The sequence below is a fragment of the Aulonocara sp. 'chitande type north' Nkhata Bay genome, linkage group LG16, assembly GCF_057382095.1.
Source record: "Aulonocara sp. 'chitande type north' Nkhata Bay isolate Kocher_YH1m ecotype deep benthic linkage group LG16, A_spYH_male_GT1.1, whole genome shotgun sequence".
Classification (NCBI taxonomy): Eukaryota; Metazoa; Chordata; class Actinopteri; order Cichliformes; family Cichlidae; genus Aulonocara; species Aulonocara sp. 'chitande type north' Nkhata Bay.
Genome location: NC_141359.1, coordinates 12,672,706 through 12,891,366, shown reverse-complemented (window position 1 = coordinate 12,891,366; position 218,661 = coordinate 12,672,706). Strand labels below are relative to the sequence as shown.

Here is a 218,661-nt window from a genome sequence, read left to right as displayed (position 1 = left end):
TGTATCTTAAAACTGGATTCTTTTTAACTGCCTGCAGACTTCTAGTTGTAACAGCTCAATCACTAGTTTCAGATTAAAAAGGAACATAAATAGGAACAGTGACAATACGTGTGTGTGAGATATCGACCCCTTGTTTGTCATAACAGGTCTTCATCATACAGCAGGTGATACAATGATGGCCACATCCTTCATACCGTTTAATACAGCCAAAAATCCTTATCTACTTGACAATGTGACTGTAGTGAACAGCCCACTCCTTGGCTGCTGGAAGAACATCTCTGAATGAAAACGATTTCAATGAGTTAAAAAAAAAAAACAACATTTTTATTGAGACAAAGATTAAAAAACATTGAAACACTGATTATAAAAGAAGACAGCAAGAAAAGATCCTACATTTTAGCACACACACACACACACACACACACACACACACACACACACACACACACACACACACACACACACACACACACACACAGTAGTGAATCAGTTCATCTCTCTTCCCACCACTTGCCCTCTCTCTCCTGAAACTGCAGGCATCCTTTTATGCAGCGTCACCAGCCAAACATGTACTCCATCGCCTTGGAAACAAAGCTGTCATCCTTCCTGGGTGTCTGTTTGTCTGCTACCACCTAAACACAGACACACATGCATTTATAGTCGAAGAAAAACAAGATGTCAACTCTTAAAGTTGACCAGACTAAACTCTTGGGTAACAGTTCACCTGGTAGTCACTGCCTGAGTTCCTGTAGGTGGCGCTGAGTGGTCTGATTGCAGAGCGAGGGGTGGTAGGGAGCGCGGAGAAGGAGGAGGAGACAGGAGTAGAGACAGCCTCAGTGCTGTCCATCACGCTCTGAGAGACAGATAAACGAACTTCATTGCTCCTTCAAACTCAGTTTAACTTAGTGTGGACAATCGATCACAGCTCAGAGAGAAGATCAGACAGGAGCAGCAGGAACCCAACCTTGTCTATGCAGGGTTTGACTCCCACCATGATGGAGTCACCGAACACCTTTCCATCTTTGGACAGTGCTTTCCTGGCCTGAAGTCTGGACTGATACTGAAGGTGCATCCAGTTACCAGGAGACGCCATCTGTCAACACGTCATCAATAGGTTAACTTAGTTCACAGCAATACACCTCAAACTCCAGTTGCTTCTCTGGTTGGGCTGCGACTAGAGCTGGGCTCTAAATCACAAACACCATCCAACACTGACTCAGGGCTCCAACAGCCTGTCTGTGCTCTGATTTCAAGGTGTTCAAATACACTGACTGTCCGCTCTGGACCACAGACAGCATAAGAGACAGATGCAGCTTCCAGGTCTGAAAAGTGAAGCCAACAATGAAGCAGTTTTAAACAGTATGTGGTTTCACAGTCAGACTCACTCATTGCACCTGATTTCCAAATACCAATACTGTGATTGTAAACAGGTGCAATCATTTCACAGATGATTTGTAAGATTTATGTGGATCAACTCTCACCGGTAACAAACAACTTTTACACTTTGGTCACTGACTCAACTTTGAAAGATCTCAACAACCGAAAGATCTGAACCATCAGAAACTTTCTGCTACAATGTCAGACTTCATTTAGTCTGTTGGTGCTTGTTCAGAGCCAATACTAGGAAAGTCATTAGGAAGCGATGCAAAACCAGCAGTCATAAAATGTTTTTGATAGACGTTTCATCCGTCTGTAGGAAATGGCAGCCATCAGGGCCTGTGGTGGCCAAGAGGTCAAGAAAAACCGCAGTGACTTAAAAAGATTCAGGCATGACCTTCAACGATGCTCAGTAGGAAACCTTTCCTGCATCCTCAGCATGAATTTGAATGCCTAACGTTTAGAAATAAACATCCAGAGGCGTGCTGCATTTTGGAAACATGTCCTGTGGACTGACGTCATTGAAACAGATGTTTTTAGCTCAACAAGTGTTGGTTGGTAGTTGGGGCCTGTGCTGCAGTCACTGGCACTGAAAATACAGTTAGGTCCACAAGATGTGACCATGCATTTTGGTCCCATCTCGACTGTTTGATTTAAAGTCCTCTGTGACTGTATTCAGATGCAAAACGATAAAAAAGTGTCACCGTCCATATACTTATGGACTTAACTGTATTTCACTGCTAGCAGGTATAATGGATTCAGTTAAACACCAGAAATGTCAGGAAGCAAACATGTTATTCTGCTCTCTCTCTTATGTACTGTGCCCTGCAGTCATGTAGCCTGCTGCTCTGCAGCTAGTGATGGTGACCTTGTTCTGCTCTGGAGGTCTGCTGCGATCCGGAGGGACAGGCAGGTCATTCTCGAGCCACTACAGCAATTTCATCCATGGGACGATGGACTGACCGGAGAAGTAGCTGATTATATTACGTAACAGAGTTTTTGTTCCTATGTATTGGGTGGATTTCTTAGGTGTATTTTATCACAATTCTTTTCCAGGAGGACTGGGATAAAATCCCATGAAGAGTTCCCATTCTTGATTTTCACTACACCTTTAACTCTGTTTTAGTATTTGTTTTTACTACTGGAACACAGCTCATCTTTACTTGTTTGCATATTAACGGTATATAGTTAATATGCAAACACTATATGATATAGTGCCCGTTTGATCAGACACAAATATCCTGCAGTCTGATAATGATGTGCGAGTGTCTCACCGTGTGTTTGAGGATGTTTCCGTATTGAGCGAACTGGAGCAGGATGTAGGAAGCCGAGGCTGGAGGGAAGCTAAAACACACAGACATACCCTTAATGTACACAGAGTGCATTTAAACTGAAGTGTGATGAAGTGTGAGCATAAATACCCGAACACTGTGACCCAGGTCTGGTCCAGCTGGTCGTCAGATGACAAAGACTCTCCCTGAGTGTAGAAGGGGTCCACCTGAGCTGGTGACAGACACATCTGCTGCATGCCTGTCGGGACAGATATGTTACCCAGTTAATCCCCATAAACCCCACTGTGAGCAAAAGGATAAACCTTTTCAGTGCCAACACAAACAAAGCTTTGTGCACTGATGTGTCAGTATCTGCAGCTGCAAGTGTTATCAGGTTTTACAGCAACAAACAATGAAAGAATGCAGGTAAGCTACTAGCTACCAATTCTCCTAATGGTTCAGTAACAGTAGAATGAAAGTAGGATGGAAACCTTGTAAACTAGAAGATAGAGAGGAAAAATACTAAACGTGGCTGTCTAGCGAGTTAAAATCACGTTCTAGTTATATTCCCACATAAAAGAAAAGTTGCAAAGTGTCTGTTTTGCAGTCTTATCAACATCCAGCAGCCACGTCACTATTTGTCTTGTCTATTAACACAGAAAAAATGATCACAGACAGACTTCATCCGTTTTGCCATCTCGATGCAACAAAGTTGCTTTGAAGCCAGCAACTGACTGCGAAACATCCCAGCCCTGCCACCCGTCTTTGAAGCAACCAGCCTAAAGAAAACATGGCCTCATATTTGTTGCACACTGTCGCAATAATTATGGTTGTGCCACAGTCTCATACCACCATTTCCCCTTAGTGTCACTGTGATCAAAATGCAATCTAAATCTAGGCTAGTCAAAAAGTAAGAAAAGAGTAACATTTTCTAATTAGTGCTACAACCAACACTCTGCTTCCCTTTATAAAACCGAATATGCTTTTGCAATGCCACTGACCATCAACTGTCTAGATAAAAGTACCACCAGGAATTCCACTAAGGGCAAAAGCATGATGAGTGAGAGGATTTTGGGCTGCTCTGGATATAGATCTGTCACTCCATAACTGAGCAGTGAACCAGTGCTACAAGTGACAGTAATAATTAGTCTAACCAACTTCATATTTCTGCTCCCGTCAAAGTTTGATTGTTGACTTAGCCGGCTAATCCCTCACTTCACTAGCTACAATGACTTCTGTCACCAGCTGCTCTTTTTATTTATTTACATTTTTTTTAAAGTACTCTCAGGAAGCCACTGTTTTTAAATGTTTCTACAAAAAAAAATTATCCTTGATGACTTCTAGCCATTGCGACGCATAACACGAGCATTACTGTTAGAAGTTGTTGTCAAGTCACTACGAACAGAGTAGTCAGCAGTGTCAGTGTGTACCTGTTCCTGGAGTGGAGGCCTGACGTGCTGACAGAGGAGACTGCATGACTGGGAACGACTGTAGAGAGTTAATCAGACAGAGGAACATGTTTTTAAAAAGCCTTTTTCACATGTCACCGTGAACTTTCATCAAACACAAGCACTAGCCAGTCATCTGGCCTGTAATGAGCCTTGTCACGCTGGGGTTTTTTTTGGTTTGCCTACTTTATGTTTACTTTCATCATGCACCTGCTCAGGAATCAATTGTGTGCCATTCAACCACCTGTATCTATTCCTGAACATCTGTGAACATATGAAAATTATATTGACCATGCATGATGATGTACAGAAATTAAGTCACCATGAAATGCTATAAGGCCTCCATGTTTCACCACCTTACTGAAGGTAGAGGCGTTGCTGTTTGTGAAAGATCCCAGGAGTTCTGTCCCAAACTAGTCCGGGGTTAGGTGCTTAACTAAATGTGATTCAAAAGACACCTCTGTGAAGAAGAATGGCACTTGTGTCACTGGACACAAGGTGACTGTGTCTGACCTGGGGTCGGGGTTCATTGGGGAGCGTCTGATGGCAGAGCCTTCACCCATTTGCATTTCTTAATTCAGTCTCCCTCTCCAACCCCCCCTGCTATCCCTGCTATTGTCTTGGTTACAAAACCAGGAGGTGGCAGCTTTCATGTGAAAATAGGCAGTTTAACTCACTTTACCGTGCATGCTTACCCACCTGTCTGTGTGCAGCAAGAGGTGTCGCTACAGTAACCAGGTCGTCATGGATACTGCGAACAGGTGGGGCTCCACTCTTGTCTTTGGGTGTGGGGACAACAGGCTGCATGGCAGAACCTCCACCACCACCTCCTCCATTTAAAATAAGTTAAGTATGAATATGAGTCACTAATTAATCTAAATAATCTAAAATATAAGCTTTAGACAACAATCAGGTATGTCTCTTCTTCCACTCACCTCGAAGTGTGCTTGTGCTATCCGCAAGTGGTGAGGCCAGGCTAAAAGAGCGAGGCTGTGGGCTTGCTGGAGCTGGCAGGTCACCCATCAGGAAACCGGGCAGAAACTGAGCCCCAGAGGTTGGCTTAGGAGAGGTAGGAGAGCCCAAGGTCATCGGCTCTGAACCCACTGAGAGACAGGGATAATTTAATGACAGACGGTCCAAAACAGCCATTAATAGAAATACAGCTTTAGAGCTTAGATGCTAGTATATTATTATGAAGCTTCTGACAGCATGTCTTCACTCTGACAAGTGGGAACAAATGCCCCAAATCTAGGTGTTTATTATCAATGTTAAATCTGGAGATGAACGCAAATTGGTGTATATTTATTTGAATGATGCTCTGTGTAGAGGAATCTTAGTTACTGAAAAAACGAATGTTCTCATGGTGTGAACTTTATTGTGAGCCATGAGCATATTTTTTTTTAAACTTATTCTCTTGTCTTAGGACATCCGCAATTTATAAAAATCTTAACTAATGATTAAAGTATTCATCTATCGATCTATATAAAGAAATACTAAAATACAGCCACTTGTGGTCGACACATGGGCTTTTTTGTAGTGCTTTACCTTCTACCTTCTTCTAAAGCAAGAAAATTAGCACCGCTGCCCCAACACAGAGTTGACAGATGACATATGACATGCTTGCCTAATAAAGCCATAAATGCCGAATAGCTAATACCATCAATCAGAACGCAACGGATTAACATTTCTAAAAGTTTTCCTTACCTTGTAACTCCATCTCTGTTTCTTTCCTTTCTGGCCGCGATTTTCAAAAGTAGGAAGTGACGCTCGGAAAAAAGGATGGCAGCCGGCTAACAAAGCTAAATGATGTGTCACAATATCTCACTGTTACTGCACCGTAAACGCGACTAGGAGTCAGTGTTGTTTTTAAGGACCTAAACTGTTACAGCTGACCGATTTAAAATCTACTCTTTCAGTCCGCCACGGGGTGTTTCTGGAGTTCAGAGGCACTGGGAAAAGGCTGACGCTAAACTGGAAGTACTACAGCTTACTTCCGGCGAATTTAGAAAGCGTCAATGTGATGACGCGTTCAATGGCCCTGCGTAACGTCGTTCCTTTGTATTTTTCTAATGAATGAAATGAACGTACAAAGAAAAGAAAATATCTGAGGGCTTTTATTTTCTTACACTTAAATTTTTTTTATCAACAGGCATACTAGGGATCTGTTTTTAATGATTCTTCAATCTGTTTATTTTTGGCTTAACCGAAAACATTTAAGGGACTCAATAAAATCTATATACTATAGACTGTACTACACTTTTTTCTTTTGCTTCATGCTGTAAGTGCTCCAGTTGTAATTCCTATTTTAGATGTTTCACATTCTGGGTAAAATCTGACCCAGTCACATTAAACGAGGGAAAACCTGGCAACCAAGCTCTGTGGAAAAAGGGTGTTTCTGTACATAGTCACAGGAGAAAACTCTTGACCACTACAGACTTTATTCCTGTGATACAATCTGCTATTTGACGGGGAATCAGTGTTGAATGATAAACAAACAAAGATGATCCAGTGTGGCCAGTTCTTAAGGGAACTGCTTTAAAAATAAGATTTTTGTAGCATTATTAACCCCTTGGTATGGCCAAACGAGGATTTTTAATGAAATCACTACAACCTAAGTACCTGAAAAGTCTAACGTAAATGAACTTTTTAATAGCTTCATTTAAACATCAGCATTTTAGCATCACATTAATAACCTCTTTGGGACCTGTACTGACTGATGGAGTAATTGCATCCACGAAAAATCCATGAAAAGAAAAGCACTAGTAGAAAGAACAAACAAAACAATCCTTACAGGTCGTTTACATATAGTGTAATAAACACAAGGAATGCTAGAAAACAAATATGTTGTGAAATATTAGAAGGTTGGATTGCTGATCAATTAACCAAAAGTTCAAGAATAACTAAAATGCATTGATCTAGTAATTAAATCAACGTTTTTTAATTGAATATTATATATTTCCCCCATTTGGTTACTTTATTTTAATTATGCATAAGAAATTTTTATCTCATAATTCTTTTCCGGACACTGAAATTCCAATTGGAAGCATTGGGATCGCACATCCACCGACGAACGAACACACCATTTGCGTGAACGTCATCAATATGTGGCAAATACTGTTAAATATTTGTCACTTATTCTACAGAAAACCAAGAAGTATCCGGTAGCTAGAGTTCTGTTATCAAAATAAAATTATAACGCTAGCTGGTGGGTGGAACAGGCAGTGTTGGGGAGTAACGGAATACATGTACCGCCGTTACGTATTTAAAATACAAAATATGAGTAACTGTATTCCGTTACAGTTACCGTTTAAAAAGGTGGTATTCAGAATACAGTTACTTTGTTGAGATAAATGGATTACACGGCAGTACTTTCCTGTTTCATATTGTCACGGGTCAGGACTGTTTGGGTTTTGTTTGACAGCTACGTTCTGTTGTTCCAGGTGGCAGCGTTACGGTTGCCATGGTTACAGGGTGACGCTCTTTCTCTGAGTGTTTCCTGGGTGAGAGAGCGGCTTTTTGTTGTTGTTGTTGTTGTGCTAAGCTAATAGGCAGAATGCTACTCTAAAGAATGTAGCCTCATGGGCAGTGTAGTCCGTGCTGCAGGGAGAATGGACTGCCATACACGTTATGGGTCTGTGACCGTGAGGAGGGAGAAAAAGGCGAGTGGAAAAGTCCGAGTTGTCATCGAGCAAAAACAGGAGCTGGAAGCATGTAAATATAATAATAACCACTGCAGCCAAGAAGAGTGCCTGACGTGTTTTCCTCCGAAACAATAAGTTCCGTTGGAGCAGCCTTTCAACGCCTCTCTCTGTCTCTCGCTAGCAAAGTTGACCCACACAACAAAGTAAAGCTAGTTTTTGGCTACGAGCCCGACACAGACCCGAGGTATTAGTCAGAGGTCCCTTTACTACGGGTTCGGAGCCCTTCATAAATCACAGCAATAGTGCATTCACGTAGTTGTAAAAAGCATGATAATATATTAAGTAATCCAAAGTATTCAGAATACGTTACTCTCATTGAGTAACGTAACGGAATACGTTACAGAATACATTTTGGGGCATGTATTCTGTAATCTGTAATGGAATACATTTTAAAAGTAACCTTCCCAACACTGGGAACAGGCCATCATAAACAGAATAACACAATGAAATTAGATTAACGAGTGGCTTTCTGAACATACATAAAGTTTTAGTTTTGTCTGTGTGAGACTCAGAGTGTACCGTTTAGCTGCACGACCTTTATTGTGAAGCACAGTAAGCGGAAGCAGCTTGGGCTGTTGTGTGCAACTTGATGCCGGGTCCGAGCCGGACGCTGATGCGGATCTTCATCTCCAGACTTTTGGAAGTTGGGACTCTTTAAAGGTAACAAAGCCGACGCATTAAAAATTAATATTGAAATGTCTGCTAAATATTACATGAATATTGGCTTTTGCTTCACCAATAAGACAGCAAACAGCTCCGTGTCGCAGTGAAGCTAACGAGCTAGTTAGCTGAGCAAGTTGTAACAGGAATAACCACAGGCGTGTTAACAATGCATGTACTTTGATGTATCGCCTTTTTGGCTTCGTCTACTGTATCAAGAAAAATATTTTTCACTAGGCTTGTTTTTCAGAATCTTCTGGAATTTTGATTAAATATCTGAGTGCTATTATTGCTATTTATTTCTCCCTTAATCTCGTAAACAGTTCCCAAATCTACATGGATGCTCTGTTTCTGATCAAGAATAGAGAAATAGAGGCTTTTACTTTGAAAGCTACCGTTTATCAAATGTAATTACCATTTAATTAAAAGGCAGCTTCGTGGAAGCAGATGCAGCTTTCATTTAAATTTTTGTTTGTGTAAGATGTAAAATTAAATATGTTGTAGTATGTTCATTTTTCTCGAGGAAAACTGTTGTACCATAAAAATAGGCGATCCTCCTGGAGTGACCCTGAAAACAGGGAAGAAATCTGCGGATATCAAAGCAACTGTTTGAATAGTTCAAGGTGCAGGAAACTGCAATGCAAAAGACAACGGTGTAAAAAAATGCTCCTCTTTCTTTTATCTGCAGACCACTTGTCCTTCCAAAGCCTGAGGCCATATAAAAGTAGAGATAATGCTTCCATCCTTTAAGCCAATCCAAACAGGCCACATATGTAAACGACACTCCTAAGGTGACATGCTGGCTCTCCTGTAGTGACTGTATTTGTTTTTTTTTCTTGCTGTGGAAAGAAGCTGTTTGCCTCACTTACTGTGATATTAGTGAGGCAAGGGGATGGTAATGGCTACAGGGTTGGGTGGACAGGGTATTTAGAACTGATCTTTGTGTCTTTCTGCCCCAGTTCCTTTAGTTGCGGCTGCTTGTTGACTCATTGAAGGAACATTCCCGATGGCGCACAGGGTTGCCTTAAGGGCCCAACACCCTCGGTCCATCTGGCTTATGGTGCTGCCGATGCTCCTCACCGTCCTTTTGGTGGCAGTTTGGGCAGAGGGCCAGGACTACTATGAATTGCTGGGAGTCAGCAGGGAAGCGACGACCAAAGAGATACGACGGGCCTTTAAGCAGCTGGCGCTCACCATGCACCCTGACAAAAACCCTGTGAGTTACACGGACAAACCACAATCCAGAAACACAAAAAAATGACACAGTAATTCTCTGAAATCTGTCGCGTCTCTATGAAACCCTGACAAAACTGATGCTTATCGACTATTTCAGGGTGACCCCTCAGCCCACGAGAAGTTCCTGCAGGTCAATCGTGCCTATGAAGTTCTGAAGGATGAAGACCTGAGAAAGAAATATGATAAATATGGAGAAAAAGGACTGGACGAGCAGCAGGGCGGACGCTATGAGAGCTGGAACTACTACAGATATGACTTTGGTAAGTAACCAATGGGATGTTACAACACTTGAATGTTTTTACAATTGTTTGTATAGAAATCGTTTTATGAGGATATTGTAAAAAGAAAAGAATAGCTAGCTCTGCTGTGAACAAAGAGTTGTTCAGTATTTAAGTTCGTCTTTCTGTCCAGGTATATATGACGATGATTTGGAGATCATCACGCTGGACAGTGGAGACTTTGGTAAGATATAAAACATATTCTGTTTTTGCTTTAGTGTACAAATGAGAAAAACCTTCATCCTTTTTCGATTGTTTGATGTTTTCCTTTCAGAAAAAGCCAACACGTAAGAACTATGTAAATTTAAAGATTTCTCAAATTTATTTTGATTGGCTTTTGAAATCTTGTTGTTCTTGTTTAATGACAGACATCATACATTGCATAATTAACTTCAGAGGTGTCAAACACATTTTAGTTCATTGTCATACAGAGCCTGAGCTAATCTTAATTGTGCTGGAACAGAAAAACAGTGCAATGGCCCCAAACAACCAATCAACCCACCAAACAAACAAACTGTTTGTTTGTTCTTGTATAAAAACATTTTAGCACATTCTCAAATGTTCACATTTAGTTATCCACAATGAGCAGTCTGAGAGGACTGAAGAAAAATTATTTTGTCTGAAAGACAAAACACAGTACAAAGTCCAAAATCTAATCTGTAGTTCTCGCCCCTCAGTCTTATGTTTGACATCCCAGACGCACATTTATACACTTGTAATTACTATGTGCGGTTCCACACATTGTAATTGTAATAGTCCTACCCACTGTCACATAGACATCAGGTTCCATTCTTTCATGACGGATGTCTTTGTCTTCTTCTGATTTCAAATTCTCTGCTCATGAGTGAAGAGGCTCTCAGTTGTTTGTCTTGCATGCTGGATTGGTTCTAAAATGTTTTTTATCCCGAACTTATTTCATATCTTGTCATCAGACACAAAGAGCCTAATCTGGAAGTAAACCTGTCAGCAGCAAATCAAATTGAAAACACAAAGGGAATGTTTAATGGTTTTCTTGTTTGATTTTAGTTTTGGGTGAGCTGCAGGGTACAATTCAAACTTTGAAGTTTGGGAATGGCTGGTCCAACTCCAGAGTAACTGCTATTTGCTGTCTGTTTTTTTTGTGTGTGTATATATGTGCCGTAAACCTTTTTTCCTGTAAGTCTTCAGACCTTAGCATAAAGCAGAACAGCTGTGCAGCTTTCTCCAAACTGTAGTTTTACCCCACTCTTATCAGTGGGAGCAACAGTAAAAGGATTTCAAAGGCACCACGACACAAACACCGTGTGAGAAACAAGAGCGTAAACAGGTAGTGACTGACGTGTCTGTGTGTCTGCTTCAGAAGCAGCAGTGAACTCTGGAGAAATCTGGTTCATCAACTTCTATTTCCCACGATGCTCCCACTGTCACCAGCTGGCTCCGACGGTAACACTACACAAGAAACACACTAAACACACATCCTCAGTCTTGCACCCTTTTATGATTTTGTTTTCTTCTGTGTTATATATGCATCTGTTAGAAAAACATTCCTGGTTTTGTTAGTTTCTTGCTCAAGTTGTAACTTGATAATAATCACATAGACAGAGTTAGACTCTGTGTCAGACAGAGTGAGTTACTAAAATATGTACGTGTCTGTTTGCTTTGACCTTTGCATGTCACAGTGGAGGGATTTTGCCAAGGAGATGGATGGTGTGATCAGGATTGGAGCGGTGAACTGTGGAGACAACAATCATCTCTGCAGGAGGAAGGGCATCAACAGCTACCCCAGTCTGTACATATACAGATCAGGACAGGTGTGTTTGCTGCTTTTTGTAGCAAAAATGGAAATAGCTCAACTTTGAAAAATGAATGTAGTACATGCACATACTGAGTTAGCTCAAGCACCTGAACACTACAAACCTGAGCAGGCACCAAGTAAAAGTTTCAATCGAACGTCGATAAATGAGTTTAACAGACTCATCAAAGTAATGACAAAAGCTTGAAACCAGTTGTATACAGTTACCAGTGTTAGTCCATAATTGAACTTTTCCTATGATAGGCAAACAGCTTATTTATCCTTTGCCTCCTTTGTTTGTTTACACTAAGCAAAAAGTGCATGTTAAGGAAAATCAGTGAGTACGTTCTCATTCAAGGGTACATTTACTTCAACTACTGATGCTGTTGGAGAACCGTGTATAGCTTTGATTGCACTCTGTTGTGGATGCGGAGACAGACAGATGGAGACCCGACAGCCGAGTGGTTATTTCTGTTAAACCTCTTTGATGTTTGCTGCTTGAGGCACATGTTTAGTTGGTGCATTGTAATGTCACTTTTCCGCTGATGAGTTTGTGCATTCACACATTCACAAAGTAAAACCCAGACATAAAAGTTTGCGCTCACTGTTTGAAAGCTTTATTTAACATGTTCCATGTTTTGTTTCTTATAATTTCTTATCAATTCTTTGCATTTCTGTAGAGACCAGAGAAATTCAATGGGGAGCGCAATAGAGACAACCTGGTTCGCTTCTCCATGCAGTTCATCACTACAACCATCATTCAGCTCTGGCAAGGTGAACTACAACCCGCGACCACACTGAGATGAGCTAACTTTGTGTTAGCGAGCAGTCTGGCTAAACTTTCAGTGAAATACAGTCTGTGGAGAGTTTTTCTGTTGTTCGAGTTTATTCCTCATCCTATACGTACTAATGTTTTTTTTTCCAGGTAACGTGTTCAGCGAGATAGAGAGCGCGTTCTCGTCAGGGCTTGGCTGGCTGATCACCTTCTGCTCTGACAGTGGAGGTAACACATGTGCACAGTCAGCTTTTTTTTTGCATGCTAACACACACATACACACACATACAAGACTCTTTATGAAAAGACAGGCAGATGTGTCACAAATCAGTCTACATAACCATGTGCTCTGATACGTGGACACACAGAGTGTACTGGTGTTATCAAGCTTGTTGTTTAAAATAAATGGTGTTTGTCTCTTTTTCAGATTGCCTGGAGCCAAGAACGAGACAGAAGCTGGCAGGAATGTTGGTGAGACAACAGCAGTAATGTTTTTACAGCTGTTTATCACAGAGACATGCTGTGTCTGCTGAATAAATGAATTCACTTTAAAGATTTGAGCCAGTAGAGCATTTTATAAAGCCATGCAGGGAGGGGCACGCAGCTTTGGTTTTCAGTCTCCCAGACCCATGACTCTTACACCTGAAATACCCACTCAGAGAAATGCTTAAATCCCACCAGACACACTGCAGTGTGATTCAGAAGAATCCCTGAATCTGCTTTGTGCGCCACATCACTTACATAAAATATTTTTTATGGAAGTTGCTTCAAGCTGCACGGAGCAGATAAGGAGGACAGTAAATCAGGCATAGAGAGAATCTAGTCAAATTATAAGGCCTGGTGCAGACCACATGCTCTGCTTCTAACGATCATTCAGATTTTATGTCATTTGAAGCTGTGTGAAGAACAGAACAAAACTGCTTTAGAGATGTGATATCACAGACACACAGCAGGTGTGTTTTATGGGATTGGTTAAATTGGCCCTGGATGGATTTAGAAATTTTCAAACACTTGAAGAGGTCATTTTTTTCCTCTAAAGTACTTGAGAAGAGAGAAAAGTCAGAGAGAGAGATTTTGAAATGACAAGGAGCAGGGGCATCTTACTACACGTAAAACGGCTGCAAAAAAAAAGATGTACAGGCAGAGCACAACGGTCAGCACAGCACAAAATTTGGGTCCTTCGCTCTAGTTAGCGGTCAGCGCAGCGCATGTCGCGTCCTATGTGAAAGGGCCTTGAGGATATATGTCACTAATAATGTTAACACTGTCCTACATGAAAGACAAAGACAAAAAAAAAGGCTTAAATGCTAAATTCTACTTATGTGAATGTGTCACCAAAGAGACCGTGTGTCTAACCACAGTGTTGCTGTGTGGCTCTTTATATTTTTCAAATGATAAGCTTTATTTGGGGCTGATGAATGACAGGCAAATGTTTTCTCTGAGGGGTTGTGTGTCATCTTCATGCATTTGTCCTCTAACCTTTTGAAGTGAGGACGTACTTTGGATTTCCAGCTTGTCATTCCAATCTAATAGCTGCGAGGAACAGCCTTGTAAACGATGTCTGTGTGTGACCGACAGACCTATGACAGTTAGTGTCGTCTAGGCAATTTGATTGAATCCTATAAAGGTAGCTCACTATCCTCAAGTTATGTTTCATTTGTAACGTACATTGTGTAATGTTAAAAATCTTTAAAAAAAATCTAACTTTTATTTGTAGTTCTATCATGACAAGTTTATTAGTAGCTGTGATGCTGATGTATGTGTTGTAATAAATACTACAGCGCCTGTTTGATCTCTTTATAACTGCTAAGTGTTTGTGTCTGAATGTAGGATGGTCTGGTTAAGGTGGGATGGATGGACTGCACAGCAGATGAACAGATCTGTGCAAGTTTCCAGGTAAGGGTCAGAAGTACTATAGTAATGGTACTTGCATGAGATATCTGTGTAGTTGGGTTTATATACAATGTAAGTGGGAGTATCATCTGCAAAGATGGGGGTAAATGGTTTCTACATAGTGCTTTTCTACTTTACCTCAGCACCCAAAGCACTTTATACAGCATGCCTCGTTCACCCTTTTTTCCACACATTCACACTCCAATGAGACAACAACGTGGTGTTCAGTATTTTACCCAAGAATAGTTTGACATGCAGACTGGAGCAACTAGGGAACAAACCAAACCTTCCAATTAGTAAATTAGTAGATGACCTGCAATACCCCCTGAGCTACAGCCAGGAGGGAGGATGATATTTTGTCAACACATAGTGCTCTGCTTAGAACTGACTTTAGACTGATTTAGTTATTTCCAGCAGTATCGCCTGCTTGGCTAATCTTTCTGTTGTGTTTCAGGTGACCAGTGGAGCAACTGCTTTATTCCCACCTGGAAGTGCTTTGAATAAACCAGACAGTGTACTTGTAAGACGAAGAACACACTACTGTCTGTGCTAATACTGTGTATAGTACTGGAATACTGACTCTATGTGTATGTGTTTCAGTGGCTGAATACTCTGGACAGTAAAGAAATTTATAATCAGGTCATCAACCATCTACCTGATTTGGAACTTCTCACCAGCGACAGTTTCCAGGTATTCTGACTCCAGATGCACAGTCCACCTGTGCATAATACAATTACTTGTATTGTATTACAGCGCAATTCAATATAATACAGAAGTACAATGTAAAATTGTTCTGATGCAGTGTAACTTGTTTCGTCCAGAGTAAATTGGCCCATCATCGCTGGTTAATCAGTTTTACATTTGGTAACAAAAACTCTGCCTCCAACGAGTACAAGAAGCTACAAGCTTTCCTCCGAAATGACCACATACAGGTATCTGTCTATCTGACTGTCTGTGCGTGTCTCTGCATGTATCTGTCTGCCTGCCTGTCTGACTGACTGTTTGTCCTTCCAGGTTGGCAGAGTGGACTGTATAGCGGACTCAGAGCTGTGTCAGTCTCTTTACATTCATAAACCCTGTATGGCTGTCTTTAAAGGACTGGGAATCCACGACTTTGAGATCCACCATGGTCAGTACTACATTTGCATTGTACTGGGCTCAAAATGTGGTCATAAATATTTTGTACTTGTTAAAAAGATTTGTATGTGTAAAAAAAAATTTGTGCATGCGTAAAAAAGATTTGTGCGTGCGTAAAAAAGATTTGTGCGTGTGTAAAAAAGATTTGTGCGTGCGTAAAAAAGATTTGTGCGTGTGTAAAAAAGATTTGTGCGTGCGTAAAAAAGATTTGTGCGTGCGTAAAAAAGATTTGTGCGTGTGTAAAAAAGATTTGTGCGTGTGTAAAAAAGATTTGTGCGTGCGTAAAAAAGATTTGTGCGTGCGTAAAAAAGATTTGTGCGTGCGTAAAAAAGATTTGTGCGTGCGTAAAAAAGATTTGTGCGTGCGTAAAAAAGATTTGTGCGTGCGTAAAAAAGATTTGTGTGTGTGTAAAAAAGATTTGTGCGTGCGTAAAAAAGATTTGTGCGTGCGTAAAAAAGATTTGTGCGTGCGTAAAAAAGATTTGTGTGTGCGTAAAAAAGATTTGTGCGTGTGTAAAAAAGATTTGTGTGTGCGTAAAAAAGATTTGTGTGTGTGTAAAAAAGATTTGTGCGTGCGTAAAAAAGATTTGTGCGTGTGTAAAAAAGATTTGTGCGTGTGTAAAAAAGATTTGTGTGTGTGTAAAAAAGATTTGTGCGTGCGTAAAAAAGATTTGTGCGTGCGTAAAAAAGATTTGTGTGTGTGTAAAAAAGATTTGTGCGTGCGTAAAAAAGATTTGTGCGTGCGTAAAAAAGATTTGTGCGTGCGTAAAAAAAATTTGTGTGTGCGTAAAAAAGATTTGTGCGTGCGTAAAAAAGATTTGTGCGTGCGTAAAAAAGATTTGTGCGTGCGTAAAAAAGATTTGTGCGTGTGTAAAAAAGATTTGTGTGTGGACTTAGCCAAAAAAACCCCTGAAAGTTACAACTACGAATTTTGACCCTATTTTTCTTCCTTTCATCTGATTGGTGAATGTCATGTCAATCACAAATGTAACAATCCAATCAGAGAACAGATGGGTTTGGCTGTCGGAGGGGCGCTTTTTTTGAACTGCAGGTCTTTGAAGGGAATAAATGCCCTTTTACATGCCAACCCAGCGTTTTCCTTCATCACCACGAAGGAAAACAGTCTGTGGTCGTCCGAGTTTGGTGATTTTTGTGTCACAGGACTACGTGTTTAATACAGGGACTTCCACAGCCTTTTCAACAGCGCTGCGGACGCAGGGGGGGCAGTGTTTTGGAAATGACAGTCTTCATTACAAAGCTTTCTTCGTTATGAATTAGCATACATGTTTTTATTGAACATTTGAAGAACTAGCAAAAAAACCAGAAACTCTTGTAGAGGACATAAAGTCAGAGATAGAAAAGACAAGGAGCAGGTGCATCTAGTACAGGTAGAGCTGCTGCAAAAACCCACAGAGCCCAGCAGCCAGCAACAAATTCTGGATCCTTTGCTTTTAGTTAGCAATTAGCATTAGCAGCACATCCTGCGTCCGATGTGAAAGGACTTTTATGCTGCGCACTGTGACTCACAGCAATGGTCCTGGGTCAGCCCTGACTTTGTGCTAAACTAATCCTAAAGTAATAATGGTATTTCTAACCACTGACATACCACAACTTTATCCTTTCAACAGCTGCTGAAAGTTAGGGGACCTAACTGCTATCGGATATTTATATAGAGATTACCCTTCAAGGACCTGCAGTTCAAAAAAGTGCCCCTCCGACAGCCAAACCCATCTGTTCTCTGATTGGATTGTTTAATTTGTGATTGACATGACATTGACCAATCAGCTTAAAGGAAGAAAAATAGGGTCAAAATTCGTACTTGTAACTTTCAGGGTTTTTTTGGGCTAACTCCACACACAAATCTTTTTTACACATACAAATCTTTTTTACAAGTACAAAACCGATTTACAAGTACAAAATATTTATGACCACATTTTGAGCCCATACATGTTGCTCTCCACTTGCATTTTATTTGTTTAAATTAGTTTGAATATCTCTGCATGTTTGAGGAGGACATGTACGTCTTGTCCAACTAGCAGTTTGTTACAAGGTTACAAGGATAGAGGAGTTCCAAAAAAGGGCTCATGTTATTATTTGAGGAGCCAGTTTGCTAAGGTTGGTTGAACAATGGCTTATTAAGTTAATCCGTTCAGAGAAGGTTTGCTCATCTGCATTAACTCGTGTGTTTTGTGTAGGCAAAGATGTGTTGTACAATATTGTGGGTTTTGCGAGGGACAGCGTTCGAGCTTTTGTCACCACTCTGGGGCCGGACAACTTTCCTTCAGACAGAAAGGAGCCGTGGCTCGTCGACTTCTTCGCTCCGGTTTGTATTTGACTACTTTAATCACAATTATGATGTTGTGCTTTTGGTGGCAGATTTTCAAGTAGGTGGTTATTTTAGTGGTTAAAATGATTTATTAAGCTGTGACCTCAAAAGTGAACAACAAACTCTTCCTTTATTTATTTATTTACATTTGATTCACTACAAAAGAGTTTGTAGTTGTTGCATCTAAATCTTTTAGTTTTAGTTGATTAAATATTACGAGATTATAGTAGACTAAACCTAAAGTTGCTTCAGTGACTAAAATACAAAGTGTAAACCACTTTGGAACAACCAGTAAATAAATTGTAAAATATATCCATACTGTTCTCTTTCTTCTAAGCGTTGATATTTATGTTATATTTGGCTGAATGCGATTGAGAAGTTACACACAGCTGTGATAATGTGACAATTGACTGTAAAACATTGATAAAAGCCAATCGATGAGGCAAGTTACTCTTATCAGTCCAGATTGACTCACATTGATTGCATTGTCTTTTAGACAGAGTTATTTGCAAAGCTTTGGAAATCTGTCACAACACAAAATCAGGATCAAGAGTCTGAAAGTGAAAAAAAATAAATTTGAAACCCAAAAAAAGAAGTTAATGAAAACAAATAAATTATTTAAAATAAAATAATTATTAAAGAAAAAAATTGTATTTTTTTATTTTTTAAATATAAAAAATATCAGAATTTCACTTTGAAATAGCTTTTGACCCTGATGTAGCTTCACGTGACTGCATCCAGTCTGAGCTGGACTGGGATCGTTTGGAGACGCGTCTCCCACCAGGCGAGCTATTTGTGCATTCTTCAGTTGCAAACAATATTCAATGCAATCACTGTTATTTTTTATTTATTTTATAATTGCAGGGTTTGACAGTTTAATACTATCTTTATTCTAGTGTGACTGAGCTATGAGCTAAGGGACCAAACGTAGCACAAGAGTAATCTGCTGGTTGCGCCAAATGTTTTTGGCACTGATGATGCAGCCAGTCAGAGTCCTTGTTTAACTTCAGGGCTGGTGGTGGTGCTACACCTACAACACAAACAGTCACTAACTCCGAGGCAGATATGGACCACTTTGTTGGGAGCATTGTGAGCTTGTAAGAGGCAAGAAAGACCCTGAAACACTGAGAACGCTGTGTGAACAAGGGCTAATTAATCAAGCTTTGTCAACCGTAGTAAAAACATTAAAAACCAAAAGTGAGAAAATGGGACTTAAAATCAGTTTTAATCTATTACCACTTTGTGAAAATTGAAGTTTGTAAATAGCACTAGTTAAAAACCAAACTACTGACGTGATAACGACCACCGACAGCCTAAATCCTTGGTAGCTCAGATTTGAACATTGGGTAAGAATTGTCGTTACTACTTATTAACCTCACAAACATTTGGCTCTTGCTTGCAGTGGTGCCCCCCGTGTCGAGCTTTACTGCCGGAACTGCGAAAAGCTTCAATCCAGCTAGCTGGGCAGATGAAGTTTGGCACTTTGGACTGTACCATCCATCACAACCTCTGTTCTAGAGTAAGCACACACATCCGTGTATATTGTTGATTTTTAAGCTTAAGGCTAAAATGTGCCGACCAATTAGTAATTTACTTTTCTCTTTTTTCAGTATAATATTCAGGCTTATCCCACCACAGTGATCTTTAATGGTTCTTCTGTGCATGAATATGAAGGCCATCATTCAGCTGATGGCATCCTGGAGTTTATACAGGTACTACATCAAATACAACTGAAATGGCTCCTCTTTGCCTGGATTTTTGTCATCTGTACACCGTTTGGTCAAAATGTACCTTTAAGAAATTTACAGCTCCAGCTGTAATGAGTAATCTTTTTCAAATGAATCAGTAATCTAATCAAGTAATCGGATAAGAAATACTTGAGTTTCATTTATGAGCAATAATAAAAGCTCAAAAGAGATTACAGGTCTTTCAGAATGAACTGCTCATTGGTTTCCATTTTGGAAATTGCAATATTTTAAAGTTTCACTGCATGTAAAAGAAGAAACCCAGCTAAACCCTTTAGCTGTATTTGCATACCATATTAATTTCATTTTTTTTTAAGAAAACGCTTTCTTAAATGAAAATATATATATATTAAACACATTTTTATTGGCTTGTGAAAAAAAGCTTTTATTTTTATATATTTAAATATTAGTGCAATTTAATTGATACAATATTTTATATTATTTCACTTTAATCTGAAATGTTTTATGAAAGCACTTGACGTTTATATGGTTTTTTACACCCCATGTCCCCCTTTAGACTGATCCCTGTTTACTGCAGGTATTGTTTCCATCTAAAATAGGACGGCTGCTGTCAGCCTTCAGAGAGCTGAACACGGGTTCGGACGAAGTTAACGGTTCATCTGAACATTTTAATACAACTTCTGGAGATTTACTGCAGATTTTTCTGTGTAAAACAAACAGCGGTGGACGGAGCAGCTACAAACTTTGCTTTTCTTTACGTCAGAGTTTGATGATCGGGTGTTTTGATGAAGGACTCCCGCTCGCTTTCCCCCACTAAAGATTAATGCCTTTTACCATTGGTGATCACAGGAACAGCCCTGCTGTTTACGTCACTAGAAACATTTTTCTTTCATTCTACCTGAGCTCAATGTCTCAGTAACGGCTCCGTCTCTTTGCTCTTTGTGGTGTGTAAACAGACTCCGGGTCCACGTTAAACTGCCAGCATCATCATCATTGCTGCTGTTGTGTTATCAGTGTTTTTGTTTAAAACTGAGGCCTGAGTGGGCTGAATGTTGTCCGACTTTTTATTCACACGCTGCTCCTAAACACATTTATTCTGAAGGTTTGTTTTAGTCACACCTGTGTTAAGCGCTCACGTTTACATCGTTTAACACATCAGTGCAATACAGAGCCGTGCATTAACCAAAGCATCGAAGCAAAGTTTGTGTTGAGAATTTTTTTATGATCAATTTTTTTTTATTACTCAGTGAATCATTGCAGCTAAAGGGCTCATCACCACTGTCAATATTATTACAAAATAACATTTGATGCATAGTATAATTTTTTTTCATTGCTGTTTTCCTTTGGTTGCCTTTGGTCTCAAAGTGGAGTATTTAAAAGACAGTGAGATCACAAAGGGCTTCTTTCTATCTCTGCAGGACCTGGTTAATCCATCGGTCCTGATTTTGGATCCTTCAAGCTTCACAGAGAAAATTAAAGGTAAAACCTGCTCCTGACAATAATAATGGATTGCATTTATATAGCGCTTTTCGAGACCCTCAAAGTGGTTTACAATTCCACTATTCATTCACTCTCACATTCACACACTGGTGGAGGCAAACCACTGGGGCAGGCTGACAGAAGCAAGACTGCCGCACCATCGGCCCCTCTGGCCATCACCAGTAGGCGGTAGGTGAAGTGTCTTGCCCAAGGACACAACGACCAAGACAGACAGAGCTGGGGATTGAACCGGCAGCCTTCCGGTTACAAGATGAGCTTCCTAACCCCCTGAACCACGGCCGTGACAATAAACTGCTTCTTGCACAAAGGGCTAGTTGCAAAGACTTTGAACAGCACTGTTGTAAAAGAACTTGACAGCTGCAATTGCTGTTTTATGAAAACTACCCATTCCCATCTTTCAGTTTAAAGCACCATAGAGGCCGGATTATTAAAGTTAAAGTCTAACACAGTGGTCTGTTTCTCTGCTGCAGGTCGAGATGAAGGACAGATCTGGGCGGTAGATTTCTACGCTCCCTGGTGTGGTCCCTGTCAGGCTCTGATGCCTGAATGGAGACGCATGGCCCGGGTATAACTCACTTTACATGTGCCATATATAGACCATAGACACAAACTGAAAGAACACAAGAAGGAGAGCTGTATAAACTTTAAAGGTCATCTAGCTGCTTCACTCTACTGTCACCTGATCAGTAAACTTCAGTAACCCTGAGCCACTGGAAGCTCGAGCCATGACACGGCCTCCAGCTTGTTCTGCTGTTGTATGCTTTAGATGAACCTTAGTAGACACTTTTTGTATTTTGTTTTCAGAATGTACAAAGGTCTCAATTTGCCATTCATAATTTTCCTGCTCTCTCTTTGATAGATTTGTTTCTGCAGCATGACCTGTCCTTGACAGTTAATGGCATATTTCTAAAAACTGAGCTGAGATTCTTTCCTTTAAACCCATATTTATTGTATAACATAAGCTTGAATGCGATTTATTAAACAGTTAAAATAGCCAAATTGTGCCCTGGTCCAAAAATATATGAACCTTAAAGGAAAGAAATTCAGTTTAGATGTCAGTTTTAAAATTAATACCTATGACTGAATCTGCACAACTCCACAAAACAGTGAATTTGTGAAGAAAACCAGGAACATTGGGATTTTGTTTATGAACCTAAAGCAAGTGACAGAAATCAGCAGATGAAAACAGAGGGTCAGGACTCAGCTAGCAGAAGGAGAGAGCAGCCTCTAACCTGACGCCGTCTTGGTTTCCATCCAGCTGCTTTCAGGTCAGATCCTGGTCGGTTCGGTCGACTGTCAGCGCTTTCAGTCGTTCTGTCAGAGCCAGAGTGTGAGAGCATACCCAGAAATCCGCCTGTACCCTGGAAACAGCCGGCAGCCAGATCGCTATACGTATGTAACTCACTTTACATGCTCAGATGTCGGGAAATGAATATTCCCAGGAGATGAGAATATGGATATGAGTTTCATCACAACATCTCAGATGATCAGAATTATTTGTTTTACCTTCTTACATCTTCTTTTTACTTAGATTATTGATTACTGATTTCCTTTTCGCCTGCCTGTCTCTGTAGGAGTTATAATGGTTGGCACAGAGATGCCCATTCACTGAGAACATGGGCACTGAGGTGAGATGCAAGTTGCCTTTTCTTGTCTTTCTGTATTTCTTTAGGGTTTTTCTTTCTTTCTGCAGTAAAAGAACCAATGAAATGGGACGTGTCCAGTGTTAATAGTTGAGTTATTCTCTTGTGTGTACAGTTTTTTACCCAGAGCCTCTGTGGACCTTACTCCAGAGACCTTCAGATCTCTGGTTCTGTCAGGTCGGGATCACTGGGTCCTGGACTTTTATGCCCCCTGGTGCGGACCCTGTCAACACTTTGCCCCGGAGTTTGAGGTCCTAGCTCGGGTGTGAAAACTTTGCTTCTCTGCATGAATCTTGTTGCTTTTTTTCTGCAGTGACTGATGAGACAAACCGAAAGTAAACTTCTCCAACAGACTGTGGGACGAAGCACAAATTAAGAGTTTCTTAAAAGTATGGTTTTCTTGTAGTCAAGAGTCCTGCAGTCATGCTTTTTGTGTGTGTGCGATTGACAGATGCTTAAAGGCGAGGTCCGGGCAGGGAAGGTTGACTGTCAGGCTCATTATCAGACCTGTCAGTTAGCTGGAATCACCGCCTACCCAACTGTCAGATTGTACCCATACCTGGGAAAAAAGAGGGTAAGCACACACACACACACACACACACACACACACACACACACACACACACACACACACACACACACACACACACACACACACACACACACCGTGACTAGCACTGTCACTTCAGAGTAAGAATGTTCTAGGATTAGACTTCATGGCTGTAGCCTCTTTTTATTTTGTAAAAGTTGTGTTGCTTGCCATGTTTTTCTCCATGCTTCAGTTTTTTATGTTTGTTTTTATTTTGTTTTGGTGAATCTGTCTTCTCCCAAATATTTTTGTTAATTAGGAATCAACTCCTGATTTTTCCCCATTCTAACATTTTGTCCATCAAATACCATTTAAAAAAAGTAAAAGCAAGGTTTATAATCTAATGTTTTATATTCATCACCAAAAAAAAGAGCTCAGTTTACTTTTATAAAACAAAAGAAAAGCAAAAAGCACAGCCTTCATCATCAGATTTGATGGGAAAGAATCAGTTATGGATTGACTTAATAGTGGAAAAGATTATAATGTGTGTGTATGTGTGTGTTCTGACAGCATGAACAGAGTGGGGAGCATATCAATAGCCGAGACGCTAACGTGATCGCTGACACCGTCAGACAGCGGCTACAACAGCTGTTGCCACGGTTACACAATAAGCCAAAGGTAAGTGCCGGTTAACTTCAAGCACAAATCAACCCAGCCGCTGAACTGGAGTCTGACACGTTTGTATGTTGTAGGATGAGCTGTGATGGAAGCGGGCAGTACTGTGAGGAAGATGAGCCACCTGATTGGTCAGGTAGAGACAGAAGTGAATTTGATTGGCCCAGCAAGATGATCAATCGGTCAACACTCCTTTATAGAAGCTACAGCTGGAACACTGGGACCGACTGTTACCTGCTGTGCTGAATGTACTGAACACTTCTGCCTTGTTTATGTTTGGTTTATAATTGTCTCCATTGTTTCTATTTACTCTATGAAGTAAAACTTTGGGACACTGTGTATTGATCATGTTACTGACACATACACACACACTCACCGATCCAAATGTTGACATAGTGTTGTATTTTATTGCTCATGTAAAAACAGTTTGAGAATAAAACGGTTCGTTTCTGTTAGATGTGTGTGCATCCCTGTGAGTTTTACAACCATCCCTGCAGGTTAAATTCAAAGTATACAAAGATGTTGACAAGATTCAGAAAAAAGAAATAATCACAAAGTATTAACTCTTTCAATTACTTTGTTTTTTACTCAAGCAAAAGTGCCAAGCATTTCAATCTCATGGTTTCTCAACACTGTTGCTTTTCTGTGTGTCAAACTGAGTTTTTGGGGATTGGATAGGGGTGCATCCAGAGGGACATGAGGTGGCAATAGCCCCGCTGAAAACATGATCGTCCACCTCAATGCTCTGTATGGACCCCAGAACGTAAACACACAGCTGTAGATGTTTTCTTAGTTATTCACACTTTGACCAGCAGGTGTCACTGTTCACTCACTGTTCACTCACTGTGTCATCTGGCTGAAAACTGTAGGAGACAGGAGCTTAAGAAAAGTTGGATTGACAAGATAAATACGTGCAGACAGGGTTTATAAAGTCTCTGAAAAGAGCTCAGAATATATCAAGGATTGGGTGCCCGCTGAAATCCTCAGTAAAAAAAAAAGGTTTATACTGTTAATGCGTTAAAGTTAATTAGATCATTAATTACTTGTTATATGTAATATGTATTCCCACAGAAAAAACAAACAAATAAAACTGATGCATTTATCTTATGCTCTTGGAAATTTTACACAAATAAAAAACAAAACAAAAGCAACAAACTGTATTGAAATAATTTGGAGCTTTTTAATGGTTTGTAATGGCTGTGTATCTTAAGAAGGGCAGCAGGTGTCACTGTTGCTTCTCTGTGCAGTGACTTCCCCAGAAAAGAGTTGATCAGGAAACAGAACCTGTGCACTGATTCAACTTTTGGAACACGAGCTTATCCACAACGGACCTGAGTCACATTACATTACCATGAGAACATTACATTGTGTCACGGTTCTGTATTATGTGGTCTGAAGAAAACTAATCTACTATACTCAGTGTTGGGGAGTAACGGAATACATGTACCGCCGTTACGTATTTAAAATACAAAATATGAGTAACTGTATTCCGTTACAGTTACCGTTTAAAAAGGTGGTATTCAGAATACAGTTACTTTGTTGAATTAAATGGATTACACGGCAGTACTTTCCTGTTTCATATTGTCGCGGGTCAGGACTGTTTGGGTTTTGTTTGACAGCTACGTTCTGTTGTTCCAGGTGGCAGCGTTACAGTTGCCATGGTTACAGGGTGACACTCTCTCTCTGCGTGTTTCCTGGGTGAGAGAGCGCCTTTTTGTTGTTGTTGTTGTTGTGCTAAGCTAATAGGCAGAATGCTACAGGTATAGCTCTAAAGAATGTAGCATCATGGGCAGTGTAGTCCGTGCTGCAGGGAGAATAGACTGCCATACACGTTATGTGTCCGTGAACTCGAGGAGGGAGAAAAAGGCGAGTAGAAAGGTACGAGTTGTCATCGAGCAGAAACGGGAGCTGGAAGCATGTAAATATAATAATAACCACTGCAGCCAAGAAGAGTGCCTGACGAGCCCAGTTGTAAGTAAGCTATTAAGACTCGACTGTACGCTGTGTTCGTGTTTTCCTCCGAAACAATAATTTCCGTTGGAGCAGCCTTTCAACGCCTCTCTCTGTCTCTCGCAAGCAAAGTTGACCCAGACAACAAAGTAAAGCTATTTTTCGGCTATGAGCCCAACTCGGAACCCGCCGTATTAGTCAGAGGTCCCTTTACTACGCTTCGGAGCCGCGGACCTTCAGTAACAATAATAAATCACAGCAATAGTACATTCACATAGTTGTAAACAGCATGATAATATATTAAGTAATCCAAAGTATTCAGAATACGTTACAGAATACATTTTGGGGCATGTATTCTGTAATCTGTAATGGAATACATTTTAAAAGTAACCTTCCCGACACTGACTATACTATACTCAATAAATTAAGCTGTAGATAGCAGCTGGTCTGCTAACCTTGTGAACTGAAGCCTAAAGTTCATCCATGCCTTCGGCAAGACAGAAAAAGGTGGTGATATTAATGTTTCTGTGCATATAATTTTCATCGAATCTGTCTCTGATGATCACACTGGGAAACTGGCCAGGTTCACATTAAAGATTTCTTGATGATAATGAGAAACTCTTCTTTGTCTTCTGTAGCAGTAGGTGAGAGTCTACCTCAAAAGTAAAAATCTACTAAGCAGCAGTGATGCTTATATCTGGCTAATTTGCACCATAGTGTAAAAGATGAATGTAGCCTCTGGCTCTGAGAAGCAAAGCCAATTCAGGTAATGCCTTTTAATGGCCACCAGGGGGGGATACCTGTTGCATGAAAAACCCTGTAGAAGTCTTTGGGGAAAGGGCTCTCAGCTCTGACTGCAGTAAGCACTTTCCTGATGGGCTCACTCATTTTGGTTCATACCTAATATAACATTATTTCCATTTTATACATTTTGGTCATTCTAAGAGTCAGAAAGCAGGATTAACTGGATATACGTCTTGGCTAATGACTCATGATTTTTAAGTTGTTAGCTAACAAACGTGCTTGCTGGTTCCAGTTTGAAAACGCCAACACTGTGATGTGATGACAGTGAAAACTTTCTTCTCAAGGAGTTCACAAACCAGTGACGTCACAGTAGCTACACCCATCTAAATCCATGTGATTCGTGAAGATTATTCTTGATTTTGCTGATAACCTATTTGTTTGGCAACAAATCACATCTTGGGCATAACCAACAATTAATCTCATCCCAGTGGGAATGCGAATTTCGCAGTAATCCATCCAGTTGGTGTTGAAAACAGAAAAAAGGTCAAACATAGTCCTGTGAAAAAAATATTTTCCCAGGGCTCTGTGCGGCCCTGTGAAAGTGCATGCCATGATTCAATTGTTTGTAGAACCACCTTTAGCAGTAATTATAAGTAAGTTGAAGTAATTGCTTCTGTAGGACTTTATCAGTCTCTCATTGTTGAGGAGGAATTTTGGCCCGCTCTTCTTTACAAGGTCCCACTACAGTATTTGAGCTCTGGACTTTGACTGGGCCACTGCAACACCTCGATTCATTGATTTTTCAGCAATTGTGTTGTAGATTTGAGATGTGCTTGGGATAACTGACCTGTTGCATTACCTCATATGGGCCAAGTTTAGCTGTCAGACAGATGGCCTCACATTTGACTCTAGAACACTTTGGTTTTGGTTTGGTTCATGGTCAACTCAGTGACTGCATGGTGCCCAAGCCCTGCAGCTGCAAAACAAGCCCAAATCATCACCCCTTTACCATCGCCACTGACAGCTCCTATGAGGTGTTTGTTTTCGCTGAATGCTGAAAATGTGTTAAGACACCTGAGAATGCTGCACACCTACAAACTGCCAAAACCTCTGATTTTATAGAGTTGTTTTGATTAGCAGGACCTGGTTGCTACTTACCCTATGCGGTAGATGAAACGTGAGAGGATCACTGAGGTTAGCGTGGTTCATTTTATGGGGGACATGAAAATTAAATTACTTTATGTGTCCATGTGATCAGTGACACCTATAAAAAATATAATGCTAGGCATTTGTGTTTCAGGTCTACCTTTAGTAATTCACCTGTTACACAAACCTTACACATTATACTGTTGGACAGCATCACGTCCCTCTCTATATAAATCTGTATATAATTACATACAAGTGTAACCATCAGACATAGAAATTCTCACAGTCTGGAAAAGACCAATAGTTAAAATGTTCTCTATTACTGTAATTACCTAAATGACCTTAGATACTTTCCACTTGAACATTATTAGAGGAGGACATTTCTATGTAGTCCCCCCCTTTACCTCTTTCTCTCTCTCCGTTTTGTGGGCAGTTGGAGGTCAGCATTGACGCAGCACTGCTCCATAAACCACTGGAATCACTTACTGCGTGTGCATTCTATTGTTTCATTATGTGAAATGGAGCAACAAGTTGGACAAACACTCGCTGAGTTATTGTGGGAACCGACCTGGTAGTCCTGTGCGTGTGTGTTTTGATGATGATGTCAGATTACTTTCCGTGTTGGACGCTTGGAGATTTGGCTGGCCATATTTGAGTTGGAGAGCACCGCTTCCTGTGACGCTGTGTGCTGCATAGAACAAACTTTTACATGCCTTATCACAATGATTAACACACAAGAGAAAATCCTGCCAGAGTAGCTCTGTGTACGTTTAAGCTGTTTAATTTTAGCATTAAATAACATCATTAAGAGAAAAAAGATTCCACATTTCCATAATCATTTGTTGATGTTGTTAACACTGGAGAAATTTCATTTAACCTTTAACACCACCAAGTGTTAAACAAGACCCTGAAACCCCTATTAGCACAACTCCAAGACCACTAAATTTAAGACAACATCATGATCTGAAACACAGGAAAAAAGGATTGGACAGAAAAAACAGGGCATATATCAGACCAAATGAGGGATATGTATAATACTGGAATGAACTATAACTGAAGCACTGGTACTGGATGAAACCCTGTTAAAACTAGTGCCCCAACACCAACAAGAAATAGTGGCCAAAAAAAATTCAGAGAAGGTGGCTAACAAACAGATATTTAGCCAACTATGCCAAAACATCACAAGATGGAAACACACTAGGGCTAAAAATAATAACTAATCTGAATCAGGACTGCAACATCAAAAGGTTAGAAGACCAAAATATGGCAAATACCAGACTGAACTGGCGACAAAGCATCAGTGGATACTGGCTCAAATCAGGGTTTGAATTATACTAGGAAAAACATTAGATTGGAAAATATTGAAAGAAAAATTAATAAAGGCAGCAAAACAGAAAAAAGGACTAAACATTATGTCATAACTGACCAAACTAGGGCTTAAACCCCCCAAAACACTAATACCAAGCCCTGGCCTAGAAACCTAGGTCAGGATATCAATGGGATATCAATCCCTGCTAGGTGACTATGGTTTCAAACCACGAGTCCAAAAACTAGAGCTAAAATGTAAGGTGATAACATATAAAACTCCTAACACATTACAAAATTATTAAATTGATTTATAGATAGAGATATATAGATTAAACCCTGGCTAAGACATCAGAGTAATTCTGACCAACATGTGAAACAACATAACCAAAATATTGGATTACACCTGCTACAGAGACTCATTAAGCAGGGATGTCAAACTGTATGTGGGCCACATTCAGCCCACTTTGATCTTAATGCGGGCGAGTGAAACTGTTCTTTCTGTCATCATAAAAATCTTTAATTAACATATTGAATCCCTGAGATATCCTAATATAAAACAGAGAAAAGCAATTTCTACAGCACGTCTCAGTCTTTTTACATGATAATTTGTAAAATTACAAAGTTCTGGTTGCTCACTGTCCAGACTGTCCTGTAGTTTCAAAACAAAATTTTTGTTGATTGAACTGAAATATCTAAATTAGAAAGTAAAACACAGGAAATTTTCTGACATTTAATTGTTTGTCTATTATTTTCTGTCTATTACAGTTTCGGTGTAATATGAATGGCTGTGGGGGGGGGTCTTTATTAGCAGAAAAAAGCTGTAAAATGTCTGATAATATAACTTAAAGTCCAAAAATGTATGTCCTCCATCATATTTTCCAAAGCTGTCTAGCGGGCTGGATTGGAGTCTTTGCTGGGTCGATTCGGGCCACCGGGCCTCATATTTGACACCGTGCATCAGAGAGTCTGATAAAACCCTAACCCATTATTGTTGGGTCTTTACCTTACAACCAGACCCCAAACGGTCCCAGTAGATGGCCACCCCTCCCTGAGCTTGATTCTGCTGGAGGTTTCTTCCTGTTAGAGGGTAGTTTTTCCTTCCCACTGTCACCAAATTCTTGCTCATAATATAATTATTGGGGTTTTCTTTGTATTACTGTAGAGTCTTTACCTTACCATACCAATCACCTCGAGGCAACCACTTTTGTGATTTGGCACTATATAAATATTATAAATACTATATTATATTGAATGTTGATAATATTGTATCAGTATCAGTGAAGCTATAGGAAAAGCTAGGGCAAAAACACCCTAGGATATGGCAATATACCAGACTACATCAGATTCATGTTGCATAGAAAAAAAATGAAAAAGGGTTAAAACATTGACGAGAAAATTGACCAAGCTAGCACTGAAACGTTGTCAAGTGCTCTTACAAAACGGGCTGAAATACAACCAAATATTTGACAGCACCAGATGTGATGACACATGAGAAAAGCCAAAGAAACATTTCTACTTGTGCTTTTTAGTTTTATTTCAATGAGTGTTTAAGAACTTGATGAACAGATGTTGGGGGGGGAAAAAAAAAGGATTTAAAGCAGCTTTAACTTCTGTCAACAAGGTCGGCCGGTGTCAAACTCTCTGCTGTGTCAGCACTCAGGAACATGAATAGAACCACTCAGCCTCCAGAAACAGACTACACCTTATCCCAGCACCAGGTGTGTTTTCAGTCAGGCAGTCAGCTGAAGTCAACACGGAGCACAGACCAGAGAGGACAAGAGCGTGGAGGACTAAAGCGGAGGAGGATAAGGAGGTGTAATGGCAGTAAATCCATGAAAACATTTTCTCTTCCCTCTCATGGAAACTGCAGCTGAGAAAACACTGCTGGAAATTAGTACTCAGGAACTACTGGAAGCAGTACAAACACACACACACACACACACACACACACACACACGCACGCACGCACGCACGCACAGTGGCTAGTTCATGCGGCTACTGGTCTGCTTTGTTAAACTTTACTCCCATCAATAAGAAACACTGAAATTCTGAGAGTTCAGCTTTATTGCTTTTAATCTGGTGTAGTTCAAGGTGGTGAAGCCCTATATGAGCCTTTATGGTATGAATCAGCCTCAATTTTAAGGCCGATTTTTAAAACAAAACAAAAAAACCCCAAAAACAGACACACTCCAGCTTATCTTGTCTAAATGTTTAATGGTTCACACTGCTACGAGAAGTCCAGAATTCAACATATCAGGGTGTTCGTACAGAGTAGTGTGGCACTGAGTGTTAGTGTGTTTACATGAACAGAGTTACTGTGCGATAATGAGAATACTGTTTATTTGAGGCTGTGTTCAGACAGCAGCAGCAGCAAATTGCAGTTCAATTAAAAAAAAAAAGAAAAGAAAAAGACTTTGCTCACTGATCACATCTGTCAGAGTAGGGACAGCACAGGTGGGAATGGTAACAGTTTGGATGGCTGCTGTGACAACAACAACAAAAAAAGTTTTTCAAATGACTTTAAAAGTAGAGGTGATGCTCATACATTTTTCAGATGTAAGAGATTAACATCCAAGGAAAAGTCTGCAAAGCCTGCCATTCCTCTGAGAAGAAAACCACAAAACACACACACAAAAGGGAATGCTTAAGGCAAATGACGCCAACTTACCTTGGTCACACGACCAACAGTAGAGTATTTTTATTGTCAATCTGTGCAAAAGCCATTATTTTATATGCTTCATCATCATTATATCCATTCCCCAGATTTTGTGGCCAACCCAACAGCACATTATGTCAAGGTAATGCACTTCATGTGTGCTACATGTCAGTATATAGTATGTGAATATCATAATGGGAATACGTTTTTACTTTGCCTCTTGCACAAAGTCAATGGCTGCGTCCACAGAGAACTCCAATAAAAGCCTAGAGTTTAGTCGCAACAAAAATAACGTGTTACAAAGTCCCTTTTTTAATATCTACCTACAATTTTAAACGAGAAATGTTAAAACTGGTTAACCATTCCGTTTTCTAACATTTCCAACATGATTTTTTTTTTTATTATATTTTTGGATTCTACTCAGTTAGCTTTGGATGATTCTCAGCTCAAGATAATCCTTATTTTTCTTGGCCTTGGTGCAGTCTATTTTAGCTCCCTTCGCATGCCATTCAAGATCACCTTCTTCTGATTGGCTGCCCTTCATAAATAGGTTTGGACATAATGTTGGTGGAGCTTTTGTGCTCCACAAGAGATATGTACCAATACAGGATCCATGTAATACAGATTAATATTACCGAATTTAAGAGAAATGCAACAAGCACACATTTAAGGACTTTTTGTCTGCCATCGTGTGTGTTTTCTGACTCGCGACTGTCATTTTATGAATTTATCACATATTCATAATTTTTTTTAGTCAAATGATGAAAGACCCCTTGCAAATATAAAAAAGGTTTTATGGCCCACAGTTGGCTTTCACATGTACTGAGATGTGTATGTAAATGTATGAATATTTTTGGTGCAGAACGTCCAGTTTTGGATATATCAGACATAGAAACATTGACACTACCAACACTACAGTTCTGACGAGGGTGACGCCATCAGCGTTTACATCCTGTCACGAGCAGACGCAGGCATCCTTATGCACGGTGATATGGTGGATTACATTTTATTTTGGGGTGAACTCTCTCTTTAAGTTACGGTCACATTCCTCTTCTATTTAAAATTTTACTTAGAAAAAAAAAAAGTCTTTATTGGTCACGGTGTGGGTCGCACAAATATAGTACTAATTTTTAACAGGTACCAAAACAGTAAATTCATGTTAGAATATGTTTGCTGGTCAGATTTGAGGGGAGAATAAACATTTGTTAAACAAAAGCATAATGGAACTGATGTCCTACATCTGCCCCCCACCCCCATAATGCCCACGTAAACCATCAGCCAACAAGAAATCATAATACTGAATGCCATATCAAAGCAGTAAGATTTTTGGTTTTATTCTTTACGTACAACTGCTTTAAAAAAACAGTTATAAAAAGCTTTACAAAATGTTTAAAAATGTGTTATTCATGTCTAACAAATTTGCAAAATGTGAATTTTACAGGCAATTTTAAAAAGGGCTTTTCTTTTATTTAAAACAGTGCCACACAGAGTTTTGATAATTTGTATCTCTTTATATGGTTGTTAGTCTTCAACTTGTTATCCATATCTTTGCAGTCATTTACTGTCTTTTTACACATCTATGTGACTGTTTTGAAGCTCTTTGCAGATTTTAAAGTTGGAATTTGCCAAAACAGAAGGCTGTGACCTGTGCTCATGAGGCCCATTCAGTAATCCATTGATAACTGGATCTAATGATATTCAGGAAAACAAGTTTCTGCTGCTTTCTACTCACACTGCTGTCTGAACAAAGCACAGATATCCACGTTTCATTTTCTTAGGAGCTCAGTGGAAGGCAGGTCATGGCTACAGATGTATTCAAAATGTCCAAGTCCAAATGGCTTTCGTATCATTCAAATGTTGTCCATCCCATCACCATGGTAACATGGCCAACATCCAGGATTGATAAAAACTGTAACCATGAAGAGGAGCTGTGTAGCCAACACAGCCACCGCAGGGGGAAGAAGTAAAAAATAAAAGTACATGGCTGCACGCAATTTTAAGCTCCTCCCTCTTAACTGAGTGCTTTAGGTGTACACACACACATACACACGAACACACACACACACACGTATACACACACACGTACACACGAACACACACACACACACACACACACACACACACACACACACACACACACACACACACACACACTAATTGATGTTTGTGCAAAGGAAGTAAATGACAAAACTGACTTCAAACAGTGGCAGATGAAGAGATGAACTACATTCAGCTACAACAGCCTGTAATAGTGCAATATCTACACACACACGGTCACACGCACACAAAGTCGGAAGATCTCAGTGGCGACTCTGAATTCTCCTGTGCAGCATCTGGTTCCATCTCTGGACAGAAGGAAAGACAGAAAAGTGAAAGATGATCAGCCCCATCTTTGGAGACAATAAGCAACTAAAAATACAATCCCTAATAAAGATCCTTGGTTGCTGCTCTTCACCATTGGATTGATCACTATCGCTGTCAATGTTACTTTTCTAGAGAGGGTACTACAATCAATGTATTAGTCACTGATCGCAAAGTGTGACAGCATTGTAATCATTTATGCTCAAGCCTATGGCGACTAACTTGCTGCAATCTTCCCCTAAATGATACACGTTCAAAGAAAACAAAAAAGGTAGTATAAACAGAAAACAAAGCAAAACATGAATCTTTGTTTTTAAAAGGTTTCAGCAGAGCTGTTCAGTTTTTCCAACTGTTGAAATCTCCCTCTAAGTCTCTGGGGAATCCCGATGCTCCTGCTCTGGTACATTTCAAACATTAACAACACTACAGTGCGCTGAGCAGTTTCGGTGCATGCTGCCATGTGCAATGACAATGATGGGCGCGTGTTTCACCACAGTCACAATGCCAAATCTTCAGAGTGTGAGAAAACAAGAGCTGCAAGCCTGTTCCAAAGAAAACTGATGATTTATTTTAAATTGCTGACTCAGTTTTGCCTGAGTAGTAATTTGCTCATAGTTGGCAGAAGATGGGGAAAAAAAAGAAAAGAGTTGAGAGCAAAGGGTCTGAAACCAGTCAGCACTAGAGACTTTCTATTTTAACCCAAAACCAAAATCAGGTATATTTAACTACGCACCTTGACCTTCCTGCCAATTCTATCCTTCCACTTCTGAGCAATGGACCTGTCAATCAGGAGCAACCTGCAAAGACAAAATTTTAACAATGTTTGGCATAGTTTAACAGCTAGCAAAAGAAGAAACTAAAATATGACTTTTTTGAAAAAAAAGGAAAAAAGTAACATTTGGCTGTGATCAGTAATTTATCACAATAGCACCCTGCAGAGCAAAGGGACAATCGGAAGCTGTCTCAGAAAGTCTGACAGCATACTGGTTCTACGAGTGAGATTTTTCTCTAGATAAAGCACGGGCCCAGTCTCAACAAGTTCTGGACTTCTATCTTACCAACTTCTTCTTGTCAATAACTATATTATCAGTTATATCTTCCACTGCCCATACTTTGAGGTTTCACCGTCCTCGTAGCCCATAATGATGTAATCTTCTCCAGGAGTCAGCTTAGGACACAGGCAGGAGGATGAGTAGTAGAGTGTCAGCGTCATCTTGGGAATGTTGACCAGAGAAGACTTGATCACCTCCTTCACGTCCACCACAGCAGTGGGCTCCAGACCGCGATTCCTCACGTCCTTGACCCTTGCTCTGATCACTGCAGAACAAAGGCACCAGCATGGAAACTGAATATGAGATATTCAGAAATTCCTCTTACCAATGCGCACCAACCCATAAAAACACACCCTTTTGTTATGTTTTTTTAAATTCCTGGTTTAAGTGTGAATCATTATTTAATTTTTCTTGGCCTGGTACCAGACCTTATTAAACACATGCATACCACATTTTACTCGTGAAAACTTTACTGGACAGCACAGCGTGGGTAAGGAAGCTAATGGCACTGAGCAATTTGTCCAAGTCAGCAAGCAAGAAACTCAAACACTGACTAATGAAGCCTGTCTGCCTGAAAAAAAAAAATTAAACTCCGGGGAACCTGAGTTATGGAAGGTAGTTTGACTTTGGATATCAATGCTAATGCTGAGCTATCGTTTTTCTGCCTAATGTTGGCTAATGTGGCGCCAGTGTCCGGCAGCCTTGCCTCTGTCAGTGCGCCCCAGGGTGGCTGTGGCTACAATGTACCATCACCAGTGTGTGAATGTGTGTGTGAATGGGTGGATGACTGGATATGTAAAGCGCTTTGGGGTACTTCGGGACTAGTAAAGCTCTATATAAATACAGGCCATTTACAGGCCATTTTACCAATGTTAGCTACTGTAATACTAGCATCAAAGCAACTGCAACCCATCTTACATTGGAATATAGCTACACTGTACAAATCTGGCTAAGTTATAGCTAGCTAGCTAACTGTATCATTTTTGCTAACATTATCACTAGCAAAATGCAAGTGGAGACAGTCATATAATGGTACAAATCAAAAGATATAAAACTGATATTTGCACTTTCTAAACAAATAACCAGCTCAGGGCAGTTAGACAGCTAGCTATGACTTGGGTAAGTTGACCTAAATGTTACAAAACTATTAAAGATACATTTAATATTATATATCAGGGGCTAACATGACCAGGACTCCAACTGGCATGTAGTATGCAACATATGTGGTGTTTGCATGTTGATGATATACAAGTTCCCAACTTTTCTGTTGTGCATTTTATTTTATTTAAAAAAAAAAAAAAAGACTTGACATGCTCACATTAGAAAATCTCAAGCGCTGACACATGAGGCTAATAGAGAGACAGTCAAGAAACGGATCTTCCAAAAAGCCCTGTGGCCTATTTTTCACAATTAAAACGTGTTTATTAGACTTACTGATTACAAACCCGTCACTTCAAAAGTAAAATAAAAAATGTATATATTAATCATCCAGCAGCACCAGCCCAGAGCACGGAATTTGCTAAACTGTCATCCTAACAAAAACAAACCTATGCAGAAGTCTCAGGGTTAACATACCAAAGAATGCAACTAACGCAGAAAAACAGACATCACTGTAAAGCAAAAAAAAAAAAAAAAGAAGAAGAAAAAGAAAAAGGCCACTAAACGAGGAAATGGAAGCTACACAGATGGATGAGAAGTAAGCAGAACCAGCACGGCAGGTTGGATTCCAGTGTAATATCAGAATCAGTGTTAATTAGCAAAGGGAGAATGCAAGCAGTAAGATTTATAAAGACCACCTTGTGCACTCTGGCATGCTACCAGGTTTACTAAACTTCTCTGTTTCAATTATATCGGACGGTTTTGAAAGTGGGCTCTTGTTTAATGATTGCTTGGAAAAAAATAAAAATCTAAAAGCTTTCCCAAATGGATTTTGTGGCCAAAAGCATTAGTGAGGACCACATGGAAATCTCTGCTGGATTTGCCAAATCAAGCCTGCGTGCTGTATTCATCAGGAAAAGCCTTTCTGGCCTCAAGCATTTTTGTCTCCAATTTATTTCTAGTTGGAGCACAGAATTGTTTTACTTTTATATTCAGGGAGAAAATATCTGTGTACGAGGTTGTTAAAAACCTTCTTGCGGTTAAGGTATAAAGCAAGTCAAGTACTGATTTTACAGACTTGTGAAAAGGAACAATGGGATTACTCAGATCACATTACTTTAAAGACACTGGTTCATTATTAGTGTCACCAATAGCATCTGAGCATCAAATATGATACAAGATTAGCCACCTGATGAAAGCTAAACAACAAATGACACTCTCTCTCCATAATATAGGCTTTTCCAGGTACTAAACATGAAAAACAAGATCCCAAAATCATCTCAGAGCATCTGATCTGACTTGTATCTCAGTAAAATTATACACACATATATATGAAAATGTGACCTCAAATAAATTATGCATTTACATTAAGTGTAAAAAAGAAAATAAAAATAATACTTTAAACAAAAACTTCAGATGACTCACCATAGTTGTAGTTGTTCTTCTCATAGGTTCTCATATTCATTCTGACTGACTTACATCTGCATCTATCTATGGACACACAAATTACAACTTTTCAAATAAGCACTGACAAAGGAAAGTTTCTTCCAAGCTCCATCTTAAAAATCCACATTTCCCAGTTAAATTTGCAATGCCACATTTGAGTGAGCCAAGAAAGATCATCGTTGCAAGTTTAAATCCACTCAAGATTGTTGCTTGTCTGAGGGCATCTATGAATTTGGTTGTTCTTAAAACATGGACTGATATGACACATTCAAATTTGTTTACTTTCGTGGCCATTTGGACAGCACCCAGCATAGCTGTTGCCTCATGTTACCAATTTTTATACTTCCAATTGTCCAAATGTGGTCTGACTGTAACTATTAAGCTACACTCAGGGCCAAATATAAATATTATCAATACCACTGGTGCAGAATGATGTAAACTACACCAAAGGTCGGACAATATCTAATCTATCTGTGCTGGCCAAAGTTCTTGAAGCTCTTGTGTGTGAGCAGTTAAAGGAGTTTTTACACACCAATGCCATTTTATCTGAATATCAATCAGGCTTTAGGAAGAATCACAGTACTATCACAGCTGCAATTAGAGTGGTAAATGATATTACTATTGCACTTGATAAAAAACAACACTGTGCATCCCTTTTTATTGATTTGTCAAAAGCATTTGACACTGTTGATCACTGTATTTTAAAACTTAGACTCTTCCAGTCAGGACTCTCTGAGAGAGCAGTGGCATGGTTCTCAAACTACCTCAGTAACAGGACTCAGTGCATTAAATCTGACGGTCTATGTTCTGACTTTGTTACAGTGCACAATGGTGTGCCACAGGGTTCTGTATTAGGTCCCCTTCTATTTATCATTTACGTAAACAATCTTAGTCTACATGTGCCAGATGCAAACTTGCACTTCTATGCTGATGATACAGTTATTTACAGCTGTGGTTCAACTCTTGTCCAAGCCATTGACTCCTTGCAGAAAGCCTTTTCTGCTGTCCAGCACTCATTACTTCAGCTTAAACTTGTTCTCAACGCAGACAAAACAAAGCTCATGTTGTTTTCTAAATCAAGGAGACGAGCCCAAACAATCCCATCAGTAACCACTCTTGAAGGTAATAAAATAGAGTTGGTTCACACCTATAAATATCTGGGAATCTTAATTGATGACTCGCTTACCTTCAAACCACATGTAGAGAATCTTGTAAAAAACCTGAAGTTAAAATTGAGATTTTATTTTCAAAATAAGTTGTGTTTCTCTTTTAATACAAAGAAGCGGCTTGTTGCTGCAACATTCTTGCCTGTGCTGGATTATGGTGATATTCTACACTCAACAAAAATATAAACGCAACACCTTTGTTACTGCTCCCATTCCCCATGGGATGGATGTAGAGACCTAAAATTCATTCCAGATACACAATATAACCATCCCTCCCAAACAGTGGTCACAAATCAGTCCAAATGTGTGGTAGTGGGCACATCTGCCATATTGAGATAATCCATCCCACCTCACAGGTGTGCCACATCAGGATGCTGATCTGACATCATGAGTAGTGCACAGGTGTACCTCAGACTGCCCACAACAAAAGGCCACCCTGGAATGTGCAGTTTTGTCTCACAGCAAAATGCCACAGATGCCACAAGCAATGAGGGAGCGTGCAACTGGCATGCTGACAGCAGGAATGTCAACCAGATCTGTCGCCCGTGCATTTAATGTTCATTTCTCAACCATAAGCCGTCTCCACAGGCGTTTCAGAGAATATGGCAGCACATCCAACCGGCCTCACAACCGCAGACCTCGTGTAACCACACCAGCCCAGGACCTCCACATCCAGCAGGTTCACCTCCAAGATCGTCTGAGACCAGCCACCCAGACAGCTGCTGGAACAATTGGTTTGCACAACCAAACAATTTCTGCAAAAACTGTCAGAAACCGTCTCAGGGACGCTCAACTGCATGCCCGTCGTCCTCATCGGGGTCTTGACCTGACTCCAGCTCGTCGCCGTAACAGACTTGTGTGGGCAAATGCTCACATTCGATGGCGTCTGGCACGTTGGAGAGGTGCGCGCTTCACGGATGAATCATGGTTCACATTGTTCAGGGCAGATGGCAGCTGAGAATGTCCCAGTTCTTGCATGGCCAGCATACTCACCGGACATGTCACCCATTGAGCATGTTCGGGATGTGCTTGACCGGCGTATACGACAGCGTGTACCAGTTCCCACGAATATCCAACAACCTCGCACAGCCATTGAAGTGGAGTGGACCAACATTCCACAGGCCACAATTGACAATCTGATAGACTCCATGCGACGATGTGTTGCACTGCATGAGGCAAATGGTGGTCACACCAGATACTGACCGGTTCTGGGTCCCCAGACCCCCAATAGCGCAAAAAACTGCACATTCCAGGGTGGCCTTTTGTTGTGGGCAGTCTGAGGTACACCTGTGCACTACTCATGATGTCAGATCAGCATCCTGATGTGGCACACCTGTGAGGTGGGATGGATTATCTCAATATGGCAGATGTGCCCACTACCACACATTTGGACTGATTTGTGACCACTGTTTGGGAGTGATGGTTATATTGTGTATCTGGAATGAATTTTAGGTCTCTACGTCCATCCCATGGGGAATGGGAGCAGTAACAAAGGTGTTGCGTTTATATTTTTGTTGAGTGTATATATGAATGCTTCTGCTCAATGTCTTCGAATGGTTGATTCTGTGTATCATGCTTCTCTGAGGTTCATCACTAACTGTACCAGACTCACCACTGTGAGTTATACTCTCAGGTAGGATGGCCTGCTTTGGTAAGTCGGAGGAACTCTCATTTATACAGTTTTATATATAAGGCGATACTTGGGTTGCTGCCTTCTTATCTATGTTCCCTGCTTGTAATGAAACATGCTGGTCGGTATTCTCTTCATCCGCATGGCTACTTGTTGCTTTCTGTTCCATTTGCCCGAACTGAACTTGGTAAAAGAGCTTTTGTCCATTTAGCGCCCTTGGCCTGGAACAAACTGCAGAAGGAATGGAAAATGACTGAATTCATTTCATTAAGTGCTTTTAAGTCTAAACTACGAATCCTTGAGGCCAAGTCCATAACATGTAACTGTTTCAATTAGATTGATTGTCATTTTAACTGACTTTTTTATTTTTATTTGAATTTTATTGAATTTTATTTTTTATTTTATTTGTATTCTTTCACTTATTGTTGCATGTGTGTTGTTGCTGCCTGTGTTTGAGTAATTTCTGTAATTCTGAGACACCTGCTGCTGCCTATCTTGGCCAGGTCTCCCTTGAAAAAGAGGTTTTTAATCTCAATGGGATCTTCCTGGTTAAATAAAGGTTAATAAATAAATAAATAACATTAGACAGAAGTTACCTCCATCTGGTCCTCTGCAGTGAAAGTCCATTGAGAAGTCTGGACTGGATTCTGTCAGGGGAATCAAACCCAGGAAAGACACGCTTTTTAGTAAAGTATTTTAACAGGTTCATAGTTAATTCATACCAGTGGTTTTCAAACTTTTGGGGTGGGACACAGAGATCTAGATCCCATTGTGCTGACCTTTTACCCATGTTGAACTAATTTTAAAATTGGTGTGTCAGATTTTCCAGCTTCTGAGGTGCGGCAGAAAACGTTTGACAACTACTGACATCGGGTAGTCTAGTGGTCAGAAAAAAAATGCAGTCGTTTACACACACACACACACACACACACACACACACACACACACACACACACACCAATTCATCACCGTTTGGTGTAATCTGGTTGTGAGGCCTCAAGGTCAGTTTTATTTTCTACTTTAGCCAACTTGAGGTTTTGAAACTTGATGTGATGAACGAGGGGTGGATCAGACAGAAATCGAGGGTGACAGCTGAACTCTTTAACACAAGCAGTCATTGACTAATGATCATATCCTGGATAATGCTGGATGTAATACTGACATGATGAATGAAATTTTTTTTTTATAACATTTAGTAAAGATTTTATTCAATAATGACCCAGAATGAGACTGTGAGCCCCAAAACCCAAGTGTTTACAGATATAAGGGTCATTTTCACAGATTTCATAAGACTAGATGTTTTGGGTTTTTTTTGCAACCCTCAGGTGTTGCCCACTACTGACCATCCTGTAGGCTTAAGGCTTTGCTTTTTAGGCCCTGGAAGATATTTTACATACAGACCATGTTAAGAAAATGGAAATGTTAAGGTTTAGCCTTACCTGGGTTACACCTGGCTGGGTCCTGGTGGTATGGATCTATGGATCAGAAAGATGGCAGTCAGAAATGAAAGAAACTTGTTCTTTTGGTTCGTGATTAAAAATGGTGGTCTTATCGGAATACAACTCAAACAGGTGGATCATTGAGCAGTGTCAGTAATGCACAAACTGCACAGAACAGTCATTATGACTTTGATATTCACTACTTCACCCCCAAGCAGAGAGGTTTCTTTCTGTTAAAAAGGGAGTTTTTCCTTTTGTGTGTGTGTTTTAGAAGCATCATAATTTTGTTAATGTTGCTTCAGAACCAACAGGGGAAGTTTACTTTCAAAAGCTTTTGAGAAAGCACTGAAAGACAGTTTGGATTTTAATGAACCTTTTCACAAAAGTATATTTTTATGAAACTGAAAAAAAAAAATAGAAATTGTAAAAACAATGACAATAACAACAACTATTATTATGACGATGACAACTTTATACCTAAACCTAAGTCATCATTACCCCATTGGTTGTCACATGACATGAACTGCAGTTTGAATGTCCATCTCAGTCCGCTTCCTACACCGACTTTGTTGCACATTATCGTCTCTCATCGACTTTCTAAAGCTGTTGTGGGAGCAGATTTTGGTCTTTTTTGCCTAGTTGCAAAGCTATGACATCACCACAATGTGATTAGTCAGTTGCAATAAAAGTTCCAAGAGCAACATTATTTATAGTGTATGAATACCAACAGCATTGCATATATCCTCAAGCCTTAACCTTTTAACCAAGGCACCGTCGACTAAAGTGAATAGCCCTCAGTTTGTTTTGCTTACCCTTTGAGTCAGACATCTGTTACATGTGTAAAGCGAAATTTCCTCCCTTTACACAGAAAGAAGCCAGTAGAGGTTGCTTCAAGTAGGGGGTTTTGTAGTGATATTCAACTGGAAGAAGAGGCTGGAAATTTGCGTCCCACCTGACCAGAAAAATATTTTCAACAAGAAGCTTGTGATCACTGTTACCATTGTGATCTGGACCTGGGCAAAATGGATGGTTAGACTGTCCTGGAGGTTGTGGGAAAAGGTCCAGAAGGAGGGAAAATTAACTTTGGAGATATGTGGGACTTTGGATTTCTTTATTATTATCATTTTTTTATTTATAAATGCTGCCTCCTGCAAGGTACATACGGGCAGCACCCTTCTATAAACCAAACTGAACATTTTCATCCATCTATCTCATCAGAAAGAGCAACTGTGGAAAACGTCAATGTTTCAGAAACTTCCAAAGTTGCTCTGTAAAAACAGGCTTTAGCCTTGGCATCTGTATCGATAAGCCAGGTTCTTAATACAGACCTGAGATGCTACAATAACTTTCTATCTGCAGGGTTTCTGCACCCCCCCCCAAACAAACAAACAAACAAAAAAAACCAACAAGGTTATTTGGCCAGTCATTTTTTTTTCTCCTTTTCCCCCTGATATTGTAAAAACTAGATCATTATGGCAGATTAGCACATTAGCCTGTGGTGTGGCATTTAACTGCTCTGGAGGAGGTGAACTTAAAGAGATCAGACTTAAAAACTGCCTGAATGCCTTAGCCAGATTGGCCAGACAACTGCCAATACAGAGATATGTATTGCAGTTACCAATTTTTTACAGTTTACAGTTCTGCACAGAAAGTATGCCACCCTGGCGGCTGCTGTGCTACATCTATATAAGTCTACAGGGAGTGCAGAATTATTAGGCAAGTTGTATTTTTGAGGAATAATTTTATTATTGAACAACAACCATGTTCTCAATGAACCCAAAAAACTCATTAATATCAAAGCTGAATGTTTTTGGAAGTAGTTTTTAGTTTGTTTTTAGTTTTAGCTATTTTAGGGGGATATCTGTGTTTGCAGGTGACTATTACTGTGCATAATTATTAGGCAACTTAACAAAAAACAAATATACCTGTACACCCATTTCAATTATTTATTTTTACCAGTGAAACCAATATAACATCTCCACATTCACAAATATACATTTCTGACATGCAAAAACAAAACAAAAACAAATCAGTGACCAATATAGCCACCTTTCTTTGCAAGGACACTCAAAAGCCTGCCATCCATGGATTCTGTCAGTGTTTTGATCTGTTCACCATCAACATTGCGTGCAGCAGCAACCACAGCCTCCCAGACACTGTTCAGAGAGGTGTACTGTTTTCCCTCCTTGTAAATCTCAACCCGAAAAGGCCCCACAAGCTCATCTTTGATGATACCAGCCCAAACCAGTACTCCACCTCCACCTTGCTGGCGTCTGAGTCGGACTGGAGCTCTCTGCCCTTTACCAATCCAGCCACGGGCCCATCCATCTGGCCCATCAAGACTCACTCTCATTTCATCAGTCCATAAAACCTTAGAAAAACCAGTCTTGAGATATTTCTTGGCCCAGTCTTGACGTTTCAGCTTGTGTGTCTTGTTCAGTGGTGGTCGTCTTTCAGCCTTTCTTACCTTGGCCATGTCTCTGAGTATTGCACACCTTGTGCTTTTGGGCACTCCAGTGATGTTGCAGCTCTGAAATATGGCCAAACTGGTGGCAAGTGGCATCTTGGCAGCTGCACGCTTGACTTTTCTCAGTTCATGGGCAGTTATTTTGCGCCTTGGTTTTTCCACATGCTTCTTGCGACCCTGTTGACTATTTTGAATGAAACGCTTGATTGTTCGATGATCACGCTTCAGAAGCTTTGCAATTTTGAGACTGCTGCATCCCTCTGCAAGATATCTCACTATTTTTGACTTTTCTGAGCCTGTCAAGTCCTTCTTTTGACCCATTTTGCCAAAGGAAAGGACGTTGCCTAATAATTATGCACACCTGATATAGGGTGTTGATGTCATTAGACCACACCCCTTCTCATTACAGCGATGCACATCACCTAATATGCTTAATTGGTAGTAGGCTTTCAAGCCTATACAGCTTGGAGTAAGACAACATGCATGTAGACGACGCCATCAACATGGCTCTACACTTCATCCTGCAGCATCTGGACTCCCCAGGAACCTACGCCAGGATCCTGTTTGTGGACTTCAGCTCTGCCTTCAACACCATCCTTCCAGACCATCTCCGAGACAAGCTTTCCCAGATGAATGTGCCTGATCCCATCTGCCGGTGGATCACTGACTTCCTGACGGACAGGAAGCAGCATGTGAGGCTGGGAAAGAATGTCTCGGACTCCCGGACCATCAGCACCGGCTCCCCTCAGGGCTGTGTTCTTTCTCCTCTGCTCTTCTCCCTGTACACCAACTGCTGCACCTCCACCCACCAGTCTGTCAAGCTAATCAAGTTTGCAGATGACACCACCGTTATTGGACTCATCTCGGACGGGGACGAGTCTGCCTATAGGAGGGAGGTTGAACGTCTGGTGTCCTGGTGCAGCCACAACAACCTGGTGCTGAATGCCCAGAAGACAGTGGAGATTATTGTGGACTTCAGGAAGCACACAGCCCCACTCCCCCCCATCATCCTGACTGACACCCCCATCACCTCTGTGGACTCATTCCGCTTCCTGGGTACCACCATCACCCAGGACCTGAAGTGGGAGCCCACCATCACCTCCGTCATCAAGAAAGCCCAGCAGAGGATGTACTTCCTGAGGCAGCTGAAGAAATTCAACCTGCCAACACGGACGATGATGCAGTTCTACACTGCAATCATCGAGTCCATCCTCACCTCCTCCATCACCGTGTGGTACGCTGGAGCCACTATCAGGGACAAACAGAGACTGCAGCGTGTTGTGCGCTCTGCTGAGAAGGTGATTGGCTGCAGACTCCCATCTTTGCAGGACCTGTACACCTCCAGGACACTGCGGCGTGCAGCTCGGATCTCAGCTGACCCTTCTCACCCTGGACACAGTCTGTTTGACCTGCTCCCCTCAGGCAGGAGGCTCCGGTCCATTCGCACCAGAACCTCTCGCCATAAGAACAGTTTCTTCCCCTCTGCTGTTGGACACATGAACAATAACCATATGACTGTACCCGCCACTAACACATGACCCTACGCTGTGTCACTGCATCATTCTATGTTTGGCACTGATCACCACCTGCACTCATGTATATATCTTTCAAAGTAGCACTCTTAATTCTTATTCTCATGTATATATCTCATGTATATCTCATGCACATATCTTTCCACGTAGCACTTTTAATTCTTATCCCTACTTTTATTTTTTTCCATGTCTATTTAAGTGATATTTATGACAGCATGTTTGCACTGAAGCACCGCAGCAATTTCCTAATGTTGTAAACCTGCTCAACATTTGGCAATAAACCCCATTCTGATTCTGATTCTGATGAAGAGGATGATGTGGACAAAATACTCATTTGCCTAATAATTCTGCACTCCCTGTATATGAACCACCTTTTTAAGCTCACATCACAGAATCTCAATCAGATTCAGGTCAAGACATTGACTAGGCCACTCCATAATCTTAGTTTTGTGTTTCTTAAGCCATTCAGAGGTGGACCTTCTGCTCCTTTAGGATGTTTTGGTAGACGGCATTGTTTTATTTACCACAACAAGTCTACCAAGTCCTGAGGCAGCAAAACAGCCTCAGACCATCACACCATGACCACCAAATTTTACTGTTGGTATGTTGTTCTTTTTCTGAAATGCTCTGTTACTTTTTTACGCCAGATGTAATGGGACAGACACCTTCCAAAAAGTTAAACTTTTGTCTCGTCAGTCCACAGAGGAATTTCTCAAGATGTTTTCTGGCATAGCTGAGACAAGCTCCTTTGCTCAGCAGTGGCTTTCGTCTTGGAACTCTCCCACACAGGCAATTTTTGCCCAGTCTCTATCTTATAGTGGAATCATGAACGCTGACATTTACTGAGACAAGTGAGGCCTGCAGGTCTTTGGATGCTGTTCTGGGGTCTTCTGTGACCTATTGGATGAGTTGCTGATGCTGCACACTTTTTCACATTAATAATAAACACCTTAATTTAGAAATTTGTGCTTTCTTATGTCATCATTGTCTAATATCTAAATGTGTTTGATGATCTGAAACATTTAAGTGTGACAAACATACAAAAAAAATCTGGAAGGGGGCAAATACCTTTCCACACCACTTTATGTGCAGCTCTACCGAAAAATCAATAGAGGATAGGGAAAAGAGCTATGTGGGGTGGCATCCAATCACGGGAAAAGCATAATACACTGATAATGACCTGGGAATTAGCTTTATGGTACAAGTCTCTGTTCTACTGCATCCATGTACCTCTAGGCGTGCAAAGGTAACTGGGGTTGTGAGCTGGTGTTTCAATACACTGAAAAACTGCAGCTGCTTCTAGTTGTAGACATACTTCTGTAAAGCAACATGCAGACCAGAGTCCCACAGAAAATCACTGGAATGACTTAAATGATTCACCCCGACAGAACCTCAGCAAACCAACAAATTACACCAAGGGAAAATCCCAAAGCCCCGCTGAGCCAAGCCAAGCTGGGGCAGAACAGAGATATGTGGGTGTATCGTTATGGAGGTCAAGGGGATTGAGATGAAGGTTTTTTCTGGACCTGCTGGTCCTGGATCTGTTTGAAGGAGCAGAGGACAGTGAGGGTTTTATTGAGTGTAAAATGAGTGGGCCTCCTGTATCAAGGAGCTCTTTGAGAAAGTCTGTGGGAGTGAAGTTGGACAGGGAATGACTCATGTTATCTGAGAGGGAGCAGAAACAAACTGCTGAGAGTAGTATAGCATGATAGAAAACACTGATATATACTAAAAATTGCAGTGAGCGATCCTCGTCGGAGTTAGCCTCCATGTTGAGACTCTCGGGAGGAAAAAAAGAAAGAGTGCAGTTCATACCATTTAAGATGTCACTGGTTTTACTATGCAAGAACTGGAGTACGAGTCATTTTCATGTTGTCATAATTCACTCTTAAAGATATCATACATGGTATTATTTATGTGGATCACCTTTGCTATGGTTATTGCCAATGTATATATATTGTACTATTGTAAACCTACAATAACATGGAGAAACCCCAACAATCAGATGAACCCCTTATGAATAAACACTTTGGTGACAGTAGAAGACAAAACTCCCTTTTATCAGGAAGAAACCTCCAGCAGAACCAGCCACATCTGCTGGTCATGGAACATAGCTGCTCTTTATGGCACTTATGTCACTAATCTGCAGAGTCATTTTGTTACTTAATTACACATTCAAAATCAAAAGTTGTGTTGAAATTGACAGAATTCCTAAAAATATCCTGAAACTATGTTAAATAATGAAAACCCAATGTTTTAAATTAAACTCAAATGCTACAAATCTGTGAGACTGAAAAACGCTTGTGTTTAATAGCAATGAAGGGCCATCACGTGAACAAGCTCCCTCTTTGTCTTCACAAAGAAAAATATTTGCTCTTTTTGATTCAGAAAAATCTCAATAGTGAAGCAATATCTGTATTCTGAGGAGACACTCAGAATATCTTTGGTGAAAAGGCTAACCTTCCAATGCAGATAGTCCTTTCATTACTACAGACACTATGAAAGACGGACATAGCTTTCAGGTCTGAAAAATAGAAACCAATGCAAAGCAATTTAAATCTGTCTTCTTTTCTACAAGGGTCGGTGTTTTAGAAATCTGCAGGAAAATTGGCATCAGCCCTGACCTGTATGAACACTTTTCTGAGTTTATGGTTTGAGTCTCTCATTCTGAGTGATATGGAATAAAACGTCATGTCCACTTTGTAATTTTGGTCATTCTAAGTGTTGGAAAGGCAGGATTATCAAAGTCACCCCTTTCTTATCACATCTGGTCTCAAAATACTAAAAAGGCAATGGCAGAAGCAATCAGGGGCTCATGTTACTGTAGCTACATCCATCTTTCACAGTCTTTGGTCATGCTGACAGACACTGGTATGTGGTATTAGTAAGAGGTTAGAGCCTGCTACATTTTACTTCAGTGGTCAAATACATGAATTAAACAGTGTCTGGCTTCAAATAATCATCTTATGAACTTTTTATTCACAAGCTGATGTTCACTGTCCAAAAAGCTTAATAAAGATTACATTTTAAATTTGAATCAATCATTTGGTCATGCTCACTCACACCTTCATTCAGGACCTCTAAAAAGGAGCTGATTTTAAAGTTTTTTTTATAATGTTGTTTATGATGTTTTTAATGTTTCTGCACGTCAGCCAGAGTCACTGAACAGCTTCCTGTTACCATCCTTTTACTGTCTCTTGCACTTTTAAATGAAGGACATCCTTCAAGTACCAGCATGAACATTAGCATTGGAAATAGGTCTTATTAGTTATAAAAATGGTGATTACTTGCTTAATATTTTTCCCCCCTCTTTGGATTTTGTGCTTTTTTTAAAAGATTTTTTAATAATCTTTGTCAACGTCAACATCATTTTTGTGATGGTGAAACAAAAACAAACAAAAAACAAAAAACAAAAATACAAAACAAAACAGAAACATAAGAACAATTTCCAGAATTAGGCTGTCTCGGGTCAAAATTGGCAGCCACACATATAACAGCAATAATACAAACGAATGAGTGTACCTGGTCCGTCTGCCTTGACGATGGCCTCAGGAGAGATGCAGACTCCACGGTCATAGAGTGGCAGCTCGCTGCAGGCCAGGTTGTCGGGCCAGCTGTGGTTGTAACGCTTCATCACCGGCTCACAGCCGAGCTTCGCCCGCTCGCACACTGCCTTACAGGGCTTGATTGGCTCATGCTGGAAGTCAATAGTACAGATTGGCGCGTACATGGCACATAGGAAAAAGAGCAAATCCGGACTGCAACCAGTACCTTGAAGAAGAAGGGAAACATAGGTTATATGTGCAATTTCATTAGAGAGCATAAATGATGAGCAGCTGAAATGACAAAATAGAAATCAGTGGGGTGGCAGCTATTGAATTTAGTCCACCCGCCCTGGAGTCACTCCCCCGCCCACACCAGGTGTATCATGTATACCTGGTGTGAACTCTTATGCCATTGTACTGTTTTAAGTAGAACTTGAGATTTTTCCAGGTAAAATAAGGTAAAATAAGGTCAGTGTAGTTTCCCACTCTCACTCTGTGTATATGAGTTCCGTGTACATCCAACACCCTCCCTCCATAAACTCAATACTTTTGAGCATCCAAGCAATCAAGCGGTATAAAGACATTTTTCCATGGATTCGTATATAAAGGCAGAATCGGTGGAAAGATGTCTTTTTGCAATAAAAATAGCTGCAAATAGCTCTAAATACAGATGTTTTGCTAGAGGCAGCTGTAGTCACAATATTTATGGATTACAGCCCACATGTAAATATGCAATGTTACTCAAGAAAGTTACACAATATCTTATATGGTTAAAATAAATAAATAATGAGGACAAATTGGAGCACTTAGGAAAATATGTTGTGAACACCTGCAAGCATTTAAAAAACAGACATTTTTAGCAAATGGTGTCCATCCTGGAAATATCTTTTTTATTTTCTTTTTAAATCCATGTGGTAGCAACACAAGTCATTGGTGATGCTGACTGGAAGCTCCTGTGACTCCTACTCTGGAGAAAGACGAGGGCATCCAAAAGTTCGCTGCTCCATTTCAAACAGACCCATTAATAAAGTGACCTTCCACACTTTTCACTAATAGTGAGTCAGTTAGTACAATAACTCGTACTACTAGCTAGCATGACGGAGTTTCTATACAGCTGGGTGGGTGCTATGATGTTACTGATAATGAACTTTATTTTATTCATAAGGTTAGTTAGTAGAGTTGCCAACTGTCCTGTAAAAAACGGAATCGTCCCGTATTCAGAGAAAATATTATGAGTTTCATATTGAGCTGAAAAGGAACACAGTTTGTCCCGGACTTCAGCTAGAATAGAAAAAGACATAGCTGGAGTTATTCAATTCAATTTTATTTATATAGCGCCAAATCACAACAAAAGTCGCCTCAAGGCGCTTCATAGATACAGAGAAAAACCCAACATTCATATGACCCCCTATGAGCAAGCACTTTGGCAACAGTGGGAAGGAAAAACTCCCTTTTAACAGGAAGAAACCTCCGGCAGAACCAGGCTCAGGGAGGGGCGGCCATCTGCTGCGACCGGTTGGGGTGAGAGAAGGAAGACAGGATAAAGACATGCTGTGGAAGAGAGACAGCGGTTAATAACAGATATGATTCAATGCAGAGAGGTCTGTTAATACATAGTGAGTGAGAAAGATGACTGGAAAGGAAAAACTCAATGCATCATGGGAATCCCCCGGCAGCCTATGTGTATTGCACCCTGAATCCTCCCAAACTAAGGGAGGATTCAGGGTCACCTGATCCAGCCCTAACTATATGCTTTAGCAAAAAGGAAAGTTTTAAGCCTAATCTTGAAAGTAGAGATAGTGTCTGTCTCCTGAATCCAAACTGGAAGCTGGTTCCACAGAAGAGGGGCCTGAAAACTGAAGGCTCTCCCTCCCATTCTACTTTTAAATACTCTAGGAACAACAAGTAGGCCTGCAGAGCGAGAGCGAAGTGCTCTAATAGGGTGATATGGTACTACAAGGTCATTAAGATTATTCTGCGTCTTTACGTTGTACAGCTGCCTCTTCTTCTCTCATTCTCTCCCCCTCCCTCTCCTTTTGCTGCTTCAATCATGAAACTGATCAATGATCAGCTGATCGGCTTTTCTCTCGCGTTTGTTTATCGCCCACTTTGCGCCAGAAAGAGGAAACCAGCGGATGTCGCGTTAAACAACAGCAGCACGTTTAAGCTTGATCAGCTGTTGTTAGAATTTATTTAATATTAATTTCTAGCATCAGCTGATGTTTGCTGGAGCCACAGCTGTAAAGCTGCTGGTCATGATGTCGGTTTGGATATGTGGTGAGAGGGAAACATGAAGATGAAACCAGGAGATGTCCTTACTGAATCATCAGAGCTGAACAGGTGATGGAGAAACAGGTTTACCTTTTAGGTGACATGAATGAGTTGAAGGGAAGTTATGAACTGTTTCTGAGAGACAAATAACACCAGGATCCTTTTCTAAGTAGCTGACAGCTGGTAACTGTGCAGGGGCGGGTCTAGCAAAGTTTTGCCAGGGGGGCAGGTAGGGCATTAACAGGGAGAGGGGGGCACAAAGAAATACTTTTATTTCTTATTCTCATTTAAAATTTCTAGCTTTTATTAAATAATTATCTGAATCTTTCAACCAAAGTTTTTATCTGACATAAAATGTATAGAAATCATACATATACCAACAAGATTGTACATCACTGTCACAACAGCGTTTGTTTTCATTCAAAGGCTTTATGACTTTTCCTATAATACCTGGTGGGCCGGTCTCTAGTTAAAATGCCCGGGCCGATTTTTGTCCCAGTCCAGCCCTGGGCACGACCGGTTGGGGTGAGAAAAGGAAGACAGAGAGGTTGTCACCAAGTGCTCATCCACTGGGAATTCTTCACCTTTTAAATGGTATTTCAGAATTACCCCATATGGAAAAGATATATATAAATCTTATAAAGTTTGTATCTGTCTTGTGTGAAACTTGTATGAAAAGCATATAAGAGTGAAAACAGATATAAGATCCCTTGAAAAATTATATAATGAAACTTGTATGTTTTGGATACTTACTAAAACAATATATGAAGGTAATGAGAAAGTGGCCACTTTCATGAGTAATCACTTATAAGTTTTTACTATTTCTTTTCCATATGGGACGTTACATGCTATGACCAAGAAGCTTTCATATCCACACTTGTTGTAGAAATATTTAAGGACGGTTGTTCAGTCTCAGCTCACTTAATTTGAGCCCTCTAGATAGACTCATGTCTTCTTCATGTCAGTGAAGACATGGTGCATTCAGGGACCCCTGGCTGAACAAACACTGGACTTTTACCATCTGCCATCCTGCTGCATGTTTCAAACAGGATGAGACCAGAAAGAGTTTAGCACTGGGTAGAGGATGGATCAGTGCTTTTATTGCAGAGTGGGTCTGAGGTTTGGCTGTACCACTTCACAGTGAAGTCACAGAAATAGCTTGAACTTGTGACCTCAAACTGCTTCCTGGTTGTTGGCCCAGAGCTCTTTCATTAGGACATTTTTCTGGTTAAAGCAGAGTCCTTTTTAACCACTTTTTAAAATCTTCATTCCGCCCACCTCAGCCAAGCTCAAAGTTCAGCCAGCACCTAAATGTATTTATTGAAGACAGACATGGATAAATTATGAACTAATATGGCAGGAAATGAGACTGCAGAAACCTCAAATAGTGAAGATTACTGATGAATGTGACCACATATGCAGTTATCAATGCTTGTCTCACATGGAAATGTGAAACGGTCGCTTATTACAAGTTAAACGACTGGGAGAAATGATCCGATTAGAGAAAAAATAAGAATGAACACCTATACATATTTCAAATTTAAATCTACCTTAGCAAAGAATACAAAATATGGTTGTAGAAATGAATTTAAGTCAAACTGCTGGTTTGAAGTAAGAAAAAGGTTGGCTTTTACAACAAGGACGTTATTATACAGCCCTACTTTAAAGTATCTTATTCACCATTTTAAGTTAGCAAATTTTAGTATGCTAACACACCAATTGTGTGTGTGTGTGTGTGTGTGTGTGTGTGTGTGTGTGTGTGTGTGTGTGTGTGTGTGTACACACACACACACACACACACACACACACACACACACACTTTATCATAAAACAAAAAGTCTTGAGCCAGCGCATATTTCTGTATATTTTGAAAGATTTTCTTTGCACATTGGCTACCTTTTTCTCTTCCACCACTGCTCTATCCTCTTTCCACCTCATGTCTCATTACCTACACAGTGGTTGGGGCTCTAACACATGAAAATGTGCATGAACGGGTTTATTTATTCTGATGTTGTCACAGTTATTTCAATGGATTCTCACGTGATGACAGTGTATTCGCCAAGTGTGCAAGGATCCAACAGGCTAACAGCAACTAACAGCAGCAAGAAAGCAGCGTTTACTAACAGAAAAGGTCAGGAAATCCTCAACCACTCACACGAGTTGTCTGTCCCACAGCCGCTACCTTAGCTTCAATTAAGCACTTGAAACAGAATTCAATTGACTGCAATATACTGACATCTAGTGGTGACATTTTACACACAGTATCTCTTAAATAAATAATAAAAGAAATCCAGCCTGACACAGAACCTGAGAGCTGCATCTGGCCCTTCCACTGATCCATCTAATTCAGGGGTCCCCAATCCCAGTCCACGAGGGCCGGTGTCCCTGCAGGCTTTAGATCTCACCCTGGGTCAACACACCTGATTCACATGATTAGTCCATTACCAGGCCTCTGGAGAACTTCAAGACATGTTGAAAAGGTAATTTATCCATTTAAATCAGCTGTGATGGATCAAGGACACATCTAAAACCTGCAGGGACACCGGCCCTCGTGGACTGGGATTGGGGACCTCTGATCTACTGTTTTGCTCTTTGAGGCATCATCATAACCGGTCTCAGTAGAAGGGTGGCTGTCAAGAACCCATCCTTAAGGAAAGGGAACAGGGCAAAAAAAACCCAAACTGAGGCACGGAAAATTACCCAAGGCCTGGACTGGAAATCAGTGGCAACAGGTATAGTAGAGTAATGAAGACTCTTTGAAGCAAAACATTTTAATTATGGAGTTAATATGTAAGGAGTAGGTCAGGAGAGAGGTACCCTCTGAAAGTTTGGAATTTATGGTTCAAACTGCTGTTAGTATGGATGGAGGAGATCAGCCAAAGTAACCAAACCAAACCAAACTGTGGCAGCCTGCCCAAACTTTAATCAGAACTCATATTTAGTTTAGTTAGTTTATTTTTAACCAGACAGTGATGGCATGTGTAGAGAACGTGCAGGATTGAAAAGCAATGTTACTTGCCAAATCCTACAGAGAGATAGTAATATTTGATATCCGCAGATATGCTCCGAGGCAGTTCCTGTTACAGTTTACTTAATAAATGTAAATTTTATGCATTTTGACTGAGGCGATTCTACTTCCACTGTCCTCTATAATGACCTATTCCACTTGAGTGGAAGGAGAAAAGACTATCTAAATCTAATTTGCCTAATTGTATTGGTCTGATGGATTAGAAACTTTTACTTAACTGAATTACCACATACATCAAATGGTAGTGAAAATAAAATCATAATGAGGGGAAAAAAGTTAAAGCTATTTTTTTAAGGAGCTAACTAGCCTTGATTAGCAGCTACAGTAAAACTGTAACATTTCATGTGGTTGAACTACTTTTAAATCATATAATGCAAAACCGATGTAAAGTCACCTGCAATAAAAATAACGTTTTTTGTTAACCTGACTTGCTAGAATATATATGAGTGAAATAAGTAGTGAGACGTGGCAATTTCAAAAGACAAAGAATCAAGAATAACTTTTTCTTTAATATGCGAAAGGAACCAATCCTATTTATTTCCACTGTGGGGCTAACTTATCAGGCAAACAGTCTCCCTGATGGGAGACTTTTAGATTTGGAGTTGAACGGTTATTATGTGTGGCTAAATTATTCCAGTTATCACTATTATTATCATCATTAGTAGTAGTAGCAGCAGTAGTAGTAGTAGCCTTAAAGGCATGCAAGCTAGTAGGGCGCGTTTTTACGTGAACTTAAGCACTGCACCGACATTCAAGTGTAAAATGAATAAGGATTATTTTGTACTTTGAGCCGCACAAAGCTACTTTCATGGAGTCTGGAAATAATAACAAAGGAGCATATCAGTCCCCTTCAATGGAAGAATACCTCCTATTATATTTAAGTAAAATTAACAGGCCCCTTTATCTTAAAAAAAACAAACAAAAAACAATCCCATAATCCTACAGTTTTTACAGTTTTGCTCAGGATTTATAGCTCAACAAGCCACGCTTAAAATGAAGAGAAGGTGGTCATTTAAAATAAATGAATAATAACTTCTGTGCCATTTTCCAAGGTTCTCATTATTTCTAGTTCTGAAAAAAGATTTCTGCTCAGAAAACGCAGCACTTTCAAAACTATGTGTAAATGAGTGTTATCGGTACAGACGGCCATACTTCTAATATTTAGAAACATGAGGTCAGAGGTCTAAAGACTAAAATTTGCCAATTGGATGCAATAGGTGACCAGCTGATGTCTGCTGGCATTAAGGTCAGCTTACCTGCTAAGTGTGCAGACTCCACGGCCTGCCAAAGCTAAAACTTTTGAAAAGTGAAAGCCTCCCGGCAGGGTTAAGCATGGTCAGAACTTGCTGTCAATTACTCCACTGATTATGTTCCTGATTGATTTTTTATTTTTGCCTACAATTTACTACCAGACAACTAACATGGCCATCAAAAGTTCCCACAGTCTAAAGTGACATGTTCACAAGTCTTGTTTCTTCCTACAAAGCAAATGGACCGACATTTTGTTCACAGTGTTACAAAACAGAAAATGGAAAGAGCCGAATTGTTTTTGCACTATTTGAATGAGTGTGGTTGTGTTGTTTTGTTTGTGCTCCTTGGTCATTCGGTTATATACCCTGAATATGGAAGAAAGACAGAAAAAGGATTAATTTAGCCGACTGATTAGTTAAAACCATGAGTGTTTGACAGCTTTACTAGAAAAATGACTTTTGCCTCAGGTGTATTGTTGGTTGAATAAAAATATTTAGACTACCATCTTATTCAAAACTGCAAATAATACATAATTACAAAGATGTTTCCATCAGAAATGCCAGATACATGTACACAAGTTTGAACACTAACGCACTGGTTTAAAAATCAGTCTTTTGTACTACAAGCTTCTCAACCAGTTAAAAATGATGCCAAACGGGCTCATTTTCAAACTTTATTATACCGCAGGTATTTTCCCCAGAAAATGGAAACAGATTTTTGTCAAGAATTTTTTAGGAAATACCAGGAATTCAATTTCCAGTATTCAAACCAACTGGCTGGCTAATTAGAAAAAAATGGAATGTCATCCCTTGCGGCGAAACAATTGAAATTCCTGTTTTTCCTGGACAACGTCCACAGCTCGGAGATCATTTCAGAATCTTGAACGCTCTTGTAACCAAATTCATGTGAACCCAAGAGGCTGAAAATGCTCAGGTTCCTCCTCCTGTAGCCAGCTATAATTCTGATGTGTGCTGTCTTGGATTAGTGCTACAGTCAGACCAGAAAGTGGGTTGTCACTGACCAACTGTTCAAAATATGGTTGCTCCATTACAGAGTACTGCTACAGCAGCCAAAAAAGAAAGGCAGAAAAAGGTTTCCATAATCTCTAAGTGAAGCGATGGTTTCAGTGATCAGACCAGATCCAGCCCTGCTCCACCACAAAACGTCCTGACATTTTTCCTGCAGATCTGCTGGAAATACTTGGCAGTAGTTAGTATTTTATTAGTTTATATTTGATTAGCATTTATTACTAGTCAACATCTGGGGGTGAGAGATCTAAGTCTGAGGGTCAGGTGGTCAACAGCTGATATAAAAATATTACTGAATCCCAATTACATGCATATTTAAGAAGAAAGAAGGTAAATAAAGCAAAGTAAAGTATTTGACACTGATTATACCTACCCACTGCTGTGCATATAATAATAATAATAATAATAATAATAATCATTATTATTATTATAAAGACATCAATTTAGTTCATGATAACACTCACTAATCAGTATTTTGAGATGTGATCATCTGTTATTGCACAGAAGAAAAACAATATTTATGGTTTCCATAAGTACATTGGAAGGTTGGAAATTTGAATATATCTGATTGGGGGCATATGTCCCCTCAAATATATATGATGATTACGGCCCTGGAAAAAAAACACTTGGTAATTTTAGAGAAGTGACCTATTCAAGTGTCTGTTCTTCACTCCACTTTCTGTATGTACATTAAAGCCTCCTTACTTTAATTTCATCATTTCTGAGTTATGTGCCAAATAACATTACAGAGATGTTATGAGTGGTCAGGTGTTTATGTTAATGTCAAGGCAACGTGCAGATGATAAAAAGGTCATCCCAGGCTGTTTCAGCCTTTGCCCGACTTGTTAACTAATCTGTGTGCCCTAAAATAGCGCTTTAACTGCTTATTAGCGACTTCAAAAATCAAAAATCGTGAACAGTAAGTTAAAAATAAAGTTGTGGGGAAAACGTTTACATGTTTTCATGAGAACCTGAAAAATCACTGTGCGATTGCTTCTACGGTCAGTTAATTACACACCAGGTTCTTCAATGACTTAATTGACTGCCCAATTAAAAAAAAGTTTATTAGGGCACTGAGGGGCAGTAACTCACCCAGCAGCCCCTCAAACTGCTCGATGGCCAGCACCGCGTTGTCCTGCGTGCTGTGGTGGAGATGGTTCGGCATCTTGGTCATGTTCCAGGGCATGGACCGGCACAGCGGGATCCGCACAGTCTCGCAGGACGCCGCCCGGACCGCAGCCGGCCACAGCGCGCAGGACACGGCCAGCAGAGACACGGCGAGCCCCAGAGAGAGCATGTCGGTCGGTTCACAGAGGGTACGGGGGCACAGTGAAGTGAGGGCAGCGCAGGTCCGTGCTCCGGTGAAGACTCGCTCATTCACTTCGAGTTAAATCCCAAATTAGACGCGATTTTCCTGCTGATTGGTGCTTTTCTGCTGCTGCCGTCCGGTCCGCAGACAGCGGGAGGGAGGAGCTGCTTTCTTATGCACACTTCAACGTCCTCCTCTTCCTCTATCCCTCCTTCTCTCTCCAGCTCCCCTCCTGGACTCGTCTCACCTCTCCTCCTCTCCTTTCCCCCTTCTTATCCTCCATACTAAAAGATAGATTCCTTTTAGATGAAAAATAAACACGAGTAAAGCCGTGAAAAGCTCGTAGATGTGTGTGTGTGTCACTACATTTTACGAAATCAGTGGCTAGACCTCATACAGTTAACTTTAAGAGAAGGTAAGAGCGTGAGAAAAGTAAAATCTGTCTTTTTTTTAAATATTAGAAAACACTTGAAGTGTTATCAACGCCATCTACTGCAGAAAGTGATGTCCGTAACAAATGGGAAAATCCTTGTACCTGACCATTTTCAGACGGTAACGCCAACTTTGGATTTTGTGCTTCAGATTGCTGTCAGTATGTAGGGAGGACGCATACAGCGTGCAGCTGTCAGTAAAACACGGTGGAGGCTCTGTCATGGTTTGGACTGCATTACAGCTGATAGTGTTGTCACAACTGATGATATTATGAATGCAGATTTTGATCCAACATGCCATGTAGCATGTGAATGGCAGTGGCTTCACCTTTCAACATGTCAGTGACCCCAAACACACTGCAGTAAAACCTTGTTTAAATACACATTTCTCAAACACTCTGTAAATATAGTAAAGGTACTGTACATTGGAATAGAGAGACACAACAGAACGCTATCAGGACCCAGACCTCAACATCATTGAAGCAGTGGTGGATCATCTTCACAGAACTGAACAAAAGGCAGGAAACGTCCAAAGAAGAGCTTTGAAAGTCTTTCAAGAAACCTGGAGAACCAGTGCTAAAGACTACTTAAAGAAATGAAAGCTGCTGAAGAGAGTTCAGGCTATGTCAGAGAATAAAGGCGGTCATACCAAATGTTGACTTTTAGGATAGTTAAAAATGAACAAACTTTATTTTTGTCATACTGACTGTTCATGTATGTTTGCATATGCTTCAATAAACTGCTGCAATGCCTCAAGACATTTGAATAGTGTCATTTATAACAATATCAAATTCAAACAAGAACAAACAAAGACAATTTCACAAACTAATCTATACTGATATAACTTTCTGAACCCAGGCATTACATTTCCTGCTATGTTTGGAGTTTAGAAGTCTCAAAGTGCTCTCTTTTGAAAAGTAACCTGTGACAAAAGCTATCATGTAGGCGAAGCAAAAATGTTTTCCTCTGAGGTAAAGGGGAATAGAAGCTGAAATGATTAAAAATAAAAAATATGCATTTAAAGTACAAACACAGACACATCTTATCACAAAGTCTACAACTGATCAAGACTAGATTACAAATTGTCCACTGGAAGAAGTCTCTGTAAAACAGATTCTGTATCTGCATATGCAGAACAGATCGTCACCAGTGCATGGGCACAGAAGCATAATCTTTATGAAAATTCAAAATGTTTACAATGAAAAGCTGAATAGAGTTTGATCCATCTCTTTGGTGTGAGCTAAACTGTGACATCCCCTCATTTGTTGTAGATCAGAGGGTGGAGTGCTACGTTATCATCTAAAGGCTACCAGGTTGAGTTAGAAAGCTCTATGACTCTATGGACACTGTTAAGTAGTACCAAAGGCCATATTATTTGTCAGACAGCACCAAAGTCAAGCAAAGTGGCCACATCCCAAAGGAAAAAAAACCCCATACAGTTATTATGAAGGAGAAAGTTAGCTATAGAGACCTGCAAACAGCGTGCTATAAAGTTTGAGATTTTGGGGACTGATTTGCTTTTGGAGCCAGACCCAGGTGGTCGTTTGAGGAACCACCCGGGTCACTGCACCTTTTTTTCAGCCCTGGGGGAGCTACGGTTGGTACTGCGAGTTAATGAAGTGTGTGAGAAAACAATAACAACAATACAGAGAAGCTTCCAATAAAAATAGGGATTCCCTGTGGAATAACTAAAGGAAACAGAGAGCAAAAGTAGGACCCACACCTGAAATTAGCAAAAAAAATGAATAAAACAAAATTTCACATTCTTTCACGTGGTTGTAGTCTTACACTGTGCTCTTACAGTTGTTGCAAAGACAATCAGGCACTTGATACGACCTGCTAATAGCAAGTACTGGGGACCTGTAACTGGTTCAGTGGTTCACTGGCCGTCGACCTTTGACCTCCGCAGGCTTGTTGCATTAACAGCTCTGTTATTGGTCCAATAAAGCTGAAAATGACGCAGCAAACTACAGCAGTGTGTGTGTGTGTGCATGTGTTGACAGCAGTAATGGTTGTCAGATGTTGGGGGAGCTTCCCATGTTAGGGTTGAGTTACAGCCAGCACGCACACACATGCACACACACACACAGACACACACACACGGACATGGTCTCTCTGGGTTTTGTGACTCATGGATCAACAAGCAGATAACTGAGTCAGCCCTTTCCCTTCTATCCTTCCTTCATTCCTTCCTTCCTCCCTTCTTCCTTTCCACCCTCCTCTCACTATTGCTTCCTTCTTCTGCTTTCTCTCCGAAGTGTGTTTTTTCTTCTGACATAAAACCCCTCTCGCATTTGGCAGGAAAATCTTATCAGAGGAATGAACACACACACACACACACACACACACACACACACACACACACACACACACACACACACACACACACACACACACACACACACACACACACATTAACTGTTTCTTGCACAGTGAATGCACATTCCAGTGAAAGTGAAAAAACCCTGCTCATTTTCTCTCCTCTCCACTGTCTGAGAAGCAAAACAAACCCGCAACCTGACTCCGTTGCGTGAATGTGTGTTTGCACCTCTGTCCTTGTGGGATCCAGTGTAAGTTTTGGGACAGACCTCCAAAGGGGTTCAGGTTAGAATGAAGTTTAGGTGCGTGGGAATGCGCTGCTGTCACCGATGGTCCTCACAAAGATAGCCACACTAACATGTGTGCTGAGGGAATGAAAATTTCAGCCAAAAGAAAACTCTTTCTCTCTGTATGTGGACATATTCTTGGAAACTACCAGAATCTTTTCCAACAAAAATAAGACTGCAGCTGTCCACACACACACACACACACACACACACACACACACACACACACACACACACACACACACACACACACACAGTACAAGGACTGAAAGTAATCTGGAATGATTACTGATTTTGCTACAGAGCCTGAAATTGGAGCTAAAAACGTGAGTATTGCCCTGAGGGTGGTGTTTAAGGAGAAGTCACGGGGGCGTTAAAGGAGAACTGATTTCACATCGCACTCCCATGACACTGTCAGTTTCATGATGGATAGTTTTAAAAAGTAACTGCAGCAGAATCAGAAAAAGTGTCCTTTTTGCTTTCATATGATCTTCTTCCTTGTTGACAGCATTGCCTACATTACCCACAATGCAGTTTCATCTATCAGTGAGATTTAGTCAAAGTCAAATTTATTTATATAGCAGATTTACAGTTTTTTACAGACGCTAGGACACATTTCTCAATACTTAGGTCACTTTTGCAAAACTCTTCACACATTTCTCCTAACTGACCCTCAGCCTGGCAAAGCAGTTCATTTCACATTCAAAATGCACTACAACTACCAAAACACTTCATTCAGGTCTCAAATGAACACATTCCTCCAGAACACTAGCAAAGGTTGACAGCCGACAAACACACTTTGTCACCCACAAAACAATGACCTAAAAAACACTAACAACATGTAGCATTACACAGTGTTTTCCTGTGTAAAACAAGGACACATCTCTGTTTATAATTTCAATATATGTTACTGGAATGAATCAGACATCATGTATTTATGTTTATGTATTTTTATTTTTTTGCACTAAGTAATCCCAAAATACAAGAATTTGTATACACACCATCCACTGATACACATACAATAGTAATGCTAATCTACTCATCCACATCACATCTTATGTCATCTAGGGTAATACACCTAGGAAAGAATCTTCTGGCATGCCAGAATTGAAGGAGTTGAAAAATTGAAGGAGTAACATCTGTGTAGATGTTCATCCACAATGAGAATCAGCTGTGGCTGGTTAAACTGCATTGTTAGATTTAAAATATGTTTCAATAAAATATTGCTGTTGGATTTTGCTGTCTTTTCAAGTTTTGCATTGTGTTATTGTTTTGACCATGAGTTTAACAGTTTTGAAAACAGTATGTAAGCACATGCAAAATGTCCTGTACGTACAAAGATTTTTGGCAGTTGTTGTGTCTGAGTGAGAAGATGATTCATGAAATTTGAGAGATGTAGTCATTGAATGCATTTTGAGCCAAGACAATGATAACTGGTCCTCAGTTTAGCCCACATAGACTTCTGTTGTGCTCACTGTGTGAGGAGTTTTGCAAACGTGACCTAAGTATTGGGAAATGTGTCCTAGCGTCTGTAAAAAACTGTAAAACTACAACTGTTGACCGAAGTGCTGTACATTTAAGACAATCAAAAATATAAAAACATCCAAGCCACAAAATAAAAGTGGGTTTTCAGACAGGTTTTGAAAGTGTCCACTGTTGGGGAGGTCCTGATGTGAAGGGGCAGTTTGTTCCACAATTTAGAAGCAGTCACAGCAAAGGCCCGATCTCCTCTCTACTTTAATCTGGACCTCGGGACAGCCAAGAGCATTCGATCCGCAGACCTCAGTGATCTTGCAGAAGTATACGAATTTAAAACATCAGAAAGGTATGAGCGTGCTAACCCATGCAACGCCTTAAAAACAAATAATAAAATCTTAAAATTAATTTGAAAACTAACTGGCAGCCAGTGAAAGGATGACAGTATGGGAGATATGTGGTCTCGCTTGCGTGTGCCAGTTAGTAACCGTGCTGCAGCGTTTTGGACCAGCTGCAGTCGGCTAACAGATGACAGACTAACATCAGAGTAAAGTTGCAGTAAACTGTCTCTTTCGCTGGAAAGTGTAGGCAACACCAAAGAGCCAAAAACCTTCTTTATGGCTGGTAGACAAGCTGAAAAAGCAGTTTAATGTTTAATGTAAGTGTGAAGGAGGGCACACATTTTGGGATTTTATCCGTACTTTTATATACTTTAGAGATGTCCTATAGGTAAAGATGTCTGTGAAGGTTCTCAGTCATCCAGGTCATCGTAGTCAAAGGAGCTTGCAAAGAAAAGCGTCTGGACTTCTTTAAGTTGCTTGAAGACGTTTCACCTCTCATCCGAGAAGCTTCTTCAGTTCTAAGGTCAAATGGTGGAGAGTCCCTTTACATGGAGGAAGTGGAAAGGAAGGCTCTTGGCTCTTTCAAAGGAAGAGTACCCAGCCACTGGTACAGATATGTCAAATGGTGGAGAGTCCCAGATATAAACCTAGTGGGAGTATCCCCCCACAGGGGGACAAAAGGACCCCCTGATGATCCTCTAATCGCCTGAGCCAAGGTGTGAAACTGGGTGTGGGTCCCAATCAGCCAGAGTTTCGGGTGAGTTCATTGTGAAACTTGGCCCCACCTTATCATGCGAATTCCTGAGGTCAGATGGCCCAGGATGTGAGTGGGCGTTAAGGCGTCTGGGAAGGGATCTCAAAACTGGATTATAGATGGCAGAGAGTTGGTGTCGTAAACCACCGCCTCTGTTCAAAGATGGTCGCTCACAGTGGACATAGATGGCTTCTTTCACTCCTCTTTCAAACCATCTGTCCTCTCTGTCCAAAATGTGAACATTGGCATCCTTGAAAGAGTGTCCTTTATCCTTAAGATGCAGATGGACTGCTGAGTCTTGTCCTGTGGAGGTGGCTCTTCTGTGTTGTGCCATGCGTTTGTGAAGTAGCTGTTTGGTCTCTCCAATGTAGAGGTCTGGGCATTCCTCGCTGCACTGTACAGCATACACCACATTGTTAAGTCTGTGTTTTGGCGTTTTGTCTTTCGGGTGAACCAGTTTCTGTCTGAGTGTGTTGCTGGGTCTGAAATACACTGGGATGTCGTGCTTGGAGAAAACTCTCCTGAGTTTTTCTGATACACCGGCTACATAGGGGATGACAATGTTGTTGCGTCTGTCTTTCTTATCCTCCCTCGCTGGTGTCTGGTCTTCTTTTCTGTGTCTCTTTGCTGACTTTAAGAACGCCCATTTAGGATAGCCGCACGTTTTGAGTGCTTCCTTTACATGTGTGTGTTCCTTCTTTTTTCCTTCAGGCTTAGAGGGAACATGTTCTGCCCGGTGGTGTAGGGTCCTAATTACTCCAAGTTTGTGTTCCAGAGGGTGATGGGAGTCAAAGAGGAGGTACTGGTCCGTGTGTGTGGGCTTCCGGTAAATTTTGATGTTGAGTTTGCCGTTCTCTTCAATGTGCACGGCGCAGTCCAGGAAAGGCAAACAGTTGTCCTTTGTGTCTTCCCTGGTGAACTTGACATCACCGATTTAGGTTATTTTAGTATGGAAATAGTTTAAAAGCCACATCTGTGCGTGTGAATGTCAGATTGTTGATTTACTGACACACCTGCCTACAATTTGATAAAATGTACACAGACAGAGTTTTGTATGTTCAGCTGCCACACATCAGAAGCATTCTGATGTCTTTATAATATGCAAGGCCATGCTGTGTGAAGCAAGACAACAATGAGCTGGAGACGGACAGGAGCTATATTATTTCCATCATAGTGTAATATGTGCTCTGTCACATCACTATAATTAACATAAAAATACTAAGCCAGGAGGTCTCCTCTCTTCAGGAACTCACTCTGCAGGAGGGGGAGATATAGGAGAGGTGGAGGAAGATCTCAGCCTGGTCATCTATTGTCTTATGTAGTCTGGAAGATGAGTGCCGGGCTCTGTGGGGCCAGGCGGCGCTGCTGAACTGTGCCCCGGTCCGGATGGGCCTGGACCCCCTTTCCCTGGTGGGTTGCAGAGTATGGGGGTGCCTACTGTGGTCAGCAGGGGAGCTGGCCCCAGGGAGGGGTCACTTGCCCCTCCCTTCCTTCCCTACCCATCTCCAGCTGCCTCCCTCTTCCCGCTCCACCACAATCACCCACACATGCAGGGCCTTGGGGTAGTTGTTGCCCACCTTTCAATTTTAAATACACGTTGACACTGAGGGCTATCAGGAGGGGCTATGCGCTTACCTGCTGCTCTCTGGCAGGTAGCTCCATGTACTCCTGGGTTTTAAATGCACCTTAGAACACACATGCATCAACACTACATATGAGCGGGCGGAGGGAGGTTTGGAGTCTTAACCCCCCCCCCCCCCCCCCTCCCCCGTTCTCTGCCGCCTGCTGGAGCGGGGGGGCTAGGAGGAGGAGTTGGCCGTCTGATTGGGGTCTGGAATGTGGGGCCTTCCTGCTGCTGCGGAGTCGGGGCGGTCTGCTTCTCTCCACCCCAGAGAAAAGGGTAACACTACCTGGGTCTGGGTGCAGTTCCCCCTCCAGGGACAAGGGTACCTAGACCCGGTTTGTAGAGTACGCTTGGGGAGTGTGATCGTGTGTACAGTGTCTCTTTATGTCTGTCTCCACGTTGGTTGAGTGTGGAGTAAGTGCATATGAGAGCATGAGGGTGGGAATGGATGTTTGTGTCTGTGTGTGCCTGTATGTCTGTGTCTATATGTCAGGTTGGGTATCAGATGCCACCTCTCTGGGACATCTCAGGCCCTCCAAGGTATGGAGGCCTATCTCCACCCACCACCACTTCCCCTGCCAGTGGCGGACTCCCTCAGACATCGGTGCGTTGGTGGTTCTTTGTGTCCGGGGATGGGCGTCCAGGTACACACCGGCTCACTCCTTGGCGGCCGCTTATTGGGGCCTGGAGCCTGGGGCTTGCTGGGGCCACTTCGGGGGTGGGGTGCCCCCGGCCTCTCGGCCTGGGGCTCGGTCACTCTGGCACAGCTGGCTGCCGGCGGAGCACGTCACTGCAACTCCCCCTGGCTTCTGCTCCGCGGCTGCTGAGTGAGCCCTCATCTGGGACTCTCCTCAGCTCTTTCCGGGACAGTGGCGCGGCTGCCCCTCTGTTGGTCTTCCTTGGTCTCTTGTGTTCTGGGGGCCTCTGGATGTCTGGAGTTTTGATCTCCTCCATACCTGCTTCATGCCCTGGAGGACGGGGCTGTGGCCCCCCCACACCCTCTAGCAGATCATTACATGAAGGAACCTTTTAAAAACAAGCGCGTCCATGCTCACAGGTGTACACACAGGTGATCACACCCACAAACTACACCCTTTTTGGCTCCTACCTCAAAGCACACTGTGTGCTGTCGATCTTACGTGCTGCACAATAATGTTTAATATTTAGTATTTACTGTTATATTCCCATATATCATCATGATGTTGTTTATCCCTTGTTAAATGCTTGTTTTCTTTTTTCTTTCTCAACAGGTGATCCAGGTGATTGATATATGCATTTTATGTCTGCTTATTTTGTTGGTTTTTGTTTTTTTCCCTTTATCCCCGTCCCTCTTCTCAGCTGTTTTTCTTTCCCTCTTTCTTTCTCCCCTTCTTTCCCCCATTCAAGTCTGTCCCGTATTTAGCAAGTGAAAATAAAATAAAATAAACAATAAAAGGTGAATCAAATAGACCATTACGGCAAGGCTGGGATGGTCAATTTGCTAAAGTAAATCCATTGGACATCTTTCTTCGCCTTTAGACAATAATTCTGATGGCAAAAGAGCCAAACGGGACAGGCAAAAATAAATAAATAAATAAAATAAAATGCTAAGCCTTGAAAGACTTGTGTTTTATGTATTATTCATTTGATAATTCATTCTAACTGTAGCTCTTTATTTTAACAGTTCGTTGGGCGCTGCAACAGATTTGAAGTAGTTTTTCATTAATGCTGCTTAAGAAAAGCAAATATGTGGCTCCCTCTAGTGAAAAAGTAAGAAACAACATCCAACACCAACACAACCAGTCCTTTACTAATTTCCTTGAAAATATTCTGACATTACTTCTGTAATTTTATCATATAATCATATAGAAAAGCATATATTTTGCCATTGTGCTTTAGCTGCATGTGCTCTATATTAAAGTGAGGCAACAAAACAGGAAAGAGGATTTATTCATTTAGTACATAGGAAAAATGAAAAGGATTGCGCTAAAGTCTAAGTTTTTTTGTTTGTTTGTTTTTTTGTTTGTTTGTTATGCACTTGGTAAATGTGTCATTGTTAAAGTGCACAGGTGAAATTCAGACAGGCAGCAGGTTTCATGTTACACAGCAGCAGCTCACCTCCAGCAGAGTTCCTGACCTAACGGCAACCAAGTTTAGTCGGTATTAGGCATCTGAACCACACTGCATGCCTACTGTGAAAAAAAAGATGACGAAGGGACGCATCTGTTTTTCTTCTGCAAACTGAACCGGATCCTTCGCCTTCTCTGGTTTCTGGCATTTAAGCTAGACTTCCCTGAGAGAAACTAATACAAGCTGAACTGAATTACAACAATCACAGGAAACAGGTACTGTATAAAGATAGTGCATGTTATTACAGAGCATGTATGTGCTGGTTGTTGTTCCAAGGTGAGGAAATTAACATTATGATTAGGTCAGGTTATCCAAAACAAATTTAAGCTACCTAATAAAACAAGGTGGACAGAACCTAAATAGTTGATTTTTAAAAATGATTTGAATTAGATAATAATTTGCATATTTAAATTAGATGTGTTATTTTGCTTATGAAGATGTCAGGGTAAGGGCAGGTAGTCCCTGTGAGCCAACAGCACAGATGGATCTGAGCACTCTCATTTATGTGAGTGAGAATAGGTCTGCATGACCTGCCTGGTCTTCTCTGACACATAGCTCAGGCTGTTTTTAAAAATAAAGCTGGAAATTAAGAAATGGATCCTCTTTAAAAGATAACTAACATTTTTTTGTTCAGCCTGATAGGGAAATTTATTTCTTAACCAAAAGTTTTGACCAGCTCCTGTTAGATGATATGTTCTATCCGGGGCATTTTTTTTTTTTTTTTTAGATCAGAAGTCATGCAGAAATGCAAATGGTGATTCTAAAGTCATAGTTGGGTTTACAAAGTTCAGGGAGTTCAAAGCCACAGTCACAACTTTGAGTCTAGGCTGCAGAGCAACTGGCAGATTTTGATATGATAGCCCCGACGTCCTGATGGAGACATAATGTTAGAAGTAGCTCTCTAATAACTGTCCAGCCACACTTAATTCTAAAAGTTATCACAAGAATTTTCCATTTAATGTGTGAAAATTCAATTCTCCAAAAGATGATTCTGTTCGTTTGGACGTAGCGTTTGTGGAAGAAACATTTCTTCCACAAAACGCTACGTCCAGAATCAACTTTTGGAGATCTAATTACCTGGATGATTGATCATGCATCAAGATGCAAATTCAATTCAATTCAATTCAATTCAATTTTATTTATACAGTGCCAAATCACAACAACTGTCGCATTCAATGTGCTTTAAATTGTAAGGCAGACCCTACAATAATAAATCAAAAACCCAACAATCATATGACCCCCTATGAGTAAGCACTTTGGCAATAGTGAGAAGGAAAAACTCCCTTTTAACAGGAAGAAATGTCCAGCAGAACCAGGCTCAGGGAGGGGCGGGCATCTGCTGGGACCGGTTGGCCTAAGAGAAGGAAGACAGGATGAAAGACATGCTGTGGAAGAGAGACAGAGATTAATAACAAGTTTGATTCAGTGCAGAGAGGTCTATTAACACATAGTGAGCAAGAAAGGTGACTGGGGAAGAAATACTAATACTGATAGTGCATCATGGGAATCCCCCAGCAGCCTATACTTTTTGCAGCATAACTAAGGGAGGATTCAGGGTCACCTGGTCCAGCCCTAACTGTATGCTTTAGCAAAAAGGAAAGTTTTAAGCCTAATCTTAAAAGTAGAGATAGTGTCTGTCTCCTGAATCCAAACTGGAAGCTGGTTCCACAGAAGAGGGGCCTGAAAATTGAAGGCTCTCCCTCCCATTCTACTTTTAAATACTCTCTAGGAAGAAAAACTAACCCAGCAGTCAGAAAGCAAAGTGCTCTAATGGAGTGATATGGTACTATAAGGTCATTAAGCAACAGTGCCTTGCTGTGAGGCAAGAAGGTCCTGAGTTCAATTCCACCATCAGGTTTGCTTGGATTCTCCCCTGAGTTTAACTAATTGGTGTGTGTTATCTGGCTTCACGGATAGATAAAGTTGAATATCATCTGCATAGCAGTGAAAATGTATACTATGTCTTCTAATGATGCTGCCTAAGGGAAGCATGTATAATGTGAACAGAACTGGTCCTAGCACTGAACCCTGTGGAACTCCATAATTAACCTCAGTGTGTGAAGAGGACTCTCCATTTACATATACAAACTGGAGTCTATTAGATAGATATGATACAAACCACTGCAGTGCAGTACCTGTAATACCTACAGCATGTTCTAATCGCTCTAATAGGATATTATGATCAACAGTATCGAACGCTGCACTGAGGTCTAGCAGGACAAGCACAGAGATGAGTCCACTGTCAGAGGCCATAAGAAGATCATTTGTAACCTTCACTAAAGCTGTTTCTGTGCTGTGATGAGCTCTGAAACCTGACTGAAACTCTTCAAATAAACCATTCCTCTGCAGATGATCTGTTAGCTGTTTGACAACTACTCTTTCAAGGATTTTTGATATGAAAGGAAGGTTGGAGATTGGCCTATAATTAGCTAAGACTGCTGGGTCTAGAGATGGCTTTGAATCATCTTCAACATGTGAAGATAAATTGAACAGGATGCAATGACAAAACCAGCAAGGTCACACATAAGGACACAAAAAGGAAATTACTAGCTTTCTGATTTTTGACAGCATAGAAAAGATAGTTTAGCCATATTTGGAAAGTGAAACAGACGTGATAACACCTCTCAAACGGTACCTCTGCAAATTATGTGCTGAAGAGGAAGCAAAATAGGACCCATAACAAAGCCTTGAGGCACACCACACAGTCAAAGTGAGTTGGTGAAAGTATTGTTAACCTGAAATCCAAAGATGGAGGATGATCCATCCAATCACAGCCAGAGTCAATGATGTCAATGTGAACCAAAATGGTCCAGAGTTTTAAGTACACAACTGAATTTAAACTGGACCTTTCTGGGGCATAAGGATCAAAATGGACAAAATAATGAACCAAATAAAATAATTTAGAAGACAAAATAAATAAAATGAAAGATGAACTGCAAAACAGCTGCTTCTTTCTATTCAGTAAACATCAGAAACTGGTGGTGATGTAAGAGTATTGGGGAATCATTGCATGATTGTGCAGTGCTCCGTCAGCATGATTATAGACTGAGTTCTTAACCTGATGGGGAGACAGAAAAGAAATCAAGATCAGTGTCACATGAAACCTCATAGAGGACCTAATTAAAAAGCTTTACAGCAGCTATTAAGACCACTTGTAAGTGATCCAGGGGTTTCTTGTTAAGCCACAGTGTTACATTCATTAAAAATTAAAATTCAAAGAGCTTATTTATGATCCTTAGCTCAAAAGACACGAGCAAACTTAAGGGGAGGTGCTTTCTTATTCAGCTAGTCTGTGTCAGTACTTTCTGATCTTGCTATCCTCTCTGCGCTCCCATTCCGTGTCATCAAAGATGTAAACCCTTTAAATGGCTTGGAAAAATGTGCTTTCTATTCTTCTAAAATGATGCAGGAATTTTACATGACAGCTTGCCTCAGATCGCAGGAAACTGTAAGCCCGTTCGTACACATCCGGTTCTCTAAACAGATGACATGGAGTTATTTGAAATATTCATTTACATTTATCTTTCAGGTGCAGTCCAGGTCAGTCTGAGCATGCAGTCCTTGACCGAGGAGATCCACAATTTCTCTCGGACGCGGCTGAGGAAGCAGTGCACCCGTGTGACCTCACTGAGTGGCCGTCGCATTATCGAGACTTGGAAGGGTTCAACAATCACTGTGGTCGAAGACCCCGCCCCCCCTTCAGAGAAGATGCTGGGATATGTCCCTGACACTTCCTGGGACCTGCAGGTTGGCATTGTCAAGCCCTTCCTTCTACTGGGTGAGTAACCCAAACAAATAACGCTTGTCTGAATACCTGGAAATATTGAAGAGTATGACCACTGTCAACCACTAGGCTGTGATTTCATTTGGTTAAAAGGGGTTCAGCATTTTACTGGCATTTTCCTCTGTTGGACAGCCAAGTGAAAAGCTGAGGTGAGTGGAAAACATGGTGATAGAGGAGGATGTGTTTGGAGGATATGGAAACAGACAGAGATTTTGTGTCTCTTTGGAAACATGTGATTATTCAGCTTGTGCCAAAAAAGTGAGGAAATTAAAAAAACAAAACAATTTTAGATGAATCAACCATCAGTGACTCTACACACAGAGAGAGGTTTAGAGGACAGAAACAGCAGCTAATTTAAGCTGTTCCTATACAACTACACCTGAGTCATAAAGAGCTTCAGCCACATGAAAGACAAAAGTCTGGTAATGGATAATGTGGCCTCCGGCGAGCCCTGATTCAACATTGTAGAGCCAATTTTGGATTACAATAACAGACACCAAGAAAGACTAAATCCACATAGGAACTCCTGGAGACTGGAGCAACACAAAGGCCAAATAATTTGGAAAAAAAATACAAAGGTACTAGGGGGAAGTGCTCCCCTTTTAGAGGCTTTGCTTTGACTGAAAATTACAATGTATAAATACAAATATCCTCAATATTTATTATTAGTTTTTAGCACTTGCAGAACAAACACCTAGATATGAATTTAGGAAGTACAAAAAAATAAGCAGATGAGCCCATCTCCTCTCCCTGTGTCTCCCTGTCCTGTCCTGGATGTCCCCTTCAGCCCAGCAGTGCCGATAACCACTGAGCTCGTAACATGAGCCCCTACATGTGAGGGACGGGAGGAGACGTGACCCCGGAGCTCACTGATTTAGTGGGAGACCATTGATGACCCCATGACCTGCAGTAGATGCTGGGGCATACACACAGCAGGTTTTTCATTCGGCACCCTGGAGAGAGTCAAACCACACACTAACTAGTTTTATGTATGTGTGTGTGCAGGTTCTCAGGATGCTGCACATGACTTTGGCACGCTGAGAAAACACAAGGTGAGCTTCTTTTCCTACAAGCAAGGAGTTCGTTTCAGTCACTACTATCAAAGCAAAATTATGTTTCTGTTCCTGTTTCTCTGACTGTGTAGTCATAGGTAAGCTTCATTTTATGAATATCAGTATTGTGATAGTGAAACATTATCCTCCTCAGGTGTCTCACATCCTGAATGTGGCCTTTGGGGTGGAGAATGTCTTCCCGGACCTGTTCATCTATAAGACTGTCAGTATTCTGGATCACCCCGACACCGATCTCCTCCCTCACCTCCAGGAATGCTGTGACTTCATCCAGCAGGCTCAGACTGAGGTGACATAATTTCTTATGCATGTGTTTATTATTAATGTTAATGTTAAGTTACATGTGGATTTATCTAAAGGATAAATCCATAAATAAATGTATCTATATAAAAGGTGAATTAAAACTAGTATTAAGAGGTGATTAGTAATATTGATTACATTTATTTCTACTCTGAAATTTATTTCTCCTATAATTTCTCCCAGCTGGGTCACACATTGGCCTTAACACTCATATGACTGGGTAGCGTTAGCAAGATTTAAGATTGCATGGGCCCCATGGGAGTTTCTGTTTTTTAAGGGGGCTGCAGCTCTCTTGACTTTGGGAATGGCTGCTATAGACATTAGTATGATAAACATAAATGCTAAAGGACATAACTAACATGTGATCTCATTGCTAACTACATGCTGTCTGTCTGTGGCTTTTACACTGCATGTTTTGAAAACTATTACAGATGATTAAATAGAGAGAAATAAATTTTAAAAAGAAATATTGACGAATAGGCATGGTCTACATAATAAATGAATATTTATATTAATTGTCTATTAAGCAATATTAACAGCAGAGCTGGGTACTTTTGCCGAATGAAGTACTTAGCAAACTAACTAGCTTATGGCAACAAGCAGTCAGATGTAAGGGTTTTAAACTGAGGGATGCATTAACATGCTACAAATGTTTCAACACTTCTTCCTCTCCTTGTCACCTCGTTGTGTTTCCTCTCCTTGTCGCCTCATCCTTGGTTTTAAATAATAGATGGTTAGTTTTGGTCATGTTTTATTCAACTGCTCTCAGATCAGATCTCAGTGTCATACAAGCTTTTAGCAGCGAAGCTCACGACTCACCTTAACATGACACCCCACACACACACTCACACATACACACACATAGAGTCATTACAAAGTCATTAGAGGTGTTTGATTACAGGAAGTCTATGTGTGTGTGCGCGTGTCTGTGTGTATGCGTATCCTCATAATGATATGTTTCTGTGTGTGGTAATTCCAGCTCTGATAATCAAACTGATGCTTTTACTTTGAAATGCAGACTCAAATTACTCGGTGGGCCATCTGGCTGGTAATGACGCTCGATTATGGACGCTGTCATGACGACAGCAACAGCCACAAAGGCATCATGTGACGGGGTTCATGACTGCAGGACAAATATATAAATTAATGTAACTTAATTGATACCAACTTTACTTTAGAGTTTGCATTATGACCTTTATTTTCTGAGAAATTCCTTTTCAAAATTATCTCAAATTCATCATCTATGATGATCCCAAACCCCAACCCGGAGAAAGAAAATATTTTTTTTGCATGCCAGAGTGAGTACTTTCTTTCTCCCCTGATTGCTAATAATTTGGAGACAATATAAAATATCACATATTCTGATGATTTATATTAGAATAATAATCCACATAACGCACCACTGGGTCATCAAATCAGACTTTAATGACTGTTTTTGTAATTTTGTACCTGTTTAGAAATCTTTGTTCAAATTTGGTTGATAAAGAGGTCAGCTTTTTACAACATTGTTGAATGTGTAAAAAAACTGAAATAATCTTAATGGAGAACTGCAACTTTTTCTCCATAGCTCTTATTGTTTCTCTGCACGTTGGTCAAATCAGCTGATTTGACCAGTGAGTGCTCAGCCTGGTAACTGAGACACAGCTTATGGTGTACACCTTTCACGCGAAGGAAGATACAGACTGCAAAAGAGAAGCTAATGTGCATCCACAGACACAAACAAACAAACAAGCCTATTAACTAAAGCGCTCGTTGGAGCGTGAAGATCAGCCTGGACATCCTGACGTCAAAGCAAAGGCTCTGATCCGCTGTTTTGAATGTGGTCAATCAGGAAAAGTCAAAATTAAATATTATTAAAAACAACAACAACAACAAAACAGCGAAAGAACAGGCAGAGAGAGATGTTTAATTAGAATTATATTCTGTCAGTGAATATAATTTAATATTAATTTTCTTGTCTCTAATGCAAAGAATAAGGTGCCAAGATTAAGTTCTTTCTTTCAAATGAATAGATTTAAATAAAAAAAACAATGACATAAAATTTAAATTCTGTTCGTTAAAGTTAATGACAGAAAAATTACATCTCACTTTAGTTTACAGCATGTTACATTAAATACTTTAAGAACATGAGATCATGAAACAAGACGGGGGTCTGTGGTAATGAAACTGTTATCGTGGCCCTTTTTGTTGCCACCATGTCCAAGTTTACAATACAAAAGCTTTTAGAAGAAGTTATAAGGAGAAAACTGACCAGGGATCTGTCTGTGAACATGATTCACTGGTGTTTTTAAGTGCAACAGACAAACAAACATACAAACTAAGGATTAAGGGAAAAATCAGACACTGGGTTGCACTACAGGCATTATTAGTATTGGGGCAATGGCCCAAACAAAGCCTATTTCTCCTACTGCTACTAGAAAGTGCTCAACTCAGGTGTGACTTCACTTCCAAAGGTAAAAGCATTACAGCATAAGACAATTTTACACCGGTTTTATTTTTTTAGACCTCAAGCTTGATCTTTTCCTGATTGAGCGATTTGGGACCCCTCCTGGACCACTCCTGTGTGACTTTTTTCAAGCATGTTCCACCAGGAGCAGGGCCTGGGGTAAACCCAGAAGATGTTGGAGAGATTACATCTATCGGCTGGCTTGGTAACACCTCGCTAGCCTTAATAAGCTGAAGAAAATGAAAGGACGAATGTAATATTGATCTTTTATAAATAGTCTATAATGTTCTTTGTGGTAGGGGCAAAGAACCAACAACACCACAAAGTTGAAAGAGGAACACACAATAAAGATTGTTTCACTGTCCCAAGTGAAAGTAGACAGCAACAACATGTGGATGTTGGCCTGTAAAGGTCTGTCTGTTACCTAGGGATTATGAGAACTACTTTTTCACAATTAGATACTAATCAAGTAGTTTTTAGAAGCTAAACTTAACCAAGCTGTGGGCAAAGATGAAAGAGTGTCAAACAGGAGCTGTGCCTTCATCACCCCACATGCCTATGGAGGAGGACTGTTACGAAATAAGAAACGCACAACATGACCTTATTAGGATATTTTGCCCCAAGTGGCAAAGAATGGAATATTGATCTTTTATAAATGATGTGGTTTTAATATTATTATTTTTGTGCGTATCTCCATTAGAAAGGCGTGGTGTTGGTCCACTGCAACGCTGGGGTGTCACGTGCACCCGCTGTGGTCACTGGCTACCTGATGTCATGCGATGGCCAGTCTTTTGATGCTGCCCTCTCATTGGTCAAATCAGCTCGGCCCACCTCCTCACCAAACCCCGGCTTCCTGGAACAACTGCGGAATTACAAAACACCAGCAATGAATGGGTCCTGAAGTACAAAGACAAAATGTTACTTTAATTACAATACTTTAGTATAAAAATATATTTGGGATAATTACAATGTATGGTCTGTTTTTTTTTAAGGAGAAGAGGGGTGGCTTATACAGAGGTACCATCCAATTAAACTTATAAACTCATTATTCATCAAAATTTCCAGCATGTTTTCTCTCTTTCCTCTTCATTGAGGCATGATTTACGTCTTTGTGTTTTATTTTTGAGGGCGATGTCTTTGTGCTTGAATGCTGTCATTTAGATTTGTATCTCTGGGGGAAATTTATTTTGACCCATCCTTATTGTTTCGGAGTGGTGGGCAGACACAAACTCCAGAGTGTTATTTCTAACCAGAATTGAAAATAAATAAATAAGTGAATACAGATGTCAATGACTGAAACAGAAATGCTTGTTGTAACTTTTTTGCAGTTATGGCTTTGAATATGGAAGCAACAGTAACAATTTTTTTGTCATACCTGTAGAAAACAAAACTGAACTAGAGAATACAGGAAACTAAACCAATTAACAGAGCACACAGCTGAGTACGAGGGAGATTGCAGACATAAATACACACAAGGGCAAACGAGGGAACACACCACAGGAGGGAACACAGCTGAACGTGATCTAACTAACGAGATGGGGAAACAAAACTGAACATGGCGCACACTAGACAGATGACACGGAAGCTGGGAGGCAAACAGTAGCCTTTGTCTACTGCAGCATAACTAAAGGAGGATTCAGGGTCACCTGATCCAGCCCTGACTATATGCTTTAGCAAAAAGGAAAGTTTAAAGCCTAATCTTAAAAGTAGTCAGTGTTGGGAAGATTACTTCTTCAACAGATTACAGAATACATGCCCCAAAATGTATTTTGTAACGTATTCAGTTACGTTATGCAATGAGAGTAACGTATTCTGAATACTTTGGATTACTTAATATATTATCGTGCTTTTTACAACTACATGAATGTGCTATTGCTGTGTGATTTATTACTATTGCTGGAGGTCCGCGGCTCCGAACCGTAGTAAAGGGACCTCTGGCTAATACATCGGTTCTGTGTTGGACTCATAGCTGAAAAATAGCTTTACTTTGTTGTCTGGGTCAAGTTTCAGACAGAGAGGCGTTGAAAGGCTGCTCCAACGGAACTTATTGTTTCAGAGGAAAACAGGAACACGGTGTACAGTCGAGTCTTAATAGCTTACTTACAACTGGGCTCATCAGGCACTCTTCTTGGCTGCAGTGGTTATTATTATATTTACATGCTTCCAGCTCCCGTTTCTGCTCGATGACAACTTCTGCTTTTCCACTCTCCTTTTTCTCCCTCCTCGCGCTCACAGACACATAATGAGTATGGCAGTCCATTCTCCAACATGTATGACGTTGCGGAGCCTTTAACTCCGCAATGTCATACATGTTGGCCAAGATATAAAGTAAGAGGCAACTAATTTGTTACAGTGACAAATCAATGACATGCAGCTTTCAGTGGCTTCAAGAGGTTTTAAGAATTTTTATGACAGAACACAGTTTTAGATGAAAGGAGAGGGATTGGTTTCATTTTATGTCTTAAACGATGTTTATTTTTAGATTTCATTAGACAAGTACTGCTTGCCTTGCTTGCCCTGACCTGACGCCAGCTTGTCACTGTGTATACAGATTTATACCCCCAGAGCTTGAGTAATACAAAAACATGCACACATAAGCACACACACACACACCAAGGACCCACTTGCTTGAAAGGGTAAACGATCTCCACTCCCCCGAGAGAGTCAGTGAGCTTAACAACATCTGGGAAGAGCTACAGAGCAACACTGAGCAGCATGTGGATGAAAGCAAAAGGAAGATGTATCTACAACAGGTAAAAATATATACACAGCATCCGTGTGTTTGGAGCCTCCTCCCTCCTCCTGCTGCTTCTGTGGTTACTTCTGACAATGGGCTCCTTCTGCTCGGTCCTGGACAGAAGGACGGCTGTGACAGTGATGCCTCGTGATGGCTCGCTTGTTCAGCAAGCTTCAGGTCAGACAGTCATTTTCTAGTTCTCCATACCTCCTCCATACCATCCTCTTTAAAAAACTAAATTATAGATCTTTTTAATTATCTATGTGATGAGTATGAAAAACTTTTATATGTCAAACAGAAAATCCTTTAAACATAGACTTCTTTGGATAGACTACTGATAAAATGTTTGGGTCACAAACTATGCTGCTGAGTGTAATTAGATAAACTTGATATTTAAGTATTTCTTTAAAACAGAGTGTTAGTAAGACTTGTCATATTTAGTCTTTTGTATGTTTGGTGTGACTTTATAAGATAAGTGCTAAAAAGATAGCTGCCAGAGCTTTCTTCCTGTTAAAAGGCTGTTTTTCCTTCCCATTGTTGCCAACGGCTTGCTGGGTTGTCTGATTGCCGGGTTTTCTCAGCCTCAGTACAAAATACACTGAGGCAACGTTAGTTGTGAGTTGGTGCTAACACTGAATTGAACTGAACTAAATAATGTTCAAAAAGAAAAGAACTAAAAATTACTAACAAACTTAAGTGTGCTACATGAAATCAGTTATCTCTCATAATTTTCTACTAATAGAGCAAAGGAAAGTCAACACAGTGCAGTTGGGTTCATAGGTTTTTGGATAGTGAGACAATTGTTGTTTGGTTTGCCTCTGTAGACCAACACAGTCGATTTTAAATCAAAGAATCAAAGTGTGACTGAAGTGCAGACTTTCAGCTTTGATTCGAGGGTATTAACAAAAGTATTGTGTTAACATTTTATTTTATTAATTGTTGCCATTTTTATATGTATCCCCATAATCCCCTTTTTAGAGGCTCAACATTATCTGGACAAACTAACCAAATACTGTGTTTCCTCTGAGATACTCTGCTAGGCCTTTACTGCAGCCATCTTCAGGTGCTGCTTGTTTGTGGGTCCCTGCATCTAGTTTTGTGTTCAAGAAAAGCTGTTCACCTGGGTTGAGTCTTGGGCGATGTTGCAGTTTTCTTTGGCTCATCATCCATTTTTACTGTGAAGTGCCATCTGATCAGTTTACAGCATTTGGCTGAATCTCAGCAGAGAGTACAGCTATCACATCATCAGCAAACAGCAAGTTATCAAATTCTACTGGCAGCTGCATACATGTCCATATTATAACCTTGCCTGCCTCATGTTTTACAGATGATGTGTTATATTTCAGATTATTTTCTTTCCTTCTCCACACTTCCTATGGCTGTGGCTCAGGAGGTAGAGCAGAGGTTAAAGGCTTGTGGTTTGATCCCTGACTGCTTCATTCTGCATGCCAAAGTATCCTTGGGCAAGGTACTGAACACTGAGTTGATCCCGATGTGTTCATGAGTGAGTGGGAATGCCAGATAGAAAGCTCTTGTATAAATGTGTGAATGAGATGTTCTTGTGTGCTCGAGTAGAAAGCACTATATAGGAACCATTCCATCCACCTATTATATACATAGATATGGTTTAATCTGGGTTTCTTGTTCTTGAGTGTAATCAGTGGTGTATTTGCATTTATTAAACAGTCTTTTCCACTTGCATGGACATCTATTTGAACCTCACAATGAGAGTTACAGTGAATGCATACCACATAAGAGTTCAATATTTTGAATCAACAGCTTTCATCTTCTTAGTTTGACATGGAATAACTGGAAAAAATGCTTCATCTGGCAATTAAACTGCAGATCAGTTAGTTGTCTAAATGGTTTTGAACTTCTGAAAATGGACTCTGTATAAAATGTCTGTAATTCTAACAGTTATAAAAATACTGTTATAAAAGCTGCTGACAGAAAAACTGAAGTCTGCGCTTCAGCCACATCTTGATTGTTTGATTTGAAATCCCTTGTGGTGATGTACAGAGGCAAAGCTATAAAAATTACTTTATTGTCCAAATGCATATTGATGTGATTGTAAAAAGATCTTATGTAACCTTTAGTGACTCCACATCTTTGCTCCAGCTTTATCTTTCTTAAAATATTTTTTTATAAAAAACATAAAGTTTTGATAAACAGAATCTATTTTTAAAATCTGAAAGTGACCTTTAAGGTCCACTTAATAAAATTCAGATGGTTTATTTGTCAAAGTGTCTGTCTGACAGTTAATTAACATGTTGCTCAGCTCTGTTCATGAGCTACTTGTTGCCTAAAAAGCCTTTTGACAAACAAAAAGCTGAATATATTACTGAAACAAACAAACACACACACACACACACACACACACACACACACACACACACACACACACACACACACACACACACACACACACACACTCCTCCAGTCGCCCACATGGTCATCTTTAATTGTCTGTTTAGCGTTGGTGCTTATAGTGAAGAAACCATTAACAGTCAATTAGCCAGCTGGCCAATCAGAGGGAAAACTGTTACCCTGAGGGCTTGTTTACAACCACAAGAGCAGCTCATTTGGAGAACATGGACACAGTTATTATAATCCTACCCTTCACCTCACAAGCATGGACAGACTCTAAAACAACAGGATTCCACTTAGAAACTCTCTGTTTAACACATTTTTAAAGTATAAAAAAATCTGTCAAACTCAGTATTTTCAATATCACCAATGGCTTTTAAAGCAAACTTCTCCTTTCTCCCCCTCATCAGGTCACTCAGCTGTGAATCGGCTGCAGAATCAAATGAGGAGCGGGTGCAGTGTTGAAAACCCTGTCTATGGACCCACCAACCTCTGCATTTTGAAAACCCACAACACCTGGTAAGAATGTTGTTGCTGCTGCGTAAGATGCATGCAGGGATGAAAAATGAACCTGTTGCAGACATTTGGGGGAGAAGAAATCCTACTTAACAAACATAGTGACTTCAGTGACAAATTCTGGCTCTAGAAACAAAGCTATAGCTATTGCAGTTCTTCTATTGGCCACTTGAGACTGTCATCCTAACCCTAACCCTACCCCATTCCCAACAAACTCCCATGTTAAAAGACTCAAATTAATAGATGTAATAAATATCTTTATGATTTTTTAAATTCTATGTCATAAAGACATAGAGTGAATTTAGTGTAGAAGACGTGGTGTGGAAGATTAACCTGCACAGAGTCCTGACGTCAACCTGAAAGAAAATCTCTGGGATAAATTAGAGTGGAGACTTCTCGTCCACGTCCAACATCTGGAAGAATAGTAAAAAATTCCCATAAACGACTGAAGGTCACAGTACTTCAGCATCTAGCTAGCGCTACAGAAGAGGAGCAAACATTAAGGGAATAACATTTTGTAGCAGGTAATTTTAGATTCAGCATTTCTAAATTCAACAAACATCAGCAAAAACACAAACAAATTTGTGTGCAGTTGTCATACAGTGTGTTGCTAGGTAAAAGTCCAGCTGATGCATTTCACAGGGAGAGAAAAGAGAGTGAGCTCATTTCAGTCAGCGATGGAGAAAGATAAGAAAGACAGGACAGGAGAGGAAGGAGAAAGACTTGATAAATTGGAAATTTAAAGCTTACATGTAAGTCCTCATGTTTTTAAATCAGATATTGGGTCTGTATGTGTCACATTAAGTTTTTTCATATTGCGAAACATGCTGTAAATCAAACTGAGGTAGACTGACTGTGTTATATGAAGGTAGTTATACTCTGCAGGTTAGTGCAGGATAAACAGGTTAGTTTGCTGTACTGTGATGGATTTAAAGTGTGCAATTGGTGCACAGTGGCTGTGGTTTCATGGTCAGAGTTAGGTTACATCACGTTGCTTAGATTCGTTCACTGAATTCCATCTTCAGACCAGCTTTATTCAGTATAATGTTAAAAAAAATTCTGTTAGTGGACAACTTATAACTTACATCTCCTTGAATTCAGTTTAGTGTAAATCTACAAAGAGCAGTAAACCTCAGACCAGCAGCAGCAGCAGCAGGTCAGCTGATCTCAGTCTGTGCATTAAGAAAATCTACTGGAGTGCTGAATAGAAATGATCGTGAGCTGTGATTCTTTTCACCATAATGAGCCATTACAACTGATTTTAGGGTTCCTCCACCCCCACCGTCATTTTGCTGTTTAGACACAAAGTCACTCTCTACAGCGTAGGCAACAGAAAATAGAGTTACTTTTATTTTCCGTCTTTTTCTTTGCTCATGTTCTATTTAACAAGTTCAAGCTCAGTACAATTAGAAATAAAAATTAGTTTAAATTAAAATTTGTATTCCTATCTACTAATATTATTTTATTATTACATTAATATAACACAAGTTTCGGTTAGCTTTACACAAAAATAGCTGGTAGAAACGTCCTTCAAGGAGCTACTTTTTACTTTCTTTATTTTTAAGATAGGTATCTGTACTTCTACTTAAGTACAGAATTTCTGTATTTTTGCCACCCCTGCTGCACACTATTACACAATCCACCAAGCAGTTTTGGTGCCTGTGGTGGAGACTAGTGCTCAATTGTTTGCTTTCTAAGTAGCTCTTTAACTTGCTTGGCACGTTAAGACCAAGAAGCAGCCATAAGGGTTGGTGAAATTTCCAACTTGATTTAACATACATTGTACAGCCATGGGGTGGCTGTAGCTCAGGAGGTAGAGCAGGTCACCTACTGATCGGAAGGTTGGTGGTTCGAACCTCTGGCTCCTCCTTGTGCAAGAAACATCAGTGAATTTGTGTGAATGTCGTCAGAAAAGCACTCAGTTTAGAGTCAGTGCTTGTGTGATTGGGTGAATGTGGCATGTTGTATAGTAGAGTAGAAAATCAGTCAATTTACCATTGTGGCTAGACTTCTGCTTGATTATATGGTTAATTATGTCACATTATGAGGGTATTTTGCCGATTATTTGACCATGACCAGAAACTTTGATCTATCGTGATCACATAATTCCCACCAAATTGCCACTGGAACACTTTTTTAGGAAAATTGATTTGGATAACAAATTAAACGTGAATTCATAATATTTGATCTAATTACACTAATGCTATACAGTTATTGCAAAATCCCATGTCACATCTGGCCATTGGATTTTGGCCTCCTCCTCCAGGAAACTGTTTGGGAACCTCTGTTAGAGATATTATATATACTGGACACATAGCTTAAGGGCCACTCAGAAACATGTCCTTACATTTGTGTGGCTAAAGACAGAGGAAAGATTGCTGTTTTTAAAGCTTTAAAATCTTACATCCATGAGGAAATTATGGCTGTAATAATCTTTTCAGCCTCTAGAGGGAGCCATTAGCACTTTACACCGACTGTGAGATTGTACCACTTGACTGGAGAGGATTTGTGACTCTCATTTTCAGGACCATTACATCATCACTGTTTCAAAAAAAACCAACAACACACACACACACACACACACACACACACACACACACACACACACACACACACACACACACACACACACACACACACACACACATCTCACTGTACAGTCTTTCTGGCAGGCACTGCGGGTGAGTGAGGGGAGGACAGATTAATGTGCCTCTTTGCTGTTTGTATCTGAATAGAGCGTAAAGTTATGTGCATTTGAATTTGGGAGGGGGTGAGGTGGAGGAGAAGGAGGAGGAGGAGGAGGAGGAGGGCAGTCTGTCGGCTGCAGAATTCCATCACTCTTGGCAACCGTTGTTGGGTTACCACGGAAACGCACTGCAATGTTCTCTGCTTCTCTTTTGTACTCCTCCATCACTCCTCTCTCTCTCTCTCTCTCTCCCTTACTCTATCCCATCTTTATTGCTGGTCGGCTTCCTCCTTGCGTTGCTACGGCGATGCTCTGGGACATTCAGTGGGATCATTTTGTCACTGCAGTGTCGGCGCACAGAGCTGGCACTGCGCTCCGAGATCTCTGTGAGACGTGTTTTGCTGTTTTTATGCTCCCTGTTTTGTCTCCTTCCAAATTCTCGTGACCTTTAACCCCTCCACTTCCCTTACCAATCAGTCCGAAATCAGCGCTTTGGACTGGCCGGGCTCATCAGGTGACACCACAGAAAGTTGGATGAAGTTTCGCTGAACTGAAGGCTCCGATCAGTGTTGATGTTTTCACGACTCTGTCGGACTGAGAGACGTCCGGACACTTCACAGAGACTGAACTCTGCTCGGTGAGCTCTGCCACAAACCGAGATGAACGAGGACGCGGAGGAGGCGCAGCTGCCTGAGAAGTTGCTGGAGGCTGAGGAGCAGGAGTTGCAGCAACAGGAGGGAGAACATGAGATGGAAGATGAAGTGAAGGACCAGGAGGGAGAGGGAGAGAAGGAGCAGGAGGAGGTCCATCCGCTGGAGGAAGACCTGGAGGAAGAGAAAGTGCAGCAACAGGATGGAGATACTGAAGATGTGTATGGGCAGGAGGAAGAGCTAGAACAAGAGGAGGTTGCAGCGCATGAGTGGGAAATACAAGAGAAGGTGGAGGAGGTTCTGAAGCAGCAGGAGGACGAGCTGTCTGAGCAGATGCTAAAGCCAGAAGGGGAACAGGGCCATCAAGAGGAGCAGGTACAGGAAGAAGAGAAGGAGGAGGAGGAGGTAGAGATCAAAGAGGTGCAGGAAAGTGAGCTACAGCACCTTGAAAAGGAGGAGGAGGAAGAGACTGAGGAGATCCAACAAGAAAAGGAGGTGCAGCAAAGTGAGGTGTTACAACAAAAGGAGGAGGAGGTAAAGCAGACTGAGGAGCTGCAGCAACAGCAGCAACCTCGAGAGCAGGAGGAGGAGGAGGAGGAGCAGGAGGAGGTGCAGCGTGAGGAGATGTCACGGACTGAGGAAGAGCAGAAGGAGCAACAGCAGTCTGAGGAGGTGCAGGACTTTGGGGACGCTCTGGAGCAGAATCACAACAACCAGGTCCTGATCCGGCTCAGAGGAATGTGAGTAAACACAGATCACGCAGTCAGCTGGCTGATGATGTAATGTCAGTGTGTTGATGCAATAGCACTATCGATAATTGGTGATCACGCTGTGAGGATCCGTGAGCTGCTGTAAGACTGACAGCCTCGGGGACGGCATCAGTGCGGTTGACCGGTTGCCTTGGTGATGCTGGCACGGACCGACGATGGAGGGGAAGACAAATGACAGAAAATGAGCGGGCAACGGTGGGCGTGCAACATCACTTAACACGGGAGAGAGAGCGTGTGTGTGTGTGTGTGTTTGATGAAGTCACAGCTTCTCGTCTGTCTGTCTGTCAGATTCTTTCTTAGCAGCTGACTCCTACGCTGCAGCGGAACAGCCTCGCCACATCTGTTTGAATTTGAGGCGATCACACACAAAAAACAAATCAAAAGCAGCAACAACAACAACAAAAAAAGAGCCCAGTGTGTTTTTTTTTATTCTCCATTGTTGCCATGGTAACAACTGAGCGTTGCGATGCAGCAAACTCTCAGCAAAGAAAGACACATCAGCAGGGAGATGGACGAAAACAGAGACAGAGATGAAGGCAGGGCATGCGAACACAAAATGTTTGAATGTCCTGTTGATGCTTCAGTCTGTGAATTACAGCCTCATTCATCACACTACGCTCATCATCACTCGCGGATCCTTTCTTTGACAAATCTGACAACACACTTTGAAATGCTCCTAAAGTGAGCATTTCAAACCAGTGAATGCCCTGTAGGCATGAAGCAATGAATCCTAGTAGTCCAAGTAAGGATTTTAAGTGACTGCTGTTTAAAGTTGCCAAATTGAAATATGTACACTTTTGTTTTAGATGTGTAAATCGTCCATATAACACACAATAAACATTTTTATTATTGTAATATATAAAAAAAAGCTATGTGTTTAAACACATCTTTGCTATGGCAAGAACTGCAACTCGCAACTGCTGGTTTGAGCCTCCTGTTGAGCTGTGATGAGTTTGTATGTTCTCCCTGTGTGGCTTTTCCTCCTAGAGTATATAGACAAGCATGTTAGGCTAACTGGTGACTGTAAATTGCACCCCTTGGTATGAACATAAGAGTTGGCAGTTATCTGTCAGTCTGTTTTTATGTATTACAACATAAGATAAATTTTCTACTTCTTACTAGATGTTAAAATGAGGTAAATTCAAGCTCAAATGAACAGCAGCACAAAACATGTCACACAGTGTCGCTGCTGTTTTAACAAAAGCCAAAATTCAGTAGCTTTTAGAATTACTCTTCTTTACCATACTCTTTCAGTTCACTGAAGTTTGCCGGCACAGTTTTGATTATAACCCTTCTGCAGACGGTGGCTGAGTAGCCATTGCTGTTATACTTTTTTTGAAGTCTGCCTCCACAGGCCCATGTGCAGTTGTCGCACTGTATTGTAAAGTCTATGTGGATGGGTACACATGGTCTCAAAAACAGTGGCAGGCATTCAGACATCGGCACAGACCTTCAAACTGATTATCTGATGATGGAATTTCCGTCACTCTGACCTGAACGGACCCTTGTAGGCTCACGGATGCGGAAAGTATAATCAAAGCTCAACGCTTCAGCTGCATGATTTCAATCAGGCTGAGTTCTGGACTTTGACGGAGTCTTTGCAACACTTTGATGCTTTTCGTTTTCAGTCATTTTATTGTACATTTGCTGCTGTGCATGGGATGATTGTCACGCAGCATGATCCAGTGTAGGACAAGTCTTAGCTGTTGGACCGAGGACTTCACATTTGACTCTAGAATACTTTGGTAAACAGAGGAGTTTATAGAGTAACTGACTCAGTAACTGTAAGGTGCTCAGGTCCTGTAGCTGCACCACCACCACCACCTTGCTTGACCAGTGGTACGAGCTGTTTATGCTGATATGCTGTGTTCTGCCCCGATGCTCCAGACCAGCAAACTACTGTCATGTTTTGTAGCTCATCTGGGGTTTTATTTGCCTAATTTTAAGATCTGCTGGAGACCAGATTATTTTTATTGTTTTCTTGATATGTGTTTACTTTCTTTTTACCTTGAACGTGTCTTGATCAGCATTCACGGTGCCTTCACAGACATCCAAATATCCGTGACTGTTACCACTGATGCATAATCGTACCGTCAGATCAGGCTCTGATGCATGCTCTGGATAATCCTGCTCCTCTTCAGCCTGAAGTATGCTGCTCCTACCTTTTCCAAAAACACAGAAGGACATAATTTTCTGCTTAATTCATCCAAAATGTTTTTTTTAGTTGAATAGATGGCCAAAAAATCACAAGTATTCACATCCATTCAGCATTACTTTCCAATTTTGTAACTCCCACACAGAAACTCCTCAAGCTTCAGAAACTTAATGATTTATTGACGGCAGATTACAAAAGAAGTCGTCAAATTCTTCGCAGTTTAGTTGTGACATGCTCCGTCAAGAATTAGTTTGGGTGTTTTTTTTTTTTTTACATAACTTTCCCAGTCTTTTGTGTTTGTTTGCCTGCCGTCTTTAAAGGAAGAAAGCAGCACATAAATGTGTCTAAGACAAGTGTTCTTCTTGATTTTTTCAGTGACTCGCAGCTCACACGTTCAGTCTTCGACTGCAGTTTCACCAGAAACATTTGTCACATACAAAATATCTGGACAGTGCTGTGTTCAGTTTAGTTATAGCTCTTCGTCTGGTTTGGTCCACTTAAATCTAAGAACTTTTTACACATTTAAAGTAATAGTATAGACTAAAAAGAGTACTAATGCATATGTTTTAAAAGCTGCTGTATCTCCAGAATGGCATGGCATGGCTACAAGTGGAAAAAAAAACCCAGGTGCGTTGTGCTATCCTCTGTGAGGTTTCATTCCAATAACGTAGGTCCCCAAGGAGGAATAAATAAGAAATAAGGAGGAATGAGGAAATGATAGCTCTGTTTTTTTTTTTTTGTTTAAACTGGTCATGTATAAGGTCAGTGTGGTACTCTAAAGCATACACTGATGTTTTAGTCAACAAATCCGTTTCCCAGCAGAGATGCTGACTTGTCACAGTAGGAAAAGAATTGATGGACCCGTTGTATTAAAGCATACCTTTACATCTCCCTGTTGTGACAAGTCTGTATGTCTGATTGAAGTGGTTTGTCCCTTTGTCTTGGTTGCATGACATGCCCATGACAGGCAGTCAGATCTTTTTCAACCAGGTCACTTTTTCCACCTTAAGCTAGTTAAAATTCTAAATCGTTTCAGTTTCAGATCTTCCTTTAGTCTAAATGGTAAATGGAAATTTTCTTATATAGTACCTGAGCACTCAAAGCACTTTATACAGCATGTCTCTCTCACCCAGTCACACACAAAATCACTTTTTTCTATGTCTAAGTGCTGTCTATCTAACATTCACACACATTCAACCCCAGTGAACACAGCGGATGCAACTCAGGGTTCAGTATCTTGCCCAAGTGCACTTTGACTTGCAGACTGGAGCAGTCAGGGATTGAACTGATTAGTAGATGACCAGCTATACTTCCTGAAGCACAGCCATGGTCATTCTTTCTAAGAATTACTAAAACTGAAAATGTCAGTTTGTCTTTTTTCCAGAGGCTTTCTGATATTTGTCAAAGAGGTTTGGAAATTAAAATAGGGATTTGTTAGGAAAAGCTAGCTAACTTATGATCCAAGTATCCACAAAAACATCCAAGCAGTGATGCAATCAAGAACAACCAGACTTCCAATATTTCCTGCATTGGTTGTCTTAACTTCACTGCGTGCAAATACCTATGCATGTCTGGAAAATGTAGTTTATTAAATAATTTCAGCAAATAAATAGCACATCGACCAGGGAGATGGACTGTCTGTTCCATCAGCAGCGTCCTGCCCCCCTGAGCAATGCTGGTGACTCTTCTGTCTTTAGCCTCTGGCAGTAACAGTGTGGATTGTGACTGAGCAGTGGTGCTTTGATCAAAAGTTGAATCATTTACGAACATGCTACAAGTGAGCATTTAAAAGATAAGATAAGATAACGTGGTGCCAAGGAATTTGCTACATCTATTCAACAGAATAAATATATAGAACAGTAACAATAGAGATTATTATCAAGAGATTATATAAAGAAGGAAACAGAATATATACACATTTTACACATATACAGTGGTGAAATATTGCACAGATGACATTTGAATCATTATTAAATCACAAAACCTCACATTAACAGACACTGTTTGACATCTTCAGTTTAATAAATAGTAATCTAACAATTTTGAAATTGTAAGGAACACAAGGTAAAAAACAAGAACATTTTACACTTAGGTCTGTTTCTTTCTGACTTTTCCATTCTGTTCGCAAATTAGATTAGACAAAAAACATTTAACAACAAAAAAGGAAAATATATACAGTGTTGGGGAGTAACGGAATACATGTACCGCCGTTACGTATTTAAAATACAAAATATGAGTAACTGTATTCCGTTACAGTTACCGTTTAAAAAGGTGGTATTCAGAATACAGTTACTTTGTTGAGATAAATGGATTACACGGCAGTACTTTCCTGTTTTATACTGTGGCGGGTCAGGACTGTTTGGGTTTTGTTTGACAGCTACGTTCTGTTGTTCCAGGTGGCAGCGTTACGGTTGCCATGGTTACAGGGTGACGCTCTTTCTCTGCGTGTTTCCTGGGTGAGAGAGCACCTTTTTGTTGTTGTTGTTGTGCTGAGCTAATAGGCAGAATGCTAAATGCTGTAAAGAATGTAGCATCATGGGCAGTATAGTCCGTGCTGCAGGGAGAATGGACTGCCATACCCGTTATGTGTCTGTGAGCGCGAGGAGGGAGAAAAAGGGGAGTGGAAAACTCCGAGTTGTCATCGAGCAGAAACGGGAGCTGGAAGCATGTAAATATAATAATAACCACTGCAGCCAAGAAGAGTGCCTGACGAGCCCAGTTGTAAGTAAGCTATTAAGACTCGACTGTACACTTTGTTCGTGTTTTCCTCCGAAAACAATAAGTTCCGTTGGAGCAGCCTTTCAACGCCTCTCTCTGTCTGTCGCAAGAAAAGTTGACCCAGACAACAAAGTAAAGCTATTTTTCGGCTACGAGCCGACAGGGACCCCGCCATATTAGCCAGAGGTCCCTTTAATATGGTTCGGAGCCGCGGACCTTCAGTAATAGTCATAAATCACAGCAATAGTTGTAAAAAGCATGATAATATATTAAGTAATCCAAAGTATTCAGAATACGTTACTGTCATTGAGTAACGTAACGGAATACGTTACAGAATACATTTTGGGGCATGCATTCTGTAATCTGTAATGGAATACATTTAAAAGTAACCTTCCCAACACTGAATATATATCAAGGAAATACATTGTAATATGTCATCATTCAAACTCAGCAAAGAGGACATTACATAATAACCAGAGGTGGAAAGAGTACTAAAATATTTTACTCAAGTAAAAGTACTATTACTTTGCTGAAATTTTACTCAAGTACAAGTAAAATTACCTGTCTAAAAATGTACTCAGAGTAAAAGTTACATAGTTACTTTTTTGTCAGCAGGAGGACAGCCTCTTCTGAGTAGTGCAAAAAAGACAATGGGATAAATCTCAAAGTAGTTGTTTTTTAATTAAAAGAAAAACTTTACAAATTAAAGCTCAGTGGCAGTTAAACTGCAAGTCTATACATCAAAATGGATAATGGTCACCAAACCAACCAAACTGTCAAAACCATATAATTCTTTTACATGAGAATGTGTTCTAAACTGTCAAATAAGAGAACAAGTACTGAATTGAGCTGTACGGCAGCTGCTATAAAAATGTGTTTTCATTTTTTAAACTTGGCCCTGCTCTGTTAATTTTGAGGAGCAATTCAATTCAATAAAACTTTATTGATCCTGAAGGTTGACCCCGAAGGAAATTGGGTTAAGGCTGCCGACCTTTGCCAGCGCCGACTTACCCTTCTGACCATACATACAGTACAGGGAGTGGAGAATTATTAGGCAAATGAGTATTTTGTCCACATCATCCTCTTCATGCATGTTGTCTTACTCCAAGCTGTATAGGCTCGAAAGCCTACTACCAATTAAGCATATTAGGTGATGTGCATCTCTTTAATGAGAAGGGGTGTGGTCTAATGACATCAACACCCTATATCAGGTGTGCATAATTATTAGGCAACGTCCTTTCCTTTGGCAAAATGGGTCAAAAGAAGGACTTGACAGGCTCAGAAAAGTCAAAAATAGTGAGATATCTTGCAGAGGGATGCAGCAGTCTCAAAATTGCAAAGCTTCTGAAGCGTGATCATCGAACAATCAAGCGTTTCATTCAAAATAGTCAACAGGGTCGCAAGAAGCGTGTGGAAAAACCAAGGCGCAAAATAACTGCCCATGAACTGAGAAAAGTCAAGCGTGCAGCTGCCAAGATGCCACTTGCCACCAGTTTGGCCATATTTCAGAGCTGCAACATCACTGGAGTGCCCAAAAGCACAAGGTGTGCAATACTCAGAGACATGGCCAAGGTAAGAAAGGCTGAAAGACGACCACCACTGAACAAGACACACAAGCTGAAACGTCAAGACTGGGCCAAAAAATATCTCAAGACTGGTTTTTCTAAGGTTTTATGGACTGATGAAATGAGAGTGAGTCTTGATGGGCCAGATGGATGGGCCCGTGGCTGGATTGGTAAAGGGCAGAGAGCTCCAGTCCCACTCAGACGCCAGCAAGGTGGAGGTGGAGTACTGGTTTGGGCTGGTATCATCAAAGATGAGCTTGTGGGGCCTTTTCGGGTTGAGGATGGAGTCAAGCTCAACTCCCAGTCCTACTGCCAGTTTCTGGAAGACACCTTTTTCAAGCAGTGGTACAGGAAGAAGTCTGCATCCTTCAAGAAAAACATGATTTTCATGCAGGACAATGCTCCATCACACGCGTCCAAGTACTCCACAGCGTGGCTGGCAAGAAAGGGTATAAAAGAAGAAAAACTAATGACATGGCCACCTTGTTCACCTGATCTGAACCCCATTGAGAACCTGTGGTCCATCATCAAATGTGAGATTTACAAGGAGGGAAAACAGTACACCTCTCTGAACAGTGTCTGGGAGGCTGTGGTTGCTGCTGCACGCAATGTTGATGGTGAACAGATCAAAACACTGACAGAATCCATGGATGGCAGGCTTTTGAGTGTCCTTGCAAAGAAAGGTGGCTATATTGGTCGCTGATTTGTTTTTGTTTTGTTTTTGAATGTCAGAAATGTATATTTGTGAATGTGGAGATGTTATATTGGTTTCACTGGTAAAAATAAATAATTGAAATGGGTATATATTTGTTTTTTGTTAAGTTGCCTAATAATTATGCACAGTAATAGTCACCTGCACACACAGATATCCCCCTAAAATAGCTAAAACTAAAAACAAACTAAAAACTACTTCCAAAAACATTCAGCTTTGATATTAATGAGTTTTTTGGGTTCACTGAGAACATGGTTGTTGTTTAATAATAAAATTATTCCTCAAAAATACAACTTGCCTAATAATTCTGCACTCCCTGTACATTACACAAACATCACATGGGGAAGACAGGTCAGAGAGGCATAACAATGGAAAATGCACAACATGAGGAAAGATAAGGAGAAAAAAATAACTCCCCACAGACTGAGCTCCAACAGGGAGATCAGTTTGAGATCAGAAAAAAAACACCTCTGCACAAAGCACGTTATTCTTTTGCCTGCAGTGTGAACATATGTGGGTTAAGTAAGAAAGTAGCTGCTTCTGTCTTCTGTCTAATTTAACTATTTCTTTAAAATAAATTATTATTATTAACAAACAGGAAAAATGTATTTTCTTTTGGCAATTTACCGATCCTGTAAAAAAATTAAATTGCGTGGACAACAACGTGCCCAATAACAGCTTATGTCTTAATGTGATTAACTTGAGCACAGCCTTTTTGCTAAAATAAATGTACAGGTTTCATTTAACTTACCTCTACATGCTTGTGCAGGTTTGATGAGGAATTTTTAAAAGCTGCTAACTCGGTCTCTCTGGGCAAACACAGCTTACACTGCATAATAAAGCTGTTGCCTTACTTGCACTTGAAGCCGAAATGGTCCCTTAAATAAGGCCAGGGGTTCACATCGGTTTCCTCGAGTTCAGGGTCAGCATAATTCGACAGGGTTTCTTTTTTCGCTGGATCCGTACCACCGATGTCAGACTCATCTTTATCGTGACCCAACGCCAATTTGTTCTACTACCCATCATTCCCTGCAGTATTTCCGAAGCGCAATGTTGGTTTTTTTTTGTTTGTTCTTTTAATTTACTCAGTAACGGGTGTGATTGAAAATGTAGCGAAGTACAATACTTTTTAAAAAATATACTTAAGTAAAAGTAAAATTACCGACTTGAAAAATGACTTTAAAAAGTACAAATACACAAAAAAACTACTCAATTACAGTAACGCAAGTAAATGTAATTCGTTACTTTCCACCTTTGATAATAACCATGGTAGCTGCTTCATTCAAAATTTAACAGCCCATTATAGCTAATGGGCAAATACAGACTGATGCATTTGACTGGTCTGTTTTTCCAGCTTCTCACATATGGTGATAGTTACAGAACGCTAACTTAGCATTCTGTAATGCTATCGTAGCATTAGTGAAGCCATACTGGCATATTTTGAAACAGCTGACTTTTCATCTGCCATTAGTGTTTGTTTCAAATGGGAAAATTATGTCCAGAAATAAAATTAATAGATTTAATGATGTTAAGAGTACGTTTGCCATAGTATTTTTTTGACAGCTAAAGTTAAACTCTCCTTTATTTTATCAGCTTCTGTTCACAAAAACATTTAATAACAAGATTCCCATTGTATTGTGTATGTCTGTGATACTTCTTCTAATTCACTATCTTATGGAAGACCAGGCCACCACCAGTATTTGGTTTACTGACAGTATCTCTCATCAGCAGTTAAATGAAATGTGCACGGCATCATTACCATTAAACACACACATTTAATTTATGCCCCTTGGCTACTCTTGCTCTGTTTAACAGACCCTGCTTGCTATACAGCATCTTGTGTTGGTAACCGGCTGGCAACAGAGGAAAATATAACAGAAAAAAAAAGAAACAGAAATTTATCAGCAGAAGTTGGTGTGTTGGTTGAAGAAACTGACGCCAAGACAAGTGTTTCGTTTTTGCCAAATCCTCTAATAAACATTGGCAAGTGAATGTGTTCTCTGTCAACAGTGAGAGAATGAGAAACGCTAGAGGTGTAAAAATAAAGATGCAGAATTCAGCTTGTCTACTAACCTGACAAGACTGAACTCCGAGGTTAGGGGAACTCCGTCACGGGGAGTGAACACACTCCGAGGTTTGTTTAGTTTTCCGGAGGATTCTTCTGCTCAGTGAGAAAAGGTCTTAGATAAAACAACAAAGCTGGTTTTATTTTGGGTAGTGAGTAATGGCAACAGGCATCTGTAGTTTGACAGTAATGCTGCTTGTGCGTAAGCAGAAGCTCTGCATGCCTATGTGTCCCCCCTCAGTGCCTGTGCACCTAGTAAATAGATCCCCTGCTGCACCTGAATGCTAATCACACTCAAGAATTGTTGGCACCTCTGACCTAACAACTTGTGAGGCATAGTTGTAAATAAAGTAACACTCTGGGTTGCAAAGTAGCAGTGACTAAGGAGAGACCATTTGAATGAACAGTTCTCAATATGGAGCTTGATTAATAATTGTTTGGCAATTAGACTCCGATCAGTCTTTGTAGTAGAACAGAGTCCAACGCTGGTAGGAAGGATGGCAGCGAGGTGAAGCAGGTGAAGACTTGGAGGATCTCTATTCTGGCGAGGATGAGGTGGAGATTTGGAGGAGGCTGGTTGCACGAATGAGGATCTGAAAGGCAGAAAAGTAGTAAGATTTAAAGCACACAGGACAGAGCTCGCAGAAGACAAGCAAGAAAATGTTTGGGCCAAAGTGATGACAACAAAATTAAGTTTGACGCCACAGGAAAGTGGAAGTAATGTGAAGAATAGACTAGCAGCGCCAAACCCCGAGGGATGCAGGCAGACGAGTGGATATGGAGCTTCCCCATTGAAATTAGCATAATCATTATTATATGTTTCAGTCTGTTGAGTGGTGCACCACAAATGGAAATATCTCAATAAGTATGGGCTGAGAGGTTGTGAAAAACTCTATGGACATTCACGTCACATTCCTCCCTGAATAACAGTATCTCTGAACCTCCTGTCTCCCTCCCCTCAGCCCTAAACAGTCATGGCAGATGGATGCCCCTCACTAAGTCTGATTCTCCTGGAGGTTTTCTTCCTGCTAAAATGGAATTTTTCCTCCCACTGTCACTAAGTGCTTGCTCATAGGGGGTCATGTGATTGTTGGGGTTTTCTCTTTACCTTACAATATAAAGCATGTTGCATATATATATATATATATATATATATATATATATATATATATATATATATATATATATATATATATATAATAGAATAGAATTAAATTAAGTTTGACTTAGTTCAGACAGACCACAAAGCCAAGCTTACCTGCAATCCATATGCTATAGGAAGGGTGGTGAGGTTCTCAGACAAGAGCCATGCAACCGAATATAAACAAACGAAAAGACAATCTGCTTTTGAATATAGTCGTTCTGACTTTGAGTCTCTTCATATGTGCAGTTACCAAAAATGAAAAGAAAAAATAATATAAAGAGAAGCCTTGTTGTTACATTTCTTTTTCATAGACTGCAAATTTTTGTTTGATTTAAAAAAAAAAAGTATTAAGGTTACTTCATCATGTTACTGCCAGGTACATTTGTATCGCTATCATCAGAGCAGAGCAGAGCTGCTGTTCCATTTATAGACATTCTGCCTGCCACTGTTGACCTTTCCAGGCACAATCCTCCCTAAGTTTGGGGACTCTGTATTTAGAAGGGCCTTGTGACATTGACTTCTCTATTATAACCTGTGACACCTGTTAAAGCAAGTTTCTGAAATGTACAAATTATCATAAACTTTGTCCAAATTAAATAGAGCAAGCATGAATGAATACAAGATTAAGACCCATTCAAGTGGTCACAAAACCAGCTGTTTCTTTGTGTGAGCGATTGTGTCTTTGTGTTCATTACAATATTATTTCTTCCTGGCAGACATAAAGTTCATCCATAAATTAATCACAGAGCTTAAAGCTGTTTGACAAGAAAACAAAAAAGTGTGGAGATATTTATTTATTCGTTTATTTTTGAAAATTTCCCCCAGTTTCCGTGGTAACAGCAGAACATTTCGATGCAGTAAACTAGAAAAGGACAAAAAGAGAATAGAACAGCTTTTCATTTACTTTTGTTTTTTTACACATTGAGATGCATAATTTTTATTGTCAGTAGGCTTTGGTGAGAAGCTGAGTGGAATTACAGAGGAAGTGTAAAGTGTAAAAACAAAAGCAAAAAATAACTTTTTTGACACATTAAAGAGCAGAAATCAGCTGAGAAAGCTCAGCTATGAAAAAAACGTTCTGCCATCTGAGGATGTATTAAAAGAAGTACCAGACTGTCCAGGTCAGATTAAGCAGAAACTAATCTTTATAATGGTTTTTGCATGTCTGGCTTGTTGTCATGCTTCAAAAATTAAATTTAGGACCAATCTGAAGCCACCCTGATGAGGTGGTTAAGAAACTAAACAACAAAAGGCTGATACTGTGTAGTGTGTGTGCACTGCTTCAATTTAATGGAGGTTCAGCTTTTTTCTCCAGGACACTTGGTCTAGACGTGGGCGGGTTAGATGGAGTTAACCATCACACACACACACACACACACACACACACACACACACACACACACACACACACACACACACACACACACACACACACACACCCTGCAGTGATGCATTGCAAACAGAACAGTGCACGAAATAAAATACATTCCACAAGCTCAGTGTTAATGATGCAGAGAAGAAAATGTGTAGGTGAAATCACAAAACAATTGGTACAAGGACAAAGAAAAAAAAAGAGGTAAAGACGCAAAATGCAAATTCTTTCGCTGAAGGCGTCACCCTGTAAAAGTCATGATAGGGAGGTGAGTCATTCTCCAGAAACTCTCTGTCCTCACCTGTCACTATTGCTGCTGCCGCGTGCTGGAGAGTTTTCTCTGACTAAGAAAACAATGCAGCGACCTGGCACTGATCAGCGTGCCTTATACAGCTTTGTAATTCAGCTCTGATCTGCCCACGCAGGCCGGCGTACAATTACCATTCGACCATGAAATAACAGGTCTCTACAGTCGCATTTCAAAGCTGAGACGTGTCAGAGCTGTGATTAGCTGCTGGGGTCAGATTCCAGAGCTGTGACTGGCTAATTTCAGACCAAATGGAGCGTTTAGATCGTCGTCATCTACTCGTGGGGTAATCTGCTGTTCAAATTTACATTCCAATAGGTGTTTCGGTTCGGTGACGCATGATTTAATGCTTGCATTTTGGTGACATTGACTTTGTTTTGCATGGTTTTAATAGTAGTAAAATCAGGTCTATTTTGTCCCCTTTTTTCTGACCTCATAACATGTAATGAAGTGGTAACACTTTCCAAATTGGATTTGGGCATATTTATCAAAGGTGAGAAAACATGTAAATTAACATTAAAATCTTACTACTTCACCAGTACCACCTCTTTGGCCTGATTTGGAAAGAGTGATGTTGTGTAAAAAGCCCAAGGATATTTGGCATGCAGACTGGGGGAGCCAGGGATCGAACCACAAACCTTCTGATCAGCAGGATGTATGGACACCTTTAGATTTATTAATCATGTAAATTTCCTGTACCTGTTATAGATGTCCTCAGTCCAAAGTTCAAACATTGAATGTCATATTGATGGCCAAAGTGGGTCATGGCTGGACGCCCAAATTGTGGACTTAATTTGGACGGAATTGGCTATGGACCAATGGACCCAATATAGATCAGATCTGCATGTCTATCCAACGTCCAATGTATAGTGGGAAAAAACTAAAAAGTGACACAAAAACACTTCAAAAAGACATAAAATGTCTACAAAGGGACAAAAATTTACTGCAAAGTAGCACAAAACAACTTCTAGGAGACATAAAATGACTAAAAAGTGGCAAAAAACAACATCATAAAGACACAAAATAATTCTTTGAAGGAGACACAAATATGTAATATGACTTAACCCTCTCAAGGCAGGCGTTGCCGATTTGCAACAGTTAAAAACTAACAACCTGATTACCCCACATACATATTTTATGAGTTTTCTTTTACTCAGAAGTACCACTGCAGGACTTGGTTGTGCATTAGTAACAAAAAGTTTAATTTGAGCCTGAGAGGGTTAAAATGGTGGCAAAAAATATCTGCAGACTCACGAGACATCAAAGACAAACTTTAAAGAGAAGGGAACCGAGCACAAAGAGATATAAAATAAAAAATGAGACACAAAATGACTGCAAAAAGACACAAAATAAGTAGAAAAATGACAACAAACAAACAGCAAAATAGCTAAGAGAGGCGAAAAAGAAAGAAAAGGGACCTTAAACTTCTTTTTAAAAAGTCAATATTTATTTAATATGTGTTTCCATCCCATCATGTCAAATACTGCTTGTGTTCTGGTTTCTCTCCCTGCTCCGTGTGCTTTAGTCAGCAACACGTACTTGGTTTAATTTAGGCAGCAAAAAAACTTAAAATTTGTCCCCTATACATCATTGACCTTGTGTGGTGAAAATGTAACAATGGTGATCTTCCATACATGACACATTAGTTGTAAGAGAGCTTTTTCATTATTGCCAGAAATGTGTGTATCTGTCAGATGTCAGCATTTATAGGAATTTGGTCATTTACTTGAAAATCCATCCCAAACACACATACAACATATCATATGTTTCTTTACATGTGACACAGCTTTAACCTGCACGCCCAATATCACGATTGGAATGTTAGATTCTTTAACCTTTCATCGCTACAAAAATCTGCAGACTAATATTTCATCCAGCAAATCATTTGTCAGTACAAAGTTATATTTAGGCACCCTGTTCATTAACTTGGCCTCTGTCTTTATCAGAGAACAGTCTGCATGGACTGGCTTTGCTTTGCATCCTTCACCACATAACAGCGGTAAAATGTAATCATGTGCTTCACAGTTTCACAAAATTAACAATAAATCATTTAACAGGTGCTGCTTCCCCAGATTGGACCTTACTATGAGGCATCTGTGTTTTAGAGGGAAAGGGAAAGGTTGTCTGCACTAGCACATTTAGAAGCTTCCAACCACTTTATTGATGCAACTTTTTGGGAAAATATTCTCGCCCCCTTTGGCGTAAGACAGGAATCAACCTCAGTGAATTCAAATGTTGAGCTGGAGGCAGTGACATCATTGTCAGCCATCACGCTCAGAGAAATGAATGAGAAAAATGGAGTCTGAAATGGAGTGTGACACTAGAAATATATTCAAAGAAAAAACAACTTGATAGGGTATGTGCGATCCCTGGTTGATGTAGGACAGAAAAAGCTGACAGTAAACCCCTGAATCCCTTTTAAGTCATGATTATTCTTTGTGTAGGGTTCTAATAATTTGGGTTTTTTTGGTGATATAAACATGAATTGTGTTGTAACACAGAGTCAGTCATTCACTTAAACTGCTGTAGTTTTTTTCATTGTTAGCAGTCTATCTGCAGTTCTTCTTTGGCATGTGCCTATTACAAAAGGAAACATAGAAATGTGAGGATTCTCAGGCTGCTTATCAAGATGACATATTCATTTATGATGCCTGCAGAATATGCTACTATCCTCCGTACACTGAATCTAAAAGGAGGTGTATCATATCTATGTGTTCATATTGTGTTATGACTCATAGGAAGCTCCATGTTTGATGCAAATTGCTGCAATCTGCTACTAACGGGTTTAAAGTACCTAAATTACCTCCATGAGCCACTGCTGTTGCTGGAACCTCTGACAGTGTTGAAAAGCAACCAAATCAGCCACCAATCTCCACAAAATACCCAGCATTCATGGGTTCCTTTCACCTCCGCTCTCCATGTTCAACTCTTTGACACCCTGCTGGGACGGCTCAATTCCCAGAACGAAAACCTTTGCTCCAGTGCTTTGGAGTGCTTGTCTGAGCCACCCTTGCACACAAAATGGGTAGAAAACATGATTTGCTAACCGGTCTCTTTCAGACTTTTCAGATTTTATTGGAATGAGGGACATTTTAAAAGACTTAACACAGAGGACAAACAGTTTTTGAGTATGTTGGCCATGTATCATGTTTGTATGGTTTAGCTTTATGTGTCTTCTAAGCCTTTCGAGGCAACAGCAGTTGCCATTTTTGTTGTGTAACGCTCCCGTGGTTGCATGTCATTCTCATCTGTCTCGAGGTTAATGGAAATGACAGTTTGCTTTTCGCATGCAGTGTTTGAGTTTGCTCTCTGTTATGCAGCCCCCTGACTGACTTCAGTAAATCCAAGCAGCATTTCCACCTAACGCACTGACATTAGTGCAGGTAGCTTTGGTGTGCACTCATAAACTGTATATAAATGATGGACGTGCCATCAAGGTCTAAAACGTGAATCCAATGTGCCAAAGTACCTTAAATACCTTCTGATGGCCACTATAGGAGCAATCTGGTCTCGTAAAAAGTCTTTTAAAATACATCATGTTGTTAATTTAATGAGTAGTTCAGTACAAATGAAATATATCTGTATATACCGATATAGACATTTATTCAAGCTTCTGAATACTCTGTGGTTTATTTATTAGTTCCAATGTGAAGATGTGTTTTTGTTGATGAAGATAAGACTTTATTCAGAGAAGAAATATCTTTGTTAGTCTGCATGTTTGTTTCAAGGTGTGCCTTCTAACCTAGCCTGAAACTCACCATGTGAGTGGCCGATTTGATTAACTCTTGTTTGTTCTTGTTTGTTTACAGGCAGAAATATAAAAGTACATCGCAAAGGTAAGGCACGCACTGGCACACACATACACGCACAATTGTTTTTATGGAGAGTTGAAACAATTAGTTGTATTCTTGTGTATTTGTTTAGCGGAAAATCATTGTGACAACTGACAAGCATGAATGAAAAATTAAAAATACAAAATAGAGAAAAAAAAATCAGCTTCTCTAAACTGCAGATGTTTTTGCTTTTTTCTTCTTTATAAAAGTGTAGAAGTGAAAAGTGTAGATATTTAATAACATTCCCTTGGTCTTTTGGTCTATGAAACTTACACTACCAGTCAAAAGCTTGGACACATCTTCTATTTTATAGGTTTTTCTTTATTTTCATGACTATTTAGATTGTAGATTCTCATTGAAGGCATCAGGACTATGAATGTGTGTGAATTAACTCAAAACAAGTTTTATATTTTAGATTCTTCAAAATAGCCACCCTTTGCTTTAGGTCAGATGACTGTGAAAGCCAAGCTATCTGGCGCAGCACTCCATCACTCTCCTTCTTCTTCTATGTTGAAAAGTTGTATGTTGTATGTTGAAAGTATGATGAAAGTAGTTGAAAGTAGTAAAAAATAAAGAAAAAATATTAAATGAGAAGATGTTTCCAAACTTTTGACTGGCAGTCTATATTTTCTGATTCATGATTAAATCCTTTCTGCAGTTGTTTTGAGTAAGTCTTTGATAATTAAGTGCACAAAGATTTTTTTCACCATAAAAGCACACTGAGCTCATTATGCATCATAAAAATATGAAAATGAATTAGCATGTTATTTTAGAATTGTGGAAACCATCATCGACACATAAAAGGTACTACTTGCTTTACCCTGAAATTTAAAAGAAAAAATAACTTTGTCTTTGTCTAAAACAGATACACTCCCAGAGGGAGGCCTTGTTTGACGTGCAACACTAAAACATGTTTCAGCTCTTTAAAAAGACCCTCCCTATTTCTTTACGTATTTTGTGTAATTTTAAAACAAATCTGACTGTAAATGTGTGTGTTCTCAGGGGATATTGCTTTTAGCTTTGAGACTGTAGACTGTAAACTTAGGCTACATTCACACTGCAGGCGAAAGCGCGTCAAATCCGATTTTTTTGACCCTATGCGACCCATATCCGATCATAGTGTGACAGTGTGAACGGCACAAATCCGATATTTTCAAATCCGATCTGGGTCACTTTCGTATGTGGTGCTGAATCCGATACATATCCGATGTTTTGCCTTTTAGTGCGCATGCGCCAACCAGCGTGCAGCCTGTTACAGTCGCTCCTGCTTTTCTCTTAGTTTAGCTCTTTTTTCTTACGTATTCTTTTTTTTTTTTCTGACTTGTATTTTCCTCCGTTTTCTATCTCTTACTCAATCATGTGGATTGAGAGAGTTTTTGTTCTTCTGGTGGCCGTGGAACTGTTACTTTTATCATGGAACGGGACCGCGGCACATCTCCTACACGCACGGACTGTTTACTCCAGAGATCAGCTGATCGCCCTGATGCCGGCCGGCTCGCTGGCCAGGCCCGCAGAAGTGCCCGCAGAAGTACCAGCTGAAATTTGGAGGAAAACACATTGGGGATGCAGAGGTCAAGGACAGAAGAGAAGAAAAAAGGTGACGGTGAGACAGCGGAGGCTCGAAGCGAGGAGGAGGTTTAAACCGTGTCTGCCGTCTATCGTGATGGGAAATGTGCGATCGTTGGCAATTAAAATCGACGAGCTCTCAGCACTGGTACGGAGTCAGAGGGAATACCGAGAGTGTAGCCTGATGTGTTTCACCGAATCATGGCTGCACCAGGTCATTCCCGATGAGAATGCTTCCGTGGAAGGCTTCCACACTGTTCGGGCGGACAGGGACAGCATCGCTAGCGGTAAGCGTAAAGGAGGTGGGCTTGCTGTTTTAGTTAACAACCGGTGGTGTAACCCTGCCAACATAACAATCAAAGAAAGGATTTGTTGCCCGGACACTGAACTGTGTGCTGTTGGACTCAGGCCGTATTATTTACCCAGGGAATTCTCTCACGTCATCTTGGTGGCTGTTTATGTTCCCCCCTCTGCTAACCCCACAGCTGCATGTGACACTATCCACTCTGCCATAGCTCGGCTACAGACTCAGCACCCGAGTGCCTTTATTGTGATCTCGGGTGACTTCAACCATGTATCACTGGACAATACACTACCAACATTCAAACAATATGTGGACTGTCCCACCAGGGGAGAGAAAACTTTAGACTTACTGTATGCTAACGTCAAGGATGCATACAGCTCCTCCTCCCTCCCCCCACTTGGTAGGTCAGATCATAACCTGATTCACCTCACCCCCCGCTATGTGCCAATTGTGAGGAGGGAACCTGTGACCACCAGGACTGTTAGGAGGTGGTCAGAGGAGGCAATAGCGGAACTACAGGGCTGTTTCGAGGTGACCGACTGGGAAACACTCTGTGAGCCTCACGCCGAGGACATCAATGGGCTTACTGAGTGTATCACAGACTACATAACTTTCTGCACCGACTCCATTGTTCCAGCTCAGACTGTTCATTGTTACCCAAATAACAAGCCGTGGGTGACTAAGGACATCAAAGCCCTCCTCAACAACAAGAAGAGGGCTTTCAGAGGGGGCAACAAAGAGGAGGTGAGGAAGATCCAGGTGTTACTAAAGGACAAGATCAGAGAGGCTAAGGACAATTACAGGAGGAAGCTGGAGTGGAAACTCCAGCAGAACAGCATGAGAGAGGTGTGGAGGGGCATGAAGACCATCACTGGATTCAGGCCAACCAACAGCAGGGGAGCTGAGGGAGGTGAGAATAGAGCCGACGAGTTGAATCTGTTTTTCAATAGATTCGACACCACAGTGTCTGCTCCCACCCCCACAACCTCACCTGCAGTCAGCCTGGAATCCAGAGCCACACCACTGTGCCAGCCTCTCTCTTCACATGTTGCCTCCTGTGAGATTCCTGACACCCCTCCCCCACCCATCACCTTCACTCAATACCAGGTTGAGATGCAAATGAGGAGACTTCACTCAGGCAAGTCTGCTGGACCAGACGGAGTGAGTCCCCTTGTCCTCAAGGCCTGTGCCCCCCAGCTGTGTGGAGTCTTTCATAAACTGTTTATGCTGAGTCTGAGTCTGCAGAGGGTCCCGGTGATGTGGAAGACATCATGCCTCGTCCCTGTACCAAAGACGCCTCGTCCCAGTGGCCCCCAGGATTACAGGCCCGTGGCATTGACCTCCCACATCATGAAGACCCTGGAAAGGCTCATCCTGGACCAGCTGCGACCCATAGTAAGACCACATCTGGATCCCCTTCAGTTCGCTTATCAGCCTCGTCTCGGAACAGAGGACGCCATCATCTACCTGCTCAATCGTGTCTACACCCATCTGGACCAGCCGGCGAGCACTGTGAGGGTCATGTTTTTTGACTTTTCCAGTGCTTTCAACACCATCAGGCCGACCCTCCTGGGTGATAAGTTAGCAGCGATGCAGGTGGATGCTTCTCTGGTGTCCTGGATTGTTGATTACCTGACAGGAAGACCACAATATGTACGTCTCCCACAGTGTGTGTCTGACAAGGTGATTAGCAACACAGGGGCACCACAGGGGACTGTCCTCTCCCCCTTCCTCTTCACCCTCTACACCACAGACTTCAGCCACTGCACAGAGACCTGCCATCTTCAGAAGTTTTCTGATGACTCTGCGGTGGTTGGATGCATCAGCAGGGATGATGAGACAGAGTACCGGGCTGTGGTCGACTCCTTTGTCACGTGGTGTGAGCAGAATCATCTGCAGCTCAACGTGGCAAAGACCAAGGAACTGATCGTGGACTTCAGGAAGACCAGGAAACACTTGACCCCTGTTTCAATCCAGGGGGTCAGTGTTGACATTGTGGAGGACTATAAATACCTTGGAGTACACATTGACAATAAACTGGACTGGGCTAAAAACACCACAGCACTTTACAGGAAGGGCCAGAGTCGTCTCTATTTTTTGAGGCGACTGAGGTCCTTCAACATCTGCCAGAAAATGCTGAGGATTTTCTATGAGTCTGTGGTGGCCAGTGCGATCCTCTATGCTGTTGCATGCTGGGGGAGCAGGCTGAGGGTCGCAGATGCCAACAGACTTAATAAACTGATCCGTAAGGCCAGCAATGTTGTGGGGATGGAGCTGGACTCCCTCAAGGTGGTGTCGGAGAGGCGGATGCTGTCCAAGATAAAGACAATGTTGGATAACACCTCCCACCCACTCCATGACATGCTGGTCAGTCACAGGAGCACGTTCAGTGAGAGACTGAGATTACCGAAAAGCACCACTGAACGACACAGGAAATCTTTCCTGCCTGTGGCCATCTCCCTGTACAACGCATCCACTTAACACACTGTTTGCTGCTACATCTACACATGTTTCTTTTCCAACTATTTATTTATGAGTGACTTATGTATGTATGTATATATATGTATATATTGTACTATTCTTAGTTAGCATATTGTCTGTCTTGTCTTAATGTTGGTTTATAATGGAGCACTGTAACAAAAAATAATTTCCCCCAGGGATCAATAAAGTATTCTGATTCTGATTCTGATTCTGATGTTTTAGAATGCGACTGCTGTTTGAACGGTCATGTCGCATTAAATCCGTCTTTTACGTCACTGACACAAGACAGATGCCAATTATCAGCGCCGGAGAAGCGCCCGATAAGACATCGCGAACGCTTCCTGGCCATCCAGCGTAGATGTCAGTGAAACTGTTGGGAAGACAACGTTGGAGAAACGTGAACATTTTATTTGTACTGTATAATCTGCAGATTCTGACAGAAATCTGCTACTATCCTTTGAAGCACCGCTCCTCTAAAACAGCAATAAGGATAATTATTAGGTTATTTACATTATTATGTAAATAACAAAATAACTTAAAGCAATAATTGGGAAACGTAAAGTCCGAAGTCTTTATATTAAGGGCCATCAGTCAAATATTGTTTGCTCTGGGTCTAAACAGAGCGCGTTGTGTGTGACATCTTCTTTTGCGCATGCGGGCCGCTTTGAGAGTTCACACTATTTTATTTGTAGTGTGAACAAGCAGACAGACAACCATTCGCATGAGCAATTTAGAGACCACCAGTTAACCTAACATAACACCACTAATTACCTGTCTTTTATCTGTGGGAGGAAGCCGGAGTACCTGGAGAGAACCCATGGAAAACATGGGGAGAACATGCAAACTCCACACAGAAAGGCCTCCGGCTATTTTCAAGTCTTACTGAATACAGGGACTTCACCTTTGTGGTTGGGGTTGTGTCTTTTACTGAAACAGTTCTAAACGCACTGCATTAGAAACCTCTAACCTACAGTGACATTTGTAAAACTCAGCAGCTACTACTACTAATAACTAATAATAACATGGAATATTTCAAGTTATTAAAAAAGAAAACAGATGGTGTTTTGTTGACACCTGAAAATGACGCACCTGAATCACAATCTCTCTAGTCTTGAAGTTATCTTTCTCACCATCTCCTACTCTGACTTCAGCTGTTACCATGGCAACTAAAACAAATTTCATCCAGTTTACAGGGTGGTGGTAGGTCACCATGGCAATGTTAAAAGGCTTGGACACAGCAGAGTCTTTAAATCACCCTGTCGACAGTCCGCTACATACAAAATATCACAAACAGCATCCTGGTTCTCTTGGCTCATCTGTCATCCTGAGCCTCAGGTACCTTGGTGTGATCTTTGATTCTGCCATGTCCCTAGAACAACACTGTCCCCACTTGATTAGAAATGGCCTTTTTCAGCTAAGAAACATCTCCAAACTGCGAACTTTGCTGTCTAAATCTGAGTTAGAAATGGTTATTCATGCTTTTACTTCATCTCGCTTAGATTATTGTAACAGTCTTTTTCTTTGTTTGAGCAAAAGGAATCTTGACCGTCTCCAGTTAGTCCAGAATGCTGCTGCAAGGCTTTTAACTAAGACACGAAAAAGAGAGCACATTACACCAGTGTTACATTCATTACACTGGCTTCCAGTACATTTTAGAATTCATTTAAAAATCTTGATACTGACTTTTAAAGCTTTGAATTGTGATGCCCCTGCCTACATTTCTGATCTTTTAGAACCCCACGTTCCCTCGCGCAGTCTGAGATCATCTAATCAAAGGTGTTGTTAGTCCCACAAACTCATTTTAAGACCAGGTGATAGATCTTTTAGAGCGGTGGCCCCCAGGTTGTGGAATGCTCTCCCTCCATCATTACGTTGCCTTGATTGTATTTATTCTTTTAAAAAGAAGCTTAAGACTCATTTATTTAGATTGGCTTTTAATTAGATTTGTGCTGTATGTTTGATTATTAATGTATTTTATGTATTTCTGTTTTATATTACTGTGAAGCACTTTGTGGTTTTTATTCTGTGAAAAGTGCCATATAAATAAATTGATTTGATTTGATTTGAAGTAGCAGGCCTAAAAAACTACAGCAAATCTACAGCAAATGAACTGTATCTGAGAGTCATGTCCTTGGGCAAAGACCTAATACAGGACCCGACAGATGCATCTGGCCTGGCCTTTCAGTTGATCTACTGATTGCCAAAGGCTCATCAGATCTCAGTGGAAGGGTGGCTGTCAAAACCTGGAATTATGAATGCAGAATAGTAGATTTTGATCCACCAGGCAATACCATCTGGAAAACTTGATGAATAGTATCAACTACTGCCAGTGGAGTAAAAGCATAACTGGATAGAAAACCACACATTAGAACAGTATCAGTCATGGATTGGCCTCCCCAGAGACAGGACGTCAACATTACTGAACCACTTCTCTTGACAGAAAATGGAAGAAAAGGCAGACAACATCCAAACAAGAGCACTAATTGTCTTTCATGAAGCCTGGAGAGCTTATAAGTGCTTTTAAATGCTTATAATTAACCTCTAATGACTTTCAAACAGTTTGCACAAATTCTGTTTCAATGAAGCCATTAGTTTGTGATATGTAACTTAATCTGATTTCATCATTTAAAAGTAAGTCATAGGTCATCCCATCTGAGAACTTTTCAAACTGGCATAAGGGCGCTGTTGGCTGGCAAAGACGCAAGGAAGATGCACTCTACAAGGCAGCGTGTTTATTTCCTGGAGGAGACTCCAGTCGTTTTCTGTGGGTGTCAGCTGACTGACAGGAGGCAGCGTGTCATGTGTCCATCTGGAGGAAGCAGATTTTCATGTTCTGGTTCTGTGGTGTGAACAGGACAGCAGCTGTGTGGGTGCTAAGAATGAAAATCCACCAGTTAGCAGGTGTGTGAAGACTGCAGGCAGACTAAAAGCATATCACTGATGTCGTGAGGTGCAGGATATCATACACATATACATTATATGTACATTTAAATCCAGTGAAGTACAGTATTTAGTATAGTAAAGCAGACGGAGCGTTACACGGGTTTTGAGTGATGCACTTCACGTTAACAGACAGTTTATTAGCGATAGTCATTCTGTATCATTCACAATACTGTTATAATGTAGGAACTACATATCTGACAACACAAACAAAATTCACCCTGATTTATGGCATACAGTTCAATTCATTTTGATTAAGTTTTGTTTAAATGACACCAATTTACAACTACAATCACCTCCAGGGGCTTTATATTGTAAGGTTAAGATCCTATAGTTTTAGAAAGAACCCTAACTATCACACAGCCCGCTATGTTCATGCCCTTGGTGACAGCAGGAAGGAAAAATTCCCTTTTAACAGAAAGAAACCTCCAGCAGACCCAGGCTCAAGGAGGGGCGGCCATCTGCTGCAACCAATTGGGGGTGATGATTAAAGATATGCTGTGGAAGAAACCAGAGATTAATACTAACTGATAATCAAATACAGACTAGTGTCACTCCTGGCCCTTCATATATAAAACACATGGTGAGTGAAAAAGGTGAATGAAGCACTTTGTAAGTGTGCTGCCTGCTGTAACCTATAATTTCCTTCGGGATTAATTGTTAGGGTTTCTGGGTCGGTGACCCAGTGTTTTGTGTTTTTGGTTATTTGATTTTGTTATTTCTTTATATTCTAGCTTTGCTTTACGGGTTTTTCTTAAGTTAAGGTCCTCTGGGTGGGGTTTGGTTAGAGTTTTAGTGTTTTGGTTTTCTGTCTGTGTTCCTTTGTTGCTGTCTTCCCTGTCTGCTGTATTTCCACGTCCAGTCAGTGTCTGTGTCTGCCCTGGTCCCACGTCTCTGTTCCCTTTGTTTTAGTGCTTGCCTGTGAGTCTGTCTTATGTTTCCGGTTTTACTTTGGAAGTCCATGTCTGATGTTAATGTGTCTGGTTTTGCTTCCCCTGGTCTCGTTAGGCCTGATTTGCCCCAGCTGTTTTTCCCTCCTGTTACTCATTCCCTGATTGCTCCCTCTGTGTATTTAAGCCCTGTGTTTCTCTGTGTCCATGTCGCGATCTACCGTTTATTTTGCTGGGCTCTCGTTCACCTGCCTTTTTTCTGGCAGCTATGTGGTCAGAGGATGAGGATGAGGAGGAGGTCTCTTTTTCTCCACCGGTTCCTGTTTCCTCATCCCGAAGGAAACGGCGTTCTGGCCGCCGCCACAACAGAACTGTTGAGCATTCTGACATCACACCCACTTCATCTGTTCTGCAAACTGGTTCTGCTGGAGGGTCCGAGGGGCCCGTTCTGCCCCCTGTCTCCGCTGGAGGGTCCGAGGGGCCCGTTCAGCCTCCCGTCTCCGCTGGAGGGTCCGAGGAACCGCTTCAGCCGTCTCTTCCTGCTGGAGAATCCGAGGGGCCAGTTCAGCCACCTGTCTCCGCTGGAGGGTCCGAGGGGCCCGTTCAGCCACCTGTCTCCGCTGGAGGGTCCGAGGGGCCCGTTCAGCCACCTGTCTCCGCTGGAGGGTCTGAGGGGCCCGTTCGTTCAGCCACCTGTCTCCGCTGGAGGGTTTGAGGGGCCCGTTCAGCCACCTGTCTCCGCTGGAGGGTCCGAGGAACCGCTTCAGCCGTCTCTTCCTGCTGGAGGATCCGAGGGGCCAGTTCAGCCTCCTGTCTCTGCTGGAGGGTCTGAGGGGCCCGTTCGTTCAGCCACCTGTCTCCGCTGGAGGGTTTGAGGGGCCCGTTCAGCCACCTGTCTCCGCTGGAGGGTCCGAGGAACCGCTTCAGCCGTCTCTTCCTGCTGGAGGATCCGAGGGGCCAGTTCAGCCTCCTGTCTCTGCTGGAGGGTCTGAGGGGCCCGTTCGTTCAGCCACCTGTCTCCGCTGGAGGGTCTGAGGGGCCCGTTCGTTCAGCCACCTGTCTCCGCTGGAGGGTCCGAGGGGCCCGTTCAGCCACCTGTCTCCGCTGGAGGGTCCGAGGAACCGCTTCAGCCGTCTCTTCCTGCTGGAGGATCCGAGGGGCCAGTTCAGCCTCCTGTCTCTGCTGGAGGGTCCGAGGGGCCCGTTCAGCCACCTGTCTCCGCTGGAGGGTCCGAGGGGCCCGTTCAGCCACCCGTCTCCGCTGGAGGGTCCGAGGGGCCCGTTCAGCCACTTGCCTCGTCAGCTGGGGGTCCGGGAGGACCCAGCCAGCACGTCCCAGTGTCTGCTGATGGTTCTGGCGAGGCCGTTCAGCCACCACCGGCCTCCGAGTCTGCAGCTCCGCCCGGTCCGGCCCCAGCCTCTGCAGCTCCGCCCGGTCCAGCCTCTGCAGCTCCGCCCGGTCCAGCCTCAGCAGCTCCACCCGGTCCGGCCTCTGAGTGTTCAGCTTCGTCTGCGCCTGGGGTCCCCATGCCGTCTGGTCCTGCTCGTCCTACACGTCCTGCTCGTCCAGTCTGGCCTGCTCGTCCTGTCCGGCCTGCTCGTCCTGCACGTCCTGTCCGTCCTGTCCGGCCGATGACTGAATGTCGTTGCCGTCATGGCCGGCTCCTTGACCTACGTCGCCGTCATAGACGGCCCCCTGAACTACGTCGCCGCCAGTGCCTCCCGCCCGGCCGGCCTCCTGATCTGCTCAGTCGCCGTCGGTGCCTCCCGCCCGGTCGGCCTCCTGACCTGGGCCTCTGCGCCTTTCATGGGCTCTTTTGTTTGTTTGTTTGTTTTTGGACTATTCCTGGGCCTTTGTGCTGTTGTTTTGGACTTTGTTTCCTGTGTTTTGGTTTCTGGTTTGATGCGTTTCATTTGTTTCGTGCCCTCCGTCCTGTTTCCCCCACCGCCCGCCCTGGTTGGGTTGTTTTTTGTTTTTTGGTGTTCTGGTTTGGGCTGTCTGGAAGCCAGCCCTTTACGGGGGGGGTACGGTTAGGGTTCCTGGGTCGGTGACCCAGTGTTTTGTGTTTTTGGTTATTTGATTTTGTTATTTCTTTATATTCTAGCTTTGCTTTACGGGTTTTTCTTAAGTTAAGGTCCTCTGGGTGGGGTTTGGTTAGAGTTTTAGTGTTTTGGTTTTCTGTCTGTGTTCCTTTGTTGCTGTCTTCCCTGTCTGCTGTATTTCCACGTCCAGTCAGTGTCTGTGTCTGCCCTGGTCCCACGTCTCTGTTCCCTTTGTTTTAGTGCTTGCCTGTGAGTCTGTCTTATGTTTCCGGTTTTACTTTGGAAGTCTATGTCTGATGTTAATGTGTCTGGTTTTGCTTCCCCTGGTCTCGTTAGGCCTGATTTGCCCCAGCTGTTTTTCCCTCCTGTTACTCATTCCCTGATTGCTCCCTCTGTGTATTTAAGCCCTGTGTTTCTCTGTGTCCATGTCGCAATCTACCGTTTATTTTGCTGTGTTTTGCCAGTCCACCGGTGTTAGTTTATTTTGAGTTTTTCCAAGTTATGTTATGTTATGTTTGCGTTCAGCATTAAAGCTGTTTTGGTTTAAATTTGTCTCTGGAGTCTGCATCTTGGGTCCTATCCCTGTCCGCACACAGCCGTCATCTAAGATTAATAAAGTATTCTGATTCTGATTCTGAAGAAGAAACGCTCAGTGCTTCACAGGAATCCCTCAGCAGCCTAAACTTATTGTAGCATAACTAAGGGAGGATTTAGGGTCACCTGGTCCAACAATAACTATAAACTTTATCAAAAAGGACATATCAACATTTTTTTTAAACCAAATCTTAAAAGTAGAGATAGTGTCTGTCTCCTGAATCCAAACTCCCAAGCTGTTTCCACAAAAGAGGGGCCTGAAAGCTAGAGGCTCTGCCTTGCATACTACTTATAAATACTCTAGGAACAACAAGTAGGCCTGCAGTGCGAGAGTGAAGTGCTGTAATGGGGTGATATGGTACTATAAGGTCATTAAGATAAGATGGGGCCTGATTATTTAAGACCTTGAACAGGATTTTCAATTTGATTCTGGATTTAATAGGGAGCCTATGAAGAGAAGCCAATATAGAAGAAATCTGCTCTCTCTTTCTAGTCCCTGTCAGTACTCTTGCTGCAGCATTTTGGATTAACTTAAGTTCTTTTCAGGGAGTTTTCAGGACATCCTGATAATAAGAAATCACTAGTAGAACCAGACTCAGGGAGGAGAAGGGGAAACAATTCCAGAATCAAACATATAGAGAAACATGGTAATTGCAGCTGGACATCTGCACCCTGAACAAAGAGAAGTACCACACCTTTCACTGAGACACTTTGGAACTAGGCCTGAATGATCGGGTAATTAAAAAAAAAAAAGAGTCATGATGACACATAATTTCTGATTTCAGCTGAGAACAGACATACCGAAAGCTACCTCCTAGCTGATAAATTTAGCTCCACAGTGATAAAAATAACTCAAGTTGACACTGAGAGAAACAAAAAAGCAAAAATACTTGAAAAGAGGCAAGAGTACTTTGACAGTTCTGCAGCACAAACTACATAGTTCCGGAATGTTCAGAATTCCAGAATGTTTGGAATTCCGGAATGCGCCAAAGTTCCGGAATGTTCGGAATTCCAGAATGCACCATGGTTTCGGAATGTTCAGAATTCCGGCATGCGCCAAAGTTCCGGAATGTTCGGAATTCCGGAATGCGCCAAAGTTCCGGAATGTTCAGAATTCCGGAATGTTCGGAATTCCAGAATGCGCAAAAGTTCCGGAATGTTCGGAATTCTGGAATGCGCCATGGTTCCGGAATGTTCGGAATTCCAGAATGCGCCAAAGTTCCGGAATGTTCGGATTTCCGGAATGCGCCAAAGTTCCGGAATGTTCGGAATTCCGGAATGCGCCAAAGTTCCGGAATGTTCGGAATTCCGGGATGCGCCAAAGTTCCGGAATGTTCGGAATTCCGGAATGCGCCAAAGTTCCGGAATGTTTAGAAATGTAAATATGCTGTAAATATGAGGAATGATATCCACAGCAGCCATGAAGAAAAAGATACCTGACTATATTAAAGTATAAAATCAATGCCATATAACCGAATTAAAAGTGCTTATTGTGTTTGTGACTAAACTGCATCTAACAGAAAATTGAGCATAACATTAGTTCTGTCAGGCTGGACAGTAAAGCTCAGCCTGCAGTTCCATCAGATCAGCTGATGCCCAGGCTGACATTCTTCAATTTATTCTACTCACTAATATTTAAGATGCTTCACCTTCCATACAGATACTGCTGCCTCTGCAAGCTGCTTCACAACCCAGATTCCCTCCAGCTAAAGTGTTACATGCCGTTAATTAATGCCATATGTTTTCTAACCGATGCCTGCTCTGCTGTGTTAGGGGCCTTTGTTGCATTCTTTTTACCTCTTAGCTTTCAGTGTATGCACATGGACATACAGAACAGAACTGTACAGACAAATATGAGTTACTGCAGATATAGACAACAATCTCCTTTCAAATAAAGTGGTCCTGACAGGATTTTAAATGTTACCTAGCCCTTTAACACTGGGCGTCCAACTTCTGAATAACTTTGCATCATTTACTTGTTCTTCTACTGTTTGCTCAATTAGTATAATGCACTGTATATTTGTTTGTGCTGTCAGGCTGAAGGCGGTCTTGGAGCAGATGGACCGTGGTATGGTGGACCTGCAGGAACTCCGGAGGCACTTGGAGCTTGCAGCTGCCATGCTGGATGCTGTTTACACTGATGAGACCAGGTGAGCCTGAGCAGGCTGTTGAATGAATGGCTGTATAGAAAATAAAGCTTTATCAGCAGTTGCCAAAAATGTGACTGTTTCTCTCTGCAGGCGCCTGCTGGACACTGAAGATGAGCTCAGTGACTTGCAGGCAGAGTCGGTGCCAAGCGAGGTGCGTGACTGGCTGGCGTGCACCTTCAGCAGGAAGATGGGTGTGGCCAAGCGTCGCCCTGAAGAGAAGCCAAGATTCAGGAGCATTGTTCATGCAGTGCAGGCTGGGATATTTGTAGAGAGGTAAATGTTGCTCTGATCAGCTAAACAGAAAGCTTGTATTCACTAATAAGCATGCTAGAAATACTGCACGGAGTGTGAAGAAAAGAAATTCACAAATTGTTTCAGTCCCATAATTTCTCCAAAAGCCTGCATTCAGGTTTTGTGAATTCAAAATAAATGCTCATGAATAGAGAAAGTGTCTTCGCAACTGCACCAGCAATGAGATTCTCACTCTAACTGCTGCTAATGGCCATTAAACATAGCAGGCATTAGTTAAGCTTTGTAAATCTCATTTTAAATCATTGTTCAGTGTGTATAAAACTGCAGAAAACTTTAAGTACCTCTGCTTCACACTCCATTAGCTGTTAACAGACCTATTCAAGGATTAAAATGGCTGAAGAGCTTGGAACGAATTTATATACTGACTCACTTTCTTCCTTTATGTCCTCCCAGGTGCTCTGACCTAGAAAATAATGAAGTAACTTTGACATCGCCCATTATCTCCTTATATAATAAGACTGTTACAAAAAACAAACAAACAAAAAACATATTATGAACATGAACTGAGTCCTGCAGGACAATTCACAAACCTTTACAATATTAATAATTTGCTGCAACTTCTCAACTGATATTCGAGTTTTATGTAAGCATAACAACCCACAATCCACCCATTCATTCATCGGTTTTCATCCACTTATCCAATTTAGGGTCACAGGGGAGGAGTGAGTCAATTCAGAGTCAAAAATGAATGTTGAATTGTAAATAACTATAAGTTTTATACTTACTCAGGAAGAGACTAGCAATGTGAAAAGAGTCTGGAATGTCAATGCTGCCATTAAAACTCACCATTAGCAACGTGAAGTGCAAGGGACTCAGGCTTTCACGTTTGGTTGACCCATCAGTCCACCCTTACCTTCTCCCTGATTTCCAGAAAAATAATTACGATGAACAGTATGCCACACTCCGCAAATGAACTTCCGATAACTATACTCTCCACTTTGGGTGTTTTTGTGTGTTTGCTTGTTTTTTAAAATGACCTTACTTTACTCTTAACCCTCTCAGGCTCAAATTAAACTTTTTCTGCAGTCCTGCAGTGGTACTTTTGAGTAAAAAAAACCTCATAAAATATGTATGTGGGGTAATCAGGTTGTTAGTTTTTAATTGTTGCAAATCAGCAATGCCTGCCTCGAGAGGGTTAAGACTTCAACATACAACCACACTGTAGACAATACTGATCTTCTAATTGCACTCGCCCCTCGCTAGAACCTGATCATCTTTTTGCACACAAAGCCAGCTCCAAAGTGAAGTGGCTTTCCTAGTTTGGTTTATAGGTCCTGAACACCAGGGGATGAGTTCCAGCACTGACTGTGACTCAAATCCAGTTCCACAGCTGGACCTTGTGAATGCTCTTGCAGGTACATGTGGACCAGATTCAATGTTGAGGGATTCATATGATTACATTTCATAAAAGTTGGGTCTGACTTAGAAACTGAGGAATTCTACACTCACCCTCATACTGCAGCAACTCGTCAATCACACAGTAAAGCATACCCCATTTTATCCTGCTGTGTGACTCTAATGGGGACCATAATATTGTGCAGGCGGAAACTATCCATAGAGCTAAATTAACTAAAAACAGCTTACCATGACAGGTAATTATTAATAATTGTAGGAGCACAGAACTGTGCACACTTTGCCTTTCTCTTGCTATTGACATTTTTCTTTTGTAGTCCAGCACTTGGAGAGAGTTTTCTGGAATATTCTGACCCTGAAGGTAGAAACGATTGCGGCTGTCTCGCTGGCAGGAGGTGACATTTTATTGTATTAAACCGACATTTGATCAGAAGTTAAAACAAATAAAAACCTTTTCAGTCAGAGCTCATTTTTTTCACAGCTCAGAACCTTAAACAGAAATTGAGAAAAAAACAAAAACAAAAGAAAAATTGAAAAAAGGCTGTAGAAAAGTACACAGGTAACAAAGGCAGGTAAAGAGCAATCTGAGAAGAAAAACAGTAAGGTGGTAAAGGAAGATAAAACAGTCAAATGACAATTTATCCTGCTGTTTGACTCTAAAGACTTTTGTACTTTTGCACAAATATTTTGTGCATGAAAATATTTTTTGTACTCACCTGTACTTACTGCAACCTTTCACACTCACCGTATCATTTCACTGAATATAGAGTATTTTAGCATTTATTTTTTCAAACCAAGCTTGATTCTTGCTATTTCTCAGCTCCAAAATAACAGATCTGACCCAATCAGACCACTGTATGTGGTAACAAGTGTGCTCGTCGCTCAAAGTAGGCACAGGTACAATTATATGGTAATAGTAAAATAATACTAACCCCAGACACACAGCTAGACACTACTCTGGCCAGTTGGCTCTCTGAAATGATTTCTCTGCCTCCTCAGAAGTTGTTTCCAACTCTGCCAACAAGAGTTCAAACTTCCCCACTCACATCCTGAAATATGTGTGAATGCGGTGGTGATACAGCTTCAAATCCTGGATCAAACCATTAAATTCTCCCTCTTGCTGCCTTCTTGTGAGACTTGGATGAACCCAGAATCTTTCTTTCTTTGTTTTCTTCCTCAAAATTTAACACTTTCAGTGTGTAACATTTGGACATATTACATTCAAATATTACATATCTTCCTAGTTTTGTCATTTCTATTTCTAGTTCTTAGATTTGTGTTCATTTAGTCTCCTCCCTTTCATGCTGTGGTCATCTTGGTCTTGTCTGTGTTCTCCCCAGTCCGTCATGTCTCTCATCCTCTCTGTGTCCTCATTCTGTCTTGTTCTCTGCTTCTGTTTCTCCCCTGGTCCCAGTGTCAAGCCCTTGTCTCTTAGTCTGTGTCTCAGTGTCTTTCCTGTTTTATTTTGACAGTCTCTCGTCCTGTGTTCAGTGAGTTCAGTTTCCCTTCTCCCTGTCTCATTGTGCCTGATTACTACCAGCCGTGTTTCCTCCTGTTTCCTAGCCCCTCATTAGTCTTTGTGCATTTAAGTCCCCTGTCTTCCTCTACTTGTTGTTGTGTTGTCCATGTTGCTGTGTGTTCTCCTGGGCTCCTCGTGTCCATCACTTCCTCGAGTTTTCTTCCAGTTTCGTGTTTTCATTTTCCAGCGTTAGGTTTTGTTTTTGTGAATTTAGTATCTGAGTATTTTGATACAACACATAAAAGCTGCCTCTTCTAGTTATCCCTTTGTGTTTGAGTCCTGCGTTTAGGTCCTACTCCTGCCTGCCACACAGCCAGCATTGACAGATCTGACCATTCAGATCATTATTTGGCAACAAGTGTGCTTGTAGTTCCAAGTCTGTAGAATGAATTTTTCACAAAAGCGCAGCACATTGGTGTGCACATACTTTACAAGACAAGTTTATGATGTGAGCAGGAGGTCAGGCAATTGAGAACAGTGAGTAGTTGCATTTCTGGGGAAAGAGTTTGCAAGAGGACTTGGTGGATTTTACCATGAGCCAGCGTCTAGGGCAGGGGTAGGCAACTTCAGGCCTCGAGTGCCGGTGTCCTGCAGGTTTTAGATATCACCCGGGTTAACTTAATCAAATGATTAGTTCATTACCAGGAGAACTTCAAGACATGTTGAGGAGGTCATTTAGCCATTAAAATCAGCTGTGTTGCATCAAGGACACATCTAAAACCTGCAGGACACCGGCCCTCGAGGCATGGAGTTGCCTACCCCTAGGAGATTGCACTGCGGGTAAGTTTAATCAGAGACTTGGCAGGAGAACAAGAGCCACAATGGCCTGTAGTTGACGGGCATGACCTGGGAGATGTGGAATGTGGGATGGATGTGCATGGATGCTTGAAGCTTGAGTTTAACCACTGAAAGGCTGATGACAATCTCGATCTCATATCATCCAATAAAACAGGGAGCGAGCTTGCAAGAGAGATGGCCTTAAGATGAATATCTTTAGTGGCTAATCAAACCTTTTGTCCTAGTTCATATCTGAGAGTGGGTGTTTGGAGGCAATCTGCATAGTGGCAGTGCTGATCGACTGTTCGGAGTACGGCCTCTGGGCCTAAATGCGCTATCTGCAGGTGGTGCTAGATGGAAAGAACAGATCTGCTTCTACAGACAGGCAGGTGGTAACCTAAGAATACGTTGAAAGGTGAGAGACAGTAGCAGATAAGGTGAGTGAGTTGTTCTGTACTCTACTCATGGGAACTCTGAGGACCAGATGGCTGAGTTTTGTGTCATAACAAAACGGAGCCAATTCCAACTCTTGATTGAGCCTCTTGGTCAGGCCGTCGGTCCACAGGTGAAACCTGGAACTGAGGCTGATGTTGGCTCCCACTGCAGTGAAGATCTTCCAGACCTGGGAGGTGAACTGAGGACCCCTGTCCAAAACGATCTTCAGCGGAATGCCATGGAGCCTGAAACATGATCAATGAGCAGTTGGGTGGTTTTGGTAGCAGTGGGTAATTTCTGAAGAGCAACAAAATGAGCGAACTTTGAGAACCGGCCTATTATGGAGAGGAGATGGGTAGCCTGGTAATGAAGTCCAAAGTAACTTGGGCCTGTGAGGTGTAACTAGCGGTTTGAGTAAACCTGAGGGTTGCTGGGAGTTACTCTGACTGCGTGCAGAGATGGAACAGTTGGCTACATAATCCCTAACATCTCTTTCCATAGATGTTAGATTGAAGATGAGAGAAGGAGGTGAGCAATCAGGGCACATAGGTGGACACAGGAGAACACAGGACCCAAACAGAAAAACACCAGACATCACTCAGATCATGACAATATTTAGTCAATGATTTTTATTCTGTCACTGATAAATTAACAAACTTCTGTGAAAAAGTAGCAGGAAATGCGCATTAGGAATTTGAACAGGCCAATCACAATATTTAGTTACATTTCTAGGGAGGTGCATGCCAAGTTATGCCATAGGTTACAGTGCAGGGTTTCAGAGTGCTTGCAATTACAGCTAAACATGTGAGCCTATGAGGATTGACTCACTTTTGGTTATTTAGAAGATCTGCAGTTTATGACACGTTGAATTTACTTCATTTTTCAGCCCTTAAATGAACTAAAAACAGGAACCCAAGCTTACCATGACAGACCTTTATTGATAAAGGACTGCTGAGAAAACAGTGCTGTGCAGACTTTAGCCTTTTATTGCTATTGACATTTTTCTTCCATAGTCCAGCACCTGCAAAAGAGTTTTCTTGGATATGTGAATTGTTTTTATATGATGTTGAAGAGCCATAAACAACATGAAAAGTATACTTTTTAATGTAACTGTATCTTATCTTTACAGTAACGTCATAAATGTATTCCCTGCCACTTCACTGACATGCAGAGGTTTCTCTTAACCTCTGAGCCTAGTGCTCTATATGTTAATTTATCTTAAAACTTGTTATACATGTGCAGAAAAGCAGTGAGGCATCGCAGAATTCTGTCAAATGATTGTTTCAAAAGAACACTTTCAGATGTTTAGTCATTTCAGTTATTTTTATCTGCAGCAGAAATCTGGAACACCTGCAGACAGAACAGAGAACAGTCATAGATTTTCTTCAAAATAAACGGCAGAACATCCGGCTGACTCCACCGCAGATGTGATTAAAGGGTCCAACATGAAGTGTAACAATGTTAGCCTGCAAGAGAGCTGGGGATGGAGATCATATAGGGAAACTGTGAAGTCCACTATTATTATATTGTAAATGACTCGCAGTGATAGAACGGTATCAGTTCATCTGCTGCAGCTTAATGACGCATGAAATCAAAAAATATCTGCTGCACCGAAGCAGCGCTCATTGTGTGTCTGTGTGTGTGTTTAGAATACGGTTACCATGACAACAAACAATCCATCCTGGTCACAAACTGTGGAGGAGGGTGGCTGGAGGGGGTCTGTGCGGGGAGTGTTTATATGCATGCCACTGCCTGTATCAATGTGTGAAATTAGTGCGTGATATTTTTATCTGTGTGTGTGACAACAGGATGTACAGACGGACGTCCAACATGGCTGGTCTGACCTATCCTCCCACAGCTTTGACAGCTCTGAAGGTAAAAATTACTGCTGCGTTCCCACTGGCAGCAGGTGACATTTTATTGTATTAAACCTGCGTTTGATTAGCAATTGGAAAAAAAACAAAACCTTTTCAGTAAGAGTTCTGAGTTCAGAGCCTTAAAAGGAAATGAAGGGAGAGAAAAACAAAAAATGAAACAAAATAAAGAATGACAAAAAGACTGGAAGAGGTAAGAAAGTGTGTAAGAAGGTAGGAAACGCAGGGAAAAGCAATCCAGGATGATGAAAAGAGGAACGTGAGAATGACAAGGAGGGTAAAAAAGTAAGGTAGTTGAAATGGAAAGGAGGCAATGTGAAAAGAAAAGAGGAATGAATGAGTGAATGAGTCAGGGAGGACTTGGGAATGGGAAATAAGAAATAGACAAAAAGGGGAAGAAAGTGAGAGGAAAACAAGAGGAAGAACAGGAAGTAGGAAAGAAATACGAATTGCAAAAAGGAAAGGAGACGCTAGAGAGAGACTGAGAGGGGTAATGATAAAGGAGACAGAGAAGGAAGTGAGGACCTGGTTGGGAGGAAAGGAATGAAGTAAAGATATAGCAATGAAAGGAGATAAGAGAGGACATTTGGAAGAGAAGAAAAAGTGGGATTTGGGAAGAGTATGAGGGTAAGCACAAGAAAAAGGTAAAGCTGTAAAGGGAAGGCGGAAATAAAAGGAGCTAATAAAACATCCATCCATCCCGCCAGCTAGCCAACCAGCCAGCCAACCAGCCTTTTTAAACCCTTGTCCAAGTCAGGATTGGGGGAGGGTGTTGGAGTCTATGTCCTAGCTGTCAAAGGACAAAAGGCGAGGTACAGCCTGGATAGCTTACCAGGGAAAAAAGAAAGTAAGATAAAGAAAAGAAGGGTGGAAAAACCAAAAACAGTGACTGAAAGCAGGAAACAGAAGTGCTTTGGATAGTAAGGAAGGCATGAAAATGAAATATAGACAAAAAAATGAAGCAGAGAAGGAAAAGAGGAGATAAACAATAAATGAAGGAAGCGGAGAAAGGCAAGACACTGTGGTGAAGGACAATGTAGATTTAGTACATTAATGATATATGTTTCCTCCTCTGCACTTCCTTTTGTCTACAAACTTAGAAAAAAATTGAATTATTCTAGTCCACGCTTCTTGCATGATGCAAAGCACGACCCAATGAGAGGCTTTAAATGTAATTGTGTAAGTAAATGTGATAATTAATCTGAGTTTTAGATCCTTCCTGTTTGAGCAAACATTATCAGGACAGTGCCCTCTACTGGCAGAAATCTTCATTTCACTAAGGTCTCACCAGCTTTATGTCACACCCCCCTGCTGTAATCATACCTTACATGTGAGATGGTATTTGTTGATGCATTTCTCAGGAGGTGGATCAGTGGTCCTTTGATGTCTTTGCCTTCCACGAGGCCACAGGAGAGCACGCCCTCAAGTTCCTAGTCTACGACCTTCTGACCCGCTATGACCTCATCAACAGGTTCAGGGTACTCGCAGTTTAATTTTGTTCAAATCTGGTGGTGGGCGAACTTAATACTGGGGAAAGTACATTTAGTCTTTGTGCTAACTTACAGTTTTGTGTTCAGATTCCTGTGCAGGCTCTGGTGCAGTTTGTTGAAGCGCTTGAGAACGGTTACAGCAAACACAGGAACCCCTACCACAACCTTATTCATGCCGCTGATGTCACTCAGACTGCCCACTTTCTGATGCTACACACTGGACTGATGGTAACACACACACACGTGCACATCTTTTTGTGGGGAACCTCTGGCATCCCTTTACACTGCTGTTAAAATAAACCAGATTCTTAAAAGCTGAATCCTCAAACAGTCTTTCCTAGGACCACGCAGCATGTCCTCATTTTCCAAAACGTTGCTGATGTCCAAACCTTAAATTAGCCCACACAAAGACAGAAGTAGATTTTCAAAAACACCTATGTGGATATCATTTTGTCACAATCTTGTTGTGCAACTGTGCTTGCCTGCACATGGCTTGCAAAGACAGTTGTCTATAGAAGCTAACTAATGATGTGTGTGTGTGTGTGCAGCACTGGCTGAGCGAGTTGGAAATTCTTGCAATGGTTTTTGCCGCAGCAATTCACGACTTTGAACACACAGGAACCACCAACAACTTCCACATCCACACCAGGTAATGTAGATGGTAACACTTCATGTAGGTTATCAGGGGATCTGATTTGACAGGGACAGTTTTTCTCAAGATAATTAACTTAAGGTAATTGATATTTGACATTTAACACTAAACACAATATAAAGTTAACAATATAAAGTTTGTCACGTAGTACATAACATATGAATTAGGCCTGTGTTTAAAGACTCATGAAAAACATCTTTATCTTACATAATAAAACAATGGGAATCTGCCAGTTCACTGGGTGAGTTGTGAATTCATCCAACAGAGTTCCAGATGCTTGATTCAAAAGCATGGTGACAGGTTTAAGGAGGCGCTAGGAATAACACAGTGGGATTCATCTGGAGTCCCCCCACCCTTCTTTTTTTTCAAAAATTTCAGCAAGTGTGGTGAATCTTAAGTAGGGGAACAACAGGAAACCTGCTGATGTTGCGGCTTCTGTATACAAACTGCAGAAGATATCTGATTGGATGTTGTGTCTGTCTGTCAGGTCGGAAGTGGCCATTCTGTACAATGACAGGTCAGTGCTGGAGAACTATCATGTCAGCGCTGCCTACAGGCTGATGGCTGAAGAAGACATGAATATCCTGGTCAACCTGAACAAAGATGACTGGAGGTTTGCCCTTACTGCCAATTCTTGATGTTTGTGCTTCCATCTCAATGCACCTAAATGCCCTTACCCTGAGCTTTGACATCACAACTACATACAAAACTCCACCTTGTGTCCTTTGTGTTGATGTACAGAACTCCTTCTCTAAGAGACAAAGAAAGGGCTATTTTAAAATGCTTACTGTTCTGATGACATTTACAGAATTCCCAGCAGATTCTGTAAAAATCAGGTGACTGAAAATATTTTAAATATGTTTCCTTGGTTAAAGTGTTTTCTATACAGCTAGTATTGTTTTCAGAAACAGAGTTTTCATCACATGATGACACAGTCCTCATGTGTTAGTGTGAAGTCTGGTTAGTGCCCCAACCTGGCATGATATATGTGAACACACACACACGCACACACTGTGTGTACTCATATCCTTGTGGGGACATCTCATTGACATAATGCTTTCCCTAGCCGTTTACCCAACCCTAACCAAAAATCAATGCCTAATCCTAAACTTTAATTATTTACTTGACTTGTTTTTTGAACCCAAAAGAAGTTGAGTTCCCACAGCGTCTCGACAATGTCAAGTTGACAAACTTTCAGAGGTGTGGGCTCTTTGATGAGAACTGATGGGTGATTACTGGATGTGTTTGTTTATTTATTTTTCATAGGGAGCTGAGGTCTCTGGTGATAGAGATGGTGATGTCAACAGACATGTCCTGTCATTTCCAGCAGATCAAGACCATGAGGAATGCCCTAACACAGACACACAGGTCAGAACTCTAGCCATTATTAGTGACCTTTGACCTTTGTAACTGGCTATCATTAGATCAGTGATAGCCAATGATACATTATGTTTTGTTAACAAAACATAATGTATCCATGCCTTTGTGTACTTTTCATATTTTCCACAGCTTTATTTAATAAATAAATATATTATTTTGCATAAATGTATCATTGTGACCAAACTTTTCCAGTTCAGATGGAAAAGTAAAAAGAAACGGATTCATTCTATCAGTTTATTTCCACCACATGAAAATAACGTCATGTCCTGCTGTGGCCACAAATGTTGTGTAACTGGCAAACTGGAAAAAGTCAATTTATTGTATTATTAAACAGGATATTTGCAGATCCTTAATTTCTACCACATGCAAAATTGAGGCCTTGATTGCCAATAAAATTGATCCAGGAGAGGGTCCTGCTAGCAGATAAGATATTATAGATAATGTTTTTGGTTAGTTTGTACAACATATTGGTGACTCCAGATAATGTTGGCTCATATCACTTTAGAATGTCTGCAGTCTGTCATTGGAAGAAACGATAAACCTGAAAGCCTTTAGTTATAAAATCGTGCCGTGAAAAATATCACTTATTTGTTGGCTTAGGTTTGGTGGAGGAAAGCGCACGATAACGGTCGGCTTACAGCTGTGAAAGCTAACACTGCAACAGATGTAGCAGCTAATTATGTTTAAGATGGTGCTGTGTCGATGGCATGAAATTAGTTCCTGTGTTAGCAAACAGGTGCCACCATCATGTCACCCATTTGTTAGTGAGGTCCTGTCTTAAAACCTCCAGCTGAGCATAGTAACCAAGACATACTGGGCACACATGGTGTAGTAGCTATTACCAGTCAATCACTGGGAAGTCACACTGGGAAGTAAGGCATACTCTCCTTCATCCCCCTTTCCCCTCTGATGAAGTTGATAATTTACAAAATGAACATCATGTTGTATTCAATATGTTTCTAAACTATCAAGCTGAGACTGTAGACTGATAAAGTGAATAAGAGAACTCATCTTTTTCTCAGATTTCCTTTTGTGACCAGATTTATGCCCTGAGCTGGAGATTAGAAAGATTAAGTAAGGCTTGTTGCACATTGCTTTGAAGCTGACAGCTGGTCGCCTGCAGATGCTCCGGCTGATGTATGTCAGTCAACAATATTTTTCACTCTCACTGGTAGTCACTTTAGTGGCTCACTATAGAGGTGTAGAAAAGGTTTTTCTCCAGTAGGCCCACTTCTTGTACACTGATGGTTGTTTCGGCCGTTGTCTCTTGAAGTTGTCGTTCGCTTTCCATTGTCTCAGGTCACCACATTGTTTTATATTGAGCCTGTGGCTAATTTAACCCTGAACTTTGTAAGACTTCTAAGAACCTTTTAGGTAAATAAAATTCTGTAAGTGAAAACATGTCTTTCTGTCTTTCTTACGTAAATAGACTTCTTCAATTTCATCTTAAAAATCTAATATTTACCATTTCTAAACCCGCTGATACTCTGAACTACAAATACTTTTCATTCTTCACACAAAAATGACTTTTCCCACTCAAACATGTAAAATTAGATTCCTCTCCAAAAGATTTTCCGGCAGACTGTGCAAGGCTAGTCTATCTGACAGAGACGACCAGATCATCTGTGGGAGTGTGGTGAAAAGGCCCAACATAAGCTCCTGCAGGCTGCTGGACCAGATTGCCCTGTGCGTTCCTGTAGGAGCTATCACAGGAATAGTACCAGAGTCCAGTATCTCCTCTATGTTTGTCAGTCCTGCTGGACCTGCGGAGGTGTGTCCATGTGTATCTGTGTGTCTCTGTGTGTAAGCGTGTCTGAGTGTGTATGGAGGGGGTGCTGGCAGCTGTCGTGATTCTCAGCTCACGCTTGGATGGATTTTGGGGGAAGACGCTGTCATCAGCCTGTCAACACGCTGGTTCTGCTTTTGTTGCTGCAGCAGCGGGCAGAACTGTACAGTCTGCACAATATGATCAAAATACAAAAAGGCACAGCACTGTTCACATAACATATGGGAAGCTGTAGCAGAGCAGTTTCTTTCCTTCACAAGTCATTCTCAAAAGACATTTTTGCTGATCTTCTACAGGTCCAAAAATGTAGATGCTCAGTTTTTAGTCAAGGTAATATAGCTTCTTTTTGATTGATGGATATTAATGAAATGATTTTGTTTCCTTTTCCTTTCCAGTATAGACAAAGTGAAGGTTTTGTCTCTGATGCTTCATGCTGCAGACATCAGCCATCCAGCCAAAGCATGGCCACTGCACTACCGCTGGACCCACAGTCTGATGGAGGAATTTTTTAGACAGGTACAAACATCTGTCAGTGAGGGTTCTCATTTGTGAGGATGCTCGTGGACTTTAAAATCAACTATCAAATCAAGCCAAGGAATCATCCTCTGTAAATCAATAAAACACTAAAAATCAGTGTAACACAGGCACTGTCACTGGTTGTATACTTTGTAAAAGTGTTTTAGTAAACCCTTGACTGCCATTTCCCATCATGGCTTAGCAACAATTTAGAAGGTTCTTTAAAACAGGATTTCTCCATATAATAACACAGAATTCTGATACCCTTCTCTTTGTAATGCCTACTGCAAAATTAATTTGGTGCCATGTTAAAAATAAATCAACCAATAAAGAAAAATTAGCTAATTGTTGCTGCATTAACAAATAAAGGCAACGTTAGCCTAATTAGCCATTTAGAATTAATAAAATCTTTTTCAGTTGTCATAGCCGACATAATTGACATTATTACTAGAAACTGTATGAGCTCTGTAACAGTTACAGGTGATGACCTGGGTGCTGCAGAGCTGTTTGTTTTGTTATACAACACTTAACTTTTTTGAGTCCACCCAACGAATTCCAGTCAACTTGTATCAGTAAGAATACATTTTTGTGTTATCACTGAAGCACTCTGAAACACTGAAAGACTCTATTGCCCATGTTGTAATGATGAAGATATTTTAGCTTATTTCCATGAGGAGGATGTCTCCATTGTGTTTTATTGTTTAAGGCTCAAGCAGAAACTGAATGCAAATCCCATAAAGTTAACTTGAGTACTTGAAGACACAGTGTTATATTGTCCCACTTTCTACATTGTTTCCAGGGAGATAAAGAGGTTGAACTTGGGCTCCCCTTTTCTCCTCTCTGTGACCGTAAAGCTACGATGATTGCCCAGTCTCAGATAGGTAAGAGTCACAATGAGAAAGGACTTCATAAACTTGTGCTGGATTTGCAAACAGCTGTTGAAACTTTATTCTCATGTTTACTATCTGGTAGTGATTTATTATAAGAAAAAGAACCAGTATTAAGTTATTATTAGTAATGATGCTGTTACGTCTCCTCGAGGGCAGGAGAGGATGACACGACGACTCTGGAAACCTGGTACAGGTGTTATAAAAAAAGTTTAATGGCAGCGCTCTCACAAAATAAGTAACCCAAATTCAAACAACAAATGTGGGGGAGAAAGGGACAGTTAGGTTGTGCCAAAAAAACCACCAAAAAGGCAAAACCAAAACTTAGCTGAGCTATTATCCTAGAAAAACAAAAACAGGGGGGAAAGACCCTAAACCTCAACTCAAAACAAGCTCAAAATTACATGGGTGGCATCAACCTACTTACCTAGTGTTTCTAACAAAAAGACATCAGCCTGCAGTCTGCGTACCTAAGGGAGTGGCAAACAAAAGGAGAGGGAAAGACAACATGCAGCCTGCAGACACGTAACAGATGCGCTTGTTATATATTTTGCTCTCTCTTCTTCTATTATCCTAACATTTCTCTTGGGATTCAGGTTTCATAGACTTCATTGTGGAGCCAACCTTCAGTGTACTGATTGACACGACAGAGAAAGTGATTGGTCCTCTAATAGAGGAGGACAGGAAGGCCAGAGAGACTGGAAACAGGAGATCCAGGTACTGCTGCTATTACTGCTGTAAGTTCAGTGACTTATTCAACATGTGTATTAGACACAAGGTTTTTAACATGAACGATTCCTCAGTGAATAACCACAACAAAAGAAAAGCAACAGACTTGATAACAGCTGAAACTCTTAATCCACATCAGAACAAGTCTTTGGAAGTCCAGACCTCAGCCCGATTGAAATCTGTGGTGGCACTGTGCATAAACAGATGCCCACAAACCTCAGTCAACTAAAGCAATGTTATAAAGTATAGTGGACTCAAATACATTAACAGCAATGTGAGAAACTGATAAAGTCATACAGATAATTATTACTGTAAGTTACTGCTGCAGAAGCTGGTTGTACAAACTTGTAATTGTTTTTACAACACTGCATAAAGTCATTTTTATTCATACTTGATGATTTTGGATGAAAAATCATTGAAAATAGGCTGGTCTTAGACCAGAAACTGTGAAACCCAGTCTAATCACTCAATTGTACAACTACTTATTCTTTTCTTAAAAAAAAAAAAAGATTTATTTGGGTTTTTTTTTTGTTTTGTCTTTATTATACAATCTTTATTAGTACAGAGAACTGACAGGAAACTATGGAGAGAGTTGCATGCAGGACATGGATGCACACCTGTACATAGCACGATGTACAGATACATGACACAAATAGTAATTGGTGTTCTTCAAGACCACATAGTGGGCAAAGAGGGTAAAATATAACTTGTTGGTACAAGAACCAGTAACAGTCCCAACCTTAAATCAGCTAAATGTCCACAGGAAATGCCTCGACTACAGCATATGTTGATCGGTGTGTGAGGGCAGGTCATCACTGCACAAAATCAAGTAACATTGTTTTTCTCATAGAAATATAAAGTTTTTGGCCATGTAGAAAAAAAGTATTGCTCATTCACCAGGTTTTATTCAATCAATGCAATATGGAATTTTCCTTAATACATTAATACATCCAAGGTGGAAAAGGCAGTCCCTCTCATCGCTTTACACCTCTCTCTCTGTTTCAGTCTAACAGGAAGCGGTTCAGTTACCGTGGAGTCAGTGCAGAGACACAGTAGTGTTCGCCATGGGAACAGTGATGATGGACAGATGGACTTTTCCCTGACAGCCATTGATCTGCTGGCACTGAAGCTGCACCTCTCTGGTGTCATTACCAGCAACAAGGACAGATGGAAAGAACTATCTGTGCACGGTACACATACAGTCACAAACAAATATTCAAGAAACTCAGAATCATTCGAGGTAAAGTTTCTACAACCAAATTTAGAAAAAAATTGTTTTATTTGGAGTGTTATTATTTTGTTTTGCGCTTTTGGACATTATAAGACAAAGCTTCCAACAATCTATAAGTGATTTCTCAAAAAACGAGATTTTTTCAGTGTAACAAATGTCAATTGTTCAATTCTCCCAATTCTTTTGATCTTTGGGCTGAAGGAAAGACAATACTCGGTGTATAAATGCTCAATCAACAATCTTTTATTCCATACAATTCTTATACCTCAGCAGTATAATGCATCATAAAACAATATCATTCATTCACAATAAATCAGCAGTCTAATGTAATACAAATCAGTTTAATAACTGTAATAGTTATCACCTTCTTCTAAGTCAGGAGAATAATGCAAACTAAAACTACATAATGATTTCACAATCTTTAATTAGGGGTCTAACGTGGCAGATAATATAATAATCTCACACTCTTTGGAGAAAATGTTTGTCTGCATTTTTATAAAACATGCTCTTGAGAAAATTGTACCCTTATTTTAATATAAGCTACCATCTTTGTGCTTTTAGCCTTGTTGTGCTTGTTTCACACACTCAGCTGTGGACTGCTGTAATTTGTAAGACAAAAAAATTTAATAACGGTGCTGCCGATAAATATCCCAACAAAATCGATATTTTTCCACTGCGAAGTCATTTTTTCCTTGTTGACATGATCACAATACAGTGAGAGGTTAAATTGTTGAACTGAGATTTGTCCACCTTTTTCTAAAGTTTTGTGCAAGTGCCACCTGTTTACCTTTGGGTAGTCAACATTTGAGTTAGGTGTGATTTTTGGCTTAGCACCACATATCATATCTAATATACTGGGAATGTAATATAGTGGGAAAGTGTCTCATCTTCTGAGATAGATTCTGATATTGGAAACATTTGCCAGTCAGGTTGTTGTGGTGATGTATCTACACACAAGCTTTGCCATTAATGTAAATATCCACCAAATATCAGATGCAAAAAACACTGAACTGAGTGTAAACTTCTCCAACACTAGTCCTAGAAACAGCTAAGAGTCTCAAACCATCAAGGGCCCAGGCTTGAAGAAGATCCCCAGATTTGATGGAACAATTTTTTTTTCAGTTGAAAATTTGTGTATTTTCCTGTGTTTGCCTATTGTGAACAGAGCTAGCCAGCAAGGCGCAAGAAGAAAAAGAAAGTGTGGACCTCCAATCACATGCCTCAACCAGCCATCGTACTCCTGATGGACCCGCTGCCGATCAGCCACAGAACTCTGACTGCTCACCTCCTGGTGAATCTCATGACAAGTCACCAGACCAAATGTTGAATGGTATGAACTTGACAACAAACATAACAACTTCCTGACATTTAACCCTCAAACTCACCTTTAGCTGTGGTAACCTTTACAGGGGAGGCCCCAGAGGAGGAGAAAGAGGAAGATGAAGTGCCTGAAAACGCCTGACTGCCCTCTGCCAAACGTACCACTGTATTTGACTGTGGCAGACGACCCTGGCAACAGGGCGTTGCCGTGCAGAGTTCACACTCTCTGTTTAAACACAGCAGCTGACTAAGTGGTCCTTCAGTGACTGAAAAGGGCCACTAGACCTTTGTTTTTTTGGGGATTTTTTTTTACAACTGACCATGAAAATATCACATTCAGAGTGAAAAGATTCATTAGATAACAGCTTCTTAGCAGCTTCATGGCCCATTAACAGTGGTGAAAATGTGTTGTGATTTTATTAGAGATTCAGAGGAATGCTGTCTGTGAAATAGATGTCATCATTTAAATAAAAACAGGCAGGCAGGTCAAAACCAAAGAGTGTGGAGGGGCTTAAAAACCCTATTCAGGGAGTTGGGAGACTGAATGTCTGTTATTATTCCTGAGCTGTTAAGAAGCAGTTGTCGAGGTTTTGTTAATGCAGCTGAGCACAACAACAGGTGTGATGTTTTAAACTTATAATATGAGCGTGAAAAGTGATTGCTGCTCTGTTCTTTGTTCCTACTCCTTTTTATCTCACACTTCTACCCATGATGTCAAACAAAAACATGTTGGATGATGTTGCAGCAGTTGTTTATCGTACCGCCTAAGTAGCAAGCTAAATGGGGCCAATTGCATATTGGCATAATTGACTATGCTGAGATTATTAATACCATACAGAATTATTTCTTCTGGCATGCACGACTTAGGCTATTTTTTGGGGCTAAACCATACCTGGCCATTACGAACGCTTTTGGGGCAAAAATGTTAGCAGTTATTCAGCAAACTGGAACCTCTAACTTTTGGTCTTGCACTAGCATCGGCCGAGAAACTTTCCAAAATGTGTGCCAGGTGGTTGATGCCCAGTACCCCTCTGCAAGTTGTGCTTAGTGCTAATTAGCAAATGTTAGAGAGCGAAACTAAGATAAACCATAAATGCCATAAACCTTAAGCATTACACAAACAAAACTTATGTATATTACCACTATCACTGACAGCATATTAGCATTCTGATAGCATAGCTGATGGCTATTAGAGAAGCTGTAGACTACCAGGTGTGTAAAATATCCCAGCACTTTGTACAGAAGACATTACAAATGTTACATTGTAGAAAGTGATGTACAAGTTATGAAATTTTTCAGTTTATTTGCAAAGGAAAAATCCATGGACCTACTTGCATTGGTCAATTTACAGTGCTAACAAGTTAGCAATATATACTAAATGGAGGTCTCCTGTATGCAGTCTTTTAACGTAACATAAAAGGAGGCATCTACAGACCTGGATATAGTGAATATTTGCAGTCCTGGTTACACTGTAATATTTGTCCTAAATACTAACATGCGACAGAGACAGGAAGTGTTGTCAGTCACGATGCTTTTTAAATGCACAGTATAAAAATGTAATCTCAAATGTCAGTTATTTATGTTTTGTCAAGCTCAGTTTGGTTATAGAAATCGTACCACAAGCTTAATTAGCTTAGTGTTAAATGTAGCTAAGCAAAAAACCATATAGCCCTCGTGTAGAAGGACAGAGTGTGGATGTTATTCACAGCTTGTTTACACCATCAGTGATGTATTTGATTCAAGAGCATTTTATTGAAACCGAATCACTCAATTCATTTTCTTATCAAATCTCAATTACAACGTGATGAATATTATGATATAATATTCATTAACCCCGCCCTGACTTTTTCTGCTGCTGTCTAACATGCCTCCTCAAAGTAATACAAATTAAATTAAACTTTGTATTATATGCATAACTAATGTTTGCGTGCACAATGTAGTGAACATTACCTGCAGGTGACCTAGTTGCTGCTCTGCTGCAGTTCACAGATCTCACAGATCACAGAATATGGTTTGACAGCTGTCATGAGCTGCTGCTCAACACTCGAATAATCTAAAATATCACATGTTCTTGCTTTCACATTTGACAGTATACATTTCAACAAATTCTAGTTTAACATTAAACAATATGCTATTAATACACTACATGGAAACGGCATGTAATTTATTATTTCTTTTCCACTTTTGACATGAGGCTGATATTGAATTTACTTATTTAATTAGTATCTTTTTAAATGTTTACTGGTTAGGTAGAAGGTGAAGGGGGGAGCTGTACATAAGAAAGCTAATAGAAAGGATTAGCTCCAAGGCAAGAGGCTTGGTAACTAAAGATTAACAAAGATTTAATGAGGGATTTTCTGGCTGCTAAGCCTAACCAAGTACTTTGCAATCTCCAAAAAAGACATCAGAGCTCATCTGTAGGATCAAATCAGAGTCAGTTCTGTGTTACAACTGATTGTAATAAACGGTTGATCCCAAATCTGTATCTGAGCCCTGACCGAAGAGTCTGTTTCACTTGAAAAATGTTACATACGGGAGCTAAAAAGCTATGACTGCCATTCAGCTGGCTTTACCTTTTCCATGGCTAATAGCAGTAAAAATCCAAACATAACACAGTGGCAGTTTGAACGCACAGAGAGCAGAGCAGCAGCAGTAAATCGGTGTGAATTTCTTTACATGTTTACATGTGACCTTTTTTTTAAAAACAAAACATGGGCCATCTTATCGTATTCTGGGCCAATATACCCATAGGATAGCATTACACTGTACTCTCCATCATTGTAGAGATTGTGGAGATGATGGAAAATGATAATGAACACTGAGTCCAAGGAAGTGTGATCATGAGTAAATAAATAAGATTTACCTTTAAATCGACAGGAGCCCAGAGTTCAGGCAGCTCTTGTTGTTCCTGTGCTGGGCCCCTGTTGCTCCACCTGGCTGTGAATAAAGAAAAGTGCCATAGAATCAACATGGTGACAAGAGAAACACCAGTTTCTATAGCAATGGACAATGAGTCAAAGGCCGGAGCCAAAATGGCCGAAAGTCAAAGCTCTTTAGATTCTGTGAGCACTGTGTTTGTTAATGCAATGTGTGCTATAGTTATTGTGTGCTCTTTGACTCTGTGTGTGGATGAGATTTTGAGTGTGAGTTTGTGTGAGAGAAAGTGTAAGAGTGTGCACTGTATACTGTACAGCTGTTTTCTGTATTATTGTATTAAACATTCACAAATCTGGCTCTGTCTTTGATTTTATTCAGTCTTGTTGTTTACATTTGGTGGTCAACAGACCTGTATCTGAACTTCTGGTATCTGCTTTCACTATATGGACATTCTACAGGAATGCCATTTCTGTCCAGTGCATGCATATTAAGTGACTTCAAAGACAAAAACAAAACATAATACTAAAGTAAAAAAAGATTTTAAACTAAAGATCCACTAAATCAACCTATTATACTTTCCCTTATTTTCTAATGTGCTGTGAAATTTTTCACCAGTCTCATTTCTTAGTCTTTTGTCAAACTTAAATGTTAAAACCAAATTTTAACATTAGACAAAGATAACCCGAGTAAATAGAAAGTTAAAAAGTAAAAAAAAAAATCATCTGGTGTAAAACTACAATTTCACCATCATACAAGAGTCTAACATGATGTGGTAGTGTGATGGTCTGTGGTTGGTTTGCTGCTCCAGGACCTGGACAACTAGCTAAAAGAAAAACCTTATGGAGACCATCCAGCCACCAATTTGTGTCCTGAATTTCAGGTACAGTTGGATGTTATTGCAGGACAATAATGTGAAACACAGCAGTGAGTCCACTGGTTAAAAAATGGGTCAAAAAATAAAGTAAAATGAGGGTTTTTGGAGTGGCCTAGCCAAAGTGTGGACTTCTTTGCCATGCCCTTAAACAGGCCGTCCCCCTGTATCGAGATGCCAGAGAGGTGACATTCCACGATCCAGGACCTAATTTCAGTAAATGAGGACTGGACCATCAGACCACTGGTTGCTGTCTGAGTCACGTTGCACCCAACCCCTACAGCATCTTCTGTGGGTGTGGGACCACAGCATGGCTGTACCTGGCTTGGCCCAATAGGGTAAGACCTGGCCAACAAGTGTTCTCCTATGAGGTGAGGGGCCTCGTCAGGGGAGTGGCTGCGGTAACCCTTTTCAGGGTATAGGTTAATCATGTACCATAGTGTATTCTTCATAGAGCTACTGGGATTTGCTCTCATCTAGGGCAGCATAGCTCCCGGGACAACAACAGTGCCCCTGTACTAAGACTCCATACATAAAAATTAAAACAGATGTACACTATAATGAAATGCATTTATTACCTAATCTTCTTTTGTAAAAAGTGTGCACCTTTGCCTTGAACACAAAGTTTTGGATCAGTCCAGAAACCTTTTAAGAACTTGAATTTGATAGCATTTATTAGAAAGCAGCACTCATGACCTTACTCAGGTGAATATTGCCGAAAATGTCGCAATGCAATCTTTCAATTTGATGCACTAAATTTGTGCTGCCAGCAGAGAGCACTGTGACTAAACCAAATTTGTGATGTTGTGGGGATCTCATTCTATTGTTGCACAACAAATACCGGCCACCAGAGGGTAGCAGAGAACCACTGTCATTAACAAGCAGTCACACTAACACTTACCGCTCTTTATTCATTGATTAGTGTTGTGTAGAGACACTTAAGGTGTCTTCAATCACATCCAATCAGCTCTCTGACTAACAGCACCACAAGAAGCTACAGAACATGCTATTCTTGCACAAAAAGTGGCACGACTAAACCGTAACAATACATTGTGTTTCAAGGTAATGTATGACTAACGGATGCCTTAAAATGTAAGCTAACAATCTGCAAATTGCACTCTCAGCACCACAAAATGTTAGAATTTCTTTTGAACACTTGCAGCTCTTGTTAGTTGGATTGTAGACAGCAATATGGCATCCAACAGGAGACAGATAGAGACAACATGGTAAACATTTCACAGAAGAGACTGACATTTTTCAGAGCTAAAATAGATTTAGTAATGCCATTCTGCTTTTCATATCACCTAATACAGGGGTGGGGGAACTCCAGGCCACACAGGCTGGTGTCCTGCAGGTTTTAGGTGTGTCCTGGATCCAACACAGCTCAACATGTCTTGAAGTTCTCCAGAGGCCTAGTAATGAACTAATCATTTGATTCAGGTGTGTTGACTCAGGGTGAGATCTACACCGGCCCTTGAGGCCTGGAGTTCCCCACCCCTGACCTGATAAGACTGCTTGCAACTTTTCTTTCTTTTTTTTTTGCAGGTTCACAGAATTTACAGCAGATAGGTGTAAGAACACACGACTGTCATAGTCAAAGATGATTCACATTGAGACTCTGGCATGATCAAAGCTGATAGTTAGCCTATTTATAATAACTGCACCGTTAGAGTCTGTTAGTTATTTGGTGGTGTAATAAATGTCGACCTGAATCAGCAGAATTTCCCCAAAAAGCTTCTGTGAATAAGTAAGTTTCACTTTCTGAGTTCAAAGGGTCAATTTAATGGTTTACAACAGCCTTTGAAGTCTGGCCAAGTTCATTCTAATTGGGAGTACAATTCTGATGGCAGCGGTTGCCAGCAGAGGGGCCTGTGTCAGACCATACTTTTGCCAACTTAATTTAAGCAAGTGGCATAGGGTCTATCAGGGTCTCAGATCGCTTTTTGAAATTCCTAAATCTACTGTATGTTTTGGCAGACTTGCACTGATGCGTTGACTGGTTTTACTGATCCCAGAGTGGAAATTAGGTTACTGCAGCATCCAACATGCAGGGATGTAGTTTGTGACAAAGTCAAAAATAAGAGTGATGAAAAAAGACGCATAATAAAATATACTTGCTATCTAATCTCTGTAGATAGTAATGTACATCTGTGTTATGTGTTGTGTATATGTGTTGAAGCAATAGTGCGTATGTTTGTTTGTTTTTTAACTACTAATTTTGTACAACTGTCCGAAACAGCACAGGTAGTAGCTGAAATTTCAGTGAACCTCATTAACCAAAGTAAGTGTGCTATTTAATAGGACACAGGTTTAAATTGCAGTCACTTTTACCACTGTCTATTTCCCTATATCCAGATCATTGGGTCCAGTTCACTTCACCTCACCTAATGACATAAAGCAGCAGTTCCTCTGCTGAAAGAGTAATCAGTTCCATCACTGCCATGGCAGGAATGAGAAGAGGAAAAAAGCAGAAGATGCAAAAGAAGAAGAAGCTGAAAAAATATCACTGTTTCTGTGTTCTAGCACGTGTTCTCAATATCACCCTACATTTAGTCGTTTTGTATTTATCCTATTTCACTTCTCTCTCCTCAGCAAACTCAGTATGTTGGTTTGGCTTGATCAAGAATCATTTCAAAATCAGAAACTTCTATTAGAAACATGTAGCAAACTAAACCAATTGAAAACTGATGGGAAATTTAGCTCCACTGATTTTGGATGAGTTTTAATTCAGTGTGTAGCAAAGGTGAAGCTGAGGAAATGCAAGGACTGACCTCGAGCTTCTCAGGACCTGTGCTAGCCAGGTGTGTGTGTTCCTGACAACCTGACTCTGTTTCACATCGCTTCACTTAGCACCAGTTCATATAACAGTTACCTCAAGGTGCCTCAAGGTGCTTTATTTAGTGAAGTGAACAACCATATTAGAGGAAAAACCCCAACAATAACTGGGCAACAGTGGGGAAAAACTTCCTTTTTCCCCACTGTTGCCCAGGGCAGCCATCTATAATGACTAGTTGGGGAGGTTTGGGGAAAGAGAAGAGAAAAAATGAGAACATGGGGAGAAACAACAAAACTCAAACTTTAAGAGAGAGGAGACAAAAGTTAATGAATGTTGTAGTGGAGCATAAACACATGGGAGTGAAAACCAGTACCTCCATCACATCACATGTGATGCCATGGCAGGACCACAGGTGAAAATACCAACCTCATCTTTTAAGTGGATGATGTAATCATCTGCATGCTTGGATGTATTAGTGATGGGCTGGAGGAGAAGTACAGAACACTATTTGGTTATTATTTTTTGAGTAGTCTTGAAGAACTCATGACATGGTGATCAATTTCAGAAAGAAGAGCAAGCCTCTGAGGTCTGTACTTTGGGCCATTGCAGCACCTTGGCTCTTCTCTTTTTCAACTTGTTGCTGTGCTTGGGATCTTTGTTCTGCTACGTGAGCCAGCTTAGGCCAAACTTCAGCTGTTAAACAGCTAAATATTGCATTGAAATAAAGAGGAGTTTGTTGTTGACACAGTAACTGTGAGGTTCCCAGGCCACGAGGCTGCAAAATAAAAAGAACCCAAATTAAACTACTGTGCCTGACAGCTGGTATGAGGTGCTGATGTTGGTTTGGTTTTCTCCACATGTAGTGTTATGGATTATGTCCAAACATCTCCATTTTGGTCTCATTTGTCCAAAGGACATGGTAAATGGTAAATGGAGCGGTTCTTAGCTAATCTTAGCACTTAAAACACTTCATTGTCTCACCCATTCACACTAATTCATACAAGCACTTTTTCTGAGCTTTTTCTATGTAAGTGTTTTCCATTTACCATTCACAAGCATTTATACTCCAATGATGCATTAAAGAACAACTTGGGGTTAGTATCTTGCTCAGCGATATTTGCCATGCAGACTGGAGCAGATGGGGATTGAGCCATCAACCTTTTGATCACCTGCTCTGCCTCCCGAGCTACAGCCATCCCTCGTTTACCAATATGTGTGTGGAAACATTTTTAGTCTGTGCAAAAAATGAGTTTTCATGAAAAATTACTGTCAGATTTATGACGTATGCACCAGGCAATTTTGTTCTTACCGCAGTGCATACGTTGGCAACTCAGACTCATTTTAAATCAGCAGGCTCATGCTTGCTGCCTGCAGTTCGAATATCACCACCTCCATACATCCATTTCTCTGTATAAGGAAACAAGTTTACCTCCAGGTGAGTGAGAAAAAGTGGTGAAGTTACAAAAATGTGGCGAGTAAAAGAAAGCAAAGTTTTAAACACCTTTACTACTGAAGAAATCGAAACAATCGTCTCTGAGGTGGAAGCAAAAAAAAGTTTTCCATACTTTTCAAAAGTGTTTCTGCAGGTGTGACGATGGTAAAGAAAAATGAAGCTTGGGCTACAATAACAGAGACAGTTACCATTGTATCCTCTGAGACGCAGACTGTGGCTCAAGTTAAAAAGAAATGGTTTAACGTTAAAGCCAATTCAAAACAGACACAGCTAGAGTACAAGGGCCATCTGATGTGTCAGACATAAATGAGAGACCTCCAGCATTTATTGGGCAATCATACACAGTGGGATATCACCCAGACATAAGGAGGAAAGTGGTGACAAAGACTTTCATCCACAGGCAACTTTTTCCTCATTTGCGATCTCCAATTATTATTTTTTGTGTAAATAATGATCAAAATTCAAAGACATGCAGTCAGTGGGGACAGGTTAATTGGTAACTCTAAATTGCCCATAAGTGTGAATGTGAATGCAAATGGCTTTCTGTCTCTATGTGTTAGCCCTGCGGCAGATTGGCAGCCAGGGTGTACTGCCTCTCGGTCTGTTAGGAAACATATATTTTCTAGCGCTTATTTGCTGTGTATTTTGTTTTATGCATTTAATAACAGGCCAGTATATTAAAGGCCACCTTTGAGTTATAAAATGTGTCATAGGTCATTAGATTGTTTTGCAAGACTGAAAACTGAAAACATTTAAAGGATTTAAGATATCTCTCAGTTCTTTGTTTGCAGGATTATCTTTCTGTCACTTTATGTCCTTTACATGACTCAAGTGACGTTGGGGGAACACATGCCTACAAATGGCTGTCCTTCAGTGGGACGTGGATAATGTCAACTTGGGTATTTCACACAGGCTCTTATTCATGTTTAGCTTTCGTCTGCTAACCTTGGAGGTCACTTGTCCAAATGAAACCTCTTGATGTAGTTAAAACTTGACAGCTGAGGACGGACAAATGACATCTGAGTGGTAGGAACTTGGTAGAAAGCCTGGTAGAAAACTTGATTAAACCCAAAGGGACTTTACCATCAAAAGGGGAGAAAACAAAAAAGTCCACAGTGAGTCCAGTTTATAGTGTACAATTAAAGACTAATGCCCTCAAACTCACATTCATTGAGCTGGAATATCGACTGAGGTACCTCTGAACGGTCTGAGAAACAGCTAAGAAAAAACCTCAAAAACATTCAGCTCCACTGCGCAAACATCCTTCGTCTAAAAGAGAACTATCACTCCTCACTCCATACAATAAAACTTATAAATATTTCAGCAATGCTGGATTCATTGTTCCTTCATGAATTTTTGAGTTAAACATCATATTGATCCAGAAAATATTTTAACAATGACCTGATGGATTTCTGTGAAATTTGTTTCTCGCAGGGTAACACACTGCTAACCTATAACGCTCTGTTGCTTTTTCCTATTTGGAGTTTAACGTGTTGTATTGATCTGTATCACAGTGAGTATGATTTGCCATTTCTGTTTTCTTTTCCCCAGAAGTAGATTAACCAGTGTGTCCAAACCGGCATATTAGTCACTCTTCTCATTTTTAGGTTTGATTCCATTTGAACAGCAAATATTAAAATTTCTTTGATCGAAAAAGCAATGAAACTGGCCATGAAGAGATTACAGTTGCTGGGCGGAGTGGTAGGGTATTTACACAAGTACTTTTGGCTGTGCTCTTATTTCCCCACAGGTTTTCACGGTAGATGGATGCAGGCAGTTGATGTGGCACAGATTTTATGCTGGATGCATTTCCTGATGTTACCCTCACGTTTCTCTGAGCTTGGGGTCAGTACTGGGAACACTCTAGCTTATGACCCCCCCAAGGCTGGCTTTGTGTCTCTGAACCAGGGATCTTCTGCATGTAAGTGATAAATAAATTCTGCATGAAATCCAGATATTCAGAATCTTCTTATGTTTACATGTAGACTCAAAGGGATAAGTACTGAACAAATCAAATCAAACTCATGGATATATGGTCAAGTTAGTTCTATTGAATGTGCACATTAAAAAAAATCATATTAACAGATGAAAGATGTTGACTCTGTCTGTTTCCATTAAATGGACCTTCTTAGACGTCCTACACAGTGTGTGATGCTGAGACATGGCAAACTGGGATAGTAAGATCTTAACTGTTGCTTCAATTATTTAAGTGAGCTGGCCTTGAGAATGAAACTCGGGGTAAAAACTGGCTCCGGTTCCTTCCACATAGCAGTTATTATAGCATCCAAATGAAGACATGTATACATATGCAACACATTCTCACATCCGGTGTTATGACTGTGCTAATGCTGGATGGCCATTGTGAAAACAACTATGCAAGAAGAAAGTAGTTTAAAAAGATCATCAGGAGCTATCAGAGAATGACTCCTGCTGGTTATGTGAATGAAGGGCCTGTCTCACTGTTGACGCTCACCATTTCTGTTCTTTATATGGGCTAATGGTGTGACTAATGCCATCAAACTGAGAGGGAGGAAAAGGGCCTGCCACACTGAGGTTCATAATAATTGGATTTTGAATAGAGTCTTCTGGTTTGTTGCTGAAAGAGAATGTTATTCACTGTTTCATCACCCATACTTAATCCTCATTGCTCACAAACAAAGTGGTGCACCTGCACAGAAATTACGCTCATCAGGGTAAAATGGGAATAGGAAAGCGTTGAACTGGAATTCATAGAAAATTAATGTACTTTTGCTCAAAAAGAAATTGTGTATTTTTCATCACCTCTCAGTGGAAAATCTACCTAATGAAGATTTAGGGACCTCAGCCAGAATGAGCTGTACTACAAGAAAGACTCCCGTACATATTCTTGTATTGATACATTTATTTATGTCCTGCACAGTAAGCACAACTAGGTTACATAGAATGGGCACTGGGCTGATTTATATTCCTTGTCCTCCAGCCTGTTTTATTATCTTCTGGCATGACACTCTTTTCTTTTGACATCAGCTATACTGGTGTTTCAAACAAACAAGAAAGACAACAATGCCAATACAGAAATAACCAACTGGTGGATCCAGTATCTAATAAGAGTAGGGAAACCACGAATGAGTATTCCCTTTTCTGACACTTAAAATCATTAAAATTTACAAAATGGGTTAATTTTTTTAATTCGACTTGACCCAAAATGAGTGATCTAGCCCAAAAACTAATGAAACTATTTGAAACTCTAAAGAAAGTGTTTGCTGAATTCAGGGCTGACAGTTGTTTCCCCATAGATTTCTATTTCATAGATGTCTTATTGCAACTACAGCCATCACCCCCTGGTGGCTACTAAAGAGAATGCTGCCTTGTCTTCACATTTCAGACCTGTAAGTTATATTCATCTTTTATACTGTCTATGCTCATCATACTCTGTTTCAAAATACCAAGATAGTGTGTGTAAAAATTCTTATTGCAAGGCTTCATAATGGGACATAAGCAACAGATTGCTACATCTTTACTGTCTGTGGCTGGGAAAGATGCTGTTTACCAGTAATATAGAGTGTGGGTGCCGGGGTATTAATCAGACTGGATCATAGTTGATGTCAAATCAGAAGCTCAACAGAAGATTTGTAGGGAAGTAAGCCACAGTGTTGGGAAGGTTACTTTTAAAATGTATTCCATTACAGAATACATGCCCCAAAATGTATTCTGTAACGTATTCAGTTACGTTATGCAATGAGAGTAACGTATTCTGAATACTTTGGATTACTTAATATATTATCATGCTTTTTACAACTACGTGAATGCACTATTGCTGTGATTTATGAAGGGCTCCGAACCCGTAGTAAAGGGACCTCTGACTAATACGTCGGATTCCGTGTCGGGCTCGTAGCCAAAAATAGCTTTACTTTGTTGTCTGGGTCAACTTTGCTTGCGAGAGACAGAGAGAGGCGTTGAAAGGCTGCTCCAACGGAACTTATTGTTTCGGAGGAAAACACGAACACAGCCTACAGTCGAGTCTTAATAGCTTACTTACAACTGGGCTCGTCAGGCACTCTTCTTGGCTGCAGTGGTTATTATTATATTTACATGCTTCCAGCTCCCGTTTTTGCTCGATGACAGCTCGTACTTTTCCACTCGCCTTTTTCTCCCTCCTCACGGTCACAGACACATAACGGGTATGGCAGTCCATTCTCCCTGCAGCACGGACTACACTGCCCATGAGGCTACATTCTTTAGAGCTATGCTTGTAGCATTCTGCCTATTAGCTTAGCACAACAACAACAAAAAGCCGCTCTCTCACCCAGGAAACACGCAGAGAAAGAGCGTCACCCTGTAACCATGGCAACCGTAACGCTGCCACCTGGAACAACAGAACGTAGCTGTCAAACAAAACCCAAACAGTCCTGACCCGCGACAAAATGAAACAGGAAAATACCGCCGTGTAATCCATTTATCTCAACAAAGTAACTGTATTCTGAATACCACCTTTTTAAACGGTAACTGTAACGGAATACAGTTACTCATATTTTGTATTTTAAATACGTAACGGTACATGTATTCCGTTACTCCCCAACACTGGTAAGCCATCAGTAAGTATTATGACACTGGCAGCAGTGATGACATATCAAAGCTAGGCTAATTGTCTGCCTGCCACCCTAACGTTAATCAGAACAAGAAGCCTTTTCTGCAAAGTTAGTAGCCTGATGTGGTTGTTATTTAATTAGTTTCAGTCTGTTTATACTGAGCTTTTGCACACATGTTACCGCTAATCATGTGACGTTAATTTGTCTGCCATTTTGGATGAGTGACAATCGTGGTGACATTGTAGGATCAAGTGAATAAAGCCCCAGTCATGCAGACCTACGGACTGATCTGTGGAAACCACATGAGTGGAAAATGAGTGCTCCCCAACCTGTTGCGATTGGTTGCTGCAGGTTAATCGTGGTCACTGAGAAAATCTTTTTCAAAGCCCATAAAACCACCTGCAGACTAGTCACTGGCCCATTGTAACCACCTGCTGGTTGGAAAAAGACTCCTTGTGACTGCTTTGGTCACCAGCATATGTTGTCATAGTTTGAATGGAAGTGATGGACTTGTCTACAAACACTGGCCAGCTACGTTCCAGTGTGACACACACTGGAAATGGAGACCGTTTGCCTTCAAAGTAACAATTGTGCCCTTTGAAACCTGTGGGATGCAAAGCTGAGGTACCAGTCTTTCTATGAAGGTGAATCATTTCTGGTTTACATCATACTTTAATCAAGATGTATTAGTGCTCAGTAGTAGGTAGGGAGTATTTGCTGATTTCATCCAGCAAGAGTTAGCAACCTCCAAGAACCATTGCCAACCAGTGGGGAAAGACACAAATTTTGTCTAGCAGCTGGTGGTTGTATCACTTCCACTATGGCAGACAACTTTCGAGCAATGTGCCTCAATATAAGGTTCCATTAGAGTATTTTATCTTATTATCTTATGCAAAGAATTTGTAAAGACACATTCAGTCGTACCAAATCGAGACCTTAACTCAAATGTGTGTCATAGTGTCCTCCTTTATTTTGAGGTGCATTTAGAGTAGTGCCTTTTGGCTACCTGGGCTACAAATGTCTTGTTGTCTTTTAAGAGAAACAGAAACATCAGCATGTCTGTGAGAATATGTTGCCATGTTTGTGATTGAATGTGCACAGCATGCAAGCAGAAATGCATTTGTGCACACACGTGTGTCTGAGCATACCTGTTGTGTTCAGAGGAGAGAAAGAAAAAGAATCTGTCTCTGTCTCCGCTGAGAGCACTTGAACTCCGGTGCTTTCTGTTGCTCTTCAGATTCACCTGTGAGCTGAATTTTAATGCCTTGCAGTCTGGTGCTAAGCTCCCAGGCATGTGTCATATCACCATTCAGCATGCTTATAAGTTTAGAATGAAGAGATTCTTGTGGGAATAGTGGCTGTAATGGGTATATGGTGGATACAGAAGATATGTGCATTTACAGACAGACTGAGATTTTATATTGAGGGTCATGTTGAATTGCATTTCTGATGGGAATAGATGACACCTTCATGACAGAGAAGTCTGACATTAACATGCTGCAAAGCCCATCTGTTTTATGCTCCAAGAATACAGTGGATTTTCTCATTAATCTCCTTAATCAAATATTTATTATCTTTCTCTTACTTGCTCAAGTCCCTCGCGAAATGGAGAGAAGGAGTCATAAGCAGCTGATTGAATTTGTAATTTAGTTTCTATCTTGAAAATTTGATACGCCTGTGCAGTATTTCGGACTGTGTTAATGCAATGAAAATATGCAGCATCCCCCCCAGAGTGTTTGCAAGTTCTCCTAATAGATGATCTGTTTGTTTCTGCCGTGCATGTGTGGACAAAATAACTGAATACATCTTTATGGTGACAGGGCAAGATGTGGTCGTCAAACCTGCTATTTCTTTAGATTTTCTGATTCCCTGTTTCGTGTTCTTATGCTGATCATAAATCAATACTTTTTCCCAACATTTATGGGTGAAAAAAGTTTAAAAAGAGTTCAATTTCGGTAGGTTTCCTGACAATTTCTTTTCACCTTAAGGGTTAGGGTTAAACCCAGACAAGGATTTGGGTAATGAATCAAATCAAGAGAAAAGTCAACCTAGTGTTTGCTACTTACTTATCTGCACTGTGTAGGACAGTAGCATGCTTCCTTGCCTTGCATCTTTGCACCCTTCAGAACAGGTTTGAGCAGCCACCCAGCCCAAGTGACCAGCATAAGTCCTGTTATTTACACATTTAACCCTATAGTATACTTTAAAGAAATTTTAAAGAAATGCAAACATTTTTTTTCTCGAAAAACGTCAACAGTTTTTAATGTGCCATAGAATGATTGCAAGTTTTTATTTTCTAATTAAAAACGTTTATTTTCTCACCAGTTATTATTTTTTATTTCATTCTGACTTTTTCTTAGTTAAGTTTCATTTACTTTCCACAGTGAGTTCTCTTGTTTCAGTTTAGTTTTACTTTAGTTTTTGTTAGCTTTAGTGTTAGTTTTAACATTTTTTATTTTCATAACCTTGACTCACAAACTTGTAGACATCCAGGTCTCAAAAAAGCATCCATCAATTCCTTTTTAGCTACAAGTTAACCAAATGTTTTTCACCCTGTTTAACAGGCCAATGAGGTATCGGATACACAACTTTGTAAATGCAATAACTCGAGAACGAGCCGACGTAGGATTTTGAAATTGATACCATACTCAAAATCTTGGACAAGGTCAAGGTCAGAGGTCAAGTTTTCTTAAAATCTTGTGAATGTTATATGTCAAGTAGAAACTTACATAGGTTCTTTTCACATTTATACCATGGGTAGATCTACTGGGAGGCTGCTGGGTAGTTAAGTTTTAGTTAACTGTAACAATCTCGCAATGTGGTGATGACCACAGACAAGGGTCAGGATTACAGAAGTGGCAGTTTTTACATCTACAGTGTATTTCATTATATGTAAACTCAGTGTGCTTACAATAGAAAATGTAAACATAAAAACCTGTGTAGGTTTACAAGTCCAAGCAGAATAAAACTTTACACACACACCTGTGCGAACAAACAGATTTTTAGTGCGTTTTTGAGAGCTGGCACAGAATTATTCCACACATGCACGAGAGGGACAAAACCGACAGAAGCTGGCAGCGGACAGAAAAGAAAGATGATGTTTTCTCCTGAAGCATGGGGAGAGCTACGACAGAAATAAATACCCTAAAGTTTTCAAAAATTACACACTGTCAGGTTGGATTTTAGGGCAGTGCGCAAAACACGACAAGGCATTCAGAAAATGAATGATGCAGCCATAAAACAAATCTCAGGGGGCAACAGGATGATACTGTGCACTGATGTTATTGCACATGATGATTTTTCTCATCTTCAAGCTGCATAAGAAGGAATTAAAGAAAGTACCTGAATACAACAGTGAGGGGTTAATTGCGGAGAAGTGCAAGTCAACTGCACTTTAAACTAATCAAACAGTGATTTCTCTGCCTGTTTTCTGTGTGCAGACGTGGGCCACTGCTGAATAAGGAGACCTTAAACTGAATGCTCAACAAGACACATGCCTGCTGCTTCCTCAGGTGGTGTTTGGTTGTAAGCAGCGGGTGTTTTCTGTCTCCTGTCTGATGGCGAGGACAGAATATCAATCATTTGGTTGAGGAGTGAAGCAGCGTGTTTGATAAGCTACAGAAAAGCGGATGTATGAAATGCAAAAAAAGGTGAAACCAGCAGCTGGAATATACAGAGAAGAGAAGGAGAGTTTCATCTCTGCTTTACAAGTGTAAAACATAGCTGTGAAATAAGTGGGAAAAGTCCTGAAATGTTCAGCAGGTTTCTTTATTAAACTTTATTTTTGTGATATTTTTATTTATGACATTCTCATTTAAACAATAAAACAAATAGCAAAGAGAACTAAAAAGTAAAAAATTGAGAATCTAATAATAATTTTACAAAGACTGGGACCCAACACGCAGTTTTAGGAGTGTTTATTAACGCTGCACACATATAGTTTTCATGTTCATGCTCACGTTTCATGTTCATGGCACCTCGTCCACCAATGTTCCAGCTGACTGTACGCACTCCTCCTATCTGGTCTCCGGCTTCACTATAAAACAGCAAAAGCCCCCTTGAGCTCATTGCACCACCCCTCCCCTGCAGCTGAGTCAGGGACCACACCTCCGCCACAAATTTATACCCAGATAACTCACATTTACTCTGTTAGTTCTTCCTCATTAAAAATAAATAAATAACTAAATGCCTTAAACCTTCACTCTAACCGTATATTTTGGAGAAGGGGAAAATGGCCATGGGAAAGAGTTTTTGATCTATTTCAGTTATAATAATTTTCTTCTTTTTATTTATTTATTTATTTTATTTTATTCTTTTTATTTATTTATTATTTAATTGTATTCTTAATGAATAATCTAAAAAACATAAATTACATATTATGATAGTTTATGGTTAGAGTTCTTTTTCCAAGTGTTTGTTCTGGAAAACCACCTTCAGGCATGTTTTAGAAATGTAACATTGTCTTCTCTGCTTTTGAGATTTCTACATTGATCAAAGAGCTGATGCTTCTGGTAGTGTTTACATTTGTGTTGTTCAGGCTGTAAGCATGATAGCTTGAGAAATGTTGAATGAATTATAATAAAACTGTAGGGGTGTGGAGTGGGGTCATGTTAACAATCCATTCAAATTTGCCTTAAATCCATCAAAGTCTTTAAGGTCCACTTTACAATTTATTGGATAAAAAATGGCAAAAAGCCATAGAAGTGTGGCGTGTACTGTCAACATATAGAAAGTACTTATAAAGATTTAAAATATCATGCCATATTTGACCTCTGACCTCTCCTTAAACATTAATAAATTGATCTGAAGGCCAAAGTGATAATGCGATATAGAGATATTCAAAACTATGTTACTTACTACCATTGATTGTATTGTATTGATAACACATAGGGAATGATATGTGTGGACTCTAAATATCTTTGCATTATGCCTTTATTATGTACATTAAGAGGCTATGACCATTTATAGCAAAGAAAAATGTTCACTTTATAATTATTACTAAAGATTTAAACAATGAAATTAATGCCACTCATGTAGTGTATACACATATATTAAAAAAAAACCCCTCTAACTATACTTTATACTAATACGACGTATCTTAAGAACTTTCGTTTCTCTAAAGATAAGCTGAGGATATAATACAGCACCAAGTGATGCCCTTACTCGGCCAGTGTTTAAATGATAGATTCAGCTGAGCTTGTTTAAAGCTGACAGAGTTCTTTGCACGAGATGCCTAAAGACACAACAGCCCAACTAGCTCATTTATCCAAATAATTATTTGAAGCTTTTTATCTCCCAAATATTGTTTGGCTATCAGGCCTTTGTTTTGACACATATAGTTTATGGTATAGATGGATGTATCCACGAAGATGGAACAGTGAAGCCGGAACAGTACCACTAAGGTCCTGGCTGCTGTGGTTTCATATTCAAACAGCATCTGCTTCTCTCAGGAAAATAAGTTTTTAAGATTGTTTCCTAGCCTGATGAGAGATCGGGCTAGGGTTCGTTTTTGAAAAGAAAGCCCCACCAATTAAATATTAGTATTCAAATAGAGGTTTCCCAAATCAGCTTTGGAGTTCTACTCATGAGACCCACACTTTTGTCCAAACAAGGTGGCGAGGGCAAGGGCTTTTTTTGTTGCAGTGAAGTGAACCACCACTGGGACAAATCTGCCAGAGGGGCATTTTAAAGATGTTTTTTGTCCTTTTAGAGTAACACATTCACTGGGACTAATTACTGAGGCACAGTGGATGTGTGTTCAGCAAGAAAACACTTAAATGTTCCACAGAATGTACTGCATTTGTGCAGCATCAGTCCCCGTAAGGGAAGAAATTTACATTGCTATTCATCATTATCTCTCCCTAACTTAAAACCAAAGGCTGAGACTGATCGACCTTCAAGTCAGGCTGATTTCACTGTCTTTTAGGCCCATTATCAGCGGTTTTAAAATACCAACTTGGCTCTTATCTCCAACTTTCACAAGCGCTGCAGCTCCGTGTACACTTATAACTGGTATTTTTTGATGTCATACAGTAACTGTTGTGCAAGCATTTTTTTCTGGAAGCTACATAAATCTTAAGCATGACTGCATGCATTACAAGAAGAGACAATATGAAAGCAGGGCTGTAATTTTGCTCTCTGACACCACGGGGATGATTGCTTGTGCCGGTTGACCTTTGAGAGACCATCTAATTTGGTGCAGTACAGTTCAGAGTAAACAGCAGCGTGGTCAGCTAGACTACATGCTTTGAACACTTTGGTATGAGACACAGAAGTTTTTTGGTTTTTTTTGTCACAGCACACATTTGGATTTGTCACGCACAGGTATAACTAACACTATCAATGACTGCTTTCTCTTTTCACCTTACGCTTTCAAGGACATTGCATTGTACCAGCTGGCTCAGTGTTATCACTGCTTACACCTGTGCTTCAGCTGCTGGGGTAAGTCAGCATGTGTGCTGTGAGAATTCATGGCAATTTTAGCGATTTCCAGGAAAAATGATTCAATTCGAAAGTTTGTTCAGCAGTCAGAGCCAATGTTTAGCATCAGCGCACCAAAGAGGACTTTGCATCCAAGCAGCTTGTTTTCTTTCGCAGCTTTTGTCTCTGAAAGCACACTGTGTCTGTTTCCAGCTTGCATTATGCTTTTTCAGTTTTCATTGCACACATTGGACAACGGGACAATGAATAATGAAATCGCTGTTTTCACCAAAGGTGACCCAAAGAAGGTGTTTTAACTTTGTTATTGAAGAATGACTGTTGTCAGTATTTATATTTGCATAAGTAGCCATTATACAACTGCAAACCAACAGTGGACCAGGAGAAGAATTTACCTACAGGTCGGTCCATAGGCTTTTTTATTTATTTGTAAAATGACATTTTTTAATAATAATTTTTGCCTCTGCTCACCAACACAAAGGATTTTTAACCAGCATGCAGGATGTGATTGCAGATGATCAGTTTTAATTGAAAGGGATTAACAAAAGCATTTTTTATTTTTTATGAAATACCCACATTTTTATACATAGCCCCCACTGTCAGAGGCTCAAAAGTAGGGCCTGCCCCCTCATTATTTCATGGCAAATTAAGCAATTCTAAGATCTGGAGCTGATTCCAAGTGAATCATTAAGTTGTATTTGTTGGTAGTTGTTCACTGGAGCTCTCAATAAGAGATGTCAGTGCAAGTGAAGGAGAGCACCGTAATACTGAAAGACCAGAATAAACCTATCAGACAGGAAAACTTTAGAAGCGACCAAATCAATAGTCTGATACTTTGTTAAAAAGAATGAATGCACTGACCAGCTCACAGACGACAACTCAAGTTTGAAGAACAATCTTGTGTAGGTGCGCACATCCTTTTCAAGGTCTGCAATCAAGAGATGTCTTCACGAATGCAACAAGGTCCAAACAAAAGGTTACGCTCAAGCCCAGAAAGGCCTGGTGAGATTGAACCAGAAAACATCTAACACATTAATTTGGAGCCTCTGACAGTGACTGACTATGTAAACCTGTGGGTAATTCATAAACAATTAATGCAATACTGCTGTTAAACTGAACATCGGCATGCCAGTCACATCTTGCTTGTCTGGTTTAAGATCTGCTGTGTTAGTGTACAGATGCAAAATTAGAGAAACATAACAAAAATGTATGTAAGTCATCCACGTGTTGCTCTTTCTTTCTGTGTCTACCCAGATCTTATGATCATAGGTGACAACAGAACAAAACTGGTAAAGTCAGACACTCTTTATAAAAATCAACCTGACTCTTCGTGTCGGTCAACCCAATAAGAGATTCGTAAATTCGAGCCTAATCTGCTGGTGTTTTTTTCTTAATTTGTCAAAAATACAAACATTAATAATTAGTCAGACTTTCTGTTTTGACAACAGTGAGTGGTCGACTTCAATCAAAACATTAATCGGATCTTTAGAGAGAAAAAAAAAGAGTCTTTAGGCCTGTTCTTCACCCACGCTGTGAGTGAACGGGAGTCTCAGAGTGTGTTTACACTTCCTTTACCCGACAACAGCAAGACTGATGGCTCAAAGATGATTCGTTAAATATTTGATGCTGTTTTCAGAACGTTCCCTTTCATGCAGACATGCCGGCTGTACTTGCCGCTGTGATGAGAAGTTCATCTGTGGAGTCCTGTCTCAATTAAAGTTTTTACACAGCCTCCCAACTGCAGGGTTATTACAGTCTAAGTTTTTCCTCACAGGAATCACTGCTTTGATCCAGAGTATGTACTTGTCTGTCCTACAGCTATGCTAGTTTGTCTCTTAACTTAGTGTGAGAATTTAAACCCAATGCTACCATCAAGTCAGCTGATATTAGTATTTCAGAGTCATTTTTTTCTAATTGAGCTGAAGAGAAGAATTTCTCCTTTATAGTCAGAAGAAATTGCAGTCTTACGTACAACAAGGTGCCTTCAACATTAGATGTAGATGGCAGATTACTTTTTGACTTTACAGCTTAAAAGTTGTATCAGAATTCTCTGATAGAGTAAATTTCACATAAAGGATCTTTGCTGTGCCCTATTTACTGTGCAGGAAACTGTTCTGACAGGTGAAGAGCTGGTGAGCCCGAGGCAAAATCTTCTTCCTGGACAGGGACTGAAGAAAACCACAGAGCCCTGGAAGGGACATAGAGGAAATAATTATAAATGTCAAGAAAAAGAAAAGCACTCTTTATCTCACAACAATATAATAACAACTCTCTAAAGTCAGGTACCATATGGTAGGGCTACACAGCCCAGTATAATGAGACAGGATGTGGAGCTGCAACTCTTTCATATCCATCCATCAGCCCAGTGTTCATTTCCTGGACAAAAGCTGACCCACATGAAGCCAAGAGTAAATACAAACGGATGTTGTAGTTTGTCAAGAAGCCGAAGGATGGCTTAACAATCTCTATTGGTGACACCATTCGAACAGCAGACACATGTTAGGAAATGAGCTCTAATTCAGGTTTGGTGGGAAGTGGAGGTAAACAAAGTTTGTTACATGTCAATAGTTGCTCAGAGGTTGGTTTTCCTTCTTTTGTTCAGCTACTTCCAGCATTTCTTCTAGAGCGACAGCTGGAATTAACATCTCATGGAGAGTAGGAGCTGTGCTACACTCTGGCGAACCGCAGATTAATTTGCTAGTAATGACCGGGTTAAATGACTTACTTAGTTTAATGTTCATCTCTTAGTAATAGTCAGACTCCAGACGTTTAAGACCCCTAACCCTAAATGGAGCCATGAGACACCAAGAGGAAACAAACAGGCTTTCCAACAGTATGAGATTTATTGCCAAGAAGCACTGTTACAACAAAGAAATAAACCACCAAACACAGTTTTCCTTACTTTTGGTATTACATTTAGACCAAGGATAGTTACCTCTACATACCACAAGATAAAACTCATATTGTGTCGTGTGGTTCAGGATAAATGAGTTTATGGATAAACCTCAAACAGGTCTTGTAACCAAACTTGCAATAATCAGAAAATAAATAGTTATATTGCACCCTGTATCTTTGAAAGTGCACTACTTCACCTCAGTGCACTTTGCAATATAAAATGAATAAATGATCAGACGCCTCCTCTATGGTATTAGTAACGGCTATGAATTTAAACATCCAAAGTGCCCAAAACTTTTGCACAGCAAGTTCTGTATATAATAAAAGCTAATGCATTTTTTCAGTTCTACCACTGAATATAATTAAAGGGATTTTTTTGGTTTTACTCTTGCTGCTCACTCATAGTGAAGCTGTTTGTGTGTTTGCAGAGATAGAAGTCCGCTTATTTTCAGGTCTGTGAAACATAACACAATTTGTCAGGTGTTGTTAGCGATTATGTAGATCAGCTGTCAGCTCTATCGTGCTGTGTAATGTAATCTACTTTCATAGGCATGCTTTGGCTGCCTGCTTTTGTCAGGATGTGGCGACAGATAGGAACCCAGACTTTGATATATTGCAGACAGGAGCCTTACATTTCCACTTTGTCTTTAATCGCATTAATTGAAAGACTTATATTGACAATAAATACGTTATTTTTTAAAGCATAATAATAGCACTATTTTAGGGATGGCAGTGTTGGTCTGCTGTTGGTCCAGGCAGAAACCTCTGTCGAAGCTAAAGTAAAGATTTCTCACCTTTTCTCCTCCAATCATAAATTATTCTTTCAGGCTTTTGGAATCTGTATCTGTACTTAGTGTCAATGTCAGACTTCCTTACAATTCTGTACAATGTGATGGTACTACAGTATATGGCTAACATTCAGGCTTGTCTGCTTTGTGCATTATGTCAATTAAAGTCATAGATGCTGATGCAATTGAACTTAAGATAGAAGCTGCAGTGCACCTTACAGTCTAGACTGTGATCTGTGGACTGGCACACTGTACGAAACATGATGCCAATACGTTTTTAAACCATGGGACTGATCAACTTTTGATTTTTATTTGAATCTGTGCTGGTCATTCCATGTTTTCAAGCTTACCATCTTGTTCTTTTTTCCTGATGCAGTTCTGGCATAGCTGGGACTTGTGTTTTAGGTCATTATCCTGCTGTAGGATGAACCCCTGACCAACTAGGCGCATACTAGAGGGTATTGCATGGCGCTGCAGAATACTGTGGTAGCCATTTTGGTTCAGGGTGCCTCTCACTCTGTACAAGTCACTGATCCCGGATCCAGTAAAACAGACACAGACCACCACACTTTCCTCCATGTTTGACAGTTGATGGCACACACTCTGGAACCATCCTTTCGCCTACTCAACTGTGTAAAAAGATCCTGAACCAAAGATTTCAAATTTTGATTCATCAGTCCATAATACTAGTCTTCAGTAGTCCAATGGTGGTGTTTCATGGTCCGGCAAGCCTCTTTGTCTTATTCTGATGTCTTAGTAATGACTTTCTTGCTGCAACTAGTCCTGTCAAACTTGCAGCTCGAAGTCTTCTCTTCACAGTCGAAGCTTAGACTTTCTTACTAAGACCACTATTAAGCAGTGATTGCTGTTGTCCTGTGAGCCGCCTATCAGGCAAGTTGTTAACTCTCAGAAACTTGACCTCTGATTCAGTTGTGGCTTTGGACCTGCCAAACCTCTTCCTGTCAGAGTTTAGTCCAGTTTCTGAGTGCCTTGTGATATAGTGAAGGAAACTGTACTCACTGACACCTTGACTTTCTTTCAAATTTCTTTGTAGGAAAGACCTCCATTGCTGCAGAACAGTTTTAAATTGTTAACCCATTTTGTGGTCCCTGACAAAGGCCTTCTTGTTCATTCTGAAATGTACGTTATTTTTCTGTTTTAGGTAACCTTACCCTTTTTCAACCTCTGGCAGTTCACCATTTACCTTTTTTACCATTTCAAGCTATTCATTGGACTTAAATGACTTGAATTGGAATAAATAACTGGGAAAATTGGGGTTTTCTAAAACATTTGACCGCTAGTCTGTATATACATTTTAGTTGTGTCCTACTTAAAATGATTATTTCATGTTTATTGAGGGTGAAAATCATATTTGAGTGCAATTATGGACGGTGAATTTGTCACGGCTGCGCTGGCAGCCCATGCAGATGAGGGAAAGGAGCACCCAAATGCAGGACTCTTCAATGCAAGCAGTACATTTATTTACAGTGACGTAAATAATACACAACAATAAATCCCCGTGCGCCCCAGACTCCCATGCTGTGTCTTCCTCCCAGTGTCCGTGCCCTGTGTCCTCGTTTCCAAGTGTCCATGCACCCCGTGCTTGCTGCCCTTTCGTTTCCAGTCTCCTCCTGGGAAATAACAGAGGCAGACGTTAGACACTTTCCAACTGCGGCAGGATTGCACTTACTGATATGTTGAAAACACTGACGGGTAGTCACATAATGATCTAGCGTTGGCGAGAGCTCCACCACACTCCTAAGTAGCTCCTCCGATGAGGCTTGATCAGCTGTGGTGTGTGATGATGTTCAGGTGTGACCAACCACCTGGCAGGGCCACACCCACCAGGCCTGAAGGTGCCTGTCACAGCCGCACCCACACAAGCACACACACCTGCCTATATACACACAAGCGTGAACAACAGGGACAGCTGCACAGAGCAGCAAAAACACATGTAATGTGACACAAGTCCATAAGTGCTCAGTGACCCTGGGTTGCTCAGATCCAGGTCCCTGACAGAGTTAAAGAACAACAATTAATTGCTACTATCACGTTTAGATGCATATAATTTTTTTTCTAATCTTTTTAATTGATCTGAATTAATTTAAACCTCTGAATAGGTTATAGGTGATCAGTTTGAGTCTTGTTTGAGTCTAGCTTCTCTGCTTGCCTTTTGGCAAAAGCACAAAGAGGAATTCAAATGAGGTCAATTCAAGGCAATAATAGTAAAGAACCTGCAAGTGAGGAGGAGGGATGGATAGAGAGAATAGGAGAGAAAGAGGCCAGATCACACATGGATGGATCTCCAGCTTCCTCTTACAGTGGTTTGCAAGTGTTCGACCCCCTTGAACTTTCCCACATTTTGTCACATTACAGCCACAAGCATGAATCAATTTTATTGGAATTTCACGTGAAAGACCAACACAAAGTGGTGTACACGTGAGAAGTGGAACAAAATCATACATGATTCCAACAATATTTACAAATAAATAACTGCAAAGTGGTGTGTGCGTAATTATTCAGTCCCATTTGGTCTGAGTGCAGTCAGTTGCACATAGACATTGCCTGATGAGTGCTAATGACTAAATAGAGTACACCTGTGTGTAATCTAATGTCAGTACAAATACAGCTGCTCTGTGACGGCCTCAGAGGTTGTCTAATAGAATAATGGGACCAACAACACCATGAAGTCTAAAGAACACACCAGACAGGTCAGGGATAAAGTTATTGAGTAATTCAAAGCAGGCTTAGGCTACAAAAAAGATTTCCCAAGGTGGGCGAATCTGTCCATGGGACAACTATTTATGGTTATTTATGGAAGAGTGGCAACAAGAAAGCCATTGTTTTTTTTTTTTGTTTTTTTTGTTTTTTTCTAAATGACATCAGAAACAGCAGTATGCGACATTACGTGATGGCAGAGCTTCAGTTCATCCTTTGTCATTTTTTTTTTTTTTTTTTTTTTAATAAATAGGACAGGGGGAATGAATGAGAGAAAGAGGGGGAGAGAAAGAAAGAAAACCAAAGGGGAGAAGAGACGGTGAGAAGGGGGGGGAAGAGAGAGAAAAAAAAAAAAAGAACTCCTGGGTCACCTGTATGGAGGAAAAAAAAAAAAACAAACAAAAAAAACAAACAGAGGAGACAGCAAACAACAAAGAGCAACATAATAATAGAGAAAACAAAGCACCATCACAATAAACTAGCTAGTCATAGATATCAATATTTACTAAATAATAAACGATATTGTGCAGCACGCAAGATAGACAGCGCACAGTGTGCTTTGAGGCAGCAGCCAAGAAAGCTTTAGTCCGCGTCTGTGAATACCCATGTGTGCATACCTGTGTGGATCAGCATGCTTGCATTCCAAAGGTTTCTCCATGTAATGATCTGCTAGGGAGTGTGGGGGGGCCACAGCCCCGTCCTCCAGGGTGTGAAGCAGGTATGGAGGAGATCAAAACTCCAGACATCCAGAGGCCCCCAGAACACAAGAGACCATGGAAGACCAACAGAGGGGCAGCCGCGCCACTGTTCCAGTAAGAGCTGAGGAGAGTCCCAGATGAGGGCTCGCCCAGCAGCCGCGGAGCAGAAGTCAGGGGGAGTTGCAGTGACGCGCCCGTGAGCTCCGCCGGCCCCCAGCTGTGCCTGAGTGACCGAGCCCCAGGCCGAGAGGCCGGGGGCACCCCACCTCCAAAGGGGCCCGAGCGAGCCCCAGGCCCCAGGCCCCGACAAGCGGCCGCCAAGGAGTGAGCCGGTGTGTACCCGGACGCCCACCCCCAGACACAAAGAACCACCAACACACCGACACCTGAGGGAGTCCGCCACCGGCAGGGGAAGTGGTGGTGGGTGGAGATAGGCCTCCAAACCTTGGAGGGCCTGAGGTGTCCCCAGAGAGGTGGCGTCTGATACCCAACCTGACATATAGACACAGACATACAGGCACACACAGACACAAACATCCATTCCCACCCTCATGCTCTCATATGCACTCACTCCACACTCAACCAACGTGGAGACAGACATAAAGAGACGCTGTACACACGATCACACTCCCCAAGCGTACTCTACAAACCGGGTCTAGGTACCCTTGCCCCTGGAGGGGGGAATTGCACCCAGACCCAGGTGGTGTTACCCTTTTCCCTGCGGTGGGGGGAGGCAGACCACCCCGACTCCGCAGCAGCAGGGAGGCCCCACACCCCAGACCGCAGTCGGACGGCCAACTCCTCCTACTAGCCCTCCCGCTCCAGCAGGCCGCAGAGAATGGGGGTGGGAGAAGACTCCAAACCTCCCTCCACCCGCTCATTGTAGTGTTGATGCATGTGTGTTCTAAGGTGCAATTAAAACCCAGGAGGGCATGGAGCTACCTGCCAAGGAGCAGCAGGTAAGCGCATGGTCCCTCCTGCTAGCCCTCAATGTCTACGTGTATTTAAAATTGAGAGGTGGGCAACGACGTCAGGGGTGAGGTGTACACCCTGATGGTAATTTGGACTCCGTGATTGTGCCCACCCCCAAGATCCTATATGTATGTGTAATGAGAGTGTGAATAATGTGAATGTCTAAGTTGTGGGATAAAATTGAGGCAGAGGCAGCCAGAAGGGGACGGGGGGGTAGCCTCCTCTGCACCCTGGTGACATACCCCCACTCCAAGGCCCTGCATGTGTGGGTGGTTGTGGAGGAGCGGGAAGAGGGAGGCAGCTGGAGATGGGGAGGGAAGGAAGGGAGGGGCAGGTAACCCCTCCCTGGGGCCAGCTCCCCCGCTGACCCCAGTAGGCACTCCCACCCTCCGCGACCCGCCAGGGAAGGGGGGCCCAGGCCCATCAGACCGGGGCCCAGTGCAGTAGCGCCCTCCGGCTCCACAGAGCCCTGGACAGTCCACCCAACCCCACCACAGAGAAAACTGCACCCACCCCACCATCCACTCATCTTCCAGACTACATAAGACGGTAAACGCCCAGGCTGAGATCTTCCTCCACCTCTCCTGTATCTCCCCCTCCTGCAGAGAGTTCCTGAAGAGAAGAAAGCTCCTGCAAGATGTGACCATCCCCCCCACCAGTTGAAGAGCCCCCCAGGCGGCTCGACGCACCGGCGGCACCCTGCTCCAGGGCCGGGCCCCCATGCACCCACCCGCCCACAACCCCGGCAACACACCAACCAGGACCCAAGCCCCCGAGGCCCGGCCCGGGCCCCAGCCCAGAGACGGAGCGCCCCCAGAACCTCACGCCCATCCCGGACCCACCCAGGGGCAGCCAGGTTGCCAGGTCAGTAACCCACGTCCGTCAGCACAGACCCTCCCCTAGCCCCGCTGCACGCAGCCGCGAGGAAACAGTCACCTGAGAGCCAACAGAGCCCCCAACCGGACGTGACCGCTACCCCGGGTTGAGCCCCCCAAGGAAGATGCCTCCGGGGGAAGTGTTCGACCCCCCTTGAACTTTTCCACATTTTGTCACATTACAGCCACAAACATGAATCAATTTTATTGGAATTCCACGTGAAAGACAAATACAAAGTAGAGATGGCACGATACCACTTTTTTATGTCCGATACCGATACCGATATCATAAATTTGGATATCTGCCGATACCGATATGAATCCGATATAGTGTTTTTTAATCAACAAAACTGTTTTTTAAAATATCTTGCTGCATTTTGCAAGTCTGCAAGTTCATACTCAAGTTTAAAACAACAACTACACTAAAGCTATTCTGTTATACCTGTATACAAAAAAAATATTTCATAGTTCAGCAATACTGATCAATCTAATAAACTTAGACCTACACCATCCTCCCTATTCTGGTATTTTAAAGAGTACTTAGCGTAAATATTAAGAAACCTAACTAATAGGGTTCCAACTCCCAGCAACAACAAAAATAAAAAAATAAAAAATAGGGAACCACCCCTCACGCTCCACCTCATGATGCTTAATCGACGTAATCAACCTTAATTTGATGAAGTGTGAAAAAAATGCACAGAAATCAATTATTTTTCAAGAAATATTAAATAGATTCAACATCTTTCTTCAACAAAATTGCAGACTGCACAGATGGTACCCTCCCAAAGGAAAAAGTACTATAGCTTACTAGGGTATATATATTAGACTTAATAGTCACTATATACAGTAATTGACTTCTATTCATTTTACATCAAATTAAAACTTTGGGTGTCAGATAATTATTTATTAAAAGCGAGACATTTTAAATGAGAATAAGAAAGAAAAGTATGTCTTTGTGCCCCCTTTTCCCTGTTCATGCCCTATCGGCCCCCCTGGCTAAACTTTGCTAGATCCGCCCCTGCACAGTTACCAGCCGTCAGCTGCGTAGAAAAAGATCCTGGAGTAGAAAGTAATATTAAATACATTCTAACAATAGCTGATCAAGCTTAAACGTGCTGCTGTTGTTCAGCCGCTGGTTTCCTCTTTCTGGTGCAAAGTGGGCCAAAAACAAACAAGACAGACGGACTCGCGACAGAAAAGCCGATCAGCTGATCATTTAAGCAGTTTCATGATTGAAGTAGCAGCCGGAGAGCGAGAGGCAGTCGCTCGTTAAGCTTAACGCAGGAATGCTTTACAAACATTCAGAGATGGACTTACACACTTGCTTTACTTCTCTCGGGATAACTTTGTCGGAGATGAAATGCCGGGTTGCTAGCGAAGCTCCACATGCTATCCAGACCACCGACAGGTCCCGCATGCCACAGCTGCTCTATCACGTGATGCATACTGCTCGACGTGCTAACGTTCTGAGGTGAGTTACGGCGTGTTGCAAGTTTTGTGAGGTGCTTTCGTGATATTTAATGGATCGGATTACATTTTTTATTTTTCTCCGATATCCGATCCAGTAATTTAGGTCAGTATCGGACCGATACCGATACGTAATATCGGATCGGTCCATCTCTAATACAAAGTGGTGTACACGTGAGAAGTGGAACAAAATCATACATGATTCCAACAATATTTACAAATAAATAACTGCAAAGTGGTGTGTGCGTAATTATTCAGTCCCATTTGGTCTGAGTGCAGTCAGTTGCACATAGACATTGCCTGATGAGTGCTAATGACTAAATAGAGTGCACCTGTGTGTAATCTAATGTCAGTACAAATACAGCTGCTCTGTGACGGCCTCAGAGGTTGTCTAATAGAATAATGGGACCAACAACACCATGAAGTCTAAAGAACACACCAGACAGGTCAGGGATAAAGTTATTGAGTAATTCAAAGCAGGCTTAGGCTACAAAAAAGATTTCCCAAGGTGGGCGAATCTGTCCATGGGACAACTATTAGTCGTGCACTGCACAAAGTTGGCCTTTATGGAAGAGTGGCAACAAGAAAGCCATTGTTAACAGAAAACCATAAGAAGTCCCATTTGCAGTTTGCCGCAAGCCATGTGGGGGACACAGCAAACATGTGGAAGAAGGTGCTCTGGTCAGATGAGACCAAAATGCAAAACGCTATGTGTGGCGGAAAACTAACACTGCACATCACTCTGAACACACCATCCCCACTGTCAAATATGGTGGTGGCAGCATCATGCTCTGGGGGTGCTTCTCTTCAGCAGGGACAGGGAAGCTGGTCAGAGTTGATGGGAAGATGGATGGAGCCAAATACGAGGCAATCTTGGAAGAAAACCTCTTGGAGTCTGCAAAAGACTTGAGACTGGGATGGAGGTTCACGTTCCAGCAGGACAACAACCCTAAACATAAAGCCAGGGCAACAATGGAGTAGTTTAAAACAAAACATATCCATGTGTTAGAATGACCCAGTCAAAGTCCAGATCTAAATCCAATCGAGAGTCTGTGGCAAGATCTGAAAACTGCAAAACAGCTCCAGCTCAGTCAGATTAGATGGACAGCGTTTGTGAACAGCAAAGAAGAATGGGCAAGGACTTCAGTCCCTAGATGTGCAAGGCTGGTAGAGACATATCCTAAAACACTGGCAGCTGTAATTGCAGCAAAAGGTGGTTCTACAAAGTATTGACTCAGGGGGCTGAATAATTACGCACACCCCACTTTGCAGTTATTTATTTGTAAAATAATTTTGGAATCATGTATGATTTTCGTTCCACTTCTCACGTGTGCACCACTTTGTGTTGGTCTTTCACGTGGAATTCCAATAAAATTGATTCATGTTTGTGGCTGTAATGTGACAAAATGTGGAAAAGTTCAAGGGGGCCAAATACTTTTGCAAGCCCCTGTACTTTTGCTTTCAATACACAAATACTTGTTTGCTTTATTTATTATCAGATTGCATGTTACAATCTGGTTTAATACAGTCTATGTGTGGCTGACCAGAGGTGGCTGGACACACACTTAATTGAAAGAAAGTAAACAGGAAGTCAAAGCTCAAGAGTTATAATTCTTTTTTCGCCATATCGACTGTGTGAACGCCAAAACTAATCTGAATACTGTAACTAATAAGAGTATTGATACATTATCAGAAACTGTTGCATAAATTTGATTGTGCTGTCGTTAACGGCAATCTGTTTTGGTTTGTTTTGTTTTGGATGTTGCAGAGAAAGACAATACTGCAAAGAAGAGAGGCAAAGCTACGCAGAGAGACAGCAGAGATCACACCCAAGAGATGAAACTGAGGCACTTGTTGCCACAGTAGCAAAGCACATCAAACTAGGGAAAAAAGAAAAACAGTGTCTGCGATGTAAAAGAGAATGTTTGTGACCCAAACTGAGAGAAGTTGTCCCAAAAATCCTCAGTGCAACTTTGGATTTAATAGTGATCCTTCAACTCTAACTGGCTTAGAAGCTTTTGTGGTTGGAATCCACATCTAGAGATGCAGCTTTTCGTTTTTCATTTAGGATGTTTTTGGCAACAGCACTTTGTAAAAAACTGGCCAAACACTTAAGCAGAAAAAAATAAACACCTGTGTATAAATCAAACATTTTTTGTGGGCACAGTTTTAAATTCAGAACAGCAAGAAATCAAATTCAATGCTGTTGCTGAACAGTAATACTCTGAAATGTCACAGACAGAAGAGTATATTAGTCACAATGTGAATATCACACAATTCTTAGATATGCAAAATATTTCCTGGTCACGATGTATCATTGCAGCCATAATCAGACAAATGTTCTAGTGCATCAAACTACTCTTCCAGTCCTCTTCACACATTATATTTATCACCTCCATCTGAAAATGGGGGAAACCACAGATATTGTCAGTGAATAATAAAGAGGCAGGAATTTTTCCAGGTGATGAAGACACTGAGTATTTTTATGTGTTAAGTTTGGCTTAAGTCAGCTATAATAACCTAAAAGTCCTTTTAAAATATTCAAAGACAGACAACGTCATAGTTTGATGTAACAATACTAACTCCGAGTTAAAGACAGCATCAGTGACGCTAAAAGTAAGCAACAAGCATATAATATCAACACTACATATACATGAAGATAAAAGCATAAAGTGACACAACAACAGTCACAACAGTTTTTTAACAACAGTTAAAAAAGCACTTGGGCTTAGCCGTTTATTGACTCTAACACTGAATGCTGAATGTGGCTGTAGATGTCATTGTTGCTTCTTGCTGCTCTAGAAGAGTCATTTAAAGCAGCAACATCGTGACATCATGTCCTTATGGAAATGTCTCCCGGTGAGGCCCCTCCCTGTCCGGGTGACATCAGCCGGAGCTCGGCTGCTTTCCTCCAGGAGTCCTCGGTGTAACCGCACATACACATCCAGCGCTGCCACCGGGAGAGCTCGACGGAAAGGGCGCCTGCTCGGCTTTTCTAACCGCTTTTCTTCATGGGACAAAACAATATTAATACTCCCCTGCCAGGTAAGCTTCCATCTTTCTTTCGTCTTCGTTTGCCTCCGCGTCAGTTAGAAATGGTTTTTAAGAGACAATTATGCTCTACCTGAGGGCGGCAGTTTAAAAGCAGCAACTTTTTCTTCTTTTTTTTTTTATGAACCTCAGCGTGGAGAGTGGTGCTTACATTTGGGCTGTTAGGGGAGAAAACGGCACTTTCTAGCTGGGTTTTAATTCCAAAATGTTCTCACTTAAACAGTTACACGGCTTTATTTGGCTTGTTCTCCCCGTCTCGCTGTTTCCTATCTGTGAGTGCAACTCTATCATACCTGCCTAATAACTACAGTAACGGGTCTTTCCGCCGTTCATGTAGCGGTTCTTTTGCCTCGTTTGCGCTGCTAAAAGTCATGTGTGACTCGTCTTCAAGTGTAAATCCGTCTGAAACACAGCTAAAGCCTCGGTAAGCTGTAATAACTGTCGGATAGTGAGCTGTAGCAGTGTTACAACCTGATAGTCTCACTGTATGCTAATGTTTAGTTCCTAGCTCAAATAGGGCTGTGGGTGCGTGTACTGTGGGTGGTGGTGGTGGTGAGGGGGTCACACTGGTTTCCATGACAACACATTAACCACAACACTGATTGCGACTGAAGATTTGACACCAGCACCTCCACCACAATCATCATCCTCACAATAACTACAAGTTGCAGTTTTCTGGGTCAGAGCTTTCACACAATGCACACTGGGTCATCAGCCTTGCTCCTGCATTGGCGTCCCTGACCTCCAGGGCCCTACGTGCCCCATGTATCATTCCTCCACCTACTCACCACCTGGACCAGTAGATCAGAGCTTTACTGGCCCCCTTAATTTTCACTGGCCCAAGGGGAGAAAAATCCACCCCATCACTACAGAAAACATTTGACTGTAATGCAGTCCTAGCACTAGCCCCACTCTAGAGCTCCCATGGGTCATTAGAAACTCTTTTGTTTGTATAATTTTGTTGTATAAAATGTAAAAATGCTGCGTTTAAGAAAAGCTCATCACCAGTAGGATTCATTTTATTTATTTATTTAATTTTTAGAAAGAGGGGCAATACATATTAATGAACATTTTAACAAATGTAAATATGCCACATTATAGCCTTGGGCTAATTTCCATCTGCAGACCCTCTGGCAGGTTGGTGTTAAACACAAGTTAGTAAAAACATACAGAGACACTATTTACAGGTCATGTGACAAGGACAAAACCAGTGATCACATTATACTAGAACAAACAATGACAAGGAGAGTGGACGCATAGGACAGTATAGATAACAATAACGGAAACATCAATTATATTGCACAAACCCCAGTATTGTACATGCCCTGACCATCGTGATATTGCGTTCACCCATTGCACTAACAGTTGTTTCCCTTTTTGTAATACACTAACTCTTTTTCCCTTCCAATATAAAACATGATTATTAAACATGATTACATGTTTGTGTGTCCCTCAGCCGCCCTTTTAAGTGACTCTTAAAGATGGGTAGACTTGTACTTTCCCTCACTGACAGTGGAAGACTATTCCAGAAGCTCACTCCCTGATATGACAGAGCATTCTGTGAAAAGGTGGTCCGCCTGAATGCCAGTTCACAATCACCTCTAACAGTGGCTCGAGTCAGTCGAGACCCGGCAACACTGCTAGACTTTTGTTTAATAAAATCACTCATTGGTGGAGGCGCCAGACCATGTATAACTTTGTATATTAGACAGGCAGATTTAAATAATTTGAAATTAGTAAAATTTAAAAACTTGTATTTTTCTAAAATTTGACAATGGTGATATGAAAAAGGTTTTTTATCTAATATTTTCAATGCTCTTTTGTAGCATTTGTACAGGTTTTAAAGCTATGGCAGTTTCTAGATACTTGCTCAATGTTGTCACCCTTTTGTTATCTGCATCTAGTGAAGCCAGTAGGTTCTAGGACACATACAGGCAAAATATGTCCTGTGCAAATCTCAGTCTGATGTCCAATGGAACAAAAATGAACAACCCACAAAAACATTAGGTGAAAAGCAGAGTTATGTTATCTGAATTCCAACAGAATTTAGATAACATAGTGCTGAATTCCCCACTTGTGTGTTTCATAAAGTACTTTATTTATACAGTAATGCAAGTCCATCCTGCAGTGGATCCTACACAAGTAAAAACAGTTTGACTGAAGTATTACAGCAGTAATAACAAAACAGAAAATAACTGGAGTTCATTCATATATGTACAGTATAAAGGATGGGTGTAGTTTCTGGGTATTAAAAGTAAAAACAATATGAAAGTGCCTTTTTAATTGCCAGCCGGGCCATGGGCTGTGGTTGTTTTAGTTCTCTATGCGTCTCTATGATGGACCTCAGCCCTGACTAGCGTAACCTCATTTTTTGTGGTCACCATTATTTCCGATCATCTTAAATAAAATGTGTCAACACTTGTTGAGCATCACTTCGAAGCTGTTTGGGAGTCATCTTGTTCTTTCAAAAATGCAGTTCGAATAAAATGCTTCTCGGGGAGTCCAAGGTTAGCTTAAGTTATTTAGCATCACAGGTGACTTTGTGATCATAACTGGTAGAATAATTGCTAACTTTACACATATTTTATGATCTCTTTGCTACATTGGGGCATTTGTTATCTGGAACCCAGCCCTTACCACCCCAGGTAAAAGTAGCCTAATCTTAATCTTGAGAAATATGTAAAGAATCTTGAGATAATTTAATATGCCAACAAAAACAGCATGCTAGCTTTTTCTGATCTCGAATCTGTATAGTATTAGTGAAAGACTGATCATCACTCACTCAAGACAGCTGAACAGACTTAATTGTCACAAAAATAAGAGATCTGTTTCTGACAGCTTAGACAATTACATGAAAAATAGATTCAGCGCTAAAAAATAAGCAACTACAGTTTACTAGCTCATACTTTAATAGTTAATAAAATAATTAAACTTTGGCAAATATGCATCCCAAAAGTCTCTGTAGAGAATTATTTTTGTTTTTGTCATTTTCTCCGTGTATACACAGTATATGAGAGCATATAAGGTGGCATGGTGTGTGATGTGTACATATATAAATGCACTGAGTGTGTAAATATTGAGCTCTCTGAGCTGATTATTTAAGCACACCTGGTGTGTAATGGGTTGATGTGGCACAGTGTGCTATTTACTTCTCTGTGCTGAGAGTCCGATCAGCTATTTACATTTCCAGAGTCACTTTGTCTGTGTGGTGTACTGGTGGTGGCTCCTTGACGTTCTTAACAAATGCCACTTTGTAGAATCACTCTCTTTTTTTTTTTTGCATCTTTAGTGCTTTTCCCTTTTTGTCAATAGGAAGGCTGTTTTTTTTTGTCAGTGAGTCATGTTTCAAATGAAATCAGATGATTCTTTTACTGGGTTGAAAAATCGCTACAAATGAATTAACGCCCACTTTGGATTTAAATAACACTTCAGAGCAGTCTTTCTAATGTTCTTTTGTAATCACTTGTACGTCACGTCTCAAAGCGCAAATAGTGTTTTACTCTGAGTGTGATTTCCTTGTCATCTGTTGACATCATGAAAATATAGTCAAATTTCATTCACATCTCTATTGCTTTGAGCGTCATACCTGCTGATAAGTTGATATAAAAATAGAGCATGAAAAGATCAACAGATTAAAAGAAGTCCGCAGAATAGCTCTGTTACGAAAGCTTGTTTTCTTTTTTACATATTTGGTTAATCTGTGAGCTGCTGGTACATGGATTTTAAAGCCAGTTGCCTCCTGTCTCCTGCTGTAATGTTCTCTGTGTAAGGAAGGGAAGAGGGTAAGTTTATTTACAAGTAAGGTTACAAGTTATAGTTTTTACACAGCTGAATAAACGTCAAGCAGACAACTGATTATCAGAAGTGTGAGATGCTCGAGAATATACTCCGGTGTCCTGTTATATTTTAGATAGCAAGGAGTTTATTAAACCGAAACAATCTGCAAATTTCATTAAAATTTAATAAACTATCATCTTGTCTTTACTTTTAGTTAGCACATACCTTAAACACTTAAAGCTGTAAGCTAATGATAGTTATATAAGAGCAGATGCTGCTGGTGCAATAAGCTGTACGTTTTACGTCCAATGGATGCATGATCTGATTAGTCGACTAATCGCAAAAGTAATCGGTGACTAGTCAACAATCAAAATAATCATTTGTGGCAGCCCTATTTACAAGTGCATTACATATTGCATTAAAACAAAAATTGCCCAAAAATATGAACTTTTTTTAGGACTGCTGTTAGTTTACGAGACAGTGTTCATTGGGGCAGATGGGTGCCCCTCCCTGAACTGGGATCTGCTGGAGGTTTCTTCCTGCTAAAAGGGTTTTTTTCTTCCCCACGGTCGCCAAAGTGGTTGCTCACAGTGGATTGTTTCATTGTTATGGGTTTCTCTGTATTATTGTAGGCTCTTTATGTTACAAAATAAAGTGCTTTGAGGCAGCTGTTGTTGTGATTTGGTGCTATATAAATAAAATTGAATTGAATTATTCAGACTGCTACAATGTTTGAAGTTTTCTTTTTTTTTTCTCCATAGTTAACAAGTACAATGAAAGCACAGAATCCAACAGCGTATCAGTCCATCTTTAAATAGTCACTGACTACACTGCCCTGTCTGTAACTTTCCACTCCAAGCATACCACTTTCCCCTTATACACATTTCTCAGAGCACAATATAAAACCTTTATAAATATATAAAGCCAAATGATCTTTGTTGCTTTGATGAGAATATCTACCATTTTACTGGGGACTATTTTGAGTGAGGGATTAATGCATCTTTGTGACAACACGATGGGGTATGTGTGATTAAGTCAGAATAACTACTCTGTGTGTGTGTGTGTGTTTATCGTAATTAATGAACTTGTCACCCAGTGCAACATTATGGCTCACTAATGTATTTTTAATAGTTTTTGGATGATAGTGGAGGTCTGTTACACAGAGAAATAAGATATGCATGCACAATATTTAAGTATAAAAAGAGACATTTAGAATATTACCAGAAGTTTGAGAGGTGGAAAACAAATCTATGAATTAAAAAGGACATTACTGAAAAACTAAATATTTCTGTAATGTATTTGAAGTGTGCGGCTTACGCAAAACTAAGTAAACAGCATCCTCTACAGCAGCTTCTGAATCCGAAGCGACCATACCACGTGTGTTATTATTTCATTCCAGGCTACCCTTCCTTGTCTCAGACATTTCTGTGAGCCACACTGCAGATACACCAACAGTCATATGGCTGATTGCAGTGTAAATTTGATTTGTGGTGCGTGACTGAGGTTGACGTGGCTCAATGTCGTTTTGTTTGTTCTGGACATTTCACCCGGAGCAAAACTTACTTCATCTTTCTGTCACTGGGAGGCCCGGTCTTGTGTTTCAGCTGGACTTGTACGGACTTCATTGTGTGAATGAATACATGTGATTCCAGATAAGCGTCACCCCCACCCCTCCCCTCCTTCCCTCTCCCCTCCAGGGGTGAACGTGCGTGTCCTGGTGTCGCTCTAGCTCAGTTCCAGCTGATTACAGCATGAGTTATGACAGCATGGGCACTGCTGCTGTTGCCATCAGACAGGCAGCTGGTCCTCACCTCCATCCCCCACCCAGCAGCACAGGGCCACCATCATCAGCTTTACTTGTCAGGGATTGAAGCCAGCCTTTATATCAGGGGTGAGTCATACTGGAGCTCGGTCTTTTCCTAACTACCTCCCCTCTTTTCACGCTCAGCATCAGCTGGCGCTTAGAGTGAGTGTTCCACTGCTGCACGAGAGTCATCGCCACCTGTTATCAAGAAGGAAACACAGTGTTTATCAGATTGATTTTCTTCAAGGTTTTTAAACCGTGCTGTATGACAGTCTGTGTGAACATCAGTGTCCCTGCAATATTGTTTGGTATTCAGAACTGCAGCACATTAGAGGTGACTCCAAGGATGGCAGTGTCTGATGGTCAGACATTTGTGTTAGTTCTGAGAGGAGTGTGACATTTCTGACAGGAATTCAACAACATGTGAGGTACATGGCGAGTGTACAGAGATCTAAAACACCCTGTAAATCTGTTTAGATTACACAGTACTTTGTCTGATGAGATGCTAATTGGGCCTCATTAGAGTGACAAACTCTGTGTGGCTTGTTGATTTTCTAGCCTTCCTGAGTGGTTATTAAGACTGTAAAAGTTTTGGAAACTGTTCTTTTTTGTAGGAGATAACATGAACAAATGTTTTTCACAATAAACATTTGCTGTTGGCTTAATGGGACTTCACACAAGAATTGACTAGCAGCGATTTAGTGACCAGAGACCTATGGCCCTATGGCAGAGCTTCCCTGGTATGTCCTCTTTTCTTCCCGATATACACTTGCAGACCTGCAGGGACACGTGAGGTGGGCTAGATGGTCAGAAACGCCTCATAATGAGGGCACGCCACTGTCCCTCATCATGACCACATATTGTTTTCATTTGTATGTGTATATATTGTATTTACACATATATATACAGCAAAAAAGCTCCATGGCGGAGTTTGGAGTCTGACTGTTTGAGGCTGTGGACAGGTGTCTTTTATACAGATGATGAGTTCAAACAGGTGCCATTCATACAGGTAACGAGTGGGGGACAGAAAAGCTTCTTACAGAAGACGTTACAGGTCTGTGAGAGCCAGAGATTTTCCTTGTTTGAGGTGACCAAATACTTATTTTCCACCCTGATTTACGAATAAATTCTTTACAAATCCTACCATGTGAATTCATGGATTTTTTTTTCACATTCTGTCTCTCACAGTTGAAGTGTACCTCTGGTGCAAATTACTGACCTCTGTCATCATTTTAAGTGGGGGAACTTGCACAATCGGTGGCTGACTAAATACTTTTTTGCCCCACTGTATCTTTTAATATCAAATGACCATATATACATTTAGTATTTATACTGTTTGTATTTATAGTACAAATACTGTAAAAAAAATAGAAATTTCCATACAGTATTTGCAATATTTTGGTTGAATTCCTTTTTAGTTAAAGGAAATTCTAATAGCCACCCATTTTGCAGTTTACAAGTGGACCCTGCTACAGCTAAGCAGCACTTTTTATTTAACATGCACTTTTACAACTATTTTTAAGCTACATCCATAACATTAGTAATTGTATTACCTTAGCCTGCTGTTTTACACAGTCTGGCCAGTTAACAGAGTTAGAAAATAGCAAGTTTCCTTGTCATTGTTTTCTAGCTGAAATTCTTAAAGTATCACCTCTCCAGGGACCATGGAATAAGTGGGAAATCTACACTTTAGCTCCATCATAACCACAACCCCCTATGAAACCCTACAACACAACCTACAGTGTAGAATGTAACTGTCGCAGCCTGCTAGTATTGTGATCGATCTGTTCAGTTCATCAATTAATACTGTGAGTGGGAAACATGACCAAACTAATAAACGATCATGGTGGACTGAAGGACTGTTTGACGTGTCCATCAGTGTGATTTTTAGGATGTGTAATATAGATTCAAGCTTCACAGCTTACATATCATTGGCTTCAGTCTGTGGACTTGTTAAAGAAAGCAAAAGGGAATGAAGTGTGTGTGTGTGGGGGTGTGTGTTGGGGCTAGGGTATATGGGTTTGTGTCTGTGTGTGTGCTGCCATTGTATTCAGGATCGTGACAAGACTGGTAACACTGAAAACAGCCCAGTGAATTTGCTGGTAAAGGCAGAGAGTGACAGTTAAAGCGTGATCTCTAACCTCGTCTTTGTCGTCAGAAGAATACATTTTCCTCTTTTTCTCCCTCCTCCTTCACTAGAATAGTGCATGATTTCATTTGAAGCTTGGCATTCCTCGCATTCCTCCATACTTTTCTTTCCTGCAGCTCCATTCCACCTTGGTGTGTTTATATAGTGAAGTGAAAGACTGGATGATAAAGGCATCTGCTGCAGCAGTGACACATCACACAGAATACTTTCGTGGTGTCAGAAGAAAACTGAACTGGTATCTACAACTAATCTTTATCCGTAAATATGTGCTTAAGAGAATGCACCCGGGACTGCCAGAGACAGAGGAGTTTGGAGTCAAAATATTCAAACATGCACGGTTTATTGCCCCTGGTCATCATCGCAGTACTCTAAGGAAAGTCTGTGAGCCAGCACAATCAGGCAATCAGGAGTTCTGGCTTGGAGAGTTCTGTTAGTCAAAAAACAGAAATAACAAATAGAGTTCATAAAACAAGAGTAATGACGGTATGAGACACCTAACTCAGTGCAGGCTCAATGAGTTGAGCAGATTCCTTCTTTGGTTTTTAGGTGATAGCTAAAACTGTTTCCAGACAAACGCTTTACTGCAGTTTGTCTGTTAATCAGCAAGATTGAAAGAAAACTACCAGGCTGAATTTCTTTCAACCTGGTGGAGTGGTGGAGCATCGGCAAGATGAGAAGTCTGAACCAGGGATGGTTCTAAAGTCTGAGTGCTGATTAGATCATTAAGCCGTTGGTTAACAGGAAATCCATTGACAGCTATTTATTTACTAGTAATTTGGTCATCTTCCTGGTTCCAGGAATTGCGTATACAAATTTAAACTAAAACAAGTGAATGTCAGGTATTTCCATTTCCGTTTCCATTTCTGCTCCACCTGAAAATCCGTAGGCAAATTAGATACCAGCAATTTTCACATCAGGAGCCAGAATTATCATGGTTTTTCCTCTGTGGTGTCTGATGCCTTTGAATAATGAATAAAACAAAAGCAGACTGTTTACTCTTGGCTTGTGCAGTATCTGCTAATGAACATTACTGCAATGGAACATAACTTATTTCCTCTTTTCAATGCTTTAACTTCACCCCTTCTTTTTCCTTGTTGCTCATGCTTTCCTTTTTCTCCTTTTCAGCATACATTAATTTTTTTGTATAACTATTGCTATAGATAGCAGTACGGCTGTTCGATACAACAATATATATTGGATGACGATATGAAAAAAGTCTTATTACTTCATATTATGCTATCGTTTGTTTCGTGGTGTTGTAAAATAAACTGTTTCTGGCAATATTTTTTCATCGTTTTGATGGTCACTGTAGAATTCCTTAAAGTTCTCTCTTTCTCTTATTTTATATAACCACACTACGGACTGACAAGCCATATGATGCAGCTTTCACACATTCACACATGTTTTTATGCATTGTTGTTAGCAGCAGCGACGATAAAACCATCGTGTGGCTCCACCGTCCACTTGTTTATTTTCCACATAAACCTTTCACAATAAAGCTGAAGAGCCTGTTGAGATTTTTCAAAATAAACGGAATCACGTGAAATAGTATGCAGAGTGTTTACGGATGAGACGCTAAAAAGAGCCGTCAGGTGCTAAAAAATAAACCTTAGAACAGGCTTTTCCCCACAGCACGGCATGTAATAAATACTCACAAAGAAATTTGCGGCCATTTCAACTTATGTAACACTCGACTCTAGGTACACAACGCCCAGCTTAAAACACTTCACGCAAGTTGAGTTGCCTGAGATTCACAGAATTTACCGAAAATGTGAAATTTTTGTGATATATATCGTTGTGGGGAAATGTCTTATATCGGGATATTAGATTTTGGTCATATCGCACAGCCCTATATATAGGAATGGGTATCATTTAGGCTTTATCCATTACCGGAGCGAAGCCGGTACTTTTGAAATGGTGCTCGAACCGGTGCTTAAAGAATGGAAAACACAAACTTTGTCCAAAAACCTCTCATGTTCAGCTGTTTTTTTGTAAAAAGATAACAATGTTAGCCTTTTCTGTAGCTATAGGGCATATAAGGTATCACTCCTGGCTGGAAGCAGTGCTTAAACAATGGAATAAACACAAACCTCTCATATTTAGCTGTTTTCCACTTTTCCTTTGGTCGTTTTAGCCTTTTTGGCCAGAGTGAAGGGAGTATCTGCCATCAAACAAGAAGACAGCCGCATGTAGCTATGATGATGTTTGCTAGTTCACCTTACATGCATTAATGTAATAACGTGGTTAGCCTACTCAACGTAAATTACACACGGACGACATTAAGCTACTCACCCAAAGAAGAACGGCTGCTGCTGCCATCATCATCCGTCATCATTTCTGCTACACTGGCAGGGCTAGGGGCCAGGACTCTCCTCTTCGGGTTCTTGGGGGATGTTGCTAACTCCGGGTCCGATAACAGGCACCACACCCGCAGTAGATGTGCTCGGTGTGAGGTCTTGCAGCAAGCTATCAAATACGGTGCATTTCTCAGCTTTTTTAAAAACGCTATGCGTTGCCAGGTGTTTCATCAGATTCGAGGTGTTACCTCCTTTGCACAGTATCAGCTTAAAGCACTTGTTGCAGGCTGCTGAGTTGGCATCTTTTGCTGTGAAGTACAGCCAGACTTTTGACCACTTCGCCTTGGGCATTTTTAATCTGTAGCTCTGCTCTAAAAGAACGTACGTACCTGGGCCCGCCTACTATCTTTGGAAAGGTAAAATGATTGGCTAGAATCCAAAGTGTACGACATCTCAGGAAAAAAAAAAGCACCAAAATAAAGCACCGAAATGTACGCTGCTTTTCGGTCTGGTTACTACTGTTTATGTCAGAACCCATCCCTACCTATATAGCAGCACTTTGTCCTAATTTCAATAGCACAGAGCACTGCTTACACTAGTGTTATTACTGTATCTTTAAGCAGATTTCTTGGTGTGATGTAAATTCTAGTGGTCATTGTTACACCCCGGCCTAGGCAACCGGCGTGCAACGTATGAAAATAAAAATAAGAAAAAAAACACACGAGAAAAAAACTAAAGCTCTCCACCAAAATCCCAAAACGAAGGTGTCTCAAACGAAAATATTAACAAACCCATTCACAGCTATTTACAACAGACTATTTATTTACAACAAAACACCAAACTATTTACAACACGGGGGAGATCACAACCATGACCAACTGACACACAGGGCTTAAATACATAGAAGGAGCAATCAGGGAATGGACCACAGGAGGGAAACACAGCTGGGGCAAATTAGACCTGACGAGACAAGGAAACGTAAACTGAACACTCTAAGATAACAACAGACCTTCAAAGTAAAACAGGAAACACATGACAGTCACGCAAAAACAAAACACTGACAACACCGAAACGTAACAGTCATTTACTTTTTTACTACTATACTGAAAGGTACCAATGCAACGGTGACACATAATGGACTAAAAAGTTGTACATGAACAAACATCTGTCCTAGGTGTCCACACCTATCTAGATGTTTTCTCTTGCTTTGGGCCTTCCCATGTCAGCAACTTTTGCCTGTCATTGAGGTGTAAAATGTTAATTGCACAGGTCGCCAATCATTAGAGAAAAAAGTTTTTGTAACAACTGTCCTTTTTTTACTTGTTTCTATTTTCTATTTAGCATTACTCTTTCATTCATTTGACAACTGCATTTGTTTTCATTCAGAGTGAATTTAATCCTGTTTTAATTGTTGATGGTTGGTTGCCTGGACATTTTATCACCTTGTGGCTACTATCTATTGCCACTTGTGAACAATGTCGCACATATTTTTCTTTTTCTTTTTTCTCTTCTTCAGAGAGTATGGAAATTATAACATATCTACAAAGAACTGTACTTGAGTAAAACTGTGTTAAAAATAAGGACAAAAAATAAGGACACATGTTACTTCTGTAGCACGTGTCCTTATTCGTACGATACAGAGAAGATTAGCATGGTCCCTGCGCAAGGATGACACGCAAATTTGTGAAGCGTTCCTCTTTTTTTTTTTTTGGGCAGGGATAGCTCAGTAGGTAGCATGGTGGCCCCATGATGGGAAGGTCGGGGGTCCGAATCCACTGAATGGCTACTCTGAGGTAGAGCAGGGCAATATGACCAAAAATATTTATTACGATATACATTTGAAAATTTGCGACAATGATATAACTGACGATATAATTGACACTAGACAAAATACTTTACAACTCCACAACTTTATTAGTGCAAAAAAACCCATCAATGTATTTTCACTTAAACAAGAAGCTGTTTTTTTATGTGCATTAAAGTTATATAAAAATGTAACAGTGTAAATTCTTTGCTGACAGTTTAACCAAAAGGCATTTCCAGTGGAAACTGGCCGACATATCCTCAGCATAACCATGTGTAATATCTACAAAACTTAAAAAAAGGTTATACACACACAATACGTTAATATTATGTTGAAGCACAGTACGTATCACTCCACGAGGCTCCTGCCTACGATAGCTGTAATGCTCCGACAATCCATCAAGCGGTGTGGCTTCGTAGCTTAGCAAAGTTGTACTAAAACATTGGACAGATTTTCGAGCGCCGTGTTCCACATAAAATCGTTTCGAGGTCAGTAAACACAACCAGAATTCATATATAAGGCACACGGGATTATAAGGGGCGCTCTACCAAAAATTGTGCTTTGTTGTGTATCTGACGGACGAAAGCTAAACCAGTTCCACACCACTGAAGTTGCAGCATTTTTACAAACCAATTCTGGTTCATCCGTTTCATTCAACGATCCGCTTTCGCCCTTCTCATTCTGATTTGCCGCCATGTGCTTATGTAAACAAAGGCACTGCGCATGCGCATTTTACCCATATTCTATTGCGATATTTCATTTTCCTTTCATTGCCCCAAATTACTCCGGTATTACCGTGAACGGTATGATATAGCCCAGCCCTACTCTGAGGTACCCCTGAGCAAGGTACCGTCCCTACACACTGCTCCCCGGGTGCCTGATTAGTGGCTGCCCACTGCTTAACTGAGTTAATGGGTTAAATGCAGAGAGAGTAATTTCCCCATGGGGATCAATAAAGTATTATTATTATTATTATTTTTTTCCCTTTTCTGTTAAAGAAATGTTTTTAACCACTCACCATTCAACATTCGACTCAATGGACAACGCTTCTTAGCTTCTGTGTTGATTGAGAGCTACACAGTGTTTATTTCAGCTGGAACCAAGATGCCCTTTCTTTTGTCTTGGGATTAATGAGCATCTCCCACTGGTTCTGGTTTTGTATGCTCACTTTTCTGGAGACTTTTCTGGAGAAAATCTCAGAGAAACAAACTCAGCGATTTCTTTGCCTCCTGTTTCGATGAGTCATGGATGCCTTCAAATGCCAGCATAAATGGGCTATAGTGATGTCATGAGTATCTTGAGACACAACCAATGCAATCGCCACAAATTAGGGTTGAGTTGTTGTTTGACTCTCTGCTTTTTATTGTTGTGTGTGTATGATGTCCCATGGTGGCAAACACTGGTGTTAACTCCATACCAGAGCATCCCATGTCCTCCACTATATTTATCGCTTTTCAGCCCCCCCCCCCCCTTTTTTTTTTTGCAATTGTTTTCCAGTACCTAGTTTGAATATTTTTAAGGTGTAGTTGTGACAGCGAAGCATGACTCTCCAAATGCACAGAAACAGGTCTCCCTGACAGTTGTGTATACCCTGCGCCAGAGCTCTGCCTCGCTGCGGGACATGAAATACCGGAACTTTGTTTCCGCACACTCAAGGCCTCGGCAGTGTTGACTCAGTATGAGAGTGTTTGTGTTCTTGCATCTCTCGCAGGGCTGCTGCCTGCAAACACAGCAGCTGGGTTTCTCTCATTATCTCATGAATTCACAAGTTAATTCAAGGTCTGAGAGCTTGTTTAACAGCCAGCGCTCGTCAGCTGCCTCATCCTCCCTTGCTGGAGACACACTCAGATGGCTGTGCGTGTTAGTGGGTTTAAATGTGACGCAATGGTGGAGTCACTGTTGTTTCTGTTCAGTCCGTCTTTAGTCAGAAAGTAACTTATACAAGAATGTTTTGTTAACATTTCGAAATAAGAAAAAGCTTTGTGTTAGGAAAACCATAATATGATGCCCTTTTTTCTGCCATCTTCTTTGTTGGTGTGTCCTGAGGATCTATGATTGCAAGTGAGCAGATGCTATCAATGTATTGAAGGCGGCTCTTTGAAGGAAATGCAACAGGCAGGGAGAGTAAGCAGAGATCTGGCCGCCTCTCATCACAAAGGCATTTCCTCCTCAGCCACTTCCTGCTAAGGAGCAGTCGCCCTTAAAATCACAGCAGAGGCCCAGGCTACGCTGACGGTCAATATGAGGCCTGTCATTTGGTCATCGGGCTCCTTTTATTGCTGTGAGGAAAACATCTTTAACCTTGTACAGTAGGTGGTTTTATAGCCCAAAGCATCATTAGTGGCTATCCACTGCAGTCCTGTTCTTTACAAATGGTGTACTCTCCTTTTTAAAGTAACAGCATAAAAGGAAAAAAAATAATGAGCAAGCAGGAAGGCAGGGTCTGTTTCAAGCCACAATCTGTGATCCAAGTATATTCAAAATGCTAAATCCAATCTCACTGTTAGTAACAGCAAAACCGGATTTGATTTGTTTTATGAAGCTGGAATTAAAGAGTCACAGAGTAGTACACAATACAGACATTTCACCAGTCCAATGGGACATTTCATCTGTAATATGAATTGATTGGTAACTGTTCAAATCCACCCAAAAACGTGGGGCCAGAAAAATAATTTCCTACGGTTTTGTACTTGAAAAATAAAATAAACGTGTCATTAATGTAAAATCACAATCTGTCATAAGTTTAATTTATTAGCAGGCTTTGTGCCCAAGGCGAAGTCGTGTTTAATTAGCTCACCGTGCACAGGCTGGTGTTGGGATTTTAAAACCCAACACAGAAGATCCTGTTACCAGTGGTACTTGTAAATATGTGCACCCAGACGTTCTGAAATATTCATATTTTGTGACAGTAAACATCAAAGCAATAATCAGCCCTGTCTCTTTAGCCTTGGTTCTGCTTAACATTTAGTGCTAATTAACAAACATCAGCCTACTTAAGGTTGAGTCCACTCATAAAGTCACTCACGCACTTGTTGTCATGGTTTTGAAGCAGATATGTTGTTGCTAGTGAACGTGAAGGTGCCTTTGGAACCAACTTATATGTTTCCAAGTAAAACAGGCAGTGTTGGAGTTGATATTAGTTAATGTACCTGTCCTCTTATCCAGTGGTTGATTCGTCTGTTATCATTAACACTTGCTGCATTTCTTTGTCATTTCTGACAGCTCTACTAATCTAGGAAACTAATTTAAAATTACACATGCATAATTAGCATACTGGCATGGTCATTTATAAAGGCAAACTGTACAGGATTGAAATTAGTTTATGTTGCAGTACAGACGCTTGCTTAACAGCATATGATAACTCCACCCCAACTGCTGTGCAGGAAATGGATGCTGACACTAAAAAAGTTGTTGTGTTTTTTTTTTTTTTATAGGTTTAATAACATTTCTGTATGCTACAATGTCATATGGACATTAAAGTTAGAGAGTCTGGGAAAAACAAAACATTTCATAACTAAGAGTCACAGGGAGAGCACATTATTTCTAAACTGTGGGTTTTATCTATAATGAAGATGCCCACTGTGCCTTATAAGCTGTTCAAAGGCTCTTTGTGATTTCCCTGTGAATCTGTAATAAAAACCATTTGGCACCAGCATTTTCCTGAGGGACATCCACCCTACAGGAAGTGAACGGCTGAATAAAAGGAGTGGCACGGTTGACAGCTTTGCAGAGCACTTCCTCTGCAGGGACCGTGAAGGAAAGGCTGAGTGACTTGACTTTTTCTTCAAGCTGAGATGTTCTCCCACGGCCGCTGCAGTGAACTGAAGTGTGGAAATCGGCTTAAGGCGCCTCAGCAGGGTCAACTATCTGCCGTTCCTGCTGCCTGCCTAAATTGACCACCTCACTGCCCTGACAGGAAATGAGAGCAGAGGTTGGAGAATGACGGATGTGATTATTATTCTATATTCATGGCCTTGGTTTGCATCGGAAGAAATCGTCTCACGCTGCAACGCAGTTAACACTTCCTTCTCCCACTCCCCCTTCTCCTCCTCTTAGCCCTCCTTCTGCAGACAGTTTAAAAGACAGAGCAGCAGACAGCCTGAGGGCGGCTGGGCTTTAACTGGGCTGACAGTGGATCAGTACCATTAAACAAGTACGCAGAGAAAGACAGCAAAACAAAAGATATGACCAAATTATCTCTCCTCGCTGCCTGCAGTACAGTCCACTACACCAGAGTTTATTGGACGATTTTGAACCTGTTAAATGGGATGTGTAAATAATTTAGAGTTTATTGCTTGTTGCTCTGTAAAGATGTATTTTAAGGATGTACATTTTAAAGCTAGAAGCTAAACAGTAGTTAAAGGCGACAAGAAGTCTCTTTTTGGACATTTACACTGGGGGAAATAATTAGTTGATCCCTTGCTGAGTTTGTAAGTCTGCTCACTTTCAAAGAAACGAATAGTCTCTTATTTTTATGGTAGCTTCATATGGTAGCTCAGAAATATATTTTGGGTCATTGTCATACTGGAAGATCCCCCAATGACCTATCTTAAGTGTTCTAGCAGAATGAAGGAGGTTCTTCAACTCCAAACTGGAGTTGCTACTAAAGTTTCATTGTATTCCTGATAAACCTTTCTTTTGGTCATTTGGTCTGTGCAATCACAATTTCTTAAATTCCAAAAAGCTAGAGTTTTTTTAAACCCTTGCAGGGTCCTTCTGTGTGTGGAGTATGGGTTTTTAGCATGTTTTTTCTCAGGGAGCTCCGGTTTCTTTCACCTTTAAAAACATGGTAAGTTAATGCTGTCTGTCTTGTCCCAGGACACAATCTGAAGTTCATGTCAGGAGTTTAAACTTTTCAGGTAAATGAAAGTTAAAAAAGGTTCCAGAAATTAGAAAATACATTGAAAACTGAATATTCTCACATGTATTTCATAGATGATGTAATACTTGCTGTAACTTTAGACAATAATAGAAAATGTATTTTTAAATGTCAATTAGATGAACAAAGCTGCCAAATTTGTTGAAAGTCAAGAACAGCCTGAGACTGTATACCCCCACCAAGGCTGGAAATAACCTCCACTCTAAGCATGAATTAGTCCCTGGATCCAGATACTCTTGATATTTTCTTGGAAACTGTCTCCCACTTTTTCCTATTTCGGATCTACTAACTCTATTAGCTTGCACTCATGCAGCTTTCTGCTCATATACTGTACATCTTCATCAAGTCTTTATTTGCTCAAGTGTTTCTGTCCACACACTTGGTTTGTGTGCATTACTCTTTTCAGAGAGCCTTATTTAGCTGAACTGCCTCCACAGTCAGGCTTTAGGTCTTTACATAAAATTCTTCACAATCGATGAAAATAAAAGACTGTTACTGTGTGTTCTCTGGTCACTTGTTCTGCATTCATCTGTGTTTGTTCTACTGTGGCTTAGAGGAGAATACCAGCCACAGCTTTCCTTTTTGACACAATCCTCCCAATGAGAAACATGAAATTGTGTGAAACTGTTATGGAAGTCAGTTAAAGCAGTTACACTTTGCAGAAATGTTATTAGAAAAAGTCTGGAGGGAGAGTTTTTGACATGTTGTTAGCAAAGAAGCTGTCTGAGCCTCATTATGGCCTCTCCAAGCGCCTTATTACCAGGCAGCATGTTGTGATTTGCATGAATAGAGTCTTCTTGTTGCGCTTTCTCAGATATACATGCCAGAAGGACCTCGCCCACCATTGTTTTACAGTGTTAAACAGTGCAGGGTGGTCCGGCTGAGGTTTGGATAGCTGCTGCTGCAGACCACCCAAAGTTTACATCTGACCTCACCTCACCCAGGTCTTCCCACTCATTTCAGATGAGATCCAGACAATATGCCATTGAGCAGAGCATACTAACATTGGTTTTGAGTTAATAGTGAGAAAACTGTCTTTAGGGCTGGACTAATGAGGATTATAGTGATATTTTTGGATTAAAGCTAATTTTTTTCTTCATGAACCTGTTTGTGCAGTGGTTTATATTCAGAAAGGAGCTTTAAGGATGGCTGGAAATCCAATAAGACATCAGATAAAACAATAAATGGGGACACAAGTTAAAAAAAAAAATCAAATTAATGGTCAAAAACATGAAGCTGTACTAAAAGAGTGGATTTAAAATATGTATAAAGCTGTCACTACACTCTACTCCTCTCAGAGCCACATCAGGCTGTTTCAGCAGCTCAGAGCTGCCAAGCAAAAATGTGCCCCACCAGAGGATTTTGGCCTGAACGTTGGAAAACCTAAAAACGGCTCGTGCAGATGACCCAAGGGACCCACTCGCTTCATCCAGCAAAAAACTCAGACATGGACTATATTTTGGCACATGAGCATGTAGTCTTGTGTAAAGTCATAAGAGGCATTCTTATAGCCGATACAATTACAACCAGTGCTACAGCTTTAATATTGGTGTAATGTACATGAGTAATCATCTTAATTAAAATTGCCTCAGAGCTGTTATTTTGGCCACTTGTGGGCAGCAGAAGTGAATTATGATAGCAATATTATATCACCTTTACTGGTGGCAAAAATGCTCATGAATGGGAATCTGATACTCACTTCATTTGGTTACCTCCAATACCAGAGAAAATACTGAAGTGTTTAGCTGGTCTACTGGCAGTTCACCTGAAAAATGTCTTTTAAAAAATTCTGGCCAGCAGAGGCCAAAAATGAATGTGCTAGACCTGCGTAAGGCTCCATTCACACAATTCTAGAGACTGGCTGGCGTGTACCTGGTAGGGTCGTAAGTATTCCTCAACTGCTTGCTGGCAGTTGCCGTGAAATCAGTTGTTAAGTTCCAGTCACACAGCACTAGAAACTAGTCAATCCCCCAGTAACTACCATTCATTAGTGAAAAATGTGTATTCCTCGGTAAATGTTTGTGGGATGTTGCTTGCTGTCACTTGGTGAAGTGGTCACCAGTAGGGCTGCAGCAGTTCGTTGCCAATATCGATGATGTTGACTATGAAAATTAGTCGACGTGAAATTTTACTGGCGACACGTCATATACTATTACCACGTAAATGTATTAGTATATAGTAGTTAATATTTTTTTTTCTGATGATCCTATTGAGTATTGTTAAAAACACATTTGATTATTTTCACATTCATATGTTTCCTAAGTCATTACTTTAATTTGCTGTGAGACGAGACAACAGGGTGATATTCACAGGTGGGCAGACCTGAACATGTGAGGCACTGGAGCCTAGAACAGGAGGTTTGCCCGCAGGATGAGAGTTATTGAAATGATCGTTGACTAATTGACTAATTGAAGAAAAATTGGCAGATTAGTCAACTACCAAAATAATCTTTAGTTGGAGGCCATTTCTTTAGATGGAAGATATCTCCAAACACTCCATTTCGTGCTGTGCCTCTCTGAATCATGAAGTGAACATGCATGTATAAGCTGCAGTACCAGCAGGGGAGATCATATATTTAAAGCCAAGAAGCTCCTAGCGACCAAAGATAGTATGAAGTACAATCCTTCTATGCTAGTAACGATTAAGCTAGGCGGCTAATATGTATTTATATGTAAATGTGTTAATAATGTCTGTTTAAGCGCTTTCCCTTGATAATTTTCATTTTGGTTTGAAAGAAATATTTCCCTCTGCTGTTACTGAGCTTACTCAGCTTCTGCATGCGTGACTGTGTTATAAATAGGCACAGTGGACTGATGTATCTATTATATGCTTGACCTTAATACTGGTTTGAACAGAGACCTTTCATTAAAAGTTGCACATTTAAAATGTATCTGCTGCACCAGTGAAGTGTCTCTGTTTCTAGTATGTGTCACACTTTTTCGAGTTTCACTTAGGTTAGGTATGTAGCGAGTGTTTGCAAACAAGTCAATATCTTCCATGCAGTCTGCTAGTGACTTAAACAATCTCAGGGAGGGTTTTGGTGCAGCATTTTAATTCTGATTGTGACTCAGCGATGACCAACAGCTTCTAGCAACCACTCACCAACTGGTTGGAGAATGCACATTTTTTCCAGAGACTGCTAGGGAGTTTCCAACCATTGTAAATGAGGCCCAAGCTAACAAAGAATATAACATTTGTGGGCCAGACAACTAAAAGAGGCTAAAAATTCTAGTTAAAAAAAAGAAAAGTTAAAAAATCTATCCTAAATTAACTTACAGTCAGTAGATATGCTTACCTGTATTTGCAGCTCTATATGCACATAATTTCCATGTACAACCTTCCCACAGCAAACTGGCCATATTCTTTGACAAGTAATTTATCTTGTTGAAAACACTAACTAAACAGTAGCCCCACAAGAACGTGTCAGTGTTTAAACTAAAGACAATAAAGTAATATTTATGACAGTAGTGATAATGGCCTTTGTTGCTAATGTGCCTTAGATTCCATTGCCCAGCCTGTGCTAATACTGAGAACATGGCACACAGATACAGTTTTAAGGGTTATAGCACAAAACAAAACCATACTTAATGTGCTAGAGAGTAATGAAGGTTAATCACGCACACCTTTATGCATTGCTACAGCTATAAAGTGAATCTTTGTCTCCCAGCAGGATAGAGATTAATCATAAGCTGGTATTTGTTGAGCCTGTTAGGACTCAGAAACCCTGCATGTGGTTTTATGGGGATACTATAAAGTAGCTGATGCTGCAGCTTTTATATACCAAATTAATAATTTTGCTTCAGTGAATGGGCTGTTAATGGTTTCCAAAGCATAAGACAGTAATTTCCCCTGATGTTCTAAATGTCAACAGCTGACAGTGGGAAGCTGTAAAGCTGTGACTTCTTGTTTTGGAGCTAAAATCAAACTTTAAAAGCAGAACCTAAAGCAGAACATCTGTTTGTTTGAACCTCTTCCTATCCCCTTTGTGTCTGAAACAGTCTGTATATCTATGTTTTATGTGAAGCAACAGAATGAACTGAACTTGAATCTTTAAATGCTTCAATGAGTGTGATGTGAAACAAAGAACATACATGTCCTGATTGAACAAATTTAAACTGGAGCGCTCAAACTTTAGAGTCCCAGTTTAATTAAGCAGTTACACACGTGGTGCACATAAGATTCAAAGAAGCCTGTAAAACTTTGGCTGCAGTGTTTTTGATCTAATGTTTGGTGTACGTGTGTGAGTTAGAAGCACACCAGGGTTGCATGCAGCTGTCTAAGAGGATCTCTTGCTGTTATGTGATGAAATACCCTCAGTCACCTTTTTCATTGCACATTGTATAGGTTTCCATAAACTGTATTTGTTTTCCATTAGAAATTCTGATTTAATTCAGTAGATCAATCAAAATAGTTCAAACTAAGATAACTGTTAACAAAGCAGAGAACAGGAAATTGGCTTTACCAGATTTTATGAAGGTGAATATTAACATCGTATTGATGTTAATGATAGACAAAGTGTGTCTGACATCTGCCAAAGTTAGCTGAAGCCAGAATACTGAAATGGTTCATATATGGTGCTTTTGTACTTGAGCAATCGAAGCACTTTACACAAGCTACACCTAAGTGCTTTCTATTTAACATTGTCACGCAGATGAACACATCAGAGCAAGTTCAGTATCAGGATTCTTTGGCATACAGACAGGAGCAGCCATGGATTGAACCACTAACCTTCAGATTAGTAGATGACCTGCTAAAACTCCTGAGCTACAGCCCAGTGAAAGACTGGATGTTTGCTTGTATAGTGCAGTACAGCTGCAAGTCTTCCTCGGCCTCTTCCTCCTTGCGCTTTATGCCATCTTTGAGCTGACTGTGTTATAAATTATGGATTACAGTGAAATGCCTGGTGTCTCTCAAACTGCTATGTTCCACTGACCCATATCTGCTGTTTGCATTTCTTCACGCTCCTGTTCTTTAAGCCTTGTGTTTATATTGACTGCAGTGGGTTTAAAGTCTAGTCTGATTCCTGGCAAGGACTGCAAGAGCAGACAGAAAGTTATACTAAACGTCGCATGATGCATCTACAAAAAACAAGAAATATTACAATGTGTGGAAATATGTGCCACGTGTAACTCACAAAGAGAAAATAAAAGTCCAATTATTCTATCCTAAAACTATATCAAGAGACATTTCATTCAATATTTGGTATTGCACTAAAGGATGTTGAACACAAGCTATGTTGTATCGTTCACATTTTCCTGTGTGAAAGTATAAACTGCTTCACAGACAGACACACAGTTACTACAGCAACTGAGCTCTTAAAACGTCTTTTTTTTTTTGAAGCACCACAGACAAGCTGGAGCATCAAAGGTGAATGAATCAGTTTCTGTTGTTTCCACCTGTATAGAAATGCTGTTTACAGAATAGTTTCAGTTTTAAGATGAAACTATATTTGTAACAATTTTTTAAAGATTTGTGTCTTCAGCAGGAACCAGACAGCCTGGGGCTGAGAAACTAACATTTATTTGTTTTGGTATTTTTGGAGGATTTATTAATAGAAGGAAAAAATACAGACTACTAATCTTAACCTTTATCAGTGTGATAGTAATCACTTTGGAGGAAACACTGATCCTGTGTTATATTTATGTCTTTTAGTTAATTTGAATCCAACAGCTAAGAGTGGACAGCAGTGTGAGTTTGCCTTCTGTTGACCAAAGATGAGGGAATATTTTGTGTTTTAACTTGATCATATCTGGCAGCTGACTTGTCCCCTGAATATAACCCTTCTGCGTTTTAGATTTTAGAAGCTCAAAAACAAGATAATCTCTTTTTTCTTTCGAGTATGTTAATTATTACAGAAATAGTCTTATCACTAAGGAGAAGGTTAGTCTGAATAAATAAGATAACATTTATGAAGATTAATTGCTATCATCGCCCAGGCAGCCAAAACTCATGCGTGTGCTTAATTTTGTATTCTACTGATGTTTATTTTCTGGGCTGAATCTGTACATGAATATCCTGAACTCCTGAAGGAGCATCAAAGAGTTTAGGAGACTTTAATCATCCAAATAATTTTGAACATCCACTATAGCTATACACACTGGTGTTTAGTTTGTCTTAAAGAAGACAGAAAACCAAAAACATTCAGATTAAAAGATTAAAAATCTTACTTTGAGAGGACGCATTGGTATATTCTAAATAATAATTAATAACTGCTGACTCAATATATTCTCTGTCTTACAGTGATCATGGGAGGCTGTTGACATCTGATCTCCCCGTTAGCTCAGAGGACGCTAGAGTAGCTCGAAAACACCGCCGGGTGTGCAGTCACTGGTCCAAACATGGCTGCCCATCGAATCAGAGCCACGACGAACAACAACGCTTCCCTGCCTCGCTGCAAATCAGAGGGAACGCTCATCGATCTCACCGAAGGAGTGTCAGAAGCCAGTCTCACCGATGTCAAAGGTCAGCAGGCCTGAAAAGCGTATTGAAATTAATGACACAAGAGTCATTTATTTCTTTTTTTCTGTTTTTCTCTCAGGTTTGAAGTACTTTACTTTAAATAAGCTGATTACAATTTTTCAGAGATAAACTTTGATAAATACTACTTTTAAGTGCTTTTTAGGGTAAATTTTTCAGTATTGTTAAAACTAGGAATAAAGTTTAAATAAACCCCAGACTCAGCAGTGAACTTCTTTAGATGCAGACTCTGTTTTGTAGTTGTGTTTATGGGGATTATAGGTACTATCTTTGATAATTGTAGAGCTCTCTGTAAAATCCTGTGTAAACAACTCCACAAAGAACATTCTAACTCATTCCGCATTGAGCCATCATTCTGCCATACATATTGTTGTTAAGTGTAGGTAAGATACACAGGAACCAAACCCCCCCCCAAAGAAAACAACAACAACAAAAAAAAACAAAATAGGGGCATGAAATAGTGAGAGAGCTTTCCTTCCATGTCTGCACATCTGTTAGTGACACTCCATAGCTGAATATAAATGGCCCAGGTTCTGCATATGTAGACAAAAAATATTTAGTTCTTGAAATAATTTGTAATAAATAAAAATTTGTTAAAGCCCTATTTCTAGAATTTTAGAAGTTAACCCTACTTCTCTATAGAAACACTGAAAAGTTGATGACTAGCACTTGCCTTATATACATAATGATGTATTTCACCACAAAAATATCACACTTTCATGTTTTATTTTTTTTTTTTTTTCCAGTGCCTTCTCCCAGTGCCTTACGACTGGACACAACTGCCTCCTTTGGCACTGCCAGGGAGGTTGTTGCCATTAAGGACTACTGCCCGTCTAGCTTCACCACCCTGAAGTTCTCTAAAGGAGATCGCCTCTATGTTCTGGACTCGTCAGGAGGAGAGTGGTGGTATGCCCACAATAACAAAGAGATGGGTTACATTCCTGCAGCATATGTGGAGCCCATTAACTACAGAGACTCGTCCTTCAGCGACAGTGGGATGATTGACACTGTGGGAGACTGCAATGAGGAGGCAGCCAAAGAAATGGACCTTCTAGGCGAGTGGGCAGGAGTGATTCTTAAACCAACCACCTTCCAAAATGGAAATCCTTTTGCAACTAACCATACCTCTACAAATCCCTTTCTAAACGGGGGTCCCCAGAGCTCACTTGATCAAAACAGTAATGAAAAATCAGTTGATCTTCTTCTGTTTGATACCGTCACTCCATCGTTGCCCAAGTCCACCAGCAGCACTGTTGACATTAATGGTTTTGGCAGCGGTGTTATCAGTTTGAACCCTGTAAGTCCTGTGGGGGTCGGTCAGGTTATGCGCAGAGACAACCCGTTTTTTAGAAGCAAACGTTCCTACAGTCTGTCGGAGTTATCCATCCTGCAGGCACAGTCCGATGCTCCTCAGGCCTCTGCTAGTTTCTTTGGAGGCCTTAAAGCACCAGCACCAGAGCAGTTTCAGAGCAGGGAGGATTTCCGGACTGCATGGCTTACACACCGCAAGTTGGCCAGGTCCTGCCATGATTTGGATTCCCTTGGCCAGAACCCAGGCTGGGGCCAAACGCAGCCGGTGGAGACTAACATCGTATGTCGACTAGACAGCTCAGGCGGAGCTGTCCAGCTTCCGGAAACCAGCATCAGCATCCATGTACCAGAGGGCCATGTCGCCCCTGGGGATACACAGCAGATCTCAATTAAAGCTCTGCTAGACCCACCGCTAGAGCTCAACAGTGACCGCTGTACCACTGTCAGCCCTGTGGTGGAGATTAAACTCAGCAACATGGAAACCAAAACCACTGTTACCCTGGAGATGAAAGTGTCTGTTGTGGTAAAAATGGAGAGCAGGCAGACTACTGAAGTCTTGTGTGTACGAAGTGATTGTAAAGAGGGACCTTACACTCCTGTTCCTCAGGCATACATGTATGGAGACACAGTCCAGGTGTGCCTGGATAACCTTGAGCCATGTATGTACGTGTGTGTCGTGGCTCAGGCTCAATCCTTATCTCCAAATTCCACAGTTTGGGAGCATGTGGTTAAGAAGATAACTTTGGGAGTGTATGGTCCCAAACACATCCATCCATCCTTCAAAACAGTGGTGGCTATGTTCGGCCATGATTGTGCGCCAAAGACACTGTTGGTGAGTGAGGTTGGCAAGCAGGCCCAGTCTGCACCACCAGTTGCTCTCCAGCTCTGGGGCAAACACCAGTTTATCCTGTCCCGACCGCAGGACCTTCGTGTAGGAGTTTATTCCAACATGGCCAATTATGAGGTAAAGGCTAGTGAGCAGGCCAGGGTAGTTCGAGGATTCCAAGTTAAGCTAGGCAAAGTCAGCAGGCTTGTCTATGTCATTGCATCACGCGCAGACGATGTGTCGGATTTCACCCTAAGAATCCAGGTCAAAGATGACCAAGATTGTATACTGGCCCAGTTTTGTGTCCAGACACCAACACCGCCACCCAAAGCAGGCCCAAAGACATCAGCGCAACGGCGATTCCTGAAGAAGAAGGAAGTTGGTAAGATTGTCTTGTCTCCTCTTGCCATTGCCACTAAGTATCCTGTTTTTCAGGACAGGAGAATAAACAACCTGAAGTTTGGAAAGTTAATCAAAACTGTCATACGACAAACAAAAAATCAGTACTTGCTTGAATATAGGAAAGGAGATTTTGTAGCTCTGTTAAGTGAGGAGAAGATCAAGCTGAAGGGCCAGTTGTGGACAAAAGAATGGTACATTGGATATTATCAGGGCAGAATGGGACTTGTTCATTGTAAGAATGTGCTAGTGGTCGGCAAAGTTAAGCCAATTTACTTCACTGGGCCCGACCTCACAACCTCATTGTTACTTGAGCAGATACTGAAGCCCTGCAAGTTCCTCACATATATTTACGCCTCTGTAAGAACTATATTGATGGAGAACATTGGCAACTGGCGAGCATTCGCAGATGCACTTGGATATGTCAACCTACCCTTAACGCATTTTTGCCGCGCTGAGCTGGACAGCGAACCAGAGAGGGTTGCATCAGTGTTGGAGAGGCTGAAGGAAGACTGCAACAATGCCGAGAGCAAAGAGAGGAAGTCCTTCCAGAAAGAACTCCTGACAGTAAGTTACTACCTTGGCATCCTCCTCTGTAGCAGTGACATAGCGTTTTCTTTGAGCAACCGATTTGAAGAAATGAAAATTGTTCTTTTCTGTTTTAACTTTTCAGTTTCATTTCGATACATTATGGCCTTCATTGGTCCAATTAGAGGCATTATTTGTTCTTTATCCCCTTGGTTGGACACTTGTTTCTTAAAGCATAATTATCCCTCTGCTGTGTTATCTTCCCACAGCTGCCTTAGGATTTAGGCTGTGGTCCAGTCTACTGATTCTGCTGGGAGTGCAGTCAATAACTGCTGTGTAGGCATCGGGGTCTAATCAGGACCGAGGAGCTATGCAGAGCAGCAGAATACTTTGTCCCCATGAGTATGCTGATCCTACAAATCCAATAGATAGCATAGACTGCACTTGTAATTTTTTTACTTTATGTGCAAATAAATCAAATACCAGGAAAGAAAAAAAAGTGTTGAGAGCTTAATGAAACTGGCTCTTACTCTGGTATGTACACTAAGACATTTCAGGAATGGAAACAATGATACTGAATTAATTAATTCTGTGAGGCTAACGTGTGATTGATGATGAGAAGTAACCCAAACTCTATTTTTTGGTGAAAAATGCATGTTTTTCATTTGTGTCAGTTCCAATTACTATGATTTTGACCAGTGGTTGTGACAACTTGGGAAACAAATCCCGTATTCTTAGGTTATCATTAGGGGTTAGGGTTAGCGATACAGCTCAGCCAGTTAGAAAGAAACACAGGTGCTTGTCAGCTCATAACAAAAACCCTTTTCTTTACGTCTCTTTTTTCAGTTGGGCTTTAAGTAGAATATCAAATGTGGAACGCTTTAGCGAAGTTTAACATTTTTAGGGATTTTACTGGGGCTTTTCTTCTAAAGTGAACAGATGTGTCTGAAGCCTGGTCATTATGCTTATGTATCGTGTTTTTTTCTTTTCAGTGCATTCAGCCTTTTTTTTTTTCTCGGAGGGGGAAAGGCCAAAATGCTGAGCTGTGCTCACTGTAAATGTGCAAACCAGCTCTGTCTGGCACTCAGTTATACATCTTCTGTCATGGAAATGTGGATTTTCGCCTCAGCGCCTCAGGCTGTCTGGATATCGAGCCTCATCCTTACATGCCTAAACACACTGTTTGTGGAACTGTGCTCCGTAAAATTTGGCATTTTTCATTTTATGACTTACATTTTACATGTCTGTGTGCCCCTGAAATATTACTTTTTAGTGGGCTGTCTTCCCTTTTGATTTGAGGCACTGTTTCTACGCTTTGTTTCTGTATCAGTACATTATCCTCCTGAGAGTTTCTCGGAGGTCACAGACATCTTACAGCTGAAGTAATGCCGAGCAGAAACACTGTAATTTGCACAGGGTTGTAAACACTAGTTAGAAACATTTATAGACAGAGAAACTGCAGTATGGAAAAGAACATAATAAAAGGTGGTGACTGAAAATATGCCCTGCTTGGTAGTTTGAACATAGGCCTGTTTTTATGTTATTCCTGTCTGGATTACACATAAACTACTGGTTACTCTCAGGACAATCAAAGCACGCAATGATCACTCAGATTCAGTATCACGAACGGTTGTTTTACCAGCGTACATATTCTCGTTTGACCGATGTGCAAATACTGCTCCCCCCCCACCCCCGAAAGCAGAATCATTTGCGTGATCAAATCTTCCCTCCTCTGGAAATTGAGCTATTTTCTGTGTCGGGGGGACATTCTCCAACGATTCGCCTGTGTGCCATTTGACGTGCCATTTTGAAATCTATTTTTAGACGAAAGAGAACCAAATCAAAAGCACTGTGGCTGCACCAAAGAGCAGTCTTTGTGTTAAAATGTATGATGCTTTTTTAGTGTGCTTTGATTATTAGTAGAGAAAAGGAACATTGTATGTATATATGCACACATCCAGTCCTGCAATACATCTTCCTTCGCAACGATTATGAGATTCAGTTTAAGCTGCACCTGTATTGCAGAGGCACAAAAGGTATTATGTTATGAGATGATTATGTTATGTGCTTATATTGTAACTTGGCCACTGATGTATGCTGTGTTCCAGAGTCTGTGCTTAAGGTGACATCTTTATAAGCCATGTTTTGGTCCACCAACCGTCCAGAACAAATTTTCTGTAGTTTAGAACAGAAACTGAGCAAATCTTCACACTGGAGAGGCAGAAACAAGACAACAATTTGAGACTTACTTCTGCCATGTGAGTAACTTGCAGATCTTTTATAAACCGTAACAGGAAGGCAGAACAGCAGGGAAGTCTGTCACTCAGACTAATTCCCCATACATCTGCATGATGTTTTATTCAGGAGTAAAATCAGTAGGGCTGTACTGCTGTGCTCATATTCATATGAATCCATCAATTCTTTTCTTACATTTTTTAATTTCCACAACATGTTGGAGTGTTTATTACACTTCAAACCAATTAGCTGGTTTCAATTTAAAATATTATTTCTAATATTACGACAACCGCGGGTATTTTCTGGCGCCACCATCAGGTCAGGGTGTTCTTACACTAACTAACTTAGTGTAGCTAAGTTTTTCGTTGTTGTTGTTTTTTTAACAGTAGTCAGAATACTAAACTAGGATTAAAGTGAATTTTTTTTGGTTTGCTGAGAGTGATTTTCAAAGAGCAATACAGTGCATTCTAGTGTTTTTTTCCACAAGGTTTGTTTATATCAACAGGCAGGGACAAGCTTGACTTCTCTGTCGATACCTTGGGAGTACAGCTGGAGATTTATTTCAGCTGTCTCTGTGTGACTAACTGGAGTCTGTGATTTTTTTCAGTCATTATGAAAAAAAAATCTGTGTTATAATGCTGTAAAAATGTCTCATCTAAACAAAATAAGCATTTTCTTTCTCATAATAACACAGCCATAGATGGTAGATGTTTTAAAGGAAGTAAAGGGGAGACATGCTGTGGACTACATGAACATTTAGCATCCTAAACAGTGTAATAAATGGGGAGTGATTTCAGATTTATGGACAGCTCAGTTGGCAACAGAAAAATAAAGTGGCATTATGTTAAAAGAAAGAAAGAAAAGCATTTACACCATTAATGTACTTTCCCTTTACTTTGTCTACAAACCATTTATTTGTGGAGCAGTTTATACTCCACCAGTAGACGGTAAAAACACCATCATGAGGCAAACTCACAGGTTAAATCTCAACACACTTAAACTTGATGTTAATGGGGTGTGTTTATTATTATGCTCAATTTCACCCTTTTAGATGCTGCTTTGAGCTTTAGGGAAGTTTTAAATTCTAAAAAGTGCTAGACTGTTATTTCATTTAATACATCTTTTGTGGAATTGTTTCAGTGCGTAAATACAAATAGTGGTGTGAATATAGCTTCCATCGCACACGTAATAGTTTGGCCCTGCAGGACAGTCAGATGTGAGTTTTGTTGGTATGTAAAGAGAGTTTTGTTGTTGTTGTGGATAATGGAAATGATCCAAGTTATGTCTGTTGGATCTCAAACCTGCAGATGTTTCCTGCCTCATTGTTCCCAAACTAAACAGAAGATGCAGTTGTGGACTAGTAGGCGCCTGCAATCCATGCGACCCCATTGTCTTCCTTGACCCAGACCAATTTGAACTTGTCTGAGGCAGGTGGATGATGTCTATGAACAGATTAATATTTTAACAGTAAAAATGAGCAACTATGAGAAATCACTCATCTTTGGAAAAGAGAGTTTATTACAGAGAAATGGCTCTTTCCAAAATAAAAGCTATACTATACGCTTCTTCTGGGCTATATTCTCAGCAGCATATTAAACATATCAGGTCCCCATAAGGAGAATCATGTGCTAACGGCTGTCTAAATGACTCGGGTAAAGTTTGTAGCATGCATGATTGTTGTTTTTGTCTGCTTCCACTTGTCTTTGCACTAGGATGATGTCGGCGTAAATGTGAAATCATATTCGTTGTGTTCCCACTAGTGCTGTCAGCATTAATCTGAAATGATGTTAACGCCACAACACGGCAAATCTCCGTTAACGAGCTACCGCGGATCGCCCCGTGCGTGGGGCTGGACGGCCAACACGTTAACGAGCTAACTGCGCTAATGCAGTAGTTCCCACCATGTAATTGAGCATTGCGTGGCACATCCGACATACTGTTTTACTTTTGTCCATGACGCGCTTACCTTCAGGGTCATACGTCACATGAAGACCAAAATAGTTCCAAAGGCCAGATCTGAATGCGGGTGGGGGAGGTTCAATTTGCCATGTTGCAATGAGCTTAACTTCTGTCTTGCTAGCTGGATCTGCGCTCGACAGTGCAGCCTAGGCGGAGTAGTCGAACGCAGATCCACTGAGCTCTCAACACAGACAGCAGTTGATAAAATAAATTCAAAATTTTGTATTGTTCGATACAAATGTGTACCGAACCGAAAGCACTGTATCGAGCGGTTCAATATCGATACGAGTATCTTTGCACCCCTAATATGTATATATATATATATTTCTTTGGGGTGAAACCAAAAGGAAAGGCTAACCTAAGCACCCGGCATTTTACAAAAATCCTTGCACACCTTAAATGACTGACCCTCACAGTCTGAATTGGTGTCATTAGGAATGCTGGGAAGGTGAAAATCATGGTGGATCAATAAATTACCTATCTCTAAGCTGGTGAGCAATTTAGAAGGTGCTTTGAAGTGGAAAGATTTAGAAAATCTTAGACTTCAAGGATTACTGTATTCCCTTCAGAAGGACAGTAACAAAACCTATTCCAATGTAAGGGTTTGTTGGTAGGGAGGCTGGGCCATATCATACCGTTCATGGTAATACTGGTATAATGTTGAGCAATGATAAGAAAATGAAATATTGCGATAGAATATGGGTAAAACGTGCATGCGCAGTGCCTTTGTTTTCATGCGCAAATGGCGGAAAAAGCATGGCGGCGACGCAGAATGAGAAGGGCGAAAGCGGATCGTTGAATGAAACGGATGAACCAGAATTGGTTTGTAAAAATGCTGCAACTTCAGTGGTGTGGAACTGGGTTAGCTTTCGTCCGTCAGATACAGAACAAAGCACTATTTTTGGTAGAGCATGCTAGCGGGCCGTGGTTATTACCGTGTTTTTTGGAAAATACGGCACACTTAAAATCAATATTTAGATTTTTCTGAAAATAGACAGTGCCCCTTATAATCCCGTGTGCCTTATGTATGAATTCTGGTTGTGTTTACTGACCTCGAAACTATTTTATGTGGTACACGGTGCTCGAAAGTCTATCGTAGGCAGGAACCTCGCGGAGTGATACAACATAATATTACCGTATTTTTAAGTTTTGTGGATATTATACGTGGTTATGCTGAGGATATGTCGGCTAATTTCCACTGGAAATGCCTTTTGGTTAAACTGTCAGCAAGGAATTTGCATTTGCACTGTTAAATTTTTTATATAACTTTAATGCACGTAAAAAACAGCTGCTTGTTTAAGTGAAAATGCAGTGATTTTTTTTTTGCACTGATAAAATTGTGGAGTTGTAAAGCATTTTGTCTAGTGTCAATTACACTGAACAAAAATATAAACGCAACACTTTTGTTTTTGCTCCCATTCCCCATGGGATGGACGTAGAGACCTAAAATTCATTCCAGATACACAATATAACCATCCCTCCCAAACAGTGGTCACAAATCAGTCCAAATGTGTGGTAGTGGGCACATCTGCTATATTGAGATAATCCATCCCACCTCACAGGTGTGCCACATCAGGATGCTGATCTGACATCATGAGTAGTGCACAGGTGTACCTCAGACTGCCCACAACAAAAGGCCACCCTGGAATGTGCAGTTTTGTCTCACAGCAAAATGCCACAGATGTCACAAGCAATGAGGGAGCGTGCAATTGGCATGCTGACAGCAGGAATGTCAACCAGATCTGTCGCCCGTGCATTGAATGTTCATTTCTCAACCATAAGCCGTCTCCACAGGCGTTTCAGAGAATATGGCAGCACATCCAACCGGCCTCACAACCGCAGACCTCGTGTAACCACACCAGCCCAGGACCTCCACATCCAGCAGGTTCACCTCCAAGATCGTCTGAGACCAGCCACCCAGACAGCTGCTGGAACAATTGGTTTGCACAACCAAACAATTTCTGCACAAACTGTCAGAAACCGTCTCAGGGACGCTCAACTGCATGCCCGTCGTCCTCATCGGGGTCTTGACCTGACTCCAGCTCGTCGCCGTAACAGACTTGTGTGGGCAAATGCTCACATTTGATGGCGTCTGGCACGTTGGAGAGGTGTGCGCTTCACGGATGGATCATGGTTCACATTGTTCAGGGCAGATGGCAGCTGAGAATGTCCCAGTTCTTGCATGGCCAGCATACTCACCGGACATGTCACCCATTGAGCATGTTCGGGATGTGCTTGACCGGCGTATACGACAGCGTGTACCAGTTCCCACGAATATCCAACAACCTCGCACAGCCATTGAAGTGGAGTGGACCAACATTCCACAGGCCACAATTGACAATCTGAGAGACTCCATGCGACGATGTGTTGCACTGCATGTGGCAAATGGTGGTCACACCAGATACTGACCGGTTCTGGGTCCCCAGACCCCCAATAGCACAAAAAACTGCACATTCCAGGGTGGCCTTTTGTTGTGGGCAGTCTGAGGTACACCTGTGCACTACTCATGATGTCAGATCAGCATCCTGATGTGGCACACCTGTGAGGTGGGATGGATTATCTCAATATAGCAGATGTGCCCACTACCACACATTTGGACTGATTTGTGACCACTGTTTGGGAGGGATGGTTATATTGTGTATCTGGAATGAATTTTAGGTCTCTACATCCATCCCATGGGGAATGGGAGCAAAAACAAAAGTGTTGCGTTTATATTTTTGTTGAGTGTATATTGTCAGTTATATCGTTATCGCAAATTTTCAAATGTATATCGTAATAAATATTTTTGGTCATATTGCCCTGCTCTAGTAGGGTCCAGAGGTTATAATTGATCTGATGGGGGTTGTAGGAAAGATTTATTTAAGGCATAGACTGAGCAGGCTGACACATAAGAATAAACCTCCCTTTCCAGAGCAGACCGTCAGAATGTTTGTTTAATAAAGTTTCTGGTTCAACTCACTCGAGGCTGGCATGCAAATCTCACAGCATTGAGCCCATTGGATTACTTGAGAGTGTATGGAGGAGGGAACATAAAGACAGTTGGGAGGGCCTCCTCCTATGTCTGGATCATGTTGTCTGGTCTTGGTTGACTGTGGCTTCATGTCAGTCTCTCCATGTTAGTTCACCCATATTTATGGGAGGAGCATCGGGACATTCTTTGGGAATCTGTGTCTGGTATTACATCCCTGGATTTCAAGCAATAGGTAAAAGGAAATTTAGAACACCCACAAACAGTCCCTACACAGCATGACAAGGACTCGACCTCTTAGAGCTGGGGTGTCAAGCTCCAGTCCTCGAAGGCCAGCATCCTGCTTGTTTTTAAGATATCCCTGCCCTACCTGCTGCTGGTTACCTGGATCAGGTGTGCTTTGCCAATAAGAAGGAACCAATGTTTCCACTCCCTCTGGGGCTAGCTTAATGGCAACATCGTTGTTCTTTTCAGATGAAGATAGACAGGATGTAGCTTACCATCTGAGCCAATGTTCTGGGAGATTGATTGAGTAAGGGAGGCATCTACATCAATAATCTAAAAACCTGGGGGAATAGACAGGTTTGGAAGTCTGTATCGGCTTCTGGAGACCAGAGAAAGGAGAGAGTTGGTGTGGTGAGCATAGCTAGAGGAGCCAGAGTTCTGCTGTTGTTCTGCTGCAGGAAAGCAGGGTAACTAACTGATAAGCAGGCAGGTAGGTTGATAATCAAAGTCCAATTCCAGTTTAGCTTGGAAGTCAGTTGTGAATTCTTCTTGGGGGCCACATGGGTATGAAGCACACACTAAGAGTTTCCTAAAGATGAAAACAGCGGGTATGTATTTGTGAAAAAACCAAAGCATGAAAAGAAGAGTCTAATGTTACAGCTACTGAAGCTGAACTTGCTGGGGAAGGTGGATGGGAGAAACCTGCCTTTAAAAGCACAGAAGTGTGATAAAGAATGGGCATGAGGTGTGTGCATCCAGCTGCTTCACAATCTTATTAACTTCCATGCACCAGGGCGGCAACCTGCACACACACGAGAACACTCTCCAGAGCAAGAGAGCGTGACACTAAGGGTTTTGTGACAAAGATATGTCGGGGGGAAAGGTTGAGATGTAGAATGAAAAATGTCTGACACAGTGTAAAATCACAGATTTCTAACTTTTCTGATTTTTTTTCATGAAATCTGCAATTAGGTCCAAGTATAATCAAGTTTCTGTTAAAGGTTCTATAAGTGAGAATTAGAAGCCTGATATAATGTAGCGGCAGCTAGTTTTTTCCTATGAAAATATATACAGGAGCAGAGAATGAAGTCACTCTCCCTCTGTGTGTGTGTGTTGTAATCTGAGATTTTTTTATTATATGTTTTGGTAGCTAATCTGTGTGTGCATGTGTGTGCATGTGAGACCCTCCCTGTGAAACTGTTATGGAAAAGCAAAGAGAGAAAATGATGTGACGTGGTTTCATTTTCAGCTCAGTGTTGATTCTGCTGGTGTTTTCCTGTGCTTCACCCACAGCAGCAGGAAAACCTCAGCAGACGATTTCATAGTGTCGGGCTGGACACCAAATTCATTCAGTGTCATTTGGTTGCATTCTGTTCACGAAGAAATTAGATTAAAAAGGAATTTCAGCAGCTTGAGAGTTTCAGTCTTGTCATAAACTGTAGTTGTTTCTATTAATTTTTCATGCTTTGTTTCAAATTGTACAAAGCTATTATCAAGCAGCACTTCTTAATGTTCAATAAAATGCTGTAGATGCCATGCAAGCATTCAGATTTAATGTTTTGGGAGATACTACTGCTGTGAGCCTAAGAAAAAGAGCAGAAAAGTTGAATTTTGACATATAACCTAAATCATTTTATTTTTTAAAGTTGCAATGCTACTTTTCTAGGGCGTTGCAAGGGATTCACATACTTCAGACACATTAAGGTTTCCTGATAACAGTACACTTATATCAAAGAGCGAGACATCTCCCTCAGGGGTTAGTAGAGACCCACCCATGTCAAAAAATTGAACAATATTTATTGATGTTATAAGAAAATTACATGATTTCAACACTATGTTGCCCTAAACCGAGTGCTGTGTGATTGAGAAATTCTGGACAAGTTTTAACAGGCTCTCTCGGTCCTGCACTCCCCCTGAAGTTTCTTTTTAACTCACTCCATTCCTCTCCCCTTATCTGCTCATGGCCTGTTGTAACCTCAACATGATGTTTGGGCACGTTCAGGTTTTTACACTAAACTGTAAACCTGCCTGCTAGATGCTTACTCACTCGCCAACATTGATTTGCCTTTGCAGTAATAGTGTGCATTTTAATGGAAAATAGCTAAAGCAGTAGAAATATTAGGAAAATCTCTCTGCAGCTAAATCATAAAAGTCTGAGGGAATAAACTTGTAAATGTTTAATGTTTTTCTGACAAGTCAGTGTCATAACCTTTCTGTCTTTCTCTTCCACACAGAGGTGGAAACTGATTAAATCCAATTTTTATGATAATTTGCCAGCATTTGTGTTAGAAATATAAATGACAATGACAAAACATGTATTATTACAACTATTAAAATTATTTTGCAAATGCAGTCATTTTATGTTATGACAAGGATTGGATGGTTAAAGGGAAATGTATAGACACCTAAGTCTATTACTTAAACACATTAACCTTACGTCTGAAAGACCCCTGGCTTGATTCCGAGGGGTACAAACAAACCCAGCCTGACTGGGTCTCACATTGCTGTAGTCCTAGTCCTTCTCCCAAGCCTGAGTAAAATGTGAGGAAGAGCAAAAACATGTGGCAAGTCAACATGTGGATACATCCACTGTGGTGGCCTCTTGGGAAATAGGGGATCAGCTGAAAGTACCTTCTGTTGATGGTCATTTGCAGTAGTAATGCAAGAGTAAATGTAACAGTGTTACATGCCGTTATCATCAGTGATCACTTTGAAGAAAGTAGTGGAGTGTGATGGACCTCCTGTGGTGCTCTTAAAATGGGTCTTTAAATGACTGAAAAGACCAACTCCACAGACTTTTTCAGTGTGGACACTGATGTGAGTGTGCTGTGGCTTTTCTGTGGCAGCTTGTTCATTTTCATTGAAAGAGTGAAAAAAAAAAAATCTCCTTGCAACTTTGTGAGGTATTCCCAGTATGATGTGTAACATTTTTTGAGGTTTCTCCAGATATCCTCTGAGCATCATTTAAGTCTGATTAGGCTTTTGTGTTTCGATCTCTGTGGTTCCATCTCGATGGTGGCAGGTCAGTGCTGGCTTCCTCAGTAACACTGATGTTAGTTTTCTTTTCTTGTCAGTGGATATGCAGGACTTTCAAATGCATCTCTGATATTAGGATTCAGGGTTGCTCTGTGCCTGCTCAAAGTAATTGAGGTCTCTGGACCATATCAGTCTGGTCAAGATAAATGCCTCATAGATGAGTAGGGTACTTCCATACAAACTCAGGCAAATCTAAAAATGGAAAGAGTACAAAACTATTCAGAATCAGTTATAGTGAAGTGGCTTCAGTATATTTAACGAAGCCATGCAAAATGTTATTCTTAATACTGTAAAATTATAATGGCTGAAAAACATATTAAAGCTGTACAACCAAATAAGTTTTGAATTCAAGTAAAAAATTCAAGTATTGACAAAAATTCAAGTATCACAATATGGTAATATTATCGGTAATCTAGAGATTTTTTCAGGTCTTTTTTTTCTACATCCATTCACAGCAACATTGTCAAGAGATATATCATAGTTTCAATAACAAAAACATGACACTGGTTTCTATTACTGTTTGACATAGAGTAACAGAAACCAACGTCCGTACTGTGGTGTGAGAAATGATCAAAAAGTCGAAAATTTAAGTATTCTGATTCTGAATTTCATGGCTTATGAGAGCATGTGGGATAGGTGGTTGCTCAAAACAATTTATGGTATGCGAAAGGTCTTTGATGCCACACACATCTTCTAGCTGTCATGGCTCGGCTGTGTGGCAGGCAGGAGGAGGACCCAAAATGCAAAACTCACACACACGGGGATGAACTCAAAAAGCAGCTTTATTGCCAGCGCACGGGCACGAAGCTCCTCCTTAAGGGGGCCCAGGGAGTCAAACGCCTCGACGAGGTGGGGGAGCTGTCGCAACCGTGGCTCCCGCAACAAAACGGCGTCCACGGCCGCCAATCCTGTGGAAACCACACTTGGATCCGCGCATCCGATGATGCGATCCATAATGCGGCAGAGCCGGTTCAGCTCCTCCCCTACCTCCTCTGAAATGTCCGCTGAGTCCGACATGGTCGCGTCGTCCTGGAGGTCCGCGGAGGGGTTGTGAACTGCTGGGTCCATATCGTGGTCGCGTTCTTCTGTCATGGCTCGGCTGTGTGGCAGGCAGGAGGAGGACCCAAAATGCAAAACTCACACACACGGGGATGAACTCAAAAAGCAGCTTTATTGCTGACAAAAGATAATAGGAGATACAAAACTAAACTGGGAAAAACTAACGTAAAGCTCACCAGGAAACACGGGGGAATCACACACAGCATGAGGGAGAACGCGACGCCGAACAGAGGGAGACTCAGACAGAAATACACAGAGGGTAAACGAGGAAAGTGGGCACACACGGGGAACACAGGTGACACTGATAATCATAATGAGACAGGGCGGGGTGAACTGAACATGACATGTACAGGCACAGAGGTTCAGACAGGAGGAGAGAGAGCACGGGGAAACACAGACATAACGGGCTGGGGAAACATGAAACAACCACAAAGGGAGACGAGGGCTCATAAATACATAGAGGGCACACAGGGGGGAGAGAGAGCACGGGGAGAACTTAGACATAATGGGCTGGGGAAACATGGAATAAGACATAAGGAGAGACGAGGGCTCACAGATACACAGAGGGGCACACAGGGGGTAAAAGCCATGAAGGGAAAACACTTAGGGAACAACACAACAGGGCAACTCAGAAAACATGGCCTAAATAAAGAACAAAATACAAAAATACATGAAAACTAAGAATACTGGGCCCACATGGCCCAGGACCATGACACTAGCTTTCAATCCTTTCACACAGTACACAAAAATACTGAATTCCCACCACAATCAGTCCTTTATGATTTCATATGTTGGCCAGAGGGGCCGATGGCGCGATATGGCAGCCTCGCTTCTGTCAGTCTGCCCCAGGGCAGCTGTGGCTACAACCGTAGCTTGCCTCCACCAGTGTATGAATGTGAGAGTGAATGAATAGTGGTATTGTAAAGCGCTTTGGGTGCCTTGAAAAGCGCTATATAAATCCAATCCATTATTATTATTATTATGTCACTCATAATATTAATATTCTAAACATCCATCAGTCTCTATTGTTAACTAGTCCAGTGGGGATGAAGTCTGTCCCACCTGACTCTTGGTAAAAGGCCAAGTACAGCTTAGGTAAGTCCCCAAAAAGTCAAAGGACTAGATCAGGGGTCCCCAACTCCAGGCCTCGAGGGCCGGTGTCCTGCAGGTTTTAGATCTCACCCTGGGTCTACACACCTGAATCAAATGATTAGTTCATTACTAGGCCTCTGGAGAACTGCAAGACATGTTGAGGAGGTAACGTAGCCATTTGAATCAGCTGTGTTGGATCACAGACACATCTAATAACTGCAGGACACCTGCCCTCAAGGCCTGGAGTTGGGGACCCCTGGACTAGATGAACCGTCTGCTGTGCAAGTAATCACTGATCAACCTGATCTCTGAAACTCTATGTAAAGCAACAAGGACTTTTGTAAAATAATTAAATTATGATGCATGTCAGTTTGAATGATTACTTTGCTTGCCCCCTGATTTCCAGACTTTGGAAGACCATGAGGGTTACGGTCACTTAGAGGTCATAGGATTAATCGTTTAAGCTCTAATTCTGACCCAACAACAGGAAAATCAAAAGAAAAGTTTCCATTGTTTCAACATAAAGCATCAAATACAAAGAGAATTTTGTATTGGCTCACTAAGTTTAGTATGTAATAAACACATTTCCTTCTGTCACCCTTAAAAAAAGACTGTGAGCTTTGCTCTTTCAGCTGAATGTCTTCTGTTCAGCACCAAAGAAACCCCACGTCCTGTTCTTCCTTTCAGTCAGATGCCGGTGTAGAAATTCCACAAGATCTTGAGGCGTGGGACCACATGGGGGGCGGGGGACCTCTGTTGTATCTCAGAGCTAAAAGGGGATTTTCATTTCAAAGCTCTCACTCAGTTCTGCAGCTGAACATCTGACCCCACTGAATTACTTGCAGTGAGATCAGTGGAGCAAATCGAGCTTGGGAATAATAATAACATCCTATTTCTGGAGGAAGGCTCTGAAAAATGGCGAGGCCCATTATATGCAATTTGCGCTCTGCTATGCCATTTTTGTACACAGATCAATCTAGGGTTTTTTTCCCCCATCCCTGGCCTCCTTCCTCTTTTTTTTCCTCCCTCCACTTCCTCTTCCTCCCCCTCCTTCAGTGGTTGGGTGTGGTGAGTTGCTGCTTCTGGAATAACTGTCTGAACAACAGCTCGCTTACTCTCAGGAGATTCTGCCTTTTTGGGGGGAGTTACTTAAGAATTAGGAGAGTTCAGATGCAGGGTAAAAACCAGCAGCTGGGCTCTCCAATCTCTCCAATGTTTTAGTTTTTGAGGCTGATACCACTGCTCGCAAAGTGGTAAAGAGATGAGAAAGAACAGACAAGAAAGAAAGAAGTGTGCCAAAGATAGAGCACAGAGGCTGCAAATGGGTGAGGTGGAGGAAGTCAGATGGAAAATGAAGATGGGATAGAAAAATAATAAAGAGGAGATTGAAGTGGAGAGATTGACTGTCAGTTTTCTAGGTGAGGGGAAAAGAACTGCAACAGGACAATGGAAGAAACAAATCATTTATCAAAATTGTCATTGCTTTAGTTTGGTTGTTTTCTACAGGTCTAAAGGCACCCTCTCTCTCTCTGTGTGTTTGTGTGTGTGTTTTGGTGTGTAACAACAGACACCGAAACCACCCGCTTCGTTCGTTTCCACACCGCCGTTATCTCTGAAAATATGTCTGGAGGAATTTTTGACAAGCAGATGATTAATGCAGCAGGGAGAGCTGCAGGGCTTCAGAGCACTGATTGCTGAGCTAGTGAAACAAACTCGGTGGCATTTAACAAACACACACACAAACATTCAGAGAGTCCTATAACACATAAAGCAGCTGACATTTTGGAAAAACGCAGCACAGTAGTTGATTCCTCTATAGAGGCAGAGTATTATCCCACTACATAGAAGCTTTTTAAATGGCAATAATGACAGTGTGCCCAGCTCGGCCTTCTGCAGTGCAATTATTAGTTTAGAATCAGACTCGGTGACTCGTGAGGGAGCCACGCTCTGTGATAAATACTTTACAACACGCCATCAAAAATTTACAGCAAGGAGAAGATTTCCAACCACCAAGACGCTCCAAAAAGAGACCAAAGTGCGGATCCACAGAACATCTTCTTTGAACATCTTCTTTAAACTCAAACAGTGAAATAGACCTCATTACTGCAGGGAAAAAACATTCATAGAACCTGTACTGTGTCTGGAGCTGCTCCAGCATTACAGATCACATGTAAGATAGGGTTTGTAGCATGTTTACTTAAAATGCTGGTTTTTGGCTTACCAACATAAAACTTTGAAGCAGCAACATTCAAGTTTTACTTAAAATAACACTTAAAGTTTAAAATGTAAAGCAGAAAATCCTCACAGACTGAAGGATTACTGACCACTCAGTCCATTATAGGCATGATAATGCCTGTAATGGACCGGGTGGTCATTATAAGGACCATTGCTACAGCCGACAGTTATTACACCACTGTGCTACTACTCTAGAAAAGTGTGATAAGGTCTATCAGGTGGCCAGTAACCTGTCTAGTGTTAGATTAAGGGTTTTATTGTAATGCTGGAGCAGCTCCAGACACAGTTTTATTGGGTTTTATTGTTTTAGCAACATGCTAAATAGGCACATTTTCAGAAACTAGAAGATGTTGCATTTTGAATTAAGTTTCGGACTTTTAAAAAGGGGTGGTTGTTAAAGAAACCCTACCTCCAACCCTAACACATACTGGGTCGCCAATGGTAGGGAAGGTAGCACCAGCAGGTAGGCTGCTTCAGTCATTCACATTCAGTTCAGATGCCCCTGTGGAACAGCAAGTGATTAGCTCACTCAGCATTGCTTTGTAGCTGATATGTGGTTGCTAGGGGACAATCCAGACATACAGTAAGCAGCCTAGGTAACCCCCTAATCTATATACCAACCTTTCATATGTCAATCAGCAGTATCCTTTACTCTTGTTGGTAGTTGCTTCAATTACTTGACTTCAAGCTATGAAAACATTAATTCTGGAGCCGCCCACTTTGCGCTGACAGCAGTTATTTCATTCCCTGAAGTTGCGAAAGCCTCTTTTCCATTAGTACCTACTCGACTCGGATCGACTGGTTTTCCATTACAACCCAGGAGTACCTTGTTTGCATGCTTGTCTGTGCGTCCCGCGACACAATAAATGTGCAAGATGAACGCTACAACAAAGGTGGATATCGAAGCGAATATATACCTGCTGCTCAGTCTGTTGCTTTTCGTCAGACTCAAGGACCACAGCGTTGTTTTTTGTAGCCATTTCCCTTGTCGAGTTTCAAAATTGGTTTTCGTCAACGAGACGCTCTCATGACTCATCGAGTGACACTACTGACCAGCAGAGATGGGCAGTAACGCGTTACTTGTAACGTGTTACTGTAATCTGATTACTTTTTTCAAGTAACGAGTAAAGTAAGGGATTACTATTGCAAAAACTGTAATTAGATTACCGTTACTTTCCCGTAGGAATGCTGCGTTACTGCGTTACTAAAACCGTGATTTTTTTGCGAGAATGTCTCATGACAGTGACGTAAGCGAGTGCGCCGTTAGTGACAACAGCTGTGTGCAGATCAACAATGGATCACATATCGATTGTGGGAGAGAGTGTGAGCGTGCAGCGTTTAAAGCGTGGAAGTACTGACCTTACTTTGAGTTTGATTCCATAAAAAGTGCGCAACGACGTAATGGGAAACTCACAGAGAAACTCGCGGATTCTTCAACTGACCGCGGCACACCTGCACCAGGGTAACCCTCCGCCTACCCTGCTCCTGCTTTACAGGTGAAAATAGAGCAACAGGACCGCTGAGTCTTTGACTTTATTTATTTTCTGCTGTGTTTTACGTGCATCTATTTGAAAGAGTGAGTGTAAACACAAAAAATTTTTTATTTTATGTGCTGGAATGTGCAGAAAATAGGTTTAAATGTTAAACTAATTTATTCAAGTCAGAGAATGTTGCATATAATTAAATTTTTGCTTGATGCATAAAGTTAAAAGATTAAAACTGATAAAACAAGTTAAAAAAAGAGACTTTTCCATTTGATTACATTTTGTATGATTGATTATGTAGAAAAAGTAGAATTGGGCTGAAAGATCTATCGCTTTATCACCTATTCAGGTTGTAAATCGTGTTTTTAAAAAGTAATTAAGTAACTAAGTAATTAATTACTTTTGAAAATAAGTAATCAGTAAAGTAACGGGATTACTTTTTGGGGGAAGTAATCAGTAATTAGTTACTGATTACTTTTTCAAGTAATTTGACCAACACTGCTGACCAGCCAATCAGTGCCATGCAGTCTGATGACGTCAGAATTTAGTACCTATTTGGATTGCTTGGAACCCTAGCTGAGCAGGTACTAAAAACGACCTCGTCCCAGGTACTGTGACCTAATGGAAAACCCTGAAAACCGTGGCGAGTTGATCTGAGTAGGTTCTAATTGAAAAGGGGCTTAAATGTCGCTGACTTGTATGGTGTGTGGTCACCACGTCACTGCATCAAGTCATCCTGTGTGAGCGCCCCTTTAACCCTTTCTCCACAAGTAAAGTCATTTTCTTATTAGCCATTGCTGTGTAGCTTATATTTGGTAATAAAGTGGCTGTTGGTGACCCTGTTGTACTGGTAGTTGCTTCAAGCTTGCAACCTCAAAGCTGAGATTCGTCTAACTTGTGAGCCTTCATTGGAATTCCTCGGTCCCTGGTCACCGCATGGCTGTGTGCTCTGCGGCAGGACACAGGGTGGTGTGTTAGCTCATTGTTCTTGGTTTTTGTGCTGTTGCATTTTTATCTTTTTAGTGACCACTCACTTCTTTTTACATTTATTGTGTCATGTGTTTATTTTCTGTTCTTGTGTGCTTTCATAAAGTTCCTTGTCCAGAGTGGGAATGCTTATTCTCTTTTATTGGAAATACGTTAAAAAGTTAAACATTAAAATACCAGTATACAGCAAAATAATAACATCTCAGTTAAACTCGCCTTGTTAATAAAATTAAAAACTCTGAACCTACGAAATACAATAAATATGTGTTTATTTTCCTAATGTTTGCTGGACTTTGTCAGTCCAACAGTTTCTGCCTCAGTAAACAAATTCTAATATTGGTAGAGACTTAAAGTTGTGTTGAGACAGGAAGTGTTCTCCTTTATTTTGGCAGGAATTTCCTGTTGTTATCTAGCAAGGAAACAGGTGCTTGTATTGCTAAAATCCTCTTCCCCTTAACATTCACAAAGATATCCAGAAAAATACCAAACAAACATTGCGTGATTCTGTCTGTCACTCAAAGTCCAAATCAAACTTTAGCTGCAGATTTTGTCCAGAAGTGTCTGATCGACTCAGTTTGCTTCTCTGTCTTTGATGTAATGTGGCGACAGATCAGCATTCCAGCAGAACAGCAAAACGCCGTCTGATTGGCCCCCAGCTGCCGCTATCTCATCCTCTGGTCTTCTCTCAGAGCGAGAGAGGCTGCTGGAGCATGACATCTGCATTCCTTACCCCCTCCCCCAGTCTCCCGTCCCCCCCCCCAATATCCTGTCGTTCCACACATTCCTGCACATCCAGCTGAGGTCCAAAGTGGAGCTTTAAACTCACCTACGCTCTGTTGAGCCTGCAAGTCAAAGGCTGCATCCGAGTGTGTGCTGACACTTCTGTCTTTGTGAGGACACTCAGAATAGAAAGTTTTCGTTCCTCATTTGGTGATATAGTCTGAAACAGTTTCCATGCATTTCTATCAAAAAGAGATCAGTGTTGTTGGCACAAACCTGGAACCAGCACGGCAACATCAAACTGTTGGGCCTGCAGTTAATATCAGTGCTGTTGGGCCCTCTAGCTTCTGTAAAGGGCAGGATTCAGACTTAGTTCTTAACTTGCACTGCTTGAAGATCAGCACTCCAGGTGTAAACCCCCCCCCCCCCAATGTGGCGACCACATGCCACACTGCTGAGAGCGGCCCGGGTTCGAGTCCAACCCGTGGCCTTCTACCACATGTCTTCCCCTGCTTTCCTGACCCTTCTTCACTGTATCTATCAAAATAAAGCTGAAAAAACACTTTGCAACTCATTTTATGAAAATTTCTCCATAAATGGATATAAGCCTCTAGAATACACTGTCTTCACAAGTGTACTCATAAAGTCAGCACACATTAGTGGAAATGCACTTATTTGCATGAGATTCATTTGGATTTGCAAATCTGCTCTGACGTGCTGCAGGTCCTCTCCGCCGTAGGAACACAGCGAGTCTCCGCAGTCTTTAGTTTTCCCACAATCACCAGTCATCTGGGCAGAATTGACAGAGACAGAGAGGTTGCAGGGGCTGATGGGAGGGGCCGGGCTCCTGTCCAAACCAGTTAAATTCAAACAAACAGGAGTCACTTTAGCATCATGCATTTTTCTTTCCTAGTTTGTATTCTCTCTGTCCTCAGTTGTCCTATTTTTGGTTAGAAGAAAGTCAGATAATTACTGTTCATTTAGACCCAACTACATCATGAACGTGGTAAAAGACCAGAGACATTTTTGACCAGACTGGGGAATTTTGTAAGAAAATGTTGGGACACTTTGGACATCAGACATTGTTGTGTACTGGATCTCATATTGGATCCTGTGTGTATCAGTGTTGAGCTGCTGCATTCCTCATGTCATAAATATGCTACTGAAGCAACACAGGGTTCTTACTTCTACAACCAACACGAAGTTCGTAAAAATTGCACAAAGCTGAGATTTGCAGTGGTTTAGAGAGGCCAGCTGTGGAAAAAACTGAAACCTCTAGATGTGCATTTATTTATTAATTGTATCTTTGTAAAGGGTGACTTCTGTCTGGCGTCTGGTCACTTTGCACCTTAAACAGACTTTTTGTGAACACACTGTATGTATGTTCATGTTGTGTGTATTATTGTAGGGTCTACCTTACAATATAAAGCGCCTTAAGGCAACTGTTGTTGTGATTTGGCACTATATAAATAAAATTGAATTGAATTGAAATGAAATGAAATGAAATTAAACACTGATTCCAAACCAGAATTCTTCAGAATCAGGAATTGATTCTGAATCGACCTCCATCACTCAAAGGTGAATAATTTATTTAGAACCCACATCTGAAATCTTCTCCCTCTCCTTTCTCTGCAGGCCCTGTTGAAGATGGACTGTCAGGGTCTTGTAGCCCGACTGGTGATGGACTTTGTCCTGCTCACCACTGCTGTGGAGGTAGCCGGCCGCTGGAGGGAGATGGCCGAGAGGCTCGTCAAGATTTCGCGCCAACAAATGGATGCTTACGAGGCACCACACCGTGACAAGAACGGGGTGGTGGACAGCGAGGTATGCGTGTCCTAACATCCCAAAAAAAGATTTCACACAACAACAACTTCAGTTGCAACTGGCAAAAACAACAAATCCATTCTGTACAAGCCTGATCAGCTTTATTATGTTTTAGGACTGAACATTCAGTTATTTGCTTGTCTGTTTGAATCTGTAACATTAAGACATTCATGTTTCTCAGAGGATGAAATCAGCTGACCTAAGCAGCTGAAAGTGTAGGTGATTCCTGACCTGATTATTGTGTTTTAAAGGAACAGTGACACATCTTGAGAAATACAAATGTTTCACTTTTCCCTTCTGTCAAAATCACAAGTGGACCGAGTGCATCTGTATCATTCTGTCAGCCGGTGACAGTTTTCCGACATGTCAGTGTCCCAGGAGATCATGACACGTTTGTTTCTCTTCTTGTCTGCAGGCCATGTGGAAGCCGGCATACGACTTCCTGGTCACGTGGGCAGCTCAGATTGGCGATAGCTACAGGGATGTGATCCAAGAGCTTCACATGGGCCTGGACAAGATGAAGAACCCCATCACCAAACGCTGGAAGCACCTGACCGGCACGCTCATCCTGGTCAACTGCTTGGATGTCCTGCGGAGCTCCGCCTTCAGCCCCTCTGCTCAGGATGACTATGCCATCTGAACCCAAGCATTGCCCCACACCAGCACACCTTGCTCTTCAGGAGCAATTTTTTTTTTTTGAAATTGCAACGTTTGAAATGCTGCATATCAGCTGTTTGCTCACTCTGAATGCCACTACTGCTGTCGTTCCTGCAGCGTTGCCTTCAGCTCTTCGTGCCCAGGGCAACATCACCAGACAGGCCCCACGTCCCCAGCAAACAATACAGTGCTCTATGGAGCTTGCAGTATTCACAGAGACTCTTTTAATAGCTTCAGTCTTGCACAGTTATGTATTTTTGTAGTCTTATTATGGCACAGCAGTTTTTTAAGCAACCATTTGGTTAAGATCTGTGGATTGAATGCCAAGACAGACATTTTTATTAAGAAAAGACATTTTTAGATATTGTATCCTCGTATCCTCACGTGTCAGATCTGTTCTATTTATTTATACATTAAGAAGAAGAAGCATCACCTTTGGTCTGTCTTCAGCTTCTCCCTCACTGCAGTCCTTCAAATTTCAGTGATCCAAATATTTTGGTGTCCTCTATTTTCGAAGATCTGAGACTGAAGATTCTACACTCAGTTTTACACTGAAACGCGCAGTGTTTTTGTAGAACATGAATCAATGGATTTATTAGATTTAAACTGATAATTTAGTTTCAGCAAAATTTAAAACCCTTGTGTCAGTTTTAAATCATCTTTTGAGTTTTGGCCTCCTAAAAAATGTTATATTGTTTTCTGATTAAATTTATTGTAACAAACTTGACCTTCTAAACATCAATTGATAAATCACCCTCGACCTGAGCCATACTCACTTTGTTCTAGTTCACTCAACTTGTCCCAACCTTTCCAAAACTCAGAATGTCAGACATGGACATCCACAGTCCATGTTTGACTTAGAATGCACTCCCGTTAGGCAATTTGAGCATGCTTAACCCGCCACAGTCCAGTTTGTGTGAGGAGTGTGAATGCATCGTGCCCGCCTGTGGGAGAGAAAGGTCTCTCAAAGAGTCCTGAATTAAAATCTGTGCAAAAATTGTGCAGCAGACAAGATGGTAGTAGAAGTCAAACTGTGGCGGGCTGTTTAAAACATTATTTTCGGACAGAATCAGACAGAATCATTTTTTAAATCAAGTGGGTAGTGTAGTGTTTATTCCCTGCAGATCATTGAAATCTAAGTTAATTTAGATAATCCACTCAAATCTTATGGATCACCACAGCAGGTCTTTTGCCTCTATCTCACCCAAATAAGTGCCTGGAGGCATTTCAAATGAATTGTTAAGTTATGAGACTCTCTTTTAAAGGAACTTTGACAGGATGCATGTGACTTGCATCTGAAAATCTCTGTTTCAGAGTGGACCTCATTTAATTTCAAGTAGCATTTCGTGAGTTCATACATGGCCTTTCTGCAGCCCCTCAGTTCCTCCTCTGTCTGAAACAAGCTACTTTTGCTCTCTGTTCACCTCTTTAAGCCAACTTTCCTCTGATTGGCTGCCCCTCATAAAGAAAGCATGAACAGCAGATAGGTGGAGCTTCTATCCTCATAGCCTGAGATGTGAGCATATGACATTAAAAAAGCACCAAAAGTAAAAATAAAATGTCTGAAAGAGTATTTAGAGTAGCATGACGCCTGAGCTTTTGACACACAGGGATTCCTTCTACATATGCTGACCTCATTATCTGAAACCTTGGCCGTGTTCATTGTTAGTAACGACCACTTTCAAAGAAAAAAAAGGGAATAGTATAATTGGTTCACCTTAAATAACTGCTAGGTTTGTGAGAGCAAACTTTGTAACTTTGCTCCAGAATGACTCAAAACAGAATAAATTTAATGAGCTGCATTGCATTGTGCTTTGGGAGAGTGCTTTTGTTCTACTAAACGGTAGTATCATGATGAAGTGTGTGGTTCTGCAAGTGGGGTTTAGATGCTAATTTTATTTCAGGATAAAGTAAAGTTGAGGAGAAGAGCACTGGCGAAATTATGGGGAGAAAAGTGAAGCATGTTTAGCCCTAAAAGCACAAAGTAGAGAGATGGAAGGGGGACAGTGGAGATGGGGCATGATTCACTGTGTCCTGCGTAATGCGGACCTTAAACTGACTGGCTGAAATATGGGTCACAGTAAACTAAACAATCAAGAACACTGACTGAGTGTTAGGATTGGTCCATCAAGGATTTATGTCTTGATTAACGATTACCTTGAGCCTGTACCTCCATATAGTAACCAAACTCGCACCTCTTAGTTCTGAACTCTCTCATCTTTGTTATGCAAAATCTGTTTTTTTTTCTTTCTGTGTTTTTTATAAAGCTTGCCAAAAATAAGTAGAGCTCCACACAAATAACCATGTACAATGTTGAGACCACTGTTGTAATGACACTGTCTATCAAAGCTTCTCTAGCTTTCGTCCCAGTGCTGCATACTGTATAATGTGCTAGTGACACAGCCAGTGTTGAGTTGAAAACCTTTTTTGTGACTGCATACTTTTACGGAAGAGACTCTAAATAAAATGTAAATATTTGTACACGACATTCGTGAGAATTGACTTGCTGCTGGCTGCGCAAACAACCCCCTCACCCCCACCACCATCACCAACAAACGGCACCACAGTCAGGAAACTCCTTATCTGAAGCATGGGAGACAGGCCGTCATGTTTCAGGTGTTATCAGTGCTCTGTTTGTGGAAAAAAAAAAACAATGGCTGAGAAAGTGTGCAGTTGAAGGTGGTGGGGATGCAGGAGAGATTCTGGGTAGTTTCTGGCTATACATTGCAAGACCAAGAGAAACTAGAAGGGAGGCTCAGGTAGCATGAAAAAGGGTCGATGATATGTACCAGTCCCTGTTCTCATTGTTGAACTGCTCTCATTATACTGTCCATTTTCTTAAAGATGGGGGCTGGAGGTTCTTGATCACGTGCATAGAGCAAATCACCAGTGTAGATGACCAGGAAGGCTTTTATAGTTTCCACAACTGCAAATTTACTGGGGTCCACTTGGGTCAGTATGAAATGAATTTTGTCATCAGTTGATGAGTGAGTTTTAGCAGCCATCTGTGAAAAGACCATAGTCTGCAGTGACATGCCCGTCTTGGTAATCAAGTGTAGTCCCCACCAAATAAAAGACTATCTGGACTGAGGATTTTAACTAGAGACTTTAAAGGAGAGGCATATAGAACTCAAAAATTCCTCAACATAAATGTACTGGAGAATACTGGAATTTTGGAACGGACGGCACAGACTTTATAAGTATAACTTCCTGGAAAGTTACTTTGGTGGTAAAGGTAAAGTTTTTTGATTTTTCTGCCTTTTGCTGTTTTACGTCTCTTTGACATCTGAAACTTAAGCTCATTTTGATAAACTGCTCAGTCTTCCAAGAATGGTAAGATTCTTGTCTTGAAGAAAACTGACAGGCCTGACAGCATGTGTGCAAAAAGTTGGGAGAAGATGGCTAATGCTAAAATGGTGCATGGCAAAGCTAAGTTCTCAGTCAGTCAGGCCTAGATCTTTGTGTTACCAATCTCATTCAGCGACAGCACACAACCTCCAAAACCACTTGCAAACCAGTTGGAGGAATGCAGTTTTTCCCCCCTAGCAACTCGTGGTGAATATGGGGAGTGTCACTGATCGGTGCATGACTCAATTAGCAATTAATTTCATAGCAACCATCAGCAACCACTACATCTGTTCAGGCAATACTTAATTTTGCCTTGCAACTGGTGGTAGCGAGGCAGTTGCCAACCAGTCTCTAGGCCTGTGTGATTGGGCTTAAAGAGTCTCTTGGAAACTGGCATCTCCTTTGAGAGAAACTTTATGGACTTTAACCCAGAAACAGCAAGAGTGATTGTGCCAAGGTGTTTGATCAATTCTGTGAATTGGTGACAAAGAAATTGCAGCTGCCTTGCTAGACCCAGATGCCATAAATGTGCTGTCAAAAATATAATGTTATGCAGAATATTAGACAGAAATAAAGCAGTGCCTTTTAGTTTTAGTTTCAAAGCACATCATGTGCCTTGGGCACTATACTTTTCTAGACAACCTGCTTCTGTGTCTCCAAAATTCACAGGTCATATGTTACTAATCACTTGTCATATATAGTAGTATAGTAGTGTTGAGTTAAGACAGCTAATTATAGAGCAAATAAGCAAAGAGCCACCAGATCTTGACTAAGCAAAAATGAGTGTCTCTGCTTCTTTACTCAGATAATTGAGAGGATTTCCATATAAAAAAAAGGTCTGTAACTTTGTATCTCATTTTCTCTTTCCATTCCTTTCTCTACCCCTTTCTCTGTCTCTCACTCTCTGTGCCGTAAAAGCAAGCAGACATTAATTAAATACACAAATTAATGGAGGATAAAAAAGAGCCAAAAGGAGTAGAATTAATTACAGTAGGGTATGGGCTGACAGGCTTCAAATCCCTGCCTGGAGTGCCAGTAATGAGCTCCCCAGGGTGACAGGGCTTACAGAACAGCACACAGCTCTGTACTTAGCTTCAAAATCCAGGGATAATCTGTACAAAGAGACGACTCACTCGACATGTTGACTTTTTTTTATTGTCTTTTCCGACGTGTCCGAGATGTTCGTTCGCTGGGGTTTAACATTTTTAATCATTGCACGCAATAGGCATAAAACTTTGGTTTCCAGAGAAACATTCTACTGTTGAATAAGTGGATTATAGTCTAAGCCTCATAAATGCCTACAGGTTCCACAGTATGCACAGGTACGAACCAGAAAAGACATGTTAAAAGCAATGATCTGCTCAATTTTTGCACACTTTGTACATTTTCACTGGGGTTTGAGTCTTTATGTCCTTGCCTCTCTTTCTGCTCATGCTTGCTGAATGATATTTCCATTTCCATAATGCTGCTTCTAAATTTGGACCCATTGTGGTGTGGCGCAAGATGCAGGAACTCAACGTTCTCTAAAAATGTAGAGAAGCCATCCATTGCCTAAAATCAGAAATCTCTAACCCTTTTTTACCACCAAAAAGTTGGGACACTGTGAAAAATTTAATTAACTTATACACAGTAGAACATAAAAAACTCATTTTGAATTTGATGGCCAGCAACACATCTCATGCAGGTTGGAAGGCAGGGAAAGAAACAGCTGGAAAAGTTAGTGGTATTAAAAAAAAAAAAAAAAGCAATGTAAATATACAAAGACTGAGTATCTCATCATCTACAGCAGCGGTCCCCAACCACCGGGCCTCGGAGTCCGTGAGTCGTTTGGTACCGGGCCGCAAGAGTTGAGGCTCAGGTGTGAAATGTATGGTTTTCAGGGTTTTTATCGGTTTCCAGCGTTATTTTGTTATCGTTTTTATCGTTAACTCGGTTTTCCTGGGTCTTTTCACGTGTGTTATGAAGAAATCTTCTTTTTTTTCGTGAAAATATTGTTGGACATAAACCGGTCCGTGGCGCAAAAAAGGTTGGGGACCGCTGATCTACAGAACATAATGTCATCAAAAGATTCTGAGAAGCTGGAGAAATCTGTCTTCTGAAATCAGTGGTGGATGTTTGAGATCTTTTAGGTCTTCAGGCAGCACTGCATTAAAAACAGACGTGATTCTGTATTGGAAATCACTGCATGGAATCAGGAAACGTTCCAAAAATCTGAAGTAACTGGCCACGAACAGAGACGTAAAGCTATGAAGATGAAGCCATATTTGAACATGATCCAGGAACAACGCTGTGTTCTCTCGGATAAAGCTTAGTTAGTTAAAATAGACTGCAGCAAACTGGAAAATTGTTCTGTGGTCAGACAAATCGACACTTAGATGGAATCTGTGCTCTTCGGATTACAGAGCAAAGCTTTTAACAAACTTGCGGCTCGCTATCAGCTCTTATTTCAAAAGCCTGCATCTCTGATTATAAGCTGCCAGTTCAATACAGCTTTTCGAATGGGCGGCTTGCATTTGTCTAAAAGCGCCAAAGGTATGTACAGGTTTCAGAGAAGCATGTGCTCCTATCCACACTTTGTTTTGTCTTGTGTATTTCAACAAGACCATGTTAAACTGATTACTGCATCTATTTCAAAAGCATGGCTTCATAGCAGAAGAGTCTCATCATAATATTGGGAGCATCATGACACCAAACATATAACATAGGTGACCCAGAACTGTTAAGCAGTTAGAATCCCATATCAGAAAGGAATTGGACAATTCTTGGTCCTAACTTTATTCAGACATGTGGCTGCCACAAAATTCATAAAATGGGCTAATGATCTTTCAGTCAGATAATATTTTAGAATTCTTTTATTTTATTTATTTATTTTTTAGAAAGAGGGGCAATACATATTAATGAACATTTTAACAAATTTAAATATGCCACATTATAGCCTTGGGCTAATTTCCATCTGCAGACCCTCTGGCAGGTTGGTGTTAAACACAAGTTAGTAAAAACATACAGAGACACTATTTACAGGTCATGTGACAAGGACAAAACCAGTGATCACATTATACTAGAACAAACAATGACAAGGAGAGTGGACACAGAGGACAGTATATCTAACAGTGGCTCGAGTCAGTCGAGACCCGGCAACACTGCTAGACTTTTGTTTAATAAAATCACTCATTGGTGGAGGCACCAGACCATGTATAACTTTGTATATTAGACAGGCAGATTTAAATAATTTGAAATCTTTCTAATATTCTTAAAATGGTACGTTTTCTCAGCTTAATCATTTGATATGTTTCCTGTGTACTACTATGAATGGAATGAGATTATGCCATTCGGTCTGTAAACATGATAGATCAAAAAGTTTTGAGATAATACTGATAAAACTTTGTGTAGAGTGGGCTCATGTTAACAATCTATTACAATTTGGTGTACGTCCACCAAGGGCTTAAAGGTCAACTTATTGGCAGAAAATAGACAAACAGCCTCATAACTATGTGAAAGAACAGTTGGTAGCATTCAGAGGCAGGTTCAGTTTCAGGCAATACATTCCTTCTATACAAAGTAAGACATAACTGTGATCTCTAAACCCCTTCTTATACAATAAAGACTGAAAACTATAATTATAACATTATGGAATTTGTCACACATAAAGGAATGATACACTAATACACACTAATTTAAAAATCCAATGAATGAATCCAACAAGTTCAAGTCCATCCAAACCACACTCCTCAGACATTTTATTAGCTGTTCCTGGCCAACCGATTGTTAACCTAAATATCGAATCAGCAAATCATATGGTATCAACTCAGTTAGTTTAGCCATGCAGGTCAAAATGACCTGAAGTTCAAACTGAAGGAAGAAAGATGATTTAAGTGACTTTGAACATGGTATGTTTGTTGGTGCCAGATGGGCTGGTCCAAGTGTTTCAAGAACTGCTGATCTACTACACATCCTTTTTTTTTTACAAAACCATCCTTAGGATTTAGAGAGAATTGTCTGAAAGGGAGAAAATATCCACAGAGCAGCAGTTCTCCAGGCAAAAATGCCTTGTTGATGTCAGAGGTCAGAGGAGAATGGAAAGACGGCTTTGAGCTGATAGGAAGGCAACAGTAACTTAAAATAGCCACTTGTTACAGGAGCAGAAGACCACACCATGTGCCATTCTCGTGAAGAACAGGAAACTAAGGCTATAATTCACAAAGGCTCACCAACACTGGACAATAGAAGATGGAAAACCATTGCCTTGTCTTATGACTCTCTATTTCCACTGCAGAATTTGGGTGGTAGGGTTAGAATTAGGCACAAACAACATGGAAACCTGGATCCATCCTGCCTTGTATCCATTGCTCAGACAGGTAGTGGTGCTGTAACTTTCTTGGTCATATTATCTTTGCTCACTTTGGGCCACTTATTACCAGCTGAGTATTGTTTAAATGCAACAGAGTACCTGGGTATTGTTGCAGCCTGTGTCCATCCCTTTGTGACCACAGTGTACCCATCTTTTGATGGCTTCTTCCAGCAGGATAACATGTCTGAAATCATCTCAAACTAGTTTTGTGAACATGACAAAATGGCAAAATGGCCTCAACACTCACCAGATCTCAATCAAATAGAGCACTTTTAGGTTGTGATGGAAGAATTGTTCATGGATGTGCAGCAACAATGTGATGCTATCAAGTCAATATGGACCAAAATTTCTGAGCAATGTTTCCAGCACCTTGTTGAAACTAAGCCAAGAACAAAGCAGTGTTGGAGGCAAAAGAGGGTCCAGCCCAGTACCAGCAAGGTATACCAAATACAGTGTTCAGTGGTATGTAACAGCCTATCTGTCACAAGGTATTGTTCTCTGCAAAGTATTTCTAAAGGGAACATATATAACATTAGAAAAGCCAGTTAATAACATGAACCTAATGCCAAAGCTTTACACTGCAGCCTTATTTAAGAAATGAGAATGTTCTTAAAATGCACATTGAAATTCAGACAGCATGAAACACCTATTTACTAGAAGAAAGAAAGAGTACTTTATTGGTCCCCGTGGGGAAATCCCTCTCTGCATTTAACCCATTCACTCAGTGAAGCAGTGGGCAGCCATTGGGCGCCCGGGGAGCAGTGTGTAGGGACGGTACCTTGCTCAGGGGTGCCTCAGGGTAGCTGTTCAGGGGAATCGAACCCCCGACCTTCCGATCATGGGGCCACCACTCTACCTACTGAGCTATCCCTGCCCTGCCCTTACTAATGCACCAAGACAGCTCAGTCGAGACTTACTAGTTCTTGATAGACTTGACAGTTGGTGGGTTTTCCTTTGAATCTTTAGAAACATTTTCATTAGATTCTCTAACCGGTCACAATTTTTTTTTCCTCAGCTGAATGTAAACAAAGAAGTCAAAGACTGAGTCCAGCCATCTCTGACTACAGCGATTGTGCTTTTTTTCCCCTCGCCTTTCCATAAAGTGCGACGGCTCCTTCTGTCAACAGCAGCGGCCAAATGTCAGTTTAACTACAGCTGAGTCTGTGACAAAGGCTTTGACGTTCCTGCCAGTTGAAGAGGAGCTCAGTGTAATTCGAGTCATTTTTTATCATTGTGCTGTCATTTTGCTGTGGCAGCTATCAAGAGCATCAAGGAAAGGTCAAGGTCTGAATGAGCCACTCAAACAAGGCTCTCACAGAAGCTTGATGGATCTCTGTTCTTGTGTATCTAAATACTGAGTCATGAAAATGAGGAGTTAGCTTTTAGTTTTGTCCTGCTGTATGAACCACAGTTCTCTTCTCTTATTTTAGAGGTAAGTTTGTCTACGCTTCTTAAACTGACAAACCTTCACGCAATGCAAAGTAAAAGACTGTTTGTTTAGATTTTCCGCTTTCCTTTACCATCTTGCAATAAATACCAAAGCAAATGACAGATGTATAACCTCTTGCATTTCATTGTGACAATCGTGTGAATATACTGGGAATAGAGATTAGATACGTTCTGCTGTCTCAGATCTGTACATAAGAAAGTGACTGTACAGAACTGATA

The 218,661-nt window shown here is 40.9% G+C and overlaps 6 protein-coding genes and 1 non-coding gene across 11 annotated transcripts; 5 read left to right on the top strand and 2 right to left on the bottom strand.

The window, feature by feature from the left end:
- Positions 1–310: 310 nt before the first annotated feature.
- nup35 (nucleoporin 35) lies at positions 311–6,083 on the bottom strand. Of its 2 annotated transcripts, none has more exons than XM_086267542.1 (9): positions 5,801–6,083; positions 5,032–5,199; positions 4,796–4,926; positions 4,079–4,136; positions 2,799–2,907; positions 2,652–2,721; positions 965–1,093; positions 725–853; positions 311–632 (listed from the first exon to the last, which is right to left on the bottom strand). In XM_086267542.1, the coding sequence occupies exons 1-9, from the start codon at positions 5,811–5,813 to the stop codon at positions 555–557; spliced, it is 885 nt and encodes a 294-aa protein (XP_086123668.1). In that variant the 5' UTR covers positions 5,814–6,083; the 3' UTR covers positions 311–554. The 2 variants fall into 2 exon arrangements, with proteins under 2 accessions (XP_086123668.1, XP_086123669.1); XM_086267543.1 differs by having other exon boundaries at positions 4,796–4,923.
- A 1,520-nt stretch (positions 6,084–7,603) lies between these two features.
- dnajc10 (DnaJ (Hsp40) homolog, subfamily C, member 10) lies at positions 7,604–24,380 on the top strand. Its single transcript, XM_086266917.1, has 25 exons — positions 7,604–8,457; positions 9,417–9,673; positions 9,791–9,953; positions 10,105–10,155; positions 11,311–11,393; positions 11,630–11,761; positions 12,423–12,516; positions 12,668–12,745; positions 12,945–12,988; positions 14,348–14,413; positions 14,865–14,930; positions 15,011–15,100; positions 15,232–15,342; positions 15,425–15,539; positions 17,742–17,869; positions 19,275–19,391; positions 19,483–19,584; positions 20,997–21,057; positions 21,549–21,643; positions 22,337–22,470; positions 22,653–22,706; positions 22,837–22,984; positions 23,173–23,295; positions 23,821–23,928; positions 24,003–24,380. Exons 2-25 carry the CDS (start codon positions 9,464–9,466, stop codon positions 24,012–24,014), a joined length of 2,385 nt encoding a protein of 794 aa, XP_086123043.1. The 5' UTR covers positions 7,604–8,457; positions 9,417–9,463; the 3' UTR covers positions 24,015–24,380.
- A 6,887-nt stretch (positions 24,381–31,267) lies between these two features.
- frzb (frizzled related protein) lies at positions 31,268–58,529 on the bottom strand. Its single transcript, XM_086266201.1, has 8 exons — positions 58,136–58,529; positions 49,443–49,691; positions 41,922–41,957; positions 41,079–41,129; positions 37,666–37,731; positions 35,203–35,407; positions 34,824–34,887; positions 31,268–34,074 (listed from the first exon to the last, which is right to left on the bottom strand). The coding sequence occupies exons 1-8, from the start codon at positions 58,338–58,340 to the stop codon at positions 34,030–34,032; spliced, it is 921 nt and encodes a 306-aa protein (XP_086122327.1). The 5' UTR covers positions 58,341–58,529; the 3' UTR covers positions 31,268–34,029.
- A 12,495-nt stretch (positions 58,530–71,024) lies between these two features.
- LOC147311130 (dual specificity protein phosphatase 19-like) lies at positions 71,025–76,499 on the top strand. 2 transcript variants are annotated; one of them, XM_086266855.1, is made up of 5 exons: positions 71,025–71,141; positions 71,223–71,471; positions 72,483–72,529; positions 72,684–72,836; positions 75,994–76,499. In XM_086266855.1, the coding sequence occupies exons 2-5, from the start codon at positions 71,246–71,248 to the stop codon at positions 76,192–76,194; spliced, it is 627 nt and encodes a 208-aa protein (XP_086122981.1). In that variant the 5' UTR covers positions 71,025–71,141; positions 71,223–71,245; the 3' UTR covers positions 76,195–76,499. The 2 variants fall into 2 exon arrangements, with proteins under 2 accessions (XP_086122981.1, XP_086122980.1); XM_086266854.1 differs by having other exon boundaries at positions 71,139–71,471.
- A 7,245-nt stretch (positions 76,500–83,744) lies between these two features.
- On the top strand, positions 83,745–133,350 carry LOC147311129 (dual specificity calcium/calmodulin-dependent 3',5'-cyclic nucleotide phosphodiesterase 1A-like). 2 transcript variants are annotated; one of them, XM_086265535.1, is made up of 16 exons: positions 83,758–84,989; positions 100,867–100,893; positions 113,744–113,857; positions 113,948–114,130; positions 120,062–120,128; positions 121,489–121,605; positions 121,705–121,845; positions 122,166–122,266; positions 122,757–122,882; positions 123,536–123,637; positions 125,831–125,951; positions 126,751–126,832; positions 127,435–127,555; positions 128,573–128,757; positions 129,964–130,128; positions 130,208–133,350. In XM_086265535.1, exons 1-16 carry the CDS (start codon positions 84,259–84,261, stop codon positions 130,258–130,260), a joined length of 2,436 nt encoding a protein of 811 aa, XP_086121661.1. In that variant the 5' UTR covers positions 83,758–84,258; the 3' UTR covers positions 130,261–133,350. The 2 variants fall into 2 exon arrangements, with proteins under 2 accessions (XP_086121662.1, XP_086121661.1); XM_086265536.1 differs by lacking the exons at positions 128,573–128,757; positions 129,964–130,128; positions 130,208–133,350 and adding an exon at positions 128,331–128,347 and having other exon boundaries at positions 83,745–84,989; positions 127,435–127,575.
- A 29,068-nt stretch (positions 133,351–162,418) lies between these two features.
- Positions 162,419–211,778, top strand: LOC147311127 (SH3 domain-binding protein 4). 2 transcript variants are annotated; one of them, XM_086266770.1, is made up of 5 exons: positions 162,419–162,559; positions 185,516–185,737; positions 186,499–188,855; positions 208,452–208,640; positions 209,056–211,778. In XM_086266770.1, exons 2-5 carry the CDS (start codon positions 185,614–185,616, stop codon positions 209,278–209,280), a joined length of 2,895 nt encoding a protein of 964 aa, XP_086122896.1. In that variant the 5' UTR covers positions 162,419–162,559; positions 185,516–185,613; the 3' UTR covers positions 209,281–211,778. The 2 variants fall into 2 exon arrangements, with proteins under 2 accessions (XP_086122896.1, XP_086122898.1); XM_086266772.1 differs by lacking the exons at positions 208,452–208,640; positions 209,056–211,778 and adding an exon at positions 189,086–189,983.
- Positions 174,194–174,295, top strand: LOC147311128 (U6 spliceosomal RNA). Its single transcript, XR_015125557.1, has one exon. It is a non-coding gene; the product is annotated as a U6 spliceosomal RNA (small nuclear RNA).
- Positions 211,779–218,661: the final 6,883 nt, after the last annotated feature.

Bases quoted from the DNA above. Each gene is read 5' to 3' on its own strand.
- nup35 (XM_086267542.1), bottom strand. The intron at 4,137-4,795 runs GTGGGTAAGCAT...AACTCTCTACAG, and splicing joins CTCTTGCTGCACACAGACAG to TCGTTCCCAGTCATGCAGTC. The intron at 633-724 runs GTGAACTGTTAC...GTCTGTGTTTAG, and splicing joins ACTCAGGCAGTGACTACCAG to GTGGTAGCAGACAAACAGAC.
- dnajc10 (XM_086266917.1), top strand. From the start codon at position 9,464: ATGGCGCACAGGGTTGCCTTAAGGGCCCAACACCCTCGGTCCATCTGG. The intron at 12,517-12,667 runs GTGAACTACAAC...TTTTTTTTCCAG, and splicing joins CATCATTCAGCTCTGGCAAG to GTAACGTGTTCAGCGAGATA. The intron at 22,707-22,836 runs GTGAGATGCAAG...TTGTGTGTACAG, and splicing joins CTGAGAACATGGGCACTGAG to TTTTTTACCCAGAGCCTCTG.
- frzb (XM_086266201.1), bottom strand. From the start codon at position 58,340: ATGCTCTCTCTGGGGCTCGCCGTGTCTCTGCTGGCCGTGTCCTGCGCG. The intron at 41,130-41,921 runs GTAAGGCTAAAC...TTCCCCTGACAG, and splicing joins CCCAGCCAGGTGTAACCCAG to AATCCAGTCCAGACTTCTCA. The intron at 37,732-41,078 runs GTAACTTCTGTC...GTGTGTCCATAG, and splicing joins CTGCAGAGGACCAGATGGAG to ATAGATGCAGATGTAAGTCA.
- LOC147311130 (XM_086266854.1), top strand. From the start codon at position 71,183: ATGGAGTTATTTGAAATATTCATTTACATTTATCTTTCAGGTGCAGTC. The intron at 71,472-72,482 runs GTGAGTAACCCA...GTGTGTGTGCAG, and splicing joins CAAGCCCTTCCTTCTACTGG to GTTCTCAGGATGCTGCACAT. The intron at 72,530-72,683 runs GTGAGCTTCTTT...TATCCTCCTCAG, and splicing joins GCACGCTGAGAAAACACAAG to GTGTCTCACATCCTGAATGT.
- LOC147311129 (XM_086265535.1), top strand. From the start codon at position 84,259: ATGAACGAGGACGCGGAGGAGGCGCAGCTGCCTGAGAAGTTGCTGGAG. The intron at 121,846-122,165 runs GTAACACACACA...GTGTGTGTGCAG, and splicing joins TGCTACACACTGGACTGATG to CACTGGCTGAGCGAGTTGGA. The intron at 125,952-126,750 runs GTACAAACATCT...CATTGTTTCCAG, and splicing joins TGGAGGAATTTTTTAGACAG to GGAGATAAAGAGGTTGAACT.
- LOC147311127 (XM_086266770.1), top strand. From the start codon at position 185,614: ATGGCTGCCCATCGAATCAGAGCCACGACGAACAACAACGCTTCCCTG. The intron at 185,738-186,498 runs GTCAGCAGGCCT...TTTTTTTTCCAG, and splicing joins CAGTCTCACCGATGTCAAAG to TGCCTTCTCCCAGTGCCTTA. The intron at 208,641-209,055 runs GTATGCGTGTCC...TCTTGTCTGCAG, and splicing joins ACGGGGTGGTGGACAGCGAG to GCCATGTGGAAGCCGGCATA.